Raw genomic sequence first — 288,358 nt, 5'->3', positions numbered from 1 at the left:
AAGAGTATAATGTAGAGTTTATCGTCATCACTGTTACAAGTGTTTAAAATGATTACTTTATTTTAATGATGGTAAAATATTGAATTAAAAATTAATAATTAAAAAGTGATAAGTTTTTCCTTGAACACATTATTAAATGTCTTAAAACTTAATCTAAATTTTTTAATGACCATCCATCTTTTCCTGCTTGAAATCTATTTACGTCCAAGTGTTTAAATTCTACTAGGTACCCTGTACTATTCGGGAAACATATTGATAAGCGAGTGATTTTACCTATCAGCTCTCCGCGTTGAAATTAAAATCTTTTTACTGTTGTGTTAAAGCTGCTCTTAATCATTGATGGAATTTTGCTTGCTATTTAAAATATTTTTCTCGATCGATACGTTAATGAGGAATGTAGATGACAGGCGTATGTTGAAATTTTGAGGGACCGCATTGGATTCAATGCAGTTGACGTGAAATGTTTTAGAGAACTAAAATTGTTACGAAATAGCTCTGTATCATTGTGTAATATTTTTCCGTATTTTTTTGCGATAATTGAAGGGGAGATAACTAAACATTGATGTCTAAAAAGATGCAGTATGATATTTTCCCAGAATATTGTAGTGCATAGCGTCCACGAAAATGAAGAGAGAAGAAGCTTTGTTTATTTTTACCTCGAAACGCTCACTCCTAATATTGTCTGCGAATAAGATCCTTAATTATTTTTAATGCATCTCGAAAGTATGGTATTTTAAATTATTTTCTCTTCTCGGGAAAGAGATAATCTGGCTGCAATTGTGTCTAGTCCATATAAGGGATGGAGAGGGCATTTCCACCTACATAGTAATTGTTCAGAGCAAGAAGATTGTTTTCTACAGAAGTCGTTTCGCTGCTTTCGATATTCGCAAAAATATCCGAAATTTTTCCTGGTATGCGTTTCCATTTTTCTGATTAAATACTTTCCAGTATCACCTGAAAAACTGTGATGTAATCACCAGTTTTTACTCACTCTTTTGTCTCATGAAGTAGGTTTTAGTTTTGTTCAGTCAGAGCATGTACTTGCATTGAATGTTAATGGATATTCCTAACTCGGTTAGGTAATTGCTACTGTTTTACTCGGGCAAGTTCTATTTATAAGTATGGCTCATAACATTTTCTTGCTCTTATTGAACAGGTGATACTCGTAGATCACGAATTGACTATAAACTATACACTATAGAGTATCTTGAAGACTCCGTCCGCTGATTAGTATGCTGTTGATGTAATACATGTATTTATTTGTTTGCGACTCCTAATCCTTTCGTATAATCAAGGCATTGCGACAAGATGTTGTGTATTTGACCCGGTAAGATAAAAAATAACAATTTATTGCTGAAGTTCATTACATTAATTATGCAAAAGTAAAATATTGCACTAAATTATGCATTTTATTTCCTAGCAATTACTCAGTTCCACCGACTTCAATTTAAGCCACTGTCCTGTTGCAATTATTTGAACATGCAGTCCACAGAATTAGAATGTTTCATTATCTATGCTTTATTGGATTTCAGAAAGGTTCTTCAGGGTAAAGACATTGAAAATGAATCAATTTAGGTTTCCGAACGGACGAAAATGATCAGCGAGTAAATTTCATACGGATTGCTGAGCTAATACCTATTATTTATTTGAATTCTTTGCATGTAAAACCTCGTCGACGAGAATATTGCCTGGATTTGGCGCATCAATAACTTCTCTATAATAATCTCATGAAATAACTAACGCCCGAATCCTGCTCAACTATGCAATTTTAATCATGAACTTTGCAGTAATGCAAAAAAACTTAGGCAACCTATGTTTTAAGAAGTTTAGATTTCATACTTTCACAGGGAGATGAACTTGAAAATCTGACTTCATTTTGAATCCTTAGAAATGGCAAATGAGTGACAAAATTCAAGGCCAAGGTTCTTCATTCTCCAGCTCCGCATTTTATTTGGTCTCTCAATTTAAAGCGCGTCCCTGTTCCATAATCTGCACAGTGGACACGGGTAGTTGGCCGCTGGAACGGATCCGTTGGACATGGGCTTTTTTCCCCATCATCCGAACCCTTCATGTCCACCCATTCCAAGCCGTAGTCATGCCCACCCTTGTACAGACATATCCCTCATACCTCACGCGTCGTCGAAAAACAAAAACGGCACGAAATTTCCGGAAGAAGGGAGGGTGATACACGATGCATGGTGTGTGGTTAGGAATGCCAAATTTATGGCGATTTTTCGTTTCACTCGGGAATAATAAAAAAATGTGGTTCAACTTGGTCTCTTCTTTTTTTTTCGTTTTTTTTTCATATTTATTCTCTTCCACGTCCATTCTTCGCACCCAATGTCATTCATTTCTCGAGTAAACTCGTTACGCTAAAATTTAATGTTCCTTCCGATTCAATTAAGGGGCTTTATAAATTCTCATCCATCGCTCAAGTCTACTGCTTTCCCCTTGGGTTGATTTTTCGACGGATTGATGTTATTTTTGATGTTCATTGTTAGCGCTGAAATTTTCCCATCAACTTGATCAGCCATTCTTATATGTCATCGCCTTATTTGCTGCGCATTGCAGTCAATTCTTTCATCTTTTTTTTCAAGTTGGTGCAAATTTGCGTGTCCTGTCGTACTCTAGCATGATGGAACACCATAAAAAAACAAATCACCGACGCAATGCCGTAAACTTGCCATTTTTGTAGAACTTGGTGGTGGTTTTTCATCCACTTTATATCCTCTTTCACTCCAAATTAATTGAATTGCATTGCTCAGGGTATTTTACTGATGAGGAGATCATTTACCATTAAAAATGCTTTCAGTTGAGAGTTATTTTTGGAAAACTCTCCCTTAAAAATTATCAGTTTCCAGCTCTTAGGCAGTGCATTTTTATATTCATGAATGGAATTTGATTCATTTTATAGCTAATTTAATGACCGAATGTACAAATTTCTCGTTATATGATTGCTACCACTCTAATTTACACTTTTTTAATTAGAATTATAGCCATTATCTGCGTTTTCCGCCGTGCGTAAGCCATCGACACTCGATACCGATAGAAATTCTGTGAATGTGCTATTTTTGATGATTTGAAAACTAAGCAGCAAAAAGATGCAGGGTTAAAAAGCAGAGGTGAAGTGTGGGCTACCAGCAAACATCCCCGATAATCAGAAAAAAATGAAAATTGGTCGGGTGTAGACAATCGGAAACTCATGCCAATGGGTGAGTCTGAACGATAGTTCTCCATGGAAACTTGGAGGTCAAGCAGTCGATTGGCCACCATGAAATCTGTATTCTATTGTCTGCTGCCTATCATTAGCATAATCGTCTCTCCATTATTATCCGAGTTTTGATTCGATGAGGATAATCACGCGGATTTAACTAGTTGGGCTGCTTGACCGATGTAATTATTAGAATCATCATTGACTTTGCAGTAGATGGGCTAGTGATTGCCTCAAGGTAACGGTAGCTAAGGACTACCTTACCTATGCACTGCACATTCTTGCGTTCATTGCTGACTTCTACCGCGGGTGGACTGATGAGGGTGGTTGTAGCCAAGAAAGATGTTAGCTGGGAGAATAAGGATCAATGGGAGGATATAATGAACAATAATATGTGTATAGATGATGCTACAATGATACCGGACAGCAGTGAATATAACGTGCATTTCAGACCATTCACGTACTGATGGAGCGTGGATGATGGCATACAGAAAGAAAAATTATTATATAAGCCGTAAATGGATGGCCATAGCGTTGGAATAATGTGTCGAAAAATCACTGTATTAATTAGTACAAATATAAAAAAATGGTTAAAAATGCTTGGGTTGTTCCGTTTGGGTTCATTCGTTTCATGTAGGTTGTTCAGCTACCAAAAATATTTGACGGTAAGATAGACTTGTTTGGTAAGGGATCATGATCGTTTGATTGAAGGGTTGAAGATTTACTGCTTGGATGAAATCATATGTATTTCATTAATTATTTGTTTAATTAAATTGCTAGATAAAATAGAACATAAATACGGAATACTTTAATGTAAAATTTGATTTTGATTAGGTATAAGGAAAAAACTGGTAAAATTAATAATTTTCGTGGATAAATAGGGGAAAATGGAGAACAGATAAATTGAAAATTCTGAGACTGAAGTGGAAATACTTTTAATCAAACACCACTGGAACAAATGTTCATTGGCGCAGTATTTAATCATAGTAATCTCGCATGAAATCAACTGTATTTCATTCATTTGTATCAGCTCTGAAATACCAGAGCACAATTAAAAAGAACATAAAAAATGAACACACTTATTGGACTTGGTGATTCTTATGAGGAATTGCTAGAAAACTGATGACACTAATAATTGTCGTAGGTAAAATAATGGATAATGGAGAATTGATAAGTTACAAAATATCAGACTGGAATGGAACTTCTTCAAATCGAAGACTACTAGAGAAATTATAATCAGAAGAACCAAGCGTGGTGGAGTGGAATTTTTCCATATTGAAATGCATAGTTGCAATTTTCCTCGATTATAAACTTATATTCCAACGTAGGCTTCGTTGTCACTGCTTCATCTTCAAGGTACAAAATTATTTTTTTTTAATATTTTGACCATTTATATCTTGAAGATGATGTAGTGACATCGAAATCTAATTTGGAATAAATGTTTATAATCCTGGAAAATTGCAGGTGGATATATCAAGACGAATAAATTTCATGGGCCCAGCATTTTATGTTAGTGTTATTATCTGCAGATAAGGAAAAGTATTGCTCATGAAGGAGAGAAAGAGGTGAAGTTAGTTGCATGGCGCAACTATGATAGACCCCGCACCGTGGGAATGGGGATTGGTGTTTCAACCTGGCGACAGATAGCAGCAGGGTCGCTCGCTGAAGAGGGCGCCCGTTCCGCGCACCCTTGAAAGATTAATGCCAACTGGGATTTGGAGTCGACGCGGCGATTATAGATGGAGCCAGGGGTTTTAGGCAGTCGGTAGGATGGGAAAGGGTTATGCGGGGTGTGGAAAATGCCACTTATTTCTTGGAATGGGTTATTTTCAGTACATTACGCTTCTCGTAGATTGGCCCCGGGAATCCGGAGCGCCGTAAATTATTCGCTCTAAAAAGGATGAATACATTCGCACAACCGTATTTATTTCGCCGACCCGAATAGGGGAGGATTTGCATATACCATTGGGCGTAATCGATGCAGTTAAACTTTCTCGTTCGTCTCTCTCATCTTGCGTGTAAAATTCTTCTTCCTGTCGCCATGAAACTAATGATTGGAACAAAGTTACTGCAGTGAATGAGGGTTTTTTCCTCCTCCATATGCCCCGTTTCAGACTACCCATAGCATTAAGTTCCCATCTTCAATGCTTTCTTGGTTTGCAAAAATAAAAAATTATTTTATGAAATGTCTTCTTCTCATTCGATAGAAGATTTTTATCTTAGCCGAAGGAAGCTATGGTTCAGCCAGTATAAGTGATCATTATGCCTTTGCAAAAGAAGTTATCTGCATATGCTACGTATGGGCGTGACCTCATTTTGGGATCTATGCCCTGCGTAGAAGAGGTGTTTAATTTTGTGCTGCTGAACTTTACACGTTACACATTCTATCAGTGCCTACCTATAGTGTCAGAAACTCCTCCATTCTGTGGAATAAAATTAGGGCGTGTTCCGCGAGGAATATTGTAGGCCGATTATTTTTGCATCTAAGTATCCATGATTGTTGAACATTGACTGGCCTTATCACGGCAAAAATTAATTTAAGAATTTTCAGTATGTATGATATTCAATGGGTCAATATGAGTTATTCAGCGTCTTATTCTGCTTATTTTTTCATTCTTTGCTGATGTGTTTTGATATTTACCTCTCCTCTAAATATGAAAGTGCGAGTTTCACTTGAAATACAATCTTCCTCCTTATTGGACCTATTACTCCTTCTCGCCCTTTGTGATTTGTCTTTGAGACAGAATACATTTTTGACTGATGGATGACTGAAGAATATCATTGTACCACAATTATTCCATACATTCCATACGTGAAGTCAGAATGATTAATAATTTATTGTAACTGTATTAATTTCGATTGAACGGACAAAATAATCGATCTATAATGGAGAAAGTCAGTAGCCGTAATATTTTTTGAATGTTTTTATGGTAAACCGCTGTATAATTAAGGCAATAAAACATCGTATCAGAGTCACCTGCATATCTGCAGTAAATGTTGCTACATTGAACGGATAAAATAATACTTGAAAGACAATTGAGTCGTATATTTTAGGCCAATTCAAGCCTTTGTTTACCTTCATCTGTATAGAGTCACATGTTATAGGTCGTAATTTAGACGCAAATTATAGGTCAAATCAAGACCGTTATGGTTGAATTGGTTCACATTCATCTGTATAGATAAGACATTTGTTTTCTCTTAATATACCTAAAACATGGCTGCGTGCTTGAAGAATCACGCAGTCGAATAAGACGCGTGCATCATTTAGTGCGTATCCCGGGAATATCGTTCATCCCGGGCCGTATATTTGCGTTTATCCTATGGGATGTGCCGAGGGAATTATGATTGAAGTTAGGATTTGCGCCATGCGACGTCTATCCGAAATGCAACCCAACTGATTCACGGGCTCAACGCCCGCGTCAATACGGCCGACGCCGCCGCCAGCGCGGGGAAGAGCAATGCGCCCGTGTTCGGAGACTATGCACCCCCAGGACATGTATCATTCTTAGTCGGTTTAATCTGGAGCAGAGGTGTGCGACCAGGCAAGGGAAATGTGCTGATCTTGACACATGCCCATGTGGTAATATAATGGTGGCGGTAATGCCTCGCTAGAGAGATCCATCCCTCCCTTCCCTCACCGTGTCACTGCCAGAGAGTCTAAAGTACCTATCTTCTCCTTTATCTTTTTTGGCCCCGGTTCCCACACGCGAGGTTAACACATCGCAATAACGGATGGGTATATGATTCCCCCCGAGTATCTCTCGCCTTTCGGCGAGGAATTTATGCGAAAATTTTAATCTGTTATCGCGTGGAATGATTGTGAGGCATTGCGCATTGCAGCGGAGCACAATAATTGGGTGACGGTGTTTTGCCACGGCCGATATGAAACTGTGTATATTTCGATACTCGGATGAGGGAATATGTTCAATTAAGTGACTCTATGTGTTTTTTTTACAAGTTTTAATTACAAGATGTTGGTATTATTTAATTCATTTACGAAGTTTGGATATTTCAATGCTTACCCATGATTGAGAGTTTGTGAGAATTATACTTAACTTTTGTCATTTGCTACAAAATTATATTTGGTCACCAAATAATTTTTTGTCGCAAATAGCACAAAGTAAGGGTATTATATTGGGTAGGGTATCATTAATTCGCGTTACAAAAAACAGGCAGTGTAGTATCCTATAAAATCTACCTTCATGATACCTTCGTTTGGGCAAAGATCACCGGAGCCCTTACTCTAGGAGCTCTGTGTTTTCTTCCATAATTGGACTCTTGAGAATAAATCATCATAAATAATAGGCTCTTGTGATCTTCTTATTTTGCTAGACTTCACAAGAAGCAATGATTTGGGAAACATACCATTGAATCTCAAACTTCAGTGATCGTTTTTATATTATTTCGATATTTTTGTACATTTTTCTTCTGAATAATGTGTTTAAAACTCGTATATTTTGCTTTTCTTCCCTCGTTGATGTCTTCATTGGTGTTTTTTTATAAGTAATTGGTTTTTAATATGTAGATTCGTTTTAATTGGCTTAAGTTATGCTTTAAATACAATAATCTGTTGAAATTAATTATTACATTTTGTTGTGCACCTAACGTGAAGTTGGCTTCAATATTTTACTCGATATGCCGCTCATAATTAACGGAGCTAACCAGACCGCCATACTCTCTCCTCCGTCTTTGCGCTTGGGATTGCCATTTCTACCCAGGTTTTATACTTGCTATGCATTAGCAGTTTTCTAAGTATGCCTGCATTTGTTACTTATTCTAGTTTTCCAATTTTAGAATATCACCTTCTGGATTTCGCAACCTTCCGTGTGCTCTCTAAATTTAGACTTTATGTGTTTTCGTGCAATGTGCGATAATCTTCAGACCATAATCAGTCTTACTTATATTTATCACACCCGTGTGCATGAGAGGTCGTTCCAACTACGAGGGTTTCCTCTTGCCCTGCTGTAATTGCATGGGTTATGACGCGGGCACTTGAATGCAACGCCACCAGCTAGGTTTTATGTTCGTCGAGTGACGCACATATTTCGTTCCCAGAATGAAGCCCAGAATTGCGCCGCCTGCCTGAGGGAAGAGTGAATAGTAGGTGGAATGGTAGCCGCAGTTTTGGGAAATTTCTAGGGAGATAAATGCATCGTTCAAATGGTGACGGGCTGATGTGAAACGGCTCACCCTTTTCTCTGGAAAATGCGGTCGGTTGAAGCGAAAGGTATAACGACGTGACTGACGCTCCCTGGGTTTCCTTTGGATGTGCCTTCTCCCCCGCCCTTGTCTCTTTACCTCTCGCTTTATCTTGCTCTCGAGTCCCCTGCTTTTTCTCCCGATGCAAAGGTCCAGATGTGTGACGGGATGGAGAAGGATTGAGCGTTTTTTTTTGGGTTGGGGTGCGAAGGGTGTGGTCAGGGAATCGTCCATGACTGATGTGGCTTATGAACCAGAAATGGTCTCGCAAGTGGATTGACTTGTGATGCAGGGCTTTTTGGAAATCCCCAAGGCACGGCGATATGGAATGGGCAAATAAAGGATAGGAAGACTTAGTAAGGAGAATCAGTTATTTATTGGATGAAAAATGTGTGTGTTTTTCACGGATTGATTGTAACTCGCTTCGAATTAAACATTACTTGTGTTGTGATGTGAATCTGGATTAGTTTTAATTACGATTTATTGGCAAGGGAACGTGAAAATACACATGGAGTAAAAAAAATGAAATCTTACATTAATTTTGCCGAGAAGCTGAAATGGTTGGACTTGGAACTACTTTTTCTAGAAATTTAGATTTTGGAGTAGCCGTGGGGCTCCGATAAAGGTCTAAACGGGTAAAGGGCTTGAGAAGGTACGAGGAGTCCATGTGGGCGTTAGTGGATCCGTAGTTGTCTTTACATCTTCTAATGCTAGTCAGTATGGGTTTAATATCGAGTAGTGACCAGTAAATTAATGCATACGATATTTAATAAGTATAGAATAATTACTTTGAGCCAGTGATTGGATTGAGAGAAAGTGACGAAAGACATGCTAATCCGATAAAAGTTAGGAAAAAGTAAACATCTCCATAACTGGTTTAATGATCGATTCACAATTAACCCAGGGCCCTTAGCTTTTTAAATTTTTCCATCTTCCCGAAATTGGTTGTCACGTCAAAGTAAAAAGTGCCTGTGGAGGTATTTGTATTTTCCAATTTTAATTGGCGATGTATTTTTCTTGCTTGCGAATAGTTTAATTTAAGAAGTGTGATTTTTAATATTCAAATTCGAGATGAGCTATATATTTTAGGCCAAAATTCCTTACAGAGGGAAAAGATGCCTCGTTACCTTAACTGGCTAAAGCACTCGACGGAAAATCGGGAGATCCGGGCTCGAATCTCGGTCATGGCGAATTAATTTTTCCCTGTGGAATTTTTTCTTAATTCATACCTTATATCTTGTTCGGCTATTTCACTGCGTTATCATCTGTGCATCAAATTGCCCGAGGTGGTATTTTGACGATTCAGAGGGCAATGATGGAAGATCGTAATCAGCTTCCGCGAAGGAAAATTCGCTCCAGGAAATCTTCCCGCAAGTGTGACCCGAATTTTGTCTCGGGCTCTTTCACACCATTCCTTCCCAGGTATTCCCACCTGGCCTCAGGGGGGAATCTCCTGCTATGAGTCGCTTGTTTGCCTTTGTCTCCCTCACTGCTTCGAGTATATGTGGCCGGGTGAGGGGTATGCAGCATGGTGTTGGGTGAGGGAGACTCCTGTCCCCCTCCCATGTGTACATGTCCTACCTGACGAGACTCTGGCGGCAACACCCCAAGGGGATATAACAGTAGGAAGTGGGGAGGAGCAGGGCTATTTATTTGCCTTCAATTCTCGGGAGAGATTTGTTCGCCCGTTTGTTTGTAATCTTGCCACGTATATGCGCCTAAAGTTTGCAGTCCTGCTTACATTGCGGTGAAGATATCGGAGTAGGTATGTTGTCATGCAGGCCGGTCGTGTTTTTAATTCTCACGAAAACAAGTTTCAGGCACTTCTACACTTGCTAGTATATTTTCGTTTGTTAAGATATTGACCTTGATATTGCCGGGCTAAATTGTCGAAACCTGGGTTGGAGAATAAATAAATATGGAATTGACTGAAAGCATTGTTTTTTCTGAGAAAGAAGACATTTATTATTTGATTTTTGATTTTATGTAATAGTTTTCCCAGCTACATTATTTCAGGTAAAATTCTTTTCGGACGTGCAGTATTTCGTGAACGTAAGTGTACAATTCTTCTGTCTTTGCCTTTTGTGTGTCTTCCCGAGATGGACGTAAGGCGTCTCTTAATTTTACCAAGGAAATAGATGATGAGGTGTTTTTTTGGATGAGGCGGCAAACAGCCAAAGCCATTTTCACCATATGAAAGGTTCCTAATCAAAGGTTCCAAGGGAACCGCGGCTAAACACCCTATATGCTGTACTGGAGGTACCCTTCTCAGAGCAATAATATTGATATTGGAAAAAAGAAACTGCGTTCTAGAATAGCGTTAATACTAGAATATTCAATAGTACCAGCAATCATAGAATATTTACGCGAAATTATTGAGAGCATTTGTGTAAGGAAAATGTGCCGCAGCTTCGTTACCATAGGGGCTACTTGAGGTACCTTAGCAACAGCACTATTTTCCATATATTCGTGGAAAAATATCGACATGCTGCATAGTTTGTTGGGAATGAGTATTAAATGATATCTTGTCGATATGAACAAAATTCTGACAATAGGGTCATTACATAGTGAATGGCAACATACACAAAATGACTAATGCGTAACTTAATTGCGTTCGTCTTCTTTCAACTGTAGTTGCTTAGTGAACACGTAAATGAAAAAAATTCTGGCTAAATACTCTTCTTGTATGTTTTAGAAAAGCGTTTGGCTTAGAGATAGGTATTATGTAATAAGGAAATAATCTGCTGATTTAAACGTTTAAGTGTGTTAATTCAGTACAGTTGGCTTCCTTCGATTGCCAATACTACAGGGTTAAAGTTAGCTTTGAATGCATATACTATAGGGAAATTCCCCAGAGAATACCATTAATTATACATTATCTTTTCGCTTAGTGGGCCGCGTGTCGTTATTAGCATAGGAAGAGATTGGGTGACCTGTAATGGAAGGTATCAGGCGCGATGGTACTTAGCGGGTGGAATCTGGAGGATTTGCGGTGTGATATCGAAGAAGAACGTGCCGAATCGGTCAGCGGGAAATGCTGTATTAGAAGTGTTGGCTATACATTTTGTTGCAAATATATATTAAATAGGCACTTAATTCTCGCTAGTGGTATGGATCATTACCGGGTGAGGTGTTATGATTATCGAATTAATGCAACTAGGTTATTTCTCAACCAGCCACGCTCTCTTCCATACTAATTAATTTAGTTTCTATTTTAATAGGATATTGTCCATAATACTCGATACTTTTGTCGATTATTTTGGAAAATAATGTAGGGTTTTTGCCATTACCATTTATATTTATATACGTATCTATATTTATATATTAATTTCTGTAACAAAAATTTCCGTTTAGGCATATCGTTGGCATTATGGAAAGTACAAGTTTTACTCTTCACCGTGTTGGAGGTGGGAAAATGTCTAGAGGATATCAGGCAAGAATTAATTCAAGGCCAGGGATTCATATCCCACGTCGGGGTTTCTTTTCTGTCCAGATTAATCAATTTAAAAGTAAGTAAGGTCTGTACAAATTATGGAAATCCTATGTTTGCTTGCTTTCTTTTGTTTTCAGTGTCGTCGAAATTAATTTTACTACCGTGAGAGGAAAACTGCCTTGAATAAAGGTATCTTACCTCGACAGTTTATTTTGGGTTAGAGATTTGATAAATTATAAATAGAATTTAAGTAATTATTTACTTCTTCTAGCTAACTTCTATTTATTCTATTCTATTTGAGTTCCATAGTAATAGTTTGCTGTTGTTTTAATTTTTATAAACTATTTATATAACTGTGAGTAGAAAAATGCCACAAATAGAAGTATTTAGCTTTGAATGTTTATTTTGGTATAGAGAATATTTGGTTAATTGTCATGTAAGTAAGTATTTACGTCTTGTACGTAGCTAATTTTGATAATTTTAACTCTAGAGTAGTCGTTTTCTCTTGTTATCATTTTTCCAATGGAATAAATGTGCAACATGTCTTAATGGGAATTGGCGCATGCAGGTCACGCCGCGTCGGTGGGCGATTTCTTCTGGATTTCCCTCTCAACCGCTGAAATCCGTGCTCGAGCGACCGGGCACCTACTTAAATCGAATGCGGTGATCGGGATGTGACGACGCGGGGCTGCTATTACCTCTCGGCGGCCTTTGCATTATCGTCGACGTCATTGAGGGCCCAAGACACGTGTCACTGTGCACCTGGCCGCCTCGTTATCCTCCACCAAAACTTCACTACCCTTCGTCGAAGTGCTCAAAATTACCAGTTTAACGACCAGGTCGTATAGATGGCTCTTCCTTAGCCATTTAGCTGAGACCCGAATGTCCATATGAATTCCGTATAGTTGGGTTGTCGCTAGAAGTCAGAGTTTGAATCATGTCCGAGTGACTCCGCTTAGAAGTAGTCAGATAGGTGTAAATTTTGGTTAACGATTAGTTTCTACTTCAACTGGCTAACATATCATTGAAGCTTTGTTCTGAGGATGTACACTGTACAACTCGCAAATCTAATCCCTTGAATAACTATTTATGATTAGTTTGAAGTTTCTTATAGTTCAACACATATTTTTACTGAATATTTTCAATGTTTTGTAACGGAATTAGTTATGCATATATATTTTTACATTCTTCATTTCTATATTCAAACAAATATTTCTTACAACATAAGTTTCTAATTTTGCACTAATTAGTGGGAAAATGTTAGAAAAAATTAGACTTAAAAATATTCTGCGCAGGATTCAAGCATAATAAGTTGACTAAGACACTTTCTGGGTCTTTTTCTCTGTTAGGTACGTTGAGCCTTCATATGTACATAAAGTTCTTTGAGATTAGTACCGTAAATAAGTGAATATTAACTTTTATTACTTATTAGTAACTAATTTTATGGAAATACAATATTCCTTACTTATGTGTTGTGGTTATTGTGTATAGAAAATAGGAGAGACTATCCCTTGGGGGTATATTTTATGCAACAATATAGCACGAAGAAGGCAATGAGGTGCCTAATAAGTGGGTAAAAATTCATCAGATGACCTCTCGATGCACTCCTTAATCCGGCGCCCGTGTGTTTGCTCCGGTCAAAATCACAGCGTGTACAGATGAGGTCGCCGAGTAGAAAAAATAAGCTGTCAGTTGCCTTGGGCGTCGTGATTGAGTCTACGCCCTTGCGAAAACAATGCGGCAGGTGTCACCGGCAGGGCATCGGAGGGAAGGGGTAGGTCTTCTTTCTCCAATCTGCCCCCAGTGTGATAGCCCGCGGGCACTGCCTTAATCTCGTCCGGGTGTCCCAAGAGTCGCCCGAGGAACAACGGATGGCCGTTGTCGGAAGACCTTGTGTCCGTCTTTTTATCATCATTTTTATTATTTCGGACCTCCAGTCGGGAAGGCGATGGGAAAAGGAGGTCACATGTATGAGGAAGGTGTTGGATCGTGAGGCCAATTGAGTTTCTGCGAAGACGGAAAAGATTGCTTCCAGTAATAATGTCCCGCACATCTTCGTGGCTCACCTCTGGGGGCCTGGCGATGGGAAATAAAATGAACAGAAGAGTTGGTCATAGTTGGGAAGAAAAAGCAGTCGGGTGGAAAGGGCATATTTTGCTGGCGGCCCGATAGATGGCATTGATGACGCTATCCACTCTGCCACAATGTCCTCCAGCCCTTCCACCCATGTTGATTGTCCCGCGGAAATCTAGTTTTCGCGCCTGTCACGTGACAGAGGTGGCCAATTCGGATTGGTCGACGTTCCCGCCTTGTTCTTCTACCCTTCCCACCTCCTGCGCTAGAGCCCTCGATTACCTCGTCCGTTGTCCGTTCCATCTGCCTTCAGCCATTGATTCCATTTGGATCCCCATCACTTTCTTGCTCTCCTGTGATAACCCAATTTGTTCGGTAACTCCGCCACGTCTTCAATCAATACTGCCCTCCCCAAAGGTGGGAGAAGGCACTGCCCCCTGGTGTTTTTTTTCTCTCCCTTCTTCTTCGAATTTTCATCTCCTAACATATTTCCCTTAAAAGTATTCCCCCTCCCTATTTTTCCGTTTTCTTTTGAAATCCTAGACGATCTGCAACTTTTATTGCATTAAAGCGTTTGAGTTTGAACATTCGACGTAGTTTTTGACCCGGAATTTTATTTTATCCTTAATTTAATCCTGTTCTACTGCTGTGCTTTTTTGCCTATTTTATGATTTAGAGTGCGATACGCTTCCTTGGATTATGTACAAAATGAATGTACATTTATGAAATGATGTTGACAAGTACATAAGCGAAAAATATCTTAAAAGAACAATACTTCATAACATTAGCCATGGCTGCGTATGCCTTCGATTAATTACGAGATTTATACTTGTCTACGTGTTTCTTATATCAATGAATATTTTTCTAAACCCTGGAATGCATTGTTGTTGAAGTTAATTGCTTATGTTTCCCAGTCAAATGCCATTATTTTTATTAAATAATAGTTATTCTATTGTGAATTTAAAATTATATACCTACATATTTTTTAATTATAAGTATTTACTCGAGTAAATAGTTCACAATACATTCACAAGTTCAGTTGGGATTGATTGTAGAACTATACTGCCAGAACCTTCTTATTTTTGTATAGTCTAATCATGTGTGATATCAAGGGCAAGTTTTGAATGACGTAGCTGACGAGTTGGGAAAAATGTTATTACGACTTCAATCATTTCCGCAAGAATCTTTACGCAATTTAAAAATGATTTCATATTCTTCATGTGAGAAAATGCATTTTCAAAAGCTCCTCATCGATTGTCGCTGGAAAACAACTTCAATCATGCTAGGCAGGATAAAATCTTAATCATACTGCTCAAAATCAGTGGCAGATTATATGCTAAATGTTAGTGCTGAAAGTTTCTTTAAGTTGATCCTCGAAATGCTCAAATTTCGAGGTTATCGTCGTCTAATGTTCTCCAGCTTTATTGTTTCAAAGTTGTCAAGTGAAGGTCGTTCTCGGTCGGCCTCAGAATGAATATGACCGGAAAGGTAGATCACCAGACACGTTTGGCAAGCTCGCAAACGACCCAAGAGTGTGCTCTTAGTTGGACTGCCATCATCTGGGAAACGCGAGAACCTCTCTCCTAGTCCATTAGAGCTTAGCACCGTCCACTTCGGGGAAATCTTATGAGGATCTATTGTGTGACCCTCTTCATGTCACGTGTCGTCCACACATCCTCTTCACCTCTATTTCTCCGTTCTTTACTCCTTTTTCTTTCCATTACACTTGCTACTTATTTTAGTCCTTAATATGTACATACCAATGGCGGAAATCTTCTCGGGATTGACTGAATGGATTTAGGCGTCACTTGGTCGCTCTATTCTTCCATAGCAAAATAAAAAGATTTATTATGCTTTACATAATAAAATTTTAACACCAATCTGAGTTTTACCTACCCTGTAGGCATTTCGTCATTTCCAACTGTGTGTAACCATAAAGTACGTATGTACTACAACTCTTCCTCAGTTTGTGCGAAAATTCCACGGAGAAGAAAAAGTCATTCGCCGTGACCGGGATTCTACCCTGGATCCCCCGATTTCCGGTTGAGTGCTTTAGCCATTATGCTGCAGGGACGTTTTAACCTCCAAATGATTTTATGTCTTTGGAATTTCGCACAATTTGTGCATTGTGGGTGACTCCGTAAAGTTATCACCGTGGCTGGTCCCGATACACTAGAATTTATTCTTGTCCACTTCGCAAAATCCCAAACTTCCTTCACATTAAATCAAGTTAAACTGTGAACATGAATTCCAGGCCTATCCATCATCCAAAGCTGTGGTATAATAGTTCAAATATAATTATAATACGGCTTTGAAAAACGTAAGCGTATCTTTGGTCATGTGACAGCGTAATGAATGCTCTATTATTGACCGTAGATCGTCCGTGCGTGCTCGCGGGAGTCAATCTGGTAGCCGAGGCGGGAACCTTACCCCTTCCGCCTTGATTGAGTCGTCCCCTGAGACCTCTTCACTTTAAAACGATGGTAAGACAAGGTGTCTCAATCTCTTGCACAAAGGCGCCAAAATTCGTTTTTCTGAGGTAAAAGTATTCTGAGTTATATTAGCCTTTTATCAGCGTCGTGTATTCCATACTTCCGCAAGCAGTTGCGGTGTGCCTTAGCAAGTATTAGAGCGCAAGTGCTGATTTACAATGATACGTTTTGGCTTATAATTGGCGTTAAATCTTAAAAGCTTCTACCTAAAATATATATAGTTTGAAACTCGTTTAATAAATATAGTCTTACAAGTCATACAACAACGTGTTACACCAATTGAAGTTGAAAACTCTTCTCCGGTTCTTAAACTCCCAAAGTTCCGTCAAATAAATTAAAGTTAATCGGTGAGCAAGGCTTTCAGGCCTATCGGTCTTCCAAAGCTGTAGTATAAAAGTATTATCTCATCTTTATGTACTGCGACATAATACATTGCAAGCCTCCGCTAGGGAACTTGGCAGGGGGTGATATATCACTATCATGCAGCATGCAAGAGGACAACCTCCATTATCGGTACGCCTTTGGAAAACACCAGGTAAACATAGTTATGTGGTCAGCGTAGTGAGTGCAACCATTTTTGTCCGTCGGTCAATTGTGCGTCCCGGCGGGAATCAATCGGGTCACCGGCCCGGGGACCTTCTCCCTCCACGCCCTGATTGGATCACCCACTAAGCCCTCTCCACTTAAAAGCGATGGTAAGACTTTGATGAGGTGTCTCGATATATTGCGCAAAAGCGTTAAAGTTGGTTTCTGTGAGATAAAGGGTGTTATATTAGCCTTTTATCAGCGTCTTTATGCCATACCATTGTTAACAGTTAAGCCCTGTACACACGGCGACATTTCTGGCACCATAGATGGCGTGAAATACTGTGCCAAATCTTGCCGGATGGCCTGGCGGCAATCGATGGCGCAGTGCCTGCAAGCAATGTGTACACACGAAGCCCTCACTTGTGCCAGTGGTGGAAACAGTTGAGCCCGAGTGACCGCAGTTCTTCCAAAATGGCTGATATTCGAGACGTTCAGGATGTGTTAGGAGTAATAGCAGTGGTCGAAGCAGTGAGAGTGGTTAGGAGAGAAAGAGAAAGAAATAAAAGGTGGAGGAATAGAAGGTGGTGGACGAGGCCGTGGATACAGCGGAGAGATGAGGGTGGAAATGAGATTCACAGTATGCTGTGCAATGAGTTGCGAGTGCGAGAGTTATTTGCAATTTTCAGGATGGGATAAAGGATTAACTGGAGTGGTGAGGCAGTGTACTGGCCTTCCACATCCAAATCTCGGTAAAGAATGAAGGGGCATTCCTAAATTCAATCCCTGCGTGTAATGTGGATTACACTAGTTGTGCAGTACACCGTCCGTCGGATGGGACGTTAAGCCGTGGTCCCCTTGGCGCCTTTCGTTAAGAGCAGGCTAATGCCGACGCCGGGTTTCTATCCACCCTTCATCCTCAGTTCCTAATCCATTCCTGATTTAAATATTTTAAAAAACTCTTTTAAAAACATATTCCATAGTAGTAACGAAGATAAGAAAACGAACTTTAAAAATTTAAACAATAAAATTCTTAAAAATTAACACAAAAAAAAGTTCCGTGAGCGAACATCGACCTCGCTTCCTTCACCTCCACATTCGGTCACCGTATCCACTGGGCTGTCGCCATATTGTTTAACATGGGCGTTCAAAACAGCTTATATAGCGTACCTTCATTTTTAACGATTTTTAATTGCTTTTTTCTCGGAATTTTACGAGAAGTGCGTCGTCTCGCTTCGGCATATTACATTTGTACCCATAAACTACCGATTCGCAAAATTTGAGCTCGATCGGCGATGCGAAGGTCGTGTATTCCCCTTGTTAGTTATTCAAAACACCTTAGTATGAAATTATGCCTATCAATTTCTAATACAAATCATTTCTCTGAAACTACATTTAAATTAATTGTTATAAGAATAATAAGAATTATATCTCACCACGTTAATATATACCGAATACATATACAAAAATTATCACTGGCCATCACAATAAAACCACGCTATGGAAAACAGAAGCATCAAAAAAGACTTCGTGACCGTGTATTTATGCATAGTCTAATCAAGATTTGCAATAATTTGTTTGTCTATAACAAAAAATAGGTGCTTTACACTTAACTGAAGGTCTTTTTGATGTATAAACTTTAATCTTTAAGTATTCTGTCCTCCCAACTTCTCTCTCCTCAAACAAAACACAGCGGAATTTCGCCAGATATTGCTGCCAGATCGCTTGGAAAATAGAACGTGTTCTAATCCTTACCAGGGCCAGCAAATTGTATGCGATTATCTCGCATACCAGCAGATGGCATGCGATGTCATTGTACACACGGAGAAATGTTCACCTTGCCACCACTTGCGCCATTTCCGGCGCCAGAAATGTCGCCGTGTGTACAGGGCTTTACGGTGTACATTGACAAGAATTGGAGCACAATTGCTGATGCACCATATATTCCCGAGTCATATATTTTGTACGGATAGTGTCTACTTTATGTCTAATTTTACCTGAAAAGCGGGTCCGCCATTTTGTGTTGCAAAACCAGACAGATTAGAGCCAAAATATTCAAAAATCATGGACAGTATAGGCAAACCACAAGGTTGAAGGAATACTTCGTTTTTTTATTGCATAAAAATCTTACCAAAGGAACACCAACTGCTGAATAAAAAAGAATTTCTAAGACAACCCAGATCGCACTTTTTTTTAATTGTTCACGATTGAGCCACTGAATGTAAGTAACGGGTCGTTTATATGTAAAATAGCATATACATCTATAATTGGTTAGCATTTATGAGTATATATTTTGCTTTAAGTTTCAAGTCTCTATCTAAAATAAGGTCATTATAGACTTCTGCTTGGCTTTTTCCGATTTGGGACCACTGCGAGCCATTGAAAAACGCCATGGAAAAATAGTTACGTGGGCAGCGTAATGAGTTTGCAACCATTTCTGTTCGCCGGTCGTCAGTGCGTCTCGGCGGGAATCAATCTAGTCTCCAGCCGGGAGACCTCCCTCCCAGCCCTGGTTGGGTCCCCCCCTCTGTGACTTCTCCTCGCTTAAAAAGGATTTAATAAGGTGTCTCAAGACATTGCGCAAAGGTGCCAAAGTTGGTTTTTGTGACCTGAAGGGTGTTATATTAGCTTTCTTCAACGTCGCGTATTCCATTAAATGTCGTAAACTGTTACGGTGTGCCTTAACAAGTATTTGAACGCAATCGCTGATATCCCATGATATTTATTGTCTTATAAAGGACTTGTGAGATTCTTCATATAAGTTAGATAAATTGAACTTCATTTATTAAGTTGTCTCATAAAGTCGTATAACGCTTCTTAATTTTGAACTAGCAACGGAACTCTTCTTCAGTTCTCAAGCTCTCAAATTTCCGTCATATGCAATCAAGTTAACAAGTAGGCTTCCTCGGAGATTTTGACTGTAGGGAGTGATTCTTTCGGGTTTTCTCCCGGAAGAATCACTGCCTAAGTTAAGTTAATAGTTCTTAACAAGGCTTTAAGGCCTATCGGTCTGTAGTGTGTAAGTTTAAATGTATTATCAGTTCGCCGTTGAAAAACGCCATGGAAACGAAAACACGTGGGAAGCGTAGGAAGAGTACAACCAGCTTCGTCCGTCGGTCGTCCGTGCGTCCCGCCGGGAATCAATCGGGTCTCCGGCCAGGAGACCTTCTCCCTCCCCTTCCTGATTGGGTCGCCCCCATGAGAGGCTCCCGAGGTAACTCTACGCGCGTAGCAATTCCCAACTTTGAAAGTCCTTCATCCGTGGAGGTCGTTAAAACTGAGCACTTAAGCCTCCTCCTCCTCATCCTTGCGATGTCCCTAAACTCTACCCTATCTCAAAAACGCCCCCACTACGTCCCCCTTCGTCAACCTCCTTCGCACAGTTCATCTCCCGGCCAACTTCTCCTCTGGTACAACGTCCGAGATCATTTTTCCAAACGAGTGTCATAGACACTAGGACCTGAAAACTATTTCTTGCAACTACTCGCGGCAGAAGTGTCTTTAATGGTGTTTTTGTGTGATCGTAGTGGTACTAGCGTAGCCAGAATAGTATCCTATGAGGTTGAAATTTCAAGAACTCACTCGTAGCGTAGCAACAAAATGGCGCTGAGAGTTTGTAGTTTCAAAAAATGTAATCTATCTTTGATGAAAAAAACTTACGGGAGCTCATTTTATATATGAATGTGTACTTTCCTAAAATATGCAGTTATTATATATTTTATAATTTTTTGACTATACTGGAGGGCTCACTGCCCCCAGTGAAAATATCCCAAATTTTTGCGAATGTCATTATTTGGATGAATGATTGGTGCTTTGATAGATATTTGCCTTTCCTGACGAATGTATGACAATTTTATGCATGAATCCATGCATAAAATTTTCTCAGATTTGCCGCCAATTTAGATAATTATGATACTTAGATATTTCTATGAGTTGTTACTTATATACCATTGTCCTCGTGATTAAGACAGATATGAGGTCGATGACTCAGGGAGTAACTCATTTAACGGTCGTTTAATTATTACCCACACTTGTGTCTAATTAAGCGGCAATTTTTATATAAATGCTAGATTTGCATCATGGCACTTTTATCGATATTGCAAGAAATTTATTAAAATGTAGGTTCATTACACAGTAATATATGAAAAATTCTCGTATCAAATACATTTTATTAGTTCTGTCTCGGTAAATATTTTCAGTAATGCTATATTATTTTTCTAGTTGTTAAGTAGCAAATTACCGTCATTTCCTAAAGAAAAATCCTCATCCAAAAACATGTAACAAATACTATTAGCACTACTCGTTCCGTTTAAATTCGTATTTATCGGCTGCTTAAAGTCTCATTATACTTAATGTCTTGTGTAATAATAAACACTGTAGATGACCACTGCCGTATCTATAATAATTTATAGATTTGGCTGTGTATGCTGTACTTTTGTCCGCGTTCTAGTGACTCTTTCAGGTTGGCACACAAAAAAAATTAATGCTTGAGCCCTGTGGGCCTATAACCAATCCTATTAATACTCCATTAAAACTACTCCTTTTTCCCCTTCGTTCTTCTGCACCAATTCTTTCTCCACTTTGGAGAGATATTGCTATTTATATGTCACCCAACGCCCGACACACCAGCGCCACGTTGCCTCGAGGTGGAGATTTCTGGAAGGTGATAGCAACAATAGCGCGCCGTCTCCCAATTCCGGGGGCTTTAATTCGAGTTTAACTTGCTCGTCACGCTTTCCAGGCAATGTTACGGGAGGTGGGCCTCCAACCCTCCCGAGCTCTTAATCCCTGCGTTGGCTGTCGCTAGCTCTCCTTCACTGGCTCCACTCTCCTCATTTTCTCTCTAGTCTTCGCTTATCTTCTTTCCCTTTCATCTTACGAATTCTGTATTTTTTCCTCCCTTTCTTTGCCGGTGAACCCTTTGGTAATATCCCCGTCTATAGTGATATATGTAGTTGCTTTTTCAGTAGTTGATAAAAAAAACCGTCACTTTCTTCAAAGAATATTTCATTAAAAAATATAGTATGGATATTATTAGTGTTAGTGAGTTTATTTTTATTTCAATTTCATCTATTTTAAATCGTACAATTAGTTAACGCCGTGGGTAATATCAACCTCAAGGTCGCGGGTTCGAATCCCGCCTAGGTGTATTTATCACCATAATAAATTAAATTCGTGAATTTACCATGGATGTATGTGCCTGTCGAACAAGTATATGGAAATAAAGAACTATCTGGTACTTAATTTACAAGTGAAAAATGTGAGATTATTATCATTATTTATTTGTAACTCAAATGTCACAGGCATTTCCGTCGAATATTGCAATTTCTGGATAGACATTTTGTTACCTGGCTCGCAAGTGGTTGAGCGGTTTTTCGTTGTCGTTCCAATATAGCTCAGACATAGTCTAAATGAGAGATGGGGAGCGGAGATGACCCAACGACCCATGGGTCTCGCACGTTAGTATCTAAGGTAAACACTGCCAGTTAGGATATCTAAGTCTAAGTTTAAGGCAGCACGTATTGTTGGAATGAATATATGAATGTTTGATTTCTAGAACAACGTATATTGCAATCCATCCATTTTTAGTATGTATAGCCTATGATGTTCATATTCATTGCCAGAAATTATGGGATTATTTTCCTTCAGATATCATCAATCGAACATTTCTACTCCAAACCTTTATGTGCTTATTTATTATCAGACTAACCTTTTCCTCTATAGCATTTGTTTTCACTTCACTCAATTCTCTAGCCTTCCTCCTCTTCGTTCTTTTTTTGATTATGAAGGTTTTCCCCTCTTGGGCTAAGCATATTAACATTGTTAGCGTCGTCTAAACGATGGCAGGCCTTCTAAAACATGGTTATCTTTCATTGATTCCATCTTGCAGGAGGCACTCAAATTTTTTATTTATATTATGTATATCAGAGTTTCTACTTTTTTAATTGCCGTCTAGAATAAAAAATAACATATTTCCTTTCAATACCCCAAGTGCTTTTTTGCAATTCTTTGCATCAAACCTTCTCTTTTTTGCCTAAATCCTAGCCCTATCATTCCCACAAAAAACCCTTCTTATTTCTCTGCCTTCCTCGTCTCTACTTAAGGTATGTAAGCAACCCCTAAACTATTATATTACATTTATAAGAAACATGGAATTTTTTCAATTAAACCCATATTTCAATAGTAACTTATTTTTTTGTTTTCTGTCAACTGGTGTAAATACTTTCATCATAGTTAATAGTTTAGTTTATCCAACAAATATCACCAACAGAATGTTTCTGTTCTAAACCGTTCGTGGTTTTCGTTTCACTAAATCAATCATTATCCCCTCTTCCTTATCACAACAACCCAGTCGTGTAACTTTCTTTCCTCTCCCCATGTCCTCACAAGCAATCCCACTTATTTGATTCCCTTCCCTTGTCTTCCTCCTACGCTTCCTTTTTCTGAGTTTAAGAGTTTTCCCCCTTGGGTTAATGGAATTCGCATTGCATATGGTGTCATTGAAAAAAATACCATAGCAGTCTTCCAGCCACATGCGTCTTTGTGGAGATTTAGTTTTTGGTTTTCATGAGCGATTTAAGAGTTAATAGGTGAGTTTAAGCAATTGGACATTTCATAATGCTAAGAGAACGTATCTGTAAAATTAAAGTGTATTTTTCTCGCTAGATCGTCCTTTATCTGTTTGAATTCCGTTCTCGTATCTCTACGAGAAATTATTCTGACTTGATTCACTTCCGCCTTCTCCCTAGTCATCCTCGTGTCTATTTTAAGGAATTTTGTCCTCTTTCGTTGAGAGCTTACCCGATGGTATGGTTTCATAACATCGTGTAGATAATATATGATAATATTCCTTCGAAATCCATTTTTAGTATATACTAGCAGGTACCCACGCGTAGCTCAAGAGGGTTAGTGATGGAGATAAAAGGGTAGACGCAGAGGAGTGGGCAACTTGGAACATGGAATTTATAGTTGCATAGCAGGACTTATTATATTTTCTTTTTGGAGGTGTAAATATGTTTGCATACCCATCAGGATGTACAGCCGCAATAATTGCCCGACGAGACGTAAGATACTGTATTAAGAAAATGACGCAAACGACGCGTCAAACACAACCAATGGTAGCACTGGAAGCTTTGTCACCATATTATGCACATGTGTACTAACTGTGGTTGCAATCTGTGCTGCCGTAGGGTAATTCATAGCAGACAGACGAACAGACATCTTCTTATGCATGTATATATGTATACATACTTTATCATTCCCACCCTCATCACCACAGCTTGTTGGTCAGCTAAAGTCATTGGATATCAGCGATAAATTGTTTTTATTTCTATTCCGATGCTCTCTGTGTTTTTTTCCCTTGTACGATCCCTTCTTTTATTTCCACATCAATTCTTAAGTATATATTATGTGTCATTCCCACACTTATCACCAAATTCTATAGGTCTGCTTAAGTAATAGGATATTAGGGATAGTTTGTTTCTATTCCGATGCTCTCTGTGGTTTTTTCCTTAGAAAATCCCCACTCTTATCACTGCCTCCCAGTCATGTATCTTCCTCTCTCCTCCTACATCCTCACAAGCAATCCCTCTTACTTGATTCGCTTCCCTAGCCTCCCTCGTCCTCTCACTGATTTTAAGAGTTTTGTCCTCTTGGGCTCACTGTCCCTTCTGTGTTTCTTTCCTTCCCCCACCTCCCCTTACAACCTCTCCCAACTTCCTCCCCTGGGACGCCTCCATCCCCCAAACACACAGCTAGGCCCTCCGTACAGAGAGGCGTCGGGCTGTGCACACATTTTTTTTTGCCCTATCACATTTGACCCCGTTGTAGGAGGATGCTCGGCCTGGAAATCTGATTGGACGTTATGATTTTCTTGCGATTGTGTTCCGGGAAAATTCAATTATTTCGTCCCTCTATGATTTATTCAAGGCTTGGGGGTTAAGGGGTCCCAGGACTTTTCGCGGAAACCGAATTAGGTTTACGACATTTTGAGCGGGTGCTGTTGCTAGGTTGATAATTGCCTAAGGCGTAATAAGCTGTGATGGAGTTAGATTTTCTAGTTCCTCAAAAATTAAAAAAAAACAAATGCCAAAAATAATTTTTCACCCGTTTTCCTTCGCCATGGCAATTTGAAAATTGAACATTTGCATTAGATGTTCAGTTGGGAGCTCGGTTTTGAGTCAAGTTTATGATAGTTATACATATAGGTTACTGCGACCTGTTCAATAATTTCTGTACCTCAAATAACTCTAATATGTTTTAAGTGAAACTAAACCAACCACATCTTCTAATAGCTAATTGACTCCACATAAAAGCTAATAAGTTGATTAGTAGTAGACTATTTATTTAACAAATACCTTTTTCACGTCCCAACATTACTCTACTGTATTATACAATGATTTGTGATTTATCATTTCTTTCGCAAAGATTTGTACACAGTATTAGTATTTTAAAACATTGGTAGTTACATGAATTCGTATCCAAACTTTTTAATTAGCTATTGGATCTTCTTAACTTGTGAGAATGTAAATGCCGTGTGCGTGCAATAAATACGTACATTGCTCTTACAAGGGGTACATGGCAATTTTTACAGAGGATTATCTTTAATATTTTGATTTGCTTTTTTTGCTATTGACGGAAATTAGTAAAAGAAAGAGTATTTTCTATATGTATATTTCCTCTGAATTAGCCTATTTTTCAGAGGGCATGGGAGCTATTCGATTCCACCTCGAAGGGATGTTTTTTATTCTCCTTTTTTGGCTATTTAACTCTGTAGTAATTGAATTGCTTTTCGCCGCGCAGCCAAACCCTTTTTCGAGAAAATGCCTCACCACCCCCTGACGCGACAAAAATCTTTGCCTCCACCATCAAAACACCCCTTTCAGGGTTGCATTGCGCCATCTCCTTTTCTCGGGGTTATTTTTTTCTTCCCGTCCTTACCTTAGCCACCCCCGGAGGGGTGACGGAGCTTTTTTAAAACGTGAAATGAAATCCTTATCCCAACGAATGAAGTCGCAGACGGTTGGGACCCTTGGATGACTTGTCCGAGCGTGGACTTATTCTTTCCCTCTCTTATTTTTCCATTCCTATTCCGTCCCTCCTTCTTCTTCTTCTTCATCCTTTTGTCTCGCATCCTTCTCTGTTTCCTTCGCCTCCTTCTTCTCCCTGAAAGATTGTCTTCCTCTTGAGGGCCTCTCCTCACTCCCTTGCTTGTAGTCTTGTATCCCATCTTTCTTTGTCCCTTCGCTCTGCAACAATAGTCGCCGGAGTCAGCCACTGTTTTATTTCGTCGTACCGAAAAAAAACAACCCTCACAACCACCCCAACCTCTCTTATGGATCCCTTTCCGTTCTCTAGGACTTTATCTTTCCACGAGATAGCCTGGGCTTACCTGCTGCCACCCTTTCTCTCTCCGTTCATTCTGCCCTTTTCCTTTTAAGGAGGTAAAAAAAAAATATATATATATATATATATAGAAAAAAATCCCTCCTGAGAAAACCTGGAAGGAACCCCTTTTTCCCTCCAGGGCACATCCGATACGGGAGTGGGGGGAGGGAAAACTAACCCCCACCCCCAATACTATACCTTCCCCTTCTTTCCCCCTTCTCCTAGCCCCCACTCCACAGCCTCCAACCAATCTCGTAAGATCCCCTCTTCTCATGGTCGTAAAGTCCATTCCGGGAGGAGAACTCCCACGCTTTCTAATTGCGCTCATTTGGAGCGTCGCCAAGATTCTGGATGGGACTTTCGGAGAGGCTCTAGTAGGGGCCATCCCGCGAAAGGAGAGACGGATGGATCGGGGTAAGAGTTAGGACATGTCGCCGATTGTGTGGTATCCCCTTAAAAGGGTCGTGAAGTTGGAATGTAGTCCATTTCACCGACTGAGTTTGTCCTAAATTGCAGTGAGATCTTTCGATGTCCATATTTGCATTGCAAAAATTTCATATACCTAGGGGCCTACATAAAATACGTGTTGCTTTGACGGCCACAGAATAATTTCTAAAGGGATCGACCCGTTCTGAAAATCAGTTGTTCGACTTGGATAAAAAATAAAGAGGAGGATATATTAACGGAGACTATACTTATTACGGACAATATTGCGCACACCGAACCATCTTACAGTGGCCCACATGACATTATTCGAACTAGGTAATTATTACTCCAGACTTTCAATTATCATCCTCCAGAATGTAGTCTGCACGTTTTTTTGTCTATATTCCTATTTTTAGTAGCATTAAGGCATGTAGCTACAGGAAATTATGCATTTGTAGCGATACTACTAACATCTTTGGTAAGCTTTGTAGGATGAAGTCACTTCTCACTAGAAGAAGGAGAATTTAACCCCTGAGAAACATATTGTCAACATAGATGAACGTTCGTGAAAGAAAAACCGAAAGACTCCAATCATTAATTCGGATTTGATCATTTTCGGAATATAACTGCATCCATTTTTTAAATGTTTTACGACTGGTAAATGTACTCTGATAATTTTATCACTTTTGAGATATAGGTTATCTTTTTTGCTTAAAATTTTCAGTTGGAATCGCAATTATTTAACTAACTTTTTAATTATTATCTAACTTCGTTTGAGCACTTCATTTGTTTTAGCTTTAAACGGCTGGTGTCCTAACACCCCCTGCCACACGCCTTTTAGGCGGCTTGCGGGGTGTTATGTAGATATAGATTACTGTACGAGTGATAAGTTAGGAATGGGTGTGATGTGTATCGTAGGATGTGTGATGACACTTTTATGAGAAATACACCATTATCAAGGGTGGTGCACTTGGAAAGAAATTAGGCAACTCCAGGATCATACTTTGCATGCTAGATTTGGGACAGGGTCACCCGCCAGATTGGCGCTCAATTTTATTTCTAGCTATACATTATAGTGCTAATATTGATATAGCTTTATACTGATATAAGTATATTATACTGATATTATAGCTGATATACCATATTCATATTTGCCTAGACGTCAATAACGGCTGATTATTACGAATTTTACATGTCAGTAGATCTTCTTTTTTCTTTATTGTATTTATTTAGATATTGGACGTAATATTTACTACGGCTCATATGCCTACGTATATACAAGATCAGTAGGAGTACAGGGTGTTTCAAAAAGGACTTTACAACTGTATTATGGCAACAATTTTTAATACCACAGGTTAATGAGGATGACCGAGAACGAAATGTTTTCTTTATGCAAGATGGGCATCTGACTGACGTCCGGGATTTTCTAAATGACCGCTTCCCAGGTCAATGGATTGGCCGTGATGCGCCAATTGCATGCCCCCCCCCCCCCCCCGTTCCCAAGACCTGACACCACTCGATTTTTTCTTCTGGGGTTTCATAAAAGATATGGTGTACATACCTCCTTTGCCGGCCACTCTAGCTGAACTTAGAGCAAGAATTTACGCTGCTGCTGAGCAAGTTACACCTGAAATGCTAGTGAGAGTCTGGGAAGAAATCGACTACCGATGGGATGTCTGCAGGATAACCAACGGAAGCCACATAGAACATCTTTAGTTTAAAGTAAAAAACATTTGAAGTTTTTTCCTTTAAAATAACACCAAAACCAGCTCTGTACCTTGTTTAATAAAATTTAAATGAATTTTCAAAGATGTAAAGTCCTTTTTGAAACTCCCTGTGTTTATCGTATTTTTGGTTAGAAAAACATCATTTATAGGACATGTATTACCTTGAGGACGAATGTAATTTCGAGGAGCTACTGTAATAATTAATCTTTTATCCCCAAATCAATATTTAGGATTTATATTAATGCAATGGGTATAAGGAAGATTTACTGCAGATAATCACGATTTTTTTAACTTCATTGTGTAATAACTTTAATTGTAGCAACTGCATCAATAGGGATTCAGTCATCAAGGATGGTGCAAAGGGGCAAGAAAGCAGAAAACCCCGAGGTCATACGGGGCAAGCGATATTTGGGACAGGGCCACGCACCAGACTGGCGCCCAATTTGACCGTCGCAAAGCCTAGCCATTCCCTTCAATCCTCCCGTATTTGCAATGCTCCGAGGGTGAATCGCCTAAGAGATGCGCCTTTGAGCCCCTAGATGACCCCAAAAATACTTTCCCCGACTTCTCCCTTCCTGTGTATGAGGTACGCAGACTTCCTTTTTCACCTTCATTTCTTCCTCAAGGGCGTTCCTCGAATCTCCGTAGCTGGACATGGATTTGAAACGGGGGATGGGTATCTTATGAGCCAACGTTTGCGGAGAAAGTGGAAATGGTTTCATCGCCGTGCCGCCATCTAGGTCCATTTGGCGAGAATGCGGATTCGGAAAGGCAACTCGGACAATAGCAGCTAGCTTGGAGGATGGGTTGGAATACGACTCTCGTAAGACGGTAAAAGCTTAAGGCTGAAGATAAGAAGAACTGCTCAAGAAAGCAGCCTGGAGAGTAGAGAGAGGGTTGGGATTTGAAAGCTGTGGTGAGAGTTCTTTGATCTCGATCCGTGATATGCGTCGAAACTTTGGCTTTAATGTGAGTAAAAGTCCTTGAGGGTAGGTTGGTGTGCGTAATATTGCCCGCAATAAGGTGTAGTCTCCGTTCGCAAATCCTCCACTTTATTTTTATCGAAGTCGTCCAATAGGTTTCCAAAAGGGGTTGTTCCATTGTGAAATTATTTCGTTGCCATCGCGGCGACACGCGCATTGGAGACTGGACATAGTCGTAGAGCAACTGCTTAAAAAATACCATTTTTCTGACCAATTTCATCTGACCTTATTCTTTAAAATTATTTATTTTAAGTGTATTTAGAATACATTAGCACGAGAAGTGTGGGCGTTTTCGTAAACCTGCAATTCGTATTGTGTTGGCGAAAGTCATTTTGAGCCGTTCTCATTTATTTTATATTATTTGTTCACTTTTTCAAGTTTTCTTGGCTTTTCTACTGTTTTTTGCTGCTTATTACAGCAATCTCCATGAATTTGTGCCTCTAGTCTACAAGACTGCTATTGCATTACTACCGTTGTGGAGGCAGAGGATACACAATGCTGTAAATAACAAATATTTGGATTGTTTCTCTAACAATGCACTTCTTCATAGCTATATTAACAATTATAGTCTATCTTATTGAAAATGTAATTACTTCCTTCGAAGGCTGCATAGCATGGCACAAAAATGGATACGTTGGCCGAAGCTGGATAAAACATTGGAAATCGTCGATTACAGACATATATTTGGCACCAGATAGATATTTCTCCGGGAATCAAACTGGTGATTATATCCAGATGTTTATATTTCTGCTGAGATGAATATTACCTTATTTAGAACTTAATTTTTTTATCAAAGTGTTGATCATTAATTTCACTCTTCCAGTTATTCAACCCGAAGGTTGGTTTAGAGAGGTGAAGATAGAGCTTAAAGCTCACTTTGCACTTTGCCACGGGAGTGTGGATATCACTAATTTAGAGTTGGTGGGCAGTTCCGTACCCTATGCCACCTTGCACTTCTAGGGTTTCAATTTATGTTAGCCCAGAATTTGAAGACTTCCTTTGAAGGAGAAGTGATCCTATGACATGGTGAACTACTTACTACGCCACAACGTTCCCCCTATGTATATACACATGTTACCCTAATAAGACGTAAAAATTAGTTACGTTTTGATGTAATATGAAACAGCTTTAGCCTTCGGACAGTATTATTTATCTGTATCCAGCATCGTAATGGTGTTTTATGTTACATTAACTCTTCACTAATTTTTACGTCTTGTGGTGAAAAACTTGAGCAGACTGAGCAGTTCAACTTTTTAGGCAGAACGCAAGAGAAAAACGGACACAGTAGTAAGGACATTAGAAAGAGAATTGCATATGGTTGGAAGGAAATTACTTTGCTTTTCTACAAAGCACACACTTTATAGCCGGCTAGTTTCGGTACACTGTACCATTTTCAAGACTAGTGATACACATAAGAATTTGCCGGGATATATACTCTGTGGTCGGGTGATTGGAGGGGAAGGGGAGGGGGGAGGTAAGTGACGGGAAGGGTGAAGGTGGGGAGGGATAGGGGAAAACCAGAGGTAGTTACAGAGAGGAGCGTGGGTTGGCGTCACAGGGATTTTTTGGGGTGTAATAGTGGATATGGGGTGTAATAATGTAATAGAATTGCATTATCAAAGGAGGCGTTCATGAACAGAAATGAGCTTCTGAGAGGTTCAATATATAAGAATTTAAAGAAAAAGTTAGTGAAGAGCCTGATCTGGAGAGTAGCGCTTTATGGCACAAAAACGTGGATACTTAGGAAGAAGGACGAGAAAAGACTCGAGGCATCCGAGATGTGGATGAGAATAGAAAAGGTGAAGTGGACGGAGAGGAAGAGGAACGAAGAAGTGCTGGACATGGTGGGGGAGGGTAGGCAGCTTTTAGATGAGCTACAGAGGAGACAGAAGGTATGGATGGAGCGAGTACTTAGCGGGGAGGGGATGTTGAAAACAGTGCTAGAGGGTAGAATATTAGGTAAACGAGGGAGAGGAAAGAAAAGAATAGAATAGAAGATAGAATGCAAGGGAATAAGTCTGATTGTGAATTGAAGAATGGAGTGTATGATGGAAGGGTAGGTTCCCAGAATTCTTCTTAAGTACCCCATGGAAACCTACCTTAATCGGTAGAATATTTTAATAATAATAATAATGGTAATATGTTTACGAGGCCGGTAATGAGCTGCGATGAGAGATGTATATTTTCGTTTGTTTCTAAAATCCTATTTTCGGCGTGTTGATGTGGATTGCTTTTCCCCCGCGGCATTTGGTCGAAAGCTCTTAAGTTCGCTTCGGGGAAGAAATTGAGACTACGAGGGAAGCCGATACGGACGAAAATCACTTGTATGGGTTTCGCCACCACGTGTAAGTTACCCTAATGAAATTGACCCGTAAATATTTTGATCGATAAAAAACGTCAGAGTGAATCATATAACATCGATAATAAAGCCTCTCACTCCTTTACAGTTTACTGAATATTTTTCGAGAGTTCTGGAATTGGAAGTATATGTAAAAGTTGGCCAAGAGGGATTTAAACATAATTATTTCGAGTTCATTTAGCAGGATATCATTTCACTGCTCCGGAAAACTATATTTTGTGTAAAAAATGATCGAAATAATTATATATACATCCTTAATTCTCGATTATACTCTAAAAGGGGTAATTTTAATGAAATTTACCACCTTAAAATCTTCCTTGGTGTGTAATATTATGATACCAATACTGCGTGGAAAACGTATTTTACTCAGAAATTGGCAGTTTTCCGGTATAACTGGAAGAAACTCGAAATATTTCCACGGATATTTTGTCTTTTAAATTTAGGTACCTATTTGATAAAAAAAATGTTTTATCGGTGGCTTGATTATTATTTCAACCTAGAAAGTTCATCGTACATGAATTCTTACTGGAAGTCTAGGATAAATAATTTGAACAGATGATCACGGAATGTTTGGTCATTTATTTCTAGCGTGCGCCCTTCGTATTGAATGATGGAGATATGAAGCTATTATTGGGCCTCTCAATGCCTGTTCGATATCGAATTTCTTGTTTCACGTATTTTCCGCTCCACTAATCAATTGTATAGGCAGCATTTCTAGAGCTGTTCAATCGGCTTCCTCACAGCTGGACCTACTAGCACTTAGAAAAGCCGTTGAACCGCGATTCTGGAGGTCACACTGCGTCTTGTTCCCTTACACAGAATGCAACTGTTATTTATTCTGAATCGTGGTATAAATTGATAGCAGCATGTGCAGCCAAAATTCTTCTCTTCTCTCGTATCTATCGTTTTGAAACTAAGCTGCCGGTCTACATGCTGTTTATGCCAGGAAAGGCAACCCCGTATTCAAAATAAATATCCTCTTCGATACCTTATTTAGCTCTTTATTTAATATTATGTTTACTGATATAATTTTTAAAGAAGAATTCCAATATAATGAATATAATTCTCTATTGCTTCAAATCGAAGGTCAGTGAAAGATGCAACATTTATTACTTTTACCGCATGTTAATTGATGCTATTCACACTGTAAAGTTAGGCATTATATTAAGAAGCTCATAAATATTTTTTTAATGTAAAGTAACGTCGTCCCTCGAGAGTTTAGCTGTATATTTATGTTGTACTCATCAATTACGGTTCTATTTGAGAAAAATAGGGAATAAGCCATTTATAGACTATCATCTACGAGTCGATTTTCTCTCCCTTATAACAAGACCTCCTGGCGGTGCGTCTTATATCTAGCCGTCGTTTAAATGTCACTTTTCATTAAAAGTTGGGAAACGCAGGGTTATTGGGAAATGCGAAATTGAGGTTATCGCTGTTAGGGAAGGGATAGCTTTTGAGGGCACACTAAGGAATTCATCTATGTCAGAGGAAAAAGTATAACTTGAATTCCTTCGTGTATTTTAATACACCGATAGACTTCGATTTGACCGTATTTCGAAATGTATTTGCACGGCACTTATCAATATAATTGCCATAAAACCAAAGAGAAAATAAAATTTATTTTTGTATTCCTTACTAAAAATTTATCATCACCAATCATGGTGTTGATACTATTGTATCATTGAGGGATAAGTTTTAATAATATCATAATAGTATAGGAGCCATGGCTGGTGTAAAGTTTCAGCGTGGAAACTTTAACGCGAATTTTATTTTCCCGATATCATTTTTTCCGGAAATTTAAGGATGACGCCTTAAACATTGACTCCATTTCCTAAAAAAAACTGAGCATTTTTTTATCAATGTAAGAATATTTATAGATACTTAAATCAGTGGAAAGCCTTTTTAAGTTAACTGAGATCAAATAGAGCGCTGAATGCTAATATTTTTATATCTGTGTTTCACCGACAATTTGAATTTTTAGTGAGAGGTTTATGAAAAATTGCATTTTTTCTATTGCTATTCCTTGAGGTTTCAATAATTTTTTGTTGAAAAATATTAAATTTTTAGTTCTAATTTTTTTTTGTTATCCATACTTCCATGCAGCCGTTTCCTTATTCCAATACGTTTTGGTGAATCGCCCGTATTCTTCGGAAGTCCATTTTAATCTCGGAACGAGATCGTAACGGATAAGGGAAAGGGGAGGAGTGGAAGTGAGCTACCGAGGGGTTTATATTTATATATATTCTCTGCGATAATCTGGGGGAAGAATAATCGGAAAGTTTTGGGGCGATTATCTTGCCCCGATGGATTAAAATGAAATAGGGCGCTGAGGAAATGTTTCCCGACGAAAGGGAGACGCATAAATCTTCACCTCCGTGGACGAGGAAAGGGAAAGTGTTATTGTGTGAAGACGTGTTTGTACTGAGATTCTTGTGAAGGAATAGGAAGAAACATTCGATGAACACTGAAAAATACCGGTAACTGATAAATTGATTGCACTGAAAATTTACTTATCAGAGCCCGCTAGCTTGGGAAATCTAGGTAAAGTTCTCTGACTTCCCATCTGGTCCAGACAGTAGCGTATCCAGGATTTTAAATGGGGGGGGGGGGGGTTTACCGGAGATTTCGAGGTCCCTCCAAGGTGAATGTATAATACCACAGGGGAAAGAGAGTCCGGAAACTTTTGGGTTTTTTGATGCTATAAACGTGATTATTGGGAGTGAAAAACAGTAATTTTGTGCGATAATCATTTAAATATCGTAGTATTTATTTATCGAGTCCTTCTTAGTCATTTTTGGCGCTTATTTTAAGAGCTCAGTTGGTTGTAACCCCGAAAACCCTGACCGTCAATACGCCGCTGGGTCCAGATTGATTGGTCATTATTGTGGCTGCAACCCCTAAAGAAGCCAAGCAAAACCTAGTCCCAGTGGGAAGCCCTGTACTCTTGTAGAAGTCAATCCGCCGGGAATACCTTAGATATTTCACCAATAGAAATAATAAGCTCGTTAATAATAAGTAAGAAAAATATCAATATAGCCATAGATAAAATGGGAAGCATACGCATTTAACCGTTTTCATTATTTTAATAAGCAACGTTCACTCTTTTTCTCTTGGTTTGAGGTCTCTTAATAAAGTAATTCTTCTATAAATGAATTTCCATGGGAAAAATTCCCCAGGACCGGGGTACGAACCGCAGACCTTTAAATTTCCGGGCCACTCTGAAGACCACTACGCCATCCAGGTTCATTATTTCTAATGGAAATTGGACCGAGGCTCATGATTCTAGAATTTAGGCATTCGCGGTCCATCAAGGATGTCAACCCAAGGGAGCAAGAACTTCAATGAAGTCACCATCGGTTTAGCCTCAATCCGCGCATGGCGGTACGTGAAACATTTCAAAGCCTTCCACATGAACGTTGGTGAAATAAACATGTATTGCCGCGAGAACAAAATCCAGCATTGGGTATTCAGCAGCAATGATAGCTTAGCGGTTTGAGCGGTGGCCCGGAAATCAAAAGGTGCGTGGTTCGAATCCCGGTCCAGAGAAATTTTTTTCTCATGGCAATTCATGCATATTTCACCACACATTAGGCTTCAACATTAATACATGAAATCGTACTATTTGGCGAGTGAGGGAGTGAAAGTTGGTTTCAAGGGGACTGAGTAGAGGAGGTCCAACTTCATGTCCAAGATGGCCTTTCTCCTTTTTTTGCCACTGCGCATTTAAATCGGTTTTCAAAAATGTCCACGGCGCGTTGATGAGTGAAATGCGATCCACTTTTTTCTAATATTTTGCAGTATAATATTTGTAATTGCGAGGAATAGCGTTCAGCTTTTAAGCATTTGATAGAATACATCATTATGTACATATATATATCGGTTAATACTCGGTTAATTAAAGGTTATCGGTTAATAAACGGTAATTATGCCTTATTTCCCTAATTATGACTTGGATCAGTTCGTTCGTCAGCGACGCGAGTGGCGACTTCATAAAACTCATTTAATTGCGCGTCGAATGACAACACATTTAGGGGACTACTTGAGGATCTTCATTTCTAGTACTCGTGGGTGGTTCATAGATGTATAGTTCCTATTGGCTGAGCGAGTGTAAGGATTGTGATGATTTGAGAAGTCACAATTGGCGCCACGACTTCTACGGGAATATCCCTGTCTCGTTCCTTGCCGCCCGTTCGCATGAAAATTGCCCGAGGGCCGCCAAGGTCGCATACACACGTTCAAATACACATATAGTCGCCTTCAGTGCCTCTCGGTGAGTACGTGATGGTTCAGAATCGAGCCGTTACTCGCCAAAATGCCTTCGACTTTTCTAAGAGAATATTTTTCTTTGAGTTTTTTTACGCTCCTTCTTTCTCCTCCAAGGAAAGGACAGGTTAGAATTGCATTCACCCAAATCGTCCCCAAAGCAGTTTCTTCTTCTCTACTTCTAGAGGGGCGTTTATCGTCTTTCTTGCTTTCTCACTTGTTTCCTCAAAGGGCAGTTTCGTTTCTGTACCGGACCCATTTCCTTTCGGTGTCGTTCAACATTGAACGAGTCACTTTGATTCGTTCCTTTTCTACGCTTATTGCCTTATGTGAGGAATTCCCGTTTTAAGAAATAATTACATCTTATTCCATGAATACAAGGAATAATTATCAAATAGCGGTGCTACTTAGTCGACATGAAATAACTGGGGCCAACTGAGTTCATAATTTAACGCCAAAAAGTTTAAAGTCATCTACCTACTAATTAATACGTCCACTAATCCGTCGTGTTATTTCATGCTTGTTGATATCCGATTAAAAATGAAGCGTTTAATTCTTCAAATTACCGTTTCCTGTTTGCAAATTTCCTCCCATTTATGAATGACATGATTATGGTTACCATCATGCATTTCGACAAAGCAATTCAATCCAAGGATTAGCTCGGAGAGGTTAGGCTAGTGCTCGCCTGGAGTCCTAAGGATATATGAATTTCACATATTCAAGGTGGTTTATTGTAGTGTATTTTTCTTTTCGTCCTTTTCATATTTCTTTGGGGTGTTCATAGGATTCATGCAGAAATTGAATCGAGGACCCTTAAGAAGAGAAGTTAAACAAGGTAAGCTTTTAAATAGGACGTCACATGTCTCAAAGAAGAAAGTACATTTAGTGACCATTTTTCCAGCAAATTTACCACCTTCTCCAAATTCTTGCCCCCGTATTTGAAACATTATCGTTTCTCCATCTGAATCGTTCCCTTACTCTTCTTCGTTTGCTACCCTTTCCTTCTTTGGCCCATAGCCCTTCCTTATCCTTTTTCGTGAGCAAGCCTAGTGACTTACTCTCTGTCCCCGTACGATTCTCCACCCAATTCTGCGGATCACAGGAGGATATCCCTCGAGGCCGGCAGATTTTTTTCGTTCCATCCATGGAGTGGAGATGTTTATTTTTTACGCTTTTTATTCCTTTACTCCTTCCCTAACCCATTTCTTTTGCCGAGGCAGAGTAGAGAGCAGGTGTCGACACGTAGTGGGGGACACTGGAACCTCGCGAGGCATTAAATTGAAACGTCTCGTGTCCGCAACTGCTTGGCACTCCTTCGCTTTTGCGAGTCAATCTTTCAAGTTTCCTCTCTGTCCTCCTCTCCTCTCCAGTCGGGATGGACCGACCGTGTCGACATGTTTGTCAATTGAGTGGGTCATTTGATTCCTGACCTGGGTAGGCTACAAAAATGCTCCCCGGGAATTTTATGGACCTCGATAGCGGGAATGTAGGAAAAATGCTGGCTTTTTTTCAAGGGAATAAACATCTTTGTGAAGATCACTCGTTTTCTGGAAAAGTGACCCTCAAGTACTTTTCACCGTTGGCCGTAGTAATTTTTCTACCTTGAACGTAAGCTAAATATTTTCTGTTGTACAAAGAGGCGTCTCTTGGACTGACTTGGCAGTATTCTTTAGAAGCAGGAAGTGTATATAATTTTATGATGTAAATGGGGTAAAACATTGGACTTCTCTGAAAAATGTACTTTAAAAAGGTTTAAAGAAAAACTAAATGTCACTTCTGATTTGTGAGGAAGTTTACTGCCAACCAGATATCGGTGTTTTGCATTTTTTATATTTTAGTTCATGTCTTCATAGAAATCTTGTGGAAAATTTGGTCGCTTAATCTTTTTCCCCGCATGTTCTTAAGACTCATCCTCTTCACTGCTACAATCATAAGGAAAATAATCATCATCATAAGCCAATAATGCGAAGATAGGTTGACAAGCAGCTCTGCTGTCCGTTCTCTCGTTGGGGTTTTTAAATTTTCGTATTTATTCTCTTTTACATCATTAATAGCTTTTTCTATGTTACCAATTGGAAAAATTCCTTAGATTAGCTTAAACATTCGCCAGTAAAATGATTTTTAACTACTCCTTATGGCGGCAGTAGTTCGGTTGAACTACTCACCTGGTTGAACTCCATAAGCCATTATCATATTTCGGGCCCCAATATTAGGTAATCAACAGGGGAAAATTAAAATCTTTTGCTAGAGAGTCTCGGAATAGCATTATCCTATCTTTTTGGTACAAATAACAGCAATTTTATTAGATGGGAAATATTCTTACTCACAGGCCTATTTTAAAGGAATTTTCCATTCAACCGGCGATATACGTTACAAATTTATGCTGATCGGTCGATACTTTGTTTTTTCGTTATCACCTTCATCTATAAGCGTACCTTTTTGGGACAATCATGATATCCCAATAACACGGTATCACGCCATCCGCTTTTATCGAAACTCACCTGTAGGTCCTACGGTAACCAACCCCATGTTTATCTCAGCGATGGTAAAAAGTTCATGGATTAAAATAAACAAGTCTAATTAACGCCGCTCAGTTTTCTATGGTATCGCTATAGCCCACATCCGCAGATACCTGCCAACAGTGTACGCTATCTATCTTCGGCCTTCGCTACTGCCATGTTTACGTGACTACGATTAATATCTCCAGGAAACTAATCTCGACCGTTGAGGTTTTTTTTGTCAATATCTCTCTGCTTACTTGACTTTCTCTTCTGTATCTTAGCAAATATCATCCCTATATAGAAATATCAATAGATATTTTTCAAATGAGCTTTGACTGCAGAGAATGCCTTTTCTAAATTTATGGTAAATTGATCTCATTTCATTTTACTTCAGAGTTGACACAGAGAAATTTATTTGTCATTTTAATGTTCATAAATAAGTTTTTAAGAATATTTTTACATTATTTCTCAAGTATTATAGCGTTATGAAAATATCTTCAAGCATCCTGTTTTGCAGTTATTTCTGTTATGACTCGACTGGTTTTCAATTTTCATTCGTGAAACTTGATCCACGTCTTCGAAGTGCTTTTAATAGTTAATAAAACTCAAACCACCGGGTTATTTCCTAGTTTTCACCACGGCCAGATTGGCGAATATGTTTGGTGGGTGGACTTTGGTTGGTGAGTGGCGTAGGGCCCGTGCCCCTTGGGCTCCCCCCTAATGCGGCCCTGGTTTTCACCAAGAAATCCCTACATTTTTGGTGTCACCGAATGATCTTCTTGTGTTATCCATAATGTGTGTTAATGCGTTAGCACAAACAAACTTGCTTACATTTAGAATAGGATGGAAAAAACAGCGATCTTGAGCAAGCTATTTGCTAAGCTTCCTGGGCATTCACCTCGCTTTTAGTGGTGCAACTGATGAGTTTAAGGATTTTTGGGAGATTTTTTCTAAAGTAAAGAAATAAGGACCATGAAAACAATCGCTACCATCGCTATGGGATTATAATCTGTATCTTTCCTCTTAATAGGATTCTACCCATTCATTTCATGGCCAATTTGGCAAAGAAGCGATCTTGGTAATTATTTCCTAAAAACAGAAACCCCTGTTACAAATCAACACCAGCTGCGAGGCCGTGATGAAATCTCTAGTTACTGATTAAATAAATTTTAATTGTTACCATGTCACAGCACTATTTGAGCTGTTTTACTCCTGGGAGTATTTATGCGGTCAGCGGTTAAGAGGCCAAATATCATTCATTGAAAAGAGATCGGTGCATGGTAAGAAGTGGGCAGCGCACTTTGCCTCTGATAGAATGATCCAGAGTTTAAAATTCAGGTTAAGTCTTCCGACCACTTTCAAGCAAAAATACTCGAAATGCGATGTTACCCAGAGAAAGAAACTGATCCGCTGGCCATGATCGTGCAAATTCACACGCTTGGTATTTATTCAAGCGCGAGTTCCACCCTCATATCCAAAATAACCTTTTTATTAATGACGTTAATGACTTAAATATAAGTGAAAAGATAGAGAGAAAAAAAATGTTTTGTCGGGGAAATGGTAAATATCTTCACCTGAACTTTCTTTCATAAGCTTTTGCGCGTCACCAGCATACATGGAATATAGAAACCTGTGGCCTAGTCCGGAATGAGCTCTACCGTTGGCTATCTTTGCTAAACATCACGTTGAATGACTGAGTGAGTCACTGAAAGGTAGATTGCATGAATAGATTTGAAGATTACGGAAATATTCTCACAATATCTGGAAATGAAAAATATCTTCAATATAAGCACCTTTAATTTACTTTGGCATGTAGATCGTTCTAGCAAATAATGGATGGAGAACTGTTACTATTAATTGAAAATTACATTGAAACCTTGGTCGATGTGAAGGAATTTGGCCGTGTAAGAGCGAGTAGACCGATATAGGTATGCTTGGATATTCCACTGAAGAGAGTAGAGTGGGTTATTGTGTGTTAACCAACTCGCCTGGCTGGCCGACCTATTGACCCCCATTTGCGCCCCCGACGGCGTCGAAGCGGGCAATTAACAACCCCCTCTGTAGTGAATCCCAGGCGACAAGGAGAACTCCTACTGTCACCCCCCTCCACTCTCCTTGAAATTCTTCCCCCTCCATTTCCCAATCCCTTTCCCTCGCCTACCCTTCCCTTCCTCCTCGTGCTTTCGCCTGGGAGAGGGCGGCTAAGCCACCGCGGACTAAAGATAGATGCAGCCACACCCGGAGTCACTCCCGAAGGCTAACGCATATTCTTCCCTCTTTTCGGCTAACGAAGGAAGCTCAAGTCTTAACGAAGCCATGGTGAGTTAAGTCTGATGATTTAACCAAAAAAACAGCGAAAAATTAGTTTAAATACAAACTGTGCGAAATATTAGACCAGTTAGTGTAGCCCAGGGGTCTCCAATTTACTAGGCCACGAGGGCCACATTCCAAGTTCCGAATCGCCCCGCGGGCCGGATAGCAAATTTGCCGATGACTGAAGTATTCGATACCAACGTCTACTGAAGAATCCGATGGCGTATTTCTTATTTGCGAACAGTTGAAGACAACTTTGACGTGCAGTACAGAGCTGCAATGCTCCTAGCGGCGTCTCACAGAGTTAAACGATCGAGAATCGCGCGCTACTTGAAACGAGTGCGCGGGCCGGATGAAAGCCCTCGGCAGGCCGTATTTTGGAGACCCCTCGTCTAGGCGGTTTACAATGTTGAGAGGAACTATGCGCCGTGGAGAGTTAAGGCTAATGAAATAACACACTCAGGTCTGAAAATATGTTGCAAAGCAATTCACTAGACAAGGAAATATTTTTGTGATAATAGGAGCAGTAAATGGATGATATCATAAAATAATTGGAAAATGGAAAGATGTGAGATCAGTAAAAATTTTTCACATGGAAATAACTCTCAGCTCCTGATGGAGACATATTTAGACAATTAAAGCAGAGAACCTTTTGATTAGCCACATATTTCTCGGAAGGACACAAAATGTTTAATAAGTTATGACATGCTCCCCGAATTGTTTTCTTCAACTTAATGTAAAAAACTCACCAGATGTAGCAGCAAATACTAAGGGAGATGGTTAGCCAATAATCACCAACAAATGTTGCTTTAAATTCAAGACACTAGTATCGAAAGTAATAATAAATAATAGCGAAAATTAAATATGATTCCTGCTGTGCGAAATATTGGCCCCGATGATCTGGGCGTCTCACAATGTTGAGAGAAACCTTGCGCCGTGGTGAGTTAAGGCTAATGAATTAATAAAAAATAAGGGAGAAATTAATTTTTATACCTGCTGTGCAAAATATTAGCCCCGTTGATCTGGGCGGTTTACAATGTTGAGAGGAACTGTGCGCCGTGATGTGTTAATGCTAATAAATCAAGAAAAAAATAGTAAAGAATCAACTTTAATACCTGATGTGCGAAATAATGGCCACATTTCTGCGGTTCGTTTACAAAGTTGAGAGCAGCTCGCCCGCCACCAGTCTATATTCTAAAAATTTACGGCAAACTGCCGCAAGCATTGCTTTGAATTTTTCTCTCGTCACCTTTAACACTAGTAAGGAGTAGCATTTCTTAATATTTGTGTTTTTTTCAACTTACCGATATTTTGTCTACCCAATGTACACGGTACACGTTGGAAAGAATAATGAAGGTAAGTGCCATTGCTACAGAACACGAAACATCGCACTCCAGATATTTCACGCAAATACAATAAGGGTAAGGCATAAGGCTCATTTTTCCATAAATGTTTTGGGTCTCGCACCTAAAAGTCTATCATATTTTATTTGTAATGGTTTTGTGTATCTATTTCTTGCCGTTATTGTTTTCAGGATATTCAAATCTTCCTAAAAGCTTACACAATGGAGAATTTATTATACCTATTTTTCTAAGCCTGTGTCAGTGTATCTCATTTTCTTATGTATTGAATGATTATTCCCACTGGCATAAATACTCGTATTTATATAACATATTGGTAAATCTATAACGTGAAATCCTTTTTATAACAAATACTTTACCAGAAACCTCGAAGTGTTTTATGGTTTTATCATAAAGGATCTGGTTTGATTAGAGCAAACTATTTTCAATTCAAATTTTTGTTATTCATCGGAAGACCCATATAATTTGTAAATATCCACGTCTTTCTTCACTGTCGACTTTATCCGTGACCAAATTTTAATTCCAACCTTATTTATGATTTGAATATTTCTCCCTATCTTACATAGTAGGTTTTCTTAATTTATTAATTAGCGTCATCATTTTCGTCCCTCGCTGAAATCTTATAGTGTCTTTTTTTCCCCCGTAGATCAGATGTCTCCTTTTTAAATTCGAATGCATTGGTCCATTCATTCTTAGGCGTTCTAGACTCTGCTTCAAATTTTTCTAACCCCCGATCAAGTAAAAACTGTAGATTTTCTGTGGTATTTTGGAGAGATATCGAATTTGAACCGAAGCAGCAATTAGTGACTGGATACTCTTCTATGGGATTGCATTTCAGGATTGCAATTTTGGTCTAGTTTTCCTTCTCCCACACCCCTAGTCTTTTCGCATGCATTTTTATTGACCCGTATTATGAGAGGACAACAAAGACTCCAGGAAGCAATTTCAAAGAGAGTTCTGAGACATTCAAGGATGGCACGAAGTTTCTTTGCATTTGGATTTCATCTTTTATTTTGCTATTCCCTGACTTCTGAAGCGCGCCAGTTGAACCCGCCGTTTGCATTTAAATGGCGGATGGAAAATGGGTCAAGTGAAGCTATATCACTCGAGATAGGGTTGATTTATATTTGGATACCGGTATATTTAATCGGATAAACGACCTACTTTCCATACTCAGCCGCATTAATCCATCGAAGTTATATCTATCTAGCTCGGAATTTCTTCCGTGCTTTTAATTTTTGTCTCATTTTTCTTCTCTAGCATTCACTCCAATTTTTCTTGTTTACGTAGCGTACAACTTTTTGTGATCATGCGAGTTTTATGATAATTCTCTCCCTGAACTATTGTAAAAAAAAAATTTCCTAATGTCTTTCATTCGCTGGAGTCCCACTTTGTATTTTTATTTTCTTCAGTGAGCTCTCTACTGAGAGACATTTTCATAATACGTAATTTATTACAAATGATAGTCAATTGTTTTTACCATAACCGGAATGGATGCTCAACTCTTGTTGGATATCGCGAAAACCTTTTATTTGGCTAAAAGGGAACTCCAGACATTCTGCTAACGAAATGTACTATAATTTTGAACAAGAAATATGAATATAAAAGAAATAAGGCCAAACTAATTAAACTATTCAAAACACGTGCCCATATTTTCCTTCATCCCTTGTTCTTCGATTTTTTACTTAGAGGGAATAACGTTTAGGAATCTGTAAAGTTTTTCGGCAAAACTGGGAGGAAATTTCTCAGCTGAATAAGTGCTTCCTAATCGGTTTATCGCTTAAAATGCTCGTGCGTTAACTGAGGGCAAATTTGGTGTAAAATTTTCGAACATCCTGGTAATTAAATAAAACAAAGATTTATACTTTACAGAACGCATTTAAACTAACAGCTTTATTGCGCAAATGTGAAAGAGTGCCGTTAAAATCATGGATTGCTCGAAAAATCCTATATAAACTGAATGGACTGAGCATTTTTTTTATTTTCCAAGCAATTGAGTCTCGCGACGCATGGCATACTATCCGGTGAGGCGAGCGTGTAATAGTACCGTCCATTTCTGGGCTCTTACCCGAGGCCAATACACCCCTACCAACACGAGTGCCCTTCGCGTAGCAGACCTCCGAATGAATCTATCGCTCTCCTTTGGTCGCCTTTGATCGTAATGTCGCGAGATGCACGACCCTCGTCTTCCACAGCGTCCACTCCGTCTTCCTCGGCCCGCGAGCACAAATGGTGTGGGAGGTGGCGGTTACTTGCCCATATCGCTCCTCCACACGTAGGATTAATTACTTGAACAAACGCCTCTCTTCGCCGTACATTATGTTGCCGGAGGCGCCCTCTGCCGGTCTTGAACTGAAATTGCCCGGCCCTTGAGGTACCATAACGTGGCCGGACGCCATAACGCGCCCGAGGTTCAACTCCGCGCCTCGTCCTTGCAATCTTACCACCGCCTCCGGCAAAATCTTCGCGCACTTTATACTAAGCGGTATTACTCGGAAGCTGTAAGCAGTATTCTACCTTCGGCCTCATTTTCCTTCAAGAGGATATATCGCACCCGCTTGTTATTTCCAGACATTTTACTTATTTTGTGGTACACGATAGGATCATCATTGTCAGAGAGATGACCTCAAAATTGCTTGACTCCACCGTATTTTCTCTTAACGTACAAACGTATTTTTAGCTAAAGAAAGTTGTACACTAGGGTCTGCTTTATTCACTTTGGAAATCATTAAAAGGAAGTAAATAAAAGACGAATGAATATCGAAAAAGGGGAAGTGATGCATTTGTTCAGAGGAGTTATTACTACCGTTCCACCTATCCCACTTCCCATGATATTATTTGTTTAAAAATGCGTTATTACCTTGATATTTGTGCGTAAGTCAACTGCGAAGTTGTGCTTCAGTACAGAAACATCAATGGCCAAGAAATAAAGAAGTATATTTCCGCATTCTTGGTTCCATAATATGCCTCTCAATGTAGTGAGTTTGAATTTATTCAGCATCTTGGTAATCCAAAAAATTATAAGATCTCTTTTTATTCTACTATATGTTGGCCGAAATGAATTTGATCGATTCATGGTCGCTGAACCGACTTCAATAATATTTGTTTTTTTTTTATTCGTCTCAGCTCCGGATGACAGAATAAACATTAAAAAATAATAAAAGTTCAGGGAATAAAATGATTTTGATATTAGGGTTATTTTTATAGGAGTTGGTAACACTGCAAAAGCTATCAAGCTGGTCAAAGCTAGATGATTTGTTTTCTTTTAAACAATTTAATGATTAAGCTTCTCATCAATATTAAAAACATTTCAATAGTTAAAACATATTTAAAACATTAAAATAATTTCATTCAAACTGAGCCCAGCTCGGATTGAAATGTCAACAAACGCATCTCTACCGTGTCTGTAAACAAATCTCAAAGCAATAGTTAACTAACTGTAATGGCCGTGTACCTGTCGACGAATCGAGCGGATTGAATTTCATTGCCTGGCAAGTTTTGAAATTTCGTATCATCGAAAGATGAACTTATCGACAAAGTGTTCACTAACACGATTGATAAACACAAAAACTACAAATGGCTGATTGAACGAGCAATTTCGGTGGCTACGAATGATGTGGATGTAGATGTGGATGACTGAAACTTGGCAAATCAGGATCAAATGGTTTTTACTCAGCATTAATTCAAGCATATCGACTGTGTAACAAACAAAGACGAAGTCACAAGCTATCCCTCTGAAATTTTAAAGGTCCTTAGATGTGCGTGGCTTACCATCGCACAATTTATAGCTGAAGTTAGGTCCGGTGTTCACGATGCTTCAAAACCTAAACCAGCCAAAACTATGCAATGGAACGCGTTTGGTGATTAAAAAACTGATAACCATTGTGATTCACGTGACTATACTCAATGGAAAATTAAATGATGAGTAAGTTCTCAAGCTGAAGATTCCCATGATCCCAATCGATATCTCCTGTGAGTTAAAACAATTCAATTTTCATGTCGTGTTCCATTCACATTGACGATTATCAAATCACAAGGTGAGTGTTTGTGCTCTGACTCTAGAAACGCCATGTTTTTATCATGGCCAAATATATGTTTCATATTTCATGGCCAAATGTAAGTGGTAAACCATTCTCTTTATTTGCTCTTCCACCTGACAACGAAACAAAACCTGTTGTTTATAAGAAGGTACTTGACTCATGTGAATAAAAGCGAATGTGTAGATTAGACCGGGGTACGTTTACGCATCGGGCCCTGGGGCAGGTTTACGCAGTGCACTTTTCCGAACCGAGCTATATTTAGCGCGCCACAAGTAATGGGATAGTAATGGTGCTCTCTTGGGGCTATTTTCACGAGATATTGAGCGTCAGTTCACAGAATCGGTCTTGCGTTGCGTAAACTTGCCCCAAGAGGAGAAAGACTTGGACCTAAACACATTTTTTTACGGTTAAAAAAGCAAATAGGCCCACATCTGAATGCATAAAATTTTGACTGTATTTACTGCTTGATGAAACCGCAACCTATAAAATTTCCTAAATTAAAGCATAAAATTTAGAAAATTCATTGGCATAAGCCCGCGTCCCGGTCTACCCTATATAGATTGAATAAAGAAAAATATGTTTCTAACAAGCTATTAAAATGTTTTTTTTTTATAATTTCATTGATAATTTTTCTCAATTTTTTATAATGAATAAAAAAATATTGAAATCAGTACAGCCTCTCTTGATTTATAAATAGTGTAACTAACCTGTTCATTGATAGTTGGGCGGTACGACGTTTGCCTAAAATGTCTAGTTGATTTTGCAATATATAATTAAGTAATACGTGAAAGATGCAGTACGACTAGCAATTTATGAAGATCGAATCCTCTTGGAAAGTTTTTGATGCGTGCAGAAAACAAGCACTTTATTCCAATTGCTATTTCGTATATTATTTAGTAAAACTACTCTTATTTGTCTACTATTAAAGCGTAATAATCTACCTTGATGGCGGTGTTAGATGTTGGAGGACAAACTTAGGATGCCAGGATTATCTAGTAGTCAATATGAAGTTCAGTATTTTGTTGACGCTCCTCACGGAAATTTGAGTTTACCAGTTTGAGAACTGTATAATGTCTCCTTCCGTCTAAAAATACCGTAACGGAAACATAAGTTCGTGACAAAACGTCGTATCATTGTATCGTTCTTTTCCAATCGCTACGTATGCCAGGTTGCCAAATTCCAATATACACACATCTTTGATGAAGGCTCGGTTACTCGAAACGGTAACATCGCAAAATCTACAATATTGCTATAAATTACATTTTTACCATGAACTAGCAATTGAAGCTGATGAAATATGTTAAACAGAATAAAACAGAAGTTAAATACACCAAAGGATGAAGTTCGCCGTGAAAAAATATTCGACTTAGCCGGGATTCGAAGCCGGATCTCCCGATTGCCGGTCAGGCGTGCTACCAGTTACACCACCAAGCCATCTTCTCAGAGCGAACTTCGGGATGGGTTTTACCGAACAAGATGTTGACGTCACAAGTCCACACTGTGGCACATGTGGCGAGGGTCGTGCTTACTAAGCCAAACCAAAGGATGAAGTTCGCCGTGAAAAAATACTTGTGTATTTAACTTTGCACCCGTGCGCGTGACTGCGTACAGAGTCACTTGTTCCTTCAGTGCTTTGAAAATCGTCGCCGCAGACCAGCGGAAAATAAGGGTTTTTCTCCCCGACAGTGGCTTAGTAAGCACGACCCTCGCCACATGTGCCACAGTGTGGACTTGTGACGTCAACATCTTGTTCGGTAAAACCCATCCCGAAGTTCGCTCTGAGAAAATGGCTTGGTGGTGGAACTGGTTAACACGCCTGACCGGCAATCGGGAGATCCGGGTTCGAATCCTGGCTAAGTCGAATATTTTTTCACGGCGAACTTCATCCTTTGGTGTATTTAACTTTGCACCCGTGCGCGTGACTGCGTACAGAGTCACTTGTTCCTTCAGTGCTTTAAAACAGAAGTATTTAAGCACTTGTTTAAGTAGCAGGTTATTTTTTGAGAATCAATTAAGATATTTTAATCAATATATCTGATTTTTGAAATGTCGTTCATTGATATTAGTAGTTTATTTAATTTCCACGTAGCCTCAGTTTTTCGCTGAATTCATCAAATTCTTGCCCTCAGAATTCTTTTCTTTTATTTTATCTAATTTTTAAGATCAATTTTCAAGAATACTGAGCTGTATCGTAAATTTCTACTACTTTTATTTTATTGCGAATCATCCTTTTATTATCACTCAAAAACTTAACTCGTTGGCCTTTTAAAACCTGGCAGTGGTTTTTCGGCAAACCAATTTTTGAAGTTGTGCGGTGTGTTTTTGAAATCCAGTGTCAGAACCTCTAATGCTAATTTTTTGATCTAGATAGCGAATTATCCTACACATGCCTCCTAGTACCAGTTTCGAATTCTTGATTCAGATCTCAAACCTTCATGCATTTTAATGCGAGCTCTTCACTGCTCCGTTTAAATGCTCGTCTGAAATATCAACGCGGAAAACGATGCTTATCATTTTAAACATGCTAATACCTGCGCACTGTTCTGCTGTTGCTAGTTTTCTTTCGCTGCAATTTTAACGGTCGCTTCTGAATGTGTCGCGTGCATATTTCACGATAATGACAATAACATGGCTGCGTATGTGTCTCATCTGCGCTTATTGTGTTGGAGCTCTGCCCGCTGGGAAGGATAGTTTTATGATGGCGTGGGAAATGTTTACCCTGATGCTGTTTATTCTGCATACTTCCAGGGTAATTCGAATGTGCAATGTAATTCATTATCATTCATTCCTCTCTTCTGCGACTAATGAAGAAGAACAAAGCAAAAATACGAATGCATATTTCAGTTTTATATTACAACTTATAAAGCTGTGATCCATCAACTTTTATACTGTGGGTTCAGTTTTTAAAGCTGTATTTGGCCATTTATCGACCTTTTCCCACAAGTTTTAATTTTTGTTGGTATAGAACTATGAAAATAATTGGTAAGATTATATTCCTACATTTTTATTGATATTAAAGTATGCATTATACCTGCTAAGATAGGTTTAGATGAAATATTTTGTGAATGAACCCGGTCAGTGTCTCCTCAACATTTGTTTACGTCTTCAATTCACAATAATTCCTACTCCTTTGATTCTAACTATAAAGTCTATTCTAAACCTATTCCTCCCTCATTATCCAAACATAATTCTCTCTAAGAAGGAATTGTACATTCATTCCCCACTCACCAAGTACTCTCTCCATCCAAACCGTTTGTCTCCACATCTGCTCCAATGACCTCCTTTACTTGATGTCCATCACTTCATCGTACCTTTTTCTTCCAATTCACATTCTCCGTCACTATAGCTTATGAAATTACTATATCCTCTTCTCGTCCTCCATTTTAAGTATCCTTGTTTCGCAAAGTAAAGCCTCCGATGATCCAGAGGTTAAGAAACACTCAGTAATTGTTGTAGTACTTGCTCAGTCAAACAGGAAAGTTTTTGCTCATAAGGAAAAAGTTAATTTTGCTGTGTCGTTATTTTCGCGTCTATAAGCATAATGAGTTTTGACGTGAATTAAATGTTTGTTTATTTGCAGTGTTTCATCCTAAGGCTAATGTTAGCACTTTTTTGTTCTTTGTACTCTCGATAGACATCACAATTTGTTTTCCTCGGCCAACAAACTGGTAATGACTTGCCGTTCTTTTTGAAGTTTTACTTTGTTATCATGAAGTGAACTCAGGTGAATGAGATGTTTTAATCCTTATTGTGCATTTTCTCATCATAGTTTTAATCACTTACTGACAATAGCTTCCATCTCATAAATACCTTTCATGCTTTTATCGGTACAACAATGTTCTATCTTATTCGCTGGTCTGTTTAGTTAGTCTATCTGCCGCTAATGACTACTTGGCATGCATTATTACGCATATAAGAAATGTTTTGAATATTTGATCAGTGCCGAGGTATTTTCGTGGCATGAAAGCTTAAGAGTTAATATTTGAAATTGGCGTAGGAGTTAATATTTTTGGAAGGAGGTGCAATGCATTTCTTGCGGATTGGCGCGGCTCCAATATTTCCGGTTGTATGTAATTGCCTTGACCGTAGGTGGTTTACAATTATTATGATTGTCAATAACAATACTTGGAGGTCGAATGAAAATAATAGCTTTCTTTTTATGAACCACTTGAAAAAACGTAATTTTTTTCATCTGGTAAAACCGTCAATAGATGAGCGTAAACTGTAAAACGTTAATTTCTTTTGCTCCCTCATAGATTTCAAAGTTTATAATAAAATGATTTCAGGAAAAAATTACAGAGCATACTTATTAATTCATACATGTAATTCTGAGTTTAATTTTCTGGATTTGATTCTCTTTATACAATATTGTTTGTTGTACCCGGAAGAGCCTGTCCTGAATTCACTTCATCATGACGGCAACGCCACCGTAGAAGGTGTTAATTATAATTTTTAATTGACTTCACCTTTGTTTAGCTTTCAAACTGAATATGAATCGCGGAAACCGAAATAATTACTATGTAATGAGAAAGGGAAATTTTTGCATGCATCATGAGCGCAGGATATTGTCTCCAGCTTTTGAGGAAGCAAGACACTTGCCCAAGGCCCGAATAGCAGACACCTATCTCGTGAAGCAGTGAGCTTCATTCCCGCAGCCTTCCGGTTTGACAGAGGAATCGTGTGTGGTCCTGATGTTCGTTTGTTTTAACCGCTTGCGTATTCTTCCTCTGGCTCCGAAAGCCAGCAATGCGCCTTAGAAGTTGGCTGGTAATTAAACAAACCTCGAGTTCTGTATGAGCCTGGAGCTCACAGAATACTTCCATCTACATCAGAAGACCGTGGAACGTTTGCGTTCATCTTCTGCTGAAATGAGCACAACTCAAACCACTCAAACCGTCCTTTTTGTCCTCAAAGTGCGCCATTAGCTTTCGGAAAAAATCACTGCTACGCCATCGCATGTTAGTTTACTTGCTTTTTCGAATTTCTCATGGAATATGGTCATATAGTAAGTGGAAACATAATCACAGATACAATTATATATTATGTTTCACTAATTTTTACTGATCTGACCCAGATTTCGACACCAGTGGCCAAGCCACGGGAGGGTTCCGGGTTACAATCTCCCTTGAGGCGCCAAAAACGAGTAAGATGGGATTAATACATAACTTTTATAAATTATCGTACAAATTTACTGCTTTTGAGTCCTCAAAATCTTTCAACACCAAGAATCCCAAAATTTTCCAGGGGAGGACCCCTATTTTTCCCGGAGTGTACCCCGGAAGGGCCCCAAAATCTCCGTCGAACCCTCACCCCCCATTTCAAAATCCTGGCTACGACTCTGTTCGACACTACACACTATGACATTCTCAATGGTTTGTCATTTTCATGGTAGAATCATAATCACAGATACACTAATATTTTACGTTTCAAAAATTTTTAATGGTCTCTCCCTGGTTTCGACACTGCACACTATTTCAATCTCAAAGGTTTGTCGTTCTAGTAAAAAGCTATATATCGGTATCTGTGATTGAATCACCGTTACTGAAAAGTAGCAGTCATTGTGGGTGATTTAATAATTGAAATCACTGTGATTGGATCAATGGATTCGGTGAAGATAGCGCAGAAGTGATAAGCGATATATCGCTATCTGTGATTGAAGAGAAGTAAGCGATCACTTTCGGTGAGTAAATCACTAATTACTCGAAATCATTGTGACTATGAATACGGTGAAGATAGCTCCGGCTGCTACCACTGCTACCAAGAGTATAAAAAGGAATGTCTTATTCATCTTTTATGATGAATTCTTTACGAAATATATATCTAACGGTTTGAAAATAAAATATGTTAAAATAAATGCCGAAATGAATTTTAATGGTTGCCTCTTATCAATTCCTTTACCATATGAAATTTACTTAATTATCGTAACATAAACTCAGAATCAGAAATATTCCCTCACAAAAATATTTTGCCTAATTTTTCCAATTATCAACAAGTTTATTCGTTCCTAATGCGGAGAGCTCATTCATTGGAATTGGACAAATTACCAGGAATAGCAGCACCACAAATCACCGATTACCTACTATCAAGAGTAATTCTCCTCGGTGATCGCATTCACAGTTAAGAATCACCGTTTCTGATGAGTAGCAGTCACAGATAACGAAGTGATTGGAAAATCACAATTTCTCTCATCAATATGTCGTGTCGAAACGTGTCGAAACTGGGTTAAACCGGGTTTGCCCCGCGTATTTTTGGGTTTTTCTACGACTTCTCTTGACCGTTATTTCGGTGTATTCACACAGAAAGACTACATACATTTGCTATGAAAAATTGACCGGCAGCAGCCTTTAAACTTCGGGAAAATACGAGAAAATACGCGTGGCTAACCCGAAAAACTTCTCTAACAGCTACAATGACTCACGAGAGCTTTAACCAAGATGCAATATTAGTGTATCTGTGATTAATTTTCCCGTTGCACAGTTCCACCAAATTTCGTCATCCACAGTTAAGTCGATATGGGAAGTGTGGCAAGAATATTATTACGTATCCTCTCATACCCTGCGGGACCCTGCACCCCTGCCTGCCTGATGCGACACCCTGACACACTTGTCTCTTCTCGGCCCCTTCCGTGTGTGTCATCCTTTACAGTATCCCTGGGGCGCTTTCGTTTTTCTCTCTTCCTTAGCCTCTCATTCAATTTGTCGCCCACTCCCTCTTTATTATACCCGCGTAACTTCCTCCCCCGTAGAATATGTCCCCTCACTCTAATAAATTCTCTCTCTCTAGATTTTTTCTTTCAAAAAATATTCGTTCGAAGATTGAAAATAAAAATTTTAATTTATACATCAGCATTTAATTAAGGTACAACCTATTGTGCACATGTGGCTTGATGTCGAATTCTGTTGTTAAAATATTTGAGAGAGCAATTTCTCTTACGAACACTGCAATTATCTACTTTTGTTCGGTGGTGTACTTAATGGGAAGCTGATGTTACTATTGTAAGTAATTGTTGCTTGTTATCTTGTGCTCTCTAATGACTCACTGGTAGCTTCCGTGATATCGTATAGAGTGAATGTAATATGATAGTCATAAAGATTAGATTCTCATTTTCATTACACCAACTTACTCTCAAAAAGAAGTTCCTTTGTCTTTAGCTACCGTAGTCCCTATAGACTTGTTACTAATGCCTAAAATCCACTATATAAATAATGCCTCACGCCGTGACGTCTGCATATTGGTGAATCCGTCGATTTGCTTTACCCATCGATGGATAAAATCGTTTTAATCTAAACATGATCACCATATTGTTGGTAATTGGAACATATAAAAAATTATTTTATAAAAATTGAATTTACCTTTTTGTTATGACAAAAAAATTAATCTGCCATAGCCCAAGTCTACAATGTACTCTAATATACAATAGACTCTACAAATACAAATGAATGAATGAATACCTACCCGGAATTTGAACCTGCAACCCTATTTATTAGCAGCCAAGCGCCCTACCCATGGGATACCACGCTTACCATAAATTCGATATGCCATCCCAAATGCAAATTTCGGTATAAGTTAATCTCCCCGTAAAATTCGGATCGCTCAACCATCAGGGACGTGATTGGCGAATTTTGTGTAAACCCAGTAGTGTAGACTTCCGGGTTCCGTCCTCGTTGTAATCTTAATGGTGACGTTTCACCTACTGTGCTGTAGGCGACCTCAGGCCAGGATGAAGTTGCGAGTGCTTCTGGGCGACCGATGTTTATACGGTAGCGCCAGACTGATTGTGAGCGCGCTTGCCCGTTGTTGATTGGTCTCCCACCCGCTAAGCATGGGATCTTTCTGGGGCGCGTTTCCAAGTGCTATAAAGAGTGTAGCCGTATTCCCAATTTATGCTGTATGGCCTTATGGATATTTCCACCGCTACTCTTATTACTCTTGCGAAGCATCGTTTTTCTTTGGCCAGTATTCTTGGTTTATCTAAGTTAATTACATGGCCTGTCCCAGACAAAACATGCTGAGCAATTACTGATTTATCTTCTTGTATATTCTTCAGCACTCGAGCATGTTCTTTCACTCTGAATTATATAATTATATCGATCTCTTGGTTTGTACTACCTGATTTTCCACAGCGGCATTGGAATTCATATACACCATCGTGAATCTCAGGTGAGACGGAGTCTTTCGCTGTCAGAAATGACAACGCGGACTCAACCCGGAAGTATACCATACTGCGAGCCTGAATGGCGCGAAAACCTAGATCAGAAACTTTGTGTGAGCCCTTTTATATGCGCGATGGATGACATCGCGTCCAATGGTCCACTGGAGAACTCCCTATTTTGTACTACCCGTGCACTGGATGGTCGATAGCAGGCTGGACACTGGAAGGGAACCAATCACTCGACGCCCTCATAACGCAGAGGGACTTGTACGACACGTGCGTCCCATATGCCTTGAGAGAGCGACAAAGCGAAGGGTGTGTAGCGCTAAAGGGACTTCGCTGCGAGAGAAAAAAAAAAGAATAGCGAGACTCGCACTCGCGTCCCCTTGAAAGCGAGGGAGAAAGAGCAACTCGAACGGAAGGAACTCAGGAGAGTGGAAAGTGCGGGAGGGGCTCGTACTTTTTTCACGTCGTCTAAGGGGGGAACGAGTAAGGGAGCATATTCTTCGTTGGGGGAGGAGGAAGTAAGACGGACAGAATAAAGAGGGCGTGGGCGTCAAATTGAATGAGAAGCTACGGAAGAGATGAAAAGGAAAGCGCCCGAGGGATGCTATGAAGGATGACACTCAGGCAAGGGGCCGAGAAGAGACAAGATGATTCAGGGTACCACTTGGTGGGGGGGAGGATGGGGAAAAGTATCGTCACAAGTGGTCAAAAAGAGGACAAACACGTGCCAATATCAATTTGAGGCTCCGTCGCGACGTATTGGCTGTGCTTGTCTCGAGTGCGATTTTCAGTCCGTCGATAAATTTCATCCATCGATAAATCAGGGGATCGGGTTAGTGTGGTGGCTTGAGTGCTGGTGTCCCACCCCGTGGGCTCGGGTTCACATCCCGGCTGTGGCAGGGAAATTTCAGAGACTGCCCGATCCCTACTTGAATGTTGTGTGGAGGACATTTCGAGCGCCACACTCGTCCATCGGATGGGACATTTAGTCGTGGTCCCCTTGGCGCCTTTCTTTAAGAGCAGGCTAATGCCGACGCCGGGTTTCTCTCCACCCTTCCTCACATACCCATCCCTCATGGCGCAAATTACATAAGCTGTCGGTCGCCTCCTTCAAATACAATACCATGCATTTAAATCTATCGATAAATTAATCGACGAACTGAATGGTCTGTAGACTTCATGTCGTGAGGAACTCATTCTATGGTGGTTTTCATTTCCTTAACAATGGAAAATGGTAAATTAAATTTTAATACATCTCTGTGCTCAATTCACCAGTACCTAGTTGATTTTTGTTTACATTATAACGACTTCATTCATTGATTTATCGGTGGGTAAAGTTGTGATAGTGTAAATGTAGACTTCAATGCTTGGGGAATTCCTTCAATGGTGGATTTCCTTTTTTACCAATAAAAAATAAGTAAAATTAATTTTAATACAATTTTGTTTCAATTACCAACATCAAGTTGATTGTGTTTAGATTATTACGACTTTATCCATCGATTTGTCGACGGACTGAGATATCTATGGACTTCATGGCATGGGGAATTCCTTTTATGGCGGAACTCTTGTTTTAAATATAAATAAATAGGTTAATTCCATTTCAATATAATTTCATGTTCAAATTACCATCATCAAGTTGACTGTGTTAACATTTAAACAAGTGTATCCATCGATTGGTCGAAGCATGTTCACATAAGCCTTACCCCATATAAAATTCTCGAAGTGCGAGGCAAAGTAATTGCCCACCCCTACCCGTTTTACCTTCGTCCAGTGGCTACCGTGTTTTATTCCCATGCCAAGGTCCCAATGCCTAGTTTCGTCTGTGGTACTTTTCTATTTTACTCTCGTCCGGCTGCACCTTCAATATACTGCGAGCATATGGGATCCGGTGCAGAAAGACTTAATCCGTGAACTTAATAAAATACAAAGGAAAGCTGTTCGATTCGTTAGAAACTGCTGCTTGCATACAGAAAGTGTTACACATATGTTAAATGAATGTGGTTAGGAGCCGCTAGAGATTCGGAGGCTGCACGCTTGGATTACGTAGCCTGAACAATGTAGATAGGATACCTTTAAGAGCGACACTAATAACATCATGTAAAAAGCCCCACTAAATTTCCAGTTCCAAAAGAAACGATAAAGTATGATAGATATTTTTCCGAACGGATGGGATTGGGAATTCGTTTTTTTCATCATTTGTAGTTATTCACAATAAAAGACGTTTGTGTAGAATAAAGTGCAGAAGGAACTTTGTTTGTTTGAGCGTCTCCTTTTTATTTGTAAACGGCTGGTGTCCTAACACCCTTGCCATTGGCCTATTTTGGGTAGTATGTAGATGTACTCGGAATGTGTGAAACTCACACCCCTGTGGCTCAGTTCGAGGTAAGCTTAACCTTCACCTATCCTATCCAGCCTTCGGGTTGTATCTCGGATTGAGTGATAGACTTCAAATCTTTTCAATGCTCTTACATGAGAGTAGAAATAGTATACTCGTAGCAATGTATATAAATAAATGAATCCGCGCTCATTGACTTGCTGGAGACATTTTTCAAATCCGATTAAAGGGGCGGGAGTAATGTCAGCATACATCAAACTTCCATGGGGCGGACAATGGGTATGGGATGGGCCATGTAGCAGTAGCGGATACAAAAACTCCAGGGGGGTGGGCGCAAAAAATATCTTGAGCTATCTTTAATTTTGTTGCAATGACAGATAATTAAGTCACAAGCAAGTTTTAAGAATGTTTTATTTGAATTCGATAATACGCATGTTAAGGACAATGCAATATTATGATATAAAAAGTCACAATTGTGGTTCTGCAATATTAAGGTGCATTTATACTGGGTAATATGTTACATAAACATGTTATATGTAACAAGCTACTAATAACATTTGTTTTATAACAAGAGTCCAACGGAGCCAAAAATGCACAAATACTCGGTTACAAATTTAGTCGCAGCCCACCCGTCAACTTGCAATGCTCACTGTGCGCCTCACCTCTTTTATGTAACATGTTACACATTTTCCCACTTCGTGCGGGACACCAAAAACTTGTTATGTAACACGAATTTTTTTTTGTAGCACAATGTTACATGTAACTTGTTACACGTATTTGTAACTTTTTCGTAAAACATGTTGCATGTAACTTGTTTATGTAACATGTTACACAGCGTAAGCGCACCTTTAGGCAATGCGGGTGGACTCGCAAGGGGGGGGGGGGACACCCCCCGCGCCCCCCAGATGCATCCGCCTCTGAAGTCCCTTCTCTGCGATGCAAGGGCGACGAGTGATTTGCGCGCACCTAGCGTCCACTCCCACGAGGGACCGGCCTGCAATCGACCATCCGCTTGAATATTGCACTAGAGAATTCTCCGGGCGGCCACTGCATGTGCTGTCACCCTCCGTGCATTTAAATGGGTTTGCAAAACTCTCCACTCTCACAGCGGAGGGAAGATCGACCCCAATTTCATGTTGAAAAGAAGTATATTTAGAACTGTGAACCGAGATTTATTTTCGTGAATGTAAAGCATCTAATCCATAACTTCATTTCAGGTCTTCGCAAGTGCGATCACTTAATAGCAAACATGCATCTAATAAATTGCAATACATATCTCTGCGCTCATCGCCGCGAGGTGGACAGTTTTGAAAAGCAACTAAAAATACGCAAACGGGTAGCATTAATAAAGCCTTTTAGGAACATATTGGGATTTTTTTCTACGTTGCCCCCTTGATCTACTGAGTAACTTTTTTTGCCGTGGCCCCATTTTTCCCTTCGTATACTCAGACGTTGGCCAGAATCGATTGCATTTCGTGAAATGGAAGGTAGTGAACACTATTTGCTTTTCATTCAAATCACTTTTTATGCATACCTAACCCACTACAGGACACCCGCAGTGAAATTTTATTTCTTTGAACAGCCTCTTTGTGCCAAAATGAACATAAATGCTCCGTATCTTAACCTGTGCAACCTGTACAAGCCAGTGGTGGATTTTGTTGACGTTGGAAGGAAAAAGTAACTACCAGGGTGTTATGCTAGGATGGGTGTTCGGTGTTCACCAAAAGGGAAGCTATAAGCTTTTTGATTCGTGTTACTGTTCATGGTAAATAAAATAAGGCTAATGAAGGACGAAACTCCTGTTTTATTTTCTCACTTATTAATGTTATAAGAGTTCGGTACCATCACAAGACATTAATTAGTTAATTGTCGTTCGTCATTATTTTGCGGTTTCTAAAATCGCGTAGTGCTCGAGCCAGCTCATACTTACAGTGCTATTCAAATGTACCGTTTTATATATTTTAATTGTATTAATTATATTATTAATTACTACTATGCTTGCTGGGCTTAGATGCTGGCAAAATACGTGAATAGACGTCAACAGCCAAGCGTATTGACCTTTCTTATTTTGTGTTTATGTCTAGAAGGGAGACCTTTTATGGACACCATTTTCAGCATGTCATTAATCGTTCTTCCAGATGTTGTTTGTCTGGCTTGTCACGCCAGACGGTCGAGGATGATGTATAACCGCTGAAACGTTTTAAACGGACGGGCTTATCAATACCAGCAAGAGGGCTTGTACTACTTTGGGCCCTAAATAGCTCCGTTTTAGTGTCTTCCACGGCCATAGGAGGCAATAAATCTTAACTTAATTCTTACTGAGAGATTTAGTTCTCGGGAAAAGTGAAGTTTTTTTTAAGGGCAGACGTTATCAAATTACTTCACACTCTCGGTATATTGACGTAAATATAACGTCCTTTCTATTGGTTAATTTCATATCGGTAGTACTATGCATGTAAGACATAAAAAACGATTAAAAATTTATTATGAAAACAATATTCTATTTTTTGCTGCTTGAAAATTTGTGTAAAACTTGAATACACATCTCTTAGCAAAATAATTTTGACTCCTTTCACAAGTTATTAGTCGATAAATAGCGTTGACGATGTAATCAAACAGTAGGAAGGTCAATAATAAGGATTCTGACAAAATCATTATGTCATCAAGGTAATCATTATATCGTCTTACGAATTCAAATAATAAATGTGTTGGCATCTTTGCATTGCATCAAGTGATCCTTTATGTGGGAAAATTTGAGTCTCCACAAATTTGGCAGCACTGCGAGTGCTTTCGTGTATCTTTCTAGACTATTTATCAGAGCTCCCTTGTCGTTAATCGCAGACATTGTGTTTACGAAAACCTGTTTTAATTCTTGTGGCTAAAAGGAAAACAACATGAACGCTCTTACTAACATTTTGTATGAAGTTGAAACTACAGCTGCAGCTGCTTTACAGATATATTATTTTCCTTTCCGCAAGAAAATTCTATTGGTTTGACGCAGCTCTCCCATCAATTCTTCTATCGGCTATAAATCTTTTCACACCCACGTATTTATTCACATTCACACCTTTTTTTTACCAATTCCATGGATTTTTTTGAAATGTCTTCGTATTCCTTTCTGGCCATCAACTTGTCCCGCGACGACTGTCTTTATCGGGCCATCATGTCTCAAGATGTGGCCTAAAAGGTTGATCCATATTCTTATCAAGGTTTAAGCAGTTTTTTTCAGGCTTCTCTTCTCTCATTTTTCTCTAAGGACTTCCCCATTACTAACTGAGAGAGATGGGTAAGAAATGTATGAGCAAAAATTACACCAGAAAAAAAGACAAAATATGATTTGTAAAGCGGCCTCTAGCAATAAAAGAACAACAGGCGGCGACTATTGTTCTTTCATGACTCGATCCAATGGATTGGAAAATGATCCCGTTCTCTTCATTAGTCGTTTTTGTTTTCGGAAAAGTCCATTCTTGCCGAGCCTTTGAACCGTTTGCTCCACTTTCGGGAGTGGCCGTCTCTTTGACCGATCATTTTTGGAAGGTAACTGACCGGCAAAGGGTGAGTGCTATTTGAATCTGAAAACCGAGCCAGATGAAAGTTACCACTTTGGTGCGTCGCTGCATGTTCATGCGGAAGTCGGAGAGTGTGGGGAAATGGAAATATCTTCTCTTTGTGGAGCTCTCGCGTCGTTTTGATCTGGGACTGACTGTCTGTGTGAGAGAAGAGGGAATCGCAGCCGACACTAAGTCTCAGAGGCCGTCGCCTCTCTTGCCGCCGCCGCGTCTGAAAGGCCTCCGAAAGACTCTCTTTCCTCTACTTTGTGTCGCACTGTCGCGTGCTGCTTAGGCGATGCAATCAGTTGTGTAGAACACCCTTAAGAGATCGTACCACTCGCTCTACTTTTTGTACTTACTGCTGAATTATTGTATTTATTTTTTAAAATGTAATCTATCGTACTGAATTAATTGTGGCGGGCGTAACTTGTGGGATTTTTTTTACCGTAGGAGTTAAGTAAAAAGCAAAGTTTGTATTTTTTCAACTCCAATCGTACTGAAATATTGAAACTGCACAGTGTAGAATCTTAAGAACGCTAACCTCTATCTCAAATGTGATAAATTTTTCCCCAGTATTTCCTCAGGTTTAAAAATTTTATGCATGGAATACTGCTACATTTTGTCCACTATAAATGCCGTAATTTTATATATCTCTATAAAAAATTAAATAATATTATAAAATTTTAATTATAAAATTATAATATTTTCAATATAAATCTATATTTATTTATACATAAATTAGATGATCAAAGCGTACGATATATACATCATTATTATTACTGAAAGAAGGCGTAATACGACTTGTTTCCAGAGAACAATGGTTCTAATATTACTGCTCGCATTTTTATTTATTTCTAGGCATACCTTTTTCAATATTAGTAATCTTATCGAATTTTAGAGGATAATTACACAAATTTAGGTACATTAATGAGCATTTTTTCTTAAAAATGAAACTTATATATGTATGCATGACGTGAAATGATTTTCACTTTTGGTGAACAGGGAAATGTTACTAAGGATCTGTTGTACATATAATATAAAATTCAAGTTGATATCTCAAGTTTTTGGACGGGAGGAGGTCTTGTGTAATTTTTATGCTGCCATGAAGTCGGTCAAACTAACATCCTATGCAAATTATTCATTGCGTTTTCATGTGTGTACGTTCATTAGGGGGGTTCGGGCTGGTGTGGTGGCTAGAGTGTTGGCTTCCCACCCGGCGAGCTCGGGTTCAAATCCTGGCAGTGGCAGAGAATTTTCAGAGACTGCCCGATCCCTGCTTGAGTGTTGTGTGGAGGACATTTCAAGCGCAGCACTCCGTCCGTCGGATGGGACGTTAAGCCGTGGTCCCCTTGGCGCCTTTCGTCAAGAGCAGGCCTAAGCCGACGCCGGGTTTCTCTCCACCCTTCCTTCCATACCCTTCCCTCATGGCGCAAATGACCTCAGCTGTCGGTCGCCTCCTCCAAATACCATAACCATAACGTTCATTAGTACAACGAGTACTCCGGATCAATATATATATATTGAAACACAATAGATAAGAATGAATTTTTATGTGTGTTGAAGGCATTTTATTTTCATTTTTAGTCCAAAAACATAAAATTTGGTAAAAAAAAAAAAAAAATTCTTCGGTGAATATGGCAAGACATAAGAAAAGGTGCAATTTCACATGATATAGCATTTAAAATGTATTTGAGGTTGTATTTATTCAAAAGTTAATTTGGGCCTTCGCATTCCATAGCTATATACATGTATAATATGGGAATGGTCATTCTTTGATGTTTGTTTTGAGATAAAAAATATCCACATTTATAATTATGTAAAATTTTATCCGCATATTATCTCCGTTCCATTTCTACGTCACACATTTAACCTCTGTGAACACATGCCCGACATGTGTTTAAGGGATCATTTCAGTGCCTTTTTAATCCTATTCCCCAGGTCGATCTCTGACTCCAGCCCGTGCAGAGCTATCCGAAAAAATGAAATTCTCGAATCGACCGCTATCTCGCTTGAAATCCCATCTTGGATGGCCCAAATGAATAGCGCCCTTTTGCGTGGAGCGGTTATAAAAGAATCCGGCCGCGCGTCGAGGGCCGCCCGTTGGGGTTTGCCGAGTCACTGCGGCGAGAAGTGGCGTCAATATTTCAAAGCGGCCAGCAACACGCGTTCCGCGCATTAAAGTGTAGAAGGGATGCTATGCTGTTTAACATGACCCTTCACGTCAAAGGCCGAAAGCTGTAAATAGGGCACAAAACGCATGTACTGTAAAGTAAAATAGTCGAGGAAATATTTATTTTATTAATGCATCTTAAATAGATACATACTATTGGCAGGTATTCGTCTCACCTAGAACCGTGCTCATACCCTCCATGCGCAGCAAGTTGAAGGCGACAGCTTTGTTCTGAAGAGTCTTAGAGCCTGTTATTAATTCATACCCAACATGTACAATAATTACATTCTATTGGAAGGCCTTCGCCTAACTCATAACAGCGCCCATGCCCTCCGCGACCAGGACGTTGAAGGCGGTAGGTTTGTCCTAACGAGTCTCTAAGTCAATAAATATTCCACACACAATGTACTTATAATACACTGCCGATGCAGCGTCCTAACGAACTGAATATAATAGCAAACTAAGATATCCCTAAACAAGGTATTTTAAATTACATTTACAATAAACACTTTCACACTGTCATTAACAGATTTTCACTGCACTATTCACATTTGGTACCGCTCATCCTCTCCCTTGATTCTCACTGCTGGCGTATATTTAGTAGAGGTATATTTCATTTTTATCAGCTCCAAAACTTGATGCGCGTCGTTATTATAAACATAAAAAAACAACTATTAAAGCTTTCTATCTCTGTAAACATGATATTTTTCGAAAAAACTTAGTATTAGACTCAGGAGATATAGTTGGTCATAACTTCCGCTCGAAGTTATCAGATAAAAGGAGTAAATACTGGTGCATTTGTCCGTACTACTATCTTTTTTAGGCGTACAGAAACCATTTTAAGAAATGAATTATAATCTTCAACATCATTTAGAAGGTCTTTGGTTTAATATTGGTGCATAATTGCACTAATATTGCCGACCTCAGTGCAACGGGGTACAGTTCTTGCCTACCAAAGAAGAGGTCGCAGGTTCAAATCCCACCTGGGTAGGTTTTTCCTGTCCAGGGCATGGTTATTCGTGTACGTGAAATTGTTAGCATGTTAAAAACTCGATGTAGAAGGTCATCATGTGCCGTTTCCTATGGTATTGGGATAAATAAATAGTGTTTTAAGAACTGGAATACTTATGAGGTTCAAAACGAAAGGGATGAATTCATTCCTCTTAGATTATTGGGCATTCATGCCTTTACCCTCCAGAAAATTGGTCGTGACACCAGATGGAATTTTAAAAACATAGTGGATGATAAATATTTTCAGATGTTGTTCGGTCTCGCGAACCGTTCTTTTCTCGCGAACCGTTCTTTTCTCGCGAATGGATCTTAAGCCTGAACCATGCTATCTTACTCCCGACTCCTTTGATTTATCATGAGCGTCACGTCAAGCTCTCTTCGTCCCATAGCGTCTGCCTTCGCAGCGTAACGAGGCTTGCTCATCCGACCAAGTTGAGTGTACACATTTACATTCGCGCTCTCCTCGCCCGCTCTCTTAAGGGTGTAGCCAAGGAACCCGCAAACGGCTCCGCGGCGGTGAAGTGCTTCATGAGAATTTTACACCGTCGGCGGCCTTCATCGGCTGCCCTGCTGCAAGTCAAGGGAACCTCCTCGCGTTTTATTGGAAGCACTCATCTGTCCGCCATCCTGCCAGCACCATTCAGTTGGTCGGTTCTCGAGAGCCGTTCACTTCCCGCTGAATGATTCTAATGTGACTCATTCGTAATCTCCGTGAAGTGGTGTGACCGAGTCAGGAAACGGATGAATCTTGATTGTTTATAAACAATAGAAATGAGCTCTAGCGTGAAAGAATCAAAAGCATATGCAAACTTCATTAAATGGAAATGTATTTATCAAAATAATCCGAATCAGAATTTGATTTTAGAGCGGATGTAATAGCCTATAGTGTGTCGTAATACAGATGCTAATATATTTCTGAAAATAATTATAAATATTGTAAGTTTGTACCAGTTGCTTTTAAATTTTTTATTACTTATCAGTAGTAAAAATTAAGTATGTCCAGGACTTAAACTTAATGTTACTACCTTAATAGTTAACTCTTAGTTGAAAATAAATTTTATTCAATGCTAGAAAATGTATATATATTTGAATGTGAATGTTTGGGAATATATCCTAGATATAGTCGATCATCATAACATTTTCTGGTAGTCGATATTTTTCCTTTTTCATTGATTGGATGATTCCTTGTGAGCTCTGCATTAAACGACCAACCAAACCATTAAACACTAAATGCAAAATGGTGGATTTTGTTACAAGAATTTAGTATCTGCTGTATTTAGCTGAATCACTGGAAGTTGTTGCGTAGTGAAAACTTTGAGACTCGCATAAATATTCTCTTAACTCAAATTCACGACAATAAATCGCATAACAAGATTTTTTGCTTTGGCTGAATCCCTAGAAATTGAAATTCCATTACATCATGAATTCTCGTAAAATTGAAAATTTTTGAAGAATGGCGGTAGATATATTTTGCTTTGATATTTACCCACCTAACCATCTCGATGAAGATGACATAAGTGCGTTGTAATTATTGCTAATGCATACTCAATAAAACTTTGGCTTAAAATATTTTAATATTATGTTGTAAAATATATTTGGCATGCATTGTGCTAATGAAATGTTTAAGAGTTGTTTTACTAAGCATTTTGTACTTATAATCAAAGTGCGTGGTAGTCGAATTCGTTTCTTTCTCTCTTATTTTAAGATTTTGTTTGAGCTGTGTTCTAAACTCAAATCAACTCAACTTAATAAAGCTTTGGCTAAAAATATTTTAATTGTTTCTGTTAAAATTTATTTGGCATGTAACATTCGTGTGGGAATGCTTATTAATTGTTCTTATCAAGCATTGAGTAGGTACCTACTTAAAATGTTCTGGCAGTCGTTTTCGTTCTTCGTTCTCTCATTCTAAGAGTTTGTATGAGCTGCGTTTTAAACAGTCTTTTAATTCAAATGCGCAGTAATGGATTACGTTCCAAGAATTTGTAGCTCGTGCAATTTGGCCGGATCCCTGGAAGTTGCAATTCCACCAGTGAAAGCGAGAATTCGTTCCCGACTCGGGAGTCATCGCAATCCTACTCTCGTTCTCACTGTGATACACCGAGCGCAGTGGCATTTAAGACCCAGGATTCCGACTTTATGGAGACACTAATATGAAAATTGGCGGTGCGTGTGCCATTCTCGCTTTCGCCTTGAACGCACGGGGCCCGTTTTTCTCCCGCGCCGAGCGGGGGATCATTACCGTGTGCGGTCGACGGGACGCTCTGGGGGGCCATTCGGGTAGCATTTATTTGCGCGTTGTAATCTCTCGTTGAAAGTTGTTCCGGCAATGGAGGGGGGGGGGTTTTGCTGGAGGAATTCCACTTATCGGGGCAGGGAGGCAACAAGCTAAGCCGTTCCGCGAAGCTATTCGGTCCGAGTTATGAAAGGGTTTCCCATCAGTATCCCATGGTAGTGTTTGGTTACCTCTCTACAACCCCTTACCACCCTGTCACCCTCTGACTCAACCCCCACAAAACTGCTCAGCCCCCAAATATCCCTCCGCGTCCCTCTTTCCATATGGGATTACCACCCTCTCTCGTCGGCCAGTTTTATTGCTAGCTTCCACCCCCCCCCCCCCCGTGACGATCTCGACCCCTACATGGTTTTGATTTAAACTCGTACTTCTTCCTCCATTCCCAGTCAGAAGTTTTTTTTTACAAAATTTAAATGGAACTCTCAAAATTAAATTTGTGCGCAACTTATGAATTTTTTGGCTCATTTGAGTAGTTCATAGAATGCGATAACATATGTATATATAAAAGAGGATATCTGTTTTTCTATCCACTATGTGTTTCCATACGGCTGCACGGATTGCGACCAAAGTTAATACATAGGTGCATCTCATGCTTCCAAACCACAAAGCACTATTTCCGGTTGCGTCTAAAGTGTCCTTTAAGTAATTTTCCCGTTACCGTTTGTAACGATACGTCATAGACCTTCTGCGGGTGGATATCTTGCAGGGAAGGGGCACTTCTTGACACGCTAAAAGAAGAAAACATAAAAATTCCATATGGTCATGAAATCCAACTTACAATTTTTCCCCTTCTGTGGATACCGGGTGGGCTGTTAGTCATACAGGTATTACATATATAAAATTTCTCTATAAATGCTCGTTAAGCACCCACGCCGTATTATTACTTGGCACTGTATGATATTAAAATGGTTTTGGGATATTTTAAAGGGATGTATAATGTGCTGTATTCATTTTTAGAAAATATTACATCTCACAGAAGTTATTTAGAGCACCAGACAAAATTCTATGGTTCTTTCTCTGCGTGTAACCTGTATTGAAAAATATGGATTGTGGTACATCTCGGTGTCTCTGTGAATTACTCATGAGCCTCTGGATATTTGACAAAAGTACACTCAAGAAATAGAAATTCTATAAATCTGGACAATATTTATCCATATTGGTGACACTTATTTGAAAATCTTTCCCCAAAGAGATATCATATTTATTTTATAAATTTAAATTTCTCTATTATGGAACTTTTAAGTCTATAACTATAGTAAAATCTTTTCCCTATATTTATTTTGACGCGGAATTCACTCAGTGTAGGGCCCAATAGCCCTGCGGAGAAATCGTATCCATTTTTTTTTATCGTTGACCCTGGATCCCTGCTTCAAAATCTCCATCGTTCCCTCAATCAGCTCACGTCTGTTCCAGAGTGGCCGCCGCCTCCCTTTTGGGGAGAAAAGAGAGTTATATGGACCCATCAAAATTTTAACTAATTAGGGGAGTTCCGCCATATCTTCTCCCTCTCATATCGACGCATTATCCCCAATGAGAAGGACGGCTCCAGGGTTTGCGTCCCGCGCCGAATGGCTTATCGCTTCTTTCGCACCGATTGCACGCATTTGCGTAATTAATGGATTGTTCGTGGCAATCAATTTACAGCGGTCAAGTGTCTACTCGGGGACGGCTTTTTTGTCATAGCTTAGGGAGACAAGTCGTTGGATTTTCAATTTTGACATCCCCACGTCATCACAGCGACGGACCGGCGTATGTTTGAAGTGGAGCTTCAGATGGGATTAGGCGGCCAACGCCGTGGTTATGACGGGTTCAATTGAACAGTAGTGTTGGCGGAGCTTAGATTGGTATACACACACGGTCTCACGGTAAACCATGAAAACCACTTATATGAGCTTCGCTTTCTGTACTCCTGAATCCCTCGATTATCGCGACAATACCCAAACAGATTTATAGTAGGTCTCAATAACCACAAAAGTACCAGAGGAGGCTAGACTGATGTTCACGATTCGTGGTGTGAACCAAGTATGCACAATTTTAGCTCTGCTATGCTTAGTGTTTTATTCCCCCTATAAGCACAGCAAACACTCGAATTCGTGAAGGCTCGGAATGGCTCTTCTTACGCAATCGGGCCTAAATGGGCCGAAACCACTAAAATATACGTCATTTTTATTGAATGAGGAACACATGGAAACCCATGAGTCTTGGCCATAATTCCGGTTGTAGCTAATATTAGCGAAATAGAATTACTGGCTCTAAATTTTGTACTATTTTCAGGTATTATTGAACTGAAAAGAATGCAAATAGTAATGAAACCCACATGGTTATAAAACTTTTGTGGAAATTTCCAGTGTTTTTTTTCTAAGTATGCTCGATTTCCTCAAGACTTGTTCTGAAAATACTCTCTAGATTTAGCTAAGATAATTCAGCTAACTCCTTATCTGTACATTTTTGCTGTACGTTTGAAATTTGATTGCGGTGCTTTATCTCTACTAATTTATTAATGGAAATTTACCAATTTAGCTCACTGCCAAATTGAATGCTCTATGTTTTTTTGCCGGAAAAATTTAATAAGTATGAATAATTTAAAACGCCCGGAAAGCAAAATATAATTGGGATTAAATTAGAAAGCGATCTGTTTGTTACTTCGTGAATTAGCGTTCGTGGCACATTTAAGCGCTCACGATCCTCTCCAAGCAACTTCGAACTAGCATATGAGAGCGTAACATACATTGCATACGTCGGCTACAATTAGTGTACGGAAAATTTTTTGAAATTTCATTGTCACCTACTGCTAGTGTATGTGAAAGGTTAAGCACATATTTTTTGATTGTTCTTACAACGTTTCCATGTGCCCCGACAAATTCTGAGGATAATGAACTGCCCCGCGGCAGCCTGTTGCCTTAGACGTTCTTTTGAAGGCTTTTCTTCGCTGTCTATCCTCTCCGAGCGGGCGGTATTCGCCCCTCTTCGGCGAGAGCCCGCTATTTTTTGTGACCTCCCGCCCCTCCCCTTAAGAAACGACTCACGCGACACCGCAGTGGGACTGCTTCTCTCACAAAGGAGTTCTTCGACACGAAATGGAGAGGTTTGGGGGTCCTCTTCACACGCCGTTCCCTCACCCCGTAACCAGAGGGATAACACTTCCTTCCACCACACTCCTCCGTTTTCCATGAACGGCGTGTGTGAAAATCTCGCCGCACTTTTTTACACAGCCCAAGAAGACGGAAACCGCACATACCAGTTAAGGGGGCAGACGCGCATCTGATATGGAAGGAAACAAGCGAAGTCTTTGTAAAGCGTCTGAAATCCTTTCCTTCCCTAAAAAAAGAGATATTTGTAATGGCAGCCTTTTTTTCCACGAAAATTCCCCGTCTCCAAAATCAGACTAGGGCTCCTCAAAGGCAGCGAGGACTTATGCTGTTCCTTCTCTTTTTGTGCTCCTCCTCCTTTCCCACTCTCTTTCATTCTCTACGAGTGAAATTTACTCGTGGAAAACCGACATAATACATGAAAGCGTTTGAAGGGAGTTTTGCGGAATTTATTTGGCGAAAAGCTCGAGTTAGCGTTCGAGCGATTTTGCCACGAATGAATTGGGTGCCAATGTACATGACGGGCCAGTGGGTTTGAACCTGGTGATATCGCAGAGTGGTGAAACTGGTCGATATTGAAATAATTTATGTGAAATTTACAAGGTTTTTTTGATTCAACATGAAAAAATTTTATCAAGTCACGCAAAAAACTATCAATTTTACTCGGTACTTATGTTCAAGTATTTCAAGTAAGTCCTTTACAAAGATATTGCTATATTTTTACGAACCAATAAAATCAAATTATCCAATTAAAAACGGAAATAAAATTTCAATCACTCAAGTTATTTATCCCGAAGCTTTCTTTGGAGGGTATAAGATTGAGCTTTCCCTGGATTTAGCCAAAGGATCGTAAATTTCATCTATTGGAGAAAGGGAACAAACCTTTTCTCCTGTCCCCCCACACTCAAGTGGATTTCTTTTGGATGTCCTATGTCGTCTTCTGCGATTTCACCCTCAGACCGTACAATTAGAATTCAAGTCACATTGCTACCTCCCTCCATATAAATTAATAAAATTTATGAAACCAATATTTATACCGTCGATTCCCGGTGCATATAATGAAGTTGCTGGTAAATTAAAGTTCAAAATTAAAGTTCCATATTTGCAATTGAATATTGCTTATAGATTCTGAACCTTTAAGTGATTAAGTTTTGATTAGTAAGTAGGTATATTTTTATTAATTAATAAACGAATAAAATTTTAACATGTGATGCATACATTATTGATTTCGTCTCAGTAATGCCTTCGTGGTCAAAAGTGCATTAGAGGGCGTGGTCGCTGCAACCAATTCCATGATTCTGGTATTGTTGCCAAAAATTTCAGTAGAGAAATCCCATCGGGAATTCTTCCTTGGGGATTGGTGTGGAGGGAAATTGCCCCGGGAGGGAGTATTTGGCTCAAATTGAGATTTTTAAAATTGAGGCCTCGGCTACAGTAGCGGATCGATGCATTTTTTGCTTTCAAACTCGACCATTTGATTCAATTCTACCTAAAACTCGGCGCTGTGTACTCAATATATTTCATTTTACATTTTGTGCTTCATGTAATAATACGTTTCTTTTTTGCTGATTTTGATGTATATTGGGCGTGAAAAATTAAATAAATTCAATTGGGTATATTCATTTTTCCTCGAATTGATAAGCCATGTATTTATTTGATGTATCTGTGCACAGTTTTGCATCTTTAATTATCTTCTAGGTTAAAAGTGACCACTGTGAACAATATTAGAAAAGTGGTTTAAGTTTTTTGCCCTTAATTATTTCAATTTCATGGAAAAGACCTAAAATGACGTTTTTTGAATATGTAAATTCACCTCCAGCAAACTTTTAGCAAAATTAATTTTGCTTCGTCGTGATGAAATATAGTGGCTTTATAATAGCAATATTATAAATTGGTTTCGTTCTGTTACGTTTTTATGACAATATTTGGAAACGGCATATTTTGAGTGACAAACTGAATCAAATTTTTAAAATCTGGGGTTATGTTTATAATAATAAAGGCTTAGAATACAATTTATATATTCAATCATGTTTTGTTTACAGAATCGGAATAATTTTACCTCATCTCTGTAGCCCGGTCAAAATAGACATTGACCCTTGCATAAATATGCCAACAAGCTGAAAATGCTCATGAACCTCTAGGATGCCACTCTAATGAAATCCTGAAAAGTCCCCATCGATCCCGTGTGTGCAAAAAATTTTATTCAAGGTCAAAGGTCACAAAAATGAGTTTTTTGCATTTTTTGGCCAAACGGTTAGATTTATGATAAAAATTGCTCTGATAAAAATTGTAGATCAGAAAAGTATCTACAAAATTGTCATTTCTATTTTTTCTCTAAGTTTTACCGTTTCTGGGAAAACCTTTTAAATAATAATAAATAATGTTCCAATAATGTTCGGAGAACGCAACAATATAGTCAAGCATATTACGGAGAGTACAGCTCCAGCCTGCATTTGAAAGGCTTTCTCTCAGAATCTCAGGATTTCATTAGAGTGGTATCCTTGAGGTTCATGAGCATTTTCAGCTTGTTGGCAATTCATGCAAGGGTACCCCTATTTTTTGGGCTAATTTGACCGGGCTATCCGACAATATTCATTACCTTAAAATGACGATGCTATTACCTAATGAAGAAGATACGGTAAAGAGTCACGGAAACTCTTTTCGGTGGGAAGTATTCCCATATTTTTGGATGTCTTATGTCTTCTGCTGGGATTTGACCCTCAGTCCTTGCAATTAGCATTCAAGTCATATTGCTACCTCCCTCCCAACAAATTAATAAAAATTGTGAAACCGTTATTTAGATCATCGATTCCCAGTGCATGAAATGAAGTTGCTGGTAAAGTTTATTCATTGAATAATTTTTCGGTTAATCACTCCTTTGAGAATGAGCTCTTCAATCATTACCAATGCTAAAGACAATGCTATTTGGCTAAAGACTCTACCCTTTTCATGTTTTTTTTACAGATTCGAAGTAATTTTTGCTCATCTCTGAAAATATTCATTACCGTAAAATGTTCGCCATAATGCTATCACCTAATGAAGAAGATAAGGTAAAAGATTCTCTGGGACTTTCTTTTGGGGAAGTATTCCCATATTTGTCAGGATTTCATTTTATTTTTCCTCCCTCATTTTCATATCTTTAATTTCGATAATAAATTCGTCTTCTTTTACCTTTAATTAAAAACAGCACCGGAGAAGGAACATCATGCGGTATCCCTCGACATGCAACGGAGTATACGGCTAGTGTACCAGCCGTGAGTGAAATCATTCGATTTGAAGTTTTCCTGGATTTTTGGAAGAGGGACACTGTCATCCTTCATCGTCTACCGCCGCTATCCGTAAACTCTCGCACGAAATAAAACATTCCATCCCGCTCCGGGTTTATTCGCGAACGAAACAACCATTTCCTTTTCTAGTCGTGCCTTCCGTCAAGAAAACCCATGTGTAGTGATTGTACACCTTTCACGGATTAGATTAGAACGGATTGAGGTTTCAAAGTTGGAAAAGCTGTCAATTCCATCTAGGTGCCAGGAAAAGTCTGCACAGATATAACCCATTGTCAGTGCGATGCATTGGATTTCGTATTGGCATATATAGGTACCTTCAAAGCTACTTCATACGAATTATCATTGTTAAAATAACTGTAAAGAAACTCACCTAGAAGATGTAGCAATCAGTATTGTATTCCATATCAATTAAGATATATTTTCCGTAACTAAGCTTGCTGAATATCTTGGGAGTAAACAAATTTAATTACTTATTTCTGTACTGCTTTTTAGGAGGATGAAATTGGAGGCAAAATTGATCGGTACAATGTAATAGTTTATTAAAATGACCTAGTTTAAACAAGAAGGTGCTAGATAATGTACAGGATGTTAGTATTAAATGGCCTTAGCATATTTCAATACTTTTGTTGTCCATTTCGTGAAATCACAAATGTTCATGTATTTTCCATCTCCCTAGAAAACTTATATGTGTATATTTTGACTTTAAGTCTCCTCTGCTCGAACTGACATAAAAATTTGTCTCGCAAAACTAGTACAATGTGTTAAAATTATTAAACAAAATATCGATTTTTGAGAAAAACATCAATGGACCTTTCATAAATGAACAAATTTAAGGCGCCACCTGGTGAAACTGCATAGTGAAAAAAAATTTAGAAACCTTTTATGTATAAGTCATTTCAGTTAATTAAAAAAATGATATTTATGTGATCGATTCTCTTTAAGCACCTCGAAATATGTAATAAATAGGCACGTATCCCGGCAGCGCACATTGTGAGAATTGCATAAACATTATCCAATTTAAAGAGCGCGCAGTTAAATTTTGTTTTATTGATACACTATCATTCTAACTCTCGATAAATGCAGAGAACTGTATAAATAATGTTTCATAGAGATTTAGTCATCAGTATGCCACTAATAACTTAGTGTTACATACATTTCTGGTGTAAAAAATTTTGAAAAAAAATGTCGTCTGATGCGAAGTACTTGGAGTTGTCGGTAAACTTGGGTACATGTATTTCGGTTATGTTTTGTAACGTAATATTATTACGTATAGTGCCTACCTAGTACGCACTCTGTTGTGACTTTTTCCTGGTGATTTTACATGTAAAATACATTTTGAAATATTTTAACCCTATTTTTATAACTCCTGTTAAAAAATATGGTATAAATTCCCTACAGGGATGAAAAACTCCGGAGTCTCATGTCTATCTCTCCCCAAGACGCACAGGAAGGAACGGCACTTGAATCATATCTCTAAGATCAGATGCCCACTGAACGGTAACTGACAGTAACTATGGGAGCCTTTCATACTTCAGGGGTGATTTAATGCTTTTAATTACTCCCAGGAGATGGCTCTGATGCCACCCGTCAGATTTATCATGAGAGACTAATTTTGGGGGAGAGGAAAGCCTGAGGAAGTCGAAGATGGAGGTAGAGCGCATGATTTCCTTCAAATCTCCCCCCCAAGTATTAATGAATGCAGTGCGCAGGAATAAAAATCTGATATCTAGTTCTCGCCCCACCCACTAATCACCATTTTCTCCATCTAATGTGTCCCTTCCCACTGTGACCACGCCCTCTTCCATTCCAGTTCCGCCACATGTTATCAGTCGGATGTCACCGCCCCTTTCCCTTACATCTTGCTCAAACTCCACCTCTCCAAGTTGAATAGTATGATAGACAACGGTTTTGCACGCAAGAACTTGGAATCGCGATTGCGGGAAAAAGATGAAATCCTTATCGTTTCCATTGATTTTCCCTAATTTTGATATGATATTGCTTTAGTTGCCGGGACTAAGAAATTTATCTGATGTGAGTGTTGAGATAATAGTTATCATAAGTATCGTGCATTGTATCATTTGTAGGTGATATATCGTATTTATGTTTGTCTTATGGCTAGGCTTACTATGAGAAATCTCTATAGTTGCAATGCATCATGTGTTTGAATTCGTTCTGATCTAAATGAAAATATGTCGTTAGATATTGATGTATACATGCATGAAAAATTGTCACATTAACTGTAGCCTGAACTGAAAGATCGAAACGGGAATAAGTTGAATTACTTTGTTTGGTGTATTCGTCATAATAAATGGTGTGTGAATTATTGAAGTACGGTGAATGCAGAAGAGTCTTCGCAGTGTCGGTTTTCATGATTGAGGCTAATGTCTTCAACGAAAATGTAATTGGTGGATAATAAATAATTAGTGATAATCGGTATTTCATCAATTTTTCAAGGCAAAGTATCACTAAGAATTAGAATCATTGTGCGTAAGAAAAGGATATCAGAAAAATTTCATGTATTTGACACAGTTTATTGAACAATAAATATGAAAGACCATGGTATATAAAAGACATAGCTTGCATACATTATGTTATAGCTATATAGATAGAAGGAAGGACGACTTTTAGCAGTATGAACCATAAATTATGCACTGAAAAAATTAATTACTCGACAAAAAATTAGCATATGTTAAGAAAGATGTAGGTAAAAGAATCAAATGGAAGCGCATGAACGGACTAAAGTAAGGTGAAGTGCATTTTTAACGAAACCTTCCAAAGGCGGTAAAATGAAGCCTAACTCAATAAAAAAATTTTTTTTGGGCACCGTCTGATTTTTATTCCACGTGGTCCAGCACGTGAAAATTTCCAGATTTAAGCTACTTAATCCTTGCTGGAGCCAGGCGTGCGCTTAATGCCTTTTCATTCTCTTAGTGTCAGTGCTCTAACATTTAAAAAAGTTGTTTTCCTTTGCGCTGTAAACCTTCTTGACTTGTACTCACCAGCCTCGACAAAAAATTCTGAATACGTTTCCTAAAGCTTGCATAGCTTTCAGTGGGCACCTAGCCCTATTTTGCCCACCCATCCCTGAAACTTATATTGAATGGAGTGAATTTTTAGCTAAACTCACGTTATTTCACGTGGAGCACTACATGTCCCGTTATAACTATATTTCCCGTAAGTTAAACGGTTCCTTGCATCGTTAAGAATAGGTGGAGAGATCAGGTGGAAAGCTAAGAATAGGTGAAGAGATAGTAAATAAAAATAGGATTAGTATAACAAACTCTCGAATTTGAATGACGATGTAAAACTTTTACTAAGAAGACACATTTCTCTCGTTCACAAGTTCTCGTTTGTCATTTTTAGCACATATTAAACGTTGAAACTTTATCAGTCGTTGAAAAGGGATTTAATCACGCAATTCTCATGGTTCATAGAGATGCTGAAGCGGGCGGATAAGGAGAGGAATGATGAAGTGGTAATGATTGGCGAAGAGAAAATTATTTTAAATGGGATACGGAGAAGACGTTGGGTTTGGATTTAGTGAGTACTGAGGAAGGAGGGAATGATAAAAACAATGCAGGAGTGCTTCGTGGGCGGGGGAGAGGAAAGAAAAGAAATGGATTTTCTGCAGAATGAAAGAAAGTAGGTCGTATTATGATTTCAAGGGGGAAGACTAAGATGATATTGGAGGCATTAGGCATGATAATCAAATGCTCCATGAACACCTACCTAATTACGTAGATTGCTTTAACAAATTAAAATTTATTATGATTTAAAGATTTTTAATTTGAATATAATAAATTGATAAATATTAATTTATTGCATTTTAATTAAAATATATAATCTACATATTATAATGGTAGGTTTGACCCTTTTCAATAGTATGAGTAATTTAAAGACGTAAACTTTAACTGTTTTATTATTTTGAGTCTTTTTTTCAAATTTGAGAATCAAGAATATTTTGACAAGATTTTACCTACTTTCATTTCCTTAGATCCACAAGACGATGCCGTAAAAATTTAGCTTTTTGATATAGACTTGCTCTTGATTGGTAGAATGCCTATGGCATTGATCCTAGTACTTATTGAAATAAGAAGATGTAGTCCTGGATCGCGTATTGCACGAAAGGTGATTTGTGCCGGGAGAAACAATCTAGGGTATCCGGAACCCTTCGCGGAGGGTCGCGGAGGACCAGAGATAGATGCCGTCCCCATGCGTGACTCCACGCCACCTTCCAGATGGCATAGCAAGATATCTTGAGGGAGTTAGTGAGGAAATTATGGCTTCCGTTTACGCCTACTTCAAGTCGTCCAACCAGGTGCCGTCGCAGGTACACAACGCCATCTATCGGTTTGCGGTCGACTGAGACCTTCTACTCGCCGACTATTTGGTCTCAACATCTCCAGAATCCACTTAAATCACAACTGTCGGACTTGTAAATCTCTCTTACTCGGCACAGTAAAAAACTTCTTCTCTCTCCTTCATTAGTGTCAAAAAGTAGTCGACTAATACGGTCTCTTATACGTTATTTTGGTTAAAAACAGTTGCAGGCGAGGTGAGTGGAAGGAAATGGTAGGCGGTATGTTTCAATGGTTCAAACTCCACCTATGTATTTTAGGTGCAAAAGTTTAGGTGTATCGCATCAAAAAAATCCCCCGGCGCCATTCTATCCTCCCTCCCTCCGAGATAACTTTCATCCCCGTGCCCCCCGCTACCACCCCGAAAAATTTAGTGACGAGTTCTTTTGCCGAAATTATTCTTCTAAATTGCCTTTTCTTCGAGACGGAAACTTCTGCAGGTAAAATATCTGCTATCTTCTCTCAACTTCGTACGAAGAGTTGTCTAAGGTAAAGGTATTAAAATCCTTATTCTGGTGAAGATAAATTTTAACTGCCTTGTATTAAAATTTGACTTGTAAGTTTGTCATTGGGCAAGTTTTGGCAATGATATAGTTGAAAACTTGATTAGTCTCTCTAGTAATAAAATTTTTACTTCGTTTCTTCTAGAACAAAATTTATTTTTACCTATATTTGGGAATTTTTATGCTATACTAGATAAAGTATAGATTTTATGTGTAGATTAATCACATAGTTCAATTTTATATTATGTTGATGAAAGTTTATGAGGTTTATTTTTTTCAGAGATATTTCATCCTGGGACCATTTGTAAAAATTGTGATTACTCACGTTAATTTCAATGAGAAAAATTTTCCTGATCCGGAGGAGAACCACGTAAATTTGCACTTCTGAGTCATTAGGCAGGCCCTACGTTTTCCAGGTTCTTTAATACCTACTGCAAATTCACCTACCGTCCATCAAGGATGGCAATGCGAGAAAATATGGGATTCCAAAAAGCCTCCACGAAAAGGTGAAACCTATACCAACACTACCACGGCACTTAACGGTAGATGTGGTTTATTTCATACCTACCACGTACGGGGAGTTGGAATTCACATTAATTAATCGAACAATCGGCCATTTACTTTCTTAGCACTCAGCACAGTTTAGCCTAATTCAAATTGCGATGGGAATTTAATGACTTGAAAAGCGTAGTGCTCTACGCTGTGTTCCGGAAAGCCAAAGGTCTTGCTAAAAGGTGATTAGACTGATGCTTGAAGAAGAGACTAGCAGGGGGCACGAAACGCCAGGAGTTGACTTGTAATACGCGGCAAGACTTTATATTACGCGGCAAGTTTATATTATCAACCATGAAAAGTGTAAGTGTCAATGAATAATTACATGTTCGTTCAACCGAAATTCAAACAGTTTTATGTCTTCCGCGTATGTATTGTATCTATTCGTACATACCTTGTCATGACTGTTTTAATTAATGCTAATGATTTGATGAAGTTATATGTATCATTAAATTTTGAATAAAACGAATGATATCACCACGCACATAAACAGCACTCTAATTTAAAATTTCAATACTGCAGCCCATAATATGCTATCAAAAAATACTCTGTACCCTTAGTTTATTTTCTCGGCCATGAGATTGAAATATTAAAATCGCAATCGGGGAATATCCGCGCTCACTCAATGCCTGGCAACTGGTATATCGATCAGCCTTAACATAACCCTTTAATAATCCCTCTTGAGAATCGCATGCAGGCAAGAAATCTTGGCGAAATGAATGCCGCACACAAGGCAATTTGTGTCAAAGGGATGTTGCATATGTACAGAACGTACCCAGGAAATCCGCTCTGCATAAAAATACATCATACCTCTCTTAAGCCCCTCGAACCATCTCGCGAATGGAATGTATTAAAAAAATAATAATCCTGGGCTGGCATAGGGTGAGCGATGCAACCCATTCCAACTCTTCCCTGCAGGATTAAAAAAAAAGAAGGGCGAAGAATGTATTTGTTTTTTTTTCCTGTTCCCGGAAGGGACCCAGGAGAAATACGGTTTCCGAGGTCAGAAACGATAACCCAGACGTTTGTAGTAGTACGAGTTTTCCCGGTTGGCGGCGCGTTCGTCGCTCGCGTGTCTCTCTGCACACTGGTCGTTGAGTTTTGAGTTCATTCCTTCAGCATTTTCCACGTCTTCTCTTTTTCCATTTATAGTCCCTCCCGTGCAAACGGCTGTGTTATCCCTATGCTTCTCCCCTCTGGGCCCGTGGCAATCTGCTCTCTTTCCTATCCTCCCCTCCCCTTTAGTATCCCTATGTATCGGTTATTACGTGCTTGTTTACCTTCCATTATTATGAATGTTTTCCTCATCCGAATCTCGTAAAACAACCGGCCCCTCTCTGTGTTTTGCGTGTTTCACCGTGCGTTAGTGAGCGAGTCATTTGTTTTTCTCTTTTTAGGTGTCTCTCTTCCACACCCCTTTGGATGCTATCGTTTCGCGTCCTCCGCAGGGCTGCCCGAGCAAGCTTTTCATGCATTAATCCGCCGTATCGCCATACACTTCGAAGGCGACGGAGATATATATAGTAGTGCTTGTGTTCCCAATGTAAAGGGTGGAGAAAAGTTATATTACGAAATTTTAAATCAAAATATCTAATGCCTCTAGGAACCAAAATTACTGATGATTTTTAGGTTGAAATCGCACAATTTTCAAACTGTTGAAACTTTTAGCCAAGCGTTCCAATTGGCCGCGAGTTTGCATTGTTGTTGGATGCCCAGGACAACCTATGAATTCGAATGCTTTGCCTGCATTTGCATTCGCCATATTTTTAAACTACAAAAACTGAGCCAAGCACTTCAATTGGCCGCTAGTTTGCCCTTTTGCCGAATGCTCTGGACAAAGGCTAAGGCAGGCAAAGCAATCGAAGTCATTAGTTGCTTGGGTCTAGTGTTCTGTGGTTTAAAAATGGTGCGTTCCAAATAACCTAAGCATCATTATTAGTTTCGGTTCCTACTGACATCAGTTACCCAGGGTTATAATTTCGTCTATTTTATTTATATTTATTTATAATTTTTCTCCATCCTGTATTCGAGTACCACCCTTCTTACACTATAGTACTTTAGCATGTACTGGAGTTCTCAGACAAATGGACAGAAGAGGGAGCGTATCCGCCAGTACACGAATCCTATAACGTGGATTGCATTGGAGTACCCAGATAATATTCGCGTATGTTCGTGTGTGCTCTAGTATTCATTCAAATACTCGGAAGCGGGAGCGTGTCTAATATGCACGAGTCCTTGAATTCGAGTACCCATATCCTATTGGTATTCCCAATTGGTTATGGATATTTGAGTAGGTACTCTGGTATTCGTTGTAGGAGTGGGTCAAAAGTAATCGAGTAGAAATAAACAAATTCCGGGAGTAAATTTGAGTACTCGAAAAAGGCTATTAAGTATCAGATTTTACTAAATTTGAGTATCTAGAGCGCAAGTACTCAGGTATCAAACTAGGTCATCGAGTACCTATGCAATCATGAATACTATTGAAAACATGAGTGCCCAGAGGAGTAGGTATACATTACCGCAGCTGAGGTTGGTCCACTCTGGAAACTCGCTTACGTCGATTAATACAGAACGGGTATCGTAAGGAATGCCGTTGAATACCCGTACTCCGGAAAGGGCGATTAGACGTCTTGATCAGCAAAGGAAGGTTTTGGATGAAATATATTTAACAGAGAATGAATAATGTGAAGAGAAGGATTACTTTGAACTTAGTGGGAGTAGATCAGCTCATTTGAAGAATTGAGTGGAGAGATGCGTCAAATATATGTTAATATTCTTGTCTGGCAATGATGATGGTTTATGCTTTCTCCTGGGTATTCTAATGCCCAACAAAATTCATTGATACTCTAGTACCTATAGAGGAGTAGATTCCTAGTTGCCTATCTTTCCACTAGAAGAACCCTAGTGGAATCTTGTTATTCGAATAACTGTACTCGAGCATGATTTAAATACTCGAATAGTTCTACTTGAATACAATCTTTCTTCTCGGAAAACTTCATCAGTGTGCGATCTTGTTACTCGAGTTCCAGAGTATAATTTTGCAACTCGAATAGCTGTACTCAACTACGAATCTGACCACTCGAGCACCTGTACTTTAGTATATTTGACATACTATAGTGTATTAAGGGTTGGGACGCACTGACGTCATATGTTGGGGTGATGGAGATGGATATAATTTGCGCTGCGCTTAAACCCTCTTCCCTCACACACTGATTGTGAGCGAAATTGGATTTGTATCCCCGAAAAACTTCACGGTGCGTGGGGTTTGAGAGAGGAATGGTTAGGGACGGGAGGGTAGGCCCTCCCCAGTGCCCGCAGACATTTCTATCCCGTCGCTCAAATGAGTGTTGAAATTCGAAACGCTCGTTCTGCCGCCCAGCGGGGAGAGGAAAAAAATAGCAAAAAAAAATAAAATTGTACAGGACGAAGAAGAAAAAGTTGTGGCGTGCAAGTGGTATTCCCCCGAAAATTTTCCGGATGCTGCATACTGTGCTTTCACTCGTGGAGAATTTCAGAGCCACATCCCTAATGCCCCCTCGTTTTCCCCATATCTTCCGCATGATATTGTTGTTGTTATTACTTTTTTTCATTCAACACACCAATTGATGCTGGGTTTTGCCTCCACAATGTTGCGGTCAATGGGGAATTTTCGACCGAAAAAGCTCGGCGTGTTCAATTTTGAAATTGAATGATTGTTTTGTTATTATTATATTTTTTTACTTTCCGAGATAAAATTAGGTTTCAAATTTCCAGAACTGTTGTTAAAATAATATCGATAAATTCTGGAAATTGGAGATATTTTGCGTGTTCACCAGATTGTTCTCGCAGACATAAACATTGGAATTTGAACGACGATAGCTCCTTTTTGTTTCTCTGTTCGGTTGATTTTGTGGGGGCAAGGTTACATTTCATTTCAGTATTGCAGAATAATGATTACATTTTATAATAACCAGGTTTTCATAATATACATATCAATTGATTTCATTAGAGTCAGCCTAAGGCAGTGAGTTAAGTTTAAACAAGCAATGGATCATCAACATTATTTCGATTCGATTGCTTTTGGGAACATTTTTTCATATAGTTTTGGCCTAGATACTTTAGTAAGCAGCCAAAAGGGCATTTATTTGGTAAAATGCATTTTGAAGATGCATAATGGATGATAAAAATAAAATAGATCTTGGAGAGAGATGGCGTGTATTATCGGATGTGATAAACATAGCGAGGGAGATATTTATGCCGTTTAATAGCATATGGAATGACACTTATACTCATGGCACATTTTTGCGGATTATAGCTTTTGAATTTCTTTCAGGATGCATTCATATACAGTACTAAGTACATTATGATATTAATATTCTACATTCTAATAAACTACTGTATTTCTTCCTTTGCCAAGCCAATTTCTTCTGTTCCCCGATGTAATAATATCTTGTGAACACTCTTAGGATAAATCCTGCAAAGGAAAATCTCTGAGAATTTTGGGTAATTTGATATAAAAATAAACTATTACTGTGATCTTCACCTTCAATGCGAAATATTTTTCACCTTGAGCTCACATATTTCAAATAATTCGTATTTTGAATGAGTTGCTTTGAATACATTAATTAAAATATTTTCTCAAGTAGGATGAATTTTTTCTAAGATTATGCCAGTAATATTGAAGGGAATCCGTATTCTAAATGTAGATTATCGTATGAAATCCCCAAGATGCCAGCACAAATCTCTTATATCCGTGTTCCTATTCGTAAATGCGCTCTCGTGCACCGCTGCATTTCAGGAACCAAGAATTTTCGGTTGTAAGGCGAGCTATTCCAGAGTGCGTTGCATGCTAAGTAGTAGTCTAGATCTTATTATCATGTATGCCGGGCTTATTCTGATTGTATTTCCGCTGCTAAGAGCATGGTAATCACCGGAGGGATGTGGAGGTAGGGAGTTGAGTTGTAGGAGGATTCCAAATTACCATAATTGTATTGATACAGGAGTCTAACTGAAGTGGAACTAAATATGCGACTAAGTTTTAACTCAAAGCTGTCTTGAAATTTGAAATCAGGAGCGAGGAATTCTGCATCCGAGTCTTAATCATCGTTTAATTAAATATTTTTGATTTTTAAATTATTTGATGAAGAATTCCTTACGATGTAAGTGGCAGGGTAAAAGATGATTGTTTAATTAGTTCATCTGTGTTTTTGTTACTTATTATATCCTTTATGTTGTAATCCCTCAAGTAGGGACCTGCTCAATTTGGTACTTAAACTTTTTAAAATGGATTGATTGAGGCGTAACTTTGTGGAAGCGATTCATCATTAAAATTAAAAATTCACATGAATATGTGAAAGCACAAAGTACTTCTTTTAAATTTTAACTTTAACTTTTATTATGAATTCTTGTGGCATTCTTCTCCTATGAGTTATTTTTAATAAATTTAGTTCTTTTAATGATTTATTTTAATAAATTCCTTTTCTTCTTTCATTTCGTCTCTAGCAGCCCGTCAACTAAGCATAAGATCCCATACATACCATGCAAATTCTTGCCTTGATCTGCGGATTGCACTTTATAAGTTTTAATTAAAGAATTTCATAAATAATATTTATAGGCCATTATTTATTGATATAACTCATTATTTCATTTCAGACTTAAGATTGGTTTACTGATCCAACAGGTGTGCTATAGGCACGATGGGCTTATTTGCGTTATTTTGAATTTTTATGAAATTAATTTAAAGAATGTTTGAGTTCTTATTTAAAATTAGTTTCATTACTGATTATGTCCCGCAGTCCTCTATACGGAGCAAAGATTGTACACATCCGTCCAAATGAGTGTTGATACTTGCTTTTCTCCTGACTTTAGTGTGTATTTTTCAATTATTCATTTTTAATTAGCGAAAATCGCGGCTGATATTTCTTATGTGCAGACTCTAGTTTATTGAATTTGATATTTTGGCCTCATAGGCTTCAGACCGAATTGGAATATATTACGTTTTCTGTAAAAAATATAGTAGATGAATGGCAAGTTTTAGCCGTTACCCACGTATGTACTGATTTATAGTTTTCGTTGCTCCGCCGGTTCTTAACATTTCCGATGGAAACGCCAATTTTAAATTCACATCAGCTAAATTTATGCGTATAATTATCTGAATCAGGGGGTTTTTATAATAATTGAATTTTTAACCCTGGCTTAGTACCATAGTTTTCAGACCGTGTTAAGAGTTCCCACTAATTCATTCGAAAAAAATATAAATGGCAAGTTTTTACCCTGACCCAAGTATTTATCAGTTTATTTCAACGCGTTATTTGTTTGCTACGCCGGTTCCGATGAAAATACCAATTTCTAAATTTACTTCAACTAAATTTATTTGTTTAATAATATGAATCATGGATTTTCAAAATAAATATTGAATTTTTATCCTTGTTTCTGTGTCATAGTTTTAGGCTAATTAAAGTTTCCAAAGAATTCCCTCAAAAAAAATTAAATGGCAAGTTTTTCCCGTGACCCACGTATTTACCAGTTTCTCACAGTGGGTAGTTTTGATTGCTTCACCGGTTGCAAATATTTACGATATAAATACCAATCTATATACCGACATCAGTTAAATTTATGCATTTAATAATATAAAGCATGGTGGTTTTCATAGTCATTAAATATATATCCTTGATTCAGTATCATAGTTTTCAGACCGAGTCAAATATCCCAGAGATTCTTTAAAAAAGATAAGTTTTCGCCCGGACCCACGTATTTACCAATTTCTTTCAACGGGTAGTTTTGGTCGCTCCGCCGCTTCCAAAGATTTCCGATGTAATTTGAAGCCGGGCTGTGACGAGCCGCCGAGGAGGGCGTGGGGTTCGCCGAGGTCTTTTCACCTTTCCCACCAAAAGTCCAATCTTACTGAACTCACACACGCAAACACACACTACGTCTGCTAATGCATTCAAATTTCTCGCCGCTGCCAGTGCAGATGCCGTCTGGCTTCGCGGCGAGACTTCGTACACCGCCCCGGTCTCGCATTACCGGGTCGTCGATGCGAGCAGGAGCCCCGCTTACACACATAGCGTGGAAAAGGCGCCCCAAATGCCCGCCTCTTTTTCGCCGTAGAAGGGGTGAGTCAAATTAATTTTTACTGCGCGGCCGCACCGCGGTCGGAGTGAGCCGAAAAAGGTGCTGAGGCGGGTTTTCGGGGAACGCGCGCGTGCTCCCTCTGTATGCAGCGCACGTCGGCACTTCTAATGGCCTTCGACACCACCTTTCGTCCTCGTGTTTCTTTTTACGTGTCTGCATTCAAATGTGGGAGAAAGGGAGGAGAAGGGTTGGAGGGGAGTGAGAGTATTCACAGTAGCGTGGCCATCCATATAACTACTGGGAAAAATTCGGGAATTAGTAGCTACCGGTAAATTAGAGGGAATCTGGGAATTAGAGACTACCCGAAAAAAAGAACGTGGATTGCTTCTAGTAGGTTAGTAGCTAGGATGAGCTCAGCATGTAGGTTTAAAAAGAAAATTCTTTAACCTCTGAATTGATAGGAAGAAAAAGTTAATTTAACCGTTGTTGTTGCTGTTTTTTAAGTTAACAATAACTCCCTTTTGGAATGAAACGTTCATAGCGATCACTCCGTAGGGAAATCTGGGGTAACTGGGAAAATATCTCCTGCAGTTAAATTACTAAAGAACTATTTTTATTCTATCATCATGAAAAAAAATCCGATTAATAGAAAGGATTCTGGAAGAAAGTCTCGCAATAAGAAGCCACCTGAAATAATACGAGAGAAAACGGAATAACTGAGAAGAGTTACATTAAAACAAAAATTTTCGTTAACTCATTTGAAAAAAAATACGATGCATCTTTTATAGGCATCTGCATGATTTTTACTGTTGCGAACTTTTTATATAACCCTGGTATTACCTGGAAAATCTTTGCTATTGCGAATAATTGAAAGCGAATTTTCGAGAATTGAATTTTTGAAGGTGAAATGAGGGAGACGCATCTCAAAGAAATTAGTCTAAAAATAAAATATCCCTGCGTGGTATTTTCGTGTGTCTATGAATCTACCCATATGTACACTAAGAACAGGGTGCTCATGTACTCAGGAAGTCCTTGATTTAGAAGCCCGCTTTCGGGAAGAATCAAGAAGATAAAAAGTAGTGTTCGCGGTTACTGGGTTGTGACGTGTGAGTTTCGATGTGAAGTTGTATGGTCTCTAGAGGATAAAGAATAAGGAAGTGAGACGCATAAATTTGAAATTGGAAAATATCAATTTAGTGAGAACCGCATTGAAAATCTAAGAATGAATCAGGAAAAGACCAATATTCATCTCAATTTACCGAAAAGCTTCTGTGAATAGATTTCAGCAGGAAATTTTGAAATCATGTTTTGGTGAATAAACGGAGACAATACTTCTTATTTCATATTTTCGAATAAAAAAACCTGAAAATTGATATAGAATGTTCAATGCTATCGCTCATTAAGTTAATCCATGACAACAGGAAAAAAACGCGGTGAACAGGGGAACAGTAAAAAATTGGAGGAAAACGCAGGATTCATCTCAAGTTACCACGAAAATTTCTCTGATGAAAGTTCTTCTTCCTATCAAAACACGCTTCAACTTTAAACAAAATGTGAAAGATTCATTTTGCTTATTGATATCTGATATATTTTACCTTATTTTTTAGTTTTTAGTAAAATATCTTTATATATGAGAAAATAATCAATAACCTTGAAATTTTGCTTCTTGCAATGTATTACTGTTGATCCAAAAATTAATCCAATCATCTCCCTGTAATTAAAAAAATATATTTATCATTTATTAAATATCACAGTTACCCTATTCATTCCCATCTATCATTCCACCTGTTATAATCCTTTTTTTTTAATTTCCATACATAATTTGAAGTAGCAACGTGGCACAAAAAACATGAAAGCTAACTGCGAAATATCTGGTAGAAAATAAATCATTTAATGAAACCGTTTGTCACTCAGTGGCTCATCTTGAAGAATGGTTTGAGTAGGTGAGGATAAAACTCTCCCTAGACCTCGAAAAATACGTATAATAGAGGTTCTAGTTCCCTTTCCTAAGTCAACTCCACCCAGGACTTGAAACTAGGACTTTTCGATTTTCATCCGAGCGCTTTACTCAGCTAGATGAGATAAATGAGAAGATAGGGAAAAATAAGTGTTTTTTTTCTGTTTCATAGTGGCTGTAATGCTAAATAATGCCCTCACGCCCCCTTCATTTCCCCTCTTACCCTACTGTGCAGTGCAGCCGAACCTCAGTCTCAATCCGATGCGAGGAAGGGGCAGGAATACCAAGCCAACGCCTCGCGTGTATGTTCGCCGTGATTCACATACCCCAGTATCAACCCACGCCTTCCTGTACGCTTACATATATCGGTATACGTTTCTTTTTAGCGTGCGTAAATGGAGGGTGTTAGACCAAAGAAACTCATTTAAACCTTTTTCCACAGAAAAAAAAACGATTCGTAAAATAATTGAATGAGTTTGTAGAATTTGACGACAGCTATTAAATGTGTGTCAATTCCTGAGATACGAACAATAGAAATATCAATTTTTCTAAATTATATTAAATTTAAGAGAATTATCGCCGTACTAGTCCACTTAATTTATTTGTTAATTAATTTTACGTGTCAGACTAGGGCAATATACCATATCTTGAGCATATCAAAAGGCCAAAAATGATATTAAAACAACCTACCCATGTTAGTAAACCGGTGTGGAATAATTTACAGGATATAGTTGGTTCTTCGTAATAAAAATAGTCTTTCGAGGGTTTAACCATGAAGCACTCGTTGACTTTAAGGATACTTAGCCCTATAGTAAAGCTTTTTCAATTCCAAAGAGTTAGGAGAAATCTTAAATGATAACCCAAAAATATGAGATTGTAATCGTGTACTTCCATGAGTTTGGTCTGTTCTCCAAAATATAAATAATGATCGGGTCAAGGGATGCATTATTAGTAATGCTCTGTATGATAGTTAATAAAGAGTTGCAGGAAGTCGTAGAAGATGTTAAATGACCTGACCCATTGATGAGCCTAATAAAAATACCACTACTTCTACTAGCCCATGAACCATGTCTTCCTCTGGGAACCATCCGATAGATTTAATTCCTAGAATATGGTTCAGATGGGAACTTGATACTAGTGTACGCAAAGAACCCTTGCCTTACCTGTTCTCTCATAACTCCCCGTATCTGCCATGGAATCTTCAGGCGGGGTATCACATTCGGACCGGTCATTTGAGCCGGATAATTTCCGGGTCCGTTAGAGTCCAGTCCCCTTAATTTATTAGTTAATTAATTTTACATGATAGACTAGGACAATATACATTATCTTGAGCATATAAAAGGTCGAAAATGATACCAAACGATCCACCAAGGTTAGTAAGCCGGTGCTGAACACAAAGCATAATATAATTGGTTCTTTATAAAAAATATTATCTTTTGAGGGCTCAACTAAAATGCACATACTCAACGATTTTAAATAATACCTGGCTCTCTAGCAAAGCTTTTTTTTTTAATTTCAAAGAGTTTAGAAAAATCTTAAGTGATGATAGAAAAATAAAGTTAGCGTAATTATTTTCTTTCATGTGGCAGGTCTGTTCTCCAATGTGTGCTTAATGATCTGATTAAAGTATTTATTTTTACTGAAATGCTCTGTAAGATAATCATAAAATAGTAGGAATTCATAGAAGGTGCTGAATGATCTCTCCCGTCGATGCACTGAATACTCACTGCCTTTAAGGAATACCTGGCCATGTAGAAAATTTTTAATTCCAAAGAGTTAGGATGAATCAGAAGTGATGATCCAAAAATAAAAATATTGTAATCATGTTATTTCGTGAGGGAGGTGTGCTCTCCAAAATATTAATAGTGCTCTGATTAAGGTATGCATTTTTAATAAATTACTAAGCATGATAAAAAATAAAGATTTGCAAGATAGCTTGGTAGGTTCTGAATGCACCGAATAAAACAGCTCCCACTACTACTGCAAGCCGATGGACCATGTCTTCCTCTGAGAACTTTCCGAGAGATTAGATTCCTAGAATATCGTTCAGATGGGAACGTGATACTAGTGCGTCCAAAGATGCCTCGTTTTACTTGTTCTCCCATGCCTCCTGTCTCAGCCACATTGAATCTGCAGGCAGGGTATCACATCGGGACCGGTCATTTGAGTTGGGTCGCTTCCGGGTCCGTTAGAGGGTTCTCGAGATAATGAAACGAGTGAAGCCTCATTCTACAATCCATCCACCCTCCGCATGTGTTCCCCATTCAACTTTTCACTCTCTCCCTTGTTTTATAAAAAGGTCCGCTCACCGCACATCCATTTTGTATCCCACACTCCCGAAAATTGGCTCTTTCCCCCACCTTAATTCTGCCACTCACCCCCTGCCTTACGCCTCCCCACCTTTTTCAACAGCATCTCGCTAATTTTCCCTTCCTTCATCAAAATGCCACCCTCCGCCATCTCCCGCACATTCACTCTCTTTCCCGGCAAATACGCTCACCAATTCCAACTCGCCTCCGAAACAATTCGAGGGACCGTGTAACAAAAGAGTTACAAAAACTCATTATGCGCGGCGTGCCCCCTCCTCCCCCCCGTCTCACCTAACTTAATGAACGCGTGCGTATCCAGATCACAGTGCTCTTCTCCCTTTCCCGTTCCCTGCGAACTCACCCCTCCCACTCTTAGCTCCATCATCATCTCGTTCTATTGTTTTTGTCCTCAACTCTGCTCTTGTTACCTTACTTGAAAAGCAATGTGGTAAATTATTAATATGATACTTTTCTCGCAATTAAGATAGGTTTACATAGTTTTCCATTTATGAAGTAAGTATTCCATGGGAACCTGTATTAAATACTCCACTAAGTATATATAAAAGATATTAAATGATAGTGTAATAGTACTTAATTCTACAAGGAGTAAATACTAAATAAAAACCTATTTATTGGTAGAAAACAATGAATAAGTATCAAACTATCTTAAATTGGAAATGTTCTAGCACACTTCTTCCATTCATGGACTTTCTTCTTACATTCACAATAAGGTCTTCTCACTTTCATTTTATCTTAAAATCTTATGCTCTTCCTTCCTCTACCTTTTTACCCAGCCTCCTATCCAGTAATAATGTTTTCAACATCACATCCACGCTCTTTACTCGCTCCATACCGCCTCTCTCTTCCGTATATCATCTAGAAGCTGCCTCTCCTCACCCTCTGTGTCCAGCACTTCCTCATTCCTCTCCGTCCACTTCACTTTCTCCATTCGTCACCAGACCCACACCCCGAACGCCTCCGTCTTTTCTCATCCTCCGTCCGAGGTGTCCATGTTTCCGCTCCGTCAAGAGTTACAATTAAGGTCAGACTCTTCAATCGCCTTTTCTTTGAAATCTTACATAATGATCGTCTCATAAGCTCCTTCGTGTTCATGAATGCGTTGTTTGCAAAAACATTTCTCTTCCTGATGTCCTTAGTGCTGCATCCGTTTTCCTTTAATGTGCTGCCCAAATAGCTGAATTGCTCCCCCTAATCCAGTTTTTGCCCACCTACTTTTGTCTTGAGTCTTACATCTCTAGCTCGCGATGTTTGACAAAACCGCATAACCTCGGCTTTCTTATGGTTAATGCTCGTGCTATTTGCCTACCTCTCAACACTTGTCTAACGCATCCACTTAAGTCTGACGGCCCTTTCGCTGACTGGGGAATCAACGCCGGATCATACGCGAACCTCACCGATTTAAACATCATTCCCCCACTTTAACTCTAGCTTTCAATCCATCCCACGCCTCTCTTATCATTTCTCAGCTTACACGTTAAAAAGCAACGGTAATTGGGGGCAGATTTGCCTCACTTCTCGGCCAATGCTTGCCAGTTCAGATTCTCCGTCTTCTAACCCGACTTACATTGCCAGGGTCATATAAAAATTACGAAAAGGTCGACTATCCCTCCAGCTACGCGAATTTGCTTTGAATATCCATTTATTTTACCTTGTCTGTTCTATCTAATGCTTTTTTTAAATCCATGAAGCAGGCTCGCACGTACTGGTCATATTTTTGGAACCTCTCCACTAGGGCTCTAATTACCGCTATTTCATTTCGAGTCGACTTTTTGATTCTGAACCAAAACTGATCTTCGCCCAAGTACTTGTATGCCCTCGCCTACATTCGTCTGTTTAATATTCCCAGTACCATTTTAGCTACGTGCGATATTAGGCTAATAGTCCTATAATCTCCGCGTTATAAAGCTTTTTCTCCACGTTCATTTTTGTAGCTGAATTAGAACCAGATATGATGATGCTTTAAAATGAATGAGGGCTAATTGTTTTTAGGAGGACTTAAAATATTTCAAAAAAATTAAAATATCATTCGTAAATGAGATATGAGCTTCATGGAATTCTCTCTTTTGCAATGCGAAGTGTCCCACATTTGTCTTGTTGATATGAGTTCACCTAACATTGCCTCATTGAATACTTTGAGTTGTACCTAAAGTTTTTCTTATTTAATCGAAATTCATGATAGAATTTTCAGCATCACTGATACGCATTCCAGTGAAACTTCTGGCCCCCTTCAGTTATGGATTTTTTTTAGAGTTAGGATTATTTATATTTTTTTATAATATTTCTTGGAGTTTAGGTCAATGTAAAACAAGTTATAGCCTACGTTTCGATTTATTTAAAATCATCCTCAGGGCTATGAAAGAGAAAACATGAACAATATAAAATACAAAGATGACAATGATATACAATATTTTTACATAAAAATGTTACGATCGCGTTTTTTATACAGTAGTATAATTTAAAGTATACACACATATACATATATATACATATAAGAACAGAATAGAATTCACAAAAAAATTTGACATACCACTTGACTTTGTACATATTTATTGATGTTGTGTTACTAAGGTATTGCCACACCTAGTTACCATTAATTTTGATTGATTAAATAAAAATAAATTTTACTGAGGTTATCAGGATTATCGTGTACTTCATTATTCCTGTTCCTGGTATATACTAAAGCAATAGAATATATGATCTTGTTCAATAATGATTGGGAGTATATATCCTACCACTACTACAATGACACTAGCGCCGCTCACGCTTGATGGCTAGAAAATGTTATAACTATTCTATTTTCCTTTCTCCCTACGCTGCCTGAGTTAATCCTGGGTAAATCCTGAATTAACTCCTGGCTAGATTTTTATTTCCACGTTTGCCCCACTCTCCTTTCATCAGCTCCGTTTTATCATCACCCTTGCAACCAACCCCATTTAAACTCTTTTCACTCGCGGAAAAAGAGCATCAGCGTGCCTCGATGAGTTTAAAGCGCGTCGGGGTTGGCGCTTTGTACCACTCAGCCCCGCGAAACCAAACCGTGCCAACAACTTCACAACAATGCGGTGTTCCCCGAATCTGTTGTATTTAATTTTCATTTGTTCAACGGAGCATCTTCCTTTGATGGCGGTTACGAATGTATCTCACCACAAACCGTCTGTGGCTCTGTAGGGGTGGTATTGCGGCCGTTTATCTCATTGAAGTAATGGGAATGGCAATGCGTATGCTTGTACCCGTTGATAATTCTCTGTTTAAGATCTGAGTGAATCTGGGGGCGGTGGTGTAGAAATATATTTACCCTTAAACGTTAATTATGTATTCTGTCCTATATATCTCCTATTGTAGTTTGTCTTTGTAAATTTTTAATTCCATCCAAATTATTCATTAGTTCATTTAATTAACTACTATAGTTTACGGTAACGCTGTGAATATTTTTGCAATTACCTTTTGCGTTCATAGACGTATTTGGTTTGCAATAAGGGCTTGAAGTCGGGTCACAAATAGTCGATTCGTTGGCGGTCATGCTTTAATGCTCTTAATTTAGCTGATTGTATTGGCCAGACTGTTCTATTTCTACTGATTTCGTTCAATTGTAACTAGATTTCAATCATTCGCAATCAAAGGAGATGCCAGTGGTCATGTTGGTTTACATCAAACAGTTTTACTTCCTTTCTCTGATTATTTTCTCTATCCCCTTTCGGAGACTTTCCTCTATCGGAATCAAAATATTGTTCCGAATTACATTTATTATTTCAACAGAAAGTTAGTGAACGGGAGAGCTGGATCGCACTAGGATATTTTTCCTTCCAAAAAAGAAGATGGAGCAGATACACAATTAATACGTTGTCAGATATACGTCTACCTTAATCAACACCGTGAACACATTAGTGACAAGTAATATACTGAGGACTGAATTGAGCTTTATGAATTGGTTAATATTATCAGGTGTTTAAACGACGAAAACATAGATAATCGAAATAAATGGATCATTAGAGTCTAGATTAGAGATGTACGTTGAGGGATAGACAAAAGTAATATATTACCCCCTCGCATGTACTGTTTCTGGCAACTGCAATTAAGACACCACTCAGGTATTTATTTCATTTACTCTACATCCTCCACTATTAATTCTTTCATCGATCTCCATCTTTATAACCACCGACACTGTATACTATCTCCGGCGCCAGAGTGTTTAGTCGTAGTTGAATTGCTGTACGTACCAACTACGTTAAGCCGATGCAATGCGGTAAGATCGGTAGATTACAGCTCCTAACACGACCGGTGACCCTTGTCTCAGTGCTTTTATCCGACTCCCGGAGGTTTCCTCTTTTTTTTTAGCATTTCCTTTAAAAGAAAGATCAACAGCATGCGGTGAGCACAAGAGACGCGGAGTGCGCACACGACCGATTCCACGGCTCGTTTGAGTGAGTATAGTGGCGGTGGCTGTGGCGTTGGGTCGAACTAAATCTCAGACTAAATATAATCAAAGGAGCTCCAGGCGGCTGCGCAGTAACCAAATTAGGTGGTAGCCCTGACACCCAAAACATGTATAGCATTTGGGGGAATAGAAAAAGTTAGTACATTCATTCGTTTTATTCAAATTATTTTTCTTCTCATTGTTTGAGAGAATAGCATTTTTATGGAATCAAAATTTCGGATCAAAAGTTAAAAAAATTTGAACTAAGTTGATGCGTAGTTTTCTGCGGCGTTGTCTATATGATGTCTCCATGTTTCTGGGTTTCACCGCGTGGATTTTCTTTGTGACGACAGTTCCTCCGGTATTCCAACCGGCGTCTTCAGGTCGAACAAACGACCTGAAGACGCCGTTTGGAATGCCGGAGAAACTGTCGTCACAAAGAAAATCCACGCAGTGAAACCCAGAAACATGGAGACATCAAATTTGAACTAAAATATTCCGTTTGAAATAGCCAATCATACCCGTTTGAGAACACGTGATGTATTATTTTCCTATTTTTCCTATTTCAGTCTCATGCCAATTGGCAGAATATCGATCATGCTTATATTTACGAGGCCAATTATGAAATCACCAATTCTTTTTGGTTTCGTAGATTTTATAAAATTTCCTGCTTCAGCAGGCCCTTTGTAAGCATTAATATCAATGCTAATACAATTTTTAATTTACGTATGGGACTGGCAAACAAAGTCCATCGTGGGAATGAGCTAACTAGACCGATCAGGGAGCACTTGATCTGGAATTTTCAATATTTGCCTTTTTAAGTAGCCAAAAATTATTCTAGTCTGTATTTATTCTGACCGCGAAAAAACTGAGCGATTAAAATCCGTGCTGCCGTCAACATTAAAGTGAATACACCTATGCTGGACCGGTCCGGTGAGAAGCAGAAGCTAAGGCTAGCTTTGAAACCTTCAAATTTTTTGAGAAATGAAACAAATCTGCATCTACATCTACATAATACCCTGCGAGCCACCTCTAGGGTGTTTGGCAGGGGGTGAAAAATCACCAACATGCAGCATGCAAGAGGACCGCCACATGCACACCACACGGTCATAGAAATATTACGCACACGTCTTTATGTATCACCCCTTTAAGTATTAATTTATGGGTAATAATGGTATCCTAGTGATTCACTTTGTGAAAGAGTAATATAATTAATGGAAATTAAAATTAATATCAGAATAAAAATCACACAAACGAGCGTCACTGTCACAATAAGTCAATCAAACCCATCGCGTGATCTCGGATTTTTCCATTTAATTGTGATCACATCGGCCTAAAATTGCTCTTGTTTATATTTACACTGAGCCTCGTACTCGCGGAGACGTCGCCAGCTCCACTTCGCGGCGCTGCCTTCGTTTCCGCGTTGAGGAGCGGTTCGTCCGTCTCGCGGATCTCCGTTGTCACGGCATAATTAATCCCCGCGCATTATATCCACTGGTGTGGGTACGCGAAAGACAAGCGAGGCCCCTTTTGCGAAGGGAAAGCGCGGGCTCTATTTCCTTAACCCTTCTACGACAGCCGTACCCTGTTCGTTTCGTCGACATCGACGTTTTCGCGCGCCCTCTGGTTTAATGATTTTCGTCGTCGCCTGAGGTTTTTGGAGAAAGGCTCGTGCGGAAATTTCGGGGCGAAGCCATCGCGTTATTCGTTAGGTGGGATCTCATTACCAAACGCAATTTTATCCGAATTAGGACTTTGATTTTCCTTTGTGTGCTTAGCTTGTAGACGGCTGGGGTCGTGCTTGATGGGAAATTGCAATGTCTAGCCGACGGGTTACACCGCCGAATATTTCCTCGGTGTGTTTGCCTTCGGGCTGCAATAATTTTGCTCTTATTATCTCATAAATTGGGGTCATTGTGACGGGTTTCTGATTAATTTCTCCATGGAAAACTTCCACGTGTGTGAGGGTAATGTGAATGAGGCATCAAAATATATTTGTTTTGCATAAATAGTTGAAGTTGTGCGTTGCGGAGAGGTTTTCCACGTGCAGTTCTGATCCTTTTGTCTCTGTTAAAAATGTATGACTCATTATTGTGATAGCATTCCCATAGCTATGCGGAAATTGTAAGTGAGGTGGTTTCATATTATTTCATTTCAAGCGTCCATTTTCAAAGTTGAGGCATAATTTTAAGTGCTATTTTTGACTCTTTGAGGGCAAAAATATCAAAGAAATTTCATTCATCATTATACAACTTACCATGATTCATCATAGTTTGAAAACCGATATAAAGGAATTTTGGGGTTAGGTGGATGAGGGGCATCTATTATTATAATTTCTTTTCATCAGAAATTTTCTTTTTTTATAAGGATAAAGCATTTAAGAACAATGTGGAATTAAGCTTTAGTGTCTAGAAAGTTTTTTTTTCAAAACTAATATCATGATATTACGTCCGTTGAAAAAATTAATTGATAAGTGACATATGAAGCTGGTTAGCAGTCTTAGGATTAATCTTAGGAGATCTGCTAAAATTAATATAATTTTATCATGTTATTAAAATTTATTTCCTTACTAGTATTTATTCCCTCATTTTCGTTAGTGTATCCTTCTTATGAACAATTCCAATTTTTGGGAAACTTAAAATTAGTGTAATGAAATAAGTTATGTTTTCATCAGAAAATTTGAATCACCAGATTATACTTTTTGAAAATTACCTTGTTTTAAGCTCCAGAGGCACACATTCGTGTCCTTTGTGGTCGGGTCATTTTCATCTTTTTGAATGTAATTTTGAAGTTACTATGCATTACTTAAAGCAATAAATGTAAATCATTTCATGAAGGTTAACTAATACATATTTTTAACCATTAAATACTAATTCTATTAATTTTATAATATAGTTGTTTATGTGATTGCTGGTTTCACACTCGTTGTCCTCTTCGTTTAATGTTATATTTATTGATATGTAATCCATACTATTACTATTTGAACTTGCTAATTCACTTTCCTTTTGTTAAAACCTATTTCTTACACTTTTTCTCTTTATTCTTTCAACAGGTATGATGGGAGACCAAATAATACAATGCTAGATTGGTCGACTTAGGAGCATCTTGAATCCCCTAGTAAAGGTAAAAATTTAATATACTCTTCTCTCGTACCTTTCGCTCGTTTCCATTTCTTCGTTGAAACCCGGAGATAGCGTAAATAATTTCACATAATATAACGGTCACACATTCAATAGAAATAAATCAAAGTTTTTTTTGCATTGGATAATATTTCACCGTGTGGGCCCTTGGTTGCCAAGCGGTTTTCCTTATCACCGAAGAGTCGTAGTCTCGGGGGAAACCTATGGACACACCCGTCAAAAATTCCTCGCCTTTTAAGGCGGGCGAATGAAAAGAACTGTCTAACATACCCTGAATTTGTGCGCACTTGTGGCTCAGAATAAGGTGAGCTCTACCTTATTTCATACTAACCAACCCTTACGTTGAAACGATGAGTGCGTGAGTGAGCTTCCGTGATAAAGACGTCACTTCCCTTAGGTGCCGTAACCCGCAAACTACTATCAGAATATTCCTGCTAAGGAAACTTGGTTAGTGTGCGGCTTTCATCGTGCTTTCTTGATGGTTCGCCGACTTAACGCGATGAACCCGAATAGACACGGAATTGTTTAGTGGTATACGAGGAACTTGGCAGTGGGTGGGAAGACTTGGCAGCTTCGTGCTCCAAGGAAATTAGGCGTGGCTGCTTTATTTTCTGCCATATATTCTTAAATTTGAATATAAAAATCGTGAATAACCTATTAGAAGTTTATTGTTCTCAGTGTAGCATACAAAGAAATCTTATGAATTGATATAATATCGCGCATTGCCATGAATTTGAGGTGGTTTCAGAATATGAGAATAAGAAAAGACTGTTTAACCACAAGACGCGGGTTAATCCAAAAGTTTTTATTAACTGGCAACGTATGGACTGCTAAAGGTTTGAAAACTTCAATGAGAAAGGAATTCATAGGAAATGATATAGGAGAGAGAATAAGGGTGCATTGCATATTACACTTCATTTTTGCAATTATTTATCACACTTATAACCAAAGAATTCAGAAGGGAACCAAGTCATGGCTAACAACTTTGACTACAATGCAAATAAATTTCAAAGAATAAACTGCACACTGTAAGAGATTGCAATGAAGATGAGGAATAAAATAGGGGTGCTGAAAAATATCTAAACATAAATTTTCTTCTGTCTTCGGCAGGTAAGCTTTCGTCCTTTTGAAATACGAAACGCACAATACGACTCAGCTAATTGTGCCTAATTTAAGGTGGGTTGTCTTGTCGTCGAAAGTAGTGTGTTAAGAGTAGTGTGGTTGGTGAAATTCTAATTCGAAATATTTTCGAGTGGGAAAAGGCAGAAGGGATTAACCGAAGCGAGGCTATCCCCGACCGCCACTGTGCACTGCGGGGTGATTTCAGAATTCGCCGCAAGTGGTAAGGATGTGTGCATAGCTGCGCAATTACCTTCTGCGGGAGAGTAATTTCGGCATGGCGGGGGTGACTCGTGGTTGTGCGATGGTTTCCCCGTCGGGGTGGTGGGTGAAGGCGAGGGGAACAGCCTAGCCGAATGAGTGTAAGTTGGGAGGATAACGGAAAGCGTATCGGGAAAATCGGCAAAAATTTGGCGATTGCGCATTAGGTAAACTTATTTTAACAAAAATGAAAAGTTTGGTATCCTTAAATTCAAAAGAAACAAATGATAACTTTAAGTATTTGGCGGCACCGGTGGCGGTGGGATTTAGTCATTGCCTGCCGTAGGTCGTGAGTTCGTATCCCGCCTGGGTAGGTGGTCTCAATCCAGGGCATGGATGTTTGTGTTGTCCTTTGTCAACATTGGGATCCCAGTTGTAAAGGCAGTTATGAGCTGTTCATTGGGGAATTGGAATTAATTAAATGAATATTACTTAATTACTAAATCTATGTATTGGCTATGTTATTACAGACTCTTTGTATGCATAGACGGTAGCGTAGATCCAAAAAGAGGAGCAGTATGTAAGGTTTGCAACATACTGCGAGGGTCTTTGATAATTTCTTATATATTATAATGTCCACAACAGTAAAAATTTGGGTAGGTTCTGATAATTTACTCTTCGTCAGTCGCGTCACATTTTGGAACGCTATTTGCCGCGCGGAGTCTCACAGGCACCTAATATATGCATAAAAATGTTCGTCTTAAATACTTAGGAAGTGAACCCAGGACCCAGTGACGTTTTGGAATTCATGGCTGCAATATTATCGGTGTTTGAGAGAGTATCACGTTCAAACTATCCATACCAATTGATCAATAGGATATTTGATATGATTAATTTATCCCGGCGTTGTTTAGGTTTCACACTAATTAAGATTATTATTTTGGTTCGTTTAATGTGTGGAGCATTATAGCGGAAAACTAGATCGTATTACAAATTCACGGAGATTTGGGCGAAACTTATTCCTTGAACTGAGTGGCCCTCTGTGGATGCAGGGAAGTCGGGTGTCGCTGTCGGTGAACAGGCTGGTCTGTGTGTCTGTGGAGTTCTCTGACCAAGGCTGGCGTGTTGGTCGTGCCCACCAGACCATAAATGCGCCGCCCTCTCACGCTCACCTTTTCTTTTTTTGCACGAGTAAAGGAACCTCGAGGAACTTTATGATTAATCTGCGCGGGAAAAGAAAGAAGTTGCCCCGCGTGTACCAGCGGCGCTATTCGTCTTTTTCCTCATCTATGTGCGCGAAGGTACTTTGATGCCGTTCTACGGCGACGTGCTTCGCTTTTTACTTCGTCGGATAACCGGTAGTTATTCGGTAGATGTAATATTACCGCGAAAGGGGAGTTTCGTGGAAGAAATATAATTACTATCAGTCTCTATTTTCCGGAAAATGAATGACCCAGCCCTTGTGTACATCTGACAGTTAGATCCTTCGGTTTAAAGCGTACAGTTACTTCGAAAACGATTCCGTGCTTCAGTATCAAACCTATTTCAAATACCTCTTTATTTTTAATCCCTTTTCCGGCCAATCGAATTATTGTTCAATTCGGAATAGCTTCATTTTCAAGGAAAAGTTATCTGTTTCCCCCTAATAATGTATAGGAAAAAGGGTTTAAACATTTTACTGTAACACTAATAAGCTCGAAGATTACTTCCTATCCCACAGCCGAGGCAAAATAATGAAATAATATGAAATACCTTTCCCAATCGCTATTTTAATGCTACTTTTAACAAAGTGTAAGTCACGGCGATTGATTATGAAAAATATCAATATTATGAGTAATAAAAAAATTTGTGAGTGTGACAATTTGTGACCAATTGTTATTTTTTTAAATTCAGGAACTGGTTGTCATCGAACATTGTCATCTTCTATTTTTGTATTCGCTATAAACTTAACTTGCATTTACATGGTCATTAAGTGAGAATGTCCATGTGGCTATAGGTTTTTTGGTAATTTTTCTGCTTGCGTAGAGTGGAAAGAATTTCAAATAAAGACAAACGAATATTAAGGGACTAATTCCCATTCCTAAATTATTGGTAATAATAATGATTGTATTCAAAATATTTCTTGTTAGATTGCGTGTGCATCGAACGATTCTGTGGATGACTTTGCAGCACTTACAATGAGACAGCCTTTAACATCTGAAAAAGAAATATTTATAAAAGGATATGGTGAAATTTGTTCAATTTTTTCTCATTAACCATCTTGAGATATAGGTTGATTAATTAAGGTTGGTGAAAATGTTTTCCCTTGGGGTCTAAATGGAAATTCATTCGTAAATTCCCGGACAGATAGATGTTATTTTTATAAACGGGCTTGATGGTCTGTGGAAGTTGGATCTTAGTCAAGACTTTTGTTAATTATATAATTTTAAGCTGCTTAGCATTAATGAAGCGTTGCATTGCCTTTCATTCACTGCTTGACATAAATACACCAAGGAACGCATACCCATTCGAATTGAGATCGTCATTTTGTTGCCTGAAATTAAAGAAGAATTCATGTATGTGAATGGTTTTATCATTAATTTTGCGTCCTGCACGGCAAGTATACTTTGTCGCAATTTTAAATTGCTCTCCAGGAACGGCTGAAGTGTCCCATTTAAGGACCGTCTTCTCCAAAAGACATTTTCTTTCCCTTTGCTTTGACTGCAGCGCATTATTTTTCGACGGTCACCTGGGGTGAAGTGCTTTAAAGCTCGTTCCATTCTTTCTCGCTTTGTGATGCTTGCAGAGAAACTGACGCCACTGTCATTACGTGAATACCGTGCATTATCTGCAAACGGCTAACGACGAAACGAGGTCCTTGAAGAGGAAATTTCAATGGGAAACCATTGGTTTCGGCAAGAATATTACAAAAGGTTTACAAAAGTCGCTACTTGCGTCGCTGACGGGCGGAGCGAACCGATTTAATTACTTTAACCGATAATAAGCTCAAATTAAAATTAGTGCTGTTCACCGAAATTTATTTGTAATGACATTCATTACATTTAATTGCTATTGTTTGTGGCTGAAAATTTGAATAGTACCCACATTTATTTTAATGTTAATGGTACAGACCTTTGTTCCCCCTGCTTCTTTTGTAATAGCTATTTGGTAAATTTTGAGAACATACCGATCCCTCTGCGCTGAATGCTACGTGGGGATATTTATTTTACCGTTTAAAAAGCCGCCTGTATTGGAAACTATGATACTGTTATGAGGCGGACTGGTGCGTACTTTAAGTAGTTTCTGTGGACGTGGGGATGACATGTAGGTGATAGCACTTTCAGCTTAGCGTAGGTGGGGATGCAATTACTATTGATAACAGTGTACTTAGATCTCGATCCCCAGTGATTTGAGTTCAAATCCCATGAGAAACCTTTTGACTTCCCGATACAAAAATTATTCAGTGGCCTAAGGAAAGTAGCTGTAGGAAATTGTTGTAGTTCGTCTGCCTGTTGCCTTATTTTGGTACGAGCTGTGCCGTAACCTGTCATTACTAAACTTTGGATTTAATAATTGAGTGAGTGAGAGTGAAAAGTACGGTGACTGAACCTTTTTGTGATTTATTGAAAATGTAAGCAAAACCGTATGCCTTGAGGTATATATTATTTCATGGCCGTGTGAAAATGTGTTATTTTGTGGTGATTCACGGGAAAATTATAGAACAATCAAGCCAAGGCATAAAATTCTACTTACTGGTATAGATTTTTAATTTAACGAGAAAGGATTTTGTAAATTTTGAAATTTATGTACAAAATAATGGAATGGTAATTCCGTGGTTAACCTTAAATAAAACTTAAAAACCTGTTATGCTTATACAAATAAAATGCGAGTATAAATTATTTAAATTGTTTTGAGCGAGAAAGTAATAATTAAGATTAAGTATAAGATGCATAAGATACATAAATGCTCATCTTTAATTTTGCATTATAATAATTTATCTCAAGGAAACATTCCAAGTTTCTTTATGAAATTTAAGTATTTTCCCCGTAAAGTTTAAGCGGACCAGACGACTCATCTGAAAGAAGATCCTTAAGGGAATCAAGTGTGGTTTATTTCTACGAAATATTCAAACCTCACATCTGTTTTAAAGTCTTTCTGAGATAGGTAGCCAAATTATTGTATGCGCGACATCGATGGTGTGAGTGTAAGTTCAAAACGAATTGTTGTTGGCCTTCTCTGCGTAAATAGAGGTGCATAATTTTATCCAAGCTTCCTTTTCTGCCGAAATTTATCGCTTTAGGCCATTGGTTTTTCTCGCCCTCTAGGTAATGAACATTCTAATCGAATTGCCTCCGTATATTTTCACTCGGAAATCGACAGTGGATGCTATATCCATGTTGTTTTTAGGCTGTTGACGTTACTTTTTTCTTTCGCTGTAGTTTTTCTTTTCAATCACGATTTTTTATTAGCTTTTACTCCTTGGTCATTGGTTTCATTTAACCCGCTCAGTAACGAACACTCAGGTCATATTAATGTTGTTGTTAGGCTGATATTCTTCTTCTTCTATTCTATTCTCAAACCACCGCATACAGCTCGTATTGGCCATTTTATACCGGGGTGTTCAACAAATGTAACAATTGTACACAAACGACCATGCCCTGGATCGGGGAAACCTACCCAGGCGGGACTCGAACCCGCGACCTCTTGTTTGGCAGGCGAGAACGTTACCCCGCCGCCACCGAGGCCGGCATGATATGGGTTTAAAAGAGGATATATTTTTCTTTCGCTGTTGTTTTCTTTTCAATCGCAATTTTTTATTACCTTTTCCTCCTTGGTCATTCGTTTCCCTATATCCTTCCATTGTTAGTAACGACCTCTCAGGTCGAATATCATGGTTTTCTCAAAAGAAGAATAATAATTTCTCCGCCTCTTTCGTTCTGCGGTATTCATTATGTATCTTTTATTATGATTTCGCTTATTTTGAATTAAATCCCCACTCCAAGGACCGGCTCTTGCCGAGTGGAACGAATGACGAGCGGCCTCTTGATGCTTATCGTCAGGTTCCCCTCTCTCCCGTGAGGCGACGTATGGCGCGCGGGGGCGGGGGTGGGGGAGGAAGGCGGGAAATGAAATTTCCTCTGCCCCGCCGTGATAATTGGAAGTGGGAGGGGGAGGAGAATGCGGTGCCTTGAAGAGGGGAAGGAGGAGGGTGCTACTCTTGCGTCTATCGAGGGTTCTGCCTTGCGCTGTTTGCCTCTCATTTCTAACGTAAGGCGTAAGATGTCTTCGACTGAAAAAAATATGTCAAATTTCAAGAATTCTTCTCGCGCTCTACACCAGGTGAATTCAGTCGCATAGGCCGGCTAATTTAAGCTGATGCTGATCCCGGGATGAATACCTGAATATTATTCACCTGGAAGATATTAAAATCGCTTATTTCAAATTTAATCGGTCATTGATGAATTAAATAATCAAATATTGCTGAAAGTATGAAAAGAATATTTATTCACTGCTATATATTACTAAGTATAACTTACTAAATTACTAAGTTCTTCCCAATCTCAATATTATTGCGTATTGTGGTGTTGCTTTAGTTAAGCATCGCGGGTCTATTTCGATAACTTTTAATGGAATTGACTCTCATTTCTTACCCGGCAGACCTTTAAAATTTTAGATAGATCTACTGCAAAAGATAAGTGTATTTAAAGGCATGAATTCTAAGATAAAGGATCCATTTAAAAAACAATCCTTTTCTCAAGTGTCAATTTCTGGTAGTGATTAGAACTCCATGTTAAATTAAGATTATCACATCAAATTTGCCGAATCTCTTATTCAGAATCGACTACTTAGATTTCATTCATTTGATTTAGCAAAGTAATATTAGGGTATGTATGCATTAATTTGTTTACGTTCTTTAGAAAAAACATATATTTGTGAGGTGGTAGGTGAGGTGGCTTTGATAAAAACATATTTGTGAGGTGGCTCGCAGGATATTAAGTAGATGTAGATAAACTGAGTGTGTTCATTTGATTTAATAAAGTAATCTTAGGGTATGTATGCATAAATTTGTTTACGTTCTTTAGTAAAAACATCGCCTGTATTGATTAAGCAAACTTAACGCACTGTGTGAAACTGTTCCTCTCTTCAACCACACGAAAAAGTATTTTACTTTAAGCTCCCTGGTATCATTTTTAAATGTAGAAAGCTACTTTCATAAGCATTTGACCTAATATCCAAATTTTCTGAGACTGAAATAATTTTATTTGGTTTAAAGAAATAGATTCCAGGGATAATTCAGTGCTACTATTTCTATAAACCAGCCTTCAGGCATGGTGGCAGAGCGAGCCATTATATGGAGTATCCACTCCTGTTCGTCGTTTCATACTGAAGAGAGGGGTCTTGGGTATGAGGCCGACCCGGCGTGGGAGTCGGGGGACTTCCGGTGCCCATGCGGCTTCCCTACAGTTCGGGGCACTCAGGCGGCGAAGGTTTTGAGTCGTTGGAGGGAACCTTGAGGAGTATGAGAATTACCCCTTCCCCTTCTCGCCACGTCTTGTGGTGCAGGTGCTATGCGGGCACCCAGCACAATCAACCCCCTCCATAATGCACCTTGCGCCCCTTATGTTCGGGAAAACCGTTGCGACGAGACGTTGGCTACTCGGCTTTTGAATGTTTCTGAATTTTCATACTATTTCTAACAGCTTTTTTCGCATGTTCTAGCTTCTTTGGCAGATTACCACCATGAGTAGTTGGCAAGGTTTGCCTTTTCAGGAATGTGGAAGTATATTTGTTATTATGCGTAGCATTTTTATGACCGAGTGGTGTGTATGTGGGTATTGTATGCTACATGATAGTGATTGATCACTCACTGCCAAACGCCCTTGAGGTGGCTCGCAGGATATTAAGTAGATGTAGATAAACTCAGTGTATACCATGGCTTAGTGAAGGGTGCCTAGGTGGTAAAGCCCTCGGATACTGACGAAAGGTATTGGGTTGAAAACTCGCATGAAATTTTCGACTCCCGATTGGAGAAACGCTTGAAGTGGGAAAAGGTCTGGGGCAAGAATTTGGCCCCAATACTTTTTGATTGTTATTTAGTTAACCAGCTTATATGTTTACATGGAGTAAGCTTCAGTCTCACCTATGTGTAATCCTATCACCTATTCAACTTTCAAGTGAGAAAAACTTAACACTGACGTGATACGGTGGATTCTGGTGTCATTAGCAAATTAATAGAACCTGTGCTTATAATCCGCCGTGAAAAAATAGTAAATAATATTGATATAGCATTCCATTTTCATCGCAGAAGTAGCAAACTGCGATAGATATTAGTGCAATATGTCACCTGGATATTCGGCGTGCGTTGCAGTTCGGTGCATTATCCAATTATTACTTAATATGCACCCACATGCAGTAACATTAATAAATTCTTTTTAGTGTTTGAATATTTAACTCGTTGAGACACCGCGAAGGATGATGTTAGAGGCGGGCGCAATACCCCTTAGTTAAAAATTATGTATTATTAAGATTTTTGTGAAACCAGCTTATCTTCTGTGGTGGGAGAGGGCATACAATAAAAAGTATTTTTTAGGGTTAGATTTGTTGCATGCACTCGTACCAAGACATATACGAGTATGTATTCGTGTCCAGTGATAAACTATCTTAAGTCTTTATGTGGCTGGAAATTCAATCTGTTTCTACTTTCTCGGAAATGAATTTTCTTATCCCTTCTTACGTATATGGTAAGAGTGTGAGGTAGAAATATTATCACTACCTATCGTCAGAGTTGCTCAAGCAAATTAACCTACTTTTTATCGAACTGTTTCTCTTTGCAACCACATGAGAAATTTTAAAAAAATACTTTGGTCCTCGGTATAATTTTTGAGTGCTGAGGGTTACTTTCATAAGCATTTGGCCAAATATTACAATTTTATGAGGCAAAGGTAATTTTATTTGACAGGCTAAGAGAAAGAGAATCCATTTATTTTATTTCCCTGTCATCATCAGGAATCGTACAAAAATCGTCATGATAAAGCTATCCACTACACTCCTGACTTGCCTCTTCATTTCACCGAAATTCGTTTTGTTGACGTCCATCTCCATTTGTTTTCGAAAGTATTTGTTTTTTTAATGCCCCTAATTAGTTATTTTGTTTCCCCTCCGATCAAAGCTCCCAAGTTTTTTTTGCAGTTTACAGCAACGGAGCCATATCAACTCATGAAAAATATGATAGGTTGAATAAACCGACGATTAGCTAGAAATTAAAACTATTTATCTATATATTTGTTTCCTAGCTCGAAATCGTTGACGCATGATATCCGCGTGAATGGTGTCTTGTTTTTTATTCATTATATATACTATGATATTCTACTATAATGATTAGTTTTTAAACAATATAATGGTTGTAGCGACGAAGTTCTCTTAAACTCCCAATTCCTACATTTATTTTAAACAATGCATAGGTTTTTTAAATTCGTAATGCTTAAAGTATTATCTTTAAAATATCAATATAATTTTCCATGTTTGACATTCCCATTTGCCCCCTCAATGTTGTTTGAAAAAGAGTGAGTCATCCACTGTACTGCACATTTACAGATAATGAAAAGATAACAGTAACAGCTCGTGTCGCAAAAGCGAATGGTTTTCTCAGCAAAGTGCATTGCTCACTGTGCCACTAAAAGCTATAAGATTAATTCTTACGCCGCCTCTTTACGTAAGCAATATGCGCAAGATAGATTATTTTTAAACCATCCCAGGTTAGTTTCATTCAAAAGATAGCACCGTTTGGTTGGAAAATTATACAAAATATATAGTTGAGCTTTCTAGCGAATGCAGCCCTAATGACCCTGGTAACTGGTTTAATTCTTAATAATTTGTGGTTAGTATGGCTTCATTATTTAACTTTTATAATGAATCAAGGCATGTGTAGTGCTGGCATTATTTTATTTCCTGTCAGATATCTACATGTTGTATTGAATCAATATGTGTGATTTTCCTAACACCCTCTGCCACACGACTTTTAGGCTGATTACGGTGAAGTATGCAGATGTGGATGATAGGTATACTTTGAGAAAACTAAACAGTTTCTTTTTTTGGAAGACTTACGCCACCACGTTCGTGCGACTCCACTTTAATAAACGTTTAGCGATTTGGTGATAAAATTACCAGCTCTTCAGTATATCGTGCCGTGGAGGGAAACAATAAGTGGTTTTTCCTCCTCAATTGGATGTGAAACGGTCTCAGCACCGTTCATTGACGAAGTGCGTGTCCTCGTCATCTGGGACGTGTTGCTTTCCTTTGAAATCCGGCCGTCGCTTCACAAGTGGGAAACACCTGCTGGACGGAATGGCTGCTCCATGGTTGGCACGTGCCTACGGTTGAACATAGATAACTGCATTGCCCTCGGAACTTGAGCATCATATTGTCGGATCACTTTTATTGACTTGAGTTTCACATTTAGAGCAGGAGGTACTTTGGGAAATGACTTATATTTGGGAAGTCCTTTCGGGTGGCTGAATGCCTATTTATGGTCTCCACCCAAGTGTCCTTTGAGCATTATGATCGTATATCCCACCGTTTAGAGCCCCATCACCCCTTGGGTCTCATTTACGACTGGGTGGATATCGGCCTTTGTGAATTTCACGGTTGGGATAAGAGTTGTTGCTCGCGGCCTTGGCCCGCTTCGTCTTATCAGGAAGATTCGTACAAACACAAACAATTACTCCAATCCTTAGCCTATTTCCTAGTATAATAACTATTGTGTATAAACTGAAATTTTTGTCTTATGTAGGATATGATTTAAGGCAGCCGTAATGAGAGTTTACGCGTTGGAAAATTGTATAAGTTATGATTTTACCTTCCAACGGGTTTCATCCAATTGTTAGAGCGTTTTGCTGGTTGAGGTAGTTTTGCATGAAGTATTTCGTGAATCACTACGATCGGATGCTCTATCACGTTGAAGATCAATTCACTATCAGGCCGATTCCATTTCGTTTCACCTATTTTCTTCAATTTGATGTTCAATTTCTTACTGTATGAATGTGGTTCAAACCCCTGTCATAGATGTATTTTTTCTTGCAATAATATTTAATTCTAGTTTTATTTTTGCGCACCAATATGTTAACCATCATATTTTTTAACAGAATGACTGGAAGGTTGAATCCATTCGCCTGCAACTTATTTATATCTAAACCTCTTGTTTCATCATCATTTAATCAATATCAATTTGTAACTTAGAATAATATTTCCGTAAATTAAGCAGCTTGGGAAATATGTTGGGGTTCTAATACCATGTTCTCCGCGACACTCTTAAAGATTTATAGATGAAATTCTCGATTGCTCAAGAAATCTAAGCCTAGCGCGCAGCTTCCGAATCTCTTGCAGCTCCCAGCCTAATTCGTTTAGTATAAAGCTTTCTCTACTCCCGAAGCAATTTTTGATCAATCGCATAGCTTTCCTTTGTATTTTTTTAAGTTCACGGATTAAGCCCTGTGCTGGACCCCAAATGCTCGCTGCATATTCAAGGTGTGACCGGACGAGTGCGAAATAGCACCTCTGTTGTACTTATACTCACACATGAAATACTAACTCATAATATGAATGGATGAGTACAACTAAACATCCACCAAACGCCCGTTGAGACAGCTTGTGGGATAGAACGTAAATGTCGCTCTGAAGCGTAGGATTGCGCGGAATTCCAAAGGGAAATACCCAATTTTGAACTTGGACCGTTTGAATTTTACGGTGGCCAGGCATGAAATACTATAGCTTAACATACCCACTCGGACTGAAGTGCTTAGGAATTGATCGTAGGCTTTTCCAGCGTATCGAATTGTGGAAGGTTATTCGGGAATTCCACCGGGTCACGATCTCCAACTCCATCTCGGCCGACGTTTCGAGGTACGAGTTGTCCATCGTCATCAGGGCATGACTTGAGATAGAGTTGTAGAACATGACCCGATGGAAAACCCGAATAACCTTCCACGATAATTAAGACTTCATTTACTGACATATTGTTTGCTAAATACGTACATTATCATATTATACTGCACTTTACTCATCCCACCGCAGCTATATCCTCGGCAGAAGAAAGAAGAGAAAATCGAGATATTAGCGAGAATCAAGGCTTGAGCTCGCGATGCTCTACATTACGTCCAACCTTTCGGGTAGAGAGATTCTTTACTACATCCATTAGACCCACTCTCCCGAACCTCACCACCCATGACCAAAGCCTCTTCCTCGGCGGGTCTTCTGCGAGAATGAGCTGGCGACCACCTGTCCATGTTGGAGGGTTCTCCGCTATCCGATGACACACTCGTCTCGAAAGGCTGTGAGGGCGGGAATTATAGAGGGGTGGGGGAAGGTGTTTCTTACCTCCCCTCCCCCCTTTCCTCTCTCGTTTCCCGACAGGCGTTTGTTTCACCAGGGAGACTTCCCACGGCCCCCTACCCCATCCCTGTTTCGCCGCCCTCCCCACATTTTTTTTCTATTCGCCACGTCCGTAAGGGAAGCGCCATTAAAAGTTGTTGCGCAAGTCTTTCTCACAGGGAATCTCTTTCCTTCTCTTTCCTCCTCAAGCCATTAGTCCAATCGTGTGTTCCCTTCCCTCCTAGGTCTTAGGGATAGCGTCGAAATCCTGGGGACGAGTGGTTTTTCCCTTTCGGGGTGGTGAAGGGAGAGTGCGCTGGAGGAGGCATTGTCTGCTGCTCGTCATTGGGGTCACGGTGGTCTCAGGCCTCCCCGATACTCGTCCGCGCGGTGAATGTCTGATGGGCTGCTAAAAACCTCGCGGAGGTAATGGCAGGCGCTCCAAAATCTTGTTAACGCCCGAATGCGTTGAAAACTTAAGACACAGATTGAGGAAAATCTTTTACTCTGGCGACACTGTCGCGAGGCGTATTGCATTTTTTTTCTTCTCAATGGTTAATGTTGAATGTTTTTATTATATCCACGGTTACTTCGATACCATTTTACTGTGTTCATTTTTATTAGTGTTAATTTTTGGTCGAGATAGGGGAGTTTAAATCCTCGCCTTCCATACCACGGTCGCGGGTTCGAATCCAACCTGTGTAAGTTAAGCATTCTTACTAAACGTGGATGTTTGTGGCCGTAAAACTTTAACTGTTTCATACCACAATGTAAAATGCTTCAATTAACTAATATCGGTGCTATTTGATTTTAAAAAAGGACATGAGTGTACGTGTTGGAAAGACACAGATGCAAGTTTCAGTTTCATTGCTTCACTCAGCTAAATATAAGCTTCGGTAAATATATTAATGTATTTCTGAGGAGATTGATTTGAATTAGAGCATATCGTAATGTAAAAAGATAATTGTTATGCTCCGAGTCTTTCATTTCGACGCTGAATTTTCTTTTCTTCTTTCCTTCTTTTCTTTAAGGAAATTTAGTCATAAAATTCCGTTTTGGATTATAGTTTTTCTGAACTTCAGTACGCAGCTCATTGTTCCTTTATTTCTCTATATGTAATAAATAATACTATAAAGTATCGTTGGAAGCAAATGACTTCAATCTATTTTTTTGTTATTATTAAAGATGGTCCTCGCGATATGAGTTTTGCCTTCAATGACTTGATGGGGGAAGTTGTGACGCTCAAAATCTTCTTATGTTACACTCCTATGTTTTAACATGTTTTTTGTTTTTCAATTTCCCGTAGAAAAGATTAAATGATATATTTTGCCCAAATACTAGGTTTTTCAAAAATTTGTTTTCCTCTTGAGCAATGAGCACTTAAATGAATGCAAGGATGTACTAAAAATGCCTTAAGTAGGTTTATCGCAGTTTTTTGTATTTTCTTACAGCTATACGCCTGGTATTGTATTACCACATGTCACACGCCTGTCGAAGTGATTTACGGGTCGTGGGTATGTTGACAGTTCGCCGGTATGGACTACGAATTGACCGTTTGACATATCGTAGCAAGAAGAGGATGCCTCTCATTATATTTCTCCCAGGCTGATATAACACTTGTCTTACGGCCACAATTCCTTATTGCCCTGTATATCCCCCAGGATACGCTTTTCTCCTTCATCAGACGAGTGGGGTTGGTGAAGGGAAAATGGAACGATTGTGGATGGATTAGTCGTGGCTGAAGGAGCCCTGAAGCACCTCCGAAGGACCTTCTCCTGGAGCAATTCCATTCGGGCGAAGAGATTTCTGTCGGAAATTGGGACTGAGAGTGGTGTTCTCAAGTCTTAGTTCAGACCTCTTGTTTCTCTCTTTTCTTATAGCTGTCTATCGCGTTGGGTGCTAGCGTTGTATAAAAGAAAGGTCTGCATTTACAACTACATGATACCTTTGGAGGCACCTCTTGGGTGATTGGAACGGATTGATTCATTTTACCTGCATGATCTTAACATGCATGTCAAATTGTTGTAGGTGCTACCATGAAGACTTGATGCCATATTATGTATGGGGATTGGTTCTTATGAAACTAGTGCTCATAATTTTACCTGGTACAGAGGTAGTACATACCTTTGTTGGTGTTGAAACAAAAATAGAATCTACGTTAGTGAATATTGACCTACAGGGACTACTGATAACATCTTAAAAGCAATCGTTGGATAGGGGAAAGGTCTGCATTTACAACTACATGATACCTTGCCAGCCATCTCTCTAGTGATTGGAACAAAGTGATTAATTTTACCGACATGATTTATGCGTGCATGCCAAAGTGTTTTTGTTGCTACCACGACGGCTCGCACTCAAATTATGTGTGAGGGAGTGGCTCTTGTGAAGCAAGTACTTACAATTTTATTTCGTTCAGAGGTACTTAGTGTGTGCTTTAGTCAGTAATGACATGAATTAGATTCAACGTACGTAAAAATAGACCTGTAGGGACTACTGATAATAACTTTGTGTAAGGCATGATTTTAAACTCTCCGGTGAGTAGAATGAGTAAACTTCTCTCGGGTTTGGTGTCAGTGTAGAATGTGTAACGAGACGGACCCCGAAACTTCGGTGGCCTTAAATTTTTTTAACCTCGTGCCAACACGAGAAATGTTTATTCAAATTAATTTTTTCTATATTATTTTAAGAAATCAAAAAATTGAGCATATTGCCTAACACAAAAGTCGGCTTCAGGGCGGCTATTTTCGTGCCATTCGATACTTTGCGGGTGAAAAGGAAATAACAATTTCTCCGTTCCGATGTCTTTCCTCGGAGGATTTGTTAGTAATGACATGCAATAGTACCCACAAAAGTAAATATTGACAAAAATAGGCTAATGATAGAAAACAATTTAATAATTTTTTTAATAAATCAACAGATTGAGTATATACCTTAACAAAGAAGGTCGAAATGAAGGCACCTATTTTAGTGGCATTTGACATACCGCGGGTGAGAAAGATATAATGATATCTTCGTTCAGATTTTCTTTATCGGGGGCTTTGTTAGTAATGAAATAGAATCCAATCTATACAAGTAAAAATTGACCATTTAAGTTTACTGATAAAAATTTCGTAAATGTATATTTTTTAATAAATCAACAGACTGAGTATATTTAGACAAAATACTAGGACCATCTTTAAAAAATAATAATAACAAAAAATTAGAATGTAAGTCGAAGTCTAGGAGAATTTTGCAGTAGTATACGATATCTCGCGGATGAAATAGAAATACTGATTTCTCCGTTCTAATTTCCTTTCTCGGAGGCTTCGTCGGGTGCGTTTTTTCTTTCATCATTTGAGGTGCCTGTCCATCGCGTTGTGTGTGTGGAGGAGGGCGTTGTAAATGGGGAGGTGCTGGCAGAGCCAGGGGTGTTGGGCGTGGGTGCAGCGGTGCGAGGCAGCGATGGTGCGCGCCTCCATGCTTGGAGGAAGTCCACGGAGGGCGAGCACCGGTAATTCGAGACGATGCCGAGTGGGTGCGTTGATGTGGGAATTCTTCGGGAAAGGCGATCGCGCAGGGGTTGTGGCGGGAGAGTGTATTAGGGCGGGAGGTGTCGACCGGTCAAGAGCGCACGGTCAGGAGAGGAGATACTTTTGCGAGCTGTTAGTGATCGAGAGAATGGGTCGGTAGGGATTTTTGGGTGTGAAGATCGATAGCCGAGGTTATTTGCTGCGTTTTGTGGAGTAATATGAAAATGGGAGTAGTATGGCGTATAATTGTGCTTGGACTTTGTTTTGATCTTGATTTTGGAACTGTTTTAATACAGAAATGATCGATTGGTAAAAATAAGTCAAATAATATTCCATCAGGCCATGGTCAGTAAGTTAATCATTAAGTCAAGCAAGTTATTCTTGACCGATGGCAGATAAGTTGTTGTGTAAATCTAAAAATGAAAAGTTTGTTGCGTGTGATCAGTTAATCCATGTAACTAATTTTAATAGTAATGAAATTGTTCTATTAACTTTATTTTTATCCTATCTAGGTCCAATGAGTACGTATTTTGGGAGTTGGAATCTGTTAGGGAAGCACTTTTCCGCATCGATGGATTTTTTCACCATATGTTGTAAAGACATGACACCGTGCTTACCATCATGCGTTGTCATCTAATAATATGGGAAGCCTTTTGAAATTCAATTGGCTGTAGAAGATGTCAAATATGAGAGTAAGAAGAGTGAATAAAATTTTCATTCCGCACTATTTTGCTCATTTTATTTCCAACGACCACTCAAAACGATTTGTTTTGCGTTTACCTTCCTTTTGAATTATCTAACGTTGTTTTGCATTATGAGGAATAAAAATGATAAACCACATAAGAGAATAAAAATGCAATTTCTGTGGAAATTTATTTTTGTTGCATTAATCATTTAAATTTAGCTTGAGTTATAGTACATCATTTAAGTTTGAAATTTACATATTAGGAGCATTTCCGTGAGCTCCAAGTGGGCAGAACACAAGACAGTGGGCCTAATGAGTCGGTTAGGTGTTTTTTGTGATGCCTGGGGTTTTTGTGGTCGAAGGTGCCGTTTCAATTCAAAGAACAGCAGGGATCTCTTGAGTGAAGCTTCTGCAGCTCTCTCTTTAGCCTTAAGTTTCACTGAACATTCCTTATCCTGGTAATTTTATCAAGAATGGTTTTTATTTTTTTAGCTACTCTTTCTTACCCATTGGGAATCCGGTAAAGTCTGAGGTCAAACCCTAACGATCACTTAGAGTTTTTAGTGAAAACTCTACCGTACTTCCCTGTAGTGCAAATGAGCATACCAATCTATCACACTCCTCATTAATATTTTCCATGCTTGTTATTTTTATCAGGAGTGATTTTACTAATTTATAGTCATATTTTATTTTAATTAATTTAGCTAGAAATAACTAGAAACTAGATGTAGAAAACTATCTAAGCTTGAATTTTACATTAAAGGAGTATTTTCGTGGTCTTAAAATTGGCAAAACGCAAGAAACAGACTTACTGAATTAGCGAGTAGTTATTTGTGATAGCTGAAACCTATCTTTTGCTCCCTCACCTACCCAAAATAAGAAAACTATCTAGTTGCCGTTTAAATTTTATGTGTAATCTTGATTTTTGTCCGTATTGTTAACGTTTTTTATACTTTTAGTACGCATTTATAAGCGTTTATAACTAAAATATGCCCTACTTATATTGAAAAAAATATCGGAGCTAAATTTAGACATATTATTATAGCACTGAACAAGTTCAGGCCTTCGCAAGAACTAAACGCTATTAAGTTAGAATTGTGCATTTTGCGAAAATGGTGGCTCGATAGTCACTCAGATTTAGGCCATATAGTGTTAGTTTTGAATGGAGGCTTAATGAAAGCCATTGCTCCGTGTAGAGGCTAACTGGGCGTCATTACTTTTGGACGCCTGGGCAAGTAACCGCCGCGCACTCGTCAGTAACCGTATGTCGCGTTGTAATTGGGAACTATTTTAGAAATTCGTCACCACGGACGAGGTCTAAATCACGTCTCCTCGGTGTTTGACCTTTCTCACTCAATTTTGAACCGTTAATTTCTCTGAAATTTGTCTCCTCGGTGTAGGAATCAAAATTGGTTCTCGTGACACGTTTGATATTAATTTCTCTCGCTAGAGCTAAAACTTTACCTTCGGTAAATCAAATGGAATGATATCACGCCTCCAAAAATCCACTTTCTCGGTCGCTGCTTTTTTGCTATGGGCTGCACCACTGAAAATACAATCGCAATTTTAGCAATTTGGAACTTCCGACTACATTTATTTTTTTGCTCTCCATTCCCGGACAGTTTTTTGGTATCAATAAAAAAAGGTTTATGCCTGGTAAAATGCTTGTGAAATATCTACTGACGTTGTATTTATTGAATTTTACTGAAACGGCTCGTGTGAATTTTGGTAACAATTTTATTGGGATGTGGCTAAAAGTTACAGAATTTGGGATATCATAAATGGCCAGACTAACTGACAAATAGAATGATTTTCAATACAAAAATGAAGGTTGATACTGTACTTAGTATGAATGTGGAAATAAAGATTTTATCTCTTATTCTTGCCGTCATAAATCTCTATTAAAAACCAATGTAATATAGAATTGACTGTGTTATGACTCAAACGCCTTTAGCATTCCCGTTTGTTTTCAATCATATTGTCCTGAATCGCTCATGGTGTTTCATTGTTTCAAAGCTGAGACAAATAATATTTAACTGTCAATGCTAGCTTACTGTAACTTGAAGTATGCATTATGTTGTTGTTACTCGGTCTGCCGTTGTTCTCTCCTAGATTCCTCAAACTATCTTAATCTGATGGATACATATGATATAATATAGAATGAATTCTATCCTTTAATATTGTGCATTTTATTCGGAAAAAAATGTGTTCCTGAGTCACACAGATCGAGAATTGTTTGCTCAAATTTATTTGACACATATTTAGCACATTTTCGCGACCGTTCCTTGTTTACCCTGTCTTCTTTTTACTGATATTAGTTTCCACTGGATGAATAACACAGAAGATAAATCAAAGTGTGTATTGAATTTTTCCCAGAAGTAAATTTCTTGGTGAGTCGGAGCGGATGCCCGTCCCTGTCTGTTGTGGCTTCGTGAGACAGAGAATCCGATTACAAACTCCTCATGTTGGCTTTCAATTTGATGAGACTCGTTTTGGGTTATTCATAGGTCAAACCTTCATCCTCTTGTTACCATGGAATGCAATGATGTCATGACATTCCCCTGCGTCTTACGTAATACTGTTATCTGAAATGAATTTATTGTCATTCTTGCCTTAAGTTTCCTACCGCGAGCTAAGTTAAAATATATTGATTTTTAGAAATGATTTTTTCTATTTTCCAAAATTTGCTAGTATATTAGAAGCTTTATTAAATATTCGGGTATGAGCTATCCAATTTTGGTTTCATATATTTTTTATTTATTTTCCAGTCTCTGAAACTTTAATTGATGCCTCTTTCGTAGAGAATGGCTTCATTGGTTCAGATTTGAAGCTAGGGAAACAAGAAGGTCGGATGTTCACTGATGATAATGGGGTCAAGTGGCTTAGGAAATAAACCACTTACGAAAGACGTAACTTTGCGGCACGCGTACTTGGTGATATTATTATATATTTTAAATATATTCATCGCATCTTTAATATGGAAACCGACTGCGGTTTCAATAACCAAAAGTCAAGGGCATTTTACTACTCACAAAATAAGTGTATTCAAATGTAACTGTTAAGTGGACTAATAAATTTATGTGTACTATGACGCTAATCGATTTTACTGTGGTCAGTATTTTTAGTAGAGAGGTGTCCAATATACAAAGTGTAATCATGTCATCATTCGGCAACATAATTTGTTATATTAAATAGGATTAGCTGTTTCGGGCTCTTGTAACATGGATTCCTTTAATACTGCTAAATTAGGCCGTATCATAAATTGTTAAACATATTAATTTCAATAAATATACTCGAAAAACAACCAGCGCATTAGTTTGACCTACACTGAATTCACAATGGGTGACATTTTATATTTTTTAATGATTTTTTTTGCTCATTTATGTAGTTTAGAATGTCTGCTCTATCTTAAATTTTTAATAATTCCTTGAGAAAGTTTTATATGTTTTCAGTTTTTCCAGCCAGACACCGGACTTATCTATTTCCACCTCGACATTTAGGCAGAAAAGGGATAAAAATTTTTAAGAGTGAGAAGCCAGAGGCCAACGAATTTCAAATGGAGGCCAATTTCTCCTGACTTTGTGGTGACCTTGCCCAATAAAATGTTGAAATGGGAGATCTGTCCTTCTCACCGGACACTAGTCCGATGACAACATCAATAAAAAAAGAAAATACATCCTTGCTCCAATTTCATTGCGACTTTACCTCGTGTGTACACTCGAGCGAGCAGTGAATGTTGTTGACTGAAAGGCTATGAAGTTGTGGCTGCGCCGTATTCACGTCAAATTATTGTGTGTCGGAAACCTTCACGTGGTATCCGGTGCTTGGTTACCGCCCGCAGTTCATGGAAAACTCCAGAGTAACGAAAGGGTAGTGAGAGAACTGTCTGGGTAATATCAGAGGCGAGTTACCGGGCCAAAAATAAAAAGCAGCAGGAGCGTGGTTAGGTCGTAAATACATTCCACGTCTTGCAATTCTTTCCCGGTACGACATGCAGAGTGTATTCGAATTTCATTTAAGAAAAGTAATTTTGCGGTGCTTTTAACGGTTAATGTCAAGGCTTTATCGTTGCTTCGACTTATCTAATACGCAGACCTCATGGTTTTGATGCTTATTAGAGACATTCTATTCTCTTAAAGATGCTTTATTTCGTATGTATTTTTGATCGTCGGATTGTCTTCCTGCGTGGAGTAAGGGGGTAGAAATGGTATGCACCGAGTTTATTGCCCCGCCTTATAAAATTTTCGATATCACTTACTTTTTCCCTTAATTTTACATTCCCATTACGTGGCTAAAACATTCTTTATACCACTCATTTGGTTATATTTTACATGCTTGCACGAGTTTTTCTCACCAAATGCTCAGCGGTATTTTTATTTTCTTCATAGATTAAGCACTGCATTCTAGAATTTATATTCAACCCTAGAAAACAAGTCAGAATCCTTAGTGGTTCTTAAATTTGCTTAAACGATTCTTTTATGTGAATTTTGCATTATGTACATTCTTCACGATTTTTGATTTTAGCCTAATTTTTTATCTTAATATCTTACCCAACAATATTATGCCAATACTAATTATTGCCATCATAAACTTTTAAATTACTCAATAATAGGTCTCTATAAACTTTCTGGTTTTATGATGAATTCAGGAGTCCGGAAAACTAATATTATGCGAAATTCCAAAAATTGCGGAGTCCGAAAGCTGGTTATTGCTCTGTATCTTAGCATGGTTCAGTTCACCTGAATGGTAACAAAAGGAGGATCTGTAGTTCACAAGTGGTTGTTATCGTTATCACCACCGACCGTGTGGTTCTCGCCCTTCGATAGCCACGGACTCCCGCCTCTCTCCTGAGGCCACGCCCCTAGAATGAATTACACCGGTACCCTGCTCGCATCCCTCCTCCCCTGCTAATGCCGTGCGAAGGAAGGGTTATGTTGCGAGGGGTTAGCGTCGCGATCCTCTGCCCATACCGACACGTTAGCACCACCCGCATGTTTAAAGCATCCCATTGCCCACATGAAAGCTCGGATCCATGAAGGCGTCTCAAGACTACACAAAGTAGGGAGGGATATGCCAACAGTGAAGACATGAGCGAGGCTTTATCAGTGCATCCGCGTGATGTGCGGGCATTTTGAAAATAAGAGGAATATGAGAGAAATTACTCAAATATATTCCGCATATGGTGATAAAGAGTAGTGGTTGAGAGAATATGTTGCAGTAGTTCGATTAGGCAAAATCTTACCTTTGGAACCATCTATGAGGAAAAACCCAAAACTAAATTGGTAGACTAAACAACCGTATACTACGTAGAAAGTTCTATTTTTGGATCGTATACAAATCATTTGTGTACAGTATCACTTAGTAACACGTTATTTAGCTTATAAAAATTAATCTGGGTTAGCTTTTCTTACTTCTGGTTTCAAGACTGAAATATTTCGAATAAGTTACATAATGATTTAAGATCACACGTCTTTATTTAATTACCAAACGTTTATCATAAAAATTTTAAACAGGGTCGTTGGTTTGTGTAGCGAGGTAATTTAGCTAATATTTGGTGTAAGACAAAACGATAATGTTCCCGAAACTACGCTGTTCTTATTACTGCTGTACGTGAATGTAGGTGAATAGTGTCGTCAGCCATAATAATTTCATTTGCTTTTGAAATAGTAGGGTGGTTATTTGCTTGTTTGAGATGTTATTGCTTATCTCATTTTAAGTTTAGGCTATGAAGTTTTCGGAAGAATCGAAGGACACCATCGAACGACAGGTTGCTTTAAGATATAATTTGTGTGGGTAAAAATCGTTTTGGAGAGCAATCAGTAGCGGATATTATACTTATAAATTAGGGAGGAAGATGATTTAAGGTTGACTTATTTCAATTTTAAGACAGTGTGTTATATTGTATCTTAAAAATGTTAATTAAAAAAAACAAATGTTATCACCGGACCGTTACACGGATAGGAAGGACAATATCAGCTCTTACCTGTAGACATCTCAGGAAACGCAATAGCCATTTATGTTTCATCATTTTCTTCAGCTCCGATAGGGCGGGGATCCTCCAGGACTTCAACTCATATCTGCCAAAGAGTTTATGTAATATTTTAATGGCTAAAATTAACGTTTGGTGATTCGTTTTAATATTCACCTATTAAAGCAGGCAGTAGTAACTAAAAACGAAGTCCGTCAAGATTTTTTCATTTAGTATAAATTGTTTTGAAGTGTCTCAGTTTTATTTAAATTTTGCTCAATGCCGCTTTTAAAAAGGTATGAATTTTTATGAGGCCATATTGATTGAGCTCTAAGGAGGTTGAAGGATGCCATCGTTGTTTTCATTCGCATGAGAAGGCCCCCGGAGAATTCACGCCTCGATTCAAATTACCATTATTTGAAGGGCATGTTTCATTTCATTTTAGTGGTTATCTTGACGGTGTACTCTTAGTTTTATGATTTGTTTTATCAACCAGTGCGGTAGATGATGCATAAAATTTTTAATGTAAAAATTCAGATATTTATATTCTTGCTCCAACTCTTTACACAAAAAATTTAAAAATATATGGTATGGTGGTACGTTATTTGAAGGAGGCGACGGGCAGCTGAGGTCATTTGCGCCGTGAGAGAAGGGTATGGAAGGATGTTGATAAAACGTCGTCGGCATTAGCCCGCTCTCAATTAAAGGTGCATAAGGGACCACGGCTTAACGTCCCATCCGACGGGCAGAGTGTTAAGATTGAAATTTCCTCCACACAACTTTTAAGAAGGGATGGGGCAGTCGCTGAAAACTCTCTGTCACTAACGGGATTTGAACCTGAGCCCACGGGGTGGAAAGCCAACATTCAAGCCATCAAATCAACCCGATTTTCTGTTAAAAAGTTATCTTACCTATGCTAAATCCTTAATCGTTTCTAAGATACGTAATAATACCAAGTATATGTCCAATCGCCTTTAAAGTCTGACGGACATTGCTAGCTGAAAATCAAAGAATAAGTCATCTAGCTAACTATCCTGGGCTTTTTCTTATGCAAATTTTAGCTACTTAGCTATGTTCCTTTTTATTAGTATCATTTTTTAAATTATTTATTTCTGCTCAATCATTTTTATTTTCCTATTATTTCATTTGGCATGTATAACATTTCTCAGGATATTACTTCAGCTAGTTATATTTCCTTTCTATGCTTATCCTAGATTTATTTGTGCGCGTAGTAGTCTTCCTGGGGATATGTTTTTAGTAGTCCCTGCTTGATATTAATTAACGCCATTTTATTAAGAATAATCACATAACACAAGATAATGTGGTGCATATTCCCGTCACTCATTTATCCATTGATTCAATAAAAAGGTAGGTTTAGTTAGTTGAAGGTAGAGGTCACTTCGGACTAAGCCACAGGAGTTATAATCACACATTGATGAGAGGAGGACTTTTTCCATTTTTTTTACTCTTATTTTTTCCTTTTGAGGATTCTTTCCTTTGCCATCTCGCCCGTAGAGGATTTTGATTTCGAGTATCCGAAGTCTTCACCCTAAAATTGATTCTGGGAATTACCGTACATACTTACATTATTATTTCAGTTATTAATTATTGTTCAGCCTGATGTTATGACTTAGTCACAGTTTACTCCGTCATGACTGCTGGTAACTGCTGGTGTGGCAGTGGTGTTAGCAGTTTTCGAACCATCGCACAACCATGAGTTTACTCCCGTTAGTCCTGGATGCGGTGCTCTTCTCTCCCTGTACCTTGTTTTGAGCGCGCGCCTCTACCTACAGCGTGCCATGACGGGAACAAGATATCCGAGCAGCAGTCCCTGCCACATGCCTCGCAGGCGTCTCCACCTAATGTGACGTTCATGTCGTGAAGGATGGCGACGTTGCCTGTCCGACTCGATGGCATGAGGGCGTTATGTTGTTTGCATACGCCGCGGCTCGTCGAACCCTGTTCCCTATTGCGCGTAAATCCGCCCAGCCGAGAGAGGCGAAGCCCGCACGATGTATGAGATGCGTAGAAGATGAAAGGTGCCATCAACCAATTACATACATGATGCTCTCAAAGCCTGACTGGCGTTATCATTCCAGTTTATATTCATTTATCTCAGTACGCAGGTAAAAATACTAATGAAAATTTGAATTTTTTTTTCAATTAGACTCTCAGTACTCAATGGAATACGAATGGAAATGGATTTATATTCTCACTAACTCATCAGGAGTACTAATTAGCCTATGTTGAAATAAACACTTGCAATTTTCCAAGACTATAAAATTTATTCCTGACCTAGATTTCGATAGTACTACGACATCTTCAAGGTACAAAATGGTGTGAAGTGCATTCAATTAATTTTAACTGTAGTGTTGTTTTAATTGTATAAATTGAATGCACGACACACCATTTTGAACCATTTGGTACCTAGAAGTTGATGTAATAATATAGTGATTGAATGAACTATGGCCGTTGAACAGCTGAAAGAAAATTAATTCCCCAGGGCCCTACTCTTTGGTGGGCAAAGTGGGGGGTGAGAAGTTACAAGGCTGACAAGGGGGGTAATACACGGAAACAAGCTAAAACACTATGAGATTAAACAAACGCGCAGCTCACTCACCTCTTTTGGGGGAAATTTTAAGCAATCGGAAAAGTCATCCGTTTATGGTAACTTAATGTAGGTTATGACCTTCAATCTAGTATGAATAATCATTTTTATTTGAATTAATCGCGTTACGCCCCAAAGTCACAAATGCTAACAGATTTGCTGGAGTAGGAAAAAATAAAGAAAAAGGTCACAAAATTCGCAAATTTCCTGGTCGTGTTTACCTTTTCCTCGGTTCGTAATATTGCACTTATTATCACGAACTATTTCCAGCCAAAAAGGCTAATTGGGATTGTTGCTCTGAAAATTTTAATTTTATCCAGGATTAATTTTTTTTTCGTTTTTTAATGTCCCTTAATCCGTTGATGCTTATAAACATTGATTTTTCAAGTTTTGTTCGAAAATTTGATCTGGTCCAAGCGACTGAACTAGTCTAATAAATTTATGAATGATTATTTGATGTATCAGTCGTAATAATTTTGAATGTTCAGCAAATAATCACGCATTAATTTAATATTTATAATTTCCCGAGCCTAAAGCTAGCAAAGTTCGTGAACCTTCATTAAGATTCATGGAAAAGAGCCTGACTGAAAGAAATTATTATGCTAGTGAGAAATGCTATCAGTCTCATGATTTATTTAAAATTTATCTGCCTGGCATTCGCGAAAAATAATTTGAAAAATGTTGTCTTTCTGTCGTTATTACTCGAAACATTTGCGGCGGAAAATAGGCATTACATTATTTTATGAAGCTGAAATCTGAATTTTTGAAGCTTACGAAATGAAAATCAGAATCTATGAATTATTAAGAAATCGAATTAAATAAGCTCTACTCAAACTCTACTTGGCTCAAGCATTATGCTGATTCGACACTAATGATAACAAGCCTTTCTCATTGCCATAATTATTTTTGGTTCAGTTAATGTTTCGTTTATCTATCCCGGGTAAGAGTAATTTTTAATAAATTTTTCCTTGTACTTTGTTTTTCCGGAATTTGGTGAAGTACCATGGTAAACTTTCAAAATTACTTTTATTCTACGCTGTGCAACTTCTTCTTAATTTCTTTTTATTTTTAGTCTAATTTTCTTGGTTTTTTTAATTAATGGGTTAATTGTACTTCTTTCTTAGTATTTTATGACAAATGATATATTCTGCTCTGTATGAACAAGCGAAATATATAAGGTGAAAATATCCCAATTCGTAAGTTAAGAAAGGTCAGTAAATACAGCATTATTTTGAAATGCCTGCGAAACCTCTTCCTCTTAAAACTTTTTTTTACGGGATGGAAAGGGGAATTAATGAGTTTACTTCGACCAGTAATATGAGTTTGCTTATTGGAATACTACGAGACATTTATCTGCTCAGTTATGCAATGAAAAAGGAATTCATGCAAGCTTACTTCATTTGTAGTCACTCAGTGGATCCAATAATCATTGTGATCAGTTTTCGGTATCAATCGAGTTTTTGCTGATTAAGAGCGGTATGATTGAATATCCTGGCTTTACGGATCAGTTATGTTGTCACTCAGAATGAATCCACATTATGAGCTCTAAGTACGGAAGGCTTTCTCGGTATTTCGTAGCGTATCCATTCATCAAACGATATTGAGTCTGTTTCCACATTATGTAGACTCCTGATTGGATCATCTCCAACATTCGTATCTGATTCTTATTTCTGTGTTCGCTTCGCTATAGTTTTGCTTAAATGAGCGATTTAATTTACCAAAGATTTAAATGAAATATCATGGATACTAGTTTACCTTGGAATCTAGGGTTGTATTGATTCAGAGGCTTGTAAAGGAAACTGTATTTTAATAACTATGAATTTTAAGTAAGCTGTCTCTCATTAAGTTGAATTTATATTTATGTGGTGATTGGACCCAAGTTAATCGTAATCAACTGTAGAAATTTGCAAATATTCGAATATATATTCTGATGTAGCCTTGCTGAAACCCGTTATCACTAGGAAAGAAAGGTTGCAATCCACAGAAAATGTAATAATGCAACCAATATCAGAACAAAGCTATCCGAGGTATATTGCTAAGATGCCCTCACAAAATAAGATAGATGTCACAATGATTCATCATGGCAGATTTTACCCTGGATTAAAAGGAGTTAGCTTCTTATAGCATTTTTAACGGTGTTTACTTATTACAATGCAAAAATATTTGATTTTCGACTCTATTATGCTTATCTTCCTCTTCTCCCGGCGCGGTGCAACAAAAGATACTTTCTGCCATGCCGTGACTTCTTTCGAATGTATTTTCTGCTCGTTAATATTTCCGAAGTCAGGGCAGCTCACTTGTATTCACCAAGTCTTTACGAGTAGTTCACGTCCGCTCTTCAGGTAGGCACGTCCTTTTTCACTCTATAGTCACGCACTTATTTATCTAGGGTATGCACATGGCCAGGGAAAGAATTATTAACCTTCCAGTCTCCTTTGATGAACGCTCGTCGGATGCGGGCACTTTTTTCCAGCGTCACCAGTGATTAATTTCTGGGAAAAATAACTGGCTGGAGATCTCCGTTTCTAATAATGGGACTTTGTACCGCAACCACTGCATAAAAACCGGGACAAAGGGTCAAATTTACTATAGGTAAAACTTATTGAGAAAAATTCTTGTAACAGCTTCTTATGGCTGCAGACAATGAGAAATAATACACTTGCTCCACTTTACTATACATTTTAAATCCTAGAAGCCTTTTTCTTGTAGATATTTTAAATTCTCTATTGTGAATTGATATTTAACATATGTAGTAAATAATAAAATTATTTAGGATAATTCAATTCACTGTTTAATTTTTTTTAACTAAAACTTTGGCCTTATTTTACTGAAGCTCCTTCATTATAGCTCACATAGTTTCTAAGTCAATGGATTGACAGCGGTGATCTTTTGAATGGTGATTTGATTTCACTGTGATCGTAAGCTTTGGCTGAAGCGCGCTGAGAGATAACATAAAACTTATTTTTCGAGATTAGTATCCGCATTAGGTATGGCTTCGAAAAGAAGTCATTACCAAACTCGACAATTCACGTAAATATCTTGTTGCTGCTTGCAATATTTGCTTAAATTAATTTACATTTATTTTTAGTGAATATTTATAATATTTATTGAAGAATAATTTCATTTTATTTTATTTGCTAATGGAACGACTACTACTATTTAGTGAGTGGAATAATTTAGCTATTTCAGCCTGTTTGGGATAATCTTTTACATTTTGTTTCTAATAGGAAACAAATTATTACGGCCAATTGAATTACTAACAAAATTCACTAACTCTTGGTTAACTATGTGGTATTCCATTATTTCCTGGATATAGACAGTTACTTATACCACTTATTTTATAAGAGCGCGACCCGGGTTTCAATGAGTAACCATCATCATCAGGCGCTAATTAATAGTTAGCGCCTGATGATGATGATTACTCATTGAAACCCGGGTCGCGCTCTTATAAAATAAGTGGTATAAGTAACTGTCTATATCCAGGAAATTGAATTACTATTAGTACTTACCGCAATTTATAATACAAATTAAATACGAAACGTTTTTATAGCTGGAGCTTTTACAATCCTCTGTGGTAGAAGAAAAAACTTCCACCATCAGGATTTCAATGCTGGAGCATCATCATCACGTACTATATTTCATTTGTCATGTATTACCATTTTTCATCTGAAATATATCACGTGGTGATGATGCTGCAGAATAGAAATCTGGATTGTGCAAGTTTTCCTTTCACTACAGTTGATGTAAAAGTTTCTTGTATAATATATAGAATTCCAGAATAAGAGCACTATTGCCGTTTCAAATATGAATAGATTGATGCCGATTTTTTTAACTACTTGAATGTACCAGCGCTCCTGTAAGCTTATGAATATCATTATTCGTGGCCGTCACCCTTGTGGAAAAGTTTTAATGCCTACTTGGCTTAATTTACATCATGCGATGCATACTCGATGAGCCGTAGAGTCTCTTATATTTTCTCACTTCATAAAAATTTCGCAATTTTTCTTTCCCGACGAATTAATTCCACGCGGGAATTTCCACGTGCATGTTTTAATTAGAGAAAGGCTCAGCGGATTTCAATTCGCGGTCATCGAAATTTTGGGTCCTTCCGGAAAATGTCCATGGTAATATGTGTCAAATTTAATTTTGAAATTTAGGTAGCATATGAATACCTTCCGCCCGAGCACCATAAATAAATTCCGCGTACACGTGGATCATAATGAAAGTTTTTGGGTTCGATCGTGTTGCACTACTTTCATAATCTTGAAGCCATGTGGTTTTACATACATATAGAGGCATAAGCATAAGCTGTTACATTGGGCGTGTGGTGATGATGCAAGGCGTGTATTTGTATTATTATCATGGATAAATACATATTTTCGTACATTTTATTTTGGATTAGCAAATGTCTTTAAGTATTGCAAATCGGCCTCTGTTGCGGCGCACAGTGGGGCCAAACCCCACTTTAAGTTGACAAAAGTCCAAAAATGAAAGTTTGAAATGCGGTTTTTTAAATATTAGGTTGGGTAATAGGATGTTTGAACTGCATAAAAGTGTATTTCACGGGTTGGTATGTGTGCACCTTCGCGTAGAAATAAGTGTCAAAGTGAGAGAAAAGCGAAGCACTGGTCCCGGAGTCGCAGACGCCTAAACGGACGGTCAATTTTAAACTATGATTACAGTACACTGGCCCTTTTGATTACATTTTTTTAACTTGCAATCAATTGGAATAATTATGGAGAATATAAATTTGTTTTTACAATTTATACTTTGGAGAAAATAGCCGTGGATAAATTAATTATCATGAATGGAACGTCGTTGATATTTCACGATGAAAGTTGATGAAAAGTTTTATTTAATTAGAGAAAAGTTATAGAATCGGACGGAATCGGAACGTGATCTTTAGATATATTATTAATTGAAGAATGAGCTAAATAATGTAAAGGAAATCAACTGCCATCGAGTCGCAAAAAGAGTTTTATGATAAAAGATTAGATGTGCATGACAAGCCGAAAGGGAATCCATCCGGCCGCTATGGCCGCATAGCAACGGGTAAACTATAATATTAAGATCCATCCATTAAGATGGAAGATGTTAGATGGAAGATGGGACTTTCTAGTCCCAATCTCGCCCAATAAAGACGTATTATTATTATTATTATTATTATTAAGATATTATTATTTTGTAATAAATCAAATTTGATTGCATTGCATATTTTGTCTACTCATAGATACAAGCGGTGAAGTTTTCTACAGAAGGGCAGATATTTTTTAAATGTAGAGAGGCCATTCCCGAGGCTCCTACCCTGTCGTGAATGAGGTGCTCAAAAAGGTTATTTCCGTTCAACTGAGGTGTATTCGATTCCGGAATGCCAATTTAGTTCTTTTTCACTCTCTACGCGCAATAAACCGTATTCTATTGTATTTTATTTTTGAAAGTTGAAACTACCTCTTAAATGCAGTATTTTCTTTCTTCGTGCATTGTAAAATGGTACATACAAACTTAAGAGCAAATCTTTATTTTTCTATTAAGTATGATGGTTTTTTCAAAAATATTGCTAAAATAATTTTTCAAATTTTATATCAGATTTTTTCTGACCGCTAGGATTATTGACGTGAACTTTTATTTTTATAATTTTAAATTTTTATATATAATCTATTTTTACCAAGCTAATCAAGTTACATTTAAAATTCTAAAAGTAATGAAATTGAAAAAAATAAATAAAAAAAAATCGAGAATATTGAAAAATCAACATTGGATTTTATTAAATCGGTCTCTAAAACATGTATATGAATATTTTAGGGTAGTTAGTAAAAGTTTTTGACTTTTGTCCGTCCAAAGTGGGGTTTGGCCCCACTGTGCGGCGGTCCTCGCCTGCCAAACTGAAGGTCGCGGGTTCGAGTCCCGTCTGGGTCGGTGGTCCCTTCTTAGGACATGGTTGTCGCTGTTGCACATTACTTCCTCTGTGTAAAAGGCCTTAAATGAGCCGTTTTCGGGGCAATGAAGATAAATAAAAAAAGTCGATGGTAGAACTTTTTTAAATTGCTCATATTGAATTTTCGCCAGATAAATATTTGCATCATCCAGGCCTGTGAATTTTTTATATACCAACCTATATGGGAAAAAGTTCTTACACTACGCCAAGTTTGAACGTATGTATGCCAGTCTTAATTGTTAAAGACATGCATTATTAATATAGAAGTATTTCGCAGGTTAAGGTGGGTTTACAGGAAGCAGTTTAACTCCTACTGTCCGTCCTTCCACCCACGTTTTTACTTCCCACTTCAAATCACACGGTAAATAACCCGACAATACGGAGAACATACTTTACCCTTAACTCAACTGGAAATTAAGAATTAATACGCGTTTTATTTTAGCTTCAAGACGAGGTCTGTCTTCGTCGGTTTTATTGATTAGTCTTTTTCCTGGGTCTAAGATAATAGGAGGAATGTTATCTCTAGTTTGGGAGATGGTTTAAAAATCCAAGTTTACTTCGATGAAGGTGTTTTAGTGTCATGAAAATTATATTTCTTTATCGTGTAGTGGATAGTTATTTTCTCTCATTGCGATTCTACCAGTTTCTCTGATATATTCTCTTTTTGGTTTCAACACTTGTAAATAGGCAATTTTATATTTACAATGGAGTATTTTTTTCTTGACCCGTTGATGGATCTGAAAAAAGCGACCTGTGCTTAATGTGATCTGTGAAACATAGACGGTGTGCTGGCTTAAGCAACTGAAGGACTGTATTTAGCCGCCAAAATAACATCATACGTTTTGTAATTTCCTGTTACCGGAGTAGTCGCTCGTTTACATCGTACTTGAATTCACCGCCAGTAATTACGGTGTCGTTTGCAATTTTGTTTTGTTGATGCTGTCCTGTAACCCATTCAAGCTTACATATCTACGGGGTTTGCAATTAATCCCTCTTGACCCAGTTAGAGATCCACATTGCATGAATGACGGAGGACCAAAGGTAAGTCACCATACCTGCACGCGGTTTCATCAACTGTGCGGACGATGACACTGATGTCTAAGCCCTCTCAGCGGTGAATCGCTATAACTCATCTATTCAGTCGTGATTCCGTGACTGCGCTGTCCCGTTCCTTTTCTATTACACCAAAGCAACTGCGTAATATTATGAATGGCAAACGTTGAGGGAACAGCACATCACAGCCGTAAGTATACTCAACTTCAACACCAGAAAAGTTTGTTCAAATATTAAACTCCATTCGAGCTTTAATTTTGAAACTATTTCTGAATTATATTATGAGTGAATTTTTCATAAGTTTGAGTTGCCGAGCTAGGTTTTCATGACATTGGATTGTCTGTTGCTGTAAAACTGTATTAAATTGTCTCAGTAAAATAGATTTTATTTTAAATTGTTAAAAAGAAAATATGTGATGATTTTACCAGTATGAATTTTCATGTAAAGCCGTATTACAGAGAAAAAAACACGAAGTCCTAAAGACTTCTTTGGAAAGCAATGCGTTTAATCTTTGTTGGAGAATGAAGTTTTTTATTCGTGCATATTTTATGCACTGTCACTGAAGGACACTAGACTTATGCCCCATGGACTGCTTTCACATTCGTAAATAGGAGTTTTAATAGAATAGTAATCGCAGAGTACGAACGAATCCATTTCGAAGATTCATTACTTATCTGACTGCTCGTATTTTCACGCAGCTTTTAATGCGTGCGATTAATTTAGTGACGTAAAAAGTATTTTTAATAAAAATTTGCCTCGTGGAATTTAACTGGAGAAAATACTTTCATTAGACAACCTGTTTCAAAGACTGCTTGATCATGATATTGAAATAGACTTTGATAATTACACAATAGATATCTCTTTTGTTTTTAATTACAACGATAGCTTGGATTTTTTTAAATTCGTCAGTATTAAGATTGAGTTGCACTGCATTAAAAATCGACTAATTACGCAGAATTTATTATTTATTAATATTTCAAATTTATATGTTGGATTTTTACACAATGATGTAAGATAAATCATGCAAAAACTTTGCTTTTGTTGGTACGGTTTACAGTTTTAAGTATCTCGCTCTCTTCAAAAATAGTAAATACACTGACAAGTAAAAAATTAGCTTCCCATCAACTGACGAACAATACGTGGGTGCTGATTTGGTATATTCGAAACTAATGTAGAAAAACATTAAATTTTTATATTTACTTCTACATGTTAAATTAATCAGCAACTACTCTTTATTTCCAGGTGATGAAAAGCTTATTTTTTATTGTGCAATCTATACTATTTTTGGAAAAAGCAAGTTTTATCAATTAATTTCAGTATTTAATTTTATTTCCACTTTTCAATGTCGTACCCTGTAATTCATTTACCCACAGATTTTTATGAAATGTCTGCCAAAATACAGAGTCCTCCAGATTGCTCTCTCAACACTACTCTCTCATCATTTATATGGCAATATAGAGGACTCAGCCAAAATACTGTATCTAACGCCATCTTTTGGGAATGTTTAAAAATATGCACTCATCACCACACTGCGGACATATTTGAAAGGCGATTTAAATTTGACCGCATTGGCAATATAAACAACCATCTGTGGGATAGAATTGGGACTTGTCTACGCAGTCCCATTGACTGGAAATTTGCCGTGAGCACTTACAGAGGTGTCATGACAAAATAAGCAGTGCCGCGTATTATCTTCTTGTCTTATCTTTTTTACAAGTGAAATATTACTGTGTTTCAATAGAAGTTACTATATTTGTTTGTTTAGTCATTATTAAATATTTTTATTTAGAAATTTTTGAGGCACCGAAATTGTTAAAAGTGTTGTTTGACTATTGCGTCTTCTTAACCAGTTCCGGAAGCGCGTCCAAAACACCATGACACCACTGAACACTTCCCTTGTATGGACTTAAAGCGCGGGAAATGAAGACTGCATTCGACGGTGTGACTTTCTTACTTCCAATGGCGCATTTCTCCGCTTATATTGGCGCAAGAGATGAAACCACGGAAACCCGCGTGAGCCCTGCAGAAGTGGGAGTAAATTTCCACCGGATTCCTTACTTCCTCTCGCTCTACGTACACGTACATTACTCGCGAAAGAAATAGTCGCCATGGAGAGAGGGATGGAGCGGAGGGTAGTAAAACCTTGAAATGGGATTTGATGCTTCCGCGTTCCTTCCCCCTCACGCCGTTTGATGACGCTCTGTTCGGGCCACTAGCTCCAAATCCGCCATCCTCTTCAAAGCGTCCTCTCTTACGTGAACGCACTATTTGTCGTGGTCGTAGAGCAGTGAGTGGGTGTGAAAATGTTTCGGTGTGAAATGCAGTGCGCTCCCTGCTATTAAATCTTAATATCCGTCACTCCTTAATGCGGCCAAGGAGTTGAAACGTTAAGTGCGAATGTGAGCGCATTCCACGGTGACTACATAGAGGTGCGTTCCTGTCTCGTGAAAGCTTGACTTTTGTTGCCCTTGGGCGCATTTAAATCAGTTTTCAAAAATGTCCACAGCGCAGCGATGAGGTTTGAGTTACCCATTTATTCTCAATATTGAGCATGTAATATTTATAGTCATGAGAAATAACATTGAACAGTTCTGATTTTTTGTTAGATCCTGTGGCACAATATCCGCCACAACACGCAGTAGAGAGAATCGGGAATATTCCAAGAACTTCCAGCGCGGCGCTCGCATTCGCCGTTACTATATAAACATGCGATCTTGGCCAACAGTGATTCAGTCTGTACTTCGAAGTGAGAATAAACGCTTCACATCAGAAAAGACACAAGTGTGTTATTTAGCGTAACAGAAAAGGAATACCTCGAACAAAATATATGGAACAAGTAAAGAAGGATGTGAAAGAGAAGAAATACGTAGGTGTGAAAAGATTAGCTGATAGGAGAACTGAGAGCTGCGTCAAACCAATCCTAGGATTGTTGACCAGTGATGATGAAGTGATATGGTTTATTTCAACAATCATCCTCGTACGCCTCTCGCCGTGAAAACGAGTTCTGACATTTGGATTCAACGTGTACAGCTTCACAAAACTCCGTTGAATGTGGGAAAGCTCCTTTATAGACCTCAGAGAAATAGGTCTGACTTATTAACAATGAATTCAGTTATTTAAATATGCATGGCCAGATGTATCAGTGTGATAGCCGCTTATTTAAACTAGCTTCAAAATCTAAGACTGGCCAGAAAGTGATCTAAGAAAGTGAAAATTCTAAGAAAGTGATCAGGTAAATTTTGGTACTTTGAAAGTACAGGCTAAGTCAATAAAAAGAATCTAAGATTTTAATTTATAAGATATTTTATAGGTGGAATCTAAAGTATTGGAAATAGGTGGCTATACTAGGCAGCAACATTTTTTTGCAGCTATAAGTAGATAAATTTAAGGTATTTGTTTTTTATAAGAAATATTTCTTTTGCTTAGGAGTTTCAATAATTAATGTCCTTGATAAAGGCACTATGAATCAAGACATAAGTTCGAAAATTTTCTGCGTATAAATAGGAGAGTTTCATAAGATATACGTTTTCACACATATTCATGGGCGTGTTGGATTTCTTGTACAATGACCTCATATAATTCATCCCACAAAATTAACATTCTGAATGCAAGCTTATCCTATATGTTTTTAATTTATCCATAATGTATAAATCGTATATAAATTAATAGCCCCCTGAATTTGCACGTAATCGATTGTTCACTTTTTCTCATTCAATCTATTTGCCTTAAACTTTTTTGGCATTACTTTCTCTGGAATAAAAGCCTGATTTTAAATAACTAATCGCCATTTAAAGAGGATGAGGAATTTATAATCTTCATGCAACGTGTTAGTTTGTACATATCGTATTTCTCGGCTTTAATGTAATTGATATTTTATGGGAAGGGTATTTGACATCAGCTGGAAAACAGATTAGATTTTGGTCAACTCCACTCACCCCAGTAGTTGGCGTATTACCGGCGCTCGTTCCGCTGTTTTTCCAACTTTATTGTTAGCATTTCCCAAATTTGGCTCGAATCAAATAAAAATTAGGCTTAGAATGCGCTTAAATGGATTTGAGAACACTCATTTTCTGTGAAAATTAGTGGGAGCCGAAAATAATTAACTTGTCGTTTCTCTTTTTTTTTCAGGTATGCATGCCTGCATCCGATTAACTTCTCAGAATTTGCTGGAACGTGAGTAATAAATGTCATGTAATTTTTTTTATTTTCACATCAGACCCATTTTTAGCTCGTACGATCCAGAGGAGATTATTAACTCTAGAAGTAATCCATTAAAATCAACTTAAAACAATTTTGTGCTCCTCCAAGTTTTGAAGCTCATTGTTGAGATAAGCGGCTTTTCCATTAATGGAGGAATAATATGTTGAAAATATGGTTTAATAAACGCTTTAGCACAATATTATAGTTATAGTCCTTTCTTGATGATAGTTTTTTCTACAGATTAGGATATCTCATAAAATTTGGATTTTATGCATGAACCCGAGAATCCATGGTTAATTGCTTTGGTGTTGGACATATGGTATGAAATTTGTTGCTTGGGGCAACTAAGCGAGTAGAGTAAAACAAAAACTTCCACATTTATTCATTTTGATCTATGTTTATGAGTTAAGTGAAGTATATCAGAATATTGGAAATGCGTCTGGTCACGAACGTAGCCCGGCGTTTTCTTCGGGGAGTTCTTGGGAGATAAAAGGGTTGCCTATACTGTTGTTATGTTTTCAATACCCACATATTGCTAAAATATGCGTTTCATTGAATTAGCGTTATATTCCGATGAAATACAGATGAGATTTAAATTGATCGACACGTATGGCTGGCACTTTAAAGTGTAAGTATATCGAAAAAATGGAGTTTCATGAGAGATATGTCCCAGGGGGTTTGCTAATTCCGAGCGGTTGATTCCGACTGGTTAGCAACGTGATAGGAATATTTTTTTTTTAATTTTCCTACGGCAATGTGATCTTTGTTACAAGGGTGTCCGAAAACCGGTTCTCAGATTTCAATCAAACTTTGTGGTTTTATAGACCGTCGGGAGCTGTCCACGTATCACCTCCCATATGGGGTTATGTAACCAATAGTTTAAACAAAAAACGCTCTTAAACATTTGGAGGTTTAACATATTCCCTCAGAAATAGCTCTTTTTCTACTAGGAGCGGTAGCAAGGTGGTTACGGCAAAGGAATCCGATTCTCGAGGTACATGCATCAGGTTTGATTCTCGGCTGTGGCACTTTATTCATTATTTGTTTCTACCTTTAATTTTACAAAAGACTACTCTTCATCATAATTTCCTTGGTTTACACTGAAAATTTTATTTTTCTGCCTGGAAATCTTTTCCTGAAATGCAGCAGCGTCTGATGTTTTTTCTATTTTTTTCACACGGAAGCCTAGTTTCAATAACGTTATTCCGGTGTCGCAACAAGAAGAATTTTTACGTTGTACATTCAAATTGTTTCCTTTATATTGCAACATGTATTCATATTATTAAAATCTAAGCCAAAATTTTGGAATTGAATTGCTTTATTAGTTGTAATGTCTGTACTATTCGGATTTGGAAAGGAAAATTTTTGCCACGAAGTGATACATTTTACGCATAAGAATTGTTAATTCTCTTTCGGGGAGAGGTAAAAGCAAAATTTACCAATAAGATGCTTCTGGGGAACCTCTAGTTACGGATGATTTGTTTACAATTGAGAGACCGCTTGCTGAATAAATGGAAAATGGTCTGGGACTCCGGAAGAAGACACATTTCCCTCCCCATCTGGTCCCTTTCGGATTTCAACTGTTCTTTTCCAGAAATATTTATGAGCCTTTTTACACTTGCGTACGTACCCTATTGCAGGGGATAGGGCACGGAAGTGTTCGTTGCTGTCTTTTGTATCGTGCACAAGTTTTGAGGTTTTTAGCTTCCAGTGTGAATAGGTCTTCGCCAATCGGAGTCGTGCACCCGCAAGTAGTGGAATGTATCTACTCTTCCTCGTGTAATTATATTTCTGTTATTGTCAAATAGTTGAAATTTAGGCTATCCAAACATATTTATTGGAAAAACGCTTCGTTTTGTGACAACGTACCTAATTAAAACTAGGCCTCCGTGGACTGCAAAACTGCAAAGTTTGATGGAAATCTGAGACCCGGTTTTCGGACACTTGTTAGTGAGCCACCGAAGAAAAATTTTCAAGCTGTACAAATTCCGATCGCGTTGAACCCAATCAGAATGGACCGTTCGGAATTAAAACCGATCGGAACGATTTCGACATTTGTCAAGCACACACTCACGGCGTAGGTGGTCGCCTCCGCAGTGGTATCGTGGGTTATAATATGAGGAGAAATACCTCTGTGGGGGTGTAATTAAATAAAAGTGGCACTGAAACAAATATTTTCAGTTATACAAATCCTGGTTGCGTTGAAACCAATGGATTTCGCCTGTACGAAATGATTAGCGAACGGAATGATTTCGATATACGTCAAGCACCCACCCCCAGGGTAGATGGTCTCCTCCACTGTTGTAGGTATGAGTATGGTATTCGATGGAGACCACCGATATATCAGGTCATTTGCGCCATGAGGGAAGGTTATGGGAGGAAGGGTGGAGAGAAACCCAGCGTCGGCATTAGCCTGCTCTTAACGAAAGGCGCCATGGGACCAAGACTTAACGTCCCACCCGACGGACGGAGTGTTGCCCTTGAAATGTCCTCCAAGCAACATTCAAATAGGGATCGGGCAATCTCTGAAAATTCTCTGCCACCGCCGGGATTTGAACCCGAGTCCACGTGGTGGGAAGCCAACACTCTAGCCACCACACCAACTCGATCCCCCCTCCACAGTTCTATCGCTGGTTGTAGTCGAAGGATAAAAAATTTCTGGGGAGGGATAAATCCCAATAGTACCACCACCATATAAAGACGTGCTTAAATCTGGCGAAAGCCAAGCCAATAAGTTTGCTCTTGAGATTGTAAACCAGGTGGTCCTCATGGCTTGAAGTCAGCGGCAAGAAGCCCCCCCCCTCTCTCTCTCTCTCTGACTTGATTCATGGCTCCGAAGCGTCCACGTCGCTTCCTTGAGAGCCCACAAGTCGCACGCTTGAGCGTCGCGACGTCCAGGGGCGCCTTCGGAGCGTCTCCGCGACGAATAGCAATGTATTATACGGCGCCCTCGCTTTGAATCAAGGCGCTTCGCACGGTGGCGCAGCGGACCTGGCTGTGCGGGAGAGAGCCTTCCCTTCCGTTATTTATGAGGCGAATGGCCGCACCTGTCACCCTCCGCCCCTAGCGGGGGCGAGGCCACGTTTACCCTCCGCTCCTCGCTCAAGGCGCACCTTGTCTGCCACCCCTGATCCCAGTCATTACCACCCCCATGCTCTACATATTAATGGCCCGTTGTGCGTGCATAATTGATAGAAATTATAAGCTTTGTTTGACAGGTAGCGTCCAAGAGATAAGCCTTTCGATTCATTGATTGTAAAACCGCTTGATTCAAATCGATTTTCACTTCAGGATTTATCTGGTGGCATGTCTGAACGGTATTAGGTGAGCCGAGTTCGTATCCCGGCCGAGGCTAATACCTAATAGCCAGGCGGATATATGTTTTCATCCTTATTGTAGGTAGATGAGTCTACGGATAAATAAGGATAAATATTTTTTTAACAATTCAATTAATGCCAAAATTTAAGCATTAGTAAAAATGCTATTTTGATTAACATCCTGTGAGTAGTATCGAAAAAAATAAAATAACGCAAGGATATGTGTACGAATTTCATTGCATTTAGTACCTTCTGCATACAGCATGTTTTCGTCATTTATTCTCCGTACTACGGTAAATCGTGCCCTGTCTGACACATCTGATCCCAGTCATTACTGACCCTTTGTACTACAGACCTATGGATCTGTTTGCGTGCATAATCGTTAGAAATCGAACGATATGTTGCACTAGTGACATACGAGGGATTAATGTTTAGATTCTCAGTGACAAAATCTCCAACCTCATGTATAGATAGACTATTGATGCTCCAATAATATATATGCTAAATTTCAGCTATACTTGCTATAATTGCCGGCCTCGGTGGCGGTGGGGTTTAGTTCTCGCCTGCCAAACCGTAGGTAGTGGGTTCGAATCCCGCCTGGATATGTGATCCTTATCCAGGGCATGGATGTTTGTGTTGCGCTATGTTAATGTTGGAAACCCTCGTTGTAGAAGGCCGTTATGCGCTGTTTTCGGGGAAGTTGATAATAAATAAATTTATTAATATATATTAAGTATAGCTGAAATTTATGACCTCGGCCTCAATCGCATCATTCAGTGTATTTATTTTGCGTTAAAAATCTTACTTATTAAGATATTGACAAATAGGAGGTAGTGTTAGCAGTTAATGGATGCATTACCAACGTTATTATTAATTTTTATTTTTCAGGTTTTTACATATTGCTACTAAGTAGTACACAGACGCTCATATGGCTATTAAAGGAACTTGCCAGCAACTTATAATCTCGTGGCTGCTTGGTTGGACCGTACAACGTACTCTGTGCATACATAATCGTAGCTGTGGTGAATGAACTCGCATGTACTACCGTAATGGTCATCATCTCATCTCAATGGATGCATGTAAAGTCTCGCATGATGATTACTTGTAGTCCAGCAGTGGACAGCGTAGTGAAGACGTATTGTATATGAGACGCCGGGCTTAGTTGGCAGGGTCAATATGTGGAAACACGAGAAAAGCTCCCCTCATGTTGTTCTTGGTCAACCTGGGCGTCGTATAGTAGATTTGAAATTCTTAATGCAAATACGTGAGTTCGCAGAATCCCTGCCCTTGTAATCCTCGCTAGCCAGCCAATTCCGGTTCTCGGCAAATGGCTCGTGACAGAGGATACCTCGCTGCATGATTGCTGCCTGTTCTATTTCTAGGGACAACGTGCGAACCTCAGAGAGCATATAGAGGAGTGTGAGGGGATGAGGACGAGTCTCGTCCAATCTCGTTTGGACGAAAAGGACGAAAAAAACGCATCGTATTCATCGAGTAACACACGGGAAATCTTATTTTTTCAACAAAATTGGCTGCTGAAAGATAGCATAATTTAACAAGTTTTACAGCTAATATATTTAGATTGGAGGGAAAAATTTGCTAGTTCCAACCGGCCTGCATCATGCAAACTGGAAACGGGAAAAAATGAATAAATTTTCAGAATTTTCATTAACTGTCTTCTCTTTATGTACCAATTGTTAAGCAATTCCATCAAGATAGTTGGAAATATCGAATTGGGCAGAATACCGATGTCAGCCAATTAAAGTAATCTGCCTAACATCTGCAAAGATACCATAGTATTTTTTCCAGGTACCGTATTGTCTCCTGCTTGATGGATAAAATATATCTAAATAAAAATCCTATGAACATAGCATTTAACTCGATGCATTAACAGTAATTTCTTGAAATTTGCATGTACCTATCCAATATGTGTATTTAATTATTTACCGATTTAGATTCAATGGTATAACCGTAATACTTCACTATAGATATCGAAATGTTTTCCAGCTTATAATGTAATTAGATAAGTTGCTCCCATTTCTTTCAGGTTGTTTCACATTGGATTACGGAAAATGTTGTGTAAAGTAATTAATTTTAGCACTCAATTAGTGCAGTCATCATATCTAACGACATGGAAAAATTTACAGAATGTTATTTTCTTCGTCCGGTGAAGCAGCGGCTTTTATTATAATATCAAATTCATCTTGTAAAAACTGAGATAGGATGGTCATTACATACATCGCTCAACCTTCATTTTACTTCCTTTTCTTACCTTTAACAATGCCCAGGATGTGGGTTGATTATTGAGCGTATTAGAGCGTGTGGAGTGGGTGGGAAACATTTGATAAGAATGAAAGTGTCCTTTTGGTGATAGAACGAAGTTGTGTGGACTTTGCGGGGCTGTGTGCTGAGATGCCTACTCTGGGTAACCCGTAGCCATCGCCGCTTTAATTGGTCTCGAAGAATAGTCAACTTCGATGATTTCGGCTCTAATTTTCCTAATAGCGTGGAGGGTGAAGTTGAGGTGAGGACTGGGTGGTTGAACGGGTCGAGGATTCTTCGTCCCTCCCAGCATTTGTTGGAAATGGCTTCGAGTTAAATCCAAGAGGGGATGAAAAAGCAGGCAATATAGGAAGGGTAGGAAGGATGAGAATCATTAAGAGATCCAAAGGCTTGAGTATAGATAGTGTTTCACAAATTCTTGAGGGTGAAATAAGCCAATTCAACGGTTTTTAAAACGGGGATAAATATATGAAATAAATTTCTGATTAATCAGTTCTTTGAAAAACAAGTAAAAATAGTTTTTACAATCATAATTTAATAGTTAATACAAAATATACTAGAAAATAATTATTTGTGAAAAATCGCTCAAAAAAAAGTCTTTATTCCCAAATCGTTAGGATTCCGACAGATTAAGCCTGCATCTACTATCAATATCAATATAGCAAAAATAAATATGTTTGAGCTACCACCGTTAATATTAAAAAAGAAATGCTTCGTTAAAATTGCCTGCTTGCTATAGGTTAAGACCTTTTTATGCATTTTTTAAATGCGATTTTGTTCATGTAGTACAAGCATATTATTCAATTCCATGAAAAATTTTATAGAAATTATTTTTCAGTTAAAATTTAAATCTCTTTTTTTGGCTCGTTAATGGTATGGACTGAGAAATTCGATAGTGGAATCTATGAACATTTTTAAGAGTCATCGGTTGAGCAATTTTATGTATAGTTTAAATTTGCGAAGAATGAATGGAAAATTATAATAGGAAGATATATTAAGTCTCGTAGTTTTTGATCATTAGACAGTTTACCATTTGTAGTCTGCCTGGTCTACCTAGCCTGGTATGTGTATTGCTATGGTGGGCTCAGCGAGATAAGTCTCTGTAGTATATGATGCCTGAAACAATCAACCAAAGTGATCTCTTGGATTGCGGATGTGCTTGAAAACTGTGATATACTTTTTGGCGGAGGAAAGCCGCAGCTACACAAAGACTTTCATTATTTCGTTCGGTCAATGCCCTATTTATCCATGCTCTTTCACTAACCTTTTTTCTTGTCCTTCTCTTTCCCACTCACTTCATTTATTCTATTACGTAAAATTTAGCCATTAACCCGAAAGGTAGCCGCGAGTGAAGTCTTCTCCGTATCTTTCCAAAAACCTTTCCTCCCATGGCGGCAAGTTTGACATTTTATTTTTAAATATTTTTATCCAATCCTTAATGGCTTAGTCGGTGTGACTCTTCTTATTAATTAGCCATAGAAGTAAACGTTTTAATAATAACCTTGAAACATATTTACGGATAGTACTTATCATTAATCACAACGAAAAAAAAGGTATTCGAATTTATTGATGACGATCCGCCCCAAGTTTTAGATCTATTCTATTTTTAATCACAGAGCCAAACGTGAAAAATAAGAGCCCAATAATTTTGCTTAAAGGTCATTTAAGACGGTGCAATATTTTTTTCTCGGTAATGATAACTTATTATCCCAAGTGATTAATCAAATGTTGAAGTGATAACCCTTCACGATTTTGAATACCCATTATATTGAACCACTAACTTGTTGATAAAATGACCCAAATTCCCAGGGTTATACAAACTTCATCCTAATATGGCCTGCGACTTCCTTTAATTGTAGCGAGTCATCCTCAACATTTACGTGCTAACCTGACAGATGCCTCGATAGGCATTTGTCGAGCTGTGGCATAGCACCTGTGTTTAATTTGTAAGAGAATACTAAAACTATTGATGCGCTTTGTGGAATATTTTACTGCGTAAGTTTGGCTTAGTATTTATTTAAGCTCAAAATTGAAAAGCGAATTCCAATACGAATTCCTTTGGCTATATGTCAGACTAATTTAAACGTTTTTACCTGACCATCATAGTACCGTTTTAGGATATTCTAATCATTTAGAGGGGTAATGTATTCGTAATCAATAGACTATATTATTTACTATCCCCGATAAATTATTGATTACTTCCCGTTCTGAATAATAAATAACCGATCACTTTAAAACACATCACTGGTCCCACATTACCACTCTTGTGCTGCAACTTCCGCCAAGAATGGTCTGTGGCTTTCCCTCAACTCTTGGGAGTCTTGTGACGGGTGGAGAGGCGGCAAAGTTGGCAGCCCTGCGCCACACCCCTCGGCACCTCCTACAGGCACGTCTCCCCACATTTGCAGTCTCCTTGTGTTCCAACAAGAGCGAATGGGGATGGGGAAGTGAGTGGGAGGGGGAAGGGGGGATTACGCTCGGGAGAGGGGTGGTGTTGGATTAATAGGATCGTCGAGACTGAAGAAGGCTTTTGCGTGGGTCGGAGGAAGGGAAAGTTGTTTCGGGGTTTGAGGGAGAGGAGTGAGGCTGGTTGCCGAGGCACTAGGGGGAAGGGGTTTGCTAGGAGAACGGTCCAAAAGCAATAGAGAAGCGTGCGTTTCCAACTTGATTCGACTCTTGGGAGATTGGAAGGGGAGGATACCATTAGAAGATTCCGATTCCGCATTGGAATTACGGGGAAATCGTAGCATTCCTCTGCCAATTTACTAAATATTAGAAAATGGTGCATTTTATTAATTATATGCAGATAATTACGCAACTTATGTCTATAGTACACATTTTTACATCTACGGTACAGAATCTATAAACGGTCTAATGTTGCACGATACGCCTGACTATGGATTGACTATGAGTCACGATTAAAATTGCTCTTTTAAATAAATGTTACTATTCGGTTGCTGTATGGTGATGGTGACTGGTGTATGCATGATGTAATTTACGAGTCCAGTGTGCCTATAAAATAAAGTAGACTATTTTTTTTGTCTTCGTCTTCGCCTGTTTTCTTTAATAGTGACATCACTCCCTCCGTATTGCAAACTCCGTATTTAAAGTTAATTAAAGCGCTTCGGTAAAAGTAACAAGAATTTAATGAAACCTTGGGTACATATTCTTTAAATGACACACTTTCAAGTATCCAAAAAAATTTGATACTTATGTGCCGTTTGTGGGATATTTGACTTTAAAATTAGGATATTTTAACAGGGGCTCTTATGGAGAAAGACGGTTTTTTCGAGATAGTTAAGCTGTTTCTAACCAGACGTTGTTTAGACAGCAGTCATAAGAAGCAAATTTTTGTGGAAAATCTAAATAAGTGCGTGAAAGTATAAGTACAAGGTAAAATAAGAGATATTTTGGATTAAATTGCCTGATACAAGCAAGGCGGCTGGGGATCTCCGGTACTACGCTGCAAAACGAAAACCATCTCACACACTTCGCCGAAATTACGCAGATATATTTAGTTTCCCGGCTTTTAAATACGTCTTACATATCTTTTGTATATCAATAAATATATTTATTTGGGATTTACCACTTAGATCGTGAATATATAGCCAAGGTGTTTTGTCAACAGTTTTGTGTGTAAAGGTTCGAAGCAGTGTTGAAAATAGTCAAGTTGACTACTGTAAATACCTTTGGAAAATATTTGTTTACGCTTGAATTTTGCTGAGGTGCAAAATTGCGCTCGAATTTCATTCCTCGTAGTTTTCATTTGTTTATTATTTTTGACGAATCTTTTACGTAAATAATAGGTAGTTTAGGTCGGTTTCAGCCTTAGGTTGGCTTATATATATGATGGTGGAGCTTACGGTGGTTTAAGTAATTGTCGTATGAATTACTAAAATTTAGGGTAGGGTGCCCGTTTCTTTTCCTATGTCACCTCGTATGTCGAGGATTTATGTTTGTAGGTGTCCGAAGGTATTACCTCTGATTTGAACCCCAAAAGACCTCAGTGCTAAACCAAAAGTGGATTGCTTTATTTGTTTTGGAATCTCGTGGAAAACCCAGTAAATTACACCCAGATTTTCTCATCAGAGTGGGAAAGGATGATTGCGTAACAATAAATTACACTCTTCTACCACTTGTAGTATCGGTAGGAATTTGATATTCTTGTTATATCAAATGAAAGCCAAGAACTTCGACTGGCGGGATGAACTGCTGTTTTATTGCTGTCTATATTTTTGAAATTTCTTTTGCAGCCACAAAGTGTGTGTCGAGCGACAAAATGAAGTGCCAAGTTTTCCTTGTTGAAAACTATTACGAAGGCTTCCTTTAGTAATAAAAGTGTTAATTGCAAAGAATGGATTGACCATCTAATCATTTATGCTACTTATTCATGCCAAAATCAAGAAGTGCTGTGGTTTTGCCTATTTATCGATATATATTTGAAGTTTTAGGTTAATTTAAAAGTATCACAGTATGATCGCAGCTGAATGTTGACTTTGATCATTGACATTAGAACATTGGTTACTGTATAAAGATAGAGATATTTTTAGCATCGTCACAGCAATATTTTGATTGTGATTATCTTAATTACGGTTTACGGCAGTTTATCCAGCGTACCTGTTGTCCACAAACAAGCTGACGCGGAAAAAAACCCTAAAGAAATTCAGCGATCGTGCTCAGAGGTATGTTTTGAATAGGACGATGTCTGTCGGATAACCCTCTATCTTTCCAATCTTCTCATGTTCTACGCCCAGGGGATGCTTAATTGCACATGTACCTCTCTATCTTCGTATTTTTAGTACTCATTCATTCGTCATTGATGCCATGTGTGAGCGAGCCTTTCACCGGTGATAACGTCACAATCTTGATGTTGTATTGACCATACTTCGGTTCATATATCATTATTATGAATTTAATTTGGTCCTTGTGATTCTAGAAAAGTCGGGAAGTGATCAATGTATTTATTACATGCACAACTATGTCATAATAAATACAGTAGCCAAAAATAGCTACCCTACTTACAAACTATGAATTTTGCATACGATCAGGAAGCAGTGAAAAGAAGAAGGTAATTCACGATGAAGTGTACATAATCTAAGCGTGTAATTGTTATGAATTATGTGCATTGCGTAAAAATTCGACAACACTACTCACTCCCTTACATCTTGAATTATTATCGGTGGGAATTTCACATTTTTGTAGTACCTGAAGGCTTCCTTAAAATTGTGAAGGAGATAATATTATTGACTGAATTGGTCATTCAATAATTTAAGTTATTAATTCACCCGAAAACCAGCAATTGCCGGGGTTTTGCCTATTTTTCTACGTAACCTTGATGCATTATGTTATTTTAAAAGTTTAACGGTATGGCCACAGCTGAATGTCATTCATTTTCCAAATAGATCATGCGCACTTTATTGTCAAGCACCTTTTAGTTATTACTGCTTCCCGATCGTAGTCAGGTGGTTGGTCACCCTGTGTTGCATCCGTCGATTTGACTGTCTGTGCGAGTGGGTGGAAGAGTTCCCAGTAATGCGACCCCACTTACAGTGGATTCAATACGGGCCCCTTTTAATCCCCCATCCCTGTGGCACAAAGATAGGTTTGTCATGTCGAGCGAAACAGCTTTGCCATGGAACACGCTCTGCTTAGCCCGAACCCACCTCACCCCGCATGATCCAGAGTAGCCGTATTTATGTTACCCGGATATACAATGCAGAGGTTTTGGGGAGGTGCGTCGGGTCTTTCTTTGTTAGACAGTGGCAGCATAACCGATGCTTTGCCATTTTTTAATTTGCTTTCTTCGCATAAATGCTCGCTTGAGTATGCTGTCTGCAGTAATATCCTTTTCGTAATGAAGTTAGTAGAAAAACGTAGTGAAAATGCGAGCAGCAAGACAATTTTTACGACGCAAAATACTTGTTTTCTGCAAAAAACTTGGAATACTACCTAACACAAGACATTTTCTGTTTACAACTCAGTTACGTAATTTGTGATGTTTTTTGGAGTTTGTGCCGTATAATTATGCGAAAACTTTCGTGCCAATTAGAGAAGTTATAATGGGTTTGGATAAACAATTGTACAATTTCAAGGTGACAACACAAACACCGATTACAGGAACAAACAAATGGTGACAACGATGATAATGGGACGAGTTGTTCGTTGCTCCTTCAAATTATTTTCTGTGTTGGAGAAAGTATTTCTTTTTCGTACTTGCTTGCATCAAAACAAATGTATCCTGTAATCTAAAGTAAGCGAATCATTCTTTCTCTAATATTTTCACACCATCTATTCCTTTCATTCATAAAATAATTTCATCTAGCAAAATATGAAAAACCTACTCTTTAATTATATTGTGATCTTATGAAAAGGGTAAGAAAAACATCTAACAAATATTTTTTAATCCTAATTGTCATAGTCCGACGCTAAATAAAGTTTCGGAATGCAGGAAGGAGAACTTTCAGGCAAAGATTATCAACTTGGGTCAGGTTAATATTTTCACTGAAAACGATAATAAGTATGAGGTTTTGTCCCAACCTAAGCACTTGTCTAACTGAATACAAAGAAAAGCATGGTATCATTCAAAATGGCGAGAGAAGGCGATTTTTCCGTGGGATATGTATTAATCCACGCTAAGTTGAGTACTGTATGGAGGTGATACGGGAAGGGGCCTATTTTATGTTTCCTGTCTCCCAATATTTTCTTTAACCTAATGTTGCCATTGCCCTCTACAACACTGAGAAATTCTGAAAAATTTTCCACTAAATCGGATAGATATAGTGACCTCTTTGGTACCCAAGGAAACAAATGGAAAGTTTGGAGTAGTCTCATGAGTTATTTGATTGAAGTTCTCTTCAAAACTCTTGATTAATAATTAATATGATCTTGTTTTAATAATTTAAATTGAAACTTTTGGGTATTTAGACTATTGAACTTATTATAAAATGTTAATTGCGTTCATTGTTTCTATAATTATTGTTTTTCATTATCTTCACCTCGTTTAATTCATGTTAAAATAGTTCTTGGAGTGTAGGTCAACGTATGTTATGCAAAACAAAAATTGTTATCGCCAACGTTTCTGTTTATTTAAACTATCATCAGGGCTTAACTTAATAATATCAATAAATATGTACAAAGTTAAGCCCTGATGATAGTTTAAAAAAACAGAAACGTTGGCTATAACTTTTTTTGCATAACATACGTTGACCTACACTCCAAGAACTATTTTGTTAATTGTTTCAAGAATATATATTTATAGCCAAAAATAGCTGTGACTGACTAACGTGTTGGAAGTGACTAAGGTTAAGGAAAACTCTGAAGTTATCATTCATTTAAGGGGGATGGTATAAAAAATTACCAGTACGGAAAAGTAGCGTTTTCCCGATCCCACTCTGTATCCGAATCCGCGGTATAAATGACGGCGTTATAACAGGAGGGCGGTGTGTTTATGCTCCTCTTTCCAGACTCCCTCCACCCCACTGCTACGCCTCCTTCATCTCTCCAACCCCATCTTGAGCCAACCCCGCAGACAAACCGCTGAAAGGCTCGACCCCACGTGAAATTATATCATTGACGAATGAATGGAAGGAGAGATACGAAGACAGAGAGAGAGGTACACGTGCGTTTAGGCATCCGCAGGGGAAGGAGAAAGAGAAAAGTGGGAGAAGGGCTCTCAACAGACATCATCCTCCCTCCAATCTTCTCTTTTCAAAATAAATTTTCCTTTCATTCCAGCAAAAGTGTTCTCCGATTGCTAAACTACCCTTTTTTTCAAGTTAGTCCTCAGAAACGGCCCATAAAATGCGTTTTTCATTCACGTTTTCAGTGGTTCCACGATTCATTTATAATCGCAAAAGATCGCTACAATTGTAGTACTCCCTCGATCGTTACAATATATATGAATATGCGTTTGTCATGTCAGATTCCAGTGGTTCTACAATTCACTCATGATCACAAGCGATCGTTGCAGTTACTATTTTCCCTCGAAAGCTACAACGGATATAAAAATGCGTATTCTTTCCAGTTTTCACTGGTCACACAATTCATTTATAGCTGCAAGCGATCACTACCAATACTGTTTTACCTCCAAAATGCATTATTGCCGAAAATACGTACGCAGTCAAAAATTTTACCCCTGGTTTAGTAATCTTGAAACAAGATCTCGTATGAAATTTGTGCGCAGGATTGGCATGCATATATAATATTGCCAATATGTTTAACGTTTAATAAATTAAGTATTTATTTATTCACACCCGATTTCAGCCAGTATTAAATTTGGCTGGACGTTATTGTAGCGTGTAAATTCGAATGTTATTAACTATCAATAGTGGTGAAAAATATTAATGTAAATTAAAATAACAAATTACTTCAGATCGAACCCGGGAGAAATGTCAATAGGTGCCACCTCTGTTCGTGAAACGGTGCCTCTGAAGTGACAAAATCTTTGTTAAAATTTTCAAACAAAAAAAAATATTATAGAGTGCGCAACGGGTGCGCGCTTCCAGAGCGAAGCACGTTTCCACCAGTAGCATAGCCAGGAATTTTGTTCGGGGGTGTCCAAAACCAAGAAAAAAAAATATTTGGAAAAAAGGGTGCTAAGTTAAGGGTTTTAAACTAATTTTAAAAATTTTCAAAATCGGAAAAACTTAATTTTTAAACAAATATTTCGGAAATTCTTGATTTTTCCATATTTGATTCTCTTTTGTGAATGTGCTTTTACATTTCGGGGGGGATCTGGACCCCCCAGACCTCCCCCTTGCTACGCCACTGCTTCCCACAATTCAGCATTAAATGTGTTGTCAATACAATGAGCATTAAATGGGTTTACAAAAGGTTTAAAGGGTATAGGAAAAGGTATAATTAGGTTTAATAACCGAAATGTATACACATGATGGTGGGATCTATCTGATTCATAAATTTTTAATCCTATTCCTGGCAATGACAAGCTTTATGCTGCAAAATATTGGAAATAATCGGATCGCATTGCACCCCCAAACCCTCGCGGACATTTTTAAAAACAGTTTTTTTTAATTTGACCGAGGTGGCAACAGAAGTAACCCTTCAATTGGATGGAATTGTGCCTCCTCCATGCAGTCACCTTGCACATTCTATTTCCTATCTGCGGCCTCTATTCGAAAACGTCTCGACTTGGTCAGAACACACAAGAGGGCGACAGCTCGAATTCATATTAACCTGCCGAGGTTCCAGCTCACCAGCATTTCGCTTGTCAGAGCGGGCCCGCAAAGGTCAGGGGAGGGAATTTCTTACGCCGCGTTACCTTGGTAATTGGAAGAGAGGGGAGGGGGGATCTCTAGGGAGACGGCGGTTATAATGGACGGGGGGGGGGCAGGGTAGGTGGTGGGAGAGGAAGATAAGCGGAGGGGAAAGGAACAGAGAAAAGGGGCCCAGGAGTTCACTGAAGCGTGGTTCCTTCCCATCCTTCCATTCTTCCCATACCCTCTCATGCTCAACCTTGCCCCTTTCTTCGTCAGACTTAAGAAGGCTAGTACGAGAAACGAAGTATTCGGTGACCATTTACATGACAATTTCAATCTTTCTCTATTAATTGTACTTCAGTATTAACGGCGACAGTTAATAAGCCTTCCAAGGCATGAAATCAGAGGAACAAAGCGTGATGGAATGGACTTTTTTAATATTCAGAAAAGCACATGCAATTTTCCACGGTAATAAACTTTTACTCCCGACCTTTGTTTCAATATATTCAAGGTACAAAATAGTTCAAAACTATTGCCTGTAAAAAAATTAACTAGTCGATACGTTTTCGAAGTCCATGCAAGGATAGTGACGTGTTCAGTGATACCGGTCGTGTTTCCGAAACGACGTTCCGGCACTGTTTAAGAAGACTGAATGGTCAAATAACACTTTTATCTATTTTGGAGCCTCAAATTTTCTCATATAAATTTTGTGAACAAAATAAAAATATTTAATAATATTAAAAAATTGGCATATGCGTTTAAATATATACAGACTAAAATTGTTATACAATGCCACAATAATTAGTATTTAACTTGGCAAAAAAGTTAGGGAAAGTGCGTTTTGGCCCCAATAATTTTGCCATGACACGCCGGAAGTTCCCACCGCTAAGTTCCAGTAAAGGAGACTGTGTAAAGGAGGCCCAATTCCAACCCATAGAAGGCTAATTTCTGTTGCCATTTCGCTCGCATTTTAATCGGCTTTAAAATATAGTTCAAAGCTATTTCGTGTCTTTATGAACTAATTTGTGCCTCGAAGATGATGTAGTTCATCAAAACCTGGTCCGAGATTAAAAGTTCACAATAGTGGAAAATCGAATGCATTTCTTTCAAATCGATGATATGTTTTCTGGCATTCTCAAATCGAAATCCGAATATGTGTTCTACGTCTTGTGTTGTAAGATTGAGAATTAGAGTCCGTCGACGGCTAGGTCATTTTGCACCATTCTCCAATCATTACATTCAAATCATATATTATATATGAACAACTTAAAAATGAAATTAAGAGATTGTGAAAATCAGATAAAGTACATAATACAACTATAATTATCTCTGCCACAGGAGTAGTGCCTCATTCAATCTATCAACGTCTTCAAACTATTGAACAGCCGAAAAACTTGTTTATTACAATACAAAAAGCAGCAATTTTAAATACTTGCCGGATTGTCAGAAAAATTTTCAACACAGAGTAAAAAGACGAGAGTACTTGGTGATACCCGTACCTCGCCTAAAATCAGCAAAAATGCTGTGAAAATATATATTTTTTTAAATAATAAGTAATAGTAATAATAAATGTACTGTACATTTTAACTTTATCTACGGAAAATCGTAGAAATTTCCTTCCTCTTAGGATTTTTTTTCTTTTCTGGGTAAACATTAAATCATGGTTTCGATAGTAGTGGGCCCTGGTCGCTCTAATAGCGGCGAGGGTATTTCCTATCCCTACCATCCAAATCCATCCCTTCCATGGGGGTGTCGTCTGGCTCTCATCGCGGCGATGCCTCCTGTCCTTTTACCTTCCTAAGTCCTTCCCCTCTTGAGATGGCGCGGGCGTGTAAGTCTCTGACTTGGTTCCCGGTCCTCAAGAGGGTACCCCATGCGAGCTCACCCTGGGTTACCGATTCCACTGTACACTTTACCTAATTAAAACTGGCGAGTTTGCTTAAATTTGATAAAAAAACTTCTTTTTTTGAAAAACTAAATGGTATTATTTTAATTATTAGTGTGGTCTTCCAGAAGGGATCCAAGGTCTGCCCCTATATCAAATCACCTCCGCGCGCAATGGTATTTTTAAAACACTGACAGGATATGGCGAACAAGTAAAGAGCACCAGCACTCTTCGAATTGAGGATCTTGCTTCTAGAGCTGGGTCTTTTGGCGAGACTAGTCTGGGCACATGAAAAATGTTGATTTAAACTATATTATAGGTTTCTTTAAAAAAGTTCTTCTGTAATTTTAGTTTATCCAAAAGAATGATGATAAAGATACACCCCCTGTATTTTCGATTCTCTACACTTTGAGCATTGAGCAGCGGACTGCTGTAGTTAAAAGTGTTAGTATGAGAAATATCAAATAAGGAATGAATTATTCACTTTTCTTATAACTTTATTTTTCTTTTTAGCATCGATCGATGCCATCAATGATGTCAACCTTTTTTATAACGTATCCGAAAATAATTTTTTGAATCTGTTTGTTGCGCATCTAGCTCCTCAATGCTTACGATTGGTAAAGGCTGACCCTTTTCTTTCTTACTTCTTGGAAAGTTATGGATAAAATAGGAAGTGAAATGGCTTCATTTAAATAGGAAATTCTTTAATGAATATATTGTTCGTCTTCATCCGGACTAGAACTAGGGTCCACCTTAATATCGCAGGCAATAATATACTTGGATATCTTCTAAACAATATCTATTTGTCGAATTTTCTTAAATATATTTGTCATACTAGTTTTTAATACGCACTGCATTTGTATGATATTTTCTTGGTTTAAGGAAATTATTTTCTAATGTTTCAGCGAATATTGCTGATCATTTATTGGTTGTTACATTTTGGTGTCAGGCGTACATATTCATTTCTGGCAAGGAAAAAAAATATTTTCCAGGGAAAATGTCTCTTTTCACATTATTTCTTTCATGGAAGCTTTCTTTATTTTTTTATTCTTGAATATGTAGAATCTTCGCCACTTTGACTGCAAAATATTTTTATGCTTGATTATTTTGAATTATTACCTATGTATGCGCCTAAATAGGCACAAATTCCCTAAATGAGAATTGAATATTAGTTTAGTTAAGCTTGGTATAACAGGGGTTCAAGCCTGATATATTTATGGTTGATTACAAACTTTTCTGCATATTTTATTGCTAAATTTACGTATTATCACAATGGTATCCCCGTTTCTGATGGTGGGTTAGCTATGCATAGGTCATTTATTGTGAGATATGAACACGAAATTTATTTACCTGGTTTATTCCAATGATATTGCAATTTCTGTTTCAAAGGAAAGGATTAAATGTTGAATGGTTAGTGTATCCTATTACATTTATCATCATAATAGAATAGTTATAATCAAATTAGATGAAATGATAGATTATTCCATTCAATTCCAATGAGACGTCTGACAGTTACTAACAATTCATGGGTAATATTGCGGGATGTGTTTCATAACGCTTTTCAAAATACGTAAATAGTAAAACTTTCTCAATTGATAAAATTACACAAATTGCAAATTAGAGTTATATTCCAGTTTCATTACGATGAACCCAATGAGAGATGGAAACTTTTGTTAGCGTAAATTAAGAATTCATTAGCGATACCGGGCTATCCACTCAATTCCTTATTTTTAACTCGTGGTATAATTAATGTACCGACAGCAAATACTATCTTTAGCCTATTATGGCCAGCCATTTGTGAGGTTGAATAATTCCATTGTAGGTACCCAATACTATATTGGAAATTATCATATCGTTTTGAGAGGGATGCTCAGGAATGATTTGTAGTATAGATATTGGGAAGAGAGCTCTTTCTGGCGAAGGCTTAATAATTGAAAGGTTTTCAACGAAGGAATTGTTCACAGCCTTTGGGGTAGGTATCATTTGCTTTATTATACAAAATTATTTATATTGAACGGTTTTTCTTGCATGCTACGAGAAGCAGATTGGTTTAAAATTGTTACTATGTCCTGGAAATCAAATAATTCACCAGGTGAAAAATGAAATGAATGTTTTGATGCTTCGTTTTAATTGTCAATATGTAAAAAGCAATACGCTATTCATTTACAAGGATATGCATGATTTATAACCAATAATATGATGAATTAATTCTTGGATATATTTTACAATACTGGTTTAAAAACTTGTCCAATAATAACTACAAAGTGCTGCAACGGATCTTCTACCATTAAGGTTTAATATCTTATGATATGAAAAGTGAATAATAACATAAAATTTCCGCTATTTACTTCAATTATTCATTTATTAATTACTACCAAAGCTATTTGCTTAACTCTATTTACTTATTAATCAAAGAAGCCTTCAAATCACTTCTCTGTATTTTGTTTGGCCGTACATGTGCCTATTTTCGATTCGTGCAGCATTCACGTAATGAAAGATCAGGGATCTGACCTAGATTGACCCAGAAAGGTGTGCCGAAACTTACTCTATGCTCCCCAAGCTTTTTGAGTTCTATTTACCTGGTGTTTGATCAACGACGTGAACCTCTCGAAGGGAATGTATTCAATGTTGGTTCGGTATCAGTGGCCCTGTGGTGCATATTTTGTAAAGTTTATTCAAAGGTGTACCTCTGAACTGGTAAATGTGTATCGGTTTGACTGTGTTTGGGAGTTCTTGAGCTCTTACCTCTTGGCCTCGCCGGATACCTGTTTCCTACCAATGGGGCATACGTTCTTACACCACATTCCTTCCCTGAAAATCCAGTCAAAAGCTTCGAGCGTGATGATCCGGCCTCGGACGGATTTGGGGCGGACCTGTGCGATAGCATCTGTTCGCGGGGAGTTAAACTCGACGGGGTCGGACTACATAACCTTTGCTTACTCGAGTAGGAAAATATGTAGTAATTACTCTGAGGACATAGAATTTAAAATACTAGATAACATCAGATCAAATCATATTTCGGGAATAATTGACCCAAATTACTCCCGTCATCGCCCAAATTTTTTTTTTTTTATTCACACATATTTCACTTTTAAAAAATATGATACATATGAGCTCAATACAATGAACATTATTCAAACTGACTGAATGATAGAGAAAACCCTCTACTAAGTATGTGCACCGAAATGTACGCTAAAATTCACATATTAAATGCATTGCAGGAGTATTGGCTCAGCACTGCACTGGGTGCCATATGGCACCCGTGGGCGTTTATGGGTTAAGTAGACTCTTCACCCCTTCATCAGCTTCTCTACGTGTCATTCTTCGTAATTTATTAGTAAATTGTTAAAAATTATGCTAACGTCCTGAAATTTTCAGGGTATAGAGAGTAGAACCAAAGCTTAATTTTTTCTGCATTATATTGACATGCTTCCTCGGTTTTTCTCGTTGGTAATATTTGCAAATGAATCAAATATAAACATTAGAAGTCTTAAGTCTTAATACTTCGAAAATGTCACGATTATATTATTCTTTCAACCGACAAATTTTATATACGAAAGAAAATAAATCACGGTTGAGCGAGCAGAAGTGGCGTGTCGTATTAATCAAACTGAGAAATAGGTGCTAAGTACATTAAAATTTGAAGTTTTAAGGATTGTGATCAGAGTCTAGGATTTCAATACTCGTAGCTTTCTTTATTTTATTTCTTTAGCGCTCTGTTTAGTGGTATTCAGTATATTGAAGCCTATTCTGATACGTTGAAATTGTAAAAACACTAAATTTTGTGAATAATGTTTAACTCTATCTTGTTTTCACCTCCTGATCGATAGTCTGCAGTGTGAGTGAGTCCGCGTTTAGTCAAATACGGGTTGCTTGTGTCAAGAACTATTCGTAGAAAGCAGTAGTCCGGTGCTTCGGGGAGGTAGAGGTGAGTACGTGCACACACTTTGAGCGGAAACGAACTCATGTTGTTTCCTGTAGTCTTATTTTTTTGCAAAGGGAAATGCCGGAGGGGAAGTTGTTGTAGAGGGGAACAGGGCGGTGAAGGCGGCAGCAGCCGCGAAGCACGTCGTTTTTAAATAGGAGTCGGATTTTTGAACGGGAGCGGTAACGGTAGGGGAAAAAGACGAACAAATGAAAGCGCGTTCCGCAAGCTTCTTTTCCCTTCTCCTCAACCCTTCACCTGGCCATTAATTAGCCCCTTTTGAATATATTCCCCCAAACCGACAGGGGAGATTAATTACGCTAGCCGTTGGCGCCCTGTTATTTTTTTATCTCGAAAAAAATATATAATAGCGCGTCTTGTATTTCTCAGAGAGCATTCCACACACGTGAATCCTCCGGGCTAATTTTTTTTCGTTTTTTTTTACAGTTCCTCTCCTCTCTCTGTGTATAAATTCTGTCTGTAAAAGCCATTTTCTACACATCTTTTCAACGATTCAGACCGGTTGAATGTGATTTCCGCTACCGCAAGCCTTGGCCGATTCGTCTTTTATACCAGACTTCTATACCGTTCAGTATTTTCCTCCGGATATCTTTGGATCTAGATATCTATGCAGAAGTCCCTCCATTTTGTAGGTCTGACTTTGAAATGAATAATTCTTTGAATTTCATGGGTAGGTCTGTTTTTTACCTCATTATTCTTCACGATGCCTTGGGAAGAATAATTTAGACCGGTGTGTGTTTCTAGTATTTAAAATTTTATTCCAAGCATCAAAATTATTTTAACAGTGGAATGACCAAATAGACTATTGTGACCATTTTATGTTTTCAAATAGGCATATCATACTTTCCAAACGATTTTATGATGAATTTGAATGGATATTTAATTAACAGTCTCTCGCAAAAAATAGCTTGGAATGTTTAAGTTAATAAATATTTTCTAATGCTCATAAAAGTGCAAATAAGTTCTTTTTGACTACTGATATCAATTTGTTGCAATTACCAGCGTTTGTTCTTTCGATTCATAGTTTTTATAGATAATTTGTCTGCTTTCCATTTTTTATGCCTATGCAACAATATTTTTGGTTTCAAAATAGCCTCAATTGTAGCAGAATATTTCGCGAGAATGCAGAAGAAAATCAATTTTAGAGTGAACTCGTAGCTAAAGTATTGGAAAATGAACTCTCCTAATGGAAAATATGATCAGTGATCGTGAAGAAATTTTTGTCTTTATTGTTGTAGTCTTATCGGGTCTGGTGAATTTTTAACTAATTACATCCGGCTAAGTTTTTTTCGCATGTTGACGAACTGTTTGTTTTTGCCACGCAAATTCATCAAAAATCAGAATCAACGAGAAAATCTGTTTTAGGAAAAATGGGATTATGTCATTAATTTGTGGATGTTTAGTAAAATTAAAAAAAGTATACTTTAAATGCATTGCCATTATCGACAAGATACATCAATTTCGTAGCGTATTTCTCATCATTTATGTTCTTTCTTTTCTTTCAAATGTCATGACATTCTTCCGTAATATTGGTGTTGCAGCCAAATCTTAGTCCTATTAGTACTTCGTACGCTAAAAATAACTGCTTTTAGTCAAGAATAGACACTTAATAAAATATAGGAGTCTAGTATTAATAACTTATCATCTTCCTAGACTGTGATGGGTCCCAGACTAGTTAAATGGGGAACTTCTTCCTGTGGAATTGAAATTTTAAGGGTGCGTAGAGAAAAACGAAATTCTTAGCATCCCTAAAATATCTGAAATCCTCGAATTTGGTATGAATACCTCTGCCCATGCGATTACGTATAAGGCACTCAAAAGAAATAACAGTCCCAGCCGCACAAGATACCATGTTCAGTGTCATCGTCAAAGAACCCTTTATACTTGCGTCTGCACACTTGAGTTTCCGCTTACAAACGCAGAGCTCTTCTACTCATGTTCAGTATTTAAAAGAAATCGAATGAGTGGAGGCAAGCTGGAGACTCTATTTTATACTTAAACCTTTAAGGCATAGTTTATATCAATATATTGTGGATTCATTCCAATTACATTTGTGGATGCTAGGAAATACCAGTGGGCAGTACCAGTTGTAAGTTACGTTTATTTTGGTCTCCAACTGTAATAGAGCTGGGGAAAATTTAAGGTCAAACAGGAGAATGAGATGCGGATGCGGGAATTAGCTGGTGTAAATGTTAGTCCTTTATAATATATGGTCCTATTTATTCTATGATATAGAAACTAAGCAAACGAATGAAGCTTATTTTCCTAGCTGTTTCGCAAGTGCTTCAAAGTAGTGGTTGTATTAGGTTTACCTACGTAATAATTTCGCTCAGGTTGGCTTCTAGATACTACTTACTTATTGTAGATGAGGTAAACAGGCACTTTTTGCGGGCAAATATTTGATGGGCCTATTTACTCAGTTTCTCACTTCTTTTATCATGCTGCCCCGCTCATCTCTGAGATTAGCATTACACCGATGGCTTATTTAATTTCGATAACTTCGCACAGCCAGCCCTGTATAGCCCTGTTGAAATATGCCTTTCCTTAAAAATAGTCATTTCCGTGTTTATTTCATCTTTGTGACTAGCTTCTGTTTACGTGTTGATATTTGGACCTGAAATGAACTCGTTTCTAGATTGTGTAACAAATATTTGATATATATGTTATTCTGGTTGAATTTAAAGTAATTTTATTCCTTCATTAACTTCTGCTGCTTCTTATTAGCCCTCTGTTGAATAATGAAATGCTTGTAATTGCAGCATTATTTTGAATTGAACATATAGAACTCTAAAAACTCTCTTCAAAAGAATCAAAACTCAAAAGCGGATTTTAGCCTAAAATACGGTAAGCTTATGTTTTTTGCTGTAATGGCTCCTGCTACACGTTGTCTAGTGTTAAAAATGTATATATTAAGGAAAACTATTTTCTCGGGCATGCAAAAATTTCATACCAATTTTTCAAATTGCTGATATAACAAGATGCCTTAGGTTCTTAAGTGAACGTGATTTCATCCATTGGATATAAGAAAACAATTCTTTTATGTGCATGACGTACGTTGGTTACAAATAGCAGCAACTGGAGACTAAGTTAAATTATGAGTTTTATGTTTACCTGTCTAATTATGGGTATATGATCATAATTTATTTTAATGCTTGTAGTCTCAATCATCTTACCAAGGCAACTGATTTCTGGAGGGGAGATTTTTTTTTAAATTACAGGTTTTTGTTTCAAAGGAATAGTCTCTTAATTTACACCTACAACCTATCTCAAAATCCGTCTCAGTTGGCTTTCGTCGGCATGTGTATTTACTTTGCATAAAGTTGTGCGTTGGTATGATGTTTTGACCACGGATTTTAATCTATTTACGCCCTTTGCAGCTGAAAATAAGATTTCTGTGTTCGGAAAATATATGCATCTTTTTTATCTTGCCTGTTGAACCTAGAAATATAATGCAGGTCTTGCGCGATATTCTTCATTACGCATTGATAATACATCAGGTCTAAATTGCTCAATCAATTTAAGCCCAGCAAAGAGTTTATTGCAGATTCGAGCATTGCCCGTGAAATAGTTGAGTGACGCTGTCTCTTTCCTTGCTGTTCAGGCCGAATTTCGTTGAATTTTATTTCGTTTATGTAATAAATGGTTCAGTTCCGAATCCCATATACTGTAGCCCTTTGGTCTCCTTGTCTCGGATTTACTAATATTTATGGTTTTTGCCCGGGTTGCATGAGTTTTTTTCCAGTGTGTATTCTGTGTTGTGATCATAATTCACTAGTGAAGTGCTAATCTAGAAGTGCAAACTAGGACTACCGCGCTTGGGCTAACAGCGACTTGTTTCTCCGCTCCTGACGATCTCTATCGGCCGGCCGCTGAGTGCATGGCGGCCGCGAAAAACTCATTACGCGCACGGTCGCCGCCGCGACATGCAAATAAACGCGGCGAAGATGCCGCGTTGCGTTAGCGCCACCAGGATTTTTCCCCCATCTCTCTTTCTCTCTTCATTGCCTTTGACGAAATTGTTTTCCCCTCAACTCGGTGAGTAAGTATGCAAATTGGAGGAGAGTAGAAAAAGACATACGTGAATGGAATTCCTCTTAACGCGATATCCCTCGAGTAATCAATTGTTTTGATTTTGTACAGCTACTGGATTTCTGGATAAAATCTATTTGAATATTTTTTGCGTAGAAGTTTTGTTTTCATAGATGAAATCTATCACTGCTCAAGAAGTTTATAGGGACAGAATATACGATATGCAATAGTTTGTGAAATGTTTGAACTGTTTGAAATGCTTGCAGCTCCTCATCAGAGGTAAACTGGTGGCTAGTCCGTGGTTTATTTACTTGAGTGTTGATTATATTTTAAACCAATGCTTAAACTATATGCAGGGTTCAATCGGCTCGGTAATCAACGAATCAAATTTTGCTATTTGTCTCCTATTAAAGTTTTCATTACTCCAGTGGCATCATGGCATGACCACGGCTGATATTAATTGTGATTCTAATGGTGCGATGAACTGAATTATCTATGCCCATGCCACTATTATATTGTTGGGAAACCAAAATTTTTCCTATATTTTGATTCTATCTCCATAAATTTCAGATTTTCATATGTAATTTTAAGCAATAATTAACATACAAAATTTAAGCTACATATCATCTCTTTAAAGAATTCGTAATTTAACCCAAACATTTTTTATGCTCATATTAATATACAGTAATAATAGTGGAGTCAATGTGCCCATTTGTTAAATTAATTCATTAAAATACATGGCTACGGCTTTTTACGTAAATATTCACAAGGCCACAATCAACGAAATAATGTTTGATTCAATGGTATAAAACGTAAGGAGTCAACGTGTTAATATTATAATTTATACATCTTTTTGGGAGCATGATACTTTCCTAGGGATACTTCTTCTCTACCGATCAAAAAGTTCCGAGTTGAAATCCCGGGTGAAGTCTTTGTAGTAATAATCCCTTGATGTGTGAGGTGACGCACAGAGAGTGCCTCCTAGAATATTCCAAAATATAAATTCCTTTACTTGTACTCCCTTCATACTTTTCTCCTTTCCACTCCTTTCATGTGTGTTTGCTTTCATCTCCCTTGGTTCTTTCTCCTCTGCTTCATACCCTCTTCATATGTAGACGTTTTCCTGTAGTGGTTTTTCAATAAGGACGAACGTCAATATTCTTAAGTTTGTCTCAAGTTGGTTCACAACCTGTTACACTTGGTGAATGTTAACTTTGGTCACTTTGCATTTTTGTTGCTGTTTTTTTAAAATCATGATTCTATGTATCTACAGTTATAATTTGACTGCATTTAATTTCAAGATTAAGATGACAATTTATTCCTATGCAAACATTTAACCCTCCGACTCCACCTGGGGTCTTTTTTGACCCCAGGGTTGATAAAATGCCTGCAATTTTTGACTCAATTCAGATAATCTTTCCATGTTACAGATATGCCTTCCTGCATGTTTTGTCTTTAAATTCATAATAATTTGAAATTAAAATTTTGAGTAATTAATGGATGGGAATTTTTTTTCTGGGTGGGGTCAAATTTGACCCCAGGTGGAGACTGTGTAGGTATTAAATTTTGAAATATATATCTATGGAAATATAATTGATAAAACGTGTTGAAAGGTAGATAATCCTAATGTAGGTTTTCATGGTGGGATAAAGATTCAGAAGCAAAGTTTCCGGGTTATACACCGCGTGTCTTTCTTCATATGCAACAGTTTCGCCGGCATTGTAGCTAGCATCTTCAGGTCACTGAAGTGCAGAGTGGAGGTAGAGATCCTCTTTTGTATCATTCGTTCATTCTGGGCTCATCTCATTGGTCAATACTTCCTCGTGTTTTCCATTTTTCCCTATATTTTTTCCGTATTATGTTGGAGCATTCTGTTCAACATCTAAATTTACATGATAAACTCCTAGCCACCTTTAAGGTTTTAGGCAGGGGGTGATTATGTTTTACTCAACTTGTACTATTTTCCATGAGTTAGGTAGTTGCTTCCCGTCATTCCTGCTGAAGATGTTTGTAGATTCCATTATCTTTTCTTCCGTTTAGAGTTATATTTTGAATATAAAGTATCACAGATATTGTAACGTGGGCCCAGTGAAGATTGAGTGAAAATAGTTACCGTCTGCCTGAGTTCTCTCGGAGGGTATCATGTTGATGTATTATCCTCATATTATTCCATGTCAAAGACTTAGCATTTTCACTCATGAAATAATAACAGCATGTAACGCTTATGTCAAAAGCATTTAACGCCTATGTCTAGGGCACTATTTGGCCTCTTTGAGCATCGTAACCCTATGTCATCAGTGGGTGCATTGAGAGAAGGAAAAGAAAATACTCTATGGGACAATTTGCCTCAACTGTGACGGTGATTCATCACGTTTACTTTGTCGCAGGATTTCCCCTTCCTCCTCATTTTCAAACTAGCCACTGCTGTCTTTCACACAACTCTCATGTCAAGGAGGACAGGCCTTATTTTCGTTTCAGCTCCATAGGTGCATAGTCCATATCGCAAGTGATTTTGTGGGATCAGTAAAAAATTGTACCTTCCTAACGTTGTAGTAAAGATGTATATATTTTCATTTTGATTGATATTTTGCCATTATATTTCATTGATATTTTTCAAGTGATATCCAAAACATTAATAAAAATATAAATATGTTACTTTCAGCTATCTAAATGGGTGGATTTGGATATCATAGAGCTAAATTCTTTCCTTGGTCTTCTGATTATGTCTGGTGTTCAGAAAGGACGAGGAAAGCCGCTACCAGAGTTTTGGTTTGCATACTATGGCTTACTAATATTTAGAGCTACAAAGTCTCGTCACCGGTTTCAAGATATTCTTAGGTGCCTCCGATTTGATAATGAAACTCGTGCGGCTAGGCAAGAGATATCAAAAAATAAAGTGGAGGCAATAAGAACTGTGTTTGAAATGTTTACGGAGGCCTGCATTTTATCATACAAACCATCCTCAAACATTACAGTTGATGAGTATTTGTGCAAATTTAGAGGTAGATTTAGATTCAAAGTGTGCATACCATCAAAGCCGGTGGAATATTGAATAAAAGTATGGGCAGCCGTTGACTTGAAACTCAGTATATTGTAAATGCACAAATATACATTGAAAAAATTGAAGGATCACGGTAAGTGAATCAAGGTAAACACGAAGTTCTAGATTTGGTTTGCCACTTGCTACGCAGTAGAAATAATATAACTACAGATAATTTCTTCACAAGCAATGAACTGGGTCAGGAACTCCTAAAAAGGAAATTAACACTTGTAGGTACACTAAAATCAAATCGCGAAGGAATTCCGAGGGTGATGTTACCCGCCAAGCATTGAGAAGAGCATTCAAGTATTTTTTCTTATGCAAAGAATACGCTAATGGTTTCATATATCCCAAAGCCGAGAAAGGCAGTTAGTCTACTTTCAACTCAACGCCGGTCATTTGATATTAGTCGCGGTAAACATAAAAACGTAATTTTATTTTATTATCTTACAAAATCCGGCGTCGACATTAGATCTAATCACAAGCCATTACTCAGTAAAGCATGGGACAAGAAGATGACCTCTTGCTCTATTTTTATATTATTGATATTGCAGCAATAATTGCTTTTGCTTTAAATTCGAAGAGGTTCAACGGGGAAACAGGAAAAGGAGCAAGGAGAAAATTTCTTATTGAATGGGCAAAGGAGCTAGTAAAACCAGAGATAAGAAGACGATTGAAAAATCCTCGGACACGAATGCAAGTAATTAGGGAAGCAGTTACCTCTGCAGGATTTGAACATTTATTCCACTGCAGCGTAGAAGGGATTTGCCACTACGTAGAAAAAAACGTGGACGCTGTTCATTTTGTATGAGATAATCCGGTACGAAAATGAATCCGAGGTGTGAAAAATGTGAAGTCTTTGTTTGTAATGATCATGCAAATATCATTATATCCTGCAGAAAATAAGAAGGATTGTAAGATAGATTGGTTACTATTTCAATACATAATTTTATAGAAATATTTGTTTTTGTCTTGGACTGTAACGGAAAAATTATAGGAGAAATTTTCTGTATGAACAATAATTTGTTGAGTTTTCTAGGATAAATGTTATTGCCGTTCAAAATGTTAATATTACTTGATAAAGCAATTAAATTACTTATTTATGTATTTATTATAATTTAAAACTGTATAATTCAAATTATCCTGTAAAATACCTGTTTGTTTATAAATTTACGGCATGGGGTCAAAAAAGACCCCAGGTGGAGTTCACGTAAGTATTGAGCAGGTGGAGGCCGAGGGTTAATGTATGACAAGGGTTTGATGGAAGATGGGACTATCTCTTCCTAATCTCCCCCAAAAAAGACGTTTTGCTATCGTCTTCTTCGCAGCAAAATTGGGGTTCCCGTAGGCGTATAAACTTAGCAGGGGGTTTTACTTCTACCCTGACTAGTGGTGGCCCCTACTTCTTTCGATCCACTGAGGCCGAAATGGAGGAGTAGTTCTGTAGTAGAGGTTCTCTTGTTGTGAAGATAGCGAGAGAGCTTTTATGGGAATTAATTCGTAGAGGAGCAAAGTGCCAAGGGTAGGTTGAGGGGGTATTTAGTGCAGCGATGCCAGTATTTTGCTTTCGAAGAGCGAGGGGGCCGGGAAATGTGTAAAGGGGGCTTGTTTTTCCACCTCGCTGAATGACTTGTGTCTGAAGTTCGTGTAATACTGTCTGGGTGGATGATAATGGGTAGATTGTACAAAACGATTTTATTTCCTGCCAATAATATTGTATTCACGACGTAAGAACAGTAGGGAAATATAAAATGCAAAAGCAATAAATAAACTTAAATATTGAAATTTTTCTACGCACAATAAATACGATTATGCGTATGTAACTAGAGGTATCTTTCGTAATTATTGTGATTGAATGACTAGTGAGAATAAAACCTATAAAAGTGAGCTCCAAAATTTTATGTGATGTAATGGAGAGATTTTATATAGTTAATGGTACAGCCTCGATGTAATGAACGAAGTTAATATTAGATCAGGTATATATCTGGATTTAGCTAGATTCCCTTACGAATTATCCCTTAATCTGTATATTAAAAGCTTGCTCAATAACTTTTCTACTACTATTTTTGGTACATTTGATTGTTGACGCAATTTTTTGATACAGATGGTTTAAACGATTATATCTTGAAGATATAAATTATTTTAAGCATTCACTGAGATGTTATTTTCATACCATGACAGGGATGGCTTTCTTTTCGTTCAGTTTGCTAGCATAAGGCGTAGCTACCTAGCAATTCATGCATCTCGTGTTTAGGTACTTTTATTCGGTTGCACCATCTGCATTTTACCTCTCATTTCAAAGTCATATTATTCTATCACTTTTAAATAAATTTTTATATGTGTACCTGCTCCTGAGGTGAAATATTTTCGAGTTTCAGGAAATATTAATACCTTGAATCGATATTTAGCTCCGCTGCAGTTCGACTTCGAAAATAACTCTTCAAGTCGAATGGTCGAAAAACAGACAGAGACCTTTCTTGAGCCTTTTTGTTGGATGTACGGGGATACTAAACAACCAGTATAATTTGAACTTTTTCTCTTCATTTATTCTCTTTTAATCGGATTCTTTTTTTCCAAGAAAATCCTCTCCCCTCGAAAATACCTGTGATGTCTTACGTAAGGCATAGTACATTTTCATGAAATACATCTGGCTGCTATCCTAAGGCGTTATTCATATTGTTTCTCATTCTATGCTTCTATTACTATGCATTATTTTAGATGTCATTTTCTTTGGATATCCTGGACTCTGTCCATAGCGAACTTAATATTAATTCCTGATTTGCTAAATTATTTTAGTGCATCAGGTAAATTTGTGCCGATTGAAAAACTTTTAAGAATATGAACATTCCATGGGTAAGGAATGCATAAACTAGTCGAGGGAGTACAGACTTATGTATCAAAAAACAATCCAGATATTTAATCTTTACGGTAACTAGGAATATTTACGCCGTATTAATAACATTTCTACCATTGCATACCGTACGTACGTATAGGTGCCGTAAGTATAGTTTGTTAGTTTTTGTCCTATGTCATGAAGAAAAATTCTCTCAAGAAATTTTGACATTTTGAATTTAATAAATAATGCAGTTTAAACCAAGGTGGGAGAGGTTTTGTTACCGAAGCAAATATCCTTTTTGTTGTGAGAGAACCTGTACCTGTTGAGTTATTGAGTATTTTTAATGCCACGTTTGTCGATTATATATTCCATGACCATTGTCATCAACCCATTTTTACCCTAGTGATGACCGAATTCCTTTTAAAAAAAGTTGTTCTCGGCTATTCATACCTAGAATTTATATTTGCTTTCGATATTGAGAGCTTCGAAACGAACTCCCCGATTCAAATACTAGACAAACAGGAAAGAGGCTTTCTTGAAGGCCTATTGCTATGCACTCGTATTTGGACGCGCAACCATATTTTTTAAAATCAGTATTTGTTCCCTTCACTTCCTTTATTTTCTTCTAAGAATACCTCTTTATTTAACTAGTGATCACGTGTCAAGGAACATCTTTGAATGATATGTGGAGAGGTTTAAAATCTTTACTATTCTTAAAGCTTAATTAGTTATTCGACTGACATTATATTATAAAATAGAATGGTATATTTTTTTGACTACCTTGGGCTCTCGTTTTGGCTTCATTAAAACCTGCGTTTGAGATTCAAAGAGCTATTTTACTATCATGACGATTTAATTTGTGCTCAGCAATTAAGTTTTTGATCTAATGAGAACGAATTGATTACATAGGATTGCAAATGACGAAATAAAATTTTTATAATTATGCGGCGCTTTAGAGTTATGAAGAGAAGAAATTTCCTCTTGAAGCTGCTCTCTTTGATATTTTACCTTGTCGTATATATCCTTTCTGAGCTTGAATAATCTCCTGCTTTGATTTGAGGTTTGAACATGCTTGCTCAGAAGTTTCACGGAAAGCTTTTCCGATGAATGTACAAATGAACGTATAACCCAATAAGCGAACCCTTTTGCCACCCTTATTTTGCTCTTTATGAACCGCTGAGCCATCTTTTAATTGAGTTGGGAGTAGATTTTACATGACTAGCGGGTTTTGTTGAATTTTAACATCTTATCTCCGGTCTCATTTATTTTGTGCCGACTGAAAACATTTTTTTTCTAGTAAAATGTCATGTAACGGCTGAATTTGGAGTCGTCGATTATGGTCAGCGTATTTTCTCCAGAATTGATTTCGTAGATCAGCGGTTTAAACCACTGGTGCGGGACGAGCCAGTCAGGGATACGCCGAAAATAATCTGTAATGAAGGACGCCAGGAACTATGTATCTCATAACCACGAAATATGTGTGCATATTTTATGGGATATTTAAAACAAATTTTCAATTTATACCATTATTTATAGCTAAAAGTATCACCTACCCATAGTGAAAAGTATGTAATAAAATGTGCACGTTACATTTTTGGGGGTACAATATTAGTTTTATGCATATAGATTGGTAGGGGAGGAAAAAAAGCTTTGAACTGCTATCGTAGATAGATCTTATCTCAATAATTTTGTGCCGACCGAATGCATTTTTTTTCGAGTAAAATGTCATATAACAGCTGAATGTGCAGTCGGCGCTTATGATCGGCGTATTTCTTCGCAGATTGATAGATGTTTTGAAGCCTTTCTCCCAATGTCTCGGTCATTATGATTCCCTCAAAGATTATTACGCCAGCAAAACTTTTCACCACCGTTAATTTCCCCCAAGAAGCAGCAGCGTTTCCTGTCGCTGGATCCGATCTTCCATTGGCTCTGCGTTCCGAAGCATTCCAAGGCAGAGTGGAGAAGGTCCTTTTTCGGGCGGGACGCCTTGATAATTGCGTTCTGGCTCTTCCCTTCAATTTAAGCTCTCTCGCTGCTATCAGACGCCTTTATTGGCGGAGGATTCGAAATGATCTCATGAGCCCTCCCATTGCAATCATTTCATTCGCAAACCCTCTTGCCGTTTCTTCGAGCCCTTTCTCCACCAGATTAAATGAAATTCATCGAAATACTATTGAGTTTGCCGGGAGGTTTCTCACAAAGCAAAGTAATTGGTGTGGATTTATATATTCCTTTCTGGCTTAAATTAGGTTAAAAATTATGCTGCTCGAAAATCTTTGAATAATATAATCTCTACCGTCAGTTTTAACTTAACTTAACAGTTTAAACTTCAGCGTCTTTGTCAAACTGGGTGCTTCAGTAAATATATGGAGGAGTTGTTGCATCATGAACGATATGTTGTTTGCAGATGTCACTTACAAATATTGTTGGAATATATAAACCTTGTTACGTCCCGTAAGTTTTACGCTAATTTTATAACGTTCATTGATGCACGTATGGCAACCTCGGTGTTACGCTTTGGTAAAAATAAGTGAATTCTCTGTTGTTTTTCTGCGAAAAATCTATTACCTAAGTATATGCCTCCGACGTCGCAAGAGATCAGGGTCAGGATATTTTAGTACTCTGATACCAAATCGTGAGGAGGTTGGCTTCGAAGTCTCGTAAGCAGCTAGGATCCAATACTTCTTGACTCGCTGTCACAGATCGTCCTTTTCGGTATATTTTAATTGCAGTAGGGAATACTCCACAACTTGAATATTTGCAGAAACTGATGATATAAGCTATGCAGAAGGTGGATATTCTTAAATTTGGATTAATTTGCTTTCAATTAATAGTGCAAGCATTTTCATTTTAGCTGTGTTACTGTGTAACAAACATTAAAAAAAAAATAAGCATAAATATTGCTTCACTGTATGCTACTGTAAAGATAGCGAATGCTTAAGAATAAATTATGCTATTGTGATTTTAGCCGGTACAGCCTTATAAAAATTTGGGTCCGTAACCTTTTAATTTGCATAAATTTAAATCCAAATTTTATTGGTTTTTAAAGTAGCTCAGCAAATTTTACCTAGCATTGCCAGCATCATTATTGTATTTTTATGTGAATACTGCATCGCTACATCGAATTTTGGTGGATTAAACATTTTTGTTAATCTACATTAAATCATAGATGTCTCTTGAAAAGTCCTTGAAGTGTCTCTCGGTTGTTACGATAGGTATGGAATTTGGGTGTGGACAAACAATTAAGTTGCGTTCGCGGAATAATTGATTTGCACGTGCGAATCCTGGGAAAATTTCGTAAAAAAAATAAAATTCAAGAACTAAATTATTGCTACGGCATCAATTAGCAGATAAATAATTGACACCCTTTGAAAAAAATCTCAACGCTCACAGCCAAGGGTGAGAACTTGTTTGTGAGTGAAAGGCTGTTTAACAATGAACGATACGCTAATTGGCTCCGATATTGGCAACTCTTTCCTCTCAATCCACTTCGTAGTCCCAATTTTGTATTCCGTTTATGCGCCCCTGTGTCTGTTTACCAAATATTCAACGATTTCCATCGGGTTCAAGGGCTGTTATAGTAATTTAATTATTAATTTGTGATCATTTAAAAAAAATCGGTGCCTCTCGGATGTATCAACACTTTTAGTAATCCAAGCCGCTGTTATTGTTGGGAGCTAGCTTCAGGAAAGTGGACTGATTTCGAAAATGTGGCAATGTATATTAATGTACGTACCAATTAAAACCTTTTTTTTCAGGAAACGTGATGTTTTACCTTTCATTCTCGCTGGGAAACGCTCCTCTCGCTCTAAAATTAATGCTGACCTCGCATGAACCCGGAAAAATCATTATTTTGCTTAAATTCTAAATAATTTGTTATGAGGAAAGCCAAAAGTTTAGCAAAAATTAGTTTGGAGATATCCCAACAACAGCAATATTTTTTATAAACTTAAGTCACATTTAATTATTCTTGTATTTAAATTCCTTTAAGTAAAAAATGTATTTTAATACACAATGTAAATAGTTAGGATTTGATGAGTCCGTTTTGTTGATAAATAATTGACACCCTTATAATAAGTGTTGTAATGTGTTATAATATTTGACACCCTTATAATGAGCTATAATTAGGTTTTATAATAAGTGAAAATGGCGAATAGTAAAGAAAGTAAGGTTGAAAGTGGTGTTAAATATCAAGGCATAAGAAAGGATAGTATAATAATTTTAAATTCGAAAAAGGGAGCATTCGAATCGATGGGACTTACCGGGCTTGAAGCTACTCACTAGAAACTTTTGTACATTACTTTTCCGCAATAGGAAATGCATTCAGCCGAAATCGTAACGAGACCATGTTCTTAAGTGATATAAAGTCCGTGAGTTAGTTCTCGTATAATTATTACAGTTAATATAAAATTTAAATAATGTGTGATAAGTGATTTAAAATTTGACGGCCTAGGAATTGTTAAAATTGAAAGTTGGCGGAACTTTTAGTCATTATCTATGTCATCATCAAATGAGATTAAGCCTATTTCTGTTTTAAATATAATGTTAAAAAGGTTACTGTTTAATTTTTAAACAAGTAAATTATATTTTCTCGCTTTTTACAGTTGTTTGGATAAGTACAAAGCTTTTGTTTTGAATGATGTATCACTTCATTGATGCATTAACCAGTCTCCTTTCGCTTTAGAACTTGCCATATTACCAAAAAATGTGCAGAGCTTCTATGAAATAATGTGCATGAAACAGAGCGAAGATTACTCTTTTATCAATATACATTACAAGGTTGTATGACTCAATTTCGTAATATCCCCTCTCTTATATCTTTGCCTAACTCTGTATTGTAATCCGCCTAAGGGCTTAGCAGTTCTCAGATATACTATGGGGTGATAATGCGAATGGAAAGACAAAGCAAGTGTGCTTTCTCATCATAGCGCGTGGGTTTACTTCATCTCTTCCTTAGAATCCGCTTTTCGAATCATCTTTTCCTGCACTCCCTTTTTCCCCCTCTATAAAGCCTGCACTCTCTGCTATCGGCACTTTTCCAATTCCGGCGAAAAGCTTCCTTCCCTTCTTCCACCATCTTGAGCCATCTCCCGACTTCTCCCCTCTTCGCATACTTTTCATGCATCTCTCCCCTCCAGCGAGCCATTTGCACTAATACTCTCGAACGGATCGGGTAAATGTGTGGTGGCTCGAGTTTTTGGATTCTCACCCCGTAGGCCCTGGTTCGTGCACCCAGAGGTGATGGAAATTTTTCGAAGACCTTGATTTTCCGATTCTGGCTGCAGTTTGAAATCGTTTCAGGCTTGACGAGGTGGTAATGCGATTAATACATTATAAAATTTAAGTTACAAGTGGTAATTTATACACTTCATCATATAATTCCACTACCGACCATGGTTTTGGCATTCTATTTATGGGCATTTAGTGCAGCTGGATTCCCGGCGATCCGAATACGGCTGAAAGTGTGTGTATACTTTTTTCAAAGTACCTATATATTTTTTCTTCTTTTCTTTATTTATTTCTTTGTATTTGCTCTGATTGAGCCTTGTTTTCATGTTGCTTTGCGCCACTATTAATTGATTGTCCTGTAGTGTTTATGAAAATATCGCATTGGCCAGAAAGGCCCACAGTAAAAATTTAAAATGGGAATAAATTCTATGCATTTTTAAGGTGAACATTGAAATAAAATTGAACGTCGATATCATGGTCAGTTGTGGATTTTATATTCTAGTATGGATATCTTTTCTGGTTGCAGCATTTGTGGTGAGCACTTCAGTCCGCTTCTTTGGATCGTAGTCGGAGCATACTAATGAAGTTGTCGAGTATTATCTACTGCGATATTTTAATTTTATGCGTTAAAATTGCTTGTGAAGCATTGAATATAAAGTAGGAATCGTCGGAGAATGGTGGTCGTTCTTGATTCGTTCTATTACCAAATTTGAAGTAGTATGAGATCAATTGTTGACGCGTTCACTCATTGGAAATTCATTCATATTTAATAAAATAGTGAGGGAAATTATTACAGTTGCCTGAATATTCTTGAAGCAGCTTACGTTTTATTCAGTATTAATATCTACGATCGCTAGCTATGACATTTCTTAGACCACGCGGGAAACAGTCTTATATTTTTCAATTTTTTTCTAATGAGGAAGCATTCCTAAATTGGATGGGTATGTGGATGAATTTTTCGCTGGATTCCCATCAGGCTAGCTGTTCTATTGGGGCTGAAGTTTCAATGGATTATTCTTAAATCGTCCTCAGGGTGTTGAGTGCTGGGCTAAGATTTTTCTGCGTTTATATATCTTCCGGCCGTGAGTAGGGTCATTTGTGCATATACGTAATACCCCACAAGCCACCTGAAAGGTGTGTGGCAGGGGGTGTTACGACACCAGTCGATTACAAATGAAAAGGAGGCGCTCCAGAGAAATTACGAATCGCATTCATTAAAGTCCATTATGATTCGGGGTAAAAATTAATTCCCACATCTATCCGTTCGGCAAAATATCTCTCTTAATTTATCGCTTCTGTGGACCTGGAAATATAGTGGGGCTCTAATTAATATTATGTTCTCCGTGCGCTCTTAAAGATATCTATTGCCAATTGTTCAAGCAATATAAGCCTAGCGCGCAGCTTCCGAGTCTCCAGCGGATGCCAGTCCAATCTACGTAGCGCTGTTCGTACGCCCGTAGAAGTTTTTTATTTCTGATTGGCCGCTGTCGGTCTCGCCGTTTTTGTTTTCCCGTGACGTCTTAATGATCTTAAGCACTGGTGTCCATGCTTGGCTGATTGCATATCCCGTGTCGCGGTTGTAGTTTTTCACTACAACTATATCTCAATAGCCTCCTTTGTCAGCTGGTCCCAGATCCGTAGAATTGCAAACAAGGTTTGCGTCGTCAGAAACTATCCAATGGTCCCGGCTGAAGCTATGTGCCATTACGGCTGACTTCTTTGGGTGGACCAGTCTAATGCATGCCTTGTGTTCCTTGATCTGGGTCTCAATAGTCCGGCCAGTCTCCCCTATATACACTTCTCATTCCTAAATTGCTAAAATATATCATACATATGCAATATATCATAATAAGAAGACGGAACAATCTTATAGGCCACATCTTGAGACATGATGGCCTGATGAAGGCAATCGTCGAAGGACAAGTGGAAGGCAAGAATGGAAAAGGAAGACCCCGAACAAAATATATGGAATAAGTAAAGAAGGATGTGAAAGAGAAGAAATACGTAGGTGTGAAAAGATTAGCTGATAGGAGAACTGAGTGGAGAGCTGCGTCAAACCAATCCTAGGATTATTGACCAGTGATGACGATGATGATGACAATATATCATCATTATTTATTTTCATATATTAGGAAAGGTTAACATTTTTTATCGCTGTTTCAGTTTTAAGTATAAAGTTTCTCCATTTCTGCCACTATGACGAAAATTGGCTTGAATATTTCTTTGTTGATAATAGTGGTGAGATATAGTTCTTTTAATTAGTCAATACCCATATTACATGTCAATGTGAAAAAAATTAAGTACACTAGTGAATAGGATAGTACCGACGCCATGATTCTCTGTACCACTCCTACCCGCATACCTTTGCTTAAGCCACAAATGACACAAGGGTGGGTCGTATCCTCCATATCCTCCAACAAACCAGTACAACCACCTCACTGTCCTAGGGAGTTGAAAATATGCTCCCCCTTCCCGCAAATGCTCATCTTATTCTTCCCCGAGCGACGAAGGGGAATTCTGCCTCACTCATTCCACTACCACTCTCTTGCCCCTCCTCAGCCAGCTATAGAGAGGTAATGCGGCGGAAACATAGAAATTGTGCTTGCCTCAAGGGAGCTTTTTTATAACGTCTTCCGGAAGTAGGTTCGTGCCTTCTACTGCTGTGTCTACAAGGACTGTCACACTAAGATGGAGCCATGTGTCCCCAGTTTCACGTTTATGTGTTGATTTTCACGGATGATTCGATGAACTAATATCCTATCGCCGTTGATGGATTTAATGTCACTCCATGTCGAAGCGTTGCACGGCGTCTATCTGTATTACTTAGTGGGGGGCCTTCGAACGATCTATACATATGCCTAGGAAGTCTTTTTCCTTCATTCGCATCACGTCAAGTTCAGCATTCATTCGTGACATTAGATTATGAAATTGGATGTCAAATGCATATCTGATGTCTGTGGAGTCTGTTTTTTAGTGTAGGGTTTTAGGATTACCATTCATAAAAATGCAATCGCCTGATATGGCGATCAAGAAGGTGATAGCAGTACGAAGGTAAGAAATGAATGAAATACGTAACTTACTGCAGCAATAAAAATAGTTAATACTATCACGGAGCGCGATACAAGGAGAATAATAGTGGTAAATCGACAGGGCATGGGATAGATAGGAACCCAAGCTTACGCGCACCCGGAGCTGAAGAGATAGACTTGTAGCGGTGTAGAGATAGCGACACTACCTACCGCAACCCAAGCTTACGCGGGGGCACTAAGCATGGAACTCCAAGCTTCCTTCCTCGAAAAAGTACGGGCTGACCCATTCAATTCTCCCAAGGTTTGAAGAGTAACCATTTGACTGCAAGAGTCGGACTTTGTCGGCATCCAGTGCTGCACCACAAAAGCGAGTCATTATTTGCACTTGTCGATGTGGTTATGCTACCATTGTACACTGCTCAAAGTGGATTCTGGTGTTAGTTATTGACTGAAGGGTTTTATTATTCTCTTTCATGGAAAGAAGTGAATTTTAATTTTATCGTGAAAAAAATCTGATTTTTTAAGTGGACGAAAAAACTTGTACATATATTTTTTATCCCGATAACCGCCTTTTGAGGCGGTTATCGGGATAAAAAATGGGTGGTGTCATGACACCGGTGGTTCACCTTTAAGATAACACTAGTTGAAAAATAGGAGTGAATTATGGGATATTTGAAAGTCTGTGTTCAATATGCCATTAAAAGGACATGATCATGGACTTGAAAACGCAACTTCATGCAAATACCATTGTATCTATCTATTTTTAAATATGTGGTACTTTGACCTAAATTCTCCCTCAAAAACTGAGGTTCATATTTGTATATTAAGAAATAGGAATTAGCTAAAGCACCTAACCCCTCAAAAACTTCTTGACACCATGCATGGTAGGAAATATAATGGAATTCGAAAGATATGTTGTATCCATGTTAATGGAGTAAAAAATCAAAGTTATGAAAAAAATAATCTCTCTCTTTGGATAAATGATTGAAAATTTAATGCGATGCATCACCAAATATTTAAAGTAGTTCTTTTTTCAAATTTGGTAACTACATGATTTTTGGTCATCACATTTTTTTGGAATCACTGTTCGAGGAGAAGCATTCAGAGACTAGATAATAGTCCATTTCATCAAGTTAGGCAATTTTATCCGGCACAATGCTTGCTGTTGAATGTTAGAATGAGTATTAGGTTATCCTAATGAAATTATAAGTGCCAGCAATAATAATTTCACTATTATTTAAGCGCTGAGTAAATATTTGTATCTTACTGATATCAGACCATTTAACGTTCTTTTTTTATAAAATGTATTGGCTGAAAAATGTCATCATAAATTTAAAATAAATAAATTATCCTCACTTGGAATTAAACCTGTTATCCAACTCTATGTGAATCAATATGTAATCAAATGCAAAAATGCAAATTTCTACGTAAAAAAATATGCAACTTTGCAATTGATATTTACGAATCTATTCACAAGTGATAAGAGAGTCTTGTTTGTTCGAATATAGGGCTTATAGTTCTCCAAGAAAATCACTTAAATTTTAAACGAAATTTGCTAACCGAAAACTTTAATTGCGGTGCCAAGAATACCATTTATATCTGAGCATTTAAGTAACCGTGCCAGAGAGATTCGGATTGTCCCGAAATAAATTTGCTACCAATCTCCTCTGCAGACCCACTGGCTATCTCACTAATTTCGGCCGAATAGCCCCGGGCCACGGAAGTCCCGAAGGAGTAGGTAGGCAAACTTACCTACTTTCAGCTCCCTCATGAGAGTTGAAAATAAAGTTTTTCTCGTGGTGAACTTACCCCGTCGGCCAATTTCCGCCTTCTTTCCCTTTCCCTCTTCCCAGGACAATCCTCAAACCCACGTTCCGTATTCCTCCCTTCCTCTCAATGTGGAATCTTTTGTGTGTCGTACCGCCCTGTGCGATGCCTACCCTCTCATTGCCCGAACGGAAATGGTAATTGGTCCACGGGGATGAAGGGTATACCTGGAACCGAAGAGAACGAAACTTTATTTTTTCCTTTTGGATTTCTTAGTTTTCCAATTTATTCCGGTCGGTAGGTAGTTAGGTGTGTGTTTCTGTATACGTGTACCAAGTAAATAAATTACTGCGGCATTTTCGGTGCAGGAGATTTGACCGCGGCATGGTGATTCAAATTTGTTGCTTAATTCCAACTGCTATCAAGCATTTTCCGAGTCTCTTAGCTTCAAAATTGTCTTTTTTGTCGTAAATAACCATGAAAAAACAAATATTAAAGAAAAAATTTATACTTTTTACTTCAATATAGTTTTCGACTTCACCTGCAGAAAATTTATTATACGGCTGAAAATAGTAATTTTCGGTCATATTCCAAGGTGCATTCTACTAACTCTATGAACAAGCATGGAACAGCAAATTTTGAAGAAAATATTAATATATTTTTGCCTCAATAGAGTTTTCTTTTACACCTCCTGGATATTCATTATGCGACTAAAATAGTTATGCTTCGTTATACTACACTACACATTCTACTAACTCAATGAACAACTATCAACAAAAAAATTTTTAATAGAGGATAAATATAATATTTAATCAACATAGTTATAGGCTTCATTGGGTGAAAATTTATTATGCGATTCAAAATAGTAATGCTTGGTTATATTCCAAGGCACATTCTAGTAACTCTGTGGTTTTATTATGTTCTTAGGCAGTGATTGTATAGGGTGGATAAACCATGTTCGAATTTGATACAATTAGAAGTAATAGGGTCAGTTTTCATTGATACAAGTATAATTTATATTTTTTACCCTCGAAAAGAAGGCTCTACTGTGTCAGACAGCATTTTTTCACTTTAGCCTCGGCATTAAATCGGTAATTAGTAAGAGATTATTTCGTACTTTGAAATTCAGAAGGGTTTGCTTTTTTAACTTTCTCAATGGTCCAAATGTTAACAATGCAATGGCAGGCAAAGTGTCAGTCCTTTGGCCAACACCGGCAACAGGTCAGTTGAAATGCCATAGTGTGGATAGTCGAGATGACAGCAACACCACGCTCTTCCAACTTCTAGTTAAACACAGTGATGATGACAACTCCATTTGGCGGGTGAGAAACGCAAACAGGTACCGGAATTGCCACTTGTGTGTTTCATGAGGCGAATATCTTCACTTCCTTGATACCCGCCATAGGTATCTAGGGGTCTAATGTTTATGTTATCGTATTACAGCTGGAGACTTACAGCAACAAAAATCGAATGTTGTCATTATTTTCTTTTTAATACGTGTATATTAAGCAACATATGGTATTTTACCTCCATTTTTTCCATATAAAATGCTTCTACATGGGATATTTTCGTTTAGTTATATAGCAGTAGTGGGATTAATGCCTCACGCTATTCTCTATCTCAGGTGCTTCACCTGATTCCATTTAAAAGCGACACACAATAGATAGTTAACAGGTATGAAATGAGGACATTATGAATAGGGACGTGCCTGATGGCCTGTCCTTTCTTATTTCCAGCCAATGAGACAACCATCGTCCAAATTTCTCCCATTCCATGTACAGAAATGACAAAATAAAATCCTCACATGGAAATACTGTGACTTTAGTTCGGCAAGATAGGAACCGCGATGAATTGCGTTAAAATAACACCTCTGGCAAAGCTCTTTGACCTTGTCCACTGGTTTCCTTGCCAATTGCTTCTTTATCTCTGTTTTCAAGACATCATGTTTGCTGCTTGTGACTCATAACAGTCAAGCAGGAAATTTAATATGCTGCGCAATTTGATTGTTATTCCACGAGTGTAGAGGAATAATCTAACCTACCGGCACAGAAGACGTCTTCCCCCTTCCACACCATTCACCGATGGCCCTCGGAAACAACCTCCGGTATAAGAAGATAAGGAGACCGCCACGTGTATTTAAATGCTTTCGTTTCTATGTCCAAAGTTTGTTAACCCTGGAAAAAACCCTTTAATTTCCACCCTTTTTACCTCCTCCGGTTTTTCAAAGCAACACCTCTTCACTCTCCCCTCCCCCCCACGCTTTCCACTTCTACCCATTCCAGCCACCTCCTTGAGGATTTTCCATCCCATTTCTCCTCTCTCCCCTCAGTTCTCCCACTCCCGCCTCCTAAATATGTATAAATTACTGCACTTACCACCATTTGTACCTTGAAAATGATGTAGTGACATCGAAACTCGGGTCGGATTAAATTTATATTTGTGGAAAATTGCATATCATCTTTCATTATAATCTAAGTTAGCACCTAATTTTGAAGAATTATTTTCCGCTGCATAAGAAGGTTTCAGCCCGAGTACCTGGTCTCTGAATTGATACTACAAACTTTTTAATTTTAGTCATTAGTGATAAACAGGGTTAATCTTTATTGTTTGGTTTGATATTTATTCCGAAATGTAAACCAATTTTTTAAATACTTGTAGAGGGTATACATTTTCAAGAAGAACAAATTTTCCGTGGCGATAAGAATTATATCTCTTGGGATCAGTTTCCATGATCAGTCTCTTTTAAGGGTTGGGAATATAATGGAGTAAAATAGCCTTTCACGAAAAAAAATCCAAGAAATATATGTGTGAAATTAAAATGGTCTATCAATAAAATATTCGCATTTCGCTATTCGTAATAATTTTAAGAGATATTTTATAGCATCAGAATTAGAGTGCAACACTCTTTTTCGTCAAAAAACATGTCCAATCCAAAATAGATATATACATTTCATATTGTGATGACTCGAGCAGGGGATAAAAAAAAGAAATAAAATAAAATAAAAGAATATGTTCTGTAGCAATATTTGATTCATTCATCATTGTATTAAAAAATTTAGTGTATGTTGTTCGCTTAGTTCAAATAGTGGCCACTACGTCGACTCTGCCAGTGCCGAGTGCAGACGACGTCAAGTGGTTGGGATTATGGGTAGGTGACGACGGATATATAGGGAAACGTCCCCAGGTGACGAGAGGGAGAAAAAGTGAGACAGTGAGTTGTGAATGAGCAATGCAGGGTGATTCATGCCCAGTTGGTCGCGGACGCAGAGGAGAGAACACCTACAATAGGAAGGAAAGTGGGAAAGGGCCATTTTGGCAGTGGATGACGTCGACGCCGGTTTGAGCGGAAGAAAAGAGGACTTGCCACGAATGAACAAACGCAAGTAGATCTTTGTTCTTGCAGAGTTCCTCTACAAGTTATCCTCACCGGAAAAACGGAAGCGTAAGCACACCACGCCCCAGTCCTTTTTTTTTCCCAAAGTGAAACTTTCCAATCCTACGTGAAAGTGTTCCCCAAGTGCGCGATAAATGCTCTCATATTTTCTTCGTGTTATGAAGAAGAACTCATTTGCAATAATCTCTCACTGTCATTCAAGATTCAATTAGTTTTAATTTTCAAGTACTGTTCGTGAAAGAAAAGTAGTATCATTCTCATCAGGGTAATTTGTGTGTTTTTGGAAAGTAAAATATATTGTTTCATTGTAATCATCATCATCAGGGTATTTTTTGTGTGTTTTTGGAGGGTAAAAATATATTGTTTCATTGTAATCATTATCATCAGGGTATTTTTGTGTGTTTTTTTGGAAGGTGAAAATATATGTGTAATATGTTAAAGAATGATTTCTCTGGCGTGATCATTCCTTTGCTCGATCTCCTTCCTACCCTATATGTGATGTCGTGTTCCGTCACAATATATTAATAAAGAAACGCTTTAATTATTTTGAAGTTGAACCTGGACGCTGTGGCATAAAGTACTCCTTTTTGTACTACCCCTATTTAGCAATAGAATTGACGGTTTTCCACCTTCCTTATACCGTAAATATTATTTACCTTAATCACATAGAGGTGATTACTCTAAATATATTGAATTATTTATTTTTTTGCAATCTCAAACTATTGACGAGGAATTTGACCAATTATTACTTATCATGTGTCGAATGTCTGAAAACAATTTTTCTCCGTCCTTATTTTTACTAACCTCGCCACATCTCAGTCTTCAATGAATAACTTTCAAACCTAAATAAAGCTGTTTCGCCTGGAAAAAAACATCATCCCATTGAGATGTTGATGAAGTGATTTTTATTGCTTCCATTTACATTAAATGGAATTGCGGCAATAGAGCCACGTCGCTGGAATGGGGGGGATGTGTTGTTTAAGTCCGTTAACTGAACATTACTCGTGCAATGTACGGACCAGTCGTGGGCGCCAGTCCAGTCCAATCCACCTATTGAGTCAAGCGCGGAGTTATTGTCGTGGACGCCACCGTATTGAAGTTTCGTCCTCATTGTGAGCGCCAAGCCATGTTTGGACAGCAAACAGCCGATGGGACATCACACGCTGGCTGTTCATATGTCGACCGTACTTCACTCCCTCATTGTCGGCATGAGTCCACGGAACATCCTAATCTTCACAACATGTCCACTTGTGGGCTTGATCTCGGTTGACTGAAGTGCATGGTGATTGTAGGTAAATAGCTATTTCCGTCACTCATAAAGATTTCCTTTGTGACAAAATACCTGAATTTCTTTCAAATATATTCAGCCTTGAACTCCTCTCGTCGTCTTAACGTAAATGTAACATCTAACTTAAGTTTGGCGTTAGCTGTGGGGTTGATTTGAAATTTTTACTAGGATATTAGTTTTACGACAGAAATTTGTGTAGCAACTTTGTTAGTCCATGTTTTGTCTGTCTTTGAATTATTGATATGCAGGACCCAATATTTGCAAAAGGATATACCTTTTGATGTAATCCCAAGGACTCACAACACTCTTTCAAGGCTTTATTTAGCATGCATTTTTAAATTGATTAATTCTTTTTAATGTAGGGACATTTATTTTGGTTGTCAACAATTCCATTTATCATTTAAATATGTATTTTAAGCAGTTCATTACTAATAATGTGTTTCAAATAGTTTAGAAAATATATTTTGCTTACGCTGCCAGAATTTCTGATTTGAGGAATTTTCGATTTACCCCTTTCAGCTAGTCAAGAAGCTTAATTAAATAGCACTACCAACCGTGCTTATCAGAATTAATCATTGAAATCCATCGCTTACTAATCATCCTGGCGCGCTCTATTACGGCCATATGTTAGAACATCCAAATTATATAAATGTTAAAAGTACCCAAATATATATCAGACTTTCCACGGGTGGTAACAGGTTTGCTCCGAATACGTAATTATTTTTTCTTGCGTAATTATTGGCATGCGCCTTTTTAGGTGGGCACTCGAGATATAAAAACACCGGAAAATTTCTCCCAATATTAATTATCGGCTATCAGCAATGATTTGAGACAAGTTATTTCTTAATATAATTCTCTATTTCTTTGACCATAATTGAAAGGAAAATAGCCCCAGATCATTGAAACAGTACGAATTTTTTCAGCTCGTGAATAGGAACGTTTGTTTATATTTTTTTAATATGCTGGAATATATCTAGAAATTGCTTATAATCATAAAGTGAGACCAAAAGTAGTGCCATCTGAATGAGGATTTGGTATCTATTGTTGTGTCTACAACGTGGTTATTATCATAGAGTAAGTATATATTATATACTTACTCTATATATTATATTATACATAGAGTAAGTATATATTATATACTTACTCTATGTTATTATACATGGGCTCAGTCGTCGGTTAGCCTTAGATAGAGATACGACGTTGATGCCACAATTGAATTGGCTAATTTCATCGCGATCAACAGTGAACGCCAATGAAGGCTAGAATGAATACCGTGGTCTTTTTTCTGAGACATTATACTGCTGTTAAATGGCGTGTGGTAAATACGAGCGAGCTTCGTTCGAATGAGATATTGCTGTTGTGGATGAGCTACCGAGTTAATTGGCACACCAGACCTCTTACTCAGTGGGGTGCGACGCATGCAGTTCTTCGGTGTGGATATCTGCGTTCCCTTCCTTCTTCTCTCCGTGTACTCGTTTCCTTACGCCTCAGGGTGTGGTCAACTTCCCCTTCTTTGTGTGGATCATCCGTCATGTAACCGCCTTAATCTCCTCTCCTCGCCGTTTTCTAGGTTTCCTATTTTTCTCTTTCCTCCCTCTATCCCCTGGTATTCGTTTTTGTCTCCAATTTCCTCATTATCACCCCACCTTTCCTTCGCTTTGCTTTTCTATGACGTAGCACAAATCCTTCGTCCCCTTCTTTTCTTGTGGTGGATCTTTTTTAGTCTTAAGACGGTTAAATCACTGCTATGGCTTCCTGTGCACGAATTTGGTGGTATTCGTGACTGAAGACATTGCTATTCGAAAGTTAAAAAATGTTCATGACCATGAAACCTGAAAACATTAACTATCTTTAAGATCGAAATCTCAAAGTTAACTTATTCTTCCATATGCATGAATAATATTGAAAATGGGTGATTTATTGAGAAGTAATTTAAAGCCTTTATTAAAATAGACCCAAAAAACTTGTCGCATGTGTTTATTTGAAAAACTGGCCGTCAGTTACTGACTTAAACGGGCTGAAAGTTGATGATGGAGCGTGAAAATAATTAACAAGCACATAATAAAAGTTCAAGCCAAGAAAAATGTATAGGTTATCTCCTTGAAGAAGTGTACAGTACAAGATAACTGTTGCATTAAATATTTTTTCTTCCTTTCTTACCTGCCTTAGTGAAGAATCCAGGAGGTGAAATTAATGCCGCTGATGGTTAAATCATCAGTGTGCCTTTTATTCTAAAGATGAAGTGAAGACAATAAGTTTGTGCAACGGATGTAGGGTAGTGAGTAAATAAGGAAAAGAGTGATTTCTGGAATCTCTACAAGATAAATCATGAAGTATTGTAATCTTTTCATATTTTTCCTTAACTGAGGAGTTAAATGAGTAGAAAGCTCATATATATTTAGTGATGTCAATAATGTAATTCAGGCAATTCATGTTGTTTATGACTGAAATACTTATTTTCATTGAGTTAAGACGCAGCCAAATAAGGTGATACCAGATTTACAATGTAAAATAGACTTTGGGATAATATTTGCTACTTTTTATTGACTATATAGAATTTCGTGAAAAAATTCTAACCTAGTTTTCGATACAGTTTTTACAAATTGAATTCGTGCGAATTCTATTTTTCGTCCGATTCCTCCGCCGTCAAAAGTTGCTTACGTCACTTCATATGCTTACGTGACAATAAACTTTCAGCCCCCGTTATTTTCGTCTTGAAGTTTCGTTCGCGTAGTTTCACTTTCCCTGAATGTTGTGTGAGGGTTGTTTTTTGAGAAAATGATAGCTTTCGTAAATTAAACTCCAGTTTTGAAACATGATTCATGTTCCCAAGCCACGGAAGTTTTGCTTGTGAAATAGAAGAGCATGGTGAAATCGTAGTAGTGAAGAGGCGGAATCTTCGTGACAACATCATGGAAACATTTTGTTGACAAGTCCTATAGAAGGATATTTATCTTGGTAACCTCACTTGGCTTCTTATTGAACGTAGTAGGTAATATTTTAGAGCGAGTATTTTGAGAAGTAACATCTTTATTAAAAGATAAACGTAGATAAGGAATTATCCTGACGAAAGTCTCTGCGATTCATTGATAGATTATAATATTTATTATTATTATTATTATTATATGATTATAATTATTGATGCCTACACATTGAGAATTGATTTGGAGCATAGTAGAAGAGAATTCGGAAATATCGTGGAGTATAGTGCACCGTATTATGGCATTCAAACAATATTAAACATATTGCATAAAAAATCAACGAATTTTTCAAAGCTTTTGCTGTAAAAGACCAATTTATAATAACATTCCAAATTTGCTAAATGGTCCCTCACAGTTTTGATTTTTGACTTCTCTTTTCCTTTACATTTAGTTTGAAGGATATGATTTCACAAAATTCATTAAATTTTTATTTGTTCATGATGAAAATTGGTGACTGTCACATTGTTCATTCGAATTATGTAATGCATTCGGCCAAATCTTTGGTAAATACGCCCATTAGAAATCAGTACTCGAGCAGTGGAATTTCAATATTTATTTTTACTGTGCCACTTACATACCGTTCCAATGGAACAGCTCTGCCATCCTTCGCTGTATTGTGTATGTTGAGCAATGTATATTAATGTTTAAAAATATATATTTACCCGGGTGAGTGTCTGGCCATTATGGCTGACACCGATACATATTGAAATTTAAGTTGCCAAAAATGTTACTTAGTGAGTAATACGGGGAAGGGTGCAGGAAGAGGCATCAAAATTTTTACTGGCAATACACCACATTTATATCTTTAAAACCAATTGATTAGACGTTTATTATCGGTAAAAAAAAGGGCTTAGGAATTTCTCCAGGTCATTTTCGATCTGCGGCTAACCTCTCGTCTAATTGGTACATATAATCTATAAAGGCTGGATATGTTACATTTAAAAATTATCATAGTGTATTTCCTTGAGCAAAGTTTTGATTTTTATGTTCACTTATTGACGAAAAAAAATCAATACTATTCTCAAGAGCTGCTAGAGTTTAAAACGTTTCAGCGCTTGAGACATTGATCATTCACAATTTATTGTCACATTTTTTTAAGGTCACAATTCAAATAGTAAAATCCTCAATAAGCTGGTAAGGGTGAGGAAGATAGTTGGATTTACTGCCAGATTAAAATGCAGTGGGCTTTATTTTGAATCGAAGAAAGAAGCCCATGATGAAGTCAGCCAGATAAGTTGAAGAGGCATGACAATTTTTACTGGAAATGCATCACATTTATATCTTTAAAACCAATTGATTTGACGTTTATTATCGGTAAAAGAAAAGAGCTTAGGAATTTCTCTGATGCCTACTATGGATGGGATTTAGGATGTCTACTCCATGCAAGCCTACGTGAATTCGTAGAATACTTATTAATAAATTAACAGCTTGGATATATGGATAAAGGTAACAGTGGCAGGCGTGATATAGCGGAATGACATCCTATAGGCTTTGAAAGAACAGAGAGATGGCAATTTTCCTCAGGCTCTAAACTTGTGGAAAAGTACCATCTCTATGTTTTTTCAATGCTTATTGGATATATAGAGCCGACTTGATGCAAAATGTGATGATAATTTAGACAGTATTGTAAGTGGACGGCAACAGAAAAGTCTAGAACCATCGGCGAAGAGGAAGCCTGCTAGAATTAAATACTGATTTGAACTCCACAGAGTCTCAGTCTCTGGGAATCCTTCGAGTGGTCAGCCGAGATGGACACGTGGGTGTGTAGGAAGAGAGGTTGTTAAGGGAGGGGAAGGAAATACATCTGAAAAAGAAGAAGAAGAAGATTCGGGCGTGTCAGTTCATTCGTCTCTCGTTGAAGCCTCCAAAAGAGGATTGCACAGAGAAACGGTCTCCCCCTGGCCCCTGCGGCCACTATCCGTTTTCACTTATTAATAGAATGCTTTTGCCTCGCTTCGGCGCCCCGCATTGAGACAGCCGACGGCCGAAGTCACTTCAAAACCGTCCGTTACGGGAAAATAACAAGTTAGAAGTTGCACTAACTTTTTAAACTAAGTAAACTTATTTAATTAGAATCCCATCTAATTTTTGATGCATTTTTAAGTAGGATTTTTACGGTGATTAATTTACGCTAAACTACTTTCAGGCGTATTGCGTAAGCGTTTGTCATCGTTATTTATTCGTGTCACAACGCGTATTTATGATCTATTAAAATTAGGGAATATATTTTATTTAATTTTCTGTCACACTCCTACGTATTACATGCAAAAATAATGATTATGTAAAGCTTAAATATTTCAGCATTAAGTTCATTAAAAACTTTTTTTTTATCATTTTAGGTGAGTGTCTTCTCATGGCAGTGGGTGTTAACTGTGATCCAGGAAGTAAGCATAGCACGTGAGTAATCCTCTGTTAAAAATCTATGATAAATTTTGTGCTCAATTTGACAGACTGGGGCTATGAATACTAGAGTATAGGATGTAACCAGATGAGTTGCGGATTGGCTGAGGTAGTGAGTTATTCAAATATGGTCACAGAATTGTAGAAATATTTTTATCCATCTTTAAAATATGTTTAAAACGCATAGAGTATGTAATTAAATGCTATTGCATACGTTTAAATGTCCATATTTCTTTTAATATTCCCATAGTTCAATGGTCACCATCGTATGTAATGATATTTGACAATGGATTCCCGTATGACGAAGAGTTTAGACGGGCATCTTTCGCATAATTTTGCATTCTTAGTGAAAACTTATAATAATAACAACATGATAATATAGCGAGTTGAAAATTCTGACTAAATTCTTTTGTAATTCTCCAACTGACTCCAATGACTGAAACATCCATGAGAAATATTCTTACGGTATCCAAATGTAGTCACCATTTCTATTTTTATAAAATATGATGAGATTTTACTCGAGAGATTAATGTAAATAATCCGATGATGAGCTCTGATGGCATTTTGCGTTTACAGGAAAGGTTAAAACAATTGCAATTTTCACAGGAAAGTGTGTGTTGCCTTCTTTTCTCATGCAATGCACCCTGGTGGAGCTGATTTACATCTGGTGTCAAAGAATGAAAGATTGGAGTGTCAACTTCGTGTTCCGTATCTTCCGACTCAAGAGCGAACTATTAATCTTGATTCGCATCAGCATCTGGAGAAAGATATTCCACGCACGCTCAGGATGTGACACGGACGGAGTGTGCAGCTGTTTGTCACTTGTTCGAGACGCCGCCATGGCTTCCCTGATGTGCTACGGCACTGCACTCATATCTTTCGAAGGCTTATCGGAAATGGGTGAACGCAATCAAAAAAAACCTGCTAAAGACGCCTGTGTCGCGACATAGGTTGATGCAATTTTGATGCAAATAAAAATCCTTAAATCCCACACAGTAAAATCTGCTTTACCTAGGGTTTCTCCTCCTCCGTAGGAACTTTCAGTATTAAAATTATCAAGTTTTAAGCTTTTATATTTGTTTTTCTGAAGCCAATATCGGGATATGTTTTATTCAGAAAACCTCTGCTGGGTGGGGAAGACTTGGTTCGGTATAGCCAATTTAATAATGTGGTACATGAAAAAATATTTTTATTTCATTCAACATTTATCAGTTAAGCTATAATTTAAGTTCCATCATCATGGAATGTTCCTTTAAATCCCTTTAGAACTCACCTTTTACCTATATTTGGCGCTTAAAATGCTCTAAATATTATAAAAATGTACTTTTCCTTAGTATTCCACCTATCATTTATTTTAGCACCATTTCTTCACACATTATACAACAGCTTTAAATATATGTCTGATGAATATAATTTATCACTGCACATAACAGGTTTCCATATACTTCACCTAATATTCAGAAGCCTCGTGGGAAGAAACCTGTTAGCTTGATTGTTTAAGGGAATCTTCACGCATTGTGGCACTTAGGTTGAATTCCAAGTAAGTCACTGTCTTTCTGTGGAATTTTTGAGAATGAAACCGTAGAAAAAGCCTCGGCCTATTTATACTATGAGTTGAGTGAGTATTAATAGCAACAAGAAGTGCTAATAGTAAAAATTACTATTGTGCTATGGATAAGTTCGATGGCGTAACTAAGAATATGCTTCGGGGGGGAGGGAGGGGTGTATGGATGGCCTAAGATGGCGACCCTCCAAGGGAACTGTGGCAACGTAATGTCTGCGTGGCAACGGGTAGCTAGGGCTGTCATGGGGTGTCTGGTAAAAATTTTGGAAAAATGACATGCCCGGAAATAAAGTTTAGATAATTTCGGCTCTTAAAATTCAACGCAAAACAGATTCATTTCTTTTATGTCAAAATTAGGCAATAGTTTTAACTAATTTTTTTATTTGGCTGAGGATTTAGAGGGGGGGTATCTATCCCCTCATCCCACTCCATAGTTACGCCACTGAATGAGTCTATGAATTATCTCCCTGTATTAAAATTATTCTCAATCCTTGTCCTCTGAAGCCTGGAAAAACACAAGGAGAGAATCATGCTAGTTTAAGCACTGAAATACTTGAGGCATCCCTCATGTATTAGGTGGTAACATATTTCTATCCCAGAGAGTGCAAATGATGCTTCATATTTCACATTTCCGCAAAATAATATCTCAGAAATAGCATTTGTCAAAATATCGTATGGTATCTGTGAAATTTTCCGCTGTGCTGTAATACCTGTCCAAATCCACCCCTTGCTCATATAGGAATTGGAAGGGAATCTTGATAGCTTGATTAGTTAAGGTGCTCTTCAGACAGTGATGGGACCCTGGTTCTATTCCAGGTCAAAGCGAATGCCTGTCTTTCTGTGAATATCATTTTAATCTCACCTTAAAAACTGCTTCTACTAATTTATCGTATTGAGGCTATGACAATCCCTTTGCATCGAAATGCTCGTCAAACTTTGAGCCCATTCTCTGAGGTACGATTTTATTTTTTATTCTTACCTTTGCCGAAAAAGTTCGGTCGGAGAACCTTGCAACGAATGAATGAATGAATCTGGGAGAGAGTTTAGTGTGCTCCCTTGTGCAGGAATTAGGCTCAGGCGCTCTGCATTTAATTCGGCGCGGTGTGCAATCATTTCGTCGCGAGTTATGAATTCACAAATCCGCGAGGGAAGCTGGAGAAAAAGAGATGGGGGACTTGACCCAATTGAACCGAGTTGGAGCGTTCTTTCCTTTCCTTTGGAGTGTCACGCAGTGCAATTAGTACGAGGGAGGCGATATTTTTATTACGGATTAAAAGCGAACGTATTAGGCGCCCTGCTTCGAATAATAAGTCGGTGGAAAGAGGAGTCACCAAGACATTTTTCGAAATTTTTTCCGACGAAGGCAGTAGGATTAATCATCGAGCTGAAATAATTAGCTTTAGCGATCGATTTCGGGAAACAATATACGGAGAAAGGTTCGAAAGGAATTCCAATTTAAAAAAATTTCAATGGTCGTATTTGATATCAATCAATAATTGAGTTCAACGCAAGCTGCGCATTAGGTGTAGTTGTTTTGAGCGATTGAGAACAGTCATCCTTAATAAGAGGAATACGGAGAACATCGTATTAGAACCCCAATATGTTTCCAGGTCAGATAGAATCGATATATTAACAAAGATGTTTTGCTGAACGGAAAGATATGGGAATCAATTTATCCCTCGAAACAAAAAGGGCTTTATTAAATAACAAGTGCAATTACGTCCACGCATATTCTTTTAATGTAAATGGCTGGTGTCCTAACAACTCCCGCTTAAGGCAGAAGATCTTAAAAAAAACAACATACAGCAATTACTGCACGAAATATTCCCTTTGTTTGAAAATGAAAGTTATTAATATAAAATTGAATGATTGAGGATCCATAATACACTAAACAAAACGAACGTATATGATAATCGTATTCAGTGATAAACGTATTCAAAATCTTGTCTATTTTTTAAGCGTCTGGGGGGTGGCACGTGCCCCCATGCCATGTGTAGGCTTCACAAGGAAGCCTAAGCAAGGAAGTGAGCGGCGAAAGGAAGGGTTGTGTTCACTTCCTTCCTTTCGGAGATTGTAAATGCTTATTCCAATCTTCTTAAATCTTATTACTCCTCGTGTGATTCATTGAGCATGTCCATTTTCTATCTATTCTCCTTCATTCTTCCCGCCGTAATGGATCTCATCATCACCCTCTCTTCCTCGGTATTTCTTCCAGCGATATTTTCAGTCACCTTCTACTTGTACTTTCTTTTCATCCCCGTCCTTCTCCTTCTCAATTCCCCGTCATGTTAGAACGCCCATGCACAAATATTAACTGTTTGTTTCAAACTATTATCTATCATGGCTTTTATGAAAGAGCCCATAATGAAGGTAAGTTTATATCGAGTTCACTTAATGACGCCGGATTACGATCTAATATGACAGTCCTACGAGGAAGGTATTTAGCGGTCATCTCCGAGTAAACGAAATTTTGGTGTAGGAAATTCGATGAATTCCATTCGGTGAAGAGAAATTCGGTGTTTTGGGTAGTTGATGATCATTTTTTAACTCTGTTTTGACCACTATATGTCGTTTATATTGAAAATAGTTCGTAAATTTTCATATGTAATCACTGTTCTACGTCATCATGTGAGATTGAAAACAAGTCGACTTGAATATTGAAGCTAATGATCATGGTCTTAGTGATTATTTTTCAATTAGTGTGATGTTATCAAATTATTTTACTTTCTAATTAAAAAGTACACCCGAATTCAAAAATACTCTTCTGAGAATCTCTCTGCTCACATAATGCTTCTATATATGTAATTCTCTTATTTAATAATTTCTGCGATCAAATCACACTGTGGAGACCATCGGCATGGAATTTGGCGCGCACCGCACGACACAAGAACTACTCATGGACGCCGCCGCCATTATATGCTAACTGTCGGCATACTCTGGTAAGGTGTTAAACAGAGGGCAAAAACAATGTGACAAAGCAAACAATAATACATTTGGGAACAGAAAGGTCAGCGTGAATGAGCCCACTAGAAATGCAGGATTCATTTGCATCCTGGAAAGCTCAAGTTTGAACTTCTTTGCATTTGAAGATCATTATCGAGAATCGATACCAACAGATTATCGTGGGCAATAATGATACCATGATCGATAAATTTCAATGAGCGATAATATATATTAATTGATGAATAAAAATCATGCAGAATACTCATGAAAAAGTAATGTATTTTCTATATTGATATTTACCAAGTATCCCTCATTCTTCCTTTCACAGATTTCAAATGACAAAAAAACAGGAATCGCTAGCAATGAAATACCACTGGATGTTAAATTTAAAATAGTCAAGTAGAATTTTTGCCAAATATATTCTGGAGATGTTCCTTTATCAAAACTTTGAGTTACTTCTTTCCTCAATGCAATTTGGACTTTTCCGAACTAATTTGTCTATTCGGTTACTTAATCCTATCCACAAAACTAATATTGGGGCTCGTCGATGACATTACACAATTCCTTGGTGTCCTAAATGGGTACATTCGAGGATGGGATTACAACTGGTGTGCCATTAAGTAACAGATTATCCCCTAATGAAAATACAGGAGCTTTAATGATGAAAAAGCTCAAGTCACTGGTGCGATTCCCGATCATAGGGATTTCATTTTCATTGTAATTATTGTGAATTTCCTCGTTGACGGTTTCGATTAATCGACCCATCGCACGGGGATAAAATTTCCAATACGATTGGGAATCGGTGGTGGTTGGAGAGGGTGTTTCCATTTACGGGCCCTCATCCCAGCCTACCTCCTCCAATTCTTTACCGCCTTCATTTGAATTACTTTCACGTCCCTAGGTGGCGTGGAAGGATGCGGTACCACTCATCCCCTTTAAATCTCCCTCTTGATTCCTCCCTACCCTCCAGAATGCCCGGTGGGATCTCCGAAGATATTCAGTCGACTATTCCCTCCTTCCGAGAGCCATACAACCCTTTCCGAAATACCTCTCCCACCCCTTGCTTGAATGCCTCACACTCTCGGGGCCATTCCATCTATTAGGGACCGAAAATCCTCATGCCCGGGAATCGCTGTAAGTGTCATCTAACATTCCTTACTTCATCCTGTACTCCACTACTCTAAACACTATCCGGCCGCAGGGCGCAGGGGTCTTTATGGTACGGTATTTGGAGGAGGCGACCGACAGCTGAGGTCATTTGCGGCATAAGGGATGGGGTAGGTAAGGAAGGGTGGAGAGAAACCCGGCGACGGCATTAGCCTACTCTTAACGAAAGGCGCCAAGGGGACCACGGCTTAACGTCCCATCCGACGGACGGAGTGTTGCGCTTGAAATATTCTCCGCACAAAATTCAAGCAGGGCATCGGACAGTCTCTGAAAATTCTCTGCCTCCGCTGGGATTTGAACCCGAGCCGACCGGGTGGGAAGCCAACACTCTAGCCACCACACCAACCCTATCCCCGGCGGGGTCTTTAATTCAGTTTATAAAAAAAGGCGACACTCTTATTATTATTAATATAATTATTATTACAATTATTAATATTATTACTATAAAATTAATAATGGCTATTCAAGAGACCGCCTCTTTTCTTGGGAGAGTATTTAGGCCCTCCCTCCCCAATTTAAACCATGTGTGAATATATAGTTACAAAGAAAGTGGTGTGTTAATCTTCTAAACGAAGGATCATAGGTTGAAATCCTGTCTGAAGCCTGTGGACACCCTTATGTAAAATTCCTCGGAGTGGGAGGCGGCCCAGAGGAAGGAACCGGTCTCTTATCTAACATAAGTACGCACCCCTTATTTTACAACTTCTAAGAGTAGGGGGATATAACTCTTACCTATCCAAACTCACCTGTGGGATCAATCACTGACTGATATAAGTTTTCCGCCTTAGGAATATAAATATTTACTCTAGCAAAAGGTGAAAAAAAGGTGTATTACACCTGAAACCAGCGTTCAAGATACGATAAAAATTCAAGTTTACCAGGAATTGAATCAATGAATTGGAAAATTAGCTATGGGATTTTTTATATTTGCTTTCTTTAGAAATGAATGTTTACAACTATATCGTCACCACCAGTAATAATTATAATATTAGCTTTAAACAGTTCATGAGATTAGGAATTTTCTAGCTAAAATATTAAATTCCACACGTGAGCTTTTCGATGATTGTTTTCATCAGACCAGCGTATCTTATCATGTAGCCAATTCAATCGAAAGGATTTTCAAAGGAATTTTTTTCACCTAGCTCGTTACTGAGCATCCAATTTAATATTTGGATTAACCTTAAGTGATATGAATTGTAGTAAGTTTTTATCATTTGCTCTTTTAAATCACCATTTTCTAAGCTTTGATAACATTTATACGAACCCTCATAGATGTGATAGCAGAAGCAAGAATTAAAACCTTCTCAATGTATCTTTGGAAATATGGACGCTCAATTTTCATTCTAGGATTTTACCTAGATGCATTGCTCCTGGCGCTATAAACCTGCCTTTCTGAACAATTTTCGTAGGCACTTTTTTATTCTTTCCTTCGTTGCTTCGTTAACCCTTTCTAGCCCAGAGCTCCTTCTCGGACAAATGAAGTTTATAGACTTCTCATTTTAAGTACGTGAAAATTTTCTATTCATTTATTATTATTATGGTAGCTACATATTTCACCAATAAACTTAACAACACCAGAAACGCGTTGCTTAAATCTTTCCTTAATAGAGCTGAAAATGTATGCATTTTTGATGTTACTTAGAGGCAGCATTGGGTAATAATAGGTTAAAGTGTTTATTCCTCATTTGACATTTTGTGTAAGGAGATTGCGAAATATGGTACGATTTCCTTCAGGAAAGAATGGCCGTAATTTGTATTCTGGTAATTTAACCATGTGTTATTCCTTGGGAAATAAACCTGTCTATCTGCAGGAACCTCTTTATTCTTTCTTTCTTTCTGTTCTCAAAGTGTTCATTCCCCCATTGGCAATAGGTGGAAGGAGACGACGCAACACGAATGGAGTTATTTTGGTGTAGGGGGCGTGTCAGGAAATGGATTGCGGATTGGTGTTGGTCAGGAGGGTAAATATCGCGAGTGAAAGCTATACCTACTGCTTCATGAATGTTTTAAAGACGCAAGGGGAGTAGGTACTCTCAGTCAGTTTGACACGAAACGGCAATTGTAACTTTTATATTTGTCTTCTTGAGGGGTTTCATTTTTTTTCGTAACAAGAGGTGCGGAAGAGTGGTTGGGAGGAGAGTTGGTTCGCGTGATGGGGAGAAAAAGGTTTTGTTTAGTGGATTCCGGACCACGGAAGAGTATGTTGGGAACCTTTAAGCACACATCCTCCACCACCGCGTGTTATGAGAATAATGGAGAATTAAAAAAATACGCTGTTCTATTTGTTTTTTCCCTCTTGGTCGTTCGCTGGTACCATTCTGCGACTCTGGAGACAATCGGTCCATTTGCATGCCTACTCCAATTCCCTGTCCATGTGCCCCTTCCAACAGAGGTCGCTTCTCGTTGTTTCGTGGTCGTGATGCTTTTACAAGATTTTTGTTCGTGTGTAAGATTACAAATACGTATGACCATTTTCGAGAAGAACACTAACACTTTTAGGACGATGGCAGAGTTGATTATTCTGGATAAACTGGTTCGCTTTTGTAAATTTCCTTTGCCGTTTGTTACCCTACCATACCATTTTATTCTCTAGAAATCAAAAGACAATAATTATGTTCGACCGTCATGGAGGAGAATTTGAGACTTTCTGGACTATGGTAGAGATTGAGAATTCTAGCTAAAGTGATAGGGTTTTGTAAATTTGCTACCTCACTTATCATTTATCCTATTAATTTAATTTAAGTGAGAGCCGTACCGTAATTTGTTCTTCTTAATGCCTTGATGAGCGTGGCGTATTTTACATTTGCTATGACAATGGTTGTAGCGGTGAAGACATTGGTCTATAGGCACACCTACTCTTATGCCCTCATCGTTTAGGGAAGTTATTCAGTATTCGTATGTAACTTCTCTTGTAAACGCTTAGACTGCCTTGCATCAGAGAAAGTACGTATAGCACATTGTTGTCGCTGTAAGCAAATCGATCCATTTGCGTTCCTTCTGTAGTTTGCCTGTCTATATTCCGGTTTTAACAGAGGTCGTCGCTTTTCCTTGCACACTTTACGTGACAGAGTTACAAGATCCTATCTCTCGAATGTAGACAATTTTTAATGACACTTTGGAGAAAGATTCGACAATTTTAGGACGCTGATGATATGGCAAATCAATCTAGCTAAAATGGCTCATATTTTGAATTTCTTCTTCATTTATTATCGAATATCTTTATGTGATCTCTATGATAGAATTGATGTATTTCTCCAGGTTTATTCTCAGATTGTGTTAGGCAATACCTCCTCATATCAAATTCGTCTTCATAACATTCGAAAAAGGATTCAAGCAAATTGTTGCTCTTAAGACAACGGCTACTTTAATTCATTGTCCGTTATACTTTGAAATATATATCTCTCTTGTTGATAAATAGTTTTAATGGATTTATGATAAGTTATCTCCGAAAAGATGAAATTTATGTACAAACACTTTCATTTTATTTCACAAACACAAGGGTTCGCCACTTTTAAGACCATAGGGGAAATGATAATTTTGGTTATAATGCTTCAGTTTTGCATATTTTATTTGCCATTTACCATAAAATGTTTTCTTGTTATCGTCTTCAGATCAATATGACATCAATTTGGCATAGATCTCAATATTTTCCTATCGTCTCAGTGTTCATTGAAGGCTTGCATCACAATAAGACCATCATTGACTTTAGTTACAACGCTACATTTCTTATTTCATGGTGTTAGAAGATCATGTTCAGTGAAAATGCTAATCCGAATATATTTGTTATAAAAATCCAATTTATGAGTTTTTACCGGATCAGATGTGTTTTTGTGCTTGTTTACGTCACATCATTGAAAAAAATATTGTTAATTAATTTAAAAATACATTGATATTTTAGAATAAAGGAGACCAGTGGTAAAAATAGTTGGCCAAGGAAAAGTCGAGACCTATGCGTTTCGATCTCTGGTGTGCAATATGGTCTCCACAAATACCATGCATCTAATGATTGTTGATAGTAGATTTCGCTAACAATAATACGTACATAACTGCCGACAGTGAAGAAAAATTACATATAGCTTGTCATTTGTTGGGTCATTAGGTCAAACCGCCGATATGTTAACATTTGGTTTTTTCTGGGTGTATTTTGACTACGTAGTTTATAATGTGTAATTTTATGTGGTTGCCTTTGGAAAAAAAGGAAATGTACTTGATAAGTTGAAATTCCCATACCGCACGTTCATCTGCCAGATTAAACCACGAGGATGAAATAAAAGTAGTATTTTTCGAAATTGATATATTTATCGCTCGCATTAACCCCACACAATCCGCCGGAAAGCGGAATTAAAAAATCGTTTAGGTCATCTATATTTACGACGGGAATAATTGATGTCCCTTTTTCCGCCAGGACGCTGTTCGCTCTAATAGCTGCAGGTATATTCCGCTTCCTGCCGATATCTCATTGTTTTATTAAGCAAATATTGTCCAAACCAAAAGTTTTCATGATAAATCTGGCCTCATTTATTAGCGCTTGAAGCTATTTGATAGCATAATAGCTCTCGTAAATTTTTTTATTTGCCTCCGGTTTCATCTGAACGATAGCTTTTTAGTTTCAGCTTTTATATTCAGGTAAAATATAACCTTTAAGCACGTTTTATTTTCACCAACATGCGTGTAAAAATTTAATTAAAATTATAAGCTTCCTCATTTTTAATGCAAATTTAGGGAATCGTGATCAGTATTCAACGGTCTTAAAGCTGGTTTTACGCTGTTTTGCCCCCGCATCCCATGAACCAATCTATTAATATTTACTAATATCTTTCTTTTTACTTCCTATGAAAATAATTTGTATTTTACAGCATAATTATAGGCCTTTCTGCGTCCATCTACAACGTCAATTTATCTATCGCCTGTTGCCTTTCATCGAATCATCGTCGATGGACATGTAAACGTCACGAAGCTTCTCGAAGAGAGACCGTCAAGCCACATCAGATAATTTTTATCCCGGTTTACCTCCGCGTCACGAACTACATTTTTATGCCTACGTTTCGAAATTTACTCAATCTGTTATCATGAGCGCGTTATTGTAAGGCTAGTCTGGCTACAGATAATTATCTGCGATGTTTTCTTTATATTTAAGTCCTTTTTCATACTATGTTCTCCTTATATTGGCGAGGATAAGTGATCGCCCACCATTCAAAAGGTCTCGTGTTCAAGTCCTGCCTGGATAGGTTGCCCCTGTCTATGGCAGAGATACGTGTGATCGTCGTTTGTTAAAATACCGGTTTAAAAGCCTAATTGTGCTGTTTTCGGGGTTAATTGAAATAAATAAATAAATTTAGATACCCACACTTCATCAGTGTGTCGCAGCTCTCTGCAGCTGATCCTTCTGGTCTGACAATCTGGTCTGACTTGAGTTACACGTTCATTCACCTTTTGTAATTTGAGCAGAGGTGATGAAAATAAGTGATAATAAACATTTTAAAACTTAATGATTTTAAACCAATATTACATTAATAATTTATATGGTGATATTGGTTTAAGGACAAATGTAAGGGAAGAGTGGCATAGTAAAAAGCTGTAGGTAACTTAAATGTAAAAGTTACAAATAGCAGATGATGAAGAATATTATGGATATAAGCATATATATTTCAAGGTATAAAGGGAAAATTTAACGGGTAACTGCGCAATTTGTATGAAGTATAGGAATTGAAGGGAAAATGCTGTAAAAATCGTCTCAAACTCCGCATTTTTCGGACATTTTCATTCATAGATGTTTAAAGAATAATTTAAAAATATAATAATAAATAATCGTTGATTGTCAGTTTCTCTCTTCCTCTATTTTCAAAGCATGAATGGCGTGGTCAAAGAGGCCGCCTTGACATTTCCGGGAAATCAAAACATCCTTCCGTCATTCACCACCGTGGTGATATGATTGATTTCCATTTGATGACTCGCCTTCGATTGCAATTAGGGGAGCGCCTCCGAAAACAATGCCTTTCCCCTCGAATGCCTTGGTTGCCATTGGAATGGTTGATTGACCATCAATTCATTCCCAGATATTGATACGATTCAAAAAAGTAAATGGACTTCGGCTAATTTGCTACTTACTTTTTGGTTTATTAGAGCATTAATTATATTTACAAGTTCACTTACAGTTACTTAAACTACGGTCTAGTGAAATTTCCGATTCTAGAAATGGATAAGAAAATACTTTAGGAATGTTATTAGTAACTCCTTTCTACACCTGGGTTAAGTATTTAGAAATAAAGATATAGAAGTTAATATGTGTTGCAAAATTGAGCACATGGTCATGATTCACAACTATTTTTATCCATCAAAATGGTTTTAAAACCTATTTTCCATAGCCGTGACAACAGTTTTTGAAATGCTCTAGTGAAATAACCAAGTGCTTACATATTTATTAAATGTTTTTCATTTTTCAACCACGAATTCCCACTTCGTATGCGTTGATACCGTATACCTATCACACTATTTACTTCATATACCTAAAACAGGGTTGCAAAAATAGCCAAAGAAAACTTTATTTAAACCCATTACATATTGCTGCAAGTAGGCAATTACCTGGTGGCAGTATTTGATTTACATGCATGAATAACAAATGTACCAATCTAATAACTAAGTAAGAAACAGAAAAGACATCTTTAGTAAAAAAAATAATACCTTAATTCTTATCATACAACTAAAAATTGAACTATGACCCCAATAGGCCAATTCCAAACATTCCATTGAATACACTAATTCTAATATTGTACGACTAACAAATGAATATTGACCCAATTAATCCCACTTCACACACTCCCTAATGTAATTATATGTAATTATCTAATTAACCAATAAGTGATAAACACTTATTCCTAAACATTTTCGCATTTGCGGGGAAGATCTATCTCTCTTTGTGCTTCGGCTCGAGTGTATATGTAAATGTAAGATTTGATTTTTCGAATCAAGAGTCTAGAAGCAGATATTCCTCTAAAATAGTCTTTATGCCTTGTGTTTTCCCAGCCAAAAGTCCATCATGAGATGCTTTGGTATTTGGGTAAGCTTGGAATAAAAATCACTTATTGCTATTTGCGAGTATATTTGAATGAAACCTCCTTGCTATCGCATTATAACCTCTTGACCCTGCAGTAAACTCATATTTACGTGTTTATTAGTGAATTCATAAGTAATCACGGAGAGTAGAATGGAATGCTGAGAATGAAATTTTATCATGTTTCCTTTGATGATGTCATTAAATAAATGCTCCTATTCCGGGACAGCCGTAATTATTACACAAGTGCTATTAATGCTACAAACTCTGACGCTGCAGCTGATATGCAGAGGAGTGATATAGTAAAGTCTCTAAAGATTTGACGCGAGTACGCTTAGTGCTTACTAATGTCAATGAAAGCTAATGAAATTGACTGATGATCTTTTCAGAATATTAAAACCAACAAATGCGGTACGAAAGAGGTGTGAAAAATAAGACTGTTTAGATCTTGTCTGGTATTTCATTGATCGACATAAAATAAAACCTATCAGTTGTGTGATCAGGGATTCGAAAACTCGTCGTCAAACTGTATATCGGAAGTAAATGTGAAAATTTTGCAAAGTTCATGCTTAATAAAATACCCTTTCTCCCCTTGCGGGCTCTAGAATGCTTTGAATCAAAATATCCTTCTATTCCTTACCTATTTAAACTTTATTTTTTGACTTCGAGGATATTTATTTATGTTAGAGAGTTGAATCATGGTTTTTATTTTATTTTTTTTTTGGTATTTCTATGGATATAAAAGGTAAAATTCTCCATCAGGTAGATATTTTCACTAGAAACATTTTTTTTTTTAATCTGTAAAGTTTATTGACCGTAATATTTATAAAATTTTTAGTCGGTTTGCTCATTAATAAAGAAGCTTGTTATTTGGATATATTATTAACTTTAATCCATATAAACAAAAAAATTGAACAAAGTTAATTACCTACCATTGTTTGTGATCGTGTTTTTACTACTTTTTGTTGAAATATTGTTTTATGAAAATAGCTATTAACTTTGATTGGACACGGTAGAAAGTGGATACCATACTATTTTTGTCATTATTTTAAATATATTGATTAATTGACTTTTGAGGCATTTTTGTTTGGAATATCTCTTCTAATTATATTTACAGACAAAAACAACATTTGATTATGAAATGAAAACATGGCAATGTCATTTCCTCGTTTAACTTCATCCGAGCAAATATTATCAATGAAAATCCATTATCCACGTGGTTACAAATCAGTTTTCGAGCTGTGTGTCGATTGAATAATTAATAACCATGGGCCCATTTTACTTTCTCATTGCTGGCATATTTTTATAGTGACGTACTCTAATGGATAGACGGGGAAATCGGTAACAGTACTTCGAAAAAGGCTATTTGGGCGTCTCTCATCACTCTGATTACAATACTTATTTTATAATCCTGCCTCATGCTAAATCACAGTGAATGTTTCACTTTGTTTGAAATTATTTATGTTCCTTCTCTCTATATTGTAATGCCTACTTACGTGTACCTACTTATTTTGATTACTCATCAATTTAGTTATTTCATGCGCCGAGTATTAGAAAAATGAGGAAAGAAAGAATTCCATATCCACCGCAATCTCTGAACCAATGATACTTATCAAAATGTTAAATAAGGCCAATCTGGCACAATACTCGGCAATGAGGTTTCCATTCCTTGCCAAAGTGTAGCCAATATTTTTTCACTTCAGTTTCTATAATCACTATGCAATCAACTATTTCGTCAATTTTATCTGTTTATCCACATAAAAATCATAGTTTTAAATAATTTTTCGTTTCATAAAAAACCCGATTACACAAAGGCTTCAAGTGTTTGATGTTTCGCTACCATTTTAGCGTTCGACTAGTCCTTAGGCCTGTGGAGGATATTCTGTTATAAGTAGGAGGTGCCTTACAGAAAGACGTCCGCGGGTCAAATGAAACCGTTGAAATACGTAGGTTGAAAAGGATTGATATGGGCTTTGGAAACTCATTGTAACTGTAAACCGATCGTTCAACGTGTTTGCACTGTAAACAAGTACTGAGGATAATATTAAAACTTCCAACTGCATTTTCATCATGGAAATGGATGAAATCACTTGCTTTAACAGCTATTAGTGAATTTTATAACTTCCTTGATAGGTACGAATGATAAAGGCAATGAAAACAGGAAAAAAACATTTGAACGAACGTCATAGTCCTATATAGCCAATCAATCTTTCTGACACTGTAGAGTCGAACCTGTAAAACTCCTCCCGAACTAGCCAGCCTCGAGTGTGCCCGTGCTATACTGCTTACTCGGGTTGAGACCACGGTCAACCGACCATTATATACGGATGTGGGCAACTGAGCAGCTCTTTCAGCGATCACTGAAAAATTCACATCTGTGACTAATAGGAGCGCACTAAGGAGCTGCGAAAGGTGAGTCTCTATTTCTCTGGCGAGTAAGAGTGCAGTCTACGATTCGTCGTCTAGCGTAGCCGTAGGTACTCGGAAGCAGTTTTCCGTTCCTTCCACCAAAGTGCTGCTCTTAATCCATTTCTCCGTCAAAAACGAGGAATGAGAAATGACATACTATAAGCCGACCGATTGTGACCGATTACGGAAGCCGTTTCGCGTGAACCTATTTCGCAAGGAGAGTAGGAGAGAAGAGAATCTTTAGGAAAATCTCGATAAAGTAACTTACTCGGCCATTACTTGAGGCAAGATGAAGGCAATGGCTGGCGGCAATAATGGAAAAGGAATTCCACGATTAGAATGTATGGAGCAGGTTAAGGTTTATGTGAAAGAGAAGAAACATGTAAGTTTGAAAATATTAGTTAATACGCTTATTGATTGCAGAGCTGCGTCAAACCAATCTTAGGATTGTTGATCAGTGATGATGATGTGAGAATTTTTGAGTCGTTGTTACTCCCATTATTACCTATAAATAGAGCAGAGATAGAAGGACGATAAGGAGATTAGATACGTAAGATTTGTTCATGGGCAAATTGAGTAGAGAGCTTTGAGAGTTAGAGTGATTAAAATGAGACGTTGTAGTATTTTCACTAGGTTTTATTTAACACGACATGTTTCGTTGTTACAAGCAAAATTATCAAGTACACTTGATGATTTTGTTTGTAACAACAAAACGCTTCGTGTCAAAATAAACGTATTGGAAATACTGCAATGTCTCATTTAACTAATATTTAGAACTTACATCACGTCGTGCCGCATACTGGGTGCATTCCGAAAATAATGCAATAAGGTAGTTTCCTTCATCAAAGAAAACGAAAGGCATTGATTGCGATTCGTTACCCACCATTAGTGTATTCATAATACACAAATTATTTGGTTTCACAATTACTGGTTTAGACGAATGGCAATGGTCAATTTTATCCTCATTTGAAAAAGGCCAGATTGGCGCCCATGTGATACCACTCCACGTGACATCACAGGGACCTAGTTTCTATACGAGTAGATAGGAATTTTACAAAGTCTGAGATTATCAATGCATGCATGAGGCACAGAGCTCAGGGGAACATATCTTAATCATCACCTATTAAAACTGGCTAAGGTCGGAAAATTTTCTTCGTTTGATAAGGTAATAATAATCCTTATTTAAGCCATGCGCTACCAGCTAGCAGGGTACTCTGCTACCTGCTAGCATCCTGCGTCGTAACAGCGCTCAAAGCCTCACCCCAAGGTCACCTTACTTGCGGCAGAACGACGGAGATTTCCAGCATTCATACTTACCCGTCGCGTTTTCACGCGCTTGAAATTTTTCACTTTTTATTTAATCGCGAAAAATAGATATCGTCATTTAAAAATCTGAAAGCGTGAAATACGTACTCCAGGAGTAATAATCTTTCGATTTAGGCAATAAAAAATAATAGGAAACCACCCCATTATTTTTTTTAAAGAAATTTATAGTACATATTTACACAAACACTTTAAAATTTTCAAAGCACTTCAACCGCGGTTCTACATGTTTTTTTTCAGCCAATCTGCCATGACCGGTACGGGCCCAGGTAGGCTTCCTCGTGGACCTCTCGCAAGACGACTGATCGTTTCACTTCTAAACGCGGAAAATGGTTTCATTTCAGGACTTCCTTCATCTGAGGTAATAAAAAGAAGTCTGCCGAGGTGACTTGAGGGCAATAGGGGGTTAAGGCAGCGTTTGAACCTCGTGTTTGCCAGGAACTCGCGGAATCATGGAGCGTAGCGGCAATGCGCTTTGTCGAGATGGAGTAACCATGTAGCGCAGATATCTTTTCTTTTCATGATGACCCTTTTTCGGAATCTTTCTAGTTCGTACATGTAATAGGCAGCATTATCTGTTTGTTCTTGAGAAAAAAATTCCTTATAGACCACTCCGTTGCTATTCTGATAAAAAGACAATATTCACTGATTTCAATTTTGATTTACGCATTCTTGCCATTTTAGGGATTTACCTATTCCTGGCACTTCTTAAAGGCCTTAAACCACCTCAAAACTTGAGAGTTGTATAAATCAGAGTCCTAAAAAGCCTCAAACATATTTATTTGGCTCCTCAAGAGATTTTTTAAGTTTAGCACAAAAATTAAACTTTTCTCGATTGTCGATTCCATTTTTTTCTTGAGAGGGTCGGCGTGCAGACGTTTACAATAACTAATATCCTTCCGCTTCCACAGGTTAGAGAGCACTGATACTTGTTTCATTCTAAAACTTAGTGTTAACCTCAGCTGTTCCAAGTAGTTTCATTCCACTCCAACTAATAGGAGTGACGTAGGAAATTCAATTGCATTACTTTCAGAACGGTATTCTTATCAAACAAAATCTTGCTTGAAAAAAAACGAAGGCCTAGATGAAGACGTTATTTCACTCGTTCAAATTTACCCTGTGGTTTTAGGAAGTCCATTAGCGTTTGTTCACCTTATTTGAAGGGAAAGTGTGCTAAGTATTTGTCGCTGGTGCGTATGGTGAAAGAGAATGGAGGGAAGGCATTGGAGGGTGTGTTTGGAGAGGTTTTTGAGACGCGAGGGTATAGAGGTAGATTCCGAGGAGGAAAACTGTGTCGCGCCTCATAAAGTGATATCTCTTTTGTTGCACCATGGAGGATAAAGGGTGTGCCAAAAAGAGTGAGGGGGGCTTTAATAATTTACGGCGGAAGAAAAGGAGAGACGCGAACGGTCCCCTTTAAAAACAAAAGACCCTTAACCATTAGCCGCTCCTCTGTTATTTTTTTGCGCTGGCGTGAGTAGTCGGGAGTGAAGAAAAAAAGTTGAAAGGCGAAATAAAAAAGAAATAAGCGTCCGGTTCAGGGGGTTAAGTGGGGAAAAATGGGGATAGTTCTTTTATTTTCTCTTCTATGTTCTTTCCGTGGTGCGTTGATGGGGGTGGAAAATGGAAAGCGGGCAGTTTTTTCTGCTTATTCCATATATTTTCCTCAAGTAAATCTGCTTGTGCAACACCCCTTGGCTTTGATGGGGTATGAAACGAATTCGGAAGAAATCCGTGTAAGTTTGGGGAACTCTTCGCAGATCTAAAGATGCTTTTAATAAATAAAGTGGTAATATTTTTCGCTATGTCAAGTTTTCTCAGAATTTAATGTTGTGCGCGTAGGTGTGGTTACAACTACGCATATTTTGTATCCTCGGCATCTTATTTTCTGAACACAATCGTTCTTTGCACGCAAACATTTCTTTAAAGCTTGAATAGTTAGGTCATATGTCCGCAGCCTGTTTTGAGAGAATAAATAGAGTGTCTTCAAATTATTATAATATTAGTGAAAATTTGAAAATATTTAGTTTTTGTTGTAAAATGGTGCGACTAATAGAACAGTCAAAAGAATATTTCTTCAAATAATATTCCTACTTAAATCTTTCTCGTATTATCTGTATGATTATGATTCACTGTTCTTGAAGGAGTGGAGGTATAAGTCTTACATTGTGAATTCAAGCTTATGGTTTCAGATGTAGATAATGACATAATTTTGAATTCCTTGTTTCCTTTCAAATTTCATGTTATTTCGTTTATGGATAAAAATTACATTATGTACTTTTAAGGTAAAAGTAGGATATAGGCATATTTTATTATTTGTAATGGATGTAATTCCATCATCAGCGTATTATGTGATGCACCGAAGGAGCGTTATTGCTTTCCCGGTAAACCAAGTTCACCCTTACCAGCCAAATATTTGTACAGTATTTATTCAAACAATCTTTGATATGCCTGTTTCGAATTGTTGCTCTATTGTTCGAAATTTGACCGATAAGCCAGGTTTTAATTTGTAAGAGTAGTCGAGGTGCTTGCACCTGCCTCCAGTCTGAGAAAGCAAAGATATTGATAAGAATAATGGAGATAGTGTAAAGTATTTACCAAGTGGATTAAGGGAATGAAGACTTATTTCATTGAAAAAATTATTTATGTAGATTAAACCCCTGCACGATCTAAGGCGCAATCGATCTGTTCTATATTTATTAGACATTCGGTACAAAACTTTCTATAAAATCCTTTGAAGTCTTATCTTTTGAATTTTTCGCTCATTTTCCCTGTTTAAAAACACGATTGGTGCTTTTATCAACATACGGTTACCTAGGAAACCGATCTGTGAAGTTCACACCCTGCCTTTTGCGCAGAGGCTTTAAATAATCTAATAAGCTAAATTTTGGAAAAATCAACATTGATGGAACTCAATTCAGTTGACGATAGCATTCAACGTTTGTCGCAGTAGATGGAAAAATACACGGGTCGACATTACTTTAGATTAAGAATAATAGAATCCGTTGTTCAAATATGGTTGATCCAATGGGGAGTTTCCAGTTCTAAGAATATTTTTGCATATTTGATACTTTACCCGCAATCATACTGTATCCTGAGTATGTCATCGGCAAATATCTATTGTGAGTATTGTTCGTGGAAAACTTATTCCTTTTAGGTATTTATTCATGAATAAATTTAGTATTTTTATTTTCTTCTTTGCATAATAGAACCATGATATAAGTCCTGAAGATTGGTAGAGAAAGTTTATGTAAAAAGTACTTCTAGATAGTTTTTTTTTTAAACTTTTTGTAAAATATCTAATTGCAAGGTACAAAAGTATCAAAACCTTTCGCAAAATCCTTTAATTGGGAAATAAATTACACTGCCCCGAAGGGAATTTAGTTGAATTGTATTTTTTCAGAGGCAATTTATTTATTCAACGCCATGAATCGGGGTGTTTATTTGCGCTAAAAGACAATCACTGCCCTGACTCCCCACTAACCAAACAATAAACATAATTAATTAAAAAGCCAATTAATTTTCCCCACCGTCACGTGATGCGTGACGCTTATTGTGGAATCGCGATTTATACGTGCTGAGCGAACATTTTTAAACGGTTTTTACACCTTCGATAATTGAATGTGTGTTGTGCGAATTCAAAATTTTAGCGCAAAACAGAAGGCTCAGTAGACATTTGAGCGGACTAATTTCCTGTCAAGTGCGCATGACGTGAGCTATTACACTCCTCCTAAATTAACGGTACGACTATTATACCCTTTGTGTGATATATTTCGAAATGGGTAATCCAACCTTGAATTTAGCTTTGGTCTTCAATGAAAGCATTCACTAAGTAATGAGAGCAATTGAATCAAACAATTCATGGATATGTATTTTCGCTTTTGAACCACTCTGACGTTAACGAGTTGAGACTTATTCATTGTTTTCATATAATTTATTTAATGGCGTTTTGCAATTTTTATTAAAAAGTCTCACCTCTTTGGAGTAAATGTAAGTTTTACGTTGACTGCTTTATTTTTTATAAGTTTGACTTTCAACTTTTCTTCTTAGTCTCTGCTGTTGGTCTCATGGTGGGATATGAATTTCTACTTCACTAATCGAAGATTTTTGAATCCTGGTTGGTTGATTGAGGAGTGTGTTTGTGATTTTTAAATTTTATGTTCGACCGTCTACGATATTGACTCCAAAAATATTCTGACCTCAGTCTTATTAAGTTTTGAACTTGGAGATGTGTCCTCTTCGCGATATATTTGAATATAATACCTTTAGCTAGAATACCTATAGAGTGGCTATAGTTACATTGGTGTGCTACTAAAACAGCTGATGCGATTTACTGGCGGAGTGGCAATTGTACCCACCGCTATGAGCAACCAAATGGCTCCTTTTCCGTGGTGCGGCTACAATGGCGCAAAGGGGAACTTACTCAACCTTGAAGGGGCCACAAGCATCTACCAGAAACACCACAAAGGCAACCGCTTGGTAGGAGCAGCATTACCAGAGGCGGCCCCGCAAATCAAGGCCCCCCCTGCCTACTTCGCGCTAATATTCATGCTGAAAACGCTCAATATACGAAGTATAGAAACTTCCAAAGCCTCTAATTGGCCAAAGGCTCTAATTGACCCTAGATTTTTCCCTGTTGCCGGATGATCTGCTCAAAGGGAAAGGCAAATGCAGTCAAAGCATTCGAAGTCATGAGTTGTCCAGAGAGCAACGACACAAAATCGCGGCTACTTGGAGCGCTTGGCTTAAAGTTTCAGTAGTATTAAAATGATGCGTTTTCTACAAATCATTAGTAATTAGATAAAAAATCATTAATCATTAGTAAAAAAGTAATTAGATAGCAGCAGCTATCCAACGATTTGATCGATGGGTTTTTCTCTTTAATAGGAAAATCCTCCAAAACCGTTGGCACATTAATGGCTGATGCCGAGTTTCGCTATTTAGTGGGCCCTTTCCGCTTCTATAGCGGTAAGATGTTCGTCCCTTCCCTTCCAACCCTATCCCAGAGGCGTCAACGGGCTCCTATCGCGGCGGCGCGGCGCCTCTTTCCTTGTTCCTTCCCATCCAAACCCCTCCCCGGGAGCGCGGGTGTATATGTCTCTGACTTGTTTCCCGGCCCCGGTGTGTTGTATCCTTAAGAGGACCCACCAAGGAGTTCTAATCTCTCTGGCAGCAGCTATCCAGGGTTAAAATTTCGTTACGTGATTTTTCTCCACCCTGTATAGAATATCTAACATTGGTGAGATAATAAAAAATAACAATCCATAGTGGTGCATTAACAATTGCTGCAACCACTATAAGCAAGCCACATGACTCCTTATACCGTGGGTGCGGGTCGTGGCGCAAAGGGGACTTGTTCAACCTTGAAGGGGGCGCAAGCTTCTACCAGAAAAACCACATAACCACCGCTTGGCACGAACAGAACTGCTAGAGACGGCAACCCCATTTTAAACTACCCTCATGCCTACTTCGCGCTAATATTCATGCCGCAAATCCTCCCCCACGACACGTTCCAACCCCGACCGACAACCCCCACTCGTCGACCGCGCACCCCATGGCACCTCGGAACCCCTGACTCGCACCCTGGTGCGGGGGCAAAGACTCTGAAATCCCTCGGGAGAGCCCGAGTAGAGACCCACGAAAGGGATAAAGGTCACATTTTGGGGAGAAAGGGTAAAGGAGGAGACGAAGCAGCGAAACGGGTCCCAGTGGGGACCCTCAGCGGCGCCAGACCTCGTCCCTCTGGGATGAAAACTTTCCCCAAGAGAGCAAAACTACGAGTAGCCCTCTCTCCCACGCTGCCGCCAAACTCCATGGAAGGGATTTTGTCAGTTGCGGGAGGGATGACAAGCTCCTAAGCGGGGTGTGAGGAAGGAGTTTGCCAAAAGTAATCTCTCATTGTTATTCGAGTGTGTTCGATTGACAGTGTTTAATCCTTGAACGGTTTTAACCCGTTGCGCTGAAATGACCAGTCAAGCTAACGATGAATTTCCGATACCAAAGCGCGCAATGACTTAGTGTAGCTCTTCACTAGGTTTTCATAATTTTAGCACTCTTTAGGGGACAATATAAATATTTTGAAAGTTAAATAATGTTTAAAAAATCCATAATTTCCACCAAGATCTAATAAATGAAATATGAAATATGATGCATTGAAAAGAATGCAATGATTTATACGAGTAACGATAGATGTGTTCACAGTGTTCTTCGTTCGTACGTTCGTGAACAATATTCAATAATAATGAATTTTATTTCACTGTTTTACATTGATTACAAAATAAAAAATACCATTTCATTCACATCTATTCCATTTCAAAAGAAACCAAAATTAACCTGAAAAACAATAAATAGAGAAAAGCAGCACGATATTCATTGAATGCAATGAAGATGCTAAATATTTCCAGGCCTTTGCAGCACCTGGTATGGGGGAAAAATTATCCCGACAAAGTTACTGCCGTCATTATTGATCTGAGAGAAAATCGATTCTTTCTCTAATGGCGTTTTATCTTTGCACAAATTCTGAAGAGTGCAAGTGAAATGCAGGGCATTGTTTTTATCTTTTCACTGCGCTATTCGGGGACAAAATGCTTGGAGCTTGCGTGATCGGCTTCTGACTCGGGGTGGTCATTTGAAAGGTGTCACATTGGATAATATTTATATGACACTATTGAATATATAGATTTAACTCCAATGACAAAAATTCTAGTATGGAATGGGTATTAATTTTATTCTCTTAACTTCTCACTTAATCATTCCTCTGCATTGACATACCACCCCGCTGTCCGCCTTAAAAGACGTTCGGTGAGAGATGTTAGGTTAGCAGCCGGTAATATAGTTTTTTCAGACTTAATCTAGTGAAATTAAAGCATATTGTAAATTAAAACGTATTACCATTTTCCTACAAAAAATCTCATTCACAAGACCGGTTTCAATGCGTTTCGTACTTTCGCCCAAAGTAATACGAAATGTATTAAAACCGGTTCTGTTTATGAAATTATTTGTGAAAAAATTACTTGCTAGTTTTAAACTACATACAATAATTTATTTGAGTATGCTAAATAAAAAGGAGCGTGCCAGATTCGAGCGCCTTGAAAGTGTGTTTGATAGGAATAATAAGACCCTATGCCTACTTACTAGGAATAATATCTCTGTTACTTTATTGCTTTTACCAGGCGTGGATATTTAGCGCGGTCTTTCTATTTATTTATTAGCAAAATTAGTTGAATAATCGATTGACAACTCGAGAAATTAATTCGTTAATCGACTAATAGTAATTGAATACATACCTAGCGGTAGACACTGAGCCTGATTTGTATGAAAGGGGGGAAAAGTGTTATAACGGCGTTTGCAAAACTATTTTTTTGTAAGGGGGAGGATATTTCTGAATTTTCCAGTCCCCGGAGTGGACTGGAAAGCGGAGAGGTTCCGCTTAACTTTCCTCTTTTCCAAAAGCTATCTTTAAAGCTTGGGTAGAGGAAGAAAGATTTGGAAACCACCTGGCGGGCGTGACCAGCATCCGTAAACATATCCTTCGCCGACCAACACTTTCCGCCAATCTTCTTATTCTTTCTCGAAGATGTGTACCTCAGTGTTAATATGCACTCACTTGTAAGTGTAAACGGTTTGAGGGTACTTTGGGTTACATCAGATCGAAGAGGATGGATGTGTATATTACCCGGCATAATCAATCGCTATCGATGTATAGCTTTTCTATCAGGTACATACATTTCTTCGCGATATTAATACCGTTGCTTTGATTTCTTAAAGAAATCCGCGCACAAACATTCCCGCTTCATCGCTGAGATTTGTTGACGCATCAGGCCCCGGAACAATATCTTAACGAGGTCTAACTAATGAAGTCAACTAATTTTGGCGAGACTTGGTGGAGCAAGGAGATATTCATAGTTGAGCAAACCACTTTTTATCGAATCCCACCTCCTTCCTTGAAAAGATAAATAAATATTTCATTCACCACGAATCTAATTTCCTCAGTGATTACCAGTGACAACTTCCGGACTCAACGCAGCAATTTTTTTTTCTACCATGAATACGCATAACTAGACGCAGAATGTTCCAAGCCGACTATTTATGCATAGACAACGAGCGAATATAATGTTTTCCAATCAGCGTATTTGTTTTCACTACTGAAGCTTATATGCCAAATGTTGAATCTTAATCAGCGAAATCTGTCAAGAGTATTGCTAATTAAACAAACAAATGTGTTTTTTATTGGCATTGCACTTGATTCCCTAGAAATTTGCAACGCATGTTATGCCGCCAAGAGTCCTACAATCAATTCATTTTACTTTTCTTAATTTACCTCCTATTACATCGTTCAGCAGTTAGTAAAATAAGAATAAATTTTCAAGTGTCGGAAGAAATATGCAATAAAAATTTTTCTCAACATTCTTCATTGAGTAGAATGGATTTATCTATGTCAGGGAGTAAGTTAGCTTATAAGGCGATAAGCCTGGGATTAGGATAACTTTGGGATCATAATAGGCGGAGATAAAAATACCATGCGCCAAAATTAGCATAGTATATGATATGATCTTTATTTACTACAACATAATTATTACCAATTGCCACAATTCGGGAACATTGGGCGGTCTCCAAGGACATAAGACCTAAATTGAGCCTTCAGCGAAGTACCAAAGACGTGAAAATACATCATGGACTACCAGAGTAAGTTTTGTGCGTGTATAAGTAGAAATTCACGATAATTAATCAAAAGACAATCAATAAAAATAGTATCCTCGTACCAGTCACAGAAGGGTTTTAGGATCTTAGACGCTAAGTAACAATTTATATAACATCATATTCTATACCAGGGGGCGAAAACTTGCGAAAATAAAAATATCAATTTCCTTATATGGTGAAAGATGCGCACAAAGCGCTGAGTGTTATCGTCCGCTGAATTTGATCGATACCATTGCCGTGTATGAATACGGGCGACGCGACGGATGTGAGGTGGTGGAGGCCCTTATTTTTTCTGGTTAAGAGACATGTGTTTTAGCCACGTAAATAAACTGTGGCGCGGCCTGGAGTGGATCTGAACGAGGAGTTACACAGGGAAAACGATGTTTTCAATGAAATCCGGTCGCGTTGTTGATTTGCTTTCCGCGTCTGCCGCCAGGGGCGCTCGCTCCGTCACATACGTGCCCCGTTCACCATTCACTTGAGCATCCCAGGCCTCATGCGCCAGTTGTGCGTGGGATTCACTGAGGGAATAAAATCCGTGGCGAATGAAAGGTTTCTTTTATTTCGAGGAAGGAGGCGGGATTCAATCAAAATGCTAAAACCAGGGTAAGGGTGATGGAGGGGATGATCGCGCGTGTTCTCATTGAACCGATGAGCATGGCATAAACACGTGAAGTGCGTATGCAGATATTGAATAGCGCTTCTAGAGTGGACTGGAGTCAACTTCGTGCAGCTCTGTTTCCAGTTATTTTCATTTATTTGTTTATGTTTTTCTACAAGCACTCTACCCAATTTAGCTTGAGGAGACAGCTGTTTACAAAAATTTACGTTGAGATGCACTTTAACCAAATAATGCTCGGATAATATTTTATTTGAAACGAGAGTAATTTATAGTACCATTATTTTTTGACAGCCTTTTCCTGGTTTTCCCACCGTCTTCGTTAATTTTAATGACAACAGCTTCGCTAGCATTCCAGCGGGCGTCTTTAAGTCGAAGTGATGATGATCCGGGTGGTCCACCTTATATTGGCCCGTCGTCTTGGTCTCACCACTTCCAACTGGAGACGCCTGTTGGACCACAGGTGAAACTTTTGCCATTAAAATCAACGAACACGGTGAGAAACCCAAGAAGATGTTGTGAATCACTATGCAACATCGTGGAAGCCTTCTCACAAATGCCATGATAGTTATAACATTAAACCTGAAAATTCGTAACATTTTCTGAAAAGTCAAGGATAGATAATTATTTTCATTTGAAGGAGAAACAAAGATACAATTTTGAGGTCATGGTCACTGCCGGAAAGTCAAACGCTTTTTGCTGTCATATCAGCATGCATGTGTTTCGTCATTGAAATGAGTATCCTATTTCTTTTTTCAGCAAACATTTTATTGTAAATGGAGCCGAACTTCTGTGCCAGCTAACCTGCAGGTCTAAAGATTGTAACGATGCTTGCTGGGATTTTTTTAAAGCCTTTCCTGTTCATGAAATATTGAAATTCCTTTCATAAAAAGACATGCGATTACCATTGTTTTATTAATACCTAACGCTAATATTTCTTGCAATACCAAATCACGCTTTCACGAGACCTTTCTCCGCTCAACCTTGCATATCTCTCCAAAGCGATGGTTGCATGGATTACGATGCATTTCAATGTCGGCATCGAGTTACAAGGGATTATGGTTTACCCAATTACTTAATTTAAAGGAAGTGATAATGACATAGAACCTGTCGAATTAAAACGGCAAATTGTGTTAAACTCAAAAAACGGTGAATTGTGTTCAGCTCAAAATACAGTGAATTGTGCTCAACTGTGTTCCCGCTTGAGAGTTGAAACGCCGCTCTGTTTACACTGCAACGCCCTCTCCTAATTCATATTCTCTTTTATCGAATCCTTTTGCGTTCATCACTTTGATCCGGGTAACGAGAAGCCTTGATGTCAAATTGACCCAGTCGTCCGTCTACGACCACACTCTCCACCAATTGGGCATGCTGGCTCTCCATTCGAATGGAAATCCAGTAACGCATCTGAAAATTATGAGTGGCTGGTGGAAAGGGCATCAAGTAGGATTCTGCACGGGTGGAATCTCCTTTCCCAATATTTCACCAATTTAGTTTCGCTCGTCTACGGGCAGACACGTGAGGTTCAGCTCGGATTCACTTTGGAGGTCCAAGTGGACCACCCAAAATTAGTTCATTGGAAATCACTAATCCCGTTTTGATTCTATGGTCTCATGTTATTCAGTAGAAAAATATTGAGAGAATTGCGTAAAATAGGTATGAAGCACGATTTATTGAAATTTCGTTGTATTTTGACAAAGAAAACTGCTTTGGACTTGTATTCCTTCATCATGTATTCAATTTTAAACTTTAAGAGTCCCATCGACAATGATGTCATCCCACAGTTTTCAAGGGGGTTTACATCGAGTAGAATGCAGATTTAAGGATTAGCCATACATGTCACCGGTAAATAAGCTTTTATGTGGAGTACTTTTTCTATTTTGACTTAGTTGGAAAGATGTATTTATATAAAAACTTAATTTTACGTGAATAATATTTCTTTAAATACCCACACTTAAGCCCGATGAATAAGTTATATTTGGGGAAACTATTTATCATGCATTGGAGCGCGATATTATCCACTATCCATGTATATTGCATACAATGGGAACATATATACCAAGTACCAAAATATATTTTATGTCTCGGCCTAACTATATGCGGTGACCTCGTATGAGCAGTACCATGGTAAATGACCATGGATTATTTTAATCTTATTCTAATCGAAATACGTCCCATTTATGAATTGTTTCGCTATCTCAGGTTTCGTCACATCAAGGCATTTAAGTAACTCTTATTAGACGCGCAATATGAATTGGCTAATCCTTGGACGATGACACTAATAGATGAATGGAGGTTTTTAAAATTACCTTTCCTTATCAATCACCTTCTACTGCGGAAAAGTGAATAATAATCACGCTGACAAACGCAATAGCATACTTTGAGTTGTCTCAGCAGAGTTTATGTAAATATTTCCAGTGATATAATATTTAGTTACAAATATTAGATATTCAACAAACAATTGGACCTCACTTAATATAAGTTTAATTTAGATTTATCGCCAAGTACACGGAAATTCAATATTATTTGGATTTATTAGGGTAATTCTGGCGTGTTCCAACGAAAAAATGGTCTTTGCTTTTATTTTGGATGGTATACACGCCAACAGTGAGTCAGTCAACTGAAAGAAAAGCTTTATCTTTTAACCAATATACATCAGTTAAAGCGCTCACACAAAAATTGGCTTTTTATCCATGAATATCTCATTGTGGTATATACCTTTGAACAGCACAACTAGATTTTATACTAGTTTTTTCAGCAACACTTTACTTTCTTCAGGGAGGATGCGTCCTTTTGATTAGGGAAGTGAACGCAAAGTTAATTAAAGATATTCTGAATGGCGTTTATTTCACTAACGTTAGCTTTGTTAAAACAATAAGTAATCACACATTTGATCGGCTGGTGAAAAATATTTCGCTAATTGTCCGACCACAAAGACCGTATTTTGTTTTATAAATTTAGAATTCATTTTTCAACCCGACGATTTTTCAATCCTCGTCATGAAATTGAGCAAATAGTTGACGCACGATGGAGAGAATGAGCGCAGACTGCGATATAAATACGTATTCGCGCATAAAATGGCGAAAAAATCATTGCGGAATATGATTTCACACCGCGCGGCATTTTCACGAAGTCAAACAAGCCGAGAATAATTCGACTGGGCCACAAAAACGTTGAAATTTCGTTTGTTTGGCGAACCGCCGAGCAACCCCTTCTCCATCCGCGATACAGGAGAGGGAACAACGAGGCGGGAAAATACACAAGTAGCTCGCCCACTTGGAAAAACCATCCCTCTCTCCTCAGAAATGTTGGTATGGTCGCTGAAAGGGAGGGATGGTCTCGTTTGTGGAAAGGGACATTATGTTCGTCCCTCCCCATTTCCACAAATGAGACCATTCCTCCAATACATGCATTTATATGCATAAATAAAAATGCATAAATTTATTTATGCATTCATTTTTTAGCGCCATGCCCCTCTATCCCTCGCAGATAACTCGCGGTGAATTTTCCTGGATGAAGCGTTATTGATCAAAAAGGAGGTTAGCAAAAGGGAGGGCCTCATATATATCCCCAGCCTAACAGTTCCCTCCCCCCGCATCTCTTCGTGTTTCCACGGGAATGCCCCGCCAACAAATGCGAATCGCGCCTTCACATCCTGCATATGCGTTGCATATCCTCCTATATTTCCCTCCGTGCCCCATTCGGAGCAGAGGGGGCATTTGAGGGGAAAAAGATGAGCGCGCGAGAGTCAAATGGGGAGAGGATTGCTGCATTCGATCTCGAGGCAGTGTGGAAAGAGAACAAAACAGGATCGCGAGGCGAAGCCGAACGCCCTTTTGTTTCGTGTCTTCTTCTTCTCACCCTCGCCTTTATTTTTTTACTCTCGCTCTCTCTTTTGAATTTTCTATTTGTTTCCAGCATCGTTTCTGCGACTCCCTTTCAGTTGTCTCGTATCGGGAGTTCAAAGGGGAAAGAGTCACAGCGCCATCAATCATCAGGGGGCGGCAGGAGGATGAAAGTCGTCGCAGGTGGAGCAGCGGCGATTATCTCCTTCCCATTCATTCCCCGAGGGTGTTCAAAGACCGATGAACCCTTTCGCTCCCTATTCTTGGTGGTATGGTGGCCTTAATGAGAATCAACTTGACCTCAGCCTTCTCGAGGTCCATGGATACAATAGGGTCTATAGTCGATCATCGGGTCGTTCGTTGGACCTCACACCTCACACCTCAAACGTGATCCGATATTCTCTACTATTTTTCTTCAGCGCCAATTGAACCACCGGCAAGATACTACTCTACAAAAACAGAACCACATCCGTAAACACCTATAAATTTCTGGTTGAATAATTTTATACATTTTCATCGTTTTCAACTTCGTATTGAAATACGGTCCCGTTTTAATTTAGGCCAGAACGTCGCAGAATTGTAATGTGTTAAGTGATTTCAATATTTATGTACCTATTTTCTTTACCCATTGCTCTTGCCAAAAGGTTTGAGGAGGAGGTAAATTTGGTTTTTAATATCTCTTTAATTCTTCTCCAAATATTGCGAGCTCTACTTTCCTCTAAACGATTAAAAGGGCAGGAGGAATGGTGTTTACGTGAGGAGTGCGACTTCATTCCGTGGAACTGGGTACCGATCGATCAATAGTATCTTTTTGTATTGAGTTCGCAGCTTAATGCCTTGATATCTTCTTGTGCCTATATTCCTCTTTTCTCCGTTTGAACTCTGCGATCATTTCGTTTGGAAGATACAGTAGCAGATTTCTCCCATCCACCATCTCAGTGCTATGAAATTTTATATTCAGTACCAAGCGGGTTCATTAATCTAGATCTAAAACTCGTCTAGCGTTCTGGTGGATTGAACCTGACCTGGTTTTAATAATTTTAGCCGTATCGATAATAAAGTTCAGAATAAGTAATCAAAATAAAGATTAGATTAAAGTCACTATTTTTTCATGGTAAGAGCTAATAGTTATAAATCTCAGTCGTCGTTTGGCAGATTCAAGGTAGTGGTACCACGGTTGTGGATATAGTCATATCATCAACAAATCATCATCAATAGTTTTGTTTCACATTTTACACATGATCAGTTTCATCTGTCCTCAAAATACTTTTATCTACCCAAAATTACACCGTAACACATATCTTTGGTCTCGAGGTTGGCTTAAGTGAATAGTTTCTGAAATTATACCTGTATTCTGAAATTTACCAAGTTGTTCCGGTTTTTCAACCGGGTAACGATTTCGGTCCCAATGTACAATCTGATTTCGGCGATAAAAGTAGTTCCTGAAGAAATCATAGCATTCTAAAACAAATGGAAACAAAGGTATCACTAATGTCAATGAATATTTTAACGGTGGTAATATAAATCGATGTGAGACCTTATTTGGCATGTTTATGGTATTGACGCCGATACTGTGAATCTACAAGTTCAATGAACAGGTATAGTTGATTAAAAATAGTTTTATTCTCCTACTTTGGGTAACGATTTCGTCTGTGTCATTGTAAACTCCAATGATGGTGAAAAAGGTAGTCACTGAAGCGTTCACAACCTTATGAACAGGAAATATAGTCCCATATGCATCATTAAGCTGGATAGAATGTCATGCCTAATTGGTATATACTTCAGCTGCAGGTCACATTTAGTAAAGAAAAATAAATTCGTACCTACGGTAATATTAATTCAGTGGTATGATGCCTCATACAAGCAAACTTTTAATGTAATTTCAGCTCTTCATCCATCGCGTAACTCCCTACACCCCATAAAAATGTATGGTTTTGATTTTGATTCTGAAGAGAAAGTGGTAGAAGAGGGATTTGATGAATGCAACCGAAATGCAGAATTTTCTATAAAATGGGTGGGCACTCGTCCTATGATTGCGTTTGCGTATCAATAAAAATGTACTTGGCTTGGACAGATTATTTATTTTCCTTTGAGAGGATAAGTTTAAAATAGATCTTCTATATTTTGTACGCAAAGAGTTCTTTTTTGTTAGACATTATTGTACTATAGTAATCATTCATTTTCCTGATTTATCTAATGAAAATGGTGCTTCATATGAAAATATGTACCGTTACGTAGTTTGGAATTAGTACTAAAAATTCAAATAATTTTTATTCTTTCACTTTCAAGAGAAATAATCATGATAACATGCCTTCCGAATATATGTGGACATTTTCATATTTAATGAGCATACCTGGGATATACTTGTCACTATGGTGACGAGTTTTATTTTTAGTTTTATAAGTGGTGCCTATATATAGCATTCTGTTCTCATCCTATTGAAAATTTGTTAGGAACAGCAACATGAGCACGATGGCTCAAACAGTAATGCTGGTGCTATGAGATATTCGTTGCAATTGAAAGTATAGAAATTGTCCATTCTTGGTTGAGTATGAGTTGAGCATTTTATAAATCAATCAATGCGAAAAGATGCACATAATCCAGAGAAGAGATTATTAAATGTAGTTCAAAATGAATTATATTAAAGACATTCGTGAAGGTTCTTAAATTTTGAATTACATTTATATTGTTACTAAGCAGTAATGCCTTCACAATCCCCCATAAAATTTTAGTCCACATCGGATTTTGTAATCACTGAGTGTTATTGAATTTTTCCAAATGTTTACTCAGGAATTTGTGAATTTTTTGGTTTATGCATGAGAATGAGATTAAATTAAAGAGGCTTTCAGCACTGGTATTTATTTTTTCATTGGTAACAATTTATGAAAATTTGCCATTCGCCGAGGTTATTTTGAAAACTTTTTTGTCCGATAATATCCGATTACTATTGAAATCCATGTTTATTTTTAAAGTGAGTCTAGAAATTTGGATGTAAATTGGAAACGGCAGACTTTTTGAGTGTTTGGAAATAAAAAGCTTTGCTAACTGTGATTGTTCTTATTCCAGGTACGTTCCACTGCATACGAATGAGTAGAGGGGTTTCTGGAATGTGAGTGATGTTATTTGATTTTTGAAATTGCTATTATTTCAATTTATCAGTTTCAGAGCCTATATTTGCCAAATGAGGGAAAAAATATGTATTTTCAGCTGACCTTCAGTGGCCATGATACTACCTATTGTTTATAAAGTAAAAAAGTAAATCTCACAATTTAAGTAAATATGTTTTAAAAATGTTTGATCTGTTTGGTTTGATAATTTTAGATGCTAAATTTTACCCCTAAAGAACGGAAAATTAACAAAAATTATAAATTAATCACAAATTAACTTTTGATGCCGGTGAAATTTTCATTTATGTTTTCTCAACTCATAGTAAATGCGAAGAAATTATATTCCCGAAATTTGTAAAACTTAGGTTATACGTCTATACATGGATGTTGATTTGCTAAAATTGCCGGTAAAGATGAACATTATATGCCTTTATAAGAAACGCTATATATTATTTAAATATGGGTATGTAAAACTTTGGAAAAGGTTAAGAAAGACAATGTTACTATTACTGCTGAATTTTGATTTATACTCAATCAGAGTTTTTCTACTCCATCATCACGAACGCAGCAAGACAAGCGTTAGCCAAGCTGGTTCACTAACTATAATAGGCCATAGACGCGTTTTCTAAGGTATAGGTTTTTCCTCATGCATAAAATATCGTAGCTCTGAAGACTTCATCTTTAGACCAAAATCACTTGAAATGCTTCAGTAGACTCATTCTTTGAATCGGAAAATAAAATTAAGTGTTTTTCATTTTTGAATTTATTGCGTATTAGAGTATCTGATGTGTAATTGATGGAAAAGATCCCGTGAATGAATTATGTTGTAAAGAAGATTTATAGGACATCTGATTGAAAATCAAAGTTATCTTAAAGTGAAGAAATCCATCATGGAGACAGCGCTTCTCTGGTCGTGGAGTATTATTTGATCTTATCAACGATTAGTGTCACTTACGTGATACTCAAATACTACGTTTCTTTTGTGGTGCTATTACATGATCAATGCAATACTGCATCTGCTATATGCGTAAATTAACTCGCTTGTAGTTAAGGTTAGGTTGAGCTTTGAACTCAGAAATCCAAACCAACCTTCAGATGGAAGCGCAAAGTAAGCAAAAGGGTAAACGTTTTAGAGCTTACATGTTAAAGGCCAGAGTACATGCCTTTTCATTGAACTTGTTGGAAAGAATTCGTAATCACGCGCCTGAAAATGGGGTACACTGCTTAGTCCAAATCATACCTCTTCACCGAAACGAAACAATCACTATGGTATGTCCGCTGCGACTCCATTTTGAGCATTCGACAAATCTTTGCGAAGAGTGATAAGTTCCAGTCCATTCAAATGAAACGCGAAGTTATAGAAACCATAAAAAAAATTCTTGGCTACTATATACATTTTTTTAAACACCCTAGCCGTTGTGTTTTTAAAAGTGATCCATTTTTTTGAACTATCATTAACTCTATGATTCACATGACGGGTATAAAATTTACATCGTTTTAAAAACTGTTGAACACAACACCCTTTTTATTACTTTTCACCAATTACTTACCTTAAATTCAATTTAAAGAAATGACTGACACATACATACCTTAAGCCTTGGCTGCGCTTCAAGATCATGGAATTTACTTTTGGAGGATTTGTTTCTTAAGTAATTGGAATAGTAAATGTTCCCCGTTATGTTTTAGATATCTTAAGATGCATAAGATTTATTCAGCTATTATCCTATACTCATATCAAAGTGATATTTCTTTCAGTTAAGGATATATATATATGCTGGTAATAGTTTTCACGGAAGCGTCGGCAGATACATCCTCAATACTTCTCGTTTTCAGTCATCCCAGAACGAAAAAACTATGTTATCGCCGGTAAGTTCAAAACGAAACTTTTACGTCAAATCGTATTAAATGAATGAATCATGCTGGAGTAAGAAAATCTGCTACTGTTTCCTTATCGATGCAAAAATAATGGATTCTATCGTCTCAACTGTCGAATACTATACATGTTTCATAGTAACTTTGCAATGAAGTTTCAAATATCGTTGGTTTAAATTGTTTGATATTATTATTTTTAGTTATCCATGGCTATTGATCAATGAAAATTTAGTAGCAGATTCCCGCAAATTTGAAAGTCTGTATCACTTCATCTACCGGTAAAACTATCGAGAAAAGCATCGATCAGCCCAAAATTTACGATAGCAAATGATAGCAAATAGATAAGTTGGATATACATTTCGCTTTATGGGAAATTAATGACCTATTTGGACTGCGCCAATTAGAGTGTGCATGAGATGATGCTTCATTTTTATCTTTCTATGCACGGTCACTATGTTATATAGGCTTGAATAGTCAATTCTTTTATTAGACCCTCTACCTTATGCCTTAATGGAAATCCTGCCCTCGCTTCAAAACCATTGAACCGTCAATGATGATTTCGAGATATCGATCCATCGATTATGGCTGCTAGCATTGGAAGTATTGAACAAGAGGAGAGCCTCTGCTGCCAAGGCTGGCACGGTCAGGATCAGCTTTCCCCGTCGCCCGCCCTTGGGGTATCCTGACCAAAAAAGAGAAAGCCGGGAAGGTTTAGTGGAAGAAGGTTGGGCCGGAGATTTATGTGTGCGACGATCGAAGGGTGCGTTTCCGCATAGAATGGCAAAAGGGAAGAGGCAGTGCACGAAAAGGAAAAGAAGGATTTTTTTCTGAGTAGGACGTAGTACGCAGAACCTCCTATCGGCCTATTCCTAATCAAATATGAAGATCCAAGCCTGATGAAGAGGAATTTTTCCATATTGAAATAAACATTGAAATTTCCACGCTTATAAAATTTTATTCCGACATAGGTTTCCATGTTACTATATCATGAATCATTGTATACCTTGAAGATGAAGTAGCAACATCGGAACCTAGGTCTGAATAAAATTGTAATCGTGGAAAAGTAAAAATTTTTATTTCAAGATCTGTTACTTCTTTAAAACCGAAGGTGTTGTATTTAATTACTCAGGGTGTATAAATGAAAACCTTCTGAGCATTGTCTCCGTCTCAAACTAGGAAATTTTTCTTTAAGATTTTCCTCAGGTGTAAAGTTTTTATGTTAGAAATAACGGTTGAAATTCGGTTTATTTTACCGTTCTGAAAATTTCAAGATCATCATGTACGTTATAAACAAGTTTTACATCACAAAAAAAAGGATAATTACGTCCCTTGAACTGTAGGCATAATTTTTAATCGTGGCTTTATACTATTCAATCTTAATGAGGTATGCATAACCTATTTCCAAAATAAAAGTTTCACATAATAATTATTAGAAATTATGTCTATCTTATCAGGATCATCTCTGTGAAAGTTCATTTTGACGCTGATGAAATAAAAAAATGTTGCATTCCACCAATATATTTTAAGGGAGTGCTGATCTTACCTTTAACTGGTCTTAACTGATGGTATCTTACCTGGGTACTTAGTGTTGACACCGCTGCGTCGAACCTTTTAGTAATTCAAAAGTAAATTGGTGGAATACAAAAAGTTTTGAATTTCATTAACGTTAATTATTATCAATTTATCGAGTCCGTAATGCCTTCGGCTTTCAATACAGGTATTGTCTAAAGTATGCCCCTTTATTCGCTCCTTCTCCTTCAAAAACGTTTCGCACAGATTGTTGAAGATGTGTTCGCCAGGTGATATGCTTCAGAGCAAAGGATAACCGTATATAACTTATCCAGGAACTTCCAACTGCTCTTTGTTGTCGGGTGGATGGTTATAATGGCACGAGGACTTGATACCTACTCCGTATCCTCCTGTATCTTTATCCATTCTTTCCTGAATGCAACTTCCGCCTCCTTGGATACGCATGAGGCCATCTACGCATCCAGATGCAGGCATTTTTATCTTTGCCAACCTCTCATGGCCAAATATCTCTTACACAGTCGAAAAAAGCTTTGGAGCGACACTGGATGTATTTTCATACTCAGACGTTCGCGGGAGCCATTCGCTCTTTGGTTGCTGTGTGATATAAGTCTTTTGCAACGTTTGTGTCCTGATTCTGAACAGCTTAACAGTCTGCTTGCATTATTTGTTCTAAGTTTTTATCTAATGAGGAAACCTTATCTTCTTTTTCGTCATAGTTTACTAGTTAGGAATCTGCAACATGGCACGTTTTATCAAAGATCATCCTTATCACAATAGTGGTAATTGAAACAGCAGTAGTGTTTTTCCACATACTTTTATTCTTTCACGACCGGTTTCAAAACTAATCACAATCACTCCCACAAATTGGCCACTTTTAATGCATTATTACATCGGCTTCTTATAATTAATATACTTCTCTTAATATTCATTCGGCGGATATAAGTCTTTTGCAACGTCTGCGTCCTGATTCTGAACAACTTAACAGTCTGATTGCATTATTTGTTATAACTTTTTATCCAATGAGGAAAATTTTTATACTTTTTCGTCATAGTTTACTAGTTAGGAATCTGCAACGGGACACGTATTATCAAAGATCTTCCTTATCACCATAGTGATAATTGAAACAGCAATAGTATTTTTCCACACTTTTTTATTCTTTCTCGACCGGTTTCAATTCTAATCACCACCACTCCCACAAACTGGCCACTTTTAATGCATTATTACATCGGCTTCTTTCTATACCTCTTTGTAAAATAAATTTCGAAAAGGAGGTGATCACGATGAAACTCATAGCGTCCTGGAATGGTTATGACGAAAGTATGGTAGACTCACTGTTGTAGCGTAAACTAAAGAAGAGGACTCTGTTGTCACTGGCAAACCTCTCCCCTATACCACGGTCAAAGGAACAATGTACAAAATTACCCTTTTTAGGTCATCTATCATATAAAATTGGAACATTGTTTCCTAAGGATAATTTTAAGTTATGTTTTTTTAACCCTATCATCTCCAGTAAACTGTTTTTTTAATTCTAAAGACCCTATTGACGATAAAGAAAAGATTAGTTTGTACTTTCTAAAATGTAAAATTAATGATTGTAATTGTTGTTATGTTGGCCAGAATGCGAGAAAATTTTACGTTTCAGAATTTTTCAGAATCGATGAGCATAAAAAGTATTTTTCAAATTATGACGACAAATCTATGTTTGCAAAATATTTTCACACCTGTGACCATTCATCAGATTTCAACTTTCACATTTTACATGTATTTGACAAAGGTAAAAAACTGGATTTTGTAGAAAATTTTGAAATAGGTCTTTATTCAGAGTTGTTTGGTGAATGCCTTATCAATGAGGCGGTAACTACGATGTCCTCACCTTTCCTTGACGTTAGAGTCCCTCCTTCTCCCTTGAAAACATTTTCCGATGACCCTGAATAGTCATCCCGCAAATGAGTATCCAACCTCAACCCCTCCCTCATTCCTGCTTCTATATTTTACCCCATATGTAAATACCAGCTTGCTGCTCGTTAGTTTAGACAGCTCGTGATAATGAGGCGTATGCATTAAAACCGGTAGAGAAAGGATAAAAAATTGTGGAAAAATGCTACTGCTGTTTCAGTTATTGCTATCCATGGACTTCCACAAAGTCGACTCGTCAACAATCAGTTTGATCCTTATCACCGTTTGTGCATTATCTAGTAAGCCCCGACATCCATTTTTACTACAAGTTATATGCATTCACCGGCTAACGGATATATCGTAGGTGAGAAATAGCGATTTCAAAAGGTGTTGAGTTTTAACGCTTAATTGCACATACCCACCTATCTATTCTTTTCGGAACGCTGTCACACCGATACTTAGAGAAAAAACATTAGCGTTTTCTGTTCCATTTATTTTTATGCTGAACCCTACTTATCTCTTTCGCGGCCTTAATAAGCGTGCAGTAGTTTCGCTTAAGGTACATGGCGCACTCAGTACTACTTTGGATGGATTGTGGGATCTATTTTAATAGATAGAACGTGTGATACTTAGGAATTGAATCGAAAAGCATGGAAAAAATATCAATGTAGACACGTGGAAAAATATGTATTGTTTTCGATAATTGCAGCTAATTTTTCAAAGCAATAATATCTAGTTTGTTTCATATTTCTTGAATGAAATCCGGAAGTAATTAAAATGGCTCAGGCTACCGAAATTTACGCAAAAAAAATTACGCAAAAAAAATTACGCAAAAAAATACATTGCTAAGTATACATGTCGAGTTGCTAGTTCAGAACTGCAAATAGGCATTTGTCTCACGGAGATACAGTCTGCCACTGATTGGCATTGTTGAGTACGCGGCACTGGAGTTTCCAGTCCCTCACCGCTCGAGGTGCTTCATTTCAAGGGCGCGTGTTTGGATGGTGATAGTACGAGGGTTCGAAGCGGAGGAATGGACAGAGATGTGGGGCGGTTGGTTGGGAAGGTGCGGTCTGTGGGCAGCGCCGCCGTCAGTGCATCAGGGGTGCGTGGAGGTGCATACAGTTACGACCGCACGTGAATCTCGGTTAAACGTGCTCGTTGGCTTACGTAACTTGTCCGTCCCACTGCGTTTGGGCACGTGGAAATAGAGTGAAAAAGCAATGGCTCTACTGAAATGGGGAAAACTCCATCCACGCGTCATTTTAAGTAAACATATACCACGGCGGGATAGATTTTATAACATATCTTTGATACATTCTAATATATTTTAATTTTTAATATGTGATAATTAAAACTTGAATATGACTTTGACTTATTTGATATTTTTGGCACAAGCAAGCAAATTTATTTCAAGATCTTTCAAAATGTAATGTGTATTGTAATATTATGTATTAAATGCTACAACGTAATGCTTAGAAATTTAATTCAAAAAGGATTAATAAAAATCATGCAATTGGGAACATAGGGTAGAATAAGGGCCTGAGCAGAATGGAGTTGGTTATTTTGCGACTAGGAGTTGCTCTCAACTATAAGAGGTAATTCGAAATAGATTAACGACTTATTGCTCATCCGCATTCCGCATATCCTATTCCGTAGCCATCTTGGTTTATTTAATTAAGTGTGAACATGTGAATTGTGTGTGATGTGAATTTTAGCTGTTGTTTTCTAACTTTGGACGATTTTGTTTCGATGGTAAGCCATATCTAAGAGTTTAAATTACAGTGATTCTTGATATGCGTTTGAAGTACGACTAATTATCGTTAGTTTCGTATGATTGAACGTCTGAATAAACGGTATATTCGGGCGTCGGTTCCTAGGTAAGCGTAAAAGTGTTTTTTTAGGCAGAACGAGCGGGGCGGAACGGGGAAATAAGGAAAAACGACACATTAAGAACCAAAAGAAAATTCTGGGATACCGTGTAAATAACTTCGGCATAAGGTACTATTAACCTAACAAAACTAATTTAATTCGAAGATTATAACAGTCTTAGTATGAAGGGTGTGTCATACTATTAACCTCTACTTCTTAATGCGATATTTGAGGTTTTTATTTTATTCTGTGCAGTTGATTATAGGCTACTTTAGTTACTTTTTTACTAAAATAAGTAAATAAGATACGCGATATTCATAAATAATCCTCCATAGTTAATAATTTCATAATACGATGTATGACGACTCAATTGACCATAGACGTCGCGTTGTGTCTGATTATGGGAGAGTAAGTGGACGGCAGGATAGTGGTAGGCAGGAAAAGAATGACCTTGAACGAATTGAATAGGATGTTATATAGGTGATCATGGTAAGGTCTAATAATATGAAAATTGTGTCAAACCAAACCAAGGAATTTAAACCAATGACGTCGTGAATGAATATGGTGTATTATATTTGTATACAAAATAATGTATTTAATAAGAAATTAAGAATAATAAGTTAAAGAGAATAATACATTTTATACTTCCTAGGCTAAATTCTTTTTATTACAAGCATTCGAAGTGACGTATTAGTCCTGCTTGCTTAAATGTTTATTTGAAAAATAAGATACCATGGTCACGAGGCATTTCTAAAATGCTTACAGTTAACTCTCATATGTATTCGCTGCGCCTTAGTGGCGCTCGTAGTTTTCAAAGTGATTTAAAAGTTTTCCATTCCAATGGATAATTTTGAAATTCTTAGTAGTGAATATATTCTTTATTCTTAGTCTGCTGGTGTATTTTTGTTTGCGTAGTGTGGGTAGATTTCATTTTATTGTCCTGTAGCGAAAAAAGTTACGCTGCGGCGCCAATAATTTTCTCATCCCTACGTCGGGAGCTGCACATTCAACGCTAATTTCAAAGTAATTATTCTTTTTATGAAATGCTATAATGTACTTATTGTCATATTACTTAATTTTTTAAACTTTATTAAGAAAATGAAATTGTTTAAATATAAAAAAACGTCCACATAAATTTGCAATTACTGCTACGCTAAGGCCCCACTTATTTGTTTTTCTACTATTGCTGAAATGGTAGCCTCAGGAGGAAGACCGAAGGACCAAAATAACGGACCTTTCTTAACTCTCAATTTGTGTCCCTTCCCAGAGGAGAGTGAGCATTTATTAGAAACATTTTGTAACCTTACTTTGAGTCTTACCCAATTTTGGCGTCCTCTTTTATTCGTTTTGTAGACGAAAAGGCATGCAAGCCTTTCGCAACGCAAAAGAATGTCACCCATTGGAACGCAAACCGACACACACAGCACGAGAAATTGAAACAAAAGAAGTGGAAAGAGCGAAAAAATTTTATTCTTCGCATGTGGGAGAGAATGATGGTGATCGTGGATTGGCGGTTGTTGGTGTCCATTGGTCCAAATGGTCGGACGTGAGAGCTATGGCGCACCCTCATGTCTCCCCCTGGAGGTATTGTTCCTGCGTGACGTCACGGAAACAAGTGAATGGCAACCCTTGGAACTTGGCCTATCCGGCTCCGCGTCCCGCTCGGGTGATCGCCTTCGCAATGGGACGGCAGATTTTGGGCGAAGGGAACCCAGGTTTGCCGACAACCAGTAAATACGGGAAAGAATCGGAAATTTTCTCTAATTACTGAGAAAAACACGGTATTGGCGATTTTCAAAATGAAAGTATACAATGTGATGTGGTCAATGCTGAGGGTCATGAATTTATTTTGCTTGAAATTACAATCATAGTGACTAATAAACACGTTGTTGGGTATTTTATTAGCGTTTTCTGCATTTAAAATAATTTTTGCTTTTTTATCCGATACAATCGATCCAAAATCTTAGACTATCACGGGGGATGCATGTCCCATAACGGTGAATGTGAACATCAGTGGGTCTTGGTAAATACTAAGAACCAATTAATTGATAGTTTAAGCGTGAAATCGATTATTATTTAAATGAGTTAAATGTGAAAACTTTGTTTTGCTACGGTCAACCTGGATGCATCTACCATACCCCAGCTCAACTACTGCCAGCCAACGTAGCAACTAGAAACGCCAAATAATTGCAAAATGGAAATTAAAACTTTGTAACATTTCGTGGATTTTAGGTCTTCTATCCCGGACCCGCCTATGTTTTAATAAGTTGAAATTTGTTTATGTTGTTCACTTAAGCCATTGGAGTCATAACTGAAACGCTACATAGCTACACTAGCTAATTCTGAAGGTAGTTTGGTGAAGAATGTCGTTTTTACTGTAAAGATCCATTTCCTCCGACAAAAAATCTGGCCTTCAGGTGGAAATATAAACTTTACCACGACGTTTAATCACTATCCGGCCAAATAACGCGGTATGGAGCCCGGAAGGTCAGATTTCTTCTCCACGTGTTATTAATGGCTCCAGATAAGGTTTTGATGACACGTTCAGACACGTTCCAGATCAGATTTTCGAATTTCGCCTAACCAGTCCGCAGATGCCTAAAGTTTAGCGTTTAGCATAGTATAACATAATTTTTTAACTATGGGTACTCACCCTCAGTAAATGATTCAATGCGAATGCTGGTTTGAATGGGTGAGGGTAGAATTCACCCTAGACTAAGCCTAAGGAGTTTGATGTTGACACATTCAGGGTAGTGTGGGTGCTCTACCCATTAGGCTACCAAACTACCAATATAATTAGGAATACTTACGAAATTATTGGGATACACATGCATTTTAAAATGGGAAATACGGGATAAAGTCAGGATTTTTTTTCTTTCAACTGAGTGGCTACTCTAGAGGGGGTACCGTAGCAGACCATCAGCTCGCCCGTTGGGTAGTCATGTGGTCGTGGGATTCGCTGTGTTTTATCCACATGCCATCCCGAGAAGGGAGGAGCAGACCTGAATGCAGCCGACTCTGGAATCGCATTGTGCGCACAAATACGCACTCCGCATGGCCCACCAAACCGCACCCACACCGTGTCCAGGCTCCATTGTCCGCCCCCTGTCCGCTCGTGAGCCATCTCTTTGCTGTCAGGCGCACGCCGTACCATCAGCCAAATCTCTCTCTCTCTCACACACAACCCACCGTCGACAGTTCCCCACTCATCGAGGTTCGCTCATGGTTTTTTGCCTTCTTGGAAAATGGTCGCGCGTGGAGTGGTCGAAATAAAAGGACGTGGGGAAAGTATTGGAAAGAGAGAAATACCCAATCCATGAGTGCGTCTCCTCCTTTCGTCCACCATATCCGCGTGTGCATTCTCATCGTCCCCAAATTTTTATGACTACGCATGCGAGCGAGACGATCATTATGTCTCGATACATATTTTTTTTTCATTTCATCGGAGTAAATTCTTTTTTTTTATTTTTCGTGAGAAAATCGTTTTTCCGTCGCGATTTTCTTTATTGTCCTACGCTGAATATACCTCTATAGGTGAATCGCGTGTTATCCGCACTTCATACACCCTCACATACAGAGACATTGTATTAAGGGCTAGTTGAACGGTACATTAACACGTACCAGTTAATGTGTGAATGCATGGTCGAACATTTTGGTGGACCGGAACAGAATATGTACGTAATGCATGAACCTAATAAGAATAGGTTCTGTTTTCCGTTCGTGCATTCATACAAGTTGGGTGGTTACACGGTGCATTTTCGTGTCATTCACGCGTTCATAAATTTAGACATTAGCTCTTACGTATTGATATATAATATATTGATAGTGGAAACAGGGCTTTAACCATGCATCTTTTTTGCTCCATCGGAAAATCAAAATTGAATATTCGTCACTTAAGTTATGCGTGCATGTTTGTCTCCCTGAAAGACAAATTTTGACCTCCAACTATTGTTTTGATGAATTAAATATTTCAATATTTTGCAGTCTTGATAATTACGAGTGAGTTGAACATGAAGTCAATTTCAAATTGATCAACTTTCACCTTTAATATTTCGTAGAAATTGCACTTCACTAGAAAGAGCGAGGCATGCCCACCGGCAGTAAACATTCGATGGCGGAGGTGCAAAGTGGTCCATAGACCCCATAAATAAGGTTAGACCCAAAAATGATAAGGATAGACCCAATATCCGAATAGTTTGAATGATATAGGGCTATAGGATAATCTCTGCTACCTCCATAAGTGATGAGAGCAGATACCTGCGAATGCAGTAATCGACCCTGCCAATCTGAAAGTTAGCGCACTCGAGACTGTCATCTAATGCTTAACCTATTCTAACGCGCTATCTTTTCAAGTTGCTATAAAATTTGCTGCTTAGTTAAGTTGCTTAAGTTGAAAAAGCCTGTTTATTGGTACTCGTGAATGATAACATAGTTGGTGTCTCTTTGAAATGCATGTTGGTGAGCTCTGAGACTTTGATTGTACGCGGTTTTATTTCAAAAGGGAAAATAAAGTTTAAATGAACACAGGTAAGGCAGTAACGTAATGCAAATACCTGTGTTTATGATAGTGGTAAAAACAGAAAGATATCCTTCTAAAATTAATAATTTTGCCGCCTTTCCTTTTAGGCCGACAGTAGTCAACAAAAGGAGGATGTGAAGTTGGCGAGATATTTGCGTATAAAATATTATTGCTGCACGATAGGCAGATGGTATGTTCTGTAAAATATGAAAGACGTGTCTATTTATATACTAGCATCTGGCATTGAGAATGGAAATGAAATACCTAGGGGCCTCATTTAGCCTTAACAGCAACCATTTGCAAGCAACAATTTGCATCAAGTATTTAAATTTATGATAGGCCGGTAGAGATGGTTTTGAATAGGCTCAGGGTGTACTCTACGTAAACGTCATTGGACAAAGAATTTTGAAACAAAATCCATTTTATCACGTATTGCACCACAAAACTGAGTCAGATTTTAATATGAACCTAAGAAGTCGAAAGCTGTACCGTTAATTTTTTAATATCACTGATGATATAGAATAGATTGTTTTTTTTTAATTAAGGCGTAAAATATTAATCCTTCCTCATTATACCTCATGGTGTTGTGCTTCTAAGGAAAGTGTATTATAATTGGAAAATATGTACGAGGTCTTTTATCTCACTAATTGAAACTAGAGAAATTTGAAGGAATTCTATCTCCTCTCTTCTAGAAAATAAATCAATTTCATACTTTTTGGGTATGTTCCGTTCCAATCTTTCTGGTTGTTACCGTTTGAAAATTTCTGTTTTTTGCTGTTTTTATTACTATTTTAGACTTATGTTAAATAACATTTTCTTTATCGCATTAAATTACCTGTTTCTGATAGATGATGAGAACTCTGTCTGATAACTGAAGAGTATTTCAAGCCTTAGCTACCTTTTTTTCTTACGCGGCGTATCAGCTTTAAAATGCTTTAACCTTCTTGCTTATAAGGTGAATGGTTTCGCCGCCTGAGGATAAATATACGAACAGAATTCGAAAATTTATGAGGACTCCAGGGGATTGACACAAAGATTAGCTGAAAGTCTTGGAGGGTATGGGTGTTATGTTGGGGAAACTTCGTTTCCATGGAGAAAGATTTAGCGTGTTTTTCAGATATAGGTGCGGTTGAGAGTTAAGATGACGGTTTGAATAGTGAGGGGAAGGGCGAAGGAGCGTTGGAAAATCCGAGGGAGGAAAGAATGTTTGAGAATGGTGAAGAGGAATAGGTGAGAGTTTTGAAGTTGGATGAAGTAAGTTACATTCTGAAGAGCTCAGGGGTTTAGGAAAAGGTAATGCGCTAAGCATAAAACAAATTTAATTGGAATAAAGGTCTTAAAGACATTTTTTGGGGGTACAAGAGTACATCAAAAGATCTAATTAATATTGGTAAATTGACACTGTAAAGTATAATCACTCCCTGTAAAAGACCTTATAAATAGCGATTGTGTAATAATACGGTATTTTTTCACTCTTCATCAGAATTTCATATTTCATTATCTAGAATAACTCAAAATTCAACCTTTGTGGTCATGTATCTTCACCAACATGATGTACCCCAATTGAAGGCTTATAACAGGCGAAGCAATTTCATATTACCTCGCCAACCGACAGGTTTTATTATTATCCACGGAATTGGTGAAATGGAAGTGCTCGATCTATTCCTGAGTTTAGTTGAATGTCACAGAACGGTGCCCGAACTTTGCTGTCACAAAAAGTATCAGCTATTGTGTACAATAGTAATAATAGATGTACAATTTTATCCCCAAATTACTGGCGTCATTTTGACGGTTCCCTCTTTAGTTCGTTAGGTATTTCTTGGCGAAAGGGCAATGCCTTAGGTACGAAGCTAAATAAGTATATACGTAGTGGAATAGGTCAGTAACCAAGATGAATATTTCGTTTGTATTTGTTTTAAACCATTGTTTGTGTTAAAGTTGATAATTCCTCCAATATGAGACTGAATAAATATCCTACATAAAATATAGTTCACAGTTTTAGGATGATGCATTGTATTATGTATTATCAAAAGCTAATATATATTAATATTTTTCTTAGAAAACAATCTAGATAGTTGTCGATGCGCATTTTTAGGTACTACAAATTATATACGATAACTTCACACTCTCCTTTCATAGATACATACATTTACGGATAACGTGTTATGAACTTTTATGTCATCTTTTTCAGACTCCTGGTTTGAGGATGTTTAGTGCCAAAATTTTTTATTTTAATTGCTGCAGTTTGTAAGGGAATTAATGGAAGCAGTATATAACAGTATTATTCGATTCACGCAATATTAAAGTAGGGTTTTCTCGCATTTATCACTAAAGCGTACACAAGCCGTATTCATTAAAAGCCTCTCACCCTTCAACAATTCTAATTTGGTCTTACGAAAGGAGATATTGCTCATTACCTCAGCGACTTCTTAACCCTTAACCAGTGACGTGAAACATTTTTTACACTACCAGTGGCGTGAGGTCTGGGACACTGCAATAAATCAAATATTCATAAAATGTTGCGACGGCATTTTTATTGCTTAGGTTAATGTTTCTTTATCTGCTAAATTATTCTAAACTCTAAATTTTATGCGTTACCAATACGAAAGTTAAGAAAGTAATTTAAAACAGGATCCAAATACTGGCACTTGAGTTATTACTATCGTTTTTAAGTGTCAATATCTCACCATATTTCAAAATAATGCCTCTAGTGTTAAAGTGGAATGCCTAACTAATTAGAAACAATTGAATTTATCTCGTTTATTCCTTAATTATTTCTTGATTCATTCTGCAGGCATGAAGTTAGGCCTCTCAGACCGCTAATCAAATTAATTTGCAAATTTACGGAATCAAAGGATAAAATCGTTTCATATTAAGAGTGTTATATCTTTATAATACAAAAATATGAAGCTAACGATGATTATAGACATTTATAAACAGTTATTTTGAAAATATTCACAATTTCAAAAACGCAGCGGTCTCTCAGACCTCACGTCACCGGTTAAGGGTTAAATTATGTGTGGTCGGAATTATACGCTGCGGTGGGCACAACTCACTGAGCAAGGATTAATTCATTCGAATTTGGCATAAGAAAGATTGAGGATGAATAAGCTAATAGAGATTGGTGAAACCAAAGGTAAGGAGACTATCGCTGTGTATGATATCATAATTACAAGAGATATACCGTATTTAGTTCGGTAGATGCATGCAGGACCACGTCACAAGGAAGATGTGGAGTTAATTAATGAACCAAAAAATGAGAAAGATGAAAATTTTTCCGATTGAAGAGGAAGTAAATACTTCTATAATATTTAAATATTCCAAATGGAGTGAACAATAGGAAATAATAATTATTTTGTTTATTTAATAGAGTCCAAAACAGCCCAAGGCCAATTAAAGAAGAGTCATAATAACAAAGAAAACAATTAACTGGTTATAAGCATAACGTTAGCAACAATGGCAAAATAATATTATACTGCATTATTAACAAAGAATTGTAGATTTCATAGGGTGGTGCGAGGAATAGGGGGGGATTTGGATGTAGACGGTGCGAGATAGATGAGGGATGAAAAAAAAGGATCCAAATTCGGAGCACGATTTGGAACCATTTTTGAATGCCATCTTAAGAATGTATAAACTTTTAAATCTAGCATCAAGTTATTTGGAAGTTTTCCGCCGGATGGGATCAAGTATAAAGTGTATACCGCAAATATTAAAATAGAGAATAATAGGCTCATCATGTTTTGTCACCAGCCGCGCATTTAAATGGGCTTACGGAAGTCGCTACTCGCGTCGCTCGCGGACAAATAGATCCGGGTTTCATGGGGAAATAAGGTAAAATAAGGGTTTTCAGCCAAAATTTACTCTCATTATTATGTTATTTATCCAATTCATAACTCTTTAAGACTATTCCTCAGAATTACAAACATTATTTTGCGAAATATTGGAAAAAGCGGATCGTATTGCATTTATCACTGCGATGCTTACATTTTTGAAAGCCGATAAAAATGTGACAGAAGTACAGCAGAAATCAACCATGAGTGGGATGGAATTGGGCCTCCTCTATGCAGTCCTCTTGATTTTTTCTGTAAAACTTTCCAGAAGACTAAATATATCTGTTTTCCTCGAACAAAAGTCACCCTAGAGCTTAGTGGGATCCTTTGAAGATAGTTTTACATTCCCGAAGTTGTCACCGGAAGGTGAAACACTGTCCATCTCATATACGCGGATTCAATTCAGCAGACAATGCTATGCGACGTAATGTGCTTGGATCGGCGATGGGTGCGCTTTGTGCGAATAATTTCTGAGGATTTCGCGAACCTGGGGGAGAGGAGTACACGACAGGAATACCCAACCCCCCCTCTAAAACAAAAACACGACTGTACGACGCGACGGTAGCAAGGACGTGGGTACACTACATCTCACACCCCCATCAATTGTTTTCCCGACTCATTTTCGAAATGAATGCAGGGGAAGCGTTCGCCGGGCATTTAATTCTCTCGGAGCGAAATGCGGAAAAAATAAATCGAAAACAAAAGCGTATATGGCGAAATTGATTCCACGCCGACGTTTATTATTTTTTCCCGCCCATTTTATCGACTGCTTCTTTTTTGGTTTTCAGTTTGCTTTATGTATTTTTTCATTTAAAAGCCCATTCTTATTATTTTTTTGTAAATTGATTTTTTGCTCATTTTCCCAAACTGTCGTCTTTTTGGTAATGGCTGGGTTTAGGAGGGAAAGTATGGGAGTATGGTAGGTTGTGTATAAATATTTTCGCATCCAGAGAATCATTGTGTTGATAAACGCACGAGCGTTATTTTTATTTGCTGCTAACAATTTCCTTATATTTCGTTCTAAATCATTTTTCGTGCTCAATATTTTAATTTTTTTAGATTGTTTATATTTGGGTTTACTGAGAATAGACAGACAGGAAGAGTACAGGTTTGAATTGGTGTGACCTCATCAGTTCCTAACCTGAATCAACCTCAACTTCTAACTGAATATGACACATTTACATGCGTTAGGCTTAGCCTAAAGAATGCTCTATCGTCTGCCCAAACTAGCCTTCGAATGCAATTATCTATCGTTTACTTATTCTTTAAACATTGATTTCAACGCATAGTCCTTCTAAGTCTCAAAGACAATTTCAGAATGTTTCATAGTGTTCTCACATAGCGGCAAGTGGAAAAATAGTGAAATAGGTATTTTATCAATCAGACATGATTTTACGTGGCTACATTAACGTATAGCAAAATTAAAAAGTATATCAGAATCATATATAATACAGCAAAAATTATAAGGATTATAAATTCCTTATTTCTCAAATTTCCGTTGTGTTGATGTATACACGCGCGTGTTTTTTTTTAAATTTGCTGTTAATAGTTTTCTTATTTTTCATTGCAATTCGTTATTCTTACTCAATATTTTATTTTTTATTGGACTGTTTATATTTGGACACTTTTTTCCCTTTATTAATACCAAAGTATTTCAAATTGCACAAGTGCTTAGGCATATTATTAAAAGTAATTGGTGCAATATATTTCGACCAATTTTATTTCTGTTACATTGTAATAATCCGTTTGCATTATAAATTGTAATAATCGTATATTTTCAACAGTGGAGCGTATTTAAACCATGCATTGTGCATGCTGTTATGGGAGATAAAAGAAATTTTTCAATATTTTTCCTTTTTTAGGTGCAGTGTGGTGTATGAGTTACCTTAAAGAGTCTCTAAGGGCACTAACTATCGTTATTTCTCAGGAGCGGTTTACATCTTCCCTTTGTTAAGCATTGTAGTTGCGGACAAATATCGTTCTACAAGGTGCCTTTTCGTGTTTTCCGAGTTCTAACCGTGTTATTTGATTTAAAGTATTATAGTTTCATCGGTGTTCATATTGGCATACTCATGGTACTTTCAGATTGAAGAAACTATCATTGAACTTCCTTGTTTAACGTTTTAACAGTGTATTAAGTATTCCCTCTAGTTTTGATATAATGTTGCCTTTTATTTCATTGGTTGTTTTCAATATCAATAAAAACGCGGCGATAATCCGAAAAAAATTGAGAGACGCCTCCCTTATGGGTTTTTGACTGCACTTACATGCAAATCTGATTTCAAAGCAATGTGAATTTCGCTTATGCTAGCAATACGACGCAAGAAAAATGACACCATGGTATCTTTAAAATAATTTTAAGCTATTAAGTAAACATAGCTTTTTAAAAGCAATATTTTAGTTTGTCTAGCTTAGTGGTCCAAATGAAGCTCTCCGATCTTGGTAGAAGAGGTATTTCAAAATTTGCCTTGTTAAGCGTATTTTTGGTGTATGATTTTGTTCTTTTCCGGATATTGATACTGATTAAATTTTTTCGGGCTTTCCACCGGATGAGATTCTTGTTCGATAGCTACCTCTGCCAATGTTCTCAGGACATATTTCGTATTTTCGTGCGTGTTTTTGAGCGTATTTTTGTTTCCCAGAGCGCGTACCCATGAACACAAATGTAAATGAACATGGTTGGGGTTAAGCGTTTCGATACATATTTATTCGTTGCCGGCGGTTGCTATGTTTTTTTTATTCCAATCTCCCAACAGTCCCTCTCTTTTCTGCATCCCTCACTCACACGCCTCGACAGAGCCTAACCCCCGAGCCAGCGTTTCCACCGCCACGGTGCGGGGATTTCGGATGTGTTCCCGACCGACAACCGCCGCCGTTCGACGGGATCCGCTCGTCTTTTGTCTCTCTCCGGCTGTAGTCGCGCGTACCCGCAGGACACTATACGCCAATATCGAACCCCCTTACTCTTCCCTTACCAATACCATCCCTGGCTGAGCTTTGCGTATTTCTGCGTTCTTGCTCGTGTTTCCACAGCATCGCGTCACGTGGTATGGCATGAGTCAAGGTAGACGGGTGTTTTTTTTATTTAAATATTTGGGTAAAGGCTCAAGTCCACGCGAATACCAAATATGCATTTATAGAGTGACGTGAGGGTGGAATGAAACGGTAGATAGTTTTGTTCTGTGGATCGTTTTAGACTAGTAGTTAAGTGTGTAAGGCTGTTGATACAGGGGCTCCGGGCTCCAACTGTGGGCCATCGGACGCCGCACATCAAAATTCTCGGGGTGCGAGATGGAAAGGTAAAGTATCTAACCTTCCTTTCCTGAATTTGTGATATGCATATGGCTAAATCGAGGGTGAGCTGTACCCTTGCCTATCAAAATGAACTTTCGGGTTGGAAATTTTATTTGTCATTGTTACCTTTTCCAATATGTTTTTACTTTGCAATGATAAAGAATTGCCAAAGATCCTTACTAATAAGGAAATGCTACTAAAGCACCGAAATTTTATCAGAGGAATCACGAACAATGCAAAAATGCTCTTTTGTTCTCAGCGTGGCTTACTCTGGGCATGAGCTGAATATATTCTTGTGTTTTCTTTCGTTGTATCGTCGGAAATCCACGTGCAGCAAATATCCATGTTTCCTTGGGAACTTTTGGTATAAAGGTAAAAAGATATTTTTATCCCAATAGGCTTCATCGTATGTGGCGTTATTTAGTATCATCTATCTCACTTAGATTAGCAGAAGAAACATTCAAATGGAGAGTTTACGCTTTCACTTTTATTCCAAAGATGCGCAGAGTTGATGAAAACGTTTCCTGGAAAAAATAAAGCTTCTCAATCCTATGGTTCCAGAGGGAGAATCTTTCCATAAGGGGGAATGTTGGGGATTCTCTCAGTGGTCAAGATTGGTGATACACAGCTCTCCACTTATTTCTTATATCAGTTATCTCTTCGCGCCTTCGTTTTTCTTCTCTTTCACGCCCTTCTTAACTTGTTCCGTACATTTTATTCGAGGTCTTCCGTTTCTATTCTTGATAGATATCTCCCTTTACGTCGACGATTGTCTTCATCAAGCCATCATGTCAAACAAACTGAACAGGGCAAATTAGGTTTCGTATTCTTAGGAAAGGAAGGAATCACTTCTCGCTGCTCTCCTTAGGACTTTTTCATTCCTTATTCAGTTGATCCATTTGATCCTCAGTATTCTTCACCACATTTTGAAAGCCTCAACCCTCCACTACCGTCATTGCTCATGCTTCACTTCTTAAGACGAGCATTCTCCAAATACATTTTCTATTAATCGATTTCCTTACTCCAGTGTTTGAATTGCCCACTATAAGTAGATGTTTCTTTTGGTGGAATGTTCTATTGCCTTGAGCTTATTTGCTGATAGTTTCTTTCTTACTTTTCCATCACTAGTTATTATACACTCCAATTAGTAGTAGCTCTTCACCGAACAGAATTCATTCACATCTTTCAATTTGGATCCCCTATCTCCATTCTAGTCGTTAGTTAGTCAAGCGATAAAATATTTTTCGTGAAAAAAATAGTTTAACACGCAATAAATAGTTTTTGCGGGTACAGGTATCGACGGAATCGGAACTATTATGTTGTACGACCAATTTGTACACTAATGTCTTGTTTATTCACAACAGTCCTGAGTCGTGTCCGGCCTGTTTAGCGCATGAAAGAAGAATGGGTTATTTTCTTCGTCATTTACATTTCCATGATTAATTTCGTTATTTCAAGTAAATATTAAGAGACCCTGTTATGAATAAAGAAGTACCAGTCAAAAAATACTTTTTAACGCAGGGATGAAATGCTTCCGTAAAGCATTCACTTGAAAGTGCTACATTGTTCTCGTGCGTGGCTTACCTTAGGCTTGTCACGCGTGTAATAGTGGCGCCACGAGGAAAATTCTTTCCCCTTCAAATGGAGGGTGCCAAAAGGCCAGCAGAGGGTACGTCCCTTTGTTTTCCCTCGCCCTCCATTTTTCAAGCCATAAGCCTCCCAAAGCTTTTTTTTTTTGCTTTCCCCCTTGAAACTGACGAAGATTTGATGCACCAACCCACCACGCCAAAATCCGCGTAACCACGCATTCCCTCCACGCCACACACCACCGCGCCCACCGAGGCGTAAGCGGCCGCCTCCTTTGTCACCGTCCACCGACCCATTTGGTGCCAAACCAGCCTACTCTCTGACTCCCGCAAAAACCATGCTGCCAACCACCAAATGCTCCCACTTCTTCGCCACGGTCATTAAAATTACCGCAAAAATGAGACAATTTGTAGTTGAGGAATGTTTTTAAAAATAATTTCAACGAAATTTTAGGATTTCTGAGGCTTTATGTACTCGTTTACTATTTTTATAGTGTAATTTGAGACCCAATTTTTTCGTTTTTCTATCTGCCTGAGGAGAACAACGGCCTTCATCGTTATCGTCGTGAATCAATGATGTCACGGACGTATTCTCATCGCTTCGCGGCAACTCATTGGCCCTCGCTTGGTTAGTCATCGTTTACACTCTTTTCAGTGATTTTTGCCTTCAATGAAATATTTTCCTTAAACAAATAAAATAAAAAGATCATAATGACGTCAGTATCTCACGAAAACTTGTAAAACACTTCTTGGTTTCTTGTTTGTTACGTAACAGAAAATTGCTAAATGGGGAAGATTAATTTTTAGCCGTGACTTATCCTTTTTAATGTATTGCAACTTATGGTTCATTTTAACTATTCCATTTCCATGCATTTAGTTTAAATTTTGGAACAGTTATCTTTCTGTTAAAAGAATTGGTCCTAGTTTATCCATAAGGATTACAGTCATTCCTCTCCACCGCTCGGCCGCTAAATCAACCGTCTCTTATATTTGAATATTATTGTGAATATTTACACTCACTTGGAGCGTAGCTGTATCATTTGACGCTTATCCTGCTCATTAGCATTGATAATTTGGCCTTGAGGCCATGGCATAGGAGTTTAGTCTATTGCTATTCTGTTATACTATCAGAAATTAATATGTGTGTCCCAGTGTCTACACTTACTGGTAAGACTTTCGTAAAATCAACATCCTACTGCGACTGTTCTTACGTCTTTGTTGTACAATTCTAATGCCTCTTAACTAGGTCAATTCGTGTAATTATCTTAGAGGATATATATAACATAAAATTGAATGAATGAAAATTTTAAAAAATATTACACGTTAACAAAAAACCTTTCATTTGAGCGAGCTGGACATTTTGAGCCATATTTTTAAATTTTAAAATGCAAAATATTATTCCCAAATTCCCAAAATTATTCTCGGATTTTACTCGGGTATTTAAATTTATTGGATTATCCGAGGCGGATTAAAATCAGGTTGAATTACTAAGATTTTGGTTCCTAATTATTAAGTTCCCAGGAATGAGGATATTTTTGAAAGTGTGACAGACGATAGGACTTTTTTTATGGACTAAAACAATTTTGCTCTCTAATTAATTTTAAGAGAAGTAAAACTTTATTATTGTTATTATTTTTATAACTATATTATACTGCATAATAACATTAAGAACTCACAGAAAAAATATTTTTTCACGCATATTTAGTCTACTCTCTGTTTTCAGCAATCTTTTTTGCACGCATGGCAAGAAATTAAGCGACCATGATTGATTAGTGCCACCAGTTGCCGTGATCCTGTTACAATGGAGGTTTATCGCTGGTGATGGTTCGTGGATGGATTAAAAAAGCATGTATGAACGATTCCCCCATGGCGCAATTCATATGAGGTGCTCGTGAGTCTGCGTTACTCTACCTGCAAAATGCATGCTCTCACATCGCTCGGTTCATACAATGCTGCACTGTAGACCTCTCCGCCGCCACTTCAAACGATGGCTTGCTTTCAGCCCGAGTCTTCCTTCAAACCCCTCACGACCCTTGTCTTTAATTTCCCTTTGCATTCAATGCGAATCGAATGCTGCGGTGCCATTCTCGACATTTGAATGCCTTTGCATTGCTACGCAATTAAAATGGTTTTCAATACCCACCTCGGTTGATTCACTGGCTACTTAAAGGATCTATAGATGAACTGGGAAGTGTTTGGGAATTTGGTTAGAATACGGGAGACATTGGAGGGGCAGATTTTGACGGTGATAAAATAAAAGGGAACTAAGTACGTATTGTCGGAAGTATGTGCACTGCTGAACAGAACGAGTTTTTAGAGGGAGAAAATGAAGGGAAATTTTTTGATGGCGTTCATCCCTGGCCCAATCAATGATTTGACGGGGACGACTGCGGTGGTATAAATGTGTACTTTCTTTCAACCCTTCTAAAACAGTCAACTGGATGATTTTTATGCTCAAGATAATTTTTAATATGCGCCTAATCTACTATTTTGTTTTCATAATTATTTTGCATTTTTCTTACAGAGGAAATATTAAACATAAATGCCTTTGTAAATATCGAAAGAGTATATTTAAATACAGAAAAATTGCACTCCATCTCATTTTCAGTAGGGTCTTAGTATTTTATTCCTTTGTAAAATGATCCAAAGTATAATGTTTACACATGAAATATTCAAGTATTGCTATTAATTTAATTTCAAAAATTGTATAAAAAATCAATAACTTTTCATCCTCCAAATTTCGATCAATATTTAAACTTTGCTAAAGTCACAAGTAGGTTACTGTTGATTTCAATTAGATTCTAGTTCCGCTAAGTTATTTCACCATGAATCTAAAATGAATAGGCAAATTCTCTTGCTAGCGAATACAAAACGAGATTATAACTCGTAGCACTACAAGGTCTTAGTCAGAATTTGTTATATTAACCTACGCAAAAACCTTTAGTGGCTTTATTGTTTGATTAGTATAAAAAATAAAATATTGCAGTACACTCTCAAATGAAAGTGAAAGGTATGCCGCAAAATTATATTACTCAATATTTTTCGTCTCCTGTTTTTACAAGTATGATGTGACTTATTCAATCTGAAGCAGTTTTGTACTCTAGGCGGCTTTTATATGACTTGCCCAAATGGGGGTCCCCAAAAATAAACGTCTCAATTATTCGCTGAGAGAGGACCAAATTATACACGCATTCTGCATTCAAAGTTCAGGCGATAAAACACAGCGGTGTGGCAGGGAGGACACAGGGATGACAGTTAAAAAAAGAGTTTCGCAGTCTGTCGATGGCCTCACGGGTGTACTTCTCCGCCAGACATCGGGCACAGCCGCCGCCTCCCCATTGGGGAAGGGGGGAAGGGCAAAGGTTTAATGATATTGATTCGGCGAGGCGGCAGCAGATGGAGTGGCGAGCACTCGTCCGAGGAGCCCTTAAACCGCTCACCTTCGTCCGGGCCGTTCCGACAGTCGGAGCCCAGGGCCGGCCGCGCACCGCGCTCACACCATCGACCGCTTATTTGTGCATGCGTGCCCCTAGCCACCAGTGCCAGGACGTCCCTAGGATGTGGACACAGTATGTACCCGTTATCATGAGTCAACTATACGAGGATTGTAAAATCGTTCAAACTTTCACCCTCCAATATATTCAGCAATGTTCTTTTGGGTACTCGTGGAATGGATCGCCGACTAGCGTAGGCCTCGTAGCGGTAGCAGGGCAGGAGAATTACGCGAGTCTGAATAAAGTGAACTTAAAAAGCTACAATAAAGGGGATTGGTATCTAATGCAGCTGGAGACTATAAAAATTATTGATTGAGGACTGCAAAAAATAATTATTTCTCTTAATTTGTTTCAAATATGTTATAAAGTGCATTTAAATAACACAAAAAGAATTATGTAAATCAAATTATTAGTAATTCCACTGTCAAGAACGAGTAATTGTTAACTATACTGTCACAATGTTGAAAGAATCGGATGAGTATCGCAGCGAAAAATGGCAATAGCGGCATCCAAGATTGTGAATATTATTACTTTTGAGAATTTTAGTTGAGGATCGAAGGATTTTAGGACTAACACCTTATGAAGATTTAAGGTAAACCAAAATATTGATACACCATGCGGGGTGGTATCGCTTATGTACGTATGGAAGAATTTCCCTCATTATCCTCAGTCCTAAGAATACTCGCGCCGTTAGCTGAGCTCATAGGTTAGCTCTCTATTTATCTTGCAAAACTAGCCTGTGAAGTGGTCATTAATGGTAATGTTGGCCCATATAACTTGGAGATATTGCCAAATTGTTTATAAGACGTCAAATCTGTTAGCTCTGTCCAACAAAGTATGGTAGAGATGACTTCTCGTGCCATTTTTGCTACGCAACGTTCCTTAGAATATTCCTTTTTTCAGCGACTATTCTGACTGCTACTGTTGTAGATGGTGAAAAGTGAAGAATTAACAAAATGATTCAAGCAACGCGGCTTTTAGAAGACTATGCATTTCTCTTGCATGTTTTCAGCTAAGATAATCGAAAGTCGTGTAATCAGAGAGAAAATTTGCTCCATTCATGTGCAAGGATAACATAGTCTCATTGGAAATGGAGGACGTACTGTAGTACGTTGGAGAAAAAAATTCACTTGCCTAAATTATGGTCATTTCTTAAGCAAAAAATGCTCCCACTAAGTAGTGATCAATGAAGAATGCTAATCATTTATATATTCGGTGTGATTTGTCGTTCATTGAAAAGCGCATAAATCTAGTTTACCATCCCTTATATTCTTTTTTGGCTAATTTAGCTATACCACGTATATCTTCTTTGTGCCAAAGGTAAAAATACACACACGTGAACCCCCACGTTTATTATTATAATGCTTCATGTGTGAATTATTGTCCTTTAAACCCACTGCTGCACTTCTCTGTACCTTGTAGTACACGATTCTGCCACTACATGCCACGTGCGTTTTGTTTTTCATTCGTAAAACAAGATGGATGACATAACGGCAAGCAATATGAGTGTGCTTTGTCCAGTGTTTTCACAAAGCAATATTTTCAGTTGTTTAAAACTAATAAATTATGTTTTTAATATTATATCAATAGCAAATAATGAATTATAATAAAGCATTTTTTGATGAGAATAATTTGTACGTGTCATCGTAGTGCATAAAAATATTGTTGTGTAATCCCAACGTGCACATATGTGTACCAGCTGTAAAATATCTTTTAATAAATATTTCTATCAAATTTCACTTTGATGCTATTTTTTCCATCCCTCTGATTACGAAAGGAGTTTAAAACATATATAAAACAGCTCAGAGACTCATGGACCTGAAGAGAATATCACCCCACATTCAATGTAACCAACCGCTATATCCTCTTCCTCACCACTTTACCACTTCATTTTCATTTTTAAAAAGTTCTGAAATTCATTGTGCTCGGTGGCGCCGGTCTAATGTCTCCGTCTGCCAACGTAAAGGTCGCGGTTTCGGATACTACTTTAGTCGATATACCACCACCCGGGGCATGGTAGTATGTGTTTATCGAAAAAATGAATAGTAAGAAAGGACCATCAAGTCCTAAATTTACATGTAAAATTTATTATTATTATTTTTAAATACATTTTCACAGTTATGTAAGATTTCACTTGGAGATGGAGCTCACCCGGATGGAAACCCGAGAAGAATTCACCGACATTTTCACAGCATCTCATTCATCATTCATTCTCGTCTTTTCACTCAGTGTTGAAAAAATTTCTGACAATCCGGCAAGTATTAAAAATTGCTGCTTTTTGTAAGTATTGTAATAAACAAGTTTTTCGGCAGTTCAATAGTTTGAAGACCTTGATGGATTGCATGAAGCACTACTCCTGTGGCAGAGATAATGATAGGTATTATGTGTAATTTATCTGATTTCCACAATCTCTTCATTTCATTTTTAAGTTCTTCATACTTTTCCATTTTGTTGGTGTAGGCTGTAGTGATATTATGCGAATTAGGTACGGCAATGTCTATCAAGTACGTTTCATTGTGAGTTGTATCTTGCACTACTAGATCAGGTCTATCGCTATGGACTGTTTTATCGGTAATTTTTTATTTATTATTATTAATATTATTATTATTTTAAAAACATTTTTTCGTGAAGCGCAGCCAATATTTTATTGAACCCAAAAACTCTCTTTCAACTATGATTTTATTTCTCTCTCTCAACTTTAAAATGAATTCCATGGGTAAATTTGAGGGTAAGATAAAATTTGTGGAAAAATTATGAAATCAAGGACATGGAATTGAAACTCAAGTTAAGGGGGTGAGAGGTTATAATGGGTTTGTGGGAGGAAAAGGGAGGAAGATACGCGTCGGGTCATAAACATTCAAAAAGCAATCACACGCACTGAGTGCGCATGTCCGAGGATTGGGAAATTGAAGGGGGCGTGGTCGAATTGCATGGAAACGAGGCGCAATAAAGCATTCTTTTGTTTCTAACCTCTTTTGTCGTCTCCCGCACCCTTTTCCCCCTTTACGCGTTTTTTTTTCACGCTCATATCGCGCGAATCAATCACGCGAAAGGCAACATTGGGCGGGACGCCGACGCACTTCCCAAAATACTCACTCTCTCTCTCTCTCTCTCTTTTTCCATCTTCGCATCCCGGTCGTCAATTGCCATTGGCACTTTCAACAGCGCCCACCCGCATGCAGCGCCCATCCGTGTCAAACGAACACACTCATGGGTGTCACCACGCCTACACACGAGGGTTGAGATGCTCATGTCGGACAATAATATTGATTATTTAATATTTTCTTTTTTAGCTATGCTTGCTCGTTCTGATGCACTGGGGTAAAATTGTCGAATATTATTTATTTAGGCAACTTGTTCCGTCGCGTCGCTATATGCTCCCTTGTCCGTATGCTTCACTATGGAGAACTGTATAATAACTCTTGCCTTGAAAATAGCACGGAAGTGTAATCAATTGCGTAATAAAGTTACTGTGGAAAATTGCAAATTTTATTTTTTAAATTTTGCATTTTATATGGCATTAAAAATGTGGGGCCTTACAAAAATTAACCTTAAATTCTAATTCTACTTACAAATTTTACAACAGGTTCACGCTGCTTGTCGCCTTCTATCTAGGTATCAAATAGCGTTAATTGAATATGCCTTTTAAAATCGACACATGCTCACACTAATATATTGAAGTTAAATTGTCAAATACAACCTATCTAGGCAACTTCGTCCGTCGTGTCGATTTATGCTCCATTGTCCGTGTGCTTCACTGTCTATTACTCTGTGAAAAATGAATAGTAAATTTCAACTTGAAAGTAGTACGGAAGTGCCGAAACCAGTTGGGTAATAGATTAAGTGTGGAAAATTACAAATTATATTTTTCAAGTTATGGAATACATTTGGTATTGAGAAAAACGGGTCCATAAGAAACTAACCCTCAATTGAAAATCTCCCTTCAAAATTTACCACATGTTTATGCAGCTTGTTGCCTTCTATCTAGGCACAAATAGCGGTAAAAAATGGAGGTATGAATTGTATGGCTGAGGTTAGAATAATTTAAACTCCTTTTTCTCGTTGAATTTTCTATGTTTTACCTTTAACGCTCAATTGAGCAAGTTACCCTCCCATATACCTAACATTTCATTGATTAAAATCTACTTTCAACTACAACCCTATACCTGAGGGCCTTTGGAATATCACTGACGAAAATGTTGCCAACATCAATACTAGGCGCGCTGAATCCCGAAAGAATAGAAAATCGACAGAAAGCTGAATTTCCCTTCCTTTCTTTTTCCATCAGCTCTTTTAATTTATTATCAGAACGTTTATTTTTCACCTCACTCATCTTCAATATTAGTAAAATTTCTCGATGTAATTCTTGCATTGGTGACTTATGTTTGCTATGCTAATATGAAGATCTGTATATCACTTTGTTCAAGCTGCCACTAGAATGTTTTGCTCAGTGTACGCTCTCTGTGGACTAACGGTCCAAGGAAAATAAATAGGCCTTTCTCTTCTTCTTCTATTTGAGAAGAATATATCAGGAAGTAAGAACGCTTCCTCATCCTTGCCAAGTCTGTCGTTAATGGTTCCAAACAAAATGCTATTCATCAAGATAAATAAAGGGCCAGTGAGTGAAAGTCTTATGTTGATTTGAACTCAGGACCAACTGGTAATTAGATCAAATCCCAACCCACTTGTCCCCACGGTAGCTACCTAAAGAATGGGTATTGCTACCCTTTGAATTTTTTTCTTTCTTGAAATCTATGCAGACAAGCCCCAATATTTACCTGCATCTCAAATTAAAAATATTCACATAGGTAATTTTTCATTTGAACTTTTCTTTGCACGAGATGTTAGCGAATTTTAGAGGAATATTATTGCAAACAATCAGGTTATTGCATGATTGGAACACTCGATCTAAGCCTGTGCTCATAGAAAAAGACACAATGCGATGTGTGACGGGGAGTGATGCGGCACCTTAGTGTCAAAAATCATTTTAAAAACCAAAATTAAAATATAAAAGGATGCAATGCATGAATATTTCAGAGAACTCAGCTTTTGGGTGCAGGACTCTAAAGGGACTATGGCATTTCCATACGGTACACCCTCATGTGATAAGGGAATGTGGGAAGCGCGTGAAAATGAATTCAGCGCCTCTGGTGGGAGAAAGGGCGAACTTTGTGTGTCTCTGTGCGCAGCGCGGGCGCTTTTTCGCCCTCATTTTTTTATTTTCTCCCTTTCGGGTCCGAAAATGCGGTCTCCGCGGTGGACGAGTTGCCGATTGCACCGAATCAGAGCCTGTGCCGCACGCCAGCCGTCAAAAATTGACGCCCAAAATGCGTTTAAAAGACCGAGGTTTGCGCAATTCCGCTCATTGCGAAACTCGTGCCTCAGGGCAGGCGTGGTGTGGCAGTGAGGTTTGCAACTCCAGTGATTGGTCCCCTCCCATTTTGATTCTCATTATCAATCACGGGAAATTGTTCCAAGGCTCTTTCGGATGTCGTTTTCAGACTGACGCATTTTTGATGACATAACTTCTTCTGTATTCATGAACTTTATCAAAAGTCAGTTATTTTTAACGCTGAATAATGAAAATATGTTCAGAGACTCTTAACGTAGGTTAGACTACATAATATAATGGGGTGATAATGTCTCTAGTTCATCAAGGATTTTTTTTCTGCTGGCTTCATGCTTCATTAGAGGGGGGCGATACATATTGAAATACGTCAGAAATTGTTGTGTGCTCAAAGAATAGCCGCTTTCGTAACTCCATGGTATTTGCATGAGATCAATTTATTGAATGAAAGAAAATTCAAAATTTTAACTAATTACGCGATATTGTATTTTATGGGCAGCGGGCTATGATAGTTATATTTCATTGCTCATATGATCAGCGGATGAAATTAAGATTTTTTAATATGCTTATCAAGTGCCTTCTCCTCATTCAATTCAGAGATTCAAGTTGCGCGAAGTGACTATAGCTGTCGATGGACCTAAAAACAAAAGTATTACTACGACTTTGAATGTGACAAAGAGACCTTAGTTACGCTAAATGTTTCATTAAACCGTATGAGTTGCTCCAATCTTTTTGTCGTCTTCAGAGTGATTGTTTCATAGTTTACGTGGCGTTGTTTGCTGAAGTAATTTCCCCGAAAACTATTATCGATCAAAATTGGAATCAATGATTTAGTAAGTCTAATATGTACTATAAAAATATCAAGGATATTTGTCAGTATATAATGGCTACTTCATTTTGTTGGATATTCATTTAGATGTCATTAATTACGAATTGAAGAGTTAGAGAATTTATGTTTCTATTGATGTTCAAGGCTATCTATACTCCCTCATCTATAGCAAAGCTTAGTTATAAACCTTGACCTCACTTTCATTAAAATCTTTTTCTTTTATCTTCCTAGGTGGGTGTTTTTCAATACAAAAGCTTCTTCAAGTGGGACAGACTCTCAGCATTGCACGTAAGTGACCCTTTAAATTTAGTTTTTAATTAGTAACGGCGTTTTACTTAGTGGAGAATTTCCCATGATTTTAATCCTATCTCGATATTTTAATTCACTGTTTATTCCACTAATTAATAATTGATTCGTTCAGCATTGAACTAAACATTCATTTTCCATAATCGTGAGAAGATATTGAACTGAGTGAATTTTAAACGAATAAGAATATTGTCCTCGATTATATCACTATGTTAAGGTATCTGAATTCATGACGATTCCTTGATTTGATGTGTATTTTCGATTTCTTCATTATTTTACTATATCGGATTCGTATTTCATCAGTTGCTTATGAATGTGGTTACGATAAACGTTTTTTGAAAAATACTTCAAGCCAGAAATTTAGAAAAACAGCTTTTATGAGTCCAGTAAATTGTTACTAGTAGTATATTTGTGATACCACGTTAATGCGATTTCTATATTGTGTATTTTCTACATATGCTACGTCTTGGTCCAAAGATTCTGTTTGATTTCGTGAACACACTTGGGTTTATATCTTTAAGTTCAATCTTTAAATTTTTAGAGAAACAAGCCACGTAATTATATGCACGCTACATACTATAGTAATACCCAACACTTCTCACTGCCATTAGTAAAATTAGATGCAATGCAATGGAATTCAATGCTAGGAAAGGATGTAGTGAGACCACTTAAGTATTTTTAGTTGCTCAATCAACCAATTTTACTTGTGGCAGAGAGCAGTCTAGTGCACGCCACAATCTATGGTTCTATTATCCACCTCCAAAAACTATATAACTGAAACGAAAGCTCTCGGATATCCTGAACTCTATTTATTTTAGCTCATCCAGAAAACTCATGAAAAGTGTAGTTCTTAAAGCTCGCAATGGAAATAATATTGGAAAAATTCCGCCGTCGTTCCGAGCAGCATCCTTTTTTTATAGACTTTCTCGAGCAGCCAATGCCACGTGTTAGGTCTGAAAAAAGCAGTGACAATTCATGCTCCAACTTTTAGTACTCGGCTAAAAATCTGTGAAAAGTTCTGAAATAGTTACATTGGATGCAAAAGAAGTGTACACATTTCAGCATTGTCATTGGTCAACAACCCTAAAGTTGGTTATGACGCAGCTCGCCATTCCGCTCTCCTATCCGCTAGCCTCTTCAGAGCGACGTATTTATTCCCTTTTACATCCTTTATAACCTATCCTTGTAACACGATAGAGGCCGTCCCTTGTCCTTCTTTCCTCCCACCTGACCTTCTGCGATTGTTTTCGTAAGGCCATCATGTCATGTATAATGTGGCCTAATTAGTTTTCCCGTCTTCTCCTGAAGGGTTCTAGAAGATTTCTCTTTTCTCCCACTCTTCTTACAATTCCTCATTGCTTACTCGGTCAGTCAATTTTATCTTCATGATTATTAGCAGAAAGATAGATGAGAATTTGATGCTCTTGGCTTAACATTCCACGAAAATATCTTTTCCTCTTGAATCGGTGATTGAGATCACTCTCTCCGAAGCAAATTCCAGCTTGCATACGAGCGGATATCCAGCTATTGCTACAATTCCTTATTTTTCTCCAGCCCCAGCACTAAAATAACGCTTCTTTTGGCGTCGTCTCCACCGGTCTTTTCAGTAGAATGTAGTCCGTAAAAGCAAAAGCAGGAGCGGAGGTTGGGGTGTTAGTGTCGCCGGAAGAAAACAATCGAGGAGCGAAAAGCGGGGCCAACGCAGAGGAATGAGCGTTAGATATTTAGTGCGGAAGAACTATGAGTATTATTGCTTTCCTCTCGGAGGCGTTGAGGTTTTTAGGTGGCGGTCCCAGCGTCGGAAATCGGCTCTACGGTGTGTGGGGGTTGAGGATGTTGGAAAAACGGATTAAATGCCGAAATGGCTCTTTTCCATACTCCATCTTTCTCCCGTCATCTCCGCCTCATTACCGCTCCTATCTCTTTGCCGCTTCCTGCACCTGGAATTTCTCTTTCCTGCGGTGGTTTTCAAGAGGAGAAAGGAGTCGGAGAAGTTGATTTTGGATCGCGCCGGAGTGCGGTTTGAAGTTACTGGCTCCTGAGCGTATTATGGGCGTATTATTTTTACACAATTTCTCTCATAAATATAGCTGTGGTTGTGAAGAGAAGAATGTTAGGAAAGAGAAAATACGTCACTATGAAAAGGCTAAGGGATAGTAGACCATAGTGGAGAGCTGCACCAAACCATTCTTAAGATTTAAGTATACCGGGACTAGCCACGGTTATAACTTAACGGATTCACCAGCAATGTACAAATGTAGCAAAAAATCCCTTTTTGGCTGGTTTGAAAACCACATTGTCCGGTATAGTCCACAAACTTCCGCAGGGGAAAATGGCGCCTCGGTGCCTAAAGCACTCGACCGGAATGCAGGGGATCCGAATTCGAAACCCGATTAAGGCGAATGAGTTCTTCCATGTGGATTTTCCGCACAATTCTAAGTATTGTTGACCCATAATGACGATGATGACATTCATACAGTTCATTTCTACTAAATCGCTTTAGCTTATTTTAATTACAAAATACCTTTCATTTTTCATATAAAAATCCTTACCAAAGATAATCCATGGTACTGCATAGTTTTTTTTCATAGTACCCTCTCTGCTGCATTTTTTACTTTATTTGTACACTTATAGAACTATTTCTCACCGTATTTTAAAATTGATAGACGAGTATTAGGTTGAAGCTTGAATTTAACATCGGCTATCACACGGTTGGAATTATCGGCCCTGATTTCACACCAGCATTTTCCCTTTCATTGGTGTAGGGGTTCACTTTGGACTCTGCGGTTTACCGAGCAAGGATCGGAAGGTATGTAAATGCACTGCTAATTGTCGTTAAAACGGCTCTTGAGAATTTAATGACAGAAGGTAGAATACAGCTCATAAACGCTTCATCAGCCATCAATTGCAAGCTCTCCTACGGGAAATCAGTGATAATCTAACATCAGAAACAGTGATTTTCGCTCCCCAGCTGTGGTGAAACAATGAGAACAAAAACTTCTCCGTTAATTACATGATATTACATTTAGTAAGTATATATTTTCTGTCTCTAAATAGCTCTAGAATCTTTTACCACTTGAAAACGTTAATGAATAGCTCGTGAAAAAGAGCTACAAGTTGCATTCAAATAACTAGTTTATATTTAACATTCTCAAATAATTCCCAAGAAATTAATTCTGCTATCTTAAGGTGTACACATTTCTTCGAACACGTAACTTTTATTGAGGGACAACCATGGTAACTTTCATTTGATTAGTCATTATCACGATCAAAGAGTAAAAATTTAACATTAATGATCATTAATTCACATAAATTTTGTTACTAACCAAAGCTCTAAATAGTAGTCACTCTTAGTAATGCCCCAATCACATCTTTGTATTGAAGTTTTTTCAGCAGAAGAAAAAATTAATTAAAATTGGTTTAATTTTAAGAGCTTTTTCTAGGGAAAATACAAAATAATATCAATATTTTCTTGAAAATATTAACAGAGTCATCACGATCAAAGGGTAACAAAAGACAACCGAACAAGAAATAGTCCATTCGCTTTGAGCTATCACGACTGCTTTCAGAGGTTGAAAGGGTAGTTTGGAAGGGCTGTGCATGACGCCTCTGGGTTCAAGGGTAATTCAGAAAAAGGCTATGAAAAATTCCCTCCCTAGTGGTTACATTTTTAATTACTTTTCTCTTCCTGGTAGGCAAGAAAATATTTTAAGTAGGTTGAGAATATGCGAACTCATTGACTGAAAATATTATTCATAACTTGGAAGTAATTACCAATTTTTGCTTTCAACAAACGTTGTTCCTTCATTATCGTAAAAAAATAGTTGAAGTTGTATTCCCTCCATCACAAAATTGGGTCAAAAAATGAGTTTCGCTTGAATTTTAGATACGAAGCAGACAATTTTTTATTTCGTATCTGTGTGCACTGCTGTATCAGTTTTTAAAAATAATTTTAAGAATTTTTCATTCATTTTCAAAAATTTGCAAATTAAACAGAACGCATTGGTTTGGGAATTAATCTTTCCGCCGCATGATCAAAGACCTTCATAAATTCTAGACATAATTTCGTATTGATATGTAAATGGCTACCTTCCTAGTCACATTAAAAGGCTGGTATTCTAACAATCCCCGCCACTCGCATAATGTGGCGGCTTGCAGGCTAGGACGTAAATGTGAAATATAGACCACCACCTTTCGATAGCTCCACTGCAAAAACAATTTACATCGCACAAAATCACAAATTAAATGCACATGGCACGCAAAAAGCTTGGTTTTTCCAAATTACCAATCGAGTGAAATTTAGCAACCCAATCTGAATTTTCAGAATTGTCAAGTTGTGCGTCGGCTATTTTCGGGGGTTGAAGGGACGTTTTTTGAGGGTGTGTGCGTGACGTCTGTAAGTGCCATTGGGAGGGGGATGCGCTCATCGGATTCGCCGGAGGCTCTTCCGTGCACCCTCCTCCGCAACCGGAGGCGGGGGCTGTCGTGCCAATTCCTGGCCTTCCCCACCCACCGGAGGCGGGGCGGAGGTTGCCACAGCACCGCCGTTATTGGGCCCCGAGGCGACATTTTTAAATCTCGCCTCATTTCCTTCGTCTCTAGACTCGTCAGCCTCTTGCGTTCCCTTTTTCCGACACACCCCGGATGTTCTCCGCTCTGCAAGCAGCGTCCCCAGCCTTGGGTGTCGTCAGTTGGGGTCTTCGTGAGTTGGAAAAGCGGCGCGCGCTGTTTACTTTGCCTCCTGAACTCACCACCTTTCGTATCTCTCTCCGACTTGGTACTACGACTTAGAAATTAACTCCTCATAGCTCTCAGTATCTCTAGGTGACATTTTTTTTACTCACCTGACAGAGTCTCCTGTCTGTGGCTCTATTTTTCCACGTCCAACAGAAAGGATTAATTAAGAGAGACATTTTTCTCAACAGATAGTTAGGGAATTCGTTTTTCTTCCGGACAATAAAGGACTTAAATACAGTCTTGGTGAAACTAAGTTCGTGCATTTCATTCTCTTTGCCTTTTCTGTTTGCGCCTGGTGTTCTAACACCCTTCGCTACACGTCTATTGAGGCAACTTGCGGGATAGTATTTAGATTTAGATCACTCATCATCAGATAATCTGATGTTTAGTTGGACTTCAAAACGTCCCCTCCAGGTAATGCTGTTTTCTGCTTTACTCTAAATCCTTTTTTACCCTCTTATTCTGTTGTCTGCGTAATCTTACGTTATTTAATTTCACCTTCTACCTTGTGCACCTTCCCTTACTAATCCCAACCAATTCCATTGTCATCAAGCAATTTTTTTACATATTTCCCCCCACCAGTTATGTTTCCTGTATAATGCGTGTCTTTATAAGCCCAATTTCTCCCCATCTATATTTTTAACGTTGCCTGTCAAAGTAAGTATTCAACTAATTATTCAAAGTTATTCTCCAGAATCACATCTAATACTCTCAGTCTGATTGATTACAGTTTTCCACAAATAGTTTTGGCATTGTTTTCCAAAATAAAATTTCCTTATTTCATGCGCTATCACTTTTAAATAATATTTATGATAAAAGAGTACCTAGCCATTAAATTTTACTTTCATTCTCCAGACCTGTTCGATTTATGCCCCAAGATGCTTCATCGCTTAATATTATTTTGAATTGTGCAGTAATTGTCAAATAACCGATTAGATGAGGATTTCGAGGAGCATGTCTCTACGTTTGGATTTCTTGAGATTACAAGAAATTAGCTTGTCCATATAGCTCTGATCTGTCGGTTCACGATCTCTTTGTTGTCCTTTTATAAGAAAAAATCCCATGAGGGGTCTTGGTAGGATAGAAACGGGTGATAGAAAGGGCACGAAAGACAACCGTAATGAGTAAAAACCAATCCCAGGTAAGAAAACTGTCTATGTGTCACTTCGAAACAGGCGAAAAAACGATTGAATCGAAAATCTTTCTCTAGATATATCTTGAGTGGGAAACTCCATGTTCTGAATTAAAAGGGTTTTTACCAGAATTAATTTCGTCTGCATGAGCGATACCTGGAAAAAACTTGTTTATGCCTTGAGACATTCCAGATAGAGAGGCGTCTGAGATGAACGATGCGAATAATACAAACAAAGTTTTGCTCCAGGAACAACAGCATTTTGTGATCGAAAACAACACTCAAAAATGCACTAATTTTAGCCACAGGTAGGTTCAGTTGACAGGAACGTCGCTAGAACGAACGACGCAGATGTTATCGCGAGCTAAGATGTTGGTATGTGAGAAATACTCATTCCGAAGGTGAGTTTGTTTTTCAAAGCCTTAAATACTCAAGGATCTAGGGCAGGAATAAAATACTGACAAATTAAAAAGTGTGCGATGTAATTGCGCTGTTTAATAATTTTAGAAGCGAGGTTTTTCGATATTCCACAATTATATTAGATAGTACAGATCCGATTCCAAGTTTGCGAGAATGATTCTTTTCCTGAACAAAGTTTTTGCTACGGGAATTCCAATTTAAAATTTACCCCTCATGCCCTTTTAAAAAGGCGCAGCGTACCTCGGGACAAGAAACGTCTACTTTGGCGAGTTGAAATTACGGAACTAATTGAGGAAGATTCTGAGTAAAATCGATGGTGACTGCCGAAATTTTCTTTCAAGGAACTCTCCGCTGTTCAAAGGGACAATCTTCTCTACCTCCGTTTCGTCCATCTGAAAGTTCATTAGCACCTTCTTCTCTGATCTCATCCTACGTCACAGATACTCCTTTAGTTGATCAGTTGGAAATACGAACGCAATTTACTTGGAATAAGAACCTTGTAACAGAAGGATAAATATGCTATTTTCATTCTAATTAATGAAAATCAATATGGCTATATTTATAGATGCCAGAAATATCTTTTTTCTATAAATAGACGGGACTTGAGGTCAAAATCTCGTAATAAATTACGATTCCAGTAATTAAATATTTTTGATGTCTTTCTGTTCTCTCTATTTAATAAACGAAGAAAAAATCTTTGAGAATCTAGATGTATAGCAAAGTAAATATAATAAACAACATTACTATAAGGGGAATGATGGTAACTGGGATTTTATATGTAAATCATTTATTGAGGAATATGCCATTTTCACTTTGTAACTTATGTTAAACGAAAGATGTGAAATTCTGGTCTGGGTTGTTGTGGGGCCCAAGTAATTTGAAAGATGCCTTCATATTTCCCACTCTTAGCTGCCGTGAATAATACTGCCATTTATTAATTTGCAGGTATTTTGTAGTCACCATAAAGTTGTAGAACGAATATAGGGTTACGGAATTATGCAGAAATTAAATAATTTATTGATAAATTTCTTATTTAGTTTATTGCTATCGTAGGTAACGTTTTACTGGAATTCAGGTCCGCTTTTGCACCTGTGTTTTATTTCTCCGTGCCACTACCCCTCTTTACCGTAACTTCTCTTTCAACCGCTTTTCCTACCCTCTACTCATTCCAAACTCCCTCTCGGGAACGTAGCCAGCTGGGAGGGGATAACTTATGAGACTTTCCTACGCTCTCCCATCCACAAACGCTTTTTCCAAAAGGTGACTGCCTGCGATACGTCCACTGAGGAGACTACTAACCCACGGGTATCTATCCTCGAACAATCCAATATTCTTTATAATCGTATTTCACAATGTCTGATTATGTATAATATTGAAAAAAGAAGTACATAATGAAATTTCCACTGATTATGTTAATTTTATGTACTCATTTATCTACAAAATTTTATTTGATTTCAGTTTTTTAAATATTAATATCTAATTATTCTGATCGTATTGCATTTTGTAATGGTTTCCAAGTTTTTTCACCAGCTTTCATTCATAATATATGGACACATGTTACAATAATGAGTCAAAGATTAGCTACTAATGTTTTAATGTTATTTGTGAAATGTTCTGCCAATCATTGTCTTATTTTCACTTATTCCCCACACAAGTTTCTTTCTCTTCGGGTGCCTAATTTCATTGATAGTTACTTCTACTTAACTTCATTTATTTTGGTGGAGTTTTTTCGGAGTGAAATAAATATATTTGTATGTTCATCATTAATTATATTGATAATATTTTCGTAGCTGGATAGCATTTATTGCTAATACCTACGAAAATATCCTAAGCATGAAACTGATAGGTGAAAATCAAAGAGTGAATTTTTTTATTGTGATGAAGAGAAGACAGGTGGTTGTTCTGACCGACTGCCGAGCCTCCAGGCAATTAGAATGATTGAAGACTGTTTATTTGTTAAAAACAAAAGTTGACCAATAATTCCAGCATCATTATAAAGAAATTACTAAATATTAAATTAAATGTATGGTTTTCCGACGCGAGAACAAATTACCAGTATAGGCCGCAAGCTTACAACCCTATTACCCCATGAGGAAAATTTCGGGCTACTTGTCTCTTACCTCTCCGATAACCATAAGCCACACACCCGATAGGTATAAATCATAAAGAAATTAATAGATTTGCAATGAAACAAAGTATTCCGACGTGACAACAAATTACTAATATAGACAACAAGCATACCACCCTATCACCTCCTGAAGATAATTTCTGGCTACGTTTCTGCTCCCTCTACTACTTTATAATTTCCTCCCTTAACGAACAGAACCTCCGCCGAAGGATCTTGATTTTTTCTTCTCCCAAAACTTTTTCCGTTTTATTTTTTTTTTGTTTTTCCACCCCGCGAAAGGCGGGAAATTCGTGGAAAACGGTAGCAAATTCGTCTCCACCTACCTTCATCTTCAATCCCGTTACTTCTCCTGCTTCTCAAACCTTCCTAAAATCATCGCCTCTCCTCCAAAGAATTCAGTCATCTTTTCATTTCCTGATTGTCAGGAGGCGAAACTTTCAGACTGAGCACCTTCCTTCCAGGAGGGTGAAAACGCCTTCTTCCTCCCCCTCTCCTCAAACTCCCCTCACGTCTAAATGTCCCCACCTCTTGATTTTCCCTCTCTCAACTTGTTGCTAGGGAATAAGCTGCGCGGGGATGAAATACTAAATTTCCTTTTTCTACCCTTTTTTCATCATTCGCAATCGCTCCCCTCTTATTCAATATTTTCGCCCAAAGGCGAAATTATTGTGACCCACCCTCCCACTTCTCTTTCCTCTCTCTTTCCTCTTCTGTCTTTCCTCCCTTTCGCTATCTTTCTGAATTTAGTTTCTCCCCCGCATTGAGCTCCCATCCTCCCATCCACAATTTTCCCCACCCAAAGGCCTCCCTCCCGCTCTGATGAATCAATTCTAAACACTTTCACCGAAGGGCGAAACACAAGTTGGCCAAGTGTTTCATTCAAATTCGTTCCTCGTTATCGGAAATCAAGTCTCTTCATATATCTCCTCACCCTCTACCCCCTATTACAAGAAGTGACTTATCAAAGTTATTAACGTTCTTCAACAGAACCCTCCATGTCATATAGTGTCTTCTGTACATAATTTACCCTGCCAAGTTTCGATTATACTTCGTGATGTATGTTTTTTCACAAATAACTTCAATCTAGAAAATGGTTTGGGACTGAAATAACAATTTTCTTTACCAATCTTTTGAGTAGAGATATCAAGTCTTGCTGATTGAATTAGTGTACGACGCAATAATTGGGTATTGTAAGTACAATTTCTGTAATTAAGTTAATTTAAACTATTTTAAGTTAATCAAGTTGGTGGAACGTAATATCTCACCCTCATCTGGTGAACTAATAGTTTTGCAGTTTTCTACGGATCTTAATGGATTGAGCAAGGCAAATGTTAATGTGCTTAGGTTATGTATTTGAAGGTTTAAATTAATCGAACGATTAAAATTAAAATTTATTAAAATAGTGTAAAGTATTGTTATGTGAAGACATTGTGAATATAGATCAAACATAAAAGTCAGTCGTAAAGGGCTAGACATCAGGTGATATATATACCTCATATTCTTTTAACCGTTTTGATTTAATTCCTGCATTGGCTTAGAATAGGCACCTTGTACAGAAATTATTGAATTATTTAATAATATAATTATCTATTAGGGTCGACATATTTTTTCGAAATTTAAATCTCTTAAGAAATTTTGAATGTAAAAATATTGTGGATATTAATGCAAAGCGGTTTATCATGTTGAAAATGTTATTCACGGTTACCATGAAGCCTCAAAGCCTTCACTGTATAGCTGCGATTGCCGTGTTACTGTGAGAAACGTTCTGTTAAAATGCATTAAGTTCTCACTTGAACGCAGGAGACTAATTGACCACGACGAAATAAAAACCATCCAGGGTAATAATATATATTTAATCAATAATGTAATCCTCTATGTCATGAATACGGGCATATCAAACAGTTGTAATGTCAGACGATAGAGATCCGCATATTTTGAATGCTCATAGCAAATTGAAATAAGCTTCCATTTATATTAGAAACAATAAGTGGTGCAAATGACCCTGTAGTCGACGCGCCCCTAAAACGTATCACTATAACTATAGCCTTGGTCGGTCGTAGTTTTCTATGAATAACTAAACGTAGAAGAAATTCTCATAAATTTATACGAAAAATATTTTTTCATTTTATTAGAAAGCATGCTCAAATTATAGAAAAATATAATTTGAACTAAGTGAGAGTTCAGAGGCAGACAGAATGATCAAGTGTATCTACCATAGGAGTCCGTATTGGTGAGGAAGAGCACCGGGCTGAGGTGAGAAAACGTTGAAACGGTCGCGAGCGGTGATTCGGTAATTGCAGGAGCATGGCGAACGAGAAAAAAAAATCCGGTTCACAGACGAGCATTCAATAATGAAGTCTTCATTAATTCCAGTCGGCGCAAAGGCCCGTGAGTGCGCAGGCCAAAATAATTAATTGTGTTTGCCCTTTTAGGCAAAAATCATTGCTCATTAAACTCGGCGGCAATAAATCACGGTCACATTAATCGCCCAGAATGCGCCATCTGGATGGATATATGAGGGAGAAACATCCTAAATAACGGCGGACAACAAGAGAGTGCTGTGCAGCAGGGTGGGCGAATAAGGGAATACAATGGGTCCCAACTGAAAGCGCACCCACGCCATTCCCGCATCAAATGTGTGTAACAACGCCGACCAGGTCGATGTGGGCATGTGTATTTGGTTGAGAAGACCACCATGGGACGTGTATTGGTGACATGAACTATGGCTATGTCTAAAGTAATGACTCGTTATTACCAGAGTGGCGTAATGATTACTTGGTTACTGCAATTATAAATCTACATCTACATTTTACCACTCAAGCTGCGTATGTGGCTTGAGGTGCTGAGCAACCAGCCGTTTTGCAATTACAAGAAAAAGAAATGCGCTTACTGAGTTCTTCCCAAAATTTGTTATTTCCTTTATTGTCTGGCGGGGAAAATTCGTCTACCTGCACGATGCTTCGCCACTCTAGTTACGAGTATTTCGTAACTATTGTAACCACGCCAGATACCAAATTATATGCCTGTTGATCAAATGCGCTTACTGAGTTGCATCTAAAATTTTCTAAAGTCCGTTGTCTTTTGGAAGAAAAATTCCCATACATATCCGTCCAATAAAATATGTACCTTAATTTTATTTAATGATTGGTTGTTTCCCGGCGAACAATAGAAGTAAAGATTTCACGGGTTTTGCACCGGATTAGGTCTTCCATGCCTCCTTCCAACGTTTCGATAAGCGACTAGCTTGCTTATCAAAACCTTGGAAGGAGACATGGAGGACCTGACCCGGTGAAAACCCGAGAAATATTTACTTCTATGCCTTAATTAATTCTTTTCTGCCTGGTATGGAAATATGGTGAGATTTTTAGTTGATGTTCTCCATATCGGTCTGAAAAATATCCATCCTTAATTGCTCATTCAATTTTAGCCTGGCTCATAGCCTTTTGCTAACGTCCTTTGTTTTTAGGGAGAAAAATTCCTGTGCCTATTTATTCAGTAAAATATATTTCTTAATTTATAGCATCTGTCGGATCTGGAAATACAGAGATGTTTTAAGATAATATTCTCCATGTCGGTCTGAAAAATATCTACCCGTAACTGCTTATGTAATCTAAGCCTAGTTCATAGTCTCTGAGTATAAGCTCCCAGCTTATTTCCTCTCGAGGCTGAGTAATGCTTTCTGCTCGCTCACAGCATTATTTGATTAATCGCGCAGCTTTCCTTTGTATTTTATTAAGTTAACTGATTAAGTCATTCTGCGATGGATCACAAATACTTGTTGCATATTCCAGTCGAAGCTTGATGAGTGCGAAATAGCACCTATCTTTCACTGTTTCATCCGAAAACCGGTTCATTATACGTTTGGCGAATGCTTATCCTCAAATAAATTAGTGATCACCAGAATGAATGCTGTGCTCTTATAGGTTTGTAACTGCCCAGTTTAAAGAAAATGATTTTATTATGCGTTACCAAAAAGTACTTTTTGCCAACATAGATGATATGACTTTTTAGTTAAAGTCACATAATATCAACTCTTTTGTCAAAATGACACACATTAACTAGTTTTTTCCAGGTTATTTAGGTAAAAACTAGTTAACAAGAAATTTTATGGTCAAAATAGGCGATATCCATCGAATTAAAAAATCCAAATAATCGAAATTATTTATAAAATTCATTCTTTATAATTGTAATTTTATGATTTTTGAAGCCATTTAAGCAAATCTTGCCATAAGTATTTGCATAAACATTTTTACATACTACAGCCCAGCAAGCATTTTTTTGGCCGTCAGTCAAGAAATTTTGATGAAAATGGTTTGTGCTACGGGCCATCCTTCATGAAAGAAAATATAAACGCTCAAATGTATTTGACCTCCAGTCCATCATCAAATCTCTATTATGGGTAAAGTTCACCTTGAATTCTTTAAAATACCTATCAGTTTTTCCTAATAGGTAACTAAGATAATCTTCTCTGCTTCCTTACGTCGCGATTTTCTCTCATTTTTGATCGGAAATTACTTCTCAAATTTCCCAATTCCTAATGATGGCTGACGTAAAAGTAAAATGACAAAATCTAAATCATCGTACTAAATAAAATGGCCATTTTTTCCTGGAATATTTTATAGATACCAAAAGATACTTCTAATGAGCGTCCTCTAATATTCTTCATAGATTACTTTTCATATTCTCCCTGAATAACCTTTTTCATATGTACATGACCTGACGGAGTTTATAGCCCTAATCCATTCACATTCAAAATGAAAGGTCTTATAATTAGCTACACGGCAAGGGGACTCTAACGGAATGCCTTGCGATGGCACACATCTCCCTTACGAACAAAAAAAGGACGGTCGTGAGCCGTAATTACCTTAACTCCCATTTAAATACGTAGTAGTCGATCGATTTCTTTTTTTTTTTGGCGTCGGGACTGATGAAGTTCCGGGTGGGTTCATCCCCTTCTACCCCAATCCCAGTGACTGAAAGGCCGGAATCTCTGTGCCCTCGCTCTCTCCTGAAAACCACTTTTTCTGTCCCTTCTTTCTTTCCTTCCATTCCCATTTGTGGACGCCATTCTCATTCATTCATCACGCAATCGTCCCGGTTTCTTTTTTTATTCCCCTCCTCACTCTATTCCAAGTCGCGATGAGCGATGCGTATCGACTTTATTGATTGATCGTTAGCTCGAACTCGTTGTATCCATGATTGGTATCCACTTCTTGGACCTTGGTTCGAGTCCTAGCGGTGGCAGGGGCTGCCAGATCACTGATTTAATTTTTTTTTGGTGGACCTGTCACACTATTTGCTGGATAGTACATTAAGCCGTGGTGACGCCTTACGTTATGAGGAGGCTTATGCTATCGCCGGGTTTCTCTCCATCCTCTCTTCCCTGTCCTTCTGAATTCGTCTCTATTGTCACATGTACATTGATGTAACGCATCGCCTATCTAAAGTATCCTAATTTTTCTGCACAAATAAATCCCTGATATATTTTTATATTCTCTCGATAATTTTCCAACAATGTTTCAGCGTAAATGAAAACTGCCACACGAAATATCATAAATTCATACATCGATCCTTACTTCAACGTTATTATGTTCATTTTAAGCCTATTTAATTTTAACTTTTCCGTACCAATGAATTCCCCAATGCATCTTACCAATAGGTTTTCAAACAATGTATCAGTCTAATTGAAAATGGACTAGTGAAATATCATGTTTATCGTGCATCGATACTAAACCATTTATCGGTCATCCATGCTTTTATGTACCTATGTGTACTCTATGTTGGAATAGGTAGAGGTGCAGGGAAATGAAAGTTGGAAGAAGGGGAATGGAAGAGGACTTCCATGAGGGATTGGGGGATGAGTGAGTGAGAGAAAAAGAGATAGAGAGAGAGAGAGAGAGCTTCATTAATTCCGCGGCGCTGACAAGAGGAGGGTGAGGAAGAGGAGCCATCTTTTATTCGGATTTTCAATTTTTTTTTCTCTCCTCATCCCCTGAAAACTGAGCGACGAAGGGCGTGTGGATATTTACTGCGAACTACCAACTCTCATCCCTCTGCTTTCCTCCCTACCCTTAATCTCGTACCCAGGGTACCCCTATCCCTTCCAAACCCCTATTCCTCCCTCCCAACCCTTCCTCCCCTCAGCCGGCCGGGCGGCTTGCGATACCCCCTTTGTTTGAGTTTTGATAGAAAGAGGTAGACTTGTAGGGAAAGATAGGGAATGTGCTTCTGATGTTTACTAGTCTTTTTTATGTCTCCCTAGCTTATTTTCCTAATTATTTCCTACTATCCGTGAAAGGTTACCGAGGTAGGTTTCCAATGAACCTGTGCATTACCCCAATATGGGGATGGTTTTCATTAAAAAGTGATAATTTCCATTTGTTTCCCGGGCTTAGCCTTAGTTGTTTGCCCTCATTTACTTTTCTATTTCCAAAAATAAAAAAATAAATATTTTAAAAACTTTTGTGGCATCTTTTTACTATATCCATATGGCCATTCATAGCCTTAGGGAGATAAAGGTTTTTGGAATTTGACGTTAATATCTTTGAAAATCAGAGTAATGGAAAAAATTGGAAAATATATACGTTGGAGACGAAAAAATTGATTTACTACTGAAGAGTGTACGTTATCCTGGATTTATTTCTATTGAGGAGGTAGTGAATATTATTTCTACATGGTTTAATTTCATTTGCATTCTTAAATTTTCAACTATCAATATTCTATACTCGTTTAGGAATTGACAGCTATAGGCAAAATATTCGCAGTATTGTCAGCAAATTTTGGGGAGAGTATGATAATATTTAGAAAATTAGCAACTAGAGATACGTAAAAAAATCACTCCAGAACTAGAAGGAAAGGAAAATTGTTTGCCCTTCAGCAGTTATTTTTTGCTTACTTTTTATCCTGTATTTTTCCTCTTCGGTAGAAAAGTTTACAGGGTAGATTTTGAATCAACATTTGCATGAGCCCAGGTGGGGTTGAGTTACCTCATGGTTTATGATGTGTGACCACTGGTGTATTTAAGTCCGGAAGGTGTTACGTATGTGAGTAATGATGCCCCTCTCCTGCTGATTCGTCCGGCCTCGAATATCCACTTTCTCTATTTCGTGAAATAATAAAAAGAACCCGAGTTTGGATTGTCCTGGAGGTGAAAGAAGAGGAAGATGTGTTTATTTTTTGGCGGATGACACTCCTGGGAAAACAGTTCTCATTGATAACCGCGACTTTTATGTACACAAGCCCGCAGGGGTAATTCTGACCTTTAATCCATTTATACTGCATTATAAGGTTCTTTCTGATCCACTGTAATATCATAATTCTGACTTCAACACCCCACAAGTATCTTTTTCAAGAATCAATTTAATCCTCAAACAATTTTCCGCCATTCTCTATACAAGTTTTCCCTTATTTCAGAATTCCTGCTTTGGACGTGCAATGACATTTCATCTGGTCACTCTTCTTATGTCTTTCAACTTTTTTCGGATATTTAAGCACCAGATTGGATAAGCCATCGCAGATCCCTTATTTATCGCGTTGCTCATGATTAAATAGTATTACTTTAAAGAAGAAAAATATTATTATTATGTTATTATAAAAACATTATTATTTTAATGTTTTATAATGTAGTATTTTTAAGTTACTTATTTCGGTGAACTGCACAGATAACATGACAATTTTGGATCCGAAATAGATCTCAAAGTGAATTTAAAAGTAATTTCTGAATTATGTAAGCGGGTTTCCACAATTATGAATCATTGAAGAAACTGTTAATCAGGATGGGTAGTCTTTTATTTTTTATCACACCTATAATTCCCAATTGCTTCCCCGAATCTAATATATTGCGTTTTCAGAGTGTATCTCTCTCGTTTTCAGCTTTCCTGAGAAATAACTTTCGTTCTAACTCACCTCTCCATCATTTCTAACTCAATTTCTCATCCTTTTCTCTCTCTTGTTAACTCTTATAGCCTATATCTCACCGGTAATGATATTCCCCTCAGTTTTTTCTCACTTAACGTCCAAAGTGATCATAAGCCAAAAGCATAAGTTACTCAGAGGTCAACTAATTAATTACTTTCATGGATTTGATCTTTTATTACTCACGTGATAAGAGAGTCACTAAGAACTTCAGAAATGCGTACTACGCTTTATCTCATTCTTTCAAAAGTACTCTTTCGGACGAGTATCCTATGGCCCTACAACAAATTTACAAAATGCATCTGCTTTTATCCTAATAATATCGTCTAAGTTCACATCTATTTCATTTAAAATAATCTTTCGTTCCCTCCACCCTAGCTATATTTCAGCTCTCAGGCCGTAGCAAATGATTTCCTCTCCATCCAATCAAAAAAAAAACTTCAAATCAATTAGTTTTCTTTTTGGTTTTAGCATTAATAAAATTTCTCTGAATGTGTTTTTCAACTTTGACCGGAAATTGCATTTCATTAACTGTACTCTATATGTTTCTCACCTTATTTGTATAGAGAAATTATAATTAATTTTGTGATTCGTTCTCAGAAAGATCTCCTCTCCTATTCTTCAACAGCATTTCCTCTGAAACAAAGTGAAAGGAACTTCAATTTCGCATATTTAATAACGTGTCGATGACGTGCCATATTGGTGTCGATGCTGAAAATGGCGATCTGAAAAAAAGGTGTCGAAATCGGTAGACACCATGAAAAAAATTGTAAAAAATCTACAATTTTCACTTCTTTCATTGTGTTTTTTTTGTCATGAAGCATTGCCCGAAGCAATGAGTTTTCTTCCCAATTCATTGAAACGAATGAGATATCCTTTTAGGTTCTTGCTATATTATACTCTTCAGATACCTTTCGGATTTTTCGCTTGCTTATTTCCATCCAGCAAGAACGATGTATATGTGACGAACCGTTACCGATATAAGAGCGATGATTTCATGAAACATCAACAGGACGTACGAACGATACAGATTGCCGATAGTTATATTAAGTAGCACGAAGAAGTCCACGCATTTGTATAAATTTGTATTCTCCAGGTGGTGATGGATGAAGTCATGGGTCCCTTATGCTCTGCCAAAAATCGTTCTAATATTATGAGCATAAAATATTTATACCGACTATAAGCAACATGATGGTTAATACTAACAAGATCGGTATGTCTGCGGGAATTATAAATGGCATTGCTCTTGCAAGTCCTTGGTTAGGAACGATTGTGGTGAAGGTTGTAATGGATATTACGACCTATTGAAAATATTTCCTTCTTACAGCGTTTGGTTTGGACAGCAATCAGTCGGCTCTTGCCGTTTCCTAGCCCACGTGAACACATCAGGGTTTTCGTTATAGGCGTTGCGGCGCGGGCGGTCGACATTCAGTGGCAGCCGCCGCCGCCGGGAACATTTCTTCGGCCGTCGCCTCGGCGAAACCACAGTTCCCGGGCGAAAGAGGCCGGCCTCTCACACGGGGAAAAGAGGAGGGAGAGTTTTGGAATCCACAGAAGCCAAACAACTTCCAAGTTTGGCTTCACCCCCTGGGCGGGAAGAGGGTGGGTGGTGGTGGGAGTTTGTTGTGTACATGGGAGGGGTGTAAGAGAAGACTCAACTAAGTCCCCTGCCTTTTTCTTCGATCCTACCCTGCATGCTTCGTTTTAACATCGTCGGTGGTCAAAAAAATCGGCGGGAAAAAGTTGTCAGGGACAGAACATTCCTTTCGACATCGTCCGTCCCTGGGAGGATCCCATACTGGGTCGCGGTGGATGTGACTGGGTAAGTTTAGCGTGCGAGTTGAACCCACTGTCTAGCGGCAGGTGTCAAAGTTTCGGAGACTCCGCACTCACCACTAGTTCTCCATTCTCCATTTCGCCATTCTCTAGAAAATTCTCCATTAAGTAGGAAAATAATCTATAAAAAAAGATTTCATTTCCTTATGCTTGAACTAAGTTTTAGGGATTGCTTTGCCTAACTTCCAGTGATACTAGTCTTTGTATGGGTATTCCTAAGGGTGCGGTGTCAGCTTTAAAACATTCAGCATTATCGATATTTGTGTACTGAATATAAAATTTATAATAGCGATGTTAACGCATAAATTTGGCCACCAATTAAATGAACTTGATTATCTCTGATATGATTTCGTATTCCATTTCTACCCTTCCCCTAATTCGCTTCTTTTTAATATCGTCACTGATCAAAAATTGGCAGAACAAGTTGTCGGGGACGCGGAATTCCTTCCTACTCTGCCCGTTGTTTGGAATGTGGCGAATTGGGTCTCAGTGGGCGTGAAACAATGTCTGTAAGTTTGGAGTGTGAATTTGAATCCCTTGTCTCGCAGCAGTTGCCGAAGTTTTGGGGACTGTGTCTGACATTCCATTCGTAGCTACCACCGTCTCCCTAGAAAATATTTGCCTAAGGACTAAAAATAATCTATGAAACATAGAAGATAGTCTCACTTACTTATATATGACCATGCATTTGTTTTTTTGTACGGCTGCCTCGGGTACGGGTATTTGTGCGAGAGCTTAAGGAAGCGCGTAAGATAATTTGATATAGATATTTATTTACTTAATAAAAGTGTAATTTGAACACCAGAGTCTGCTTACTTGCACTACTTCATTGCAATTTGCTAGATCCGATATGATTTCGTATTGTCTTGCTTCGATTCCTCGTACATGTTTCGCTTTAGTGTCGTCGGTGGTAGGGCTGCCGATGTATAAAAATATTGGGGGGGCCCATACTGGGGTCTTGCCCCGGGAAATTTTATAAATAGTGAGTTTTAAAGTTTTTAAGCATTTTAGAAGAGCCATATGATCAACATAAGAACCATGAAAACTCAACTACCGATACTTCGACACTCCGGAGAAAATTGACAAGCCTGACACATCTTTTCCTCACCCCTATAACGAATTTGGGATTTTTTTTTTAATCTCAGGCCCCATGAAGTCGGTGCCACTGGTCGGTGGTAAATTAGTAAAACTTTATTTTTTTATCTTTTTTTTTATTTTATAATGTCAGATTTGGTCGCTTGGTAGAGGATTGTTACTTGTATTTTTCATTTTTAAATGAAGATGTTTTCTCCAGGGGGTTGGTTAGTTCTTATAAATATTTGAATTTACCGCCTTGTTATTGTAACCCCGCAAAGCCGACTATAAAAAAGGCGTCTCCCCTATAAAGCAGGCGTACATGATGTTGTACTCTCCCCTGTAAAAATGCTTAGGAAGACTGTTAGGAATTTATCCTTTTCCACGTCTTCTCCTCTAGAATCCACGCACTCTTCCTCTCCTTTGGACTTGTTTTTCCTTTAACGAGGATGCCTGACCCAATAATGGCAATTGGGATTTGTTTCCCTATTTCGCCGCTAGATGTCGGAAAGCGAGGAAAAACATTGGTGAGAATCGTCGTGCTGCCAGGCTGGAATATTTTTTTTCTATCTTTTTGGGAATGAATTACTAAGTAGCCCTAGAGGCTTATTAGACTTCTAGCGCACTGTTTTTACGCCACGTGACCTCCCAATCTCCACTTGCTCCTGGGTTTATTTTACCGCGATGATATTCCGTCAAAAGCAATGAAATGAATGAAGAAACTCCCGTTACCCTAGACTGGGTCCTTTCCTCTGGTATTGAGAATTGCCAATTCTTCGAGTTTCTTGGCCTAACATTTCGGGTAAACATTTTCTACCGGTAAAACTTGTGCAATAGTGAGCGTTTTCATTAGTTCGATGGATTTGTTAATACGAAGCGCGGCAGTTATACCGAGACATTCTGCACAACAAGGAGCAGTATTTTACGTTCATCGTGAACATAATTGCTTTGAGTGAAAGAAGAAATTGATGATATCCATTTTCAAATGGTACTTACTTACTTAACCATGAATTTACGTAGGTATTATTTTAAGTTGATAAATGTTCCATTAAACTTCATGAATTAAATGTGTTTACACTATTACCAATCTTAGTGTCGGCCTGTTACTTAAGTTTTTGTTTCGAAGGTATAGTCAATGAGTGTTATTGAAATACCATCCTCTTTCCTGTGTCTTCTTGTATATGGTCCCCATAAAAATCGAGAATATGCATTATTAATCCTGGGAAATCCAAAGTAATTACAATAAAACTACCGACCCATCAAGCATTTTACTTGTTGTTACACCTCTCAGGTAGTGAAATCGTCATTGATAAAGACTGCGTTCGCAAAGACTACTGTTTGGGTTTGTTGTGCTCTTTTAGTTAACTTTTGGTCACCAAATATTGCGAACATTAGCTGTGGAAAATTTCTTTAATCGAAACTAGAAGCTTGAATATGAAGAGGGGCTCCAATTATCAATGATAACATTAAAAAATGACTTCCACAATTTATTTAAAAATTAGGACCGATTTTGGCAATCTAGCTAATATAAAGTAGAGGGATAACATTGTTACTTATGTACTTGATACTGGAAACTGAACGTTTATTTTAAAATAAATTGTGGAATTCACGAAGTGTGATCATTTCTAATGTTAAAAATTACATCATTTGTTGAACCACTAAATCCTCTTGCTAAACATGTCACACTTTTTTAACTACGTGGTTATAAACTCGCCGCAAATAAAATGTAAATTCAGTCTAAACGGTTCTCACCTCTGTATTTCCCGCACTTTTTTGTGCTCAGATTCCTTTCACTTTTTTTTGTTCAAGGTATTTATTCCTCCCAACACCTCCCACTTTGTCATTTCTTGCACTTCAATGGGCTTCCGAGGAAGCCCCCCGCTACGTCCTGGGTCCTTGTCTAATAATCCGAGGACGTAAATTCGCTTTTTATGAGTCAAGGGTTTGGGGATACCCCTTTTAACTTGCTAGTCCGTGCGATTTTAATTGCAAGAATTCACGTCTCCTGAAAGGCTTTTGAAAAGGTTGCAACGCCTTTCGCATTGTTGGAACCGGCTTTTGTTGCGTACCTGAACTTGCGCACCTGAAAAAGAAAGAAAATTTCCTCTGTCGCTACCGATAAGTGGTTTTTGGGTATGCTCAATTCTGTTGAATTACCGTAGAGGGCTTGGTCGGCGCACATGCAAATGGATATGTTCTCCTAAAACATAGTGTATAAAATGTTGTGTTCTTATGCCATTTTATCTGAGGGAAATTGATACCCTGCAAAAGCTGTTCCTTCTTGATTGTGTGACATATGCCTACCTATGCTTATTTCTCTCAATTGGTTAATACCTCCTGTGATAGTAGGTCCACTAAATTACTGGATCATTAATAAAATAGACTCATATTTTAACTGCTGTATTTGGATATAGTTTGCAGCTTCATCCTACATTTAGTTAACTAGGTGTATATTTAAAACTAAGGTAAAAATTTTACCATCATATCAATCACATTCCTATTTCCATTGAGACAATTATATTATAAAATCACTTTTCTTCCTTTTACCCCGAGGTAGATAATGTGTATAAGCTTCTTTCTGTCAACACTGTAAATTTTCTCTGGGATACTTACGAATTCTATGAAAAAAAGTTTAAAATTATTCATCAAAAAATGAATTTATTATGTAATCTTACGGCTACATTTCTTTTCAGAAATTGTTACCTTAGTTTGCAAAGATGGAAAGGAGTGTTGGTATTTATTTATCCGCAATATTGTAAATGAAAGCATAAAAGCGATGAATGAAATTTAGGCAAAAATAGCTGGTATTCCGTAGCATCGATATTTTTTTCTTGATTTGTGAGGTTACCGATCGGTGTCTTGACCCCTAGTTATGATACCCATAACTTATAGAACTTGCTCCCTACGGTGTCTATACTATTCGTTCAGTTGTAAAATAGCCGAATGTGAAAATGAGTTTTTGTTTTACTATCATGTTAAATGATGATTCTCCATGATTTTGGTATTTATTTAACTGGGAAGCATGCCGGATCACTTGCACTGTTGCAAAAATAATTCGCATTGGTTAAATGCATTTATTACGTTCAGAATCATCTCTGATCGCTTCTTCTTACGCGTTTGTAAAATCCGCTTACGTACGTTAGCGTTTCACGCTTTCAATTTTAAGAGTGGCCAACCCGAGTAAGGCGAAAGTTATGACGCCGAGGCGGGTGTCGGGGATATTTTTTTTCACCTCTTTTATCCAACCAAATCCCCCTCCAAATATACGAGTGCGCGGTCTTATGTGCACCTTTGTTTTCAAATGTATTCGGGGGAGTGGTATGGGAATTCATATGCAGAGCAGATCAACCTTTCTGTCCCCACCGTTACCACCCATAAATAAGTCTCACCTTCACGGACGGGTGAGATCAGCGTCTCAATAGCTGCCAGGCGGATTATTCGTCGCATGCAAATATTTTATGTCAGCACTGCGGTTGGTAATGGACAGTCACCTTCAATTTTCGCACATAATTCAACGAATTAAAACACAATAAAATGACAGGAATATTACAGCTGTTTTTCTTGCTGTACGAGCTTGAAAATCTCTTAATCAGGGGTCTCCAAAATAGGGCCCGCGGGGCGGATCCGTCCCGCAAAGGGTTTTCATACGGCCCTCGCACTCGTTTCAAGTAACACGCGATTATCGCTCGTTTAACTCTGTAAGACGCCACTAGGAGCATTGCATCGCTGCACTGCACGTCAAAGTCGCCTTCAACTGTTCGTAAATAAGAAATACGCCACCGGATACTTCAGTAGACGTTGTTATCGAATACTTCAGTCATCGGCAAATTTGCTATCCGGCCCGCGGGGCGATTCGGAACTTGGAATGTGGCCCTCTTGGCCTAGTAAATTGGAGACCCCTGCTCTAAATCATCAGTTTTAATATTCGTACTTTTTTTTTCTACCGTTTCATATTTCCTGATTTTGTCTCCCTGCTTTAATCGCCCGTAGTTAGAGCAAACTTTTATGTTTTTCTCCATATTGTGTTTCCGAAAAACAAAAATATCGTCATCTTTTCATTGAGATATTTTTTTATTATCAAATAAAAACTACTGGGAAAGATTCGTTATTACTAACCTTTTCAATCCGTCTACTAAATAATATTATTAATGTACAGATTCAGGCCTGACTTAACGGCCGCCTTGCCGTCAATTTTGTTTTTTCTCATGTAATTTTAAGGCTTTTATGCTCCTTATTAATTCTATCTCGTGTGTCGGACTCCTTCCCCTCTTATTTCTCTTGGTCATCCTCACCCTTTCATCCACCCTTGCGGTCAACGGATCACATAATTAAGGTATGCTATATAGTCTGGAGTGCATGCGTTCCTCTTCATGCTCTCGTGGGTGCTTTAAGCCGTCCGGAATGCAGACGGACTTAATCCTGGGAACTCTGCGGCAGGAGTTGAAAAGAGTTGATCCCAAGTTTCCACGGTTGCTGCCCGCGCCAACTGTGAGAAAGTAAAACTCGGCACGGGTCCGTCTGGGAAACGGTCGAGCCCGCGTCTTGCTCACCATTCTCCTTGCAGCTCAAGGAAATGTTCCCATAGTCAAGCGGAGGCTCCCAGGGCAGTCACCGGCGCCAACGAAGCGAGGCGGATAGCGTATAAGGTGCCGATAAAGGTGAAAGATCCAGCTTTACCTCTTAATTGACCACAATATTTTGAGTTGAGTGATTTTGAGGTAATCGTAATACCAACTCCCTCGACAACTTATATTTTTTTTATTTCTACCGCCTAACACTAAACCTTGTGGAAGTTCATTTTATCGTTAATGAAATGAAAAACTTTGTTGTATTTCACCAAATTGCTTACGGTAAGATCAGTTTCGACGCAGCGATGACATCATCGAGTACAAGGACATCCGGTACAATTCGAGATTAAATCTGGGATTTTAAATTTGAAAATTTGATGATTATAGTGGCGCTTATGGTAATATTTGGCGATAAATTGCAAAAAAATGATTCGATTAGCGTGATTTCGGTGAAGAAAAAAGCCCTTGCCTTTAAAGTTCACGCGATGTTACCAATAATAAATATAAACAACTGTACGAACTAGAGTGTCTACTTCGAGTCGAATATAACTAATTGTGCGTATTGGCAAGTCATTCTAGAGAAAGGTATCTCATGTGTAAGCTGACATTTACAGCTTCCTCACAGATCATTAAAAAAACGAGAATTCGATATGATATTTTCGGCATTTAATCGATTCATTGATATGAATTTTTATCACCTTGAAGACTTTTTTTTTCAAGAATCCAACTTCATAAAAATGTTATATATGATTTTACACTTTCCCGGCGAACAACTTTAGAAAAATCTTCTCGGGATACCGCGCGGGTTAATAAAAATGGTAACACCCTCAGTAAAGAGGATTTGTAGAAAAACATTTGTTTGAAAAAGCATAACAGCTATTTATTACGCACAAGTTAATTGTTATTAATTCATTCCCCATGGTCGAATAACATTAAAATAAAATAAAATTGTTCTTCTGAACTCTATGGATGAGGAAAAGGGGATGAAATGAAATGAAAAGCGGATGAATGATATTTAATTTGCTATGGGGGAGTGAATTTTAATGCTGGCGTTTTTTAAATGAATGACCGGGATAAGTTACCCCTGTGAACCTTCCGTGGGAGATTCTTCTCTTCGTAATCATTGAGGGGTGAACTTATAAATGTCGCCGTAACACAGTAGGTGGAACGACGATGAGTATCTTCTAATTGAGCTTTGGGGAAAGAGAATTTAAATGTCAAAAAATGGAGTAATTTAAGTTAATTTAGTTTATCAATACTTGGAATATTTAATTCTTCCCGGTACATCATAAGTCTGAACTTATTTGAATTATAAAACTTTTCTTAGACCTTATTTTGGGGTATAGACTGGAATATCTTCAGTTAATCATTTCTTAAAATATGAAAACCTTTATTTAACAGTTCAGTGACCATAATTTAATGTTGATGTAAATAGAGATATCTACTGGTCTCACAAATACGTTGCAACGTTATTCTCTCCCTAGATCTGGGGGAAATGTTACCATCTTTTTTTTGCTGCCAAGGAAATTTTTTTGGTAGGGTTATCCATTGCTGAAAAATTTTAAATAGAGCTTTATTGGTTCATACCTTAATATTGCATGAAGGTTTACTCGAATATTTAAACAGCTGTGCTGCTTTTCTTGTGTAGACTTTCTCGGTGTGGCAAAGATTCAGCGGAGAGATGTGCGGGATTTACGCCGTGCGTTGCACAGTTTTACTGGCATTGCATTTGACTCCTTAAGGTCACTGAAGACAGTGATAGGTCTTCTTCAGTGACGTGAATAAGCCATCTACAAGCGAAACTGTCGTCAACACAGATGGACACACATGGTGTAAATCCCGTATACCTCTCCACTGACTGTGCCCCGTTTTGCCTCTATGTAATTCACAAAGAGAGCCATTGAATTATTATAGTACATACAATCCAGAAGTCATTGGGTGAATATTCCCCACCCCTCCCCCCGAATCACGCTTTACACTCCTCTATGGAGACTACAACGGCAGCGTTAGAACTCGCAAATAGATTAGATGACTTGCAGTGTAGCCTACTATCTTGTGTAATCTTAATGCATGTTTCTGAAATATCTTATTGTTTATTACAGCATATTTATGTGTTCTACCTTTATTGGCAGTATACCTTAATGATTGGTTGTCAAGTTTTGCATTTGCATGAATTTAGTAATATAATTTGTTAGCATGCGTAACGTTTTTGGACCGTGTGGTGTGCATGTGGAACTCCTACTGCATGTTGCATGCTGACTGATTGATCATCACCTGCCAAAAACCCTAGAAGTGAAATATGATTTAATGATTTCCCGGCGAATTATGTGGGTAAACTGTTCTCGGGGTTCCAACCGGGTTAATTATTTCATAACGGCCAAGGTACAAGCTCCGTCGCTCCGCGGCGCTCATCATCCGAGCTGAAAGTTGATTTATTTAAAGGTTTCGTTGCTAAGTCTAAACTGGTCACACCATCGAGACTAGGCTCAAGAAGCATGGACTTGGGTAACTGGAGAAATCTGCCATTGCTGAACATTGTGTGAGCCAAGAACGCACCATTCAATTTTAAGAAGCAAAAATACTTTGCCATGCCAAGGGGTTTTTGGGATCACCTCACGAAATAAGATATAGAAATTAAGCTGGAGAAAAATAACTTCATTAGAGACTCTGGATACTCCATCAGCATTACCTAAAAACCCGTTATGCAGAAGATATTAGAAGTGAGGGAAAGTTCGCGCATACCTCAATCCGAAATTAACACCATCTAGCGTCACAGAGACAGCCGATCTTGATGCATTTGACAACATTATCTCGTAATAATAGTTAGATAATATTATAAAAAAGGCCACATAAGAAAATAGACTGTTTAATATATGTGCGATAAAATAATTGGCATACTTCTTTTCATTTTATTTATTTTTAAAAAATATTTTTTATTTGACTAAATTTATTGCAACAATGAGACTTAGTAGCAAAAAATTTAAATAAATCAACATTCAGCCCTGACGATTAGCGCCGAGACGTATTTTGAAACGTTGCCCGTTATGAAAGAACTAACCCGGTGGAAATCCCGAGAACATTTTACCCTAGAAGTGACTCGTAGGGTGTTATGTAGATAGAGTAGCTGTATTGAAACGTAAATTCGAATTAACTACTCGGTGGGCTTTTGCTACCTGAGATTTTCTGATGATTCCGGACTTGCTGCAAAAACCAATCACATCAGACGCCTCGAGTTCCGGTAGGCAGTGGAAATGGAATGAAATTACTCCGGTAACTCTAATGCGGTAACGGGATTACTGAGGAGAAAGTGAATTCCGGAAAATTCCGGGTTATCCCCCTCCGCTTGGCAGCCATGGGGTTTGAGGAAGGCGTACGAAGTGATGAATAGCCTTCAGCACTGGTGCAAAGGGCTTGGATGGTGGAGGGGGAAGAGATTTGACTTTTGAGTTGGGGAAGCATTTTTTCATCTGGCGCCAGAGTTGGGTAAGATGAAAGACCTGTGCGCTGGGGGTGATTGTCAGAAATCTTTTTTCCTGGAGCTCAGGGTCAGAAAAGTTGTCTTTAGGGCCAGGGATGGTGCAGGAATATTTTCAGCATATTTTTTAACTTTCCCTAGCTTAATGATGGAAGCTAAAATCGGATAGTATTTAAACTTGACAACGAAACTATGTACTTGAAACCTTCGGATGAGCTTCCGCTGGTTCACGACAACTTTAAGGCCAAAAACTCAGCTTTACACTATCATTGGCCAAGAGAAGCGCCAATTTACATTTCAATCATCCATTTGAAAGCTGAATAAATTAACTTACTTTAAATAATTCTCGTGAGTAAAGACAAATCAGAGTTTTTGTGGTTGACGTTTCTATGGATCAGGTTTACCTACAACGTCTTTCCTATCCATTTTCAATACTTTATTCTTGCGTTACCTTGATGCGTCAGCCGCCAATATTATTGCTGGGTTGGAATTCTGAGCAATTTTATTGAATATTGCTCGCGGAGAAAGAGCTAAATCTTAGCCATATTATTACTCAGTATTGGAAGTACTTCGAAGTGAAGCGGTCTGGTCAATATCACTTTTTAATCAAGGGGTTCTCTGTCATTCCGATTTTGGCCTCACATTGGGATGATGTCACAGAATTAAATAAATACGGGCGTTGTTTGGAATGTCAGTATGTGACTTCCTACAGTGTGCGTGTAACGGCTAAATTCCCGGGGAACGGTTTATTTCTACCTGCTGATCCTTCATCCATCCCTCTATTGAGCAGTAAATAATGCTTAATGTAATATTTCGGAATCTGCCGCGTGTACAGTAGCGAAATAAACAAGTGTTGCCGTGAGAAAAATTTTCCCTGGACTGGGATTCAAACCATAGACCGTTGGTTTTCTGGGCCATTGCCGGACCACGACGATATCCAGGTTCCCGATCCCCCAAGCCAATTGTACCGAGGCTCATGGTAGTAGATGTTGGCACTCAAATGAACCGTTACCTTAATAATTCATTGAATGGCTTATTTGAGAGGAAATTAATTTACGAGGTTAGTCATTTTCATTTGAAAATAAAGAAAATATTTTTCGGGAATACAGAATATTCTTTATGAAGTTAGCCATTTTGTTCAAAAATACAGAATATACTTTTCGGGTGATATAAAACTAAGTTAAATTATAATAAACGTGACTCGAGATGAGATACGCGCCGTTTGCTTCATTGCTGAGCCTTTGGAGGTTGAGCTAGTGTAACGGCTGTCGGAGGCAGAGGAGACTTAGCTGTAGTGCGTAGGCGTCTGTCCTGAATGACAGAGCCATCTGTCTCATTTCCATCCTCCCTCCGAGTCTCCTCTCTGAACCAATCATTTCCCTCCAATGCCCATTTATCTGGCCTCATCCCCTGAATTTTCTCCTTTCAAAAGATGAATCTCTCGTCGCTAACTAAAATATTTCCAAGGGATCCCCAATAAAGTTGTGGAGAATTCATTAATATCTCCATCAAAAACTAGCCGTCATAGTATGAAATTATTAAATTAGAATTTGTTCGTAGTTACATTTAAATACCCACCAAAGTCACGCCCATTTCGTGGCTTACTAGGAACTGAAATTTGGGATTTGTTATGATTCCAAAGCAGTGTATGAATGCCCCTTCAACGGGTAACGGTTTACTAAATGATGCTTGATGAACGATTCAATAACAATTTATTGCTGATGCTCACAACCTGAAAAATTTAGTACTTAATGTTTTTATCATTGTCGTATTTCATATTGATTCATGACTCGAATTGTTTTTATCTTCCGTTTGTAACTTTTTCTCCAAATAAGCAATGATTTGACGCTGCAAAAACGTATATCACGGTATATATTTTTGCACACAAGTTGATTTTATATTTAACTGCAAATTCCTTTGGTAACGACGGATAAAAGAAAATCTAAAATTATAATCACTAACTAAATCTAAAAAATAATGTCATAATAGGGTGTCACCGCAAAAGTATTTGAATTTAATGAAGTGTATTTATTTGGGTGGTATTAGCATTCAGTGCCATCATGTAATTACATTTTTGGCATGGGTATATATTTGGAATGGTAAAGTTTTATATTTAAGCCTTGGTTACACGATCAATTTTTCCGTCTCTCTGAATAATAACTTCAGTGGCAGGTATTCTGGGATCTTAAGAGTGATCGTTCGACTCATCATTTTCTGAATCACTTGGTCATCCATTCTGTCCCTTTTTCCATCGCGTTTTCTTTCACACTGTTTAATTACAACTGTCGTTCAAATAATAGCCAAGTGCCTAGTTACAATCGCTGTTAGCGGCCGAGCGTTCACATGGGCTGAAGCACGAATATTGCAAAGGAGGATCCTCAAGTCGGCCTGTAAATGTATTGTCACCCACCGCGCATTTAAATGAGTTTACAAAAGTCGCCACTCGCGTCGCTGACGGACAAATTGATCGGAGTTTTAAGGGAAAGAAGGTGCTAGGGGTGTCAAGTGAAATCTATTTACATGGTGATTTGAACTATTGAATTGTTAAATTTTCCATGCGATTTCTCGCAATCACAAACACTATGCTACAAAATAATGGAAAAAATTGGATCGCATTGCCCTCATCACAACGCCGCGGAAATTTTTGAAAACCGATTAACATGCGACCGAAGTGGCAAAAGAAATCTACCTCCTATGGGATAGAATTGGGCCTCCTCTATGCATCCCCCTTATGCTGAAGGACGATGCTAGCAATGGTTTCAATGACGGAAAAGATGGACCTGTCGAGTGATGGAATAAGCCAATCCCATCCCATGAGCCAAGGCGGAAAATGATCGCATTAAATAGTAATTTTTCAGGCCATCGCTGGAGCTGTCCCTCCAAAGAATAAAAAAAAATGATTGATTCATTCAGGTTTTACCCAATGCATTATCATTTCCGTATATTTGGTAAATAATACAAATCTTTGTGATCTCGTGACCTTATTATTTTCGAATTTTATGCAGTGGGGAATAGATTTGAATGAAGGGAGACCTATTCGTGATTGAATGGTGGTACGGAGAGGTGCGTTCTGGTTCGCCGGATCCGGGTGTCTCCTCTCCCATAGCACGAGTTCCACGGGGAAATATCTTTTACCCCACCTTCCTCATTGTGCCAGTAAGACGTCTCCGGCTCCACCGTGGGACAAAGCCCATAGCGCTCCCTCTGTAATACGATATGCCTCCAGTATCCACACTCGTTCAAAGTCGTATCCGGGCAACGAATCCAAGACCCAGTGTCGTAATTACGTTAACAGCGATGTCCTATCTGCCAAAAATGACAAGTAGGTACCTGACTCAACCAGTGCCTGAGTGAAAATGTTAGTTTTATTGGTGAGGGTAGATATCACCCCAGACTTATATTAGCGACAAGCTTGTGTACTTAGCAAATGAATAGGAGGGTAGTAGGCCCTTTTCGTAAGCCGCATTGAAACTTGGAATTTTTTATTTCTAGTAAATGTTCAAAGTTAACGTTTCTGGAATGAATATCTATTACTTATGCAGCTTATTTTATATTCATTCAAGGAACCTTAAAATAGTATACCTCATACTTAAACATAATTCTGTGAATGTTGTTCAAATTATGTATCCGGCATGCAGCCTTCCATTCTCTTAATACGCTATTCTTAAGGCCAACATGCAGTGAGAGCGAAATTGCTTAGTTCGTACGCCCAACTGGAATAATTATTTCTATCTAATTTTACTTTTACCTTTTGGATTCGTATGAGTACGGTTTTGAACTTTTCGATTGGTCTGAATTTTAGAAATAATATTTTGAAATTAAATGTTATCAAATGTTATCTTATACACCTGTTTCACCTTCATATCTTGGCTATTTGTGGGACTAAGTATTGTGTTACTTTAATGTTTTGCTCTTTTAATTTTTTCATCAAAAACACAAAAAATATCCATTTAAATTTAGGGAAATGTATTTTCTGATGTCCCTTGTAAACTAAAATGTAAGGATATTTTTTCATCTGGGGCGAGTTCTGTAATTGTAAGTACCGAACGCAGCCACTTATTTTTAGGATTCTAGTAGAATATTCCTCCCCATTTATATTGCTCATTATTCTGAAATATTGATTAAGTATCATAAATTCGAGCGTAATGTAAGACATTTTATTTGAGCTTAGGATTTGCACTACGAATGCTCATTTGGTGTATTTTCCCTAAAAGTATCCCGGATGCACGTCGCATGGATAATTAAACATTTCACCGACTGCGTTGCTCACAAGAAACTTGTTGCAATCTTGACACTTCAGAGTCGCAAAATGGCTGAAACTTTGAAAACTTTTCATGCGAATCGTATGCGTCGTCAAATTCAATTGAGTCTTTGACGCGAAGGGAGCGACTGCATCAACAGTTTCAAGAGGACTCGGAAAGGTTGCTTCTATTTCCTTCTTGATATGAGGCGCTATCCCAGCTATTTATTTCCCTATTTCCACTTCCTGCATTTGCTTTTGTCGGTCTTAAGTGTGCACCCGAAATTAAAGAGGATATTTAAACACATTGCATACAGATAGGGAGAAATATCGTACTTTATTGTCTAGCTTTCCAGGCTGATGACGAGAATTTTCCTCCTTTTGGTGCGTCAACTCATACAATGTTACAGCATAGTGTAAGTACTTGGTAATACGTTTATAGTTGTTGTTCATAAAATATTTTGAATGAATGTATCATAATGTTTGATTAGGCAAATTTATAGTTTAAAACTTAGCTATTTAACTGTGTTTAAATTTTTCTAACCCAGAGCTGCTTCTGGGAGAAATGACATTTCAAGACTTCTCATTTTAAAAAATTGAAAATTTTCCTATTCAATCGTAATTATTGTGGCAGCTACATATTTCACCATTCAATTTTAATGCACAAAAGTACACGTATTGCAAATCGTTCCTGAATAGAGTTGGAAATGTATGCATTTTTGGTGTAATTTAGAATCAACATTGGACTACAATGGGTTTTAACAGAGGCAGCTCGCTAAAATTGCCCTATATTTTGGCACACACAAGTTATGGCGTTTTTCTGAGGGAAGGTTAGCTCCATTACGGATGTTTAAAAAAAACCCGGTGGAAGAAATTATTAGCAGGAGTGTAAGTGCCCCGGTACCCAACGTGTAAATCGAACTTTACCAATAATGATCTGGTGCTTTACCGGTGAATTCATTTTTTAACGTAATCTCGGGTTTCTAATCGGGCGAGGGAATTACTTATTTACGACTTTCGAGGCACGCTACGTTCCTCGTATTTAGGTAAAATTCCCTGAATACATGGAACGTGAAGCACCTTGAAACGTCAGACATTATCAGCTGCATAACTCGTATGGAAATACAAGAATACTCAATCAAATTTTACCAACTCCATGGACAGAATACCTGTAAATTTTCTTATTCTTGTGGGACGAAAAAATCTCGATGCTGAGAGCACTGCAACGTAATAAACGCAAGCTAATGATTTGAATATTAAAAAAGTATCAATGGATTTTAAATTATATCAGTTAATATTCACCAACTAATCATTTTTTGATTTTACAAAATAAATCAAATTTTACTGACGCCATGGGCAGAATAACTAGTGATTTCTTATTCTTATTGCACGAAAAAATCTCCATGCCAGGAGCACTGCAGGATAATAGATAGATGAAAGCTAATGATTTGCAAAATAAAGTTTCCATGGATTTTAATTGGTAATAAAATTCGCCAAATGGTCGTTTTTTCTGATCCTGCGAAAACTAATTTACTGAAATTTACCAAAGAATGCTTTTTTGACGGAGTCTGGGTTACCTTTGGCCCTATCTCCTAGTATCGTTCATAATGTATTTCTCACGCCATTTTTTTCTCGTTTATTGTAAAAATATTTATTCATTTAAGCTATGTTTACACATTTAGACTTTTATGTGAATTATGAACAATATTCGGTACTTAATACTCGATTTTTTAATGTAAATTTTGCCTTTTATTGCACTCCCGAGAAATTTGTGCGCCCATATGCATTCAGAGTATATTTGGCTTATATAGTATCAGAATATTATTTATTCGCTAATTTGATGTTTTTTGGGCTATTTTGTGCGCATAGGTCCTACAAAATTCTCATATAATATGGAAAAAAGAACTATTTATTGAATTTAGCATTGGAAAGGTATGGAAATAATTCCTAAAAATAAATACAAATAAAAAAAATACTCATTAGTCAGTTTTTCACGAATTACGTTGGTTGTCAGTTTAGTTTTCTTATAATTCTATTCTTTGTAAATAGTTGCTGTTGCTTGGGAGAAAAATCTTTCCCAGAGGAATAGGTATCGTACACATTAGCGAAATGAACGATGGAATGTGACTTGAACCCGTAAAACCAAGTCTCAGCTTTATTATCATTACTGTCACATTGAAACGTCGTTTTAGCCGGCACATTTGCCCACGCGCAAGCTATAACGAGTTTTGAGGTTTTAAGTTAGGGGTAGTCATGGCAACGGAATAGTGACGGAGTAGGGGGAGGCACACGGTTTTGTCGGTTGCAGAGTATGATTGGAGGTCTAAGTGCGTCGCATGTCCTATGTAACATTCCTTCGAGAGAGGGAGAACCCAAGGGGAATGAGCAAGGCTGTGCTGTTTGCTTGTTTTTAGTGTTTGTATTCGGCGCGAGCAAGAAGCAGGAAATGCACTGCACTCCTATCGCTAATTTACTTCACATTTTGATCCATTTACCCGGCCGTCGAAGTTTTGGCAACATTTCCGTTTCCTTCCTCTGAAACTTCTATGAAGTGATTCTTCCGCGGGGCCCTGGCTGAATAATAAACTTAGCCGCACGGTGTAATCAACTTCGAGACAAATTTGTTAGAGCGAGGTTTCCTTTTATCCTTTGCCGCAGCGCATGGTGCGCCTTTCGGAGATCAATAGGTAACCGTACTTTGGTGGTGTTTTTGAATGCCAAAATGAACTTTTACTAGGCATAAAATATGTCGATCAGTCGAGAAGTCATTATATCGTGCCAAATTGCAATTCGAATATCCAAGTCATATTGTAATGTATTTTCTGGGCGGAAAATTGTACTTCATTGGACTCTTCATCCCAGAAAAATTGCTTTCTTGGTTATCATGTTGTTATTTTCTGACTTATTATGATTTCATGAGTAATTTCATATGCTTATCGATTCAAAGTTTGTGGTTGATCTTGTCCAAGGATGGTATTAATGCGAATCTTGCTCACTAAATGTGAAAATACCAAATGAAATATTATGTAAAGGTTTGCTACACAGTATTTTAAATTTCTTTAGTATCTAATTTCAACTACTAATCGTCGTTATAAGTTAACTGTCGCAAGATTGGTTTAACTTTCAATGACTATTGGGTAATGTGTAACTCATTAAGTAACGCTTGGAATCTCATTTTTTGATAGAAATTTTGGAAATGGGTATTATGGAAATTAGTCTCATAAAAATCCTCATAGATTCGCGAACTCAATTCTAAGTTTGAATAATCTTATTTTGATGTAACCTCAACCTTTTCAGAATAATTACAAATTATATTACGTGGGAGTACCCATTAAAATTATATGCAGAAGTAGATACCATATTTGTTATGCAAATTTCCGTAGTAATTTTGCTGATAAATTAATTGTTATTTATGCATGTTAGTTTTATTGTAAAAAATATTTACCATACGATTGATTATTCGTAGGAGGAAATAAAAAGAATGGAAAATTTGGATGGCAAAAATCGAAAATTATGCACGAATTTACGTAATATTCGATTCCATCTGTGAAAGCAAAGTTTGCATTGGGTGTTCCTTGTGGAAAGATGGTTTTGTGATAGATAAGGTAGTTGGAAATAGTGATACTGGGAGTTGGAAAGGAGGGTATTATGAAAACTCCCGATCTTTCAATAGAAAGTAGTGATCGGGATGACATTTCATCCTACTATTCTGCGAGTAGACATTGAGAGGCCCATTAAGTGTTTGGCCTTCCTCGCATCCCATTACACAAATAAAAGACTTTGCCTGTCAAAACGGAAGTCAGGATATTGTGGAGAAGTAATATGAGAGGGGTTTCATAAAATGGAAGACCAAAAACCTTTCTCCGAAGCAGTCTCTTGATATTTGGGGTGATGTCTGCTTGCTCCATCTCATTTCACATATTTGTAACATTCCTTTTTAGTTAAACAAAATTGATTATCCTACAAAAATAAATAATATCTATAGGATGGCTGGTTTATAAGTACGTAAAGAAAAATAGGAATAAATTATAAATTAAGAGCACTAATTGATTGAAATTATTATCATACATAGAGTATTATATAAGAATCTTGATGCATACTTAAAAATTCAGTGTAAGTGCCTGTGGCATTGGGCAATCATCTCAAGCGGCCCGGTATATATTTGATAATATCTAGCAATATACCGGCCACGATTTATTTATATTTACCTCTTCTTGTAGGCTTTTATGCAGTCGTACTTCAAAAAAATTAAATAATGCTTGGAACAATTACAATTTTCAAGGCTTTTCAAGCATTTGATCTGTATGTATAATTCTTTAACAAGAAATAGGATTCCGTTTTAAAATAATTAAATGTATGTTCATTTAATGAAATGTTTGTTAAAAATTGTGTATGGGAAATAAAATTTCATCTCCTTTGGTTTCGGAAGTATGTTATCGAAGCGTTTAAGTTTTTTCTTTTACGCAAATACAACCGTGAAAAGAATTTAGGGAAAAACACGTGTTTACCTAAGTTATTTTTTAATTTGTCTGCTATATTTGGTCCTCTATGATCTCCCATATTCAATGTATACTGCACGGGGATTTGCTTCTTTAGAGATAAAGCAAATACTGAAGTTTGGTTTTAGACTGTCGATGGCGTTTAGAATGAAGCCAGATGCGTAACTAAGCATTAATTGCGTCATCTTTTTTGCTAAAACAGCTGTAGATAGTGTTGATAGTAATACTAGCAATACTGGCAAACACTAGTTCTTGTGCTGGACCCGTGATCACTGCCAACACACCATTGCAAAGCTATATTTATACATTAACCAATGCATGCATCAGTGAGGGAATTAATGAATTCAAGGGGATACATAACTCTGTAGGTGACGCATTGTTGAGGGAATATGTGCATTCTAAGAGATGATGACCCTCTTGGTGACATACCTGCCTCATTCTATAATTGAACCCACAATTAGGAGATTACTGATTTATAATTACTGATATGCGTGATGAGAGATCTATCCAACCGGACCATGTCCTTTTTTATTGTATTCACTATAAAATTTAAATACGATCACTTTGAACGTTATGCCGAGAATCAATTAAGGATTGGCAGTAAATATAAAAGGATTTAAAAAATATTATTTTATAAATATTCTAATTTTTTGCATTTAACTATATCTATCTCTCCCAAACACAAAATTTTAACCTCCTCCTCATTGCAAGCGAAATAAATTACCAGGATAAAATCATTTATACCGAAAATTAAAAAGGAAAACGACTAAAATGTTAAAAGAGGCCACCAAAAGTATAAATTAAACTGACGATACCGGTTCAATTCTTTTGGGAAGCTCATGTATGCCATACGACCTTGTTCCCATGGGTCACTCCCACGATTAGTCGATCGTTGGTGGTCCATGACTCCGTTGCGGCAAGACTGACCACAGCTTGGCCTCCGTGGGACCTGCCAAGACTCTCTGTCATGGGACTGATTGTCTGATATCCTGTTCCGGTTGAGCAAATCAATGGGAAGTGCACTGCTCTAATTGGAACTGCTGTTGGAAAGTTTTGTTAGCATTAGGAATTGAGGCTGAGGGCTGGGAATATGAAACACTTCCTCAGGTTTCCGTAAGAGCTAGATTTTGCGCCTTAATTTATCATCCGGTGAATGAACTCCATTTACGAAGGGTTCAGTACTAATTCTTGGCAAAGGGGTTTTTTTTCAAGTTCTTCTTTAGAATTCCTGGGGCAATCGGTAGATTTCAAAACGTATTGTAGCATATTAAAATAAATCCTTATAAATATCCTTCGCAAATTCAAAGGAAATAGCATTCCCAAAGATTTAATGACACACGATTCTTTTCAACGTTGTTATATTACTACCAACTTTTTACTCCGTCAGCCTGAGTGTAAATTTGGCAGATTCTTCTCCGAAGACCTTTTTGTAATACTTGGTCAATAAAGGTAATGTTGAGTCCAAGTAACTTTTGCTTGTTCTTTTGGAGCTAACGTGCGAAATTTCTTAATAGAGGTATAATAATAAATGTTAGGTGTTAGCCATCATGAATATATTGGGCTGATTAATTACTTAAAATGCTGATTGCGTGTTTCTACTCGTGATTTTTTCTTTTCTTTTACGGTATTAAAGTGTTTTTAGTGTCATTATAGCTTAAAACTGAACTCATTCATCACATTATAGGGGGCATGCAATCAAATTTGTTTATTATTGGAAAAGTTCATGAAATAATATAACGTACTACCAATTGTAGGGGTATTATGAACTTAGGAGACTTCGGAATAGATGATTAAAAGATACATTTTTCAACTCGTAGACTTTCATTCCTTTATGCGCACTCCTTCTCTGTGGCCTGGGGTTAGAGCGTCAAGAAGAGGAAATATAAGGAAGTGTGCTTTTCTGCAGGGTGGATGGCGCCGTGCCCTATCTATAAGGACCCAGCCCCCGTCTCGGGAACCGACGATCATGGAAGGGGAAGGGGCTTTTCGGCATTTCGCATGGGGACAGGGGGTGGGTTTTTGAGTGCTCGCTCCAAACCAGAGATACACCCTGAGGCGGGGTCGCTAAGGGGTATGGGTGATGTCGCGACTAGTAGAGAAGGGGTGCTTGGGGAGGCGCTCTGTAAATGTGTACTGCGGGAGAAGAGATTAATTGCTCGATTGTGCAGTTTCTCTTCCATTGAGACATTTTTCTTTTGCGGGCTAGTGAATCACGCGGTGGAGGCCCTTCGTCGAAGCGCTGGGTGCTTCCGCAATCGATTTGTTCGCAGCAGTTTGAAACATGAGTCGGCATCTACGATGTGCATTTCCCGTCCTCCGAGCCGGCGCGTTTGTCGCAGCAAAACAGTTTGTACAGAGGGTGCTGTGAATCGCGTTTATCTTGACTTTTTTTCTTGGCATGTTTCAGATTTTCGAGATGAGTGAGTTATCTCCGTATGCATCTTAACTTCCTAAAAAATTCGGCAGTTGGTGGTGATGAAACTGGTTATTTTTAACATTGTGTCTTACGAGCGTGGGATCCTTATTTTACGTTAATTTTTTCTGTGAAAATTGATTCTATATGCACTATGCTTATCCACACTTCGAAATTTATACCGATAACTATTCTAATTGAAATATAGAATTAATTTTCGAATATTAATACATGAATTGCTATTTTTTAAATATTATAGTTGGGTAAAAAATTGGTCAGGTCCGTTCCAAAAAGGTTTTTGAATCCAATTTTAAAATTATTAAAGAATATTGCTTCATTTCTTTGCAGAACGGTAAAAATAAGGTTTCTTCAAAATTCACAGTGCAATAGATAACTTATCCATTTTGAATAGCTGCGATGGTAATAGATTTTCACTGAGATCCGTTTTGGTCATCCCGTATTTAGGAACTCATATTCCATCATATTTTGGACCTTACATTTCCAGCATCAATCTACCATTAGAAGTGGTTAAAAATAACTATTGATAGGCGATTTTTTCGAATCGCGTATTTTGGGAAATAACAGGAACAATATACTGTTTCCTTATCTAAGGGGATCGGGGTGGTATGGTGGCACAGTTTTCTAGCCCTAGTTGTGCCGTATTCCAATCCTGGCGGTGGTGAGACTGGCCGATACCATATTGAGTACTTTACGAAGGCCGCTTCAAGTAAAGCACTCCATCTGCCGGATAGGTCGTTAAGCTGAGGTCTCTTTACCGCCTTTCATTAATTAGAGACTAATACCGTCGCCGGGTTTCTTTCTGCCTTTCCCTTCATGAATATTCCCTGATGGCGCAAATGTCCTCAGCAATCTGTCAACTCCTCTAAATGCCATACCATACTAAATAAATTTTTAAATATCTCTGGTAACAATATTGTTGACTCTCGGGTAAAATTATCACACCGTAGCGAAGTTTGTGAGCCAGTATCATAATGCTGGTAATAACGCATCATGAGAGTATTTCATTGCATTTTTCATTCGTTATTTATTTCATGAGGTTGAGTAAGTTTTTGAAGTAAACTTCGATATCGAAATTCGACTAAGCTCCCCGTATTGAAACCTCTCAAAGGCGTTTTCCATTGACGAAAATCAGCGTGCAGCTTTTTCCTCAACACCTTTTTCTTGCGCCCAAAACCGACACGAATATCCATCGCTTCTTCTTCCGCGTCATTCGTTCGCCTTATTCTCTTCCACGCCGTCAACCTTTGGATGTTCGCCCGAAAAGACGATCACTCCATTACTCGCTAACACTCCATTACGCCCGGCCGTACAAATCTTCTTACGCCCCGAAAACGATGCTCGCAGGCACCGTGTTTGGCCACATCGTTTTACACGGCGTAACGCCTCCATGTGCGAGATGCGTTTGTTTAGTGCAACGTCTCCTTCTTTCTTGCTTCAGAGAGGGAGTACTACCTCGGTGGATTGTGGAACACTGGAAAAGTAATGGCATAGATCGGTCTTCTTATAGTGCAAGAAAACACCTTGCAATGCTGCACACGAAATAAAATGCAAATCGTTGAGTATAGGAATTCACATTTTTTCTTTGACCTCATTTTAACATAGGAGGAATCGTTTCCAGCATGCGTTCGTATATACTGCTCTGTTGCTTCGTATCCATAGGTATAGAAACACGACTGTTATCAAGCATAGTAAAAAGTAATCTTTGCGGATCATACAAGTATCTTACTATTTTAATTCAATCAATTAAATGATTCATCATCATCGCTGAAAAAATAATTAGTTATAAAATGTTATAATAAATACAAGCGTTTCTACTTCATTCCATCATTGATAAAGTACCAATCTTGGCAATTATATTATATACTATCTTTTTTTTTGGTATAAAACTATCAAATTTAGTTTTAAGCTAGAAACTAAGTTCTGCTAGCCATATGCGGAAATAGGAGTCAACGTTTAAAAATATTTTAACTCTAAAGTAGTAAAAACTCTCAATTGCTTCATTCATCCAGCAGTATTGAAATTGAAAAATGATTGGATAATATTTTTTCATGATTAAACAAATTTGTAACTCGTTTTCCTGTAAATTAATTCATGGATAGGTGACATGGCAAAAGTATCAGTCGAGAAAATCATGTGTACCAAATTCAGAGAAAACAAGAATTAAAGTTAATATTGACTCAGGTAGGTTGAAATATGCTTGTATCAACCCAATTTTCTGAACGTTTATTTTATTTTTTTCTACCGGAAGCTCCAGGGCTTAATCCGTCTAGTGTCGTTTCGGACACGTCCGTTTGTAATCCGTCTGAATGGTGTCCTAGATGCCAGCCCTTCATGGGAAAGCACAGGTGGATCTTGAATCATTGCTTTTATTCAAGATGAGAGTATATTTCGCACCTTTGCTTCGAATTATTTGCAGGATTATCGAATTCTAATGAAACACTAACCAATCTGAGTCTTTCTTGATTATTTTAAAATTAGTTCGTAATAACTTATTTGTTTAAAAAGGTTACGTTTTTTTACCTTTTTCGACATGGTGTTGCCTTAATGCATGCAGTTTCATCCATTGAAGCTGAACCTTTTCTTCATTTCTTGATTCCTAAAAAGTATCCGGAAGCATTAGTGTACACGACCATTTACATATAATCACAATATTTTATCTATGGCTTGCTCCTATCTTCTGTAATTTTCATTTTCTTTGTTGACCTACTTTTCATTTGTTTAATATTTCTATTTCTTTTACTTTTCAGGTATGTGAAACAGGCTGTAGTACAAGAAGTCATTTGTCAAGATAAGTTATGTGTAAGTGGCTGTCTGTAATCATTATCATCAAAAATTATCAAATCGTATCAAGCATTTTGTTGAAATGGGGTAAATGAAATAATCCCTTCTTGATGTATTTTATGTTTATTTTTCATTTTAAAAGTGCAAACGCTCAATGGCACTGTCAACAATTATATTGGCCTTGTTCGATGGTGTAGGAATCTTCTTTTTTTTAAGATCGCGGATTTGATAATATTTTTCATGAATGAAATAAT

Source organism: Ischnura elegans, chromosome 10 (genome assembly GCF_921293095.1).
Source record: "Ischnura elegans chromosome 10, ioIscEleg1.1, whole genome shotgun sequence".
Classification (NCBI taxonomy): Eukaryota; Metazoa; Arthropoda; class Insecta; order Odonata; family Coenagrionidae; genus Ischnura; species Ischnura elegans.
Note: the sequence above shows the minus strand (reverse complement) of the source record.